At 40.0% G+C, this 277421-nt stretch overlaps 26 protein-coding genes across 59 annotated transcripts in view; 13 read left to right on the forward strand and 13 right to left on the reverse strand.

Moving 5' to 3' along the window:
* The first annotated feature begins 2110 nt into the window (after positions 1 to 2110).
* On the forward strand, positions 2111 to 21319 carry kdm5ba (lysine demethylase 5Ba). Its single transcript, XM_082532945.1, has 27 exons — positions 2111 to 2891; positions 6920 to 6997; positions 7360 to 7482; positions 8337 to 8507; positions 10517 to 10642; positions 11313 to 11406; positions 11532 to 11638; positions 11751 to 11909; positions 12048 to 12167; positions 13266 to 13424; positions 13754 to 13935; positions 14222 to 14384; positions 14565 to 14684; positions 14864 to 15058; positions 15300 to 15481; positions 15842 to 15966; positions 16067 to 16217; positions 16548 to 16668; positions 16863 to 17218; positions 17662 to 17800; positions 17883 to 18062; positions 18209 to 18367; positions 18837 to 19256; positions 19420 to 19510; positions 19601 to 19785; positions 19873 to 20136; positions 20255 to 21319. The coding sequence occupies exons 1-27, from the start codon at positions 2739 to 2741 to the stop codon at positions 20390 to 20392; spliced, it is 4461 nt and encodes a 1486-aa protein (XP_082389071.1). The 5' UTR covers positions 2111 to 2738; the 3' UTR covers positions 20393 to 21319.
* A 2350-nt stretch (positions 21320 to 23669) lies between these two features.
* On the forward strand, positions 23670 to 30332 carry nelfcd (negative elongation factor complex member C/D). The gene is made up of 15 exons (XM_082532961.1): positions 23670 to 23899; positions 25417 to 25529; positions 25614 to 25723; positions 25824 to 25933; positions 26022 to 26129; positions 27009 to 27161; positions 27301 to 27431; positions 27552 to 27717; positions 27808 to 27942; positions 28025 to 28164; positions 28917 to 29031; positions 29117 to 29212; positions 29317 to 29457; positions 29743 to 29872; positions 29988 to 30332. The coding sequence occupies exons 1-15, from the start codon at positions 23843 to 23845 to the stop codon at positions 30020 to 30022; spliced, it is 1740 nt and encodes a 579-aa protein (XP_082389087.1). The 5' UTR covers positions 23670 to 23842; the 3' UTR covers positions 30023 to 30332.
* A 1540-nt stretch (positions 30333 to 31872) lies between these two features.
* On the reverse strand, positions 31873 to 38794 carry ctsz (cathepsin Z). The gene is made up of 6 exons (XM_082532962.1): positions 38503 to 38794; positions 35775 to 35938; positions 35455 to 35634; positions 34895 to 35045; positions 32851 to 33013; positions 31873 to 32655 (listed from the first exon to the last, which is right to left on the reverse strand). The coding sequence occupies exons 1-6, from the start codon at positions 38628 to 38630 to the stop codon at positions 32530 to 32532; spliced, it is 912 nt and encodes a 303-aa protein (XP_082389088.1). The 5' UTR covers positions 38631 to 38794; the 3' UTR covers positions 31873 to 32529.
* Positions 38795 to 39467: 673 nt separating this feature from the next.
* On the reverse strand, positions 39468 to 43952 carry LOC309706426 (cathepsin Z-like). Its single transcript, XM_082532963.1, is given in 7 exon segments — positions 39468 to 40244; positions 40440 to 40602; positions 41402 to 41552; positions 42264 to 42307; positions 42309 to 42435; positions 42576 to 42739; positions 43762 to 43952. Coding segments are annotated over 7 exon segments (903 nt in total). The 5' UTR covers positions 43890 to 43952; the 3' UTR covers positions 39468 to 40118.
* A 2138-nt stretch (positions 43953 to 46090) lies between these two features.
* npepl1 (aminopeptidase like 1) lies at positions 46091 to 54996 on the reverse strand. Its single transcript, XM_082533856.1, has 12 exons — positions 54753 to 54996; positions 53439 to 53624; positions 53066 to 53236; positions 52865 to 52954; positions 52412 to 52493; positions 51639 to 51781; positions 50970 to 51047; positions 50572 to 50672; positions 50227 to 50350; positions 49941 to 50117; positions 49013 to 49123; positions 46091 to 47066 (listed from the first exon to the last, which is right to left on the reverse strand). Exons 1-12 carry the CDS (start codon positions 54900 to 54902, stop codon positions 46908 to 46910), a joined length of 1572 nt encoding a protein of 523 aa, XP_082389982.1. The 5' UTR covers positions 54903 to 54996; the 3' UTR covers positions 46091 to 46907.
* A 3528-nt stretch (positions 54997 to 58524) lies between these two features.
* On the reverse strand, positions 58525 to 74319 carry ankrd52b (ankyrin repeat domain 52b). Of its 2 annotated transcripts, none has more exons than XM_082533855.1 (28): positions 74255 to 74319; positions 72663 to 72746; positions 72462 to 72540; positions 72244 to 72314; positions 71952 to 72152; positions 71585 to 71672; positions 70814 to 70956; positions 69240 to 69452; positions 69068 to 69146; positions 68841 to 68955; positions 68602 to 68684; positions 68388 to 68499; positions 67904 to 67972; positions 67689 to 67829; positions 67150 to 67206; positions 66743 to 66854; positions 66577 to 66648; positions 66274 to 66475; positions 65995 to 66082; positions 63274 to 63391; positions 62926 to 63145; positions 62650 to 62737; positions 62468 to 62551; positions 61940 to 62085; positions 61622 to 61704; positions 61215 to 61297; positions 60646 to 60737; positions 58525 to 60544 (listed from the first exon to the last, which is right to left on the reverse strand). In XM_082533855.1, the coding sequence occupies exons 3-28, from the start codon at positions 72499 to 72501 to the stop codon at positions 60354 to 60356; spliced, it is 2991 nt and encodes a 996-aa protein (XP_082389981.1). In that variant the 5' UTR covers positions 72502 to 72540; positions 72663 to 72746; positions 74255 to 74319; the 3' UTR covers positions 58525 to 60353. The 2 variants fall into 2 exon arrangements, with proteins under 2 accessions (XP_082389981.1, XP_082389980.1); XM_082533854.1 differs by lacking the exon at positions 74255 to 74319 and adding an exon at positions 73793 to 73967.
* A 33-nt stretch (positions 74320 to 74352) lies between these two features.
* On the forward strand, positions 74353 to 91742 carry LOC309706032 (natural resistance-associated macrophage protein 2-like). 6 transcript variants are annotated; one of them, XM_082532226.1, is made up of 18 exons: positions 75306 to 75548; positions 77909 to 78127; positions 78850 to 78934; positions 80804 to 80940; positions 81058 to 81177; positions 81905 to 82024; positions 82112 to 82218; positions 82296 to 82366; positions 82449 to 82516; positions 82597 to 82752; positions 82913 to 83071; positions 83190 to 83276; positions 83723 to 83842; positions 83947 to 84096; positions 84197 to 84270; positions 84977 to 85130; positions 86055 to 86108; positions 89354 to 91742. In XM_082532226.1, the coding sequence occupies exons 3-18, from the start codon at positions 78901 to 78903 to the stop codon at positions 89429 to 89431; spliced, it is 1689 nt and encodes a 562-aa protein (XP_082388352.1). In that variant the 5' UTR covers positions 75306 to 75548; positions 77909 to 78127; positions 78850 to 78900; the 3' UTR covers positions 89432 to 91742. The 6 variants fall into 6 exon arrangements, with proteins under 6 accessions (XP_082388349.1, XP_082388353.1, XP_082388350.1 ...); XM_082532223.1 differs by lacking the exons at positions 75306 to 75548; positions 77909 to 78127 and adding an exon at positions 74353 to 74523; XM_082532227.1 differs by lacking the exons at positions 75306 to 75548; positions 77909 to 78127 and adding an exon at positions 74353 to 74523 and having other exon boundaries at positions 78881 to 78934.
* A 5374-nt stretch (positions 91743 to 97116) lies between these two features.
* Positions 97117 to 99820, forward strand: cnpy2 (canopy FGF signaling regulator 2). Of its 2 annotated transcripts, XM_082534048.1 has the most exons (6): positions 97117 to 97248; positions 97425 to 97531; positions 97633 to 97748; positions 97958 to 98155; positions 98255 to 98351; positions 98462 to 99820. In XM_082534048.1, exons 2-6 carry the CDS (start codon positions 97432 to 97434, stop codon positions 98503 to 98505), a joined length of 555 nt encoding a protein of 184 aa, XP_082390174.1. In that variant the 5' UTR covers positions 97117 to 97248; positions 97425 to 97431; the 3' UTR covers positions 98506 to 99820. The 2 variants fall into 2 exon arrangements, with proteins under 2 accessions (XP_082390174.1, XP_082390173.1); XM_082534047.1 differs by lacking the exon at positions 97117 to 97248 and having other exon boundaries at positions 97255 to 97531.
* An 8208-nt stretch (positions 99821 to 108028) lies between these two features.
* LOC309707563 (EEF1A lysine methyltransferase 3-like) lies at positions 108029 to 110346 on the reverse strand. Its single transcript, XM_082534964.1, has 3 exons — positions 110109 to 110346; positions 109898 to 110009; positions 108029 to 108595 (listed from the first exon to the last, which is right to left on the reverse strand). The coding sequence occupies exons 1-3, from the start codon at positions 110268 to 110270 to the stop codon at positions 108198 to 108200; spliced, it is 672 nt and encodes a 223-aa protein (XP_082391090.1). The 5' UTR covers positions 110271 to 110346; the 3' UTR covers positions 108029 to 108197.
* Positions 110347 to 112428: 2082 nt separating this feature from the next.
* stx16 (syntaxin 16) lies at positions 112429 to 122263 on the reverse strand. Of its 3 annotated transcripts, XM_082534961.1 has the most exons (9): positions 121753 to 122263; positions 117819 to 117830; positions 117619 to 117726; positions 117388 to 117528; positions 117016 to 117178; positions 116814 to 116902; positions 115694 to 115837; positions 115262 to 115342; positions 112429 to 113706 (listed from the first exon to the last, which is right to left on the reverse strand). In XM_082534961.1, the coding sequence occupies exons 1-9, from the start codon at positions 121876 to 121878 to the stop codon at positions 113605 to 113607; spliced, it is 966 nt and encodes a 321-aa protein (XP_082391087.1). In that variant the 5' UTR covers positions 121879 to 122263; the 3' UTR covers positions 112429 to 113604. The 3 variants fall into 3 exon arrangements, with proteins under 3 accessions (XP_082391087.1, XP_082391089.1, XP_082391088.1); XM_082534963.1 differs by lacking the exon at positions 117819 to 117830 and having other exon boundaries at positions 121798 to 122262; XM_082534962.1 differs by lacking the exon at positions 117819 to 117830 and having other exon boundaries at positions 121753 to 122262.
* A 1862-nt stretch (positions 122264 to 124125) lies between these two features.
* Positions 124126 to 134713, forward strand: dgkab (diacylglycerol kinase, alpha b). Of its 3 annotated transcripts, none has more exons than XM_082534956.1 (24): positions 124126 to 124663; positions 125364 to 125449; positions 126713 to 126789; positions 127082 to 127226; positions 127619 to 127693; positions 127848 to 127897; positions 128226 to 128300; positions 128457 to 128573; positions 128679 to 128796; positions 128976 to 129064; positions 129989 to 130099; positions 130407 to 130505; positions 130591 to 130641; positions 130788 to 130861; positions 131007 to 131081; positions 131181 to 131266; positions 131348 to 131437; positions 131524 to 131684; positions 131799 to 131863; positions 132001 to 132091; positions 132196 to 132376; positions 132492 to 132612; positions 132722 to 132753; positions 133728 to 134713. In XM_082534956.1, the coding sequence occupies exons 1-24, from the start codon at positions 124587 to 124589 to the stop codon at positions 133754 to 133756; spliced, it is 2175 nt and encodes a 724-aa protein (XP_082391082.1). In that variant the 5' UTR covers positions 124126 to 124586; the 3' UTR covers positions 133757 to 134713. The 3 variants fall into 3 exon arrangements, with proteins under 3 accessions (XP_082391082.1, XP_082391080.1, XP_082391081.1); XM_082534954.1 differs by having other exon boundaries at positions 124127 to 124663; positions 132722 to 132782; XM_082534955.1 differs by lacking the exon at positions 124126 to 124663 and adding an exon at positions 125152 to 125295 and having other exon boundaries at positions 132722 to 132782.
* A 2932-nt stretch (positions 134714 to 137645) lies between these two features.
* Positions 137646 to 143501, forward strand: LOC309706041 (putative nuclear hormone receptor HR38). Its single transcript, XM_082532245.1, has 7 exons — positions 137646 to 137830; positions 139208 to 140049; positions 140693 to 140822; positions 141064 to 141227; positions 141365 to 141567; positions 141681 to 141859; positions 141954 to 143501. The coding sequence occupies exons 2-7, from the start codon at positions 139210 to 139212 to the stop codon at positions 142214 to 142216; spliced, it is 1779 nt and encodes a 592-aa protein (XP_082388371.1). The 5' UTR covers positions 137646 to 137830; positions 139208 to 139209; the 3' UTR covers positions 142217 to 143501.
* An 11820-nt stretch (positions 143502 to 155321) lies between these two features.
* Positions 155322 to 159585, forward strand: LOC309706630 (uncharacterized protein). Of its 3 annotated transcripts, none has more exons than XM_082533335.1 (5): positions 155322 to 155443; positions 156106 to 156197; positions 157196 to 157362; positions 157572 to 157813; positions 157902 to 159585. In XM_082533335.1, the coding sequence occupies exons 3-5, from the start codon at positions 157251 to 157253 to the stop codon at positions 158076 to 158078; spliced, it is 531 nt and encodes a 176-aa protein (XP_082389461.1). In that variant the 5' UTR covers positions 155322 to 155443; positions 156106 to 156197; positions 157196 to 157250; the 3' UTR covers positions 158079 to 159585. The 3 variants fall into 3 exon arrangements, with proteins under 3 accessions (XP_082389461.1, XP_082389459.1, XP_082389460.1); XM_082533333.1 differs by having other exon boundaries at positions 155324 to 155443; positions 157446 to 157813; XM_082533334.1 differs by lacking the exon at positions 155322 to 155443 and having other exon boundaries at positions 155913 to 156197; positions 157446 to 157813.
* A 1962-nt stretch (positions 159586 to 161547) lies between these two features.
* nab2 (NGFI-A binding protein 2 (EGR1 binding protein 2)) lies at positions 161548 to 169810 on the reverse strand. 5 transcript variants are annotated; one of them, XM_082532941.1, is made up of 8 exons: positions 169678 to 169810; positions 168432 to 168536; positions 167244 to 168203; positions 166966 to 167099; positions 166144 to 166195; positions 165947 to 166061; positions 165588 to 165785; positions 161548 to 163135 (listed from the first exon to the last, which is right to left on the reverse strand). In XM_082532941.1, the coding sequence occupies exons 3-8, from the start codon at positions 168153 to 168155 to the stop codon at positions 163038 to 163040; spliced, it is 1509 nt and encodes a 502-aa protein (XP_082389067.1). In that variant the 5' UTR covers positions 168156 to 168203; positions 168432 to 168536; positions 169678 to 169810; the 3' UTR covers positions 161548 to 163037. The 5 variants fall into 5 exon arrangements, with proteins under 5 accessions (XP_082389067.1, XP_082389065.1, XP_082389064.1 ...); XM_082532939.1 differs by having other exon boundaries at positions 167244 to 168166; positions 168796 to 169810; XM_082532938.1 differs by having other exon boundaries at positions 168796 to 169810.
* Positions 169811 to 169840: 30 nt separating this feature from the next.
* dnajc14 (DnaJ (Hsp40) homolog, subfamily C, member 14) lies at positions 169841 to 177156 on the forward strand. The gene is made up of 7 exons (XM_082532937.1): positions 169841 to 169957; positions 171020 to 172384; positions 172491 to 172597; positions 172838 to 172957; positions 173077 to 173237; positions 173422 to 173524; positions 174245 to 177156. Exons 2-7 carry the CDS (start codon positions 171218 to 171220, stop codon positions 174534 to 174536), a joined length of 1950 nt encoding a protein of 649 aa, XP_082389063.1. The 5' UTR covers positions 169841 to 169957; positions 171020 to 171217; the 3' UTR covers positions 174537 to 177156.
* A 1368-nt stretch (positions 177157 to 178524) lies between these two features.
* Positions 178525 to 183730, reverse strand: inpp1 (inositol polyphosphate-1-phosphatase). Its single transcript, XM_082532944.1, has 6 exons — positions 183482 to 183730; positions 182582 to 182787; positions 182442 to 182502; positions 181566 to 181766; positions 181287 to 181461; positions 178525 to 179197 (listed from the first exon to the last, which is right to left on the reverse strand). Exons 2-6 carry the CDS (start codon positions 182783 to 182785, stop codon positions 178705 to 178707), a joined length of 1134 nt encoding a protein of 377 aa, XP_082389070.1. The 5' UTR covers positions 182786 to 182787; positions 183482 to 183730; the 3' UTR covers positions 178525 to 178704.
* A 1691-nt stretch (positions 183731 to 185421) lies between these two features.
* On the forward strand, positions 185422 to 186868 carry LOC309707362 (protein S100-B-like). The gene is made up of 3 exons (XM_082534675.1): positions 185422 to 185723; positions 185918 to 186061; positions 186476 to 186868. The coding sequence occupies exons 1-3, from the start codon at positions 185718 to 185720 to the stop codon at positions 186623 to 186625; spliced, it is 300 nt and encodes a 99-aa protein (XP_082390801.1). The 5' UTR covers positions 185422 to 185717; the 3' UTR covers positions 186626 to 186868.
* Positions 186869 to 188236: 1368 nt separating this feature from the next.
* LOC309705958 (peroxisomal succinyl-coenzyme A thioesterase-like) lies at positions 188237 to 194470 on the reverse strand. Its single transcript, XM_082532045.1, has 12 exons — positions 194346 to 194470; positions 192990 to 193115; positions 192621 to 192830; positions 191990 to 192089; positions 191668 to 191858; positions 191413 to 191588; positions 191186 to 191302; positions 190976 to 191055; positions 189079 to 189172; positions 188880 to 188960; positions 188523 to 188658; positions 188237 to 188406 (listed from the first exon to the last, which is right to left on the reverse strand). Exons 2-12 carry the CDS (start codon positions 193096 to 193098, stop codon positions 188306 to 188308), a joined length of 1395 nt encoding a protein of 464 aa, XP_082388171.1. The 5' UTR covers positions 193099 to 193115; positions 194346 to 194470; the 3' UTR covers positions 188237 to 188305.
* A 2280-nt stretch (positions 194471 to 196750) lies between these two features.
* On the forward strand, positions 196751 to 206226 carry sys1 (SYS1 golgi trafficking protein). Of its 3 annotated transcripts, none has more exons than XM_082532248.1 (4): positions 196751 to 196903; positions 203278 to 203560; positions 203654 to 203721; positions 203983 to 206226. In XM_082532248.1, exons 2-4 carry the CDS (start codon positions 203399 to 203401, stop codon positions 204221 to 204223), a joined length of 471 nt encoding a protein of 156 aa, XP_082388374.1. In that variant the 5' UTR covers positions 196751 to 196903; positions 203278 to 203398; the 3' UTR covers positions 204224 to 206226. The 3 variants fall into 3 exon arrangements, with proteins under 3 accessions (XP_082388374.1, XP_082388372.1, XP_082388373.1); XM_082532246.1 differs by lacking the exon at positions 196751 to 196903 and adding an exon at positions 201170 to 201360; XM_082532247.1 differs by lacking the exon at positions 196751 to 196903 and adding an exon at positions 201172 to 201360 and having other exon boundaries at positions 203304 to 203560.
* A 1756-nt stretch (positions 206227 to 207982) lies between these two features.
* Positions 207983 to 214113, reverse strand: LOC309706044 (neuritin-like). 3 transcript variants are annotated; one of them, XM_082532252.1, is made up of 3 exons: positions 213833 to 214113; positions 212751 to 212901; positions 207983 to 212003 (listed from the first exon to the last, which is right to left on the reverse strand). In XM_082532252.1, exons 1-3 carry the CDS (start codon positions 213882 to 213884, stop codon positions 211775 to 211777), a joined length of 432 nt encoding a protein of 143 aa, XP_082388378.1. In that variant the 5' UTR covers positions 213885 to 214113; the 3' UTR covers positions 207983 to 211774. The 3 variants fall into 3 exon arrangements, with proteins under 3 accessions (XP_082388378.1, XP_082388377.1, XP_082388376.1); XM_082532251.1 differs by having other exon boundaries at positions 212751 to 212904; XM_082532250.1 differs by lacking the exon at positions 213833 to 214113 and adding an exon at positions 213727 to 213818 and having other exon boundaries at positions 212751 to 212904.
* Positions 214114 to 214433: 320 nt separating this feature from the next.
* LOC309707584 (translocon-associated protein subunit alpha-like) lies at positions 214434 to 220250 on the reverse strand. The gene is made up of 9 exons (XM_082535000.1): positions 220082 to 220250; positions 219144 to 219262; positions 218974 to 219067; positions 218678 to 218805; positions 216723 to 216857; positions 216244 to 216320; positions 215743 to 215821; positions 215455 to 215548; positions 214434 to 215336 (listed from the first exon to the last, which is right to left on the reverse strand). The coding sequence occupies exons 1-9, from the start codon at positions 220149 to 220151 to the stop codon at positions 215272 to 215274; spliced, it is 861 nt and encodes a 286-aa protein (XP_082391126.1). The 5' UTR covers positions 220152 to 220250; the 3' UTR covers positions 214434 to 215271.
* A 3015-nt stretch (positions 220251 to 223265) lies between these two features.
* Positions 223266 to 228100, forward strand: LOC309707503 (uncharacterized protein). The gene is made up of 6 exons (XM_082534878.1): positions 223266 to 223468; positions 225558 to 225674; positions 226030 to 226063; positions 226156 to 226217; positions 226303 to 226394; positions 227186 to 228100. Exons 1-6 carry the CDS (start codon positions 223438 to 223440, stop codon positions 227432 to 227434), a joined length of 585 nt encoding a protein of 194 aa, XP_082391004.1. The 5' UTR covers positions 223266 to 223437; the 3' UTR covers positions 227435 to 228100.
* A 3445-nt stretch (positions 228101 to 231545) lies between these two features.
* LOC309707221 (ammonium transporter Rh type B-like) lies at positions 231546 to 232982 on the reverse strand (the record flags this gene model as incomplete). The annotated part of the gene is made up of 1 exon (XM_082534397.1): positions 231546 to 232982. One exon carries the CDS (start codon positions 232980 to 232982, stop codon positions 231546 to 231548), a length of 1437 nt encoding a protein of 478 aa, XP_082390523.1.
* A 1784-nt stretch (positions 232983 to 234766) lies between these two features.
* Positions 234767 to 248392, forward strand: arfgap1 (ADP-ribosylation factor GTPase activating protein 1). Of its 6 annotated transcripts, XM_082533064.1 has the most exons (14): positions 234767 to 234978; positions 235401 to 235567; positions 238248 to 238318; positions 238716 to 238825; positions 239138 to 239309; positions 239561 to 239661; positions 239768 to 239854; positions 240310 to 240424; positions 240523 to 240579; positions 241803 to 241835; positions 242730 to 242786; positions 244122 to 244181; positions 244640 to 244695; positions 244817 to 248392. In XM_082533064.1, the coding sequence occupies exons 3-14, from the start codon at positions 238259 to 238261 to the stop codon at positions 245154 to 245156; spliced, it is 1248 nt and encodes a 415-aa protein (XP_082389190.1). In that variant the 5' UTR covers positions 234767 to 234978; positions 235401 to 235567; positions 238248 to 238258; the 3' UTR covers positions 245157 to 248392. The 6 variants fall into 6 exon arrangements, with proteins under 6 accessions (XP_082389190.1, XP_082389189.1, XP_082389192.1 ...); XM_082533063.1 differs by lacking the exon at positions 235401 to 235567; XM_082533066.1 differs by lacking the exons at positions 235401 to 235567; positions 244122 to 244181 and having other exon boundaries at positions 244646 to 244695.
* A 1098-nt stretch (positions 248393 to 249490) lies between these two features.
* elmo2 (engulfment and cell motility 2) lies at positions 249491 to 274217 on the forward strand. Of its 8 annotated transcripts, none has more exons than XM_082532437.1 (23): positions 249491 to 249614; positions 254725 to 254787; positions 254972 to 255073; positions 255721 to 255761; positions 256518 to 256590; positions 256670 to 256720; positions 257307 to 257476; positions 257980 to 258079; positions 258488 to 258639; positions 260191 to 260269; positions 262334 to 262369; positions 262708 to 262758; positions 263475 to 263597; positions 263981 to 264100; positions 264217 to 264321; positions 264404 to 264512; positions 264696 to 264832; positions 266894 to 267057; positions 268243 to 268355; positions 268443 to 268550; positions 268703 to 268785; positions 268895 to 268972; positions 269685 to 274217. In XM_082532437.1, exons 3-23 carry the CDS (start codon positions 254996 to 254998, stop codon positions 269883 to 269885), a joined length of 2172 nt encoding a protein of 723 aa, XP_082388563.1. In that variant the 5' UTR covers positions 249491 to 249614; positions 254725 to 254787; positions 254972 to 254995; the 3' UTR covers positions 269886 to 274217. The 8 variants fall into 8 exon arrangements, with proteins under 8 accessions (XP_082388563.1, XP_082388562.1, XP_082388558.1 ...); XM_082532436.1 differs by having other exon boundaries at positions 249492 to 249614; positions 254725 to 254789; positions 254975 to 255073; XM_082532432.1 differs by having other exon boundaries at positions 249494 to 249614; positions 254725 to 254794; positions 254975 to 255073.
* A 1228-nt stretch (positions 274218 to 275445) lies between these two features.
* LOC309706488 (leucine-rich repeat neuronal protein 2-like) overlaps positions 275446 to 277421 on the reverse strand; it is a 9546-nt gene continuing 7570 nt past the window's right edge. Inside the window, exon 2 of the mRNA XM_082533062.1 lies at positions 275446 to 277421. This exon is cut by the window's right edge and continues 1477 nt beyond it. Coding sequence (XP_082389188.1) covers positions 276106 to 277421 — 1316 coding nt within the window. The 3' untranslated portion in view covers positions 275446 to 276105.

Here is a 277421-nt window from a genome sequence, read left to right on the forward strand (position 1 = left end):
CTGAGTTCTTATTCTTTTTTGCGTATTTGTCACACATGTTTCAGATCATCAAACAAATTTTAATATGAGAGAAAAATAACCTAAATAAAGGCAAAGTCCAGTTTTTAAAATATTTTATTCATTAAGGGGGAAAAGCTATTCAAACATGCCTGGTCCTGTGTGGAAAAGGAACTGCCCCTCTTGTTAAATCATGAATTAACAGTTAATAACCACAATTTTTAGAAAACAGTTCATTTTCACTAGCCTCACCCATGCCTGACTACTCCCTGAAATCGCTTAAATAGAACCTGTCTGACAGAGTGAAGTAGGCTAAATTATCTCAAACAGCAACGAATCATTCCACGATCTAAAGAAGCAACTGAGAAACTAAGTCAGTGACATCTCAGTCTGGAAAGGGTTATAAAGCAATTTCCTAAGGCTTTGAAACTCCAGTGAACTACAATGAAAGCCATTATCCACAAACAGAAGAAAACTTGGGACACTGTTGAACCTTTCCAGGGGTGACCGGCCTACCAAAATTACTCCAAGAGCGCATTAATGACTTCTCCAGGAAGTCACAAGAGAACCCAGAACAACATTTAAAGAACCGCAGGCTTCACTTCCCTCAGCTTTGGTCAGAGTTCATGATTCAACAATAAGAAAGAGACTGGTCAAAAATGGCATCCTCCATTTTTTTTTTTTTTCCTTTTTCAAACACTGCTGAAAATAAACAGGACAAAGTCTTGTCTCATATTTGCCAAAATACCAAGACTTTTGGGATAATATTCTGTGGACTGATGGTTTGAGTCCTGTTACATCTGGTGTAAAACTAACATAGCATTTCATAACAACAGTCAAACATGGTGGTGGTACCGTGACTTAACGGCCTGTTTAAGATCATGACAAAGCATTTCAATCGGCTTCAAGACCTCTTTAACTACCCCAAAACCTTTTTTTGGGGGGGGGGTAGTCAAAGAGGTCCAATTCAGAGGTGGACTCACTGGTGTGTTTCGGATGATTGTCCTGTTGAGTAACTTGAGTTAGTTCGAGTTTCAGGGCTTGACATTCTCCTTTGGGTACAGAGCTTAACCCTTTTGACTGCCTCACCAAGAAAAATACAATGAAAAAATTATTTGTTCATATTTTCTATTCCTTTAGGTCAGGGTTGTCAAACTCAAATACACAGTGGGCCAAAATTCAAATCTGGAACAAAGTCGCAGGCTAACATTAATATTTATTGAAAAAAAAAATCTTCCTCCAGATATGAGAATGAATCTCTTCTGATGGACTCGAACACGTTTTGCTGAAAAACTGAATATGGAACAAGCAAAGCTTAATACTAAACAATATATATATTAGCTGTATAATACCAGTAGGCCAGCTCTAATAGTCATTTGGTATGGCTTCGCAGGCCAAATGTAATTAGGCTGCGGGCCAAATTTGGCCCGCGGGCCAGAGTTTGATACCTATGCTTTAGGTCAATAATGATCACAAAAATACAATGAAAAAATTATTTGTTCATATTTTTTTAATCCTGGAAAACCTTCCAATGTGGCTGAAAAGAAGAGTGAGACAAAATGAAAGATTATTGCCAAACCCAATTATTGGGTTTAGAGAGCAATTACTTTTCCACATAGTCCCCCAAGTTAAGATAGCCTTTCTCTCTTAATAAATGAAACAATCATTTAAAAACTACATTTTGTATTTACACAGGTTATCTTTGACTATCACTAAGATTTGTTTTTGTTGATCTGAAGCATGCAAGTGTGACAAATATGCCAAAAACTGAAGAAAAAAAAAAACTTTGTTGTTATTGTTTTTTGGGTGGTGGTGGTCAGTTTTTGGCACAAAGAGTAGCCTTTCAGAGCCAAAGGCTACTCTTTGTGAAGTTAGATGTTTAAAGCAATTGTAGCACACCCAACAAGCTATCGATAGCATAAAAATAATATATCGTATAATTATTATTGTTATTATAAATTTGGCGTCAAACAAATGAAAATGTTTATTTTAAAAACACAAACGGCTGAACTATCAACATATGACTCCTCTCTGCCAATCAACGAGCTTCTCTAGACCATTTAAAAACAAAGTGCCGGTCAGCGCGCAAAGATCTTCAAGGTGAGTTCGATTAGTAAGCACCGGGTAATGTCTGCTAGTCTTTCGCCTTAGCCGGGCGGAGTGAGGCTTCTATCTTTATTTGAGAAGGGGAGAACAGGAGCATTGTCTCACCACAGGGTGAGATAACCAAACGCACCAAACAAGGGAGCAATCATCTGTGAGGAAACCACTGAGCCAATAAGCTATATAGTCCTAAACTGTTCGCTACTAAAGTATTAACTACAGTGTATTTTTAAAAACGCTGTGAAAACTGAAATAAAGTTACTCCATCTTACCACAGATTTGCAGCCATGTAAGTCCTTTGTGTTACGAAAGCACACCTTAAATTGGTGTAATAAAATGTCAGTTTAGACACAGTCCGTTTTTTACTTCTATCTCGGTAGCAAAAGTGCATGTTTGCGCACGAAAACGGCGCAAAAATGACGTTAGCCTAAATAATTCGTGGGTGTCTATTTGTCGAAGCGGACGTGTACTTCCCCTCGCTGTCAGAGCTCGTCTCCAACTAGATAATTCGTCTTTGAGTTCAATGAGTGGAGAGTGGACATGAACTGAAAGACTGGACATCAAAGCAAGCACAGACGGCTTGGAACCCCCCTTTTTTAAAAAAATATTTCAGCTGGAGTCATAACGAAGATGCAACGATGACTCAGCCGCAGGTGAATGAGTTCATTCCTCCTCCCGAGTGCCCTGTTTTTGAGCCCAGCTGGGAGGAATTTGCCGACCCTTTTGCGTACATCAACAAAATACGACCAATTGCAGAGAAAACTGGTATCTGCAAGATCCGACCACCGCCGGTGAGTAATTCTTTTATTTTTTACAATTATTCGTGGTGTTTGCACGGTGTGCTGGCCTCTGCCGCTGTGGCTAATTTAGAAGGCAAAGTTGTGTTTTTAAGACAGGTTTCAACATGGCGGATTGCGCCTGCGAGTAAGAATAGTGAGCTAGCCCGAGCTGGACTGTGTTGTGTTTGTAACGGCAATGGGAAGCTCTCAGACACATGCCATTCAAGAGGAAACCTGTGTCCTGGTCGGGCTTAGTCGTAAAAACAAACCAGCCTGGATTCATGATAGAGGGTCGCCCAACTTAAAGAGCGCTATAAAAAAATAATTCAAACGCAAAAGTTTGCCTGTACGCAAAATATGATGCAAATTGTTTACGTTAGCGCAGAATGAAGTGCTTCCTGGAGTCTGCGCACGGAAATGGCTCGCCTAGACTTGACCTACTAATAATTTAACAACCATTTCTGCGCACTTGGTTAAATGTAAAGTCCAAGTATCTGAGCAGGATTTGACGGATTTAGACAGGGTGAATTAACCTGACTAGCATCAGTCGGGGCCCGTTTAAAGCCGCAGTTTTCTGACATCTCACGCTGGCTAACGTACGTGCTCGGTGGCCAACTGTTTATGGAGAAAAGGGTCGTAGAAACACGGCACTCAGTGGGGGACACTGTTTCTCTCTTTCATCGTAGTTTTATCAACTTTATCCACTCAAATTACGGTTATTCTCGACTGCTACTAGCGTTAGTTTATTAACCAGATAGTTTTATACTTGCTGGCTAATCTTTATTTCGCTATTATGGAAGCAAATCCGGGGCTATTTTTTAATAATAATTCTAATTGGACGATTAGCCTGGCGTAATCTACACCTCTCTAACGTCTCAGGGGTCAAATATCAAAGTCTGTAAGGAAATACTGACAATAAAATGGCTCCCCCCCCCCCCCCCCCTTAAATATCTTAGAGCTAACATAATGCAAAAATAATGTCCCATTGACCTTATTTCTGAGACATGTGACAGTAGTGGGCATATATTTTATTCAAGGGTGTGTCCATGCGTTAAAAGGGTAGATTGAACTGATTTTTTTTCTTTCTTTCTTTTTTAAATATGCCTGACGTAATTTTTTCCAGGTATTCTCTATGTCAACTTAAAAAGATAAAATATATATTTATTTTTTGCAAGGTCCTTGACATGGGTGGAAATGTTTTAACATGTGTGCATGCATCTAAAGCAGAAATCAGGAAGCATGAAAAAAAGGAGAAAAAAAAAAGCTTATTTTGCACACTTTAACCCGTTGGGTATGAGTACAAGGGATTGAATTGTCATCAAAAGCGGATGGGTGGGGTGACTGCTTTCAGTGTTTGCTGGGTAAATGGCTGAAATGCACAGCTCATGTAAACAAAAGAAGCCAGTGGGATAAATGTGAGCAAAGATTAGCTGCTGATAGTAGTTGGATTGATATTCGAGATCTATTTGTGCTGTCTAAACTATGATTTACATTTCACAATTATAAGTCAGCACCAGCAGTTTATTCTGGAATGTTTTGATCAAAATGTGGCTCAGGCAGACCAATAAATAATCTTAAATCCTTGAAGTGATGGAAACTGGGCTCTTGAGCTGGGTTTTCTACCAGGACAAATTTATAAGTTTGTAATTTTAATGTGGTTTTTTTTTTTTTTTTTTTTTTTTTTTTTAAACTGTTATTAATGTCTATTTGTGAAGAGAGAGATCCTGGAGTTTTATTTTTTGTCTGCAAATTGTGTGTGCAAATGGTGTATACAATCCAGAGATTATAGATTGGCTCTTATTTGAGAGCCCTGTTTCTTTGTTTCATTATTCTCTTTTAACCCTTTCCCATGTACAAACGGTTCAGACAATGTTTGAAAAAGGAAGTAAACACTGCACCACAACCTGTTTTCGATCAGTGATTTTTATTTGGTGCACGGTATACAGGTAGAGTTTCCTTCAGGGTTTTACATGGATCACATTTTGACTATAGAGGTTAGCGCACATGCAGATGATTTTCGGGGACATTGCCAGGCCTGTTTGTGGTTAATTTCTCACAATTGTATTTGTCATTTTGGATTGAGATTGGAGGGCCTGAGTCATGTAGAGACCAGAATTTGTGCTTGCAGTCTTAACTACCATGGTCAGACTTGTGGAGGATGGTCAGTAAAACAGAGCACATTTCTATTTGTTTTCAAAAATTATTGTTTTGCTTTGGTCCCACAACATTTGTTAGACTAATCCAACAATAAGGTGGTGTTAATGCAGCTGTTGTTATCTCTTCTCTGGCCAGCATTTCATTTCAGCATTTCACTCATTGTCCAGGCCCAGTAAATCTTGACTGTGACATTTTAAAGAGCCTCTGGTAACGCTGCACACAGTAGGCAGTCAGCCTTAACAGTAAATGTTTGTGTTCATTTTTAAGAAATGTTGCAATAGTTGAAGATTGAAACACATCAGGAGCGTTAGACTAATTTGCAGGTCTCATTATCAGCCTGTATATGTAAATTTGCCACATTTCCTTCTCATTACAGTACTGTTTCAGTTGGTTTGGCATGTAAATGTAGTCGTCTTAAAAGAGAAAACAGACCTGTTTTGTTTTTTGTTTTTTAAGTAAAAATGGCTCCCCTTTTTGTATACTTATCACAGGTTAGGATGTTATCACAAATGACTAAAAGTTACAAAATCATAATCTATTGATATTAGATCCTACAGTGCAAACATTGCTGTTTACAGCATCTGTTCATCTATTTTCCATCAGTATTAATAATATTTAGACGATTCAAAAAATGCTAACAATGCCATTGAAACATTAAAGAAAATGTAACCTGCATGTTTTGTTTAGTTTTGAATAACAATGATAATTTTCTACCCGAATGCTTCATGTTCTGACTCTAAGAATCCCACAGACTGAACATTTTGGCCTTTTTGACTCCAGAATAGACAAAACAGTACATTGGAAGACGTCACTTTAGGCACAGAAAGTTTAATGGATACATGTTCACAATGTGGAAACTCTATCGACTAAACATTAGTCAATAATAAAAGGCACAATGCAACAACAAATAACTGAGAGAAGCTGTGGCTGCAGATTTATTGGGAGGTTTCTGTATAGTTGTTTTTATGAGTGCTTGTTACGCTATAGAAGAACAAATGTGAAACCTGAAAAGCTTATCTCCACAATAAACTTTTTTTTTCTTTTTTTTTCTTTTTTTTTTTTTTTTTGTTTACTGTTCTTTGTTCTTAGGAAGCAGTTGAGACTGTCCTTTAACTGTATGACAGCATTTACCATTATCGGTTTGATAATATGTGAGAATAACACAGTTATAATAACACTGTTTTGTATCACACATTGAACTGTACAAAATTGAGATCATTTTCCTGAATCTTGAACTTGCACTTACAACTAGTCGTACAGGAAGTTGTGCAGTATAGCATGGTTAGTGTTTTAGTTTGTAAGACAGTTGTTTTGCTCAGTTGCTTCGCATGCGGTTAGACATCGAAGTGAAGTTTGTGTTTTTAAGTGAAAGTGGGGACAGGTTCTGTTAAATAATAGCTAATTAGCAGAAATAAAGAGAACCTATGTTTGACAAATTTACTACCTTTTTGTCATATTTACACTCATTATATTTAATAGCATTAAAATGTTGACTTTTCTGAAACAATGGCTTACTGTTTCTCATTATGCAATTGTCTTTGCCTCATTCTTATGTGCCAAGCTGCAGTACTCGCATCTTATTTTCAGGTATTGAAATTGAAGTATTTACATGGAGCTCAGATGGGTATAAAGCCTGAAAGACTAAAGCCTAATTAATTTGGTAACATCAGCTTTTTCCTCTACGTTGGTTCATTTGAGTGTAATGATGATGATTACTGCAAGTAGACTTGGAATCTTGCTGTATATGATGATACCGCTGAAACTGAAAAATGTGCAAACAAAAGCATGTTTCAGTGAGTCTAATCGTCACAGCTTTAGTCTAATCTTGCTTAAAATGGTCTGTCTTTTTATTTTGTTTTTTGTTTTTCCTTTACTCATTTCAGGATTGGCAGCCACCGTTTGCTTGTGATGTCGACAGACTTAAATTCACACCGCGAATACAACGGCTCAATGAGCTTGAGGTACATTTGTCATCTTTATATATTTACAAAATCCAGTTTTGCTCATCTCTTGTATTCAGGTATTGCCTCACTCGCTGTGCTTTTGTTCATTGTCCTTCAAAAAAAAAAAAATGGCAGCATCGTCAAAATATCTGATTCACTATCATGTCATGGTGAGCCGTGAAAAGACTGCAGACATATTTCCCTCTTTTAAAAAATGTTAATACTAGTAGGAGAGAATCAAAAAGATAGTAACTCAGTCATTTTATTTCTTTATTTTTTGTACTCTTCTTTTTGGAGCACTTAGTACTTCTCAGGTTATTTTCTTACAACTCCAATGCTTATTGTTTGAGGAGCTAAACAATTTTTCTTTTTTCCTTAAGGCTCAGACCAGAGTTAAACTCAACTTCCTGGATCAAATAGCAAAATTCTGGGAGCTACAAGGATGCAAACTGAAAATTCCTCAAGTGGAAAGAAAGATTCTGGATCTGTACCAACTGAATAAGGTGTGAAAATCCCCACTAGTGCTACAGTTATGAATCTAAGAGGGTGATCATGAATACGTTACAACTGAATTACAATTGATTTTTATGACTTGTGAATCAGCAGATGGGTGACAAATTAAAGGAAAAACCTGAACATTTAAGTACTACAGTGAGGAGCTGTGAGGCTAAGTATAAGAGGAGGGGGGGATCATTTAGCTCAGTGGCCTCAAACTAGGGTTTGTGAGCCACAGATTGGGTAATTACATTAACACGTTATGGTACCTGGCATGTAGTGGCACGTAAATGCATCATCTGCGGTTGAGCTAATTAGCACAATGGAAAAATATTTAAGTCAGTTCACATTACTAAGTAATACAAAAGCCAAACCAGCTAAAATTAGAAAGTATGACAACATTTACCTCGATCTTGGCTTTATCGAGAATGGCAATGGAAGACCAAAATGTGTTGTTTGTCTTCGAGTGTTAGTAAATGAAGCCAGCCAACCTAAAGCGGCATCTCATCACAAAGCACCCAGAGTTTTATCAGCATGAGGATTTTAAAGGGGTTCTTAAAATTTTTTTACACCCCTATAAGGGTGCTTAGTTAATCTGATTTAACTAAGATTGTTTGGTTTCACTTGTCCTGGTGAAAGTAACACCCTCAATAGTGGCTTAGACGCCAATCTGAGCTGGGAAAAACCTGCACCCCAGCTGGGAGCAGAGACTTGGAAAATGATTTTCCTACTAAGACAATTCATCTCCATTATTTATTTTTTTATTTTTTTTAATTTGTCACTTGTCAGTACAACAACTTTCTACACCAGTGAACTTGCCTTACTTGATATTTAATTTATTATTTCACTTATTTCACGCAAGTTGGTGAATGAAGAGGGTGGTTTTGATGCAGTCTGCAGAGAACGCCGCTGGACTAAGATTTCCGTCAAGATGGGCTTTGCTCCAGGAAAGGCTATTGGCTCCCATCTGCGGGCACACTATGAGCGAATCCTCTACCCATATAACCTTTTCCAGACTGGAGCCAATCTCCCTGTACGTACTCTCACCTGTTTTCTTTTTACAGAGTAACAGTAGGCAGTCTGGTTCACAGCTGGCTGGATGTTTATTGGAAGACTCTGCAATCCATTAGTTTCTTCCAAGATGTACACAGGAGATGAACTCAGGAGCAATGACCGGGGACTGCTTGTTTGCAGGCTAAATGCACATGAAATTATTGGTTGGATTATAATGACAGAAAAATAATTATTTTAATGGAATAAATGTGGAATATGATGGAAACAACAGCCTGGTCTTAAGCACTTTAGTGTCTTATTGAGTCTTCTCACCCACAGTGATACTGTGCACAGTTATCAAAGAGTAACGGGGGGTTTATTTTGTGATATTATTTTTTTTTTTTTTTTTTTTTTTTTTTTTTAAAATTTTTTTTAAATTTTTTTTTAATTAATTAATTTATTTTGTGCTTCAGAGGTTAGATCAACCAGAAGCCTGTAGTACAAAGCAGGCATGTGAAAGTAACTCCAGGGTTAACCCTGGGTTTTCAAAATTGCAATAGCAGTTCAATTCTTGCTGGAGTACATCTCCATGGTAACTTATACTTCAGACCTAACTGCCTCCTGAGTAAGCTATGTTCTAGTTTAGAGGTCAGCAGGTGTGAAATCTACACTTAGTGACTGATCAAATCTCTGGAAAATGGCGTCACAATTCCCAGAAGATTCCACACGGAATCAGTGTGGATGGTCTAAAGAACAGGGCACCTATTTGTGCTTGTTGACCTTATATAAAATTTGCAAGTAGAGTAATTCTACATGTGAACGATGTCTCTATATTTAATCCTTACACTCATATTGTCAAATACCACTGCAGCTGATGGATTGAAAAGGAAAACTATCATAAGCACATCTAAACATTAATTTAATGGAACAACAATTATATTAACTGTCAGACACTCCCACGTCTTAATAATACAGCTGTGATACTAAGAAGGTTGTTAACTTGCAGTGTCAGCATTTTTGCCAGCTTTCCTTCCTGGTTTTAAATAGGCTAAACTTTATTAATGTAGTAGACCTTTTCCAGTCTCACTGGCCAAAGAGCTTTTCGGTGCTTATCCTGTTACAGACATTCGTACCACTTATTTGTAATATACTTTAAGCTTGTTTTATGTGTTAATTCTCCATATTTTTCTAATAGATTTAGCTTTCTTTGTAAAGCCAGCCATTCAGCCAGTGGACCTGTCCATGTTTGTTACTGGTCAGATGCCATTAATGTCACCTCTTTCATGTTAATGTGCTGGTAGCTAGATTGGGGAAACCCTGGGTTATACTTACTGAGTTATGCGCTCAGCTTCATGTGACCACGTAACCTGATTGTTGATCTTAGGGTAAGTGAAACCAGATAACAGACAGGACATCCTGGTTATGTTAAATTGGCCTTGTAGTACAGACCTCAGGACTACAAAGCATGTAGTACTGTTGCTTAACCTTCATCCAGTACACACCAAAAACGGTGCAGTTCAGTCTCTTGACAGTGTCTTGAAAGCAAATGAGTATGAAGGAATTTTATTTGCACTTGATGTGCTTTTATTGTAAAAGTTTCCACCATGTAAATTCAAGTGTTGTATGACCTTCCATTATGCACACACCAAAATAAGGTGTTGTCAGAGTGACTTTTCCAGTGTAAGAAAGACTGATTTTATCCAACACAAATTCCTAAAAGTTAAAACTGACAGTAAAAATTCACTGGGAACAAATTTAGTTGCAGGTATCTTGCAAGTTTGACTTAAACTTTGAGATCTGTTGACAGATCTACACTCTGACTGACATTTCTTTTTTGATGTCTTTAAATAGAAGCATCACAGCGGTAAAACTTTTGACTTTTTGAAACTCATATACTCAATTCTGGTACTTTCAAATGTTGACAACCATGTTTGAATGTAGAGATCCTCAGATATTTGATAATTAAATCGTTGCCAGTTTTTAATCTTTTTTTGGGGGGGGCAGGGGGTTCTGTGTGTTTAATTTGGTGTCATTCACTTCTTCCTACAGGCAGCCACCTTGACCAATGACACTAAAGATAAGGAGTACACCCCTCACGACCTGCCGCAGCGCCAATCTGTCCAGCCCCAGGAGACCTGCAGCATTGCTCGCCGAGCCAAACGAATGAGATCTGAGGTGAGTCTGTCATCTTTGACATTTCCCTCTGAATCATAACTTCTTTGTGTTATGGATTTTACTCTGAAATTCTTAAAACTCTATTTAATTGTTAGGCTTTGATTAACTCATTTTCACCTATAAGGTCAGGTCAATAATTGTTACTGGCTGCTGGCAGTAGAGTTCGTTCTCCAGATTTGTGGTTACTTTAAACAACGATGGCCTCCTTTAACCATCTGATCTCCAGCGAAGCTAATTGATGCCTTTGAAGCAGGCAAAGGCTATAAAAAGGTAGTTTACACTGACTGTAATGGAGGATAAAGGAACTGTGAAAGTTGCAGCAAAACAGCAGGAACCAGAAAACCACATGTCTGCTGGGCATTTAGGCAAAACACAACTCCCTGTTGACTGCAGAAGAACTGCAGGAAGGCTTAGCTGACGCATGAGTAGTGGGCACTGTTCCAGTGTGCAGCATTCTTAATGACTCTGCTGCATGCGTTTTTTTTGGTTTTTTTTAAATTTATTATTAATTTTTTAAAAATAAAGTGTTGTGCATTTGTCTTGACAGGCTTTTGTTTCAGCTCTAAAACAAGATGTTTCTATGTCTTGTCATTATGACAGCATTTTACTAGTTATATTCCCACATTAGTTTTGAAAGTACAGCTGACTCTGTTTCTGACTCTTGCTGCAGAGGGGCTATGTCAAAAGTGAACCCAGAGAAGTTCGTGAGACTCGTCCCAACCTGAGGAGGAGGATGGGAACATTTGTTGCCAAGCCAGAACCTGGTAAGAAAAATAAACCTGACCTGTACTGATATATTTATAAATAGAAATAATTGGTTTGTGTAATGGGTCTGAGTGTTATTGGGGACTCCTGAAGCCTCCAATCAATCTTCGTCCTTGTCTTTCAGTGAGAATGGCAGTCACTGAGGTGAAAAAGGAGCCCATTGATCACAAGGATACAACTGAATATGAAGAAACTGTATTAGATAAAATTATCAAACCTCCAGTGAATAAAGTAAATGTTTCCCTATGTACTAAATTTATTGGCCAACTACTTTTTGTTACATGATTCAAACATGGATCTATTTTGTACACAGTACATCCTCATAAGTGTTCTGTCTCATCAGGTGGACCACTACATGTGTCTGGTGTGTGGCAGTGGAAGCGCTGAGGACCGCCTGCTATTATGCGACGGCTGCGATGACAGCTATCACATCTTCTGTCTCATCCCTCCGCTCCACGATGTTCCCAGAGGCGACTGGAGATGCCCCAGGTGCCTGGTTGAGGTGAGCTATACCTCCTTCCCCCTCAGGAAGCTCAAGTCACCGTGAACTGGAGTGTAGTCTCCCATCTGACATGTACAATTATAGTATAATCCCAAGTGGCTTGTTTTAACTTCATATACAATCTTTTGGTTTTGACAGGAATGTGGCAAACCAGCTGTTGCATTTGGCTTTGAGCAGGCCAGCAGGAGCTACACCCTCCAAACTTTTGGAGACATGGCTGACTCCTTCAAGTCTGATTATTTCAATATGCCAGTTCATGTGAGTTTTCATCACACATACACTGAGTAGCCTTTAGTCTGTTTTGTTGATACTTGCAGTTCATTTTAGTCAAAAGTAAAGTCTTTAAGTTCCAGTTTCTTGTTTCTGTTTATTGATGTCAGCAGCTTAATAGTTTAGAAATGTAAGCGTGAAGGTTCTCTATATACAACAAAAACGGGCTAAATGGACACTCTCTGAATAATTCCTCTTTTTCAAACCATTCTCTATAAACAGAGGTGGTTTTGTGGGGAAGATTTCAGCACATGAAATCCTCAAACCAGTCAGACTGGCACCTACAACCACACATGTTCAGTGTCATTTAAATCACCTTTCTTCCTCATTTGCGATACTCATTTGTGATAGCTGCTGCCATGTGATTGGCTAATTAGACACCTGCATTAATAAGCAGTTGACCAGACCTATCTAATGAATTGGCCAATGACTTTATGCTATAATAATGTCTTTTAACCAACGATCAACATAAATGAGACTTTCATCATATTTTTCAGCTCAAACATATGAGCACTAATATGAAACACATACTAGATTAAGTTATTACTAAGTACAATTATGATAAGTTGGGGAAGTGGAAGGAATTTATTTAAATTTATTTCACTATTCAGAAATTTTAAACACACACATACAGGCCATGATAGAAATAGAATAACAACAATCAGAAGTGAAAACAAAACAAATTGAGAAATTCTTTAATATGCTCCAATTTGCTGCTTTTTTTTTTTTTTTTAACCACGTTGTAAGCAACTTTGAGTATTTCTTACATTTCTTACCAGAAGTGATGTAAATCTAGTTTTCCCACAACTTTATTTATTTATGCTATTGAATGTCCTCCAAATGTGACAGCTTGCACAATCAAAACAGAGGCTGCACTGGCTCTTACTAACTGCTCTGTGCGCAACACCATAACAATGTACAAAATGAAAGTATTCCAGTGCACGAAAGTGCCGTTTTCATCATAAACCAGTTTTTTTTTTTTTTGGTTTTTTTAAAAAAAAACAAGGAAAACGGCCCTGGATTCCATTATGATTATAAATGCTTTAATATAAATCCTTCATTTATTTTTTTCTTAATTCTATTAAGATGGTGCCTACTGAGCTGGTGGAGAAGGAGTTCTGGCGTCTAGTGAGTACCATCGAGGAGGATGTGACTGTGGAGTATGGAGCAGACATCGCCTCCAAGGAGTTTGGGAGTGGTTTTCCCGTGAGAAACGGCCATTTTGAAGTTTCTCCTGAGGATGAGGTACAAATTGTCTGTCATGGGAATGTATTGTGCCTTCTCTCTGTGAAAATGCTTTGTCTCCTTTTGTTTTCTTTAAAGCATTAAATATCAATAAACAATAGAAAAAAATATATAGTTGTCTATATAAGACTAATATTTTTATGTATATTAATGTTTTTAATTTCTCAAAGCATGGTAACTTTTACAGCTGAATTATCACCAAAAGTGGTGTTAGATTTCTGGCAGGCAACAGTAAAAATAAGCGTGACTGATGTTTGCAGTCGCATATTAAAAGTTTTCTGGGCTATATCTGAGTGAGTGGAGTATTTAGACCTGTGTCTTACCCGCAGCATTACCTGACCAGCGGCTGGAACTTGAACAATATGCCGGTCCTCGATGCCTCGGTGCTGACTCACATTACAGCTGACATCTGTGGCATGAAGGTACCCTGGCTGTACGTGGGCATGTGTTTTTCCTCTTTCTGCTGGCACATCGAGGACCACTGGAGCTACTCCATAAACTATCTTCACTGGTACAGTGGACTTTTTAACTCTATTGTGTAACTGTGATGATGATGATTTTTAATTTGGGAGTTTGGATTTTTTTTTTTTTTTTTTTTTTAAACTCTAAAAGCAGTTTTGTGTGTGTGTACATCAGAAACGCATCTCATCTGAACTTCAAAATCAAGGAAAAACCAAACGGACAGGAGCGTGTCACTCCATTGTGAAACTTATTTATAATGCATAAAACTGTGTTACATGCGGGGTTACCGTGATTGGGGTTTTTTTTGTTACTAAGAGGTTTGTCCACATGTGCAGGGGTGAGCCTAAGACGTGGTATGGGGCTCCTGGTTATGCTGCAGAGCACCTCGAAGCGGTCATGAAGAAACTAGCTCCTGAGCTGTTTGAGTCTCAGCCAGACCTCCTTCATCAGCTGGTCACCATCATGAATCCCAACACGCTGATGAACAACGGCGTCCCGGTAAATAAAAACAGTGAAGACAAATTTGCGCATACATGATTTTCTCACACAATTATGGAAATCAAATTAAAGAGATTTAAATGTCAACATTGTTTAAACTGTTTTACTCATTTGTTTTGAGATTGAATTCATTTTAAAACGACTTCATGGAACATTTCTTTCTTGTATTTTCACCTGTAGATTTATCGCACCAACCAGTGTGCAGGTGAGTTCGTCATCACTTTCCCCAGAGCTTACCACAGTGGATTCAACCAGGGTTTCAACTTTGCTGAAGCGGTCAACTTCTGCACAATGGACTGGGTAAGAAATGTTTTATTATGTATCACATAATACTATACTTAGTTTTCAGTTTGTTTCACTAAGCTTAATCCAGGATTAGACCCTAAACAGAAGCTTGTTGTTACTAATATTACTGTTTTGGCGCCACATGATTGACTCATTCCTCTTGAACACCCCTTGATCTCCATGTTTTCTGATAGATGCCCTTTGGCCGTGGCTGTGTGGCTCACTATCGTCAGCTGAACAGATACTGCGTCTTCTCCCACGATGAGATGGTTTGCAACATGGCCATTAAAGCTGACACGATAGATGTCAACCTGGCCGCCACTCTGCATGAGGATATGGTTATCATGATCCAACAGGAGAAGGAACTACGAGAGAAAATCACTAAAAAGGTGAGGAGCTTCATCCTCAGTATCCAGTGTTTTTAAACATGCACATTACAACCATCAAAAAAGAAGCACAAAATAACAGATTTCATCTATCAGACTGAAATAAGGGAGAACTTAAAATTTTTAAAGATGTTTGTCACAATATAAGTTTCCACTCGAGAGATCTTATTTTTTAGGTACACATATGTCACATTTGGCTCCTCTGTCTCTTGTGCTGCTCTAACGACTGAATCTGTGTCCCCAGGGTGTGATGCAGTCTCGACAGGTTGATTATGAGGTGCTCCCAGACGAGGCGCGGCAGTGTTTCAAGTGTCTGACCACCTGTTACCTGTCTGGCATCACCTGTGCCTGCAGTCCTGACAAGATGGTTTGCCTGTACCACACCCAGAACCTCTGCTCTTGTCCTCCTATCAACCTCACACTCCAGTAAGTAATTAATCAGAGGAACACTGCATACTCATTTTCATATTCATTTCTCTTCTCATGTACTGTCACAGCTGTGTGGCCTACTTTAAATGTTACGTGAAGTAAAAGTTGGAGCAAATTTTCCCTGAAAGCAAAAACATAAAAAATTAAGCACTGTTTCACAAAAAAAGTAACTTATACTTTCACCAACTACTAGTCAACCTACAAATATTAAGCTGTGCAAGGCCAGCCTGCCTTTTTTATAAAGACAAGGTTTGGAGCTTGCAATGTTTGGCAGAGGCGATTATGACTTTCTGCTGAAAACTGACATGGCAGTTATCAGTTTATTCACCAAGTTTTGTTTTTCTTTTTTTCGTCCAGTTACAAGTTTACACTGGATGAGTTGTACCCATTGATGGCATCTGTGAAGCTGCGTGCCAATTCATATAAAGACTGGGTGTCTAATGTCCAGGACATTGTGGAAAACAAAGGAACCAAGAAAAAAGGTGCCACCACAGTGATGCACTTTCTGTAATCTCAGCGAGTTACTCAAATGTTAACGTGTAGTTTGGACTCTTCTAACGAACTCTTGTTTTTCCTGGTTAGGGTTGGAGGATCTTCACATCCTGGTAGAGCAAGCGGAAACAAAGGCGTTTCCTCAAAGCAGCCTCCTGGATCAGCTGCGTACAATTGCCTCAGAGGCCGATAAAGTTTCTGTGACGGCACAGCAGCTTCTCAACGGGAAGAGGCAGACGAGGTACTGAAATCTGATTTGAAATGTTCCACGCTGCTCGTGGCTCCATCTTTAGTTCTGTGAAACGGCCATGTTGATTCAGTTTCATATAAGGTCACACAAGATATTACACAATTATGTCATGTTCTTGTTATTTTCTGGAACAACCCGTTTTGTGGGACAGATTTCCAATTTGTGCTAGTGTGAGCTTACTCACATTTATGCAAATTGCTGTTGTTGAGCTTATCTGCTCGGCCGTTTTCTTTATTTTTTTTCTTTTTTTTTCTTTTTTTTTGCCAGTCAAAGTGCTAAGTGACACCACTTAGTGTAAATCAGTTTTAATCTGTGTTTCAGGTACCGCTCTGGGGGAGGCAAGTCCCAAAGCCAGAATGAGTTAACTGTGGAGGAGCTGAGGTCATTTGTCAAACAACTGGACAGCCTGCCATGTAACATCCGACAGGCTCCTTTACTGAAGGTTTGTTTATTTAAAAAGTAAATACAATTTTTAATTGTATAAATTTAATTATTCCAAGCTATTAGTCTCTTGAGAAAATTGCTTCAACTTCAGTCCTTATGTGTCCAAGGTTTGGCAGTATCTCTAGACTTTAGATTTGTAAGGTGTGGCCGAGGTAATATTGCAACGTCATACCTGTTGGATGTGATCTACAGGATCTTTTGACTCGGGTGGATGACTTCCAGCAGCGCAGTGAATGCCTCCTTTCTGATGAGTCACCCAGTGCGCTGGAGCTGCAGGACCTGCTGGATGTGAGTCTGGGCCTGGACGTGGAACTGCCGCAGCTACCCCTTCTCAGAGAGAGACTGGAGCAGGCTCGATGGTTGGAGACCGTTCAGCAAGCCAGCAGTCGGCCGGACAGCTTGTGTCTGGACACGATGAGGAGGCTGATAGACCAGGGTGTGGGCCTGGCCCCTCACAGCTCTGTGGAGAGGGCCATGGCTCGTCTGCAGGAGTTGCTGACAGTGTCAGAGCAGTGGGAGGAGCGAGTGCTCAGTCTCCTGGAGGCCAGGTGAGATATGACGGTTCACATCTTCTTTCATGCTCACATCATGATGACAGAAGGCAGAAATGAAGAAAATCCAAGGTTATTACAACTAATGAACTCTATGAAAATGCAGTAAAATTCACATTTTGTGTTGTGTGAAAGTGTAAAACCAGCTGAAAACTTCAGACGGAGTGAAATGTGCCACATCTGTAGAGCTGGGTCGTGGTGGATAAAAGTGGATTATGGTGCTGTGACAGGCAGGCGAACATTTTTCTTGTAAAACAAAGGGGGGCCTAGCAAGAAAAGTTTGGGAACCACTGGCTTAACCCATTAATAGATAAACATAAACCAAATACTACAAATGAGCTTATGGTCTTTCATTTTTAGAAATGTCTATTTTATTTCTTTATCACTTGTATAAAACCTAAACATCTACACTGTTTTCTAACCCTGACGCCTCTTCACAGGCCATATCAGGGCATAGAAACCCTTGTAGCTGCTCTGCAGGAAGTAGAAAACATCCCTGCTTATCTGCCCAACTGTCTGCAGCTGAAGGATGTCGTCACCAAGGCCAAAAAATGGCTCCATGAAGCTGAAACACTGCAGGTAAAAATCATACTTTATGCTTTCAGCACTTTAGTTTGAGTAATGGGTGAAACTGAATTATTAATCTTGTCTGTGCTTACAGCTTGGGGGACGTATTCCTGTGCTCGACATTCTCTCTGAGCTGGTTCTCAGAGCAGAGGGCATCCCAGTGAAGCTCGACCCGCTCAGTCGACTGGAGGCCCTTGTCAGTGATGTCAAGAGCTGGAAGGAGACGGCCGCAAAGACATTCCTATTGAAAAACTCCCCTTTCTCACTTCTAGAGGTAAATGCGTATGCAAATGTGGCTGACCAATTTAATCATTATGCATCAGTATGAAAATTTAGTGCCAGATATCACAAAACTACAAGTGTGGCAAATTACCTGAACTTGAAAAGCGCCTCTAATAGAATTTGTCATCATGTTTTCAGGTCCTCTGCCCAAGGTGTGACATCGGATCTGCACATCAGAAGTCAAAATCTAAAAAAGTGAAAGAAGCTCCACAGATCATTAAAAAGACTTTAACAAAACTGGACTCTTTGTGTGATGTAGAGAGAGCTCTCTCTGAGAGTAAGGACTCTGCCTCTGCTGTAAGTATGGCTGCATCAAATTTTCTTTTTCTCTGGTAACTTTTTCAGTATAGTTAGGACTAAAAACCAGCTCTTGTATAGTTTCCTTTACTCCAGAATCCTTCTTTGTTAAGAAGTGCTGTTTTTTTTTTTTGTTTTTTTTTGTATTCTTTTTAACTTATAAACAGATAAAAACTCTGTCAGTAAATATTGTCTATGAATGCCATTTCAACCATTTAACCTAGTATTAGAAGCAGTGACTCTGACTCTATCTTGGTCACCTTTAGTAGGTTAACCTAGCATTAAACGAGGTTTAGTAGGCACAAATCTGTGTAACGATGAGTGGAGGGTTCCTCAGAAAATGAATGGGGGGGAAAAATATGATTTCCTTTATTAGAAGTCTCATCAGGGAAAGTTAATATATTAATAGAGACATTGGCATTAGGCTTCAGATTAGTTTTTAATTTCATCTAATTTTCTCTCCTCACAGATGACCACTCTCGCCGAGGTCCGACAGAGGGAGATGGAGATCTTACTGTCTTTGAGGTCTTCAAACGAGTCAAAGCTCCTTCCTGCTGAAAGCTGTTGTGCACTTAGTGTTTGTGTTTGCCAAAAGGCTCCCTCAGGAGCCATGATGCAGTGCGAGCTCTGTCGAGACATTTTCCACTGCGGGTGTGTTACAACAACCGCAGAACTTGAGTACGGTCAGGCCTGGCTGTGCCCGCTGTGCCAGCGGTCGAGAAAACCACCTCTGGACAAAGTCCTGCCCCTGCTGGCCTCCCTTCAGAGGATTCGGGTCCGCCTGCCAGAGGGCGACGCTCTGCGGTTCCTCATCGAGAGGACTGTGAGATGGCAGCACAGAGTCCAGCAAGCCTGCGCAGATGGAGTACTCGAGAACGTGTCAAAGATGGTCAGTGTCTTTTATTTTGTAAACATTGTTGTTGATTTAAGTTAAGCGTTTGTGGTCTGAATTATTGTGATTCACCATCAGGAGTCCCGTTTTCTAGACACCATCATGGAAACACTAGACACTGAGCATTTACAGTCACTGATGGCGTTTTTAATTGTTTCAGGTGAGAGTTGGACCTAGAGAGTCTTCACATTTGCCTCAGGAAAAAAATGGGTCAGCTTTTTATACAGAGCACAAGTCTGTTCCGCTCCACGGTAAGTGTCAAAGCTTTTTCATTTAAGCACTCTGTGCAGTTTCACTTTTCAGAGCAACTCTGATGCTCATTTTGTTTTAATTTTTCACAGGACTTAGTCCTGAGCTGGAGGAGCTGATGGTGGAGGGATTCCTGCTGCAGGTCACTCTGCCTGAGACGGAGCAGCTGTACAGATATCTACTCTACAAACTGGTCCCCCTGCCCTCACAGAGCCCTCCCTGTGGGAACAGCACAGAACAGGACCAGAAGTCTCCAAAAGGGAGCCCTCAACACAAGGTAACAGCTCCTACTAAGTGTCACACCAAATGCATTATGCCATAATGCTCTTGTTTATTAAGTCCACTTTCCGTATGTTGTGCTTAGAATGGCGTGTCGAGCCTGAAAAAGGAGGCCGTGAACAGTCAGAGCAAGCGGACCAAGCGACGTAAGGACAGCTCCGATTCTCAGCACAGCGAGAAGGCCAAGAAGTGTCGCAAGAAAAAGCCCAAGAGAAGCAAAGAAAGGACCGAAGAATCGAAGAGAAGCGGTTCGCCCACGCACACGTCATCTGACCCTGCTCTTTCAGATTCAGAAGAGGACTACTCGCTGTGTGCTGCACCGTGGTGCAGAGAGCCAGAGGGTGATGAGGTGAGTTTCATTAGTCTGCTGCATTTACACCAACTTATGTAAATACTTATGTGCCTGTATAGCTGAAGTTTAAGTGTACAAAGTGAAAATTTATTGTATCTCGTCTTGTCATTTTTAGGTAAACTGGGTCCAGTGTGACGGCAACTGCAATCAATGGTTTCACCAGATCTGCGTCGGCCTGTCTGCTGAGCGTGCGGAGAAGGAGGATTATGTTTGCATAAGCTGCACACAGCCAGAATACAGCAGAGCAGAATAAAGACCAAAAAGTCATGTTGAAGGATGAGCAGATTTACTGCAGATGCTGCAGCACTTAAGTGCACACCTGAACTCTGTGTGTCCTGCGGCTTCTCCCCTTTACCTTCTGGCTTGCCCTCAGTGAACATGGTGCTACTTCTTTTTCCCCAGAGTTACTAAAGACTTCTGTCACTGTTTTGTTTTGTTTGTCACATGGCTGGATTTTCAGCCAGTCAACTAATCCTTTCTGAAACTTTCCAAGACTCGATGCAGATGTGGTAACGTGTTTCAAGAACCAACAGCGCAGGGATTTTTCAACCAAAAAATGTCAGTTTGGCATTTTAGAACAGTTTGTTTTTCTTTTACATGCATCTGAACAATGTGAAACTTATCTTTTTTTTCTTGTAGATTAAATATTATTTATCTAAGCAATAGCTGAACAGATTAATTGAAGGTTCAGTTTTCACCTGAGCTATATTTGTGCGTAGAAAAACTTTGATAAAATGCCTTCCTAAAGCAAAAACCCTGAAGAATTCACTTTATGACCCTATGATACACAGTTCACTTCAAATTTGTGTACACGTCAAAACCGAAATGGATCAACGATCCTTTCACAAACCACTGACTTTGATATAAAGTCAGGTTTTCCTTCTGTGATGTCTGCAGAGGAAAGTAAAAGTCCTGGATCCCATATTCCTGCTGTTGGGTGAGACTCAATTAAAGCCACAAAGTAAGAATGAACTGTCCGACATCAAAGGAATGTACATGTTGTTTTTTGGGTGGATTTTCCCTTTATGGCTGAGGCTGATATATGTGTTGGACTTAGATTTAACACAGACTGTGTGATTTATTTTGCCACGGGTATATGACCTTTTTCCTGCTCCTTTGGGTAAATAATATAATTCATATGTTGCAGTTTGCATTATAAAATAAAACGTTTGTTCCTGTACGGCTGGACTCCTCAGTACTCGGCGTTGAATACCATGAAAGTTAGTTTGTGGATTTTCAGCTGTTTTTTGTTTGTTTTTTAAAGAGTGTGTGTGTGTGTGTGTGTGTGTGTGTGTGTGTGTGTGTGTGTGTGTGTGTGTGTATTTTTTTTTCTTTTTTTTTTTTTTTTTTCCCCCCCATCCATTTTGGAAGAGGAAAAGATGTTCAGTGATCCTCAAGTCGACAGGAAAACTGATCGCTTCAGAAACAGAGTCACTTCAACCTGTTGGGGAGACTTCAGAATTTATTTCGTCTCCTTTGCTTAACTGTGAGCTTGTAGCATACTTCATTCAATAGAAAACACAAACTTGAGTGGGGGGGGGGCATTTATTTGTGATTGTTTAACAGACACAGGTATTCATTGCCACTAATATAATTCCTCACATGTAAATTCAATTAACTGCAGAAAGAGCTCAGCATACACACACTATCACAGGCTCCAGTGTCTGCTGGCAAGCCAAAAATGAAATTCACTTGTTCTTTCTCAAGCACAACTTTTGACATACTATTCTTTTAAAACCCAATAAAGGGTTGTTTAGTTGGCTATCCTGTTTATTTGAACCGTTCGTAATTTAAAAGTCTATACTGTACTCTGTGGCTCATATGTTTAGATACACTAACTTTGTAAAAATTTATATATAGCCCTAATTTGTGGTCAACGCTAACGTACAGGGAACAGTATGCCACAAGATACAGGTAAGAAGGCTGCTGACCAAAGAGGAGAGGAGTTGTGCATGAGTCCGATGGCTGAGCCAACAGGTATACATCACGGGTGGTCTTACTGAACATTATGTGGATGGAGTCTCCACCAGATTTATTAATTCTATTGAATGAATTATAATAATAAAAAGAGTGATCTATGCACGTTTTCAGCAGAGTCTGAACCAATCTTTCAGAATTAAAAGCAAAGTACTAATTTCTGCAATGTAGTATATGACCAATAGAGGGCGTCAAAGTAAAGGCATAAATTACATCGTCCATTTCCCAACTCTCTGTGAATGGTACTCATGGCCTTTCATCAGTGGGCCTTGATCAGTGGTTGTTGATCAATGGTCATGAGAATTTGCATAGTTAGGATGAAGGAACTGACCTCACAAGGATGTTAAACTCGTTTTTTTTTTTAGTTTTTTTTTTTTTTTTTATCAAGGGCCACATACAGCCCACTTTGATCTTAAACCGGCCAGACCACTGAAACCCTCCTTTCTATTGTTGTAAAGACGATTACCTGCACATTTAACCCCTGAAATAGTTTAATATAAGAAAAAGAAGTACTATTCTGACAGTATATCCTACATTTTCCACATGATATAGAAATTCTGCTGGAGGAAATGAAAGAAATCTTTCAGTGCTACACTTTGGGCTTAAATTTTAAGAAATGTGTAAAATTACAGAAGAAATTCTGGTAACTCAGCCCAGACAGTCTGTGTTCTTCTCTAAAGTAGACAAGGCAGGACGTGGATACTCTCAGTTTTGACAGACTCACTTAGTGCACACTTAAAATAGTTTAGGCCTCTGTAATGCATGCATGCAAATCTAAAGAAACTATTTTCACATCCTGTAAAGCTTTACCATCTGCACCTTCTGTAACATATTTTCACTAATCTAAGAGATCATTTTTGTTGGTCTAATGCTATTTTACTCGACAGTCCTGCTGTCGGTTATAATGTGCACAATGTAATATGTGGACTTTTAGTGCCTTCAGAAATGCCTTAAACAGTTGTGCTAATTATATGAACTACTTAGTTTATATTAGTAAGAAGTAAATAGTAAACATTCCTCTGGTTTTTACAAAGGTCTACCTGAAGATAAATTGGTCAATGCAGTACTATGCAAATATTTTAATCACTCCTCATTTCTTTATATTTTGTTTACAAGAAGCCAGAGTTTCTATTGTTTTATTTCTTTTAAGTGCTCTTGAGCAATACTTCACAAAGCTTTCTGAATGTCTTCTTTTTACCTGACCATTTTCAAAGGAATGGGTTTTTTTTGTTTGTTAAACCACTTAACCCTGAACCATGCACTTCAAGAAGGCTGCAGAACTATTCCTAAAGACTACTTAAAAAATTATGAGAAAGCTTGCCTAAGACATCTGAGATTCCAGTGATTGTACCAAATAGTGGCTTTCGAGTTCATTAGCATTGCAAAAACCCAGTTTTTCCCTTATATGTTGTTATTTCCATTTATGTTTTTAAAGTTTAAATAAATCACTGCACCCTTTTCCAGTTTTCCTTGCAAAAGTTTACCATTTTAAGTACTAAACAAAGGAAACTCCAATCGGTTTGAGCCTGAAAGTCTAAACTCAGGGAGAAATCCCACGAATGGGGCGTGGCCTACAGCCTCGCCATTTTCCTCCTGTGTTGTTGTTAGCTTGCTGGCTAAGCTGACTGTCAGCCCGGTTTCTGCAGTTAAACGAGTCAGTGCATGATTTAAATACAACAGGTGTGTTATTGCAGCGGTTACCAACGTCCCTGCTTTCCCCGTGACCATGGACGAGGAATATTACAGCGGTTCCGGAGACTGGGAAGGCACGGAGGGTAGCATGGTGAGATCGCGACTTGTTGCTGTTTGGCTCTCGGTTAGCTAGCCAGCATTAGCATCGCTGGAGTCACAGCAGCTGATGATTAATTGTCAGACCCTCGTTATCTTTAATACAAGAGCTGATGTGCTGAGACAAGTGCTTCCGGTACTCTAAAGATGCATTGTATAGTCTAAACTCTGGCTTTGTTAGCCAGCTGCAGGCTAACTAACGACACAGCTGCTTCATGTTCATGTTACAAACTGGTGATCAACTCGCTATAGGTTCAAGTTTGTTTTATTTCTGACTAAAATATCTGATAAAATAAATTGATAAAACATATTTTATCTCTGATTTGGAACAACAGAAAACAGAATCGACTGTTTTGATAGTGTTCACACAGTCGTGGTTACAAAGGAGAAATCGCACCTGTGTCAATTCTAAGGTTTTGTAAATCAGGACATGATAAAAATTGACCCACTTTGGGCCAAGCTTTAGCTGTTGGACCATTTGACTCTAGAACACTTTGGTATACCGAGGAGCTCATAGTTGACTCAATGTTTACAAGACGCTCAGGTCCTGTGGCTGCAAAACGAGTCCAAATCATCAGCCCTCCACCACGAACTTTAACCTTTAACATGATAACTGAAGTCTGTAGAGTCTGAGATGTAGTTCTTGGGTTTTTGCAGTTTTTCTGAGCATGGCATGCTCTGACTTTGAGGTGAATTTGATGGGATGGGTTCTCTGGGGAACAGAGACACCTGAATGCTCCAGAGCAGCAAACTGCCAGTTAGGGCTGCCACGATTGGTCGACTAGTCACGATTACGTCAACTATCAAGATCGTCGACGGCTGATTTAATAGTCGATGCTTGTTTGAAGCTTTGTAAGATCCCAAAAGACGCAAGAATAAGTAGTAGAATTTAAGAGTGTAATAACGGACTGAAATAGAAGATGGTAGCACTGCATGTACAAGGATGCCAGCTGCCATTAAACCCTGAAGAAGAAGAAGCTGTGTGTGTAATCAACATCGTGAGTGAAGTATTGTGATAACGCATCGTGCAGTGTCTGGTGATTGTCACTTCTAGGAACGGATGGTTTTTATTATGTCCTCATATATAAACTATGACTGTAGAAGTTAAGTTTGCCTTCAATATGGCACCTTGTTCCGTTTTTAGTGTGCATGTTTTTCAAACAGTAGTAAATCAGGATAAGGTGATAGTCACATAGACCTGTATTCAACTAGAAGAGACAAGAAAATAAGCTCAAATTGTTAGAGCTGTGTGTTTTAAGCGAAACTTCTGCTTAGTTACTGAACTGAAGCACAAACCTGATGTCTACATATCCGTGTCTTTTAACTTGGATGATTATTAGGAAACCTGCTCAGAGTCTAATAATAACATCTTGTATTGCACCTGTCGATTCTCCTCTACCTTGTAGCTACACCATAATATGTCACTATATGCAAATGAGAACCAGAGTATTACTTATTATTCCCAAGATAGATGAATCACTTTAGAAGCATCTGCATCACTGTGTATTTCAGGAGGATGGTTACGGTGAAGGAGAAAATGATGGGAAAATCCAGGAAGCTTGCCTGGAGAAATTCTCCAGCAGGGATTACATCATGGAGCCTGCTATCTTCAGCACCCTCAAAACGTAAGTGTCTGCACTCTCATGTAAATGTAATATAAGTTTTGTTAAAAAGACATTTATTGATTAACAACCATGTTGTTTCTGCAGGTATTTTCAAGCAGGTGGCTCTCCAGAACATGTCATCCAGCTTCTCTCTGAAAATTACTCTGCCGTGGCTCAGACTGTTAATCTGCTGGCTGAGTGGCTCATCCAGATGGGTACCTGTCAGACTACTCGTCTTACTGTTGTTGTGTCAGAAAGCTATTTTTAGTTTGTCTTACTGATGGCTTTTCATTAATGTGTAATGTAATTATTCAGGTGTGGAGCCTGCACAGGTCCAAGAACGAGTAGAAAATCACCTCAAGAGTCTTCTGATAAAACACTTTGACCCCCAGAAAGCTGATTCCATCTTCACCGTTGAGGGAGAGGTGAGATCTCTAAACACCCGGGGTAATTACATATATGACAAATGAAAGTGGTGAGAAACCTTGAGAAACCAGTCTCCTGCCCTTTTAGACTCCTGCTTGGCTTGAGCAGATGATAGCGCACACAACGTGGAGAGATCTCTTCTATAAGCTGGCGGAGGCTCACCCAGATTGCCTGATGCTCAACTTCACTGTAAAGGTATAGTAGTAGCTGTGGAAACAGTAAGAGCAGCAGGTGCTGAAGATTAGGACATGAACACAAACTAACCAATAGAAAGAGTCAAATTAAAGATTTTAACTTTAAATTTGTTTCTGATGTTCTGTCATTGTGGTTTACACTCATTGGACACATTATTAGGGACACTTTGCTTGGAGCAGAACTGCCTTAATTCTTCATGCTGGGAAAATTCCTCAGATTTTGGTCCACATTGATCCTGTGCAACGTTCAAAGTCACTTATATCAACTTTCTTTCTCATTCTGATGCTCGTTTAATCTTCAGCAGGTTGCCTTGATCATGTCTACACACACTGATCTGCCATGTGACTGATATGATTTGTATGACCGATTTAAGAATCAGATATTCAGAGACATTTGCATCTAATTTTTTTCAGACACATGAAACACAGACAGATTTATCTGTGTTTTATTTTTTATGTGTAGTTTTTTTTATTTATTTGTATATGCTCTGTCCAACTCTTCTTAGATCAGTTAGATTTTGTTTTAGTGAGATCCCATGTAAGTATTGGCAGCAGGGAAGTTGCAGAGGGCCCTCTGGTGGACAAACTATGCAACAGTTAATGCCAATACCAATAGATCAGCAGAAAAGGTAATGTAGGCCTGCCAGTAAATCAGTCTGGCTCTGCATGGGTTTGACTCATTAGTTATTTTTGTTAATGTGCAGCTAAACAGGTGCACATAAAAACATGGTCAGTAAGTGTATTGTTGTAATTGTAATTCACACGATTATGAAAATTCACCTTAATAGAATCATTTTTCTTATTTTTTTGATACATTTTTGCAGCTTGATGACTTGGACTGTCACTGCTTCTTTTCAGTATTGTGTTTGTGTTTGTTTAGCTCATTTCAGATGCAGGTTACCAGGGCGAGATCACCAGTGTGTCCACAGCCTGCCAACAGCTGGAAGTTTTCTCTCGGGTGTTGAGAACATCTTTGGCCACGCTGCTAGACGGAGGAGAAGAAAACCTGGAGAAGAACCTGCCCGAATTTGCTGTGAGGATTACTTTGCGTGTCTGTTCTGTCAACCATCAAAGATCTGTAAAATATGTATCTTTTTGTCTCTATGTGCCACTTTTTTAAAAGTGCTGTAAGTAATGGTCTCTGATGAGCTGCGCCCGACTCTTTCCAACAGAAAATGGTGTGTCACGGCGAGCACACCTACCTCTTTGCCCAGGCAATGATGTCCATCCTTGCTCAGGAGGAACAGGGAGGTTCAGCTGTCCGCAGGATCGGCCAGGAGGTGCAAAAGTCTGCACATGAGAGGTAACGTTGTCAACGGATGTGGTCAAAGTGATCAAGCGAATGTGATTAACTGTGAGATTAGAGTTTTGTGGATGAGCTTGAGTAATAAAAACGATGCAATAAAGGTGGTTTATATTGCAGAGGTCACGATGCCAGTCAGATAACCCTTGCGCTTGGTACAGCGGCAGCCTACCCTCGAGCCTGCCAGGCTCTCGGCGCCATGTTGTCCAAAGGAGCCCTGAATCCTGCTGATATAACAGTTCTGTTCAAGATGTTTAGCAGCATGGACCCTCCTCCTGTCGAACTGGTGAGTTCAGAACATTCTTCCTGCTGTTTATGTCCAGTGTTTACTAACTAAAGCACTCTGAATTTAAGCACTTGTCTGTCTTGTCTTTAGATCAGAGTGCCAGCCTTTCTCGACCTGTTTATGCAGTCGCTTTTCAAGCCTGGATCGAAGATCAACCAAGACCATAAACACAAATACATCCACATTTTAGCCTATGCTGCCAGTGTGGTGGAGACCTGGAAAAAGGTACAAAAAACAATGATGCTGTGTGCATTGTTAATTTAAATCATATAATAATGAAAATATGCTTATTTTATCCCAATTCCAGAACAAGCGAGTGAACATTAATAAAGATGAGCTGAAGTCAACCTCTAAGGCTATTGAGACCGTGCACAACCTGTGCTGCAATGAGAACAAAGGAGCCACAGAGCTGATTGCTGAGCTCGGCACTTTGTACCAGTGCATCAGGTGAGTGTTTGACAAGAGCTTTCAAATATGAAATATTGGTTAGTTGGTTTCATCGTATCTAATGCGACTCTTCTATCATCTAACACACTAATCTTAACCCCATCATGCAGTGAATCTTTGTAAAGGAGTGTAAGGGTTATTGAGACATGTTGCAATGGTTGTTAAGCATCGTTTTACCAGGAAAAGATGCACTTTTAATCAGTGAAAATGAACAAGGTTATTTATTAGAATACAGCTCTTTCAGTGCTCACTGCACCATCGTAGTTACTTTCACCTCTGTTTTTCTTTCTGAAGCAACAAATCTAGTGATGTTACCAGACTGTGCAGTTAATTTTGATATTTTCATAGGCACTGAAAACAGTTCAATATTTTGAAGCAGAACCCGTACAGTCAGATTTGTGTGTCATAATGTTTTCATTGTTGTAGAGTAAGGTCTGTAGTAAGAGTAGGAAGTATATTGTGTTAAAGAAGAAACAAAGGGGAAACTTGAAGCAACAGCATTTTTAATATGTTGATCTTCAGTTAATCATTCAAAGCCTGAATACAGCCGAGCTCGAGCTGATGGGCTTCCAAGATTTACCAGAAGAAATGTGCAAATGAAAAATCTATTTACATGTATGATTATTTAGTTTTATACCATTAGAATCTATTGTGTGTATATACGGTACAGAAGGGTTCAAATATTGGTACTTAAAGTAAAACCGGAGTTTGAGAGCCAGACTTCCACACTGACTGACTGTCTGTGTGTTCAGGTTTCCAGTGGTTGCTATGGGAGTTCTGAAGTGGGTGGACTGGACGGTGTCCGAGCCGCGGTACTTCCAGCTGCAAACAGACCACACCCCCGTCCATTTAGCTTTACTGGATGAGGTGCGACACTGCTGCAAGATGAAAGATTAAATTGTGTTTAATTTGCGGAGCTTAAAGTTCAAACATTAAAATTTTCTCTGCACAGATCTGTACATGTCACCAGCTGCTGCACCCGCAGGTCCTCCAGCTGCTCATCAAGCTCTTTGAGACCGAGCACTCTCAGCTGGACGTCATGGAGCAGGTGGGCGTTGTGTGCCTCGCATGCTTTTAATTCCAGCTTGTTAACAGACGCCTGTGTGTTGTAGCTCTGAGCTGACAGCATGTTTGTTTTATTTCCCCCTCCAGTTGGAGTTGAAGAAGACTCTGCTGGACCGAATGGTTCACCTGCTGAGTCGTGGCTACGTGCTGCCCGTCGTCAGCTACATCCGCAAATGTCTGGAGAAACTCAACACAGATATCTCCCTCATTAGATATTTTGTCACTGAGGTAACAGCTGCTTATGGAAATCTGGTTTATGTGTGCACTCTTTCCTGTCAGGTCTGTTCTCCTGTTGTTTGTTCAATTTCAGCTTTGCACAGATTAATGTTCACCGTTTCCATTCCTGTTATTGGATAGTGACGTCTTTACCCGAGTAGTTGGTATATTTGATCTAGAATCTTCATAAAACACCTGAAGTTGATGCTCTATAATTGGTAAATGTGGAAATAAGACACTGTTTCAGTACATCAGACCTTTGTGAACAGAGCTCAGTGTGAGATATTTCTCTTAAAGGTGCTGGATGTGATCGCTCCTCCCTATACGTCGGACTTTGTTCAACTCTTCTTGCCGATCCTTGAGAACGACAGCATCGCAGGAACGATCCGCACAGATGGAGAACACGACGCTGTTGCTGAGTTTATCGGTAAGTGGCGAGAAAGGAAAGTTTATAGAAAGTCTATTATTCCTTTAATAAATAAAAGGAAGTCTTTGGGCTCTCATCCGTCTGAAGCACTAACATGTGGGTGATTGTTTTTCAGCCCACTGCAAGTCAAACTTCATCATGATCAACTGATGTGGAATTGACACCCAAAAAGGGAGACGTAAAGGAGGTGGAAGATCTGTTATCTGATAAGCAGGTGCTTGTGGCTGAAGCACATAGCTTGGAGGTGGATTTTTCATTTTGGCAAAGTGAAGTGGAAATTAGTTTCTGTTAAGGAAACATGAAAGCAGATGTGACTGTCGCTGAGCTGGCTGAGTGGTGTGAAAGTAATGACCCAGATTTATCTGACGATGCAGCTGAACGTTGCTTTTTTTTACCTGTATATTTGATTTTCTATATTTTATGTTGGTCTGAGCTCTTTTAAAATAAACTTTAAAATGTTGCTTGTTTCTGTTTTTGTTTTTCATACAGTCTCGGACTGCGTAAATATAATCGGCTCCCTCTCATGCATTTTATTTGCATGAGAGTTTGTTTTAATATGGAGATCTGTAAACCTCAAAAGCCGCATATTTAATTGAAGGAGGTAATTACACGCCACTTTTATTTGAAGTTTTTGTTTTCGGTTTGTTTCCAGGCTGACTTTGACGATTTCAGGTTAGTTCTTATAATTTTCATAGTTTTCTTTCGTCTTTTAATGATACGAGATATTTCTCAGATGCAGATTTAAGAAATTTAAAATACTAATTGCAAGGCAAACAGTACTGGAGGTAGTGAACTCACAATCTCAAAAATACATCACCAAAGCCTTTGAAGCTGGTTGTGTAAGACATTTAAATACATTGTTTTATTTTTCCCATTCGGTGTATTGTGACCTCTCCCTCTTTTTAAAGCTAGGGGTCATTAGCATCAGTGGTCCCCTGCTAAGTCCTAGTGAACCAATGACTGTTTAACGATGCAAATTAGACCTCTTTAAAACATATTGTTTAGTTCTACCTTTCTTTTCTTTTGTGTATGCTGACAGCCTTTCTGCACTCCTTACTGTCTTAAGAATTGTAAAATTGTCACTTATGTAGTTATCTAAATACTTACCATTGGCTAACAATGACAAATGGTAGAGGAAGTGTTCCTTTAGGAGAAGCAGCACCTGTGTAGTCAGGTGTATTGAAACACCTGACTACACCAGCAGACAGGCAATCACCACTGAGAGAGGATCTGTATCTGTTAATCTTTATCACTAAAAATGTGTTCACAAATGAACATGGGTTCAAAGAGAAGCAACATCTTCCCTGCTGGCGTGTAAGAATGTTGCTCTTCAGATGGCTTGAAGGAAACTGCAACTTCCTGATAAAGGCCTTCACCGGGCTGTGCATTTCACCTGCACAGGCTCTTGATTTACAGTTGGTATGTAGTTCATTCTTTGCAGGTCTGTCCCATTAATAGAAAATGCAAGATCTGCTTTTCAGTCTGAATTTTCAACTCACTTTAATTTCTGCTCTCAGGTCCTACACTCTCTCTAGCTTTACCCAGGCCGAGCCACCTGACAGTTTTTCCTTCCCACTGTCGCCACGTGCTTCCTCATAAGGAATCACCCGATTGTTTGGCTTTCTCTGTAAACGAGAAAACTCAATCAGGTGATGGTATAAAGGGCCGTGAGGCGACAGTGATTTGATACTATACAAATAAAATGGAACTGATTTGAATTAACTAATAGAAAACTTGTTTTTACCTTTCTGTGCCTTTTCTCCTTTTGTGTATCTGCTGGTATGAAGACTGCTTATTTTGCAAAAAGCTTCTTTCAGTAAACTTCAGAAGCCTCTGAAATGTACTGGGCAAACTGCATCTTCCAAAGATCATCACTGTGTATTGGAGGAAATCATCTCCACCTGACTGACGTCAATTAATGACGTGTGTATTAAAGTAAAGACAGTGGATGGTAAAATAGAAAAGCCTGAGAGGTTTCTATAAAACATTCTAACTCAAAGGACAGATGAAGTGTTTATTGGTACAGTTTGAAAACAAATTGTCACAATGAAATATTTTGGGTTCAAAGTGTTCATCATAAAACAAATGGCAAATTACAAGAATCTATATTTGACTCAAACTGCACACAAAGGCACACAAAGTATGTTTATTTCAGTTTTTGCATTCATCCCTGTGTAGTGCAACATTGTCAGTAGCAGTAACGCCACACACTGCAAACATTTGGCGTCAGAGCAGTGCAGCAGAAAGTGTGATAGTTGTGTTCTTTGGCTGAATCACTGTGAATTTACAAATTAAAACTAAAAGCTTTCCTATGCTGTCTCAATACTGTAGGTTACAAAAAACCCTCTTTATTTACTGTGATGACTGTTGCATGGCCTGAATTTTTCTGCAGCACAAAAACTTGCATCATTCTTCTTTCTGATAAAACCCTTTAAAAGTTTAAATCTGTAAAACAGCCTGCACACCTCTCTGTGGTAATCAGACAGTTTGAATCGGCATAAACAGTTTGATATTCAGCTGGAAGACCCTGATAATGATTTAGGTTTAAAAAAAAAAAAAGAAAAACCTGAACTTATTCCCTTCTTAACATTAAAACACAAAAAGCTTTTCTTTGGAAGGCATCGGAGTGTCTGCCCACAATCTGACACTGGGCTCCTCTAGAGGTAGTCCTTGGGTACGATTGGGTCTCCGTACATGCAGTCCTCCTCTACTGCCAGGTTGTACTTACTGCCACTTCCTCCCTTGTAGGCACTGGTCACGATCCTGAGCCAGCCCTTTTCACCCTGAAGGCAAAAATAAAGAAGCCAAGACTTAAATAAGAAAGTCATTCTTTTAAGAAATCAGATACAGGATTTCTTTCTCAAATGAAATAATATTCTTGTATTTGTGACCGCGAAAATGCATTTGATTTGATAAAACCGGCTGCAAATTAAACAGCAACGAGAGGACATTTCATTAGCTATCTGGCATCGACTCACCCATGGCTCTCCCCAGGAGTTGCGTACGATCCAGTATTCGACATCGTCTTCCACTCCCCATCCTGCCACTGACACGATGTGGTTGATGAAGGCCTCCTCCTGGTACTCAGAGTAGAGACCTCCAGTGTACGCATCCAGCTTATCTGTGGCCATAATCCCGCAGCTAAGAAATTAAAAATCATTAAATACCACAGGTTACTTCCTCTTTCTGCTTAAAAGTTGCAGCAGTCACTGATGAGTTTAATGCTCTGCTGCACTGACAACATTTCAGCAGCAGATGATCGGATGCTGAAATGATGAAGCCTAGAGAAGCTACTTTAAACCACAGATCTTCTTGACTGCAGATTTAATTTAATGAACATTTATTTCCAAGACAGAAACATGATTCAAAGAAACTACAAAAGCTGCTCAACCCACCACCTTCTAAACAGAGTCAAAATGGGTCAGGGTTGTCAAACTGCCAGGGACAGACAAATACACTTTACTGACATCACACTATAATGATTGTAGCTTATGTATGTACAGTACGTTCCCCATCACCCCCTAGACGAGCAGACCGACCTTGATGAAACTATATCTATATTTCGCATTCAACTATTTTATGCGATTCCCACAATCGTATATATTGGTACATTTGCTAGTAATAAATAATACAAGGCCCACTCTTACAATCAAACCTTCAACAAAAACTCAACTAGCTGCCATCACACAATTCAGTAAGTGAAGCACAAATATATACTTTGCTCACAAAAATCCTTGTGTAAAAGCGAAACACTATGCCTTTCATTGGGTTTTTACACATTTCCAAAAATCTCAACATGACAACTCAATGACTGGGAAATGTCAATAAAATTGGATGCTTATTAAAACCTAAGAACTACAAATACTCTCATCTATCATTGCAATCACTTTATAATCTGCAAATAATGAGGATTTGCCCTCTGAGGTTTAAGTTTGACATGTGCCTATAATGCCACAAATGACAATTCACTTTCACTGCAATTGAAGGCGGTATATAAAACTACACTTCTGTCCTACTGAAGCTCAACCCAGAGACAAACGGTTTCAGTATAATCTTTATGTAGCTCCAACAGCTTCACACCTCAGATTTCAACTAACAGAAACGAGACAAGAGGAAGTAGGAGTATTCTAGCTGCACCATATTTAGTACCCGATCACACTACAAACTCTCGTGCATCATGTGCTTATTGTCATCACATTCATATACTGTATTTTTAACAAAATGTGAGTACATTTTGTTGAGTGGAAACTGAGTGGATAATGGAACCAAACCTTGAAAGGGAGAAATGTCACATGAGTCATACTTTTGATTCTTTTAAAAATCTGCGGGTGGATCGATCCAAATATTAATTTTTATAGATACCGGTGCTAGTGTTGCTATCAGATCAATACTTGTGTGTTATGATCCATTCAATATGTAGCCCGCTTCATTGTTTTAAATATATATATTTTTGGGAATTGAAAAAATGATACCTCAAACATGTACTTTGTCTCGACTGTCACGTCTATTTATTTATAGCCTGTACCACATTTAAACAAATGAAAGCTGGCCCAAAGAACAAATTAATTATTAAATCAGCGATTTCATGTTTACAGAATTTGTATATCGATGACAATTTTTCTCATAAATCATGACACACTGCTCTCCCCTACATAAGCTGCCTTTATAGTTTGAAAGAATCGGTAACAGTAGTGGCAATACTGCACTTCTAGTTACTTGGTATTGGACAGATACCAAAATTTGTAGTACTGCATAGCTTTTTTCAAATCTACATTGTTATAAATATTTTAAAATTCACTTTGCTAGAACAAAATTATTTTTTAGAGATTTCTTTTTGCCTTTTTAGCAATTATTAGAAAGGAAAGTATGGAATGACAGGAAAAGGTTTAGGGTGGAAATCAGGATTCTAACTAGTGTCCTATGTTGGTTTGGGATATCTGCTTTATTATTAAGATTGAATAATCAAGTAAAACAAAGCAACCAGAATGGACTATTTTATAAACGTATGAAAAAGCTGCAAACCTGATCGGCCCATGCGCGTAAATCTCTGCCATCATCTTCTCTCTCCCACTGACGGATCCGTAATCTCCCACCTTCCACAGGGTGTAGTTACTCACAATATTGCACACTCCAAAAGTGGTGCAGGTGCCACATTGGTTGAATTTATTGCAATCTTTAGAGAGAGAGAAACAGAACATACATGGCTCAGCCTCACAGGGACATGCAGCAGCCAGCCAGGGGAACATTTTGACCTTAAAAACACAAATGTATTGTCTTCTAACAAATTCTGATGAAGTCCTTTAAATATATTTACTAATCTTAGTTGTTGCATATTTGAAAGAGTCTGTCTACTCTTGCACATGTGGTGAAATACAGTAAATCCTGTGCATTTTAGCCTACACTGTGTAAAAACCTTTTAACGTCAATAATCATATTCCCCTAGGTTATCAGAACAGCATTCATCTATCTTGCAGGAGTGTCCTGAGCCAAAACAGGGCCTCTTAGATTAGCACTGAGTAAACATATGATGTTGAAGCATATGATCATCACTCTGGTCACTGTGTACACTGTGAAAGTCTTACCCTGGTCTTTAGCCTGGTAGTTATTACAGGTCTCATCTGGGATCCCGTGATTGTTAGCATATTCCCAAACCCCAGTGTGGTCTCCTCCGTGGCACGAGCCGGCATCACCGCAGTCGATCACATTCTGGACAGACAGGTAGGCAGATGGCCACGCTCCTTTCCGCTTAATGTTGATTCGATCTGATTTAATGCAAATAAGAAATAAGTAGCAGCCATTACTTTCTGTTCATCAATGTCCCTTCTATGGAAAGAAGAAGTGAAAGCACACCTGTGTCATAGTCATGTACAATGTGACATAGTTAAGCTTTGCTGAGTCATACCTGCCATCGCACTGGTGCTGCCATGTGCCCAGCAGGACCCACAGTACTGGGGAATGTGCTGGTTGCGAGTAGTGCTGACGTAGTTGGTGCCATTGATGTTCCTCCAGTCCCACGACTTCGGCAGATCAGAAATGTTCAAATACTCGTGAGGACGAGGTGCGGTCCTGTGAACATACATGTCATTGCACACAGTTACTGGATCAGTCTGATGTTTAAGTTTGATGTCCCCGCTACAACATATAAAGTCTGTTTGAAAATCTTCTTGCTCTTCTGTTTCAGTTCCTCTCTTTAAAAAATAACTTTTAAAGTCTTGATACAAGATGCAAAATAATTGTCCTTCTCACTAGTCTGATGTGCAAAACCTCACATTACAGCTGCAGTATTGAGAAGAATACACAGATATCGTGTGCTCTGTCAGTCCATACCATATAGATTACACATATTACTGGTATTACACAAATGTAATACCAGTAACATACAAAATGAGTCTTGAGCCACCCCTCATTTCTTTAGATTTTGCTCAGAAAATGGGAAATTGGTGCAGTACTTTATTGAAATACAGTATATTAAGCAAAAACAGGGTTTGCACAGTTCTAACTTATCTTTCGGGTCTTGTGTCTCAGGTCTTTTTTTCACTATTTCTTAAGGACATTGTTTATCTGCTGCAGAAAGTTTTTTAAGCCCTGCAACATTTTCATTGTTCCTCTATTTTTCCAGTTTCCTTAATTTTTAAGGACACACTACACTACATTAGGGCTGCCACAAACGATTATTTTGATAGTCGACTAGTCACCGATTATTTTTGCGATTAGTCATTGGACGTAAAACCTACAGCTTATTGCACCAGCATGCATGTGCTCTTATATAACTATCATTAGCTTACAGCTTTAAGTGTTTAAGGTATATCCTAACTAAAAATAAAGTCAAGATGATAGTTTATTAAATTTTATTGAAATCAGCAGATTGTCTCGGTGGAGTTTAATAAACTCCTTGCTATCTAAAATATAACAGGACACCGGAGTATATTCTCCAGCATCTCACACTTCTGATAATCAGCTGTCTGCTTGACGTTTATTCAACTGTGTAAAAACTATAACTTTAATCTCAGCCAAACCGATTTACTCAAGAACAAATAAAATACTGAAAAAAAGCCAAACAATAAAAAAAGTTATCTAAGTGACTCAAATATCATGTTTAACCTGAGTAGCGAAAGACGGCGGTGGGTTTGAAAACGATTTGCCGGGAGTCCGGTGCTCTCACGGGCTCTAGTGAGCCTTGCCCCCGGCTAGCTATCGAGCTAGTGGATAACAGACGTCTCTGAAAACGTCAGAGCGCTTTTGAAGTTTACACAGCTACATTCTCGCCTGAAAATATGTTAAACGTTGATTGTGTGACCCAGAAAGAATAATAAGAGTAACATTAAAACTAACTAGCTGCCGCCATTGTTGGAAACTGAGCACTGCCGTGCTGGGCTGTGCTATGAATTCTGGGACACAGCTTCTTCTTCGGGGTTTAACGGCAGCTGGCATCCTTCTACATCTAGTACTGCCATCTTCTGTTTCAGTCCGTTATTACACTCTTAAATTCTACTACTTATTGTCTTTTGTGATCTTACAAAGCTTCAAATGACGCATCGACTATTAAATTAGTCGTCGACGATTTTGATAGTCGATGTAATCGTGACTAGTCGACTAATCGTGGCAGCCCTACACTACATGCTGTCATATGCCAACTTTCCAGCCAATAGCACAGCTTGTTGAAGAAAAAAAAAAATACTATTTTATATCTCTCACTGTGTGTTTCATAGATTTAACAGAAGAAATTGGAACAAATAATTGTACTTATGCTAGGAAAAATGGTTCTTTATTTGTAGACACAACACTGGTTAATCCCTTGGTCAGGTCAGATACAATGACTAGACTAAAAAGGAGAGAAAAAACAGACAATGTCCAAAGAAAAGCTGCGAAGACCTTTAGAGAGCCTGAAGAACTACTTTAAAGATCACATTAAAAAAATTACAAGGCAAGTCTGGCTCCTTGGAAGCAAAATATAAAGACACGAGGGGAAGTTTGAGAGTTTGCAAAGCACTGCAAATCCTTCTTTAACATACTGAATATCTATTTTTGCACTGGTTTCAGAAATATGGCACAAATCAGTTCAAGTTCAAACTAAATAGCTCTCAATTTTATTGTTTTTATTTCACATAGAAGCGCAGATTGCACATAAAGACGCCTTGTATTTAATATTTGTTCTGACGGAGATTTGGGAACGACACGTTGTTATTTCTGAACTCCTGGCTGTTTAGCAGCTGTTTTTGAATCTAAATGAGTCTTTGGGGGCTGATGGTTGAGCTGCAGGGAACTTCCGCAAAAACGGATCCGCCAAATCCCGTGACTTGTACCGACCGAGAAAACAGGTTTTTTTCTTTTGTTACACATTCCAAAAACAAAGCAAATAAAACAAGGGATTTAAACGGTCTGATTTTGACTTCCAGTACATCTGTGTACGGCTTATTTAATTCTTTTATATTGAATTATTTATTCATATAAATCTATTAAAGAATAAATAACTTCTTAGTTAAGGTTATTTACAATAGCCAGTTTAGCTAACAGACGGCTGTCGCGAGCCTCGGTTAGTTACTTAGATACTTAAACCCGCTTCTCTTTATAGTTTAAACTACTTGCTATGCTTTATGTAAAAAAGCGACATAAGCTTTTGTTGAACTTACCGCAGTCCATAGCCGCCTCTCTTCGGTGAGGGGACATAGCACGGCTCCTTCTGCTTAAAAAATACTCCAGCCGACACCTCAGACAGCACGGCCGAAAAAAGCACAAGAACCGCGGCTTTGAGAGCCATCTCTGACACCGAGCAGTGCTTTAGTTACGGGACCAGAAGATACTCACTTCTAGAGTTTTAGTCCGCTGCATAAATAACCTGAGAGTGAGTTGGGTGGATGCATGCAGTAAAGATTAACCGGTGCCGATACTAGTCACATGACCCCAACTACGAAAGCCCACGTGCTTTACAAGGAAATCACAAGTCATGTTGTGGCATGTGTGAGAATGCTCTTAGTGTCGCACTGTCTGTGAAGCTCAGTTTTAATAATGTTGTAATGACAGTGAAAAACTATCCTAAACTACAAGAGAAGAATTATTAAGCAATGTGACAAGATAAGATGAAATTAAACATATAAGATTCGTTTTTACAATTCTTAAGACAGTAAGGAGTGCAGAAAGGCTGTCAGCATACACAAAAGAATAAAAGAAAGCTAGAACTAAACAATATGTTTTAAAGAGGTAAACTCCAGAAGCCTCTGAAATGTACTGGGCAAACTGCATCTTCCAAAGATCATCACTGTGTATTGGAGGAAATCATCGGGTAGCATAAATATAGTCTGGTTAGCTAACGGGGCCAAAGGTCATCACTAGATTCTGTTTCCTACCTGAGATGCTCTGTAAGCATCTTCATTTGCAGCTTTCTTGAGTGTCTTTCTAACTTATGTCAAAAGCACGCTCTGCTGGGTGAGATCAGGTGATTGTATTGTTATGGAATAATAAAAGATCGCCATGAAACTGACTGTCAGTTCATCTTCACCTGACTGACGTCAATTAATGACGTGTGTATTAAAGTAAAGACAGTGGATGGTAAAATAGAAAAGCCTGAGAGGTTTCTATAAAACATTCTAACTCAAAGGACAGATGAAGTGTTTATTGGTACAGTTTGAAAACAAATTGTCACAATGAAATATTTTGGGTTCAAAGTGTTCATCATAAAACAAATGGCAAATTACAAGAATCTATATTTGACTCAAACTGCACACAAAGGCACACAAAGTATGTTTATTTCAGTTTTTGCGTTCATCCCTGTGTAGTGCAACATTGTCAGTAGCAGTAACGCCACACACTGCAAACATTCGGCATCAGAGCAGTGCAGCAGAAAGTGTGATAGTTGTGCTCTTTGGCTGAATCACTGTGAATTTACAAATTCAAACTAAAAGCTTTCCTATGCTGTCTCAATACTGTAGGTTACAAAAAACCCTCTTTATTTACTGTGATGACTGTTGCATGGCCTGAATTTTTCTGCAGCACAAAAACTTGCATCATTCTTCTTTCTGATAAAACCCTTTAAAAGTTTAAATCTGTAAAACAGCCTGCACACCTCTCTGTGGTAATCAGACAGTTTGAATCGGCATAAACAGTTTGATATTCAGCTGGAAGACCCTGATAATGATTTAGGTTTAAAAAAAGACAAACCTGAACTTATTCCCTTCTTAACATTAAAACACAAAAAGCTTTTCTTTGGAAGGCATCGGAGTGTCTGCCCACAATCTGACACTGGGCTCCTCTAGAGGTAGTCCTTGGGTACGATTGGGTCTCCGTACATGCAGTCCTCCTCTACTGCCAGGTTGTACTTACTGCCACTTCCTCCCTTGTAGGCACTGGTCACGATCCTGAGCCAGCCCTTTTCACCCTGAAGGCAAAAATAAAGAAGCCAAGACTTAAATAAGAAAGTCATTCTTTTAAGAAATCAGATACAGGATTTCTTTCTCAAATGAAATAATATTCTTGTATTTGTGACCGCGAAAATGCATTTGATTTGATAAAACCGGCTGCAAATTAAACAGCAACGAGAGGACATTTCATTAGCTATCTGGCATCGACTCACCCATGGCTCTCCCCAGGAGTTGCGTACGATCCAGTATTCGACATCGTCTTCCACTCCCCATCCTGCCACTGACACGATGTGGTTGATGAAGGCCTCCTCCTGGTACTCAGAGTAGAGACCTCCAGTGTACACATCCAGCTTATCTGTGGCCATAATCCCGCAGCTAAGAAATTAAAAATCATTAAATACCACAGGTTACTTCCTCTTTCTGCTTAAAAGTTGCAGCAGTCACTGATGAGTTTAATGCTCTGCTGCACTGACAACATTTCAGCAGCAGATGATTGGATGCTGAAATGATGAAGCCTAGAGAAGCTACTTTAAACCACAGATCTTCTTGACTGCAGATTTAATTTAATGAACATTTATTTCCAAGACAGAAACATGATTCAAAGAAACTACAAAAGCTGCTCAACCCACCACCTTCTAAACAGAGTCAAAATGGGTCATACTTTTGATTCTTTTAAAAATCTGCGGGTGGATCGATCCAAATATTAATTTTTATAGATACCGGTGCTAGTGTTGCTATCACATCAATACTTGTGTGTTATGATCCATTCAATATGTAGCCCGCTTCATTGTTTTAAATATATATATTTTTGGGAATTGAAAAAATTATACCTCAAACATGTACTTTTTGTGTTGACTGTCAGGTCTACTTATTTATAGCCTGTACCACATTTAAACAAATGAAAGTTGGCCCAGAGAACTAATTAATTATTAAATCAGTGATTTCATGCTTACAGAATTTGTATATCGATGACAATTTTTCTCATAAATCATGACACACTGCTCTCCCCTACATAAGTATGGAATGACAGGAAAAGGTTTAGGGTGGAAATCAGGATTCTAACTAGTGTCCTATGTTGGTTTGGGATATCTGCTTTATTATTAAGATTGAATAATCAAGTAAAACAAAGCAACCAGAATGGACTATTTTATAAACGTATGAAAAAGCTGCAAACCTGATCGGCCCATGCGCGTAAATCTCTGCCATCATCTTCTCTCTCCCACTGACGGATCCGTAATCTCCCACCTTCCACAGGGTGTAGTTACTCACAATATTGCACACTCCAAAAGTGGTGCAGGTGCCACATTGGTTGAATTTATTGCAATCTTTAGAGAGAGAGAAACAGAACATACATGGCTCAGCCTCACAGGGACATGCAGCAGCCAGCCAGGGGAACATTTTGACCTTAAAAACACAAATGTATTGTCTTCTAACAAATTCTGATGAAGTCCTTTAACCTCCTAAGACCCAAACTCTTTCACGGCATGCATTTTTAATTTCTCTTTGATATTTGGGCCGATTGGGACCTGATGAATGTAAAAACAAAGAATTACCAGATCTTTTTTTAACTAATTTTTGTTTCTAAGAAAAATGAAAGCCACATATGAGGATATTCGTATAAAATTTCGATAGAACAGTGGCAGCATAATGTCCTCGTAAGTGGATATCAGGCCCTTGTAGAGCAAAATTGAGTATTTTGGTCTAAATAACCCAAAATTTGATGTCCACATATGTGGACGCCAGGTCCTAGGAGGTTAAATATATTTACTAATCTTAGTTGTTGCATATTTGAAAGAGTCTGTCTACTCTTGCACATGTGGTGAAATACAGTAAATCCTGTGCATTTTAGCCTACACTGTGTAAAAACCTTTTAACGTCAATAATCATATTCCCCTAGGTTATCAGAACAGCATTCATCTATCTTGCAGGAGTGTCCTGAGCCAAAACAGGGCCTCTTAGATTAGCACTGAGTAAACATATGATGTTGAAGCATATGATCATCACTCTGGTCACTGTGTACACTGTGAAAGTCTTACCCTGGTCTTTAGCCTGGTAGTTATTACAGGTCTCATCTGGGATTGTTAGCATATTCCCAAACCCCAGTGTGGTCTCCTCCGTGGCACGAGCCGGCATCACCGCAGTCGATCACATTCTGGACAGACAGGTAGGCAGATGGCCACGCTCCTTTCCGCTTAATGTTGATTCGATCTGATTTAATGCAAATAAGAAATAAGTAGCAGCCATTACTTTCTGTTCATCAATGTCCCTTCTATGGAAAGAAGAAGTGAAAGCACACCTGTGTCATAGTCATGTACAATGTGACATAGTTAAGCTTTGCTGAGTCATACCTGCCATCGCACTGGTGCTGCCATGTGCCCAGCAGGACCCACAGTACTGGGGAATGTGCTGGTTGCGAGTAGTGCTGACGTAGTTGGTGCCATTGATGTTCCTCCAGTCCCACGACTTCGGCAGATCAGAAATCTTCAAATACTCGTGAGGACGAGGTGCGGTCCTGTGAACATACGTGTCATTGCACAGTTACTGGATCAGTCTGATGTTTAAGTTTGATGTCCCCGCTACAACATATAAAGTCTGTTTGAAAATCTTCTTGCTCTTCTGTTTCAGTTCCTCTCTTTAAAAAATAACTTTTAAAGTCTTGATACAAGATGCAAAAGAATTGTCCTTCTCACTAGTCTGATGTGCAAAACCTCACATTACAGCTGCAGTATTGAGAAGAATACACAGATATCGTGTGCTCTGTCAGTCCATACCATATAGATTACACATATTACTGGTATTACACAAATGTAATACCGGTAACATACAAAATGAGCCACCCCTCATTTCTTTAGATTTTGCTCAGAAAATGGGAAATTGGTGCAGTACTTTATTGAAATACAGTATATTAAGCAAAAACAGGGTTTGCACAGTTCTAACTTATCTTTCGGGTCTTGTGTCTCAGGTCTTTTTTTCACTATTTCTTAAGGACATTGTTTATCTGCTGCAGAGAGTTTTTTAAGCCCTGCAACATTTTCATTGTTCCTCTATTTTTCCAGTTTCCTTAATTTTTAAGGACACATTACACTACATGCTGTCATATGCCAACTTTCCAGCCGATAGCACAGCTTGTTGAAAAAAAAAATACTATTTTATATCTCTCACTGTGTGTTTCATAGATTTAACAGAAGAAATTGGAACAAATAATTGTACTTATGCTAGGAAAAATGGTTCTTTTTTTGTAGACACAACACTGGTTAATCCCTTGGTCAGGTCAGATACAATGACTAGACTAAAAAGGAGAGAAAAAACAGACAATGTCCAAAGAAAAACCGTGAAAGACCTTCAGAGAGCCTGAAGAACTACTTTAAAGATCACATTAAAAAAATTACAAGGCAAGTCTGGCTCCTTGGAAGCAAAATATAAAGACACGAGGGGAAGTTTGAGAGTTTGCAAAGCACTGCAAATCCTTCTTTAACATACTGAATATCTATTTTTGCACTGGTTTCAAGCGACATAAGCCTTTGTTGAACTTACCGCAGTCCAAAGCCGCCTCTCTTCGGTGAGGGGACATAGCACGGCTCCTTCTGCTTAAAAAATACTCTAGCCGACACCTCAGACAGCACGGCCGAAAACAGCACAAGAACCGCGGCTTTGAGAGCCATCTCTGACACCGAGCAGTGCTTTAGTTACGGGACCAGGAGATACTCACTTCTAGAGTATCTATCCTAAATTGCAAGAGAGTAATTATTAAGCAATGTCACAAGATAAGATGAAATTAAACATAAAAGATTCGTTATGTGCTGCTGTTTTGTATGCACATTTCTAGTGTATTACTGTCAGTGAATACTTTATTAGGTACAACTCCTGGTTGGTTGGAACCTTAGTTGTCATTTGAGTACAGTGACCTCGCTGTCATGTTCAAGAAACCATGATGATCAGAGTGTTATAACATGGTTTATTATAAGATGGGTACACTTTGGTCATTACATAGCTGACAAGGTCAGCAATAGGCTGTGGTGTTGAAACAAAGCTGAGTTGGTATTAAGGAGCCCAAAGTGTGTGACAAAATGTAATCCCCGCACCATTACACCACCACCGCCCTGAACTGTTTTGGCAGGATGGATCTGAATGTCGCAAGAGAAATCAAGGCTCATCATTCAAAAGTTCATCTTTCACATCTTTTATGATCCAATTTTGGTGAGCCCATGTGATTTGCACCGTTTCCTGTTCTTAGCTGACAGGAATCACATCTGGTGTGGTCTTCTTCTGCTTCAATGTTCCATGTGTTGTGTATTCAGAGATGCTCTTCTGCTTATCTTGATTATATTATAATGAGTTACTGTTACCTTCCTATCTGTTTGAAGCCGTCTAGGGATCCTCCTCTGATCTCTGACACCAACGAGACATTTTTGCTCAGAGAACAGCCACCCCCTGGATCTTTGATTCTTTGTTTATTCTTCTTGTGCAGGAAAATCCTAGTAGTTCAGCAGCTTTTGGAATAGGCCACCCAGCAACATCAACCATGCCACATTCAATCTCACTTAAATAACTTTCCTTCCTCTTTCTGATGCTCAGTTTGTCTGTTTGTCAGCTCATATGAGCTGTTCGCACTAAAGTAAAAAGCACCATCACTTCATGTGCGGATACCCTTTCGGCGCCAGCTGCGGTCGCAAGGCTGGCACGGAACAAAAACTCCCTGATAACGACTGTGTTTAGTCTGTTCCTTCCCATTCCATGCAAGGCCACCTGGGTTGGCTGGAAGACTGTTTACTTAGCCTAGCAGGGTGAAGGACACTGTCTCAGCTGAACTCTGGACACGCACACACTCATCCAACCTCCCTTTCCAAACGCCTTCAATGCTTGTTCCCTCCTGGGAACACGGCGGGTCTGAGCCCACGCTGGAATGGTAGCGCTGGGCAGGACGGCTGCTGTGTTTGATTACTCCTCACCCCCCACCCGACCTTGTGGCTTGTCATGTGTTCCATAAGGTTGTGCTGTGGACATTTATGTGCTTTTTTGTGCAGAGGAGTTTTTTTGTTCTCTGTTCTCATGCTGTCCAGCATAAGTAGAGGTCTCTTTTTTTCCTCTTGTACTTTCCCATTGTAGTGTATATTTCAGTGTTTTTTTTCTGTAACGCTACCGATCTCCGACCTGTATCCCCATGTGATGTCTGTGTTGTGTGTGTAAGGTCGGGGGGGTGGGGTGGGGGTGTCCTATTTCACTGCAGGGCAACCTGCACGTGGCGAATAAAGCCTTGATTGATTGATTGATTTATTGAGCTTTAGTCATACCAAGGTTTAAGCCTAAAAACACCCTATTTTTTGTGACATTATCCAATACAAGAGGTTATTACTCACACACACACCACAAATCTTTAGACACAGAGGGATGTTTTAACCTGGAGATGATTAGGACAATGCTTAATCATCTCCTACTTAATCAAACTACAATGAAATCAGCGTGGTTAATTATAAAGCTGTAATCTGATGAGAAATTGGTAACAGTAGAGAGTAGATTTGCCTCAGAAGTGTTCTTATGAAGCCTTGTGATGACTATTGCTGTGAGTAACATACACACACACATATATATACACATATAAATAAAATAGAGTTGCACTGAATACTTTTTTTTTTTAGGTGTTTGGCTATTTTGAAATTTTAATGACAGGGAAAGATGATAACTGGGGATCTGCTACAAGACACCAGCACAGCAAACCGCACTACAAATAAAAGCACTTGGCATGCCAAGTTGGATAGACATTGCTGAAGTCATGTGAGGGGATAAGATCATTTTGTTTGTTTTTGTTTGTACAAACAAGCCTTCAGCTTATTAATTCTGTAGTGACTGAATCTACATACACAGATGACAGATGGCACCACCTTTATTGAAGGACAACACGATTGTCATACGAATAGAAGAAGAAAAAACAAACTTGTTTGTGCTGGAAACGAACACTTCAACTTACAGTTAACGTCTGGCCTGTGTGTTTTATGCTGACAAAGCATGTCAGCAGTCATGTGACAGAGTGAAACTGTTAAAAAGTGCAGTGAGCACTCATTTTGGTCCAGAGATTAGGCAGTCCAAAGATACAAAGCGTTAACAAAGTGCAGTTGTTACAAAAGATAACACGTCTATCTTCACTGATCTTGAGCCAGTGATTTTCAGAACGTCTAAGTACAACATGTATGGCGTTATTCTCTGTTTGCATAAAGCATGAAATTACAAAAATTTCTGCTGATGAAATGGACACTGGAAAGCAACATTTGAGGTATGGGGTAAAAAAAAATTCAACTGCATTAATTGTAGAATCTGGTAAAAACACAAGAAAAAAAAAAAGGAAGAATGAATCAATAATTAATTTAACTCAAAGTTTGCTTACATTTTAATATAACCAATGAGAACTGAATAATGAAGAAGCTATTGAGGCAATCAGTGCGGCAAGTGCCACGTAACGAGCACAAATGAGGGCCTGTGCTTGATCACAATCATTTATACCACATCTGATTGACTCATTTTTATCTGGTTTATTCGGTCAAGTCAAACACAGAACACAGACTCTAAAACATTTTATCTCTAAATTGGACAAGCACTTGCTTAAACAGTTTGAGTGTGTGGTGGCACAGGAGCAGTCGGGGGAGTGAACCGTGGGGTGGTGTTTTTTCCCCCCCCCCTTTCCCTCATTAGACCAATCTTCGCCGTTTGCAGTCGCGCTCCATGTGGTCTTCGGACGCGTTGGTGGTTGCACCCAGAGGAGAAACTTGGTTCAGCATGGAGTCATCGGATGCCTGACCAAACAGGGCCATGAGCAGAGCAACACCAAAACCTGTGGCACGCTCTCCCTGCAAGAGAGAAGAAAAGCTCTTAAAAACCAATAACCTTATCCTCCACTTTCCATTCAGTTATTGCTGCCATAATCTCTTGTTGGAAACCTGATTCAGCATAAAAGTTGCCACAACAAAGCTGTTTAAACCAATTTCTAACACAAGACAACCACAAATATGGAGATTTATTAGAGAGAAAGCCTGCGTAAGGACTGTTGTTTATGAACTGAATCACAAGACCATGACAGAGCATCAGGAAACCACCTGCAGGAAAGTTATAAAACCAGTTTATTTTAAAGGTCGACCAGTCACAGGCAGTAAGGTCAGCTGATCTTGTTTTGTTCAAACACAATGGGAAGTTTCGCAGTGATTGAGGAAGCATACGCCAGAAAGCAGCTCCTCTAGTCTCTGTGTAGCAAGGAAATCAGACAAGTGTATGCACATCCCTGATAGAAAGAACGTCACGGCATTTACTGGCAACCACTTTATTCCTGTTCTACACGTTCGTTTTTATGCACTTCCGAATACGCTCTAAACCTAAACACCACTGGATTGACACAGCTGGACAGTTTGGTCAAATAACGGTAAAGTCTCATTTTAAATCAGTGCTAATTCTCCTTTCAGCTTTACTCACACAGTCTTTGCAGATTGTGTTTTATAAGCTCAGTCAAAGGTTTCCTTAATGTTTAGCTCAGAGGTGAGGCTTTACAGTGGTGTTTGGTGCCAACTTCCTCAAACATTCAGCAAAGCCCTTTACTTCTTAAGAGTCTTCACTCAATATTTACTTGACTTGGCTGGGAAAAATTACTAAAAATTAAAATTAATTAAAAAATTACTGGCTGGGAATCCATAAAACTTTGTGTGAGGTTTTTAAGATAAAATTTGACATCAATTTTGTAAATTTGTACTTGGGCTTGGTTGCTGGCTCGGTCCGGGGAGGGGACACAAAACTCTTACAAGCGCTATTAGCAGCCAGCAAAAAATCAATAACCAGAAAGTGGTTAAATCCAACTCCGCCAACGCTTGAGGATTGGTTTAATGTGGTTTTCGAAATATTTAAAATGGAAAGATTGACATTCTTTTTAAAAATTCAGAAAGACAAATTCTACAAAATATGGAATAAATGGATTAGCTTTGTGTCCCCCATCCGCCCTGAATTTAGGTAAGAGCAGCCCTGAATTGGTGTATCTTGGTGTATCTCCCATGTATCGAACAATGTCAGGTTGACCCTCAACTTCATAATATGTACCTAATGTAGTTTTTGTAAATAAGTTAAACATGCTGCATTATGTAACACATTGTCAAGCCAATGAGTTAATTTTATTTTTTTGCTATCAGAATGTAAAACAAAAGGACTAAGAAAAAGGGTTTTGCTTTTTTCTTTTCCTTTTCTCTTTTTTTGACTAAATAATGTCAATGCACTTTATTGTAACAAGTCCCTTTTTTTTTTTTCCTTTCTTCAATAAGAATATAATTAAAAGACAAAAAAAAAAAAAAAAAAAAAAGGACTTGGCACAAATTTGTAGGTGTGATTAAAGCCAGTACTCTGAACAACTTCAGTGATGCACTACAATTTCCAACTTGAACCTGAAGCAAAAAACACGCTGCACTCCATCTGAAGCAGGAAACTGGAAATTCAGAATCGAAATTTCCTCCTCAGAAAGTCAGAAAATCCCCACCAACCCTGACTTCACAATCCAATAAACGTAAACAGTAGTAAAACTGAAAACCCTGCACTGTATTATCACTGTTGTGGATTGGTGACTCACTAAATAAGCCATACGAAAAGCAGCAAACAGACTCTATCCATGTGCGTGCTGCAGCGGTGTTTTAAGTGCACCGCACTGTATTGCTGGTGATGTATGAACATGAACAACATAATGATTTATTTTAGTTAACAAAAATGTGTTCATAGGCTTGCTTTTTAAAAATCACATCCACACAGTGAAGCATGGGATACTCACAGCATGAACAGGAGCGGCAATGTCAACATGGACCCAGACACCGGGCCAATCGAAGCCCAGGTGAGATGCAATAAAGAGGCCAGCACAGGAGCTCTGCGCGTTCTCCCGATCCTGTCAATGCAAAACACACACGCACCTCAGCAACCAAGCCTGAATAAATTATAACAGCCATTGAAAAAAATACTAATGCTGTCAGTGTTAATTTTGTTAAAATGACATTAACGCCATAACCGCATTAACGCGGGAAATCTCCGTTAGTGAGTTATCACGGATCGCCCTAAGCTTGGATATTTTGGAAAATCGTCACACTTGTTATCGACGAGTCTGACGATAACAAGTCTGCACAAAATTCACAAAACCATACAACTCATAAAATCTTCTGTTTCTTTTCTTCTCTTTAGCAGAGATCAGTGGTTTTATGTGCTGTAAAAACTTAAAAATGGTGAGGTCACATCTCTTCATCCAACCGTGTCAGGTCACTTTCTGGAAGCACATCTCCCAGATTTTGTCAATATTAAAGGACTTAATGGGGGGCAAAGATAGCTCAGTAGGTAAAGTGGTTGCCCCATGATCGGCTCACTGAAGGCTACCTGGAGGTACCCCTGAGCACTGGGCGCTGCACTGGTGGCTGCCCACTGCTTCACTGGGTGAATGGGTTAAATGCAGAGGAGTAATTTCCCTACGGGACTAACACATACACACACATTATACATTAACTAAGGAATATATAATGATTTACACAACAATAAAATAAAAATTTCATTGTAATTTATACTGTGCAAAATTCCTGAGCCACCCATGTGATAGTACCAAGATGAACGAGCTAAACTGAGCTTGTTTGAAGTAGGTGGTGAAATCCCTGTATTTTAAATTCTTCCGTGTCTGATATGGATTGTGTCTTGCCACGCGTGTGGATTTTGCCACTTACTGCCACAGAGTTCTTCATGTCAGCCATAGCAGAGGTGAACTCGCTGAAGTGCAGCTCGGGGCAGTAGACCAGAGGGTGAGCGAGATCCCCGCTGCTGCGGCCCGCACGCACAACTGCAGCTTCCCACTGCTCACTGTTTGTCATCACAGCTGCGTGGTGCTTTCCTGTGGAGATTCCCTGAGCAACAGAAACAAAGAGACTTCAGCTATGAAGCAGCACCTGCCTCACAGTACAGAATGTGTTGATCTGGGCACCTGCAGTGGTTGGTTTAGTGAGAGTCACCCACCTGTGCACCTGTCAGTGTAGCCATATCCAGAATAATATCAGCAGCCAGGTCTTTGCTGGCATACACTACTCCATCAGCCAGCACCAGCCTGCCCTCTGCATCAGTGTTGTTGATTTCCACTGACCTTTAAAGGGAGAATGGACATTTTATACCACTGCCCACATTCATTCCTCTCGAGTTAGCGTGGAAAATGATATCGGACGCAGTTTATGTGCAGTCACACCTTGATGGCAGAGAGACATTGAATACAAACCACACAGGTAATTTGATACCAAGTGTGTCAAATCAATTTCCAAGCAAATGATATATTACTACTTAAAAATAAATAAATAAAAAAAGTCTCACTTTCCAGAATAGAGAATGTGGATATCATCAGGTCGCGTGGCTGCGGGTCCAACTGAGTTCTCTGCGAGGCAAAACACTGCATGGAGATTATCCTTAAAGCCCTGAAACAAACAGAAGACAGAGGCTGGTATAAAGTGCTGCACCTAAAACTTCCTTGTAACTGCCAATGTTGCTAGCAGATTGTCACAGTTACACATACTTTATATGAAAAAAAATAATAATAATAATAAAAAAAATACAAGCAGCCAAAACAATCAAAAAGAGGTTTTTAGTGCAGCAGCCTCTTTACGACTGGCTTCATTTAGCAACAGCCAGCAACTACTTCCCAATTAGTCATTTGAGACTGAGGCCTAAATGACAGCCGTGAGAGCTGATGTGGGATCCTTCTGTCACCTCACCTGTTTAATGGTGGCCTTGAATGCTCCCAGAACAGCAGCAGCTCCACCACAATCTCTTTTCATCCCTGGCATTGTGGTCTAGAAGAAGGAAAAACCACAACTTATTTACATGTAATGGATCTCTTCTGCAGTGAGCAGGACAGCAACCCAGTTGTCTATAAATTCATTTACAGTAAGAAAAGCTTTTTGGCTGAACTAGTGAATATAAAAGGTGCTGCTTGCTAACAGATTACTGAGAATAGGCTTAGAGTTTATTTAAAAGATCAGCGTGGAGGTTTCCAGGATCATCCAGACTGCCCAGACAGTGGATGAGCTTACTGAAAGTTGTCAAACTTAAGAGATTACAGCAGACAGAGACTTTGGAGGTGCAACATGGTCCACAAGATCACAGTGAAGATTAATGTTTGGGGTACACACAACAAATTCTGTGCTAACACACCATGACTCAGTGCACTGTTAAGGTGAAATACATGAGTTAAGCCAAATATTGTTGCATTTTTCCACTTGATTAACATAATTTTCTATTCCTGTTAAATTATATTTCTATATACAGACAACTCATCTATCAGCTATCCCAGTAACACTGTAAAATATACTCAAGTGAGGCATGCAGGTCTGTTTTTCTAAATAGATGATTAGTTATCATCTCCACAGGAAACAGAAGCATACCTTTCCCTTAATGCTAAGTCCACCAGTGTCATACACAATTCCTTTGCCCACCCATGCAATTGTTTGGGTAGCGCCTTGAGGAGTGTGACTAAGTACCGCTAACGCAGGAGGGTGCTCTGCTGCCTTTCCAACACCATAAATACCTGAGAGGGTGAAGAAAGAAAAGCATTTTCAGTGATCTGAAATGTTCAGACTTTTACACAATTAAGCTTTGACCCATGTTTTGACTTACAGGCACAGTTTTCTATAGGTGCCCATTTTAGTCCTTAAAGAATAAGTAAATTTTTCATTGAGTGCATTTTTGCTACTACAGCCTGCCACTGATTTGTCCTTTTAGGATCATATTTTAGCTAGCACTTCATTACGGCCTCTTATACGCAACACTAAAACACTAAAACAATATATAGCCTAGCTTCAAAATATGCTACTAGGGATCAGTCCCAAAAATCCATCACTCTGGTGTCCCTAGGGAAATCTCAACCAAGTATTTCCTGTATATATGCATGTTTAGTATTTGAGGTGTAAAAAGAAATGTATTAGATTTTTTTTCTAAATTCTCTCCATGCTTTAAAGCTTGTTGGCGTCTTCAGTTGAAACCAGACACAGTGAACAGCACAGCTGACTTTCTTGTTTACCATTTCTTTCCATTAGAGTTGCACCATGAGTCTCTCTAGCTAAAGCACACTCAACAAAAAAGTTTGACATAGCAATTCTGGAGAACTGTGACAATTCAAGCTAAAAATAAAGCACACAGGCATGCGCAGAGGTCGTACCTCCAAACCCTTTTTGTTTCAGTTCCTCTCCACGAATGATAACTGGAGTGATTCCAAGTTCATTCCCCACAGCCCTGATTTCCTGAAACAGAAATTTATGGCTGTGATGAAAAACTGCAGTAGAAATATTAAAACTAGTTTTAACAGATTTCAACCCTCCTTACTTCTAAATTAAAAATTAAAAAGTATTAAAGTGTACATAAAAAAGTATTGTCGATATGTAAGTGATGCAATGGGTTTGCGAAATTAACTCCTGATATTGTAAACAAATATCTTAAGATATTCACTTTCTGTTACTAACATCAATAAATAGACGACAGTTTGACTTAACTTTATAGCCTAATGTGAGAATGGGCAAACTGAAATGAGGACACAGAAGCTTAACAGGTAACGTTTTCATGGAAACGTGTTACAGGTTAACAAAGTTTATGCAAATCAGAGAATTTCACTAACATCTAAGAAGTGATCTGTGTTCATCTCATTGCATGGAGTGTCCACAATGCGAGCGCTCAGTCGAACTCCATCAGCAGCGTTAGAAAGACACTGAACATGGGATGAAAAACAAAGGCCATTAAGTGATGGCAGACCACCCACACACACAAAAAAGGCAATTATGAGCAGCACTAACAATTAAAACCCAAAACTTTAAAGTACCTCAAGCTCTGCAGCCTCCAGAGGATTGGCATCTTGCCCAACAATCACAAACTCCACGGTCACATGCTTCTTCTCAGTTCTGCGTGAGGATGCGGAGCGGCGAGAGAAGATGGGGAAGGCCCGGGCCATAGCACAGCAGGATGCAAACACATCTGAACGCTCACACACCATCTGGAGAGCAGATGTGTTAGCCACTTCGTGAAGCAAACAACCTCACCACTGGATGACCCAGATTTGAGTGCCATGGGACTCCCAGAAGTCCCATGGCACAGAAAGCGGGCATCTATAAAGAACAGATTTGTTCTGTAGCTTAAAGTAACCTCTGACTTCCCCGAAGAACAAACAGGAAACAATTCTGATTGAAAATACTGACCACAATGCAGCGGTTATTCCCTCCGGGAAGGCAGGAACGGACCAGGCGGGACACAAAGTGGGCAGAAGACGGGCTGTTGTGCCTGCTGACCCTTGAGGGAATGGCGGCCACTGTGGCATAGTTGAGGTACAGGGGGCAGCTGTCCGTGGGGTTTGGGTTTAAAGCACTCAGAGCTGCCTGCCAGATCTGAGAAAACATGAGGAAAAATTGACATTTCTGACTCACCACAAAGATGTTAAAGCTTTGAAAAACATTTTTTGTTAAATCCTCTAATTCTTTTACTCTTTGTAAACTAAGTACAAGCAGTCTGGGAAATCAACAATCTCTGATGATGTAATAATAATCCACTATTAATATTAAATATGTTATTCCAGATGTTTATGACAGGAATCTACAAAGCGGTTTTGGGAATGTTTTGGAAAGACTATAACCAGTCAGCAGTATGTACACAGTGCTTCCACCAGATTAAAATAAGAGGCAAGTGAACCAGTAGGTGATGGGAATTTGAGATACTGGGTTTGAAAAATTCCTAGTGTCACAATGTTTCCAGATGCTTTCACACTTATCACCTTAGAAGGTACATACACATGCTCAGAATAATCAGAGCGCTTCATGGAGCAGGCCAACAGTGTCTCAGCAAATCATTGTACACAAACAGTCCGACGCTGATTGGAAAACTGTCACACTCAATGACTCTGAGCGTATTAGTCTGCCCACCAAATCCACCACCAGTGATCTAATCACTCACCAGGAGCACGTTGGACAAACTCCATCGACAGTATGTCGATTATGTTGAAAATAAGTTTACACATATGCGATATGCTGCAGTAGTACGGCATTAGTTATCTGGATACTGAAGACTGGGACTTTAACCTCGTCAATGCTCCAGTTGCAAAATCCTATTTGGAGACAGGTTAATGACCACTGTCTGGGTTTAAGTACTGCTTTTCTAACCTACAATCATCCAGGAGTTATGTGACAGCCGGGCAACCGTGGAAGTAAGCAAAATACGAATTACTGGTGTTGTGAGATTTACTTCTACGGTCATACTAATAATAATAATTGTGATTATGACAATAATAATGATAATGGAAAAAAACCCTAAAACAAATAAGACCGCAAACATCTCTTGACTATTGTAGCTCTTAGCTTACTAAGTAGCCTACACTGACACCGTTATAGCTTTGCCCTTTGGACTCTTTTTCGCTAGCTGTGTCATGAAATAACTTAGCTGTGCTAGCTTTTGCTAACTTTTGCTTAGCGTGACGCTAACATTAGCCGGTACCGAGCTTTTGTTATCATTTATAAGATTACCTCTTTGCTAACGACCGGCTGGAGTTTTCCTTTGATCTGGCTCCAGCTGACCTGCTGCAGGTTGGTGTGCTGCCCGATGATCAGGACAGGGCGACTCTGTGGCTCTGAATCACCGGCAGAAACCTTAAACTCCAGCACCACATTCGCCATTTTGGTGACTGAAGGTGCTCAAGTGGACGGCGACGGACACCCCGGACCGGCGACGGCAGCCGGGTGAGGACAGGCTTTAGTGACGTGCTGCGATTTTTATCGACCTCCAGGTAGAGGTCTGCGCGGGAATGTTTTTTTAGTCCCGCTCCCGCCCGCTCCCGCAAGGTTTTGTACCGCACCCGACCGCTCCCGCTGTATATTCAGTCTTTGTTCACCCGCTGCCCGCTTAGAATAATTTTCTACCCAACCCAACCGTTCCCGCTAAATTTAGATCTGGTTTCCAAAATCTCACATTTAAATGGGGTACCACCAAAAAATAGAGATAACAGATAAAACTGCAGGTTGTGCAATGATTGTATTTATTTTTCTTAAACAAGATGCATTTATCTGTCAACATGCAACATTTATCTTTTAACATGGAAAACGTGTTGCAAAAATACAATAAATAAAAACGAATACAGCATTGTGGCCTACTTGTTATTTTTATGTAAAATACAAACGTAACATTTTTCTGTCAACACAGTAGGGAAAGTGTCGTGAAAAAAAAAAGTCACTTAAAATTGTAAACAAAAGAACAAAATAGTTGGCCACTGCGAAATTAAATGGTTGTTTAAACTATCAGTTTAACGAAAAAATGTCCCAATGTCGAATTCAAGGTCTCTCCTACAAAAGAAAATATGCATATATAAATACAACAATAAACGACATCTCAAAATTATAAACTATTAATCAAATGAACGAAACTTACTTAAAAAATCCAAATTATTTTAAATTTCCATGCAGGAAAAGAATGTCACTGACTGATGAGGGTTTCAGTACTGAACGTCTCTCCTCCAAAATCCGACCACAAAGGCTGAATGCTCTCTCGGAAGGTGCACTCGTTGCCGGGATGCAGAGGACAAATCTTGCAAGGTTGCTCAGGGCAGGGAACTGGGAACTGTTGGAATTCCACCACTGCAAAATGTTTTGTTGACTTGATAATTCAAGTTTCATGGTCCTGTACTCCTGAATCTGAACATCTAGTGATTTTGATCCACATGATTCTTCCTCTTCCTCCCAATCTGAAAATTTATGAAGAACAGTAGGCCTTTTGGCAGGTGTTGGTTCAACATCCTCATCATGTGCATGATCAAACTTTAAATCTTCGATCATCTCCTTGACTCCCTGTATCACATTCTGTCGCCCTCTTTCATCTAACATTCTCAGACATCGCAGATTTGGTGTCAGAAAGGTTGCTATTTTATAAAGCATGTGAACAGAATGGGATGAAGTGCTGTCTGCTGACAGTAATTCTTTCAGCCGTGTTACACAGACGGTTGCAATTTCAGAGAGCAGAGGGTCTTTTGTGGCTGATGTACAGTGCTCAATTAATCGCACAGACCACGGAAGAACAAGTGAGGCACTGGGAGCTGTGTTATCAGTTTCCAAGTCGTCAGTTGCCTCTTTGAAGGGTTTTAGGAATGATACTAGTAACTTAAGAGTACTGATGCTAATGCGTCCGATCTTGTCATAATTATTGCTCTCAGTCAGCACAGATGCAATGTCTTCGTACTGTTCCAAGACAGAATTTAACATGTCAAAGTTAGAGTTCCATCGTGTCTCTATGGATTGTTTCAGTGACTTTTTAAGCTTGCCCTGCTGTCCTGAGTGTTTGAAATATGTAACCAACTTTTTAACATCAGTCAGAAGGCTAGCGATCTCTGGAGACTTTTCGATTATGGCAGTACCAAACGCACTGGAGAGAGTCACGTTTAGTATGTGCGCTGTGCAGTTTAGCCTCGTGTATTCTCGTAAGGCACTGATCATGTTGGCTCCACGATCTGTGACAAAAATAATCTTTTTGCCCATGTCTGTCGCATCAATGCCAAACACTCTTGAGATTCTGCAGCAGGTGCCTTCGAATTTTTTCACCTGTCTTTGAGGTGCTTGGGTCAAAAGGGGCAGCAAAAAGCACTCTTGAATGTAGCTCAGATTGCTCATTAACGTAATGGATGGTTGCAGACAAAAAGGACGTTTTTCGATATGTTTCTGTCCATATGTCTGCTGTAACAGCGCATCCAAACTTCGATATTGTTGCAGTGATTTCCTCCACAACATGTTTACGTAGACTCTGAGCCCTCATTTCAACATTTCTTGACACCGTTGTGGGGTGTGGTAGTATCTCACAGACATCGAATTTTCCTATTCTTGCTGCTGTGTCGACCAAATGTTGGGCCAGCTGTGTGAAGCCTTTTCCAGAGATGGTATCATACGGTCGAATGTCTTGGCAAACAAACTGAACACATTTGTCTCTGGTTTCTTTTTTAAACTTCTCTGGCACCAGCAAAGATTTAGTAAATGCCAGTTTTGTTTGCCCCTTTGTGATGGGACATGAGTGCCGCCTTAAACCTGAGGTTCCAGTCTTGTGACTGCAAAAGGGTAAAACTTTGAGGCATTTATCGCATTGTACAAAGGGTAATTTTTTTCCATTTGCGTCTATGACGCATGAAAAAGACTCCCATACATCAGACTTGCCTGATGTGGGTTTCCTTAAAGTAAACTGACCGTTGTCTAATCCCAGCTGAACGTCCTTCAAGGAAATTGCATCTTCAGTTTGCTCTGCCATGTTGGTAAAGCGCGCTCTGATGCAGGTGATGCGCGCACAGAGTCACAGACTGTGCAAGTAAAATGCACGTGCAAAAAGCACTGATCCATGCGCTCAGTGCGTGTAACAGGCGTGAGCACTGGCTGTAAAAGTGCTCAATTAGAATGAGGAAATCACAGATATGCTGTTCCGAAAAAATGTCGGGCACGCTATATTTTCAGACCGCCCGCTCCCGTTCAAATTACACCAGAGTTACCGACCGCTACCGCATTTTATTTGGAAATTTATTCCCGCGCCGCAAGAAATCTGGTCGGGTCCCGCGGCTCCCGCGGGACAGCCGCGGGAATGCAGACCTCTACCTCCAGGCACCAGGTGGAACACTATAAGAGCAGACTGTAGTGATTTACACCAAAGTTAATGTAGTAGTAATAATAACAAAAGCTAAACCAAAATGATTTTTCTTTGAACAATTTAGTCCTATAAAATAAAATAAATAATCCAGGAAATGAAGGAAGCGTGTTTCTCCCACTTTTGTTTTTTTTTGGCCATCCACAGGTCAAAATTTTATTTGAGTTACCTCAAAATGTCCCACTAGGTATCATAACATTTCGACTTAATCACAAATTTCAAATTTTGGCTCAAGATTCATGGAGACCATTTAGAGGGTTGGTGTGAGAGAGGAATAGTGTAACACACAGCTCCAGATTAGCTAAAGATCAGGCTATAACAAATAAACAAAACTAAAAGTGATATTTAATACAATAAAAGGGTAACAAGAAAATTCATTCAAGAAACTAACTGAACTGAAAACCAAAATTAAAAAGATTTTCATATAAATCTAATCTGATGTATTCAAAGTTTCGTTGACAAAAATGAATCGAGCCAGCACAAAAATCTGTTTCCTTACACAGCGGGCATCATCTCTAAGGAAGAACACAAGGGTGCAGACAAGACGATGAGCCCAGATCGGTGCTTCTGTTTATCAAACTCTAATAAGATTTTGAAATAATAAAATAAAGACAGCAAGACTTCTTCAGATGGTGGTGATTCATTTATTCCGGCCTATTATGAATGCCAGCCACAACCAAACCACACTTTCAAGCTGTGACATCCTCAAATTTGAGTAACTTGTACGGAAGACACAGTTTGCTCACATGAAACGCTGCAACAGGGAAATTCCTGAAGTTATTCACAACATTTCATTACACATTGTGTTTAGAAATGCCTAACAGATTTTTTTCTCCCTATTTTAATCCAAACACAACACCATAACCCTAGGAAAGATGCCCTCATTAAATTGTAAACTTTGATGTCAGAGTGCAAATAGTTTAAAGGCATTTTAAGAAAACACAGCGGCTATAACTAGGAAGAAAATATCTTTTGGATAAATGGCATCAGCTGAGCTGCAGGTCTGGCCTTTGACTTCGACTTAAAAAAAAAAGGCAAACATTTGATGCACAACACTATTTATAAAAAGTTTGATCTTTAAAGAGAGAGGCAGTGAGGCTTGTTTGTAGCAGCACAGATAATTTTATGTATCTAAATTAATTTGTCGTCACCAATTTTCTTTATAACAATGACAAAAGTTTGCAAATGTTTAATAGGAACAGATCAACGCTAGCTCCTGAACACGTGCTGTGACTCTGGGTTTCTTCCCCACTGAGATCTTGTATAGAAAAAAACAAAACCCCTTATAACTCACCTAACTGTTCATGCTTTACTGATTAAATCAAACACGAATTTTGATAATACAGCATGTCATTAAAACAAACAAAAAAACAAGCTGGGTATCTGTTAATTCCAACTTCTCAAATGTGTGTGTTTGTGATAGATTATAATCATCTTTGGGTCTTTAAACGTTTATGAGAAAAAATAATTCAAAGATGCTTTGGGACTCGAAATTAATTCAACAATTACCATTTCTACTCGACATTTAAAGCCTTGTGAAATTTTTTAAATGTATTTAAAGTGTTCACAGCAACTAATGCGTTGATTATTTATTTGACATTTCTCTGTCTGGATTATTGAACTGATATACTTTACTCATAGTTTATACGAGTATGTAACATCCAGTCTGAGCAGTGCTTGTTATTGCACCGGGATTACAGTACACACTGACCTGAGGTTAATCCAATAATTTGGGATTTTCAAGGTTAACTTCATTTTAAGAGTGCTATATACACTAAAGTTGTTAAATTCTCATTTAAACTATAAACATGCTTATGGCTGGTAGGCTAACTGAAGTTTTAAATCATGATAATATCAGAATAATAGGTGGCTTTTTATCAGTGTAGTGTTTGCTACACCGTGCGTAGGATAAGAAAATAGTGCTATTAATTGCATAAAAGGTTTACAGCACCTGTTAGATATATTAAAATATTTATATTTAGAAGCAGCATCTAGTAATATGAAAACTAAGCCAAACACACACGCACACACACAGACACTAAACACCTGAGCATCTGTGCACTCGTATCAACTGAAGACAAACATGGAGTTTTGAGATTATGTTGCTTAAATAAAAGTAAATACTGATAGTGGATGAGGTTCAGGTGGGGAGGCTTGTGTTGTGTGCTTATTTTAAACCTTCCATTCATATCTAAAGATTAGTACTTCATTAAAATAACTACACTCTTAATAGAGAGAATAATGTGAAAGCTAATATTAGAGTAAGACTAGGTTTTATGCTACTGGCGAGCAAGCATATGCTGTCATGTATAGAAATGCCATGACACGAGAGACAAAAAGCTATGCATGACCACAGGTGTTCATGGTGACTTTGGGTTACGCTGGGATGAAGCTGCATTTTTGTCACAAAAGTGGCTTACAGGCTAACACTGACTGACAGTGTGAATTTGGTCCTGTGCTCAGGCATGGCACAGGTTTCCACTGGCCCCGCAGGAGGCAGCGATAGTGCAGTTCTTCAGGATGGGGCTGAAGTGGGAGGCTGTGTTAGGACCAGCCTCTCTGGGAGGGAAAGGCTTCATGGTGGAAAGGATGAGGGCCAGACACTCTGCTACGTTTTTGTTCGGGGCACAGGCCAGAGCTGGCGTGTGGCCTGCAGAGGATAAAAAGGCAAATCAGTAACCCACACAATCCTCCGCAGGTTGAACATACCTGCTTTGGTATTCTTATCACAGAAATATAATCCCAACCTACCTTCCTCATCTACAGCCATGACTGCTGCTCCTCTGCTCAGTAACACCTGCACAACAGTCGCCAGACCTTTCCTTGCTGCAATGTGAAGCGGCCTGCATGAGAATAAAAGGTCTGACTACAGTGCACTGAGGACAGATTAAACTACAGTGAGATTTATGTTTTTCAGAACAGACATTCAGATTTGTCACATTTTCTCTTTGTCTGCAGAACAAGGCATGACATCGTGTTAACACACAACTGAATGCTCCAGACTGGCAAAACTGCCAAAACCTTCCCTTTTATAGAGCTGCTCATGCTTGCTGAGAAGCAGTTAATCAATTTTATTTGATTAGCAGCACCTGGAAGCAGTAAGAGTGCACTTTGCTGCTTGAAGACCTGCTAAGGATAAGACTATTTTTTTATTTTGTCAGGGAAGGTGTATTTTCTTTTTACCATGATTATATGTTTCTGGGCTTCCAGTGTGGCCAGCCAATAATACTTGGACAACAAACAGAAACCAGAAACCTTCTTGTGTCTCTGCAGATAACTGTTTATGGAGATCAGCTGACTGCTACGTCAAGACAACTCACATTTGGAGAGCGTTGTTTCTTGCATTTATGAGTGAGGAATCGGTGATCTCTCCCAGGATTAACAAGGCACACATCTCATGACCCTGCAGAATAAAGCATGTTAATGTTGTTAAAACCATCCGCTTTATTCACTGAAATTCAAAACAAGTACTTAGTATTATGAGCCATGCATATGCAGGTTTCATATAAGAAAAACTACTATTAGAATTAGTTCAAATTAAATCAGAATTATACTCCAGACAGGCCGACAAACAACAGTTATGATACATATTAAACTTGATTTTCATGCATTACATTTCTAATCACCTTCTGTGACGGATGTTAAACTGATCTCCTGCTACACTCATGCAACTATTTGTGTGACACTGCATGCATTTAGTGCACCCATTTGTTTGTGTGTATGGGACCTTGCTGCAGGCTAAGTGAAGGGCTGTGTTGTTATTGAAATCCACCAGGGTCAGGTCTGGGGTCGCCTTGTTCAGCAAGAACTCTGAAATACAGGAAGTAAACATCAACAAACCCAGACTACTACACCTCAAGCTGTTGGTTGGTGTTTTCACATGACAGTGCAACAGTGGAACAAAGTGGTTTATTAAAAGAAACCATCACTGAGGGATGTGAGAAAAGAAGCTCTCCAGCTCTAAATAGTCTAGATAGTTTTTAAAGGTTTCCAGGTGCAGAAAGAAACAAAAACATTTCAAAGGACTTCCTTGTTTCACACATACCAACAGCTCTGGTCTGTCCACAGGCAGCAGCAACCATCAGAGCAGAGCATCCACAGTGGTCCACAGCATTAACCTGTGCTCCCTGGGCCAGAACCAGCTGCAGCCCAGCAACGTTCCCTGAATATGCAGCAGCATGCAGTGGGGTCCTGAACTCAAGCAAGGAACACATCAAAATACTAGATGAGCAGAAATGTTCACAGCCCACGAAGGAGAAAACACTGTCCAGTTTGGGAAAGGTGATGCAAAAAAATCCATTAAAACCGAATCATACAAAATAACTTGTAGCTTTAGTAGTAGCCCGAGTAGAGCCTGTTTATGTAATATAGAGAAAAAATAAATAAATCACACTGTACATTTCAAATTAGGCCACTTTTAAATGAGTAGCAATCATAAAAAATAATATGAGCAGTGTATTATGACTGCTGGGAAATGTATGCCACATGTAAAATAAACCTAAAACTATTACATTAACTTTACTGACACCTGCTGGCTGTGTTGTATGAAACCGTCTGAATGAAAGTTACCTACCTTCCTTTGGCGTCACTAATGCTGACAATTTGAGGGCCAAAAGTCTTCACTAGAAGGTCTGCTGCAGCTTCGTGCCCTTTAACTCTGCATGTGGCAAACAGAGGTGTTTAAAATGTGAAGAACTACACTAAATTTATTTAAGCTGACTTCTAAAAAGCATGTGTGCGCACATAATAACTCACAGAGCACAGTGCAATGGGGTGAAGAGACTTCCTTCCTGGATGCTAAAAAGTTTGTTTTCAAGTAAAATGCATAAACATCCGTCATGACCTAAGAAAGGTTGGAAACAAATAGAGACATAATTGATGTTTACATTTTTATTTAAATGACTTAATGCACAATAAAACGCAGTGTCTCATGATACACAAAAATGATGTATGAACAGGCAGGTCTATTGTGTTAAAACGGCTTAATTATAAACTGCTCATTTGACATGAAGTGCTGCTCTGATGTCTCACCATGGTAGGCAGCCCAGTGAGTGGGTGTGTAGCCTTTGTAGTCCAGCATGGAGTCCAGAGGGTCAGCTTTCTTTGCAGCCTTTAGCAAAGAGCGGAGCAGCTCCGTGTGACCACAGGATGCTGCGAGGTGCAGCGGGGTCCTCCCCCTAGAGTCTCGGCACAGAGCAGAAGCTCCATGTTCCAGCAGAGCAGACACACACTCCTCACTGCCCATTATGACCTGCAGGATGAGTACACAAGATATCATGTGACAGGAGGCACGAGGGTGGTGGTAAAGGTATAATCTTCTATTTGCAATAATTATTGAGTGCAATGAAAAGAAGTGACGTGCGACATGCACACACTCACAGCTCGGTGTAAAGCAGTGAAGCCTTGTTTGTCTGCAGCATCAGGCTTTGCATTTTTCTCCAGCAGTATGTGGACACAGTCGGTGTGGCAACCGAGAGCTGCCAGCATGAGAGCCGTCCTGTACAACAAGCAGAATTCAGTTGTAGGCATGATTCTGTCACTTCAACTATCTGCTGATTTAGGCTACGTTCACACTGCAGGCGAAAGCGCATCAAATCCCATTTTTTTGACCCTATGCGACCCAAATCCGATCATGGTATGACAGTGTGAACGGCACAAATCCGATATTTTCAAATCTGATCTGGGTCACTTTCGTATGTGGTACTGAATCCGATACATATCCGATGTTTTAGAAAGCGACTGCTGTTTGAATGGTCAATTCGCATTAAATCCGTCTTTTACGTCACTGACACAAGACAAGGCGCCAATTATCAGCTCCGGAGAAGCGCCCGAGAAGACATCGTGAACGCTTCCTGGCCATCCAGTGTAGATGTCAGTGAAACTGTTGGGAAGACAACGTTGGAGAAACATGAACATTTTATTTATACTGTATAATCTGCAGATTCTGACAGAAATCTGCAACTATCCTTTGAAACACCGCTCCTCTAAAACAGCAATAAGGATAATTATTAGGTTATTTACATTATTATGTAAATAACAAAATAACTTAAAGCAAAAATTGGGAAACGTAAAGTCGGAAGTCTTTATATTAACGGCCATGAGTCAAACAATATAGTTTGCTCTGGGTCTAAACAGAGCGCGTTGTGTGTGACGTCTTCTTTTGCGCATGCGGCCACTTTGAGGGTTCACACTAGAGCGCGTTTGCTGTCGCATTTTATTTGTAGTGTGAACAAGCAGACAAAAATATCGTATTTGATCAAAAAATTGGAATTGAGCATTGAGACCTGCAGTGTGAACGTAGCCTAAGACTCATGTGGTGAATCTTTGTAGAACCTAAGAGGCTGTTTTATAATCAGTGCCAGCCCAATAAAAACTAACACAATACTGGGACTATTTTCTCCTCACAGGTCTTCACTCCTTGTGGGGATCAATGTTCCCTCTAAGCTGCGCACGTGCGCAATTGCGCACTGCTGGCACGGTCTCTGCGCACAGAAAATCTGCGTTGCGCACAAAAAAAAAATCTAACCTGAAATGAAATTAATACTTTAACAATTCTGTTTTGCAGTGTTAGTCAGTGAGTGACTGGCTGCTCCAGTATGGGATTACAACGATACCACCTTATCCCATAGTCCAGCCAATAACGCGATTCACATTCGTATATACGCAGCTAATCAACGTCGTTGACAGGCTATGACAGCGTTCTTATGTGCCGACACCGGTGTTTTAGCTAGCAAAGCGGCTGATGAGGAGTGAAGCCACGTTAATGACGTGTACAACCATTGGAGATGTGAGCAGGACTGACAGAACAATTGACGGAAAAAGTGTGGACTTTATACCAGTTTTTAAATTGTGTTGATAGGCCACGTAAAACCAGAGTTATGATAAATATTATCTGCAATGTTTGGTTTTCTTCCTGAATACTATCGTTGTTTATATTTACTGCGGGAAGAAACAGTAAAAACGGCATCTTATAAGGAAAATGCTTGAAAGCGCTCTCCGCCTGTGAGCGAAAACAACGCCAGAAAAACAACAGAACAATGAGGCGACTGCTGAGTGCTACAGGTGTTACAGAAGTGATACATCTCCTGTTGTCAGGCCTGCAGGTATCAGCCTGTTGTTCTCCTTTTTATTATAGTGGATAGAAATAATTTTTTGGAGTGGCACAAATCATTTGTGTGGCATCAGATTTGATGCAGAACAGCTGATTGTTCTGTAAATAGTTTGAAATGTTTATTTAAAAAAAAATGCCTTGGCAGCATTTTTAGGTAAACAGCTGCAAAAAAAACTTTGTTGTTTGCAAAACTCAGTAACTTTTTTGAAGAAGTAACTATATAATTAATTGCCCAACATTGGTCATTATATACTATATTTTGCAGACAGAGTTACAGGACTCTCTTTCAGACCACAGACTCATACTCATAATACAAGTCAGAGCTTTATAAAAATAAAAAAAAAGAAAGAAAGTTGTGTTTCAAGTTATTTTCGCTCATATGGTGTCTGAGCGAACACACTCAGACACATTGTGTTCCCGTGGTTTTTTGTTTTTTCAACGAAAGCTAATCATATTTGACACTCGAGTTTTTCACTTCTTTTTACATTCCCTCACATATGTTCCAGTAGTTTTTGCAAAAAAGTAGCCAGAAATGCACAGGAGGAATCGACGGTAAGAAACAGGCCAATCACAATAGCCTCAGACTGCATGACACGATGACTTTTGCTTCAGCTTTTCACAGAAGCATAAATCCCTCATGGTTATTTGCATCCTTTTGCGGTTTCTCATAGATGTTCAATACTTAATTGTTTATCTTCTTATTTTATTTTACTACCTTAAAAGACAATTTATTATCAATATACACAACCGTTGCTTTAATGCCTGATAAAATCTGTTCCTTTCTGCGCTTACCTTGTTATCACGCAATCAGTATCAGTTTAATGAAAATTTAATCTGGTTGGACCATGACACACACTGCTGAAGACTATTTACTTTATAAGTGTCATGTCACAATAAATAATTAAAATCGCCCACAAATAACCATGTTTACGTGACTAATAAATAAATAAATACACCGAACACAAATTAAAAGATGCAAAGTGACTCACTGTCCCTGTGTGTCTGGGCTGTCAATGATGTCAGCACTTTGTTCCATGTTAACTAACAGGAGGATACAGTCCACTTGGCCCTCAGCAGCTGCTCGAGCAGAAGGGACACAAAGATAAAAACATAAGTTTAAAAGAAAAAACAAATCTTAACCAAAAAGCTGCATTGTTTACTTTCAGAACAAAATCAACCCAAATCCATCAATGGGGCACTAAAAAATACAAGATAAACACACTTAAGCATTACTGTATGGGCACAAATATGTACTGAGATGCACACACCTGCAGTGTGAAGAGCTGTCCACTTGTGCTTGTGCTCCTTCAGTGTGTAGGAGGCTTGATGTTTCAACAGTACTTCTACACATGGGGAGAAGCCCTTCTGAGCAGCGAGGTGGAGGGCAGTTTGGCCTTCAATGTCCCGCACATCCAGACTCACTAATGTCTCACAAAGCAAACGCAGAGCTTCACAGTGGCCAAAATATGCCTGCAGTGACAAAATGCATGAAGACAATACAGTTGAAAGCATGTAAACTAGCAGGACCTCTGCTAGTTGCATAATTTTCAAGGTTTTTACTTTATACTCACAGCTAAGTGCAAAGGGCTGACTGGAACATTACTTTCAGCCTCCTCAAGACAGTTGAAAGAAATTTCCAAGAGCTGGAAAAGTAACAGAATTCCAAATAGGTCCAGATTGCAGTCAGTTAAAAAGAAAATGTATGAACTAAATGAAAAATGAGAAGACACCACTGACCAGCTCTAAATGCTGTTTGTTCCCATAAGCAGCTGCATAGTGAACGGCACTGTATCCCTTGCTGTTCTTCAGAGTTGGGTTCGCCCCGTTGTCAAGCAAGTAGTCTAAACACCTGAACGAAACAAGTTCACAGTCTCAACACTTAAACTTTACAAGAGTTTAATGTACGTTAATGTACAAGTCTGTGTCTTTATGAACTAACGTTAAGTTCCATTAAAGTCATTTTTCTGTCCTCTGATTTTGTTCCTATCAACTCTTTAAATAATTCCTGATAAAGAACATTACTAAAAGTTACCCAAACTACCTCCAATTGTCTGTGTAATTTTAATTTAAAATGATAATTACTCTAGATTCTGCATGGTAAAGCACAAACAGTATAATATATAAATGTGACGTATATGACTTACAGAGAGGCTTCATGTTGCTTTTCCACGTTGACGTCTGAGTCAGAGTTTGGACCCCCTCTGTGGAAAAAAAGATGAGCACTTTTTAAGCTACTTCAACAAAGTGCTGGAAACATTCCTCATATTGGTCCATAACAGCATCACACAGTTGCTGCTGATTTGTCGCCTGCACATCCACAGTGAGCATCTCTCGTTCCACCACACTCCAAAGGTGCTTTACTGGAAGTCGTCTGAGTGCAGTGAACTCATTGTCATGTTCAGGAAACCAGATTTCAAGCTTTGTCACAGATTGTTTTATCTTGCTGGAAGGAGCCATCAGAAGATGAGTATAATGTAAACATCGTCAGGAGCTATACTCATGTAGGCTGTGGTGTTTAAAAAATGTTAATTGGTGCAAAATGGTCCAAAGCGAGTCAAGAAAATTCTGCCACACGTTACACCACCATCAGCAGCCTGAACGATTTATACAAGGTAGGATGGATCCATGCTTTCATGTTGTTGAGTGAAATGTGCAAATTTAAAATGTCAGTAAAGACTCTTACCCAGAGAAGGTGTGTGAAGCAGCAGCATAGTGCAGGGGGTTGCAGCCCGTCAGATCCAGCTCATTGACATCTGCACCAGCTCTCACCAGGGAGATGGTGCACTGGCTGTTCCCATTTGCTGCAGCGTAGTGCAGAGGAGATCTGCAAAGCAAAACAGGACACATCAGGTAACACCAAAGTTCAGTTCTTACCTCCAGCCATTCAGGACTGCTTACCTTCCCAAATTGTCTTTTATATCCAGCTCAGCACCGCTGCTTAACAGCAAATTAACACACTCGACATTCCTGCAAAATAAAAAAAATAAAGACTTCAACTGAGAACCAAGTGTCTCACAAGTGCAGTGCATAGCTCACAAATATTTCTGAAGTTTATCATTTAAGCTCATTTTCTGTTGATTTATTTCTGCCTCAAACCTTATGACTCGGAAAACAACACAACAAATAATTGGCATTACGATCTTTACAATAGTTTTACCCTCCTTTGACATTCGTAGTGTATCGCCGACTGACCTCTGTGTTGTGGCTGAACAACACAGAAAATTCACAACATTACTATGTTCTGAAATTTACACAGCTACTGATGACTAATAATACTTGTCATACATGGATGCACTTATAATTCAGACTTCTATTTACAAGTGCACGAGGACAAAATTGTGCCAGCTATTAAAAGCATTTACTTAGAGTCTGCACCACTCACCCTCCAGATGCAGCTGCATGCAGGCACGTCCTTCCATGATCATCTAACATGTTTATGTCGAACCCCACACTTTGGTCATTCGTCAGCATTGGCGCCATGTTGTAAAACTGGCCTGAACAAAGACGAACAACAGAAACGAGCTGGTGTTAGTAATTAAAATGTAACAAGAAAGAAATGTGATTCTGAAACGGGGTGACTCAAAACAGATTCTCACCGTTAGACAGTAACTTGCGACAACAGTCTGGAAAGCCGTAGAGCGCCGCCAAATGCAGTGGAAGCATCCCATTAATTCCCTGTCTGTAGAGATGATGACATTGTTACGTTTGGTAAGTATGTGCCAAGTTGGAAAGCTACTTGACAGCGACAGAGTCACTGCAAGGGGGTTGCGAGGAGGCAAGGATGTCATAATTTTGAATACATTTTATACAACTGATCAATGACTCACAGACCTACCTGCCTTTATCAGCACCGTTTGTCAGCAGAGTACTGACCAGCAGCTCCTGACCATGTCTGGCAGCAACATGAAGAGGAGCATTTCCATTACTGTCAACACAATCGATCTCTCCCCCTGTGTAAGTGGGAGGGAAAAAAAATGCGTGGATAGGTGTCTCTCGAGCTTAGATATTTTAAGAACCCTTTTCATTATCAGTCACATTACACCAAATTTTGCACTTTGTTACCATTTTGGATGAGAATCTGCGAGCCAGTGAAGCGTCCGTGCATTGCAGCCATATGTAAAGGGCTCATGTCTTTCTTATTCTGTTTATTAGACAAAAAGAAAACATTCAGTCTTCCAGCCAATTATCCCCTCAACCAATAGATGATTATTTTCTTATTTATCATCCTTTTAACCTGTACGCTGACATCAGCACCATTGTTGACTAGGAGCTCAAGACACAACACCCCGCTGGAGGAGGCAGCTGCCAGATGTAATGGTGTGTTGCCGTTGTAGTTGGGTTGGTTGATGCTGGCGCCACTGTTCACCAGTTCAGTGGCCACAGTGTCTTGCCCTGTGTGACAGGCCATGTGGAGCGCTGTGTTCCCAAAAATGTTGGGCTCATCAATCTGGAAGCAGATATCAAAATATATAGACAAATACATAAACCAATGGAGTATAAAACAGTTTGCTGTAAATAACAAGAGCCATATGCCCAAGAAATACTGCAGATTATATCAGTGGGCGGCTGACGTAGATCATTATATGTGAGGTTTTAAAAAAGAAATAAAAAATGTAAAGAAGTATTTGCCCCCTTCCAGATTTCATATTTCAGATCATCAAAAAATGTAATATTAGACAGATAACCTGAGTAAATACAAACTGCAGTCTTTAAATTATGATTTAATTTATTAAGCGGAAAAGGTATCCAAATCTACTTGGCCCTGTGTGAAAAACACTATTATAGCCATTTATAAATGGCTAAAAATGGAAATGTTAACTCTTTCCAGACTTGTCATCAGTTGTTGAGTTTCTTTAGCTCGCTGCATGATGCCTTTCTTTTTGAGATCTTTTAGCCTGTTTCACTTTGTGAGACAGGTTCCATTTAAGTGACTTGATTCAGTGGGTCTGGCACTAATTAGGTCTGGGTGCAGTAATGAACTTGAACTCAGCTTTCCAAAAAAACATGATTATTCAGTTATTTCATAGTGCAACAAGGGCGGGCATTAACTTTTTCAAACAGGGCCAGGTAGGTTTGAATAGTTTTTTGTTTCTTCATAAATGAAATCATTATTTAAAAACTACATTTTGTATTTACCTTGGTTATTTCTGTTTCATTCTGTCTAATTAAAAAATTTGATGATCTGAAACATGTAAGTGTGACATATGTGCAAAGAAAAAAAAAGGAAATCAGGAAGGGGGCAAGTACTGAATTTATGCATCTATTTTGGATTCACTCACAATGCAGCAGCATAAGTGTTGGTACAGCCTGGAAAACAACATAAAGCCAATCCTGGAGCTCCACACAACACAAGTTATTTATGCCTCACCTTTTATCAAACCATTTATTACCACTGACTGTCTGGTTTGGGGTTTAAAATTGAGCAGAAAGTGTCTCAATATCTTAATTCTGAAAAAGAAACTCAGCAGAAAGCTTAAACATATTTAAAACTTTTTGTCCTGCACATAATAAACCAAACATTAAAAAAATACCAACTATATCCTCCTGAGATCCAGCTTATTCTTTTATTCCTCTGTAATGGAAATTTGTTTTGATTATCTTTTGATTTATTTAAGCTAACCTACTAAGTCCTGATGTGCTGAACAGAGGACATCCTGGGCTTTTCATTGACATCTCATGGCCTCTTTTAGCGCCAAAGAAGCAGCAAATCACAACAAAAAGTTAAACTGAAAGATACTTTTTTGTCTTCGGTTCTTCGGAGGATATATTGTGGGAAAAGCAATGTATCCCAACCACAGTAGACTTTACCTCCACCCCCAGTCTCAGCAGATATTTGACTACGTCTAAATGTCCGCCGGCAGCTGCAACGTGGAGTGGAGTGTAACCACGCTTGTCTTTGCACATCACATCTCCACTGTGAGACAACAGCAGCTTCACAACCTCCAAATGTCCTTAGAAAAAAAAGAAAAAAACAAGAGCGAGAGATTCATATTTACTACAAATATTTGTGACGCTAGTACATCTCAACACTTGCTAGTTACACAGCTGGATTAAACGGCACACAGTCTGGCCAACAGCTGGTCTCATTTGAATACACTGGTTATGTGTTTGGTAGCATTTGAATGCATGTGTGTTATCTTGTCTATAAACAAGAAAAGTTTTGAATGAATTCTGATAAAACTTCAAGGTCAACTGAATAATTTACTGGTCGAAAGTTGACAGAAAGACTTGTAACTCAGAAACTATGATTGTTACAAGTGTGGTGTGTATTGTCAACATATAGAAACTACTGTATAAAGATTTAAAATATCTCACATTTAAACCTCTGACCTCTCCTTTCTGTTAAAGGACTCTTGCACACTTACAATTGTGTTTTCAGCCAAGCACAAAACATACACTGGTGATGACAACAGAAAGTGTTATTTTATCCCAAAAGCATCCCACTGTTAAGGTCAAGGCCAATCCCTTCCAGTTTGTACATACTATTAGTTACTAGAAGACTTCTGTTATTCTTTAAAACTCATAAAAGAAAATTACATTCAAGATACATTTGTGTCTGTTAGGAGCGTCTCTACTCACCGAGGGATGCAGCCCAGTGGACTGCTTGCCTTTCCTTCTTGTCCTTGGCACATGCATTTGCACCTTTACGCAGGAACACGTTCACCATCTGTTAAAGGCACAATATCAGGATGTAGCCACTTCATCTATGTAAACTCATCTATGCTGATGAATACAACCTAACAGGTAATTTTTTTTAAACGTGCTGCAACAATTACCCAAACCCCAGAAACGTATCATTCACTTTCCTAATGGAAATCAATGTAAAATGTTATATATAATAATATAAAATATCATAAATGTTACCTATTAAAAAACACCAAATAAAAAGATAGCTTTTAATAGTTTTAAAATAGTTAAACGTCAGTAAGAAGACTCTTCAGCTTACCTCCCCATGACCACTGTGCGCTGCATGATGTAGCGGTGTCCTTCCTGCCTTGTCAGTTACATCCAGGCTGCAAACATGTGGTATCAGGGCTTTGGCACAACCTGTAGCCCAGTTTGCAGCTGCCATGTGCAGGGGTGTATGCCAGAACTTGTCCCGTGCATTAACCTCTACTTTGTGTTTCAGCAATAGCTCCACAGCCCTCTGACAGGAAAAACAAAATAAAAGGATAAGTCTAACATTAAGAGCTAACTGTCACTGACTTTTTAAAATCCATTTGACAATAGTAATTTACTTCATTTCTTGAGGCAGCTGCTCGGTGTAAAGGAGTCAGCAACCCCTGGTCCTTGGCGTTGACATTTGCACCTGTAAGAGAGCACAAAAAAGCAAAACTAGGTTTTATTGCTTGTGCAGTTTTGAGGTATTACAGTTCTTTTGCATACGACTAATTTATATCAGTCATTACAACAAATATTTTGTTCTTACAACCACACAATTTTTTTTGTCTTTTACCTGAACTAATAAGTAGGTCCATAACAATGACATCGCCCATATAAGCAGCAGCATGTAGTGGTGTGCTTTGTTCTTGGTCCTGAGATTTAAAAAAATATATAAAATTATAGTCTAAATACAAATTTAATGTGCAATCGCAAGTAGCCTTCAGCATGTTGTAATTTGTAACACAACTCCTGAATTAAAACTGAGTAACACTACCAGTGAGTTGACATCTTCTTTGTGGTTCAGTAAAAATGTCACATCTTCTGTGTTCCGGCTGAATATGGCCTGGACCAATGGGGACTGAAAGAAAAATTAGTACAGGTAAATCAAACAACTTTTTTGTAGACATATACATATAGGACCAATTCAACATGAAAATCAAAAACTACAGGGACATAAATACATACATGCACAACCTCTTTCATCAAAGCTATATTTTTAACGCTAAAATATAAGTAATGTGGTTACCCACAAAGTTTCAAATTTACTTTTTTACAAAAAAGCTGAAAAAATTGTAAAGCACATCATTAGTTTTTGATTAAGATACCAAATTAAAGTTATTTAATTTAATTATTAATTAAGTTATTCCAAAATGGAAAAATTTGTTTTACTTGTTGAATGACCTATCTGGCTTCTCAGATAAATGTGCAGGCTCAAATTTAGGTAGAAAAATGTGAATTCAGTTTATCTGCCTAATGACCAACTACATAATTATTTTGACAGATTTCTAAAACTATATCTGTGTTTTCTTGTTTTTATGACAGTTGGTGTAATAAATTTGTTATGCACTGTACAGGAAAGATTACAATGACTCAGTTGACTTTCGTAAAAAGTATAATTAGACTTATGAAGCCTGCTTCAAAGACAACCGAAGAAAAAACAACAAGCATTTTAATTTGTCACATGTCACTAAAGAAAAAGAAACTGAACTGTCTCAAGCACGTCCACCCACACATCCATTTTCTTCCTACTGGGAATATTCAGAATGCAGTGGCACATAATTAAGTGTGGACTAATCAAATCTAACCACTGTACAAACGACAAATATATGTGAAATGTATATTTACAATAATTTTTGTGGGTTTTCAACTGTATTTACAGGAATACCAATGATCATAATGATACAGTTTCTAAGTACATTGCAAAATTAATGCATTAGACATCTAACTCCACAGAAACTCCAGCTTAAACTACATGTATCTTTACGGGGTGAGGAGTCTGTGACATTAGCCATCCTTGCAGAAAACTTTGCTCGTCACGCCGCTAACATGACTAGCCAGCTGATTGCAGTTGTGAGAACCGACAGGTTATTTAATGTTAAGTTCAGAAAAAGCTGTATTTACTACCTGGTCCTTGATATTTCTTAACTCCATATCCCAACCACCCGTGAAGCCCCTTCACTGATACTTGGTGTGAACTTGACTACATTGCAATCAATAAGTAGCAGCTAATTTAGCTTTAGCTTAGATAGCAGCTGGGATTGTATACAGCAAAGCTCCCAGAACATCGCGAGAAAAGTTAAAGAAACGTGATTTAAGTGTTTTTTTTTCTTTGGCTGTCTTTGACGTAATGTTAATAGTAGTAATGTTAGTAATGTAAATTTTGGTCAGATATTTGTTCTCGTATTTTTTTATAAACATAAAAAATACGATGTATTTATGTAATTTTAGTTTAAGCTAAATATGCAATATGCTATTAGCTTGTTTCTAAAATCCTGGGGAAATATTTTGCCTTTAACGCAACTACATTTATTTTACTCATTAGACAGTCCCTATTTTTTTTTTACTACAGATAATCATTTTACTTACTGATAACTTTTTAAACCTGCCAGGTTTCGCTCAGGGCAAAAAAAAAAAAAAAAAGAGTAAAATCTAGATGACGTCACTACTTACAACATTTGCGCACATGCGCAGTGTGACTATAGCCTGCTGTTAACATGGGAAGATACTTTGCCGGATTTTAGCTTGGTAACGTGCTCAGCTACTCTCAAGATCTAAACACATGGAACAACTTTACAACCAGCCTTAATTTTCACGGTCAAAACGCTGATTTTTTTTGACCCGCACAGCACACGTAGGTACGTTTCGTTTTTGTACTTGGTTGAAGTAACATTGGCCTAGCCATGCAGCTAATATATCATGGAAACTTGTTAGCTTGGTGGCTCATAACAGTAGTACAGTACTGTAGATTTATATGTTAGCGGATTTGTCGGGAGGATAGATGCCTGAACTTGTTCTGGAGTTCTGGGTAGTGTTAGGCAGTCATGTTTCTCTCTTTTTTTAATAGCTTCCAGGTTCACCTTGATGCAACATAGTTTATATTTAGTGTGGCTCACTGGCATGAGTATCAGGTGGACAGTACTATGGTGATATAAATTTTGTAGCTAGGAAAAAGCAAACAAAAATAAAATAGCAAATAGTGAGTAGAATAAAATAATTGAACTGATGAGAAATATTAGTAGATAAAGAGAGGGAGACTGACTGACTGAATGAATGAATGAATGAATGAATGGCTCATTACTGCACTTGAAGGTGAAAACAAGGTGCTAACAGGATAATTACCAACCAATATCCGTAAAATCAAGTGAAAGCAGCATCCCTAATTAATATAGTCACTGGGTGACAGTTAGTGGAGTTACCCCGTTAATAAGGATCATTGTATAACCCCAAAGTGTCTTAAATGAAGAAGGATCATCATCTCTTCTTACGACTTTTAAAATGACAAAAGATGCCATAATAACCTAATAAATGCAGTAAAAACACACACTAAATTACCCCTGTTTTAAAGTTTAAGCTTAGTATCTTAATTTTAGTTGATCTTCAATCCAAACTAGGGCTGCCACGATTTGTCGACTAGTCACGATTACGTCGACTATCAAAATCGTCGACGACTGATTTAATAGTCGACGTGTCGTTTGAAGCTTTGTAAGATCGCAAAAGACGCAGGAATAATAGCAGGATTTAAGAGTGTAATAACGGACTGAAACAGAAGATGGCAGCACAGCATGTACAAGGATGCCAGCTGCCGTTAAACCCCGAAGAAGAAGAAGCAGCTGTGTCCCAGAATTCATAGCGCGGCCCAGCTTAGTTTCCAACAATGGCGGTAGCTAGTTAGTTTTAATATTACTCTTATTATTCTTTCTGGGTCACAAAATAAACGTTTAACATATTTTCAGGCGATAATGTAGCTGTGTAAACCTCAAATATCTGCTCAGTTTATCAGGACACCACATATTTTCAAAAGCGCTCCGACGTTTTCGGAGACGTCTGTTACCCACTAGCTCGATAGCTAGCTGGGGGCTAGGTCACTAGCGCCGTGAGAACACCGGACTCCCGGCAAATTGTTTTCAAACCCACCGCCGTCTTTCGTGACTCAGGTTAAATATATATGAGTCACTTAGATAAATTAAAAATGTTATTGTTTGGCTTTTTTTTAGTATTTTATTTGTTCCTGAGTAAATCGGTTTGGCTGAGATTAAAGTTATAGTTTTTACACAGCTGAATAAACGTCAAGCAGACAGCTGATTATCAGAAGTGTGAGATGCTGGAGAATATACTCCGGTGTCCTGTTATATTTTAGATAGCAAGGAGTTTATTAAACTTTACCGAAACAATCTGCAAATTTCATTAAAATTGAATAAACTATCATCTTGTCTTTATTTTTAGTTAGCACCTTAAAAGCTTAAAGCTGTAAGCTAATGATAGTTATATAAGAGCAGATGCTGCTGGTGCAATAAGCTTTAGTTTTACGTCCAGTGGATGATGATCTGATTAGTCGACTAATCGCATAAATAATCGGTGACTAGTCGACTATCAAAATAATCGTTTGTGGCAGCCCTAATCCAAACTCAAACTGGGCTTTTCTAAAGTAAGGATCACTGGCTCAGTTAATACTGCACGTGAAGTGTGTGCGTTTCCTTGATAGACCGGGTTTTTGCAGTAGTTTATCCTGGTTGAAGAGTTTAGCTCTCATTCGACCAGACAGACCTGTGTGCTGGCATTGGATTTGGATATATATTTGGATTTTATATTTTGGGAACAGTTTTGGTTCTGCTTATTTTTCATATTTTTTTTAAATTGTCATGCGACAGAGAGGTTGGTGTATCATGATCATTCTTTTTTTGTTCTTTTGTTTGTTAGTTTTTTGCTTATTGTGGCTTATTTATGTAAGATCTTTTTCAACATAGGGCGTAAAAGTCCTTGAGGGCTGTGACATTAGAGACCAGTTTCTGTTTGGGAGTTGTCTTGTATGTAGTGATAGGAAAAGCTGCATCTTGCAGATTAGATTCATTAATGTTCATTGGGCTAAGTTAACAAATGGCTGACTAAGCAATGTGAATTTTTACTACTCCAACAATTTTTTCTTTTTCAAAATTAATTTAGATGAAGAAAGTAAATCCAACTTTACAAGGTGTTCAAATTTTAATGTTTGACAGAACTGATGAAATAAGTTGACGTCTTTGCAAATGTCACACTGGTGACATTAATAAGTCATATTTATATTAAATGCAGAATCACATGATTATGATTGAAATCAACTCACTACTGCTGGAAAGCTGATTTTCTTTCATCACCGTTTAAATGTGTAACTGAAAGAGTTACACAATCTATGATTCTAATCAAGGTCACGCTGGGACTAGTACAGCACACATCCACACCGGAATGTGAGGCGTAGGGCAGATAGCTTTATTTAGTTTACTTTTTTTGCTGTGTCTGTCCCTTTTTGCAAAGCTGCTTCTAGCAGTGAGCGTAATAATAAAGTTGTTGACGTGTAGCAGTCTGGTGTCACACATGACTGTCAATGCGCAAACTGAGATCTTGGCAATAAACAGTGGACCTGAGTGCGTCAGTGCAGAAAAAAATAAGAAAACAAAAAGTATACACACACACACACGTGCACGTGGAAGTGACAGGACAGTTAACTGAAATTTCTCTTACTGCTGTTTATGTGGAGAAACAGAACCTTTGCTTTAAGACATGATGGCGTGAGATCAATTTTATGTTTAAAAACTTGTGCAATGAGTGATGGGAGAGGGGAGTCACATGGTCATTAAGCTCAGGACAATGCATGAGTGAGAGTGAGGGTGGTCTCTGTTAAGGGACTTGCTGTGCTTTTGTAAGTCCAGAAAGTGATCCCTATGTCAATAGCATGACTTTGATCGTGAATTGTTTATTAGCAATTGCTTGTTCATATTTCATGGTTATGATAACTACACAATAATGCCACTCTGCATAGTTGCAAAGGTATTTGAAACCTTATTTTCAGTTTCTCCAGTTGTGGCTTCTGGCTTTGACCACACGAGAGCACATGAGGCCGGAGAGGCCGAAAATGAAGAAAGTGTTTTGTGGCCCAGAAATCAGCAACTTAAATCCTGATGGTTAGATCTAGACAATTACAAGCTTCATTTAAAAAGTTCATTATGTATTTATTTATTTTTTGATTTCTTCATTCATTTTGTGCAGTTTCACAAAGGTGTGAAGAGGTGCAAAAACAAGTAAAAATAAAAATATTTAGCAGTCTGTCTCCAGCTGTATGGCATGTCAACAGGAACGAGAAGGATCGTGGACAGCTTGATGTGGAAATCTGATAATTTTTCCTCCCAGGGATACAATCATAAAAAAAACCTTGCTGCTCTAAATGAACTTTTTAAACAGAAAACAGGTGGAAACTAAAGGCTTGAGGTAAAAATGTGATCGTTTTAATAGCTTCAGTAGAAATGTCAAATCACATTGTCCAAATAAATACATTAAAAAATATTTTTGAATTTATTTAGTTTATGCATTCCCTTTTACGTTTTGTTTTGTTTCTTAGCTTTCTGCCACATCTTTAAGACTGTTAATTTAAATACTGCTGCTGAGGAAACATGTCGTCTTATAATGCGCATTAATCAGGTCACATGATCAGGTGAAAGAAGTGGCACTGGAAACTTTGGTGGTTGGAAAAGCTGCCGAATCTTCACCATCTGCTCCTTGTCACATGGTCCTGCTGTGTGTCATGTGATTTCCGTGGCCCTTTGCTCCCTCTTTGTCAAACATCATGGTGTTATAAAAGTTATTTTGCAAGACTGAGGTTTCACATTTCATTCCTCAGTTTCCGTTACGAGCAGCACAGAGTGTGTGGTAGAAGTGAAACTTGGCTGACAGTGGTCAGCTCAGTGTTTCCTGTTAGACGATCCCATTAATGTAGTGTCCTTTGACTTGCTTTTAATGTTGCTTAGTCATTGTTATGACCTTCACCGTTCAGTGTTTTTCAATTTGTTTTCTTAAAGAGGAACAGAAATTGCTGCACAGTCATGTCTCGTGTTAAATAGTTTGTTCTTCCTTTTGAAAAATGTGTTTTGTTATAAAATTTTTCTTTACTCATGTTTTAATTCTCAGATTATGCAACTGTTGTCTTTTTGCAGGGAGGCTGATATTCATCCCTCATCTTCCCAGGGATCCCTCAGCCTGCCCTGATGAAGCCCAAGCAAGACGGAGACCTCCTGGAAGGTACACGTTTAAGATGACTGAAACATGACCCTTAAAATACAGACCCACTCAACATGTTGTCCAATATTAAACACTTTGGACATTTGGCTGTGGCTGGAGGCATATTCTGAGTCACAGGGAGCTTAATATTCAGATTATAATCAGCAAAAAATCTGAACGAGAATAAATCAGAAGAAGAATTGTAAATGACCCCGATTACTTCCTGGCTGACTACTTAATGCACACCTGTGGTGATATCTTGTCTTCCCAAAAAATAGCTTCCTCCCAGCTGAAATGATTCTCTGCGAAGAGATTTAAGAGCAGCACAACAAAACCTGAACAGACTGCAGATATTCATGTTCAGAAATCTGAACCAACAGGTGTCAAAAAACTGACAAGAAAGCAATTTAAGAAGTCAAATGCATTTTTCCGTGTAATCCCCACTCTGTATTATAATTACGCCAATTATGACCGGTAACATGAGCCAGTGAGTACACTGATAGCTGCTGTAACAGTGTTTTCCTTTATGACTTTAAATTATTTATCTTAAAAAGATAAACATGGTCCATCTTTTTAAAAGGCACACAGTGTGTTTACTGTGATAAACAGTAAAAACTCTGACGCTAATAAAACTTTGTCGCTAACTCAGATTCTTTGAAAAACTGTCTGTGCTTTTTTTCCCATGTGTGAGAAAGGGCGGGTTTTGTAATGTATTGACTTCCTCGAGCACATAGTGCGTGCGCCATATTTACTTCTCTCTCTGTGTGGGTCATTTTTAGAAAGGCGGGGTCACAGTGTCCTCGTAACAGCTCATGTCTAAAAAAAAAATGATGATAAAGGCAACGTCATATAAAAGCTAATACTTAGGCAACTGTGGACTTTAGGACCTTAGTGAGTTGGAGATGGAGGGGGCAAGACATGAAAAGTCCAAACTCAGTGAGTAGCAGTTCTCTGCATTTACATGCACTTTGGACAAACTATTATAGATCTGTTTCTTATTTTAATCTTGGAGTTGTTTTTTAGTTCTTTTGTTTTCTGGTGTTTTCATGTAGTTCTTTTCTTTTTTGCTGGAGTTTCTGAGGTTAACATGCAAACAATGTGGAGCTAATTACAGGTTACTGCTCAGCGAGTAAAGGCTTGTAATTTAAAGTCTTAGACCAAAGTGCTTGTGTTGCATGTAGATTAGAAGCAATGAGTTTTGTTTGCCTTTTTCCAGAGGGTGTACTTGTGCTGTTAGAAAGCCCCTGGATCCCAGACAAGTGTTAGATTGTGTGTCTCAAACGTTTTTCCAAGTGCAGTTAGACTGACAGAGTCAATATTTGATTATTTCAAGTATTTTAAGCAAGCTGCAAAACCTGCCAAAAAAACCCTTCCCTTAATTGTCAATTGTCATGCTTTATGTGTGAATTAGTGAATTTAGCTGAGATTTTTTTCTATCATAGTGATTATGCCACATCCATAAATCAGAGTTTCACAATAACTATACAGAGTTTAAAACAGCGCTTACGTCCAGATATAATAATGCGTCGCACTGGCACAAACTGGGTTCTGGCTTAATTTTTCTCAATGCGTAAAATATAGGGAGGAGAACATTTAAATCAAGCAAGTGTTCAGAAAACAGCGCAACCTTTTCAAATTAACTGCAAAATTAACCACGCCTATGACCGCCATTTGGGGATTGTGCTCACACGCTATTTTGCCCTCTTTAGTAAATCTGGCCCTCACAGTTGTTTTTTTTAACTACATCTCCATTGCTGCAATGTGTTTGGTCAACAGAAAACACGGGAGGATGTTGATAATGAATGAAAAGACGTGTGTAACGCTACCTAAGGGTACTCTGTGTGATGACTAATGAGAGTCCCTCTGTTTGTCCTGCTGTGCTTTCATCAGAGGACTCCCCTCAGGAGAATGGAGTCCACACAAACCAGTACAGCTCCATCTCCCCTCCTGCTTCACCTGTGGCCCAGGATGAACCCTTCTCCACATACTTTGAAGAGAGGGTGCCCATTCCAGACAGTGAAAACCAGGTACCACTGCCATCACAAATAGTGTGTTTCATTTAGACACACAGGAAAAATATTTTATTTGTAAGTATATGTTTTGCATATTATTTGATTCAAAAGGAAAATTCTGTTTCTGTTCAGTTGTTCAGTTTCCGTAAGCTCTGGGCTTTCACTGGACCGGGGTTTTTGATGAGCATTGCTTATCTGGATCCGGGGAACATCGAATCAGACCTGCAGTCTGGAGCTGCAGCTGGCTTTAAGGTGAATGAAAACGTTAATCCACCCAGAAAAATAAACTGTGGGTGTAGTTTTGCAGGCAGTGGAGGTAGATTTAGGAAAATAACAACTATACTTCGAATGTTTCAGGATTCAATCCTTTCACTTTATATTTCAGGAAGTAATTCTGTCTTCAGATACTTTCAGATACTTTTTCTTTTAAAAATATTACTGCCTTTTTTCTTCTTCTTCTTTTTTTTTTTTTAAGAAACCAGGGTCATATTTTGTCTCTAGCTCAGTACTTCACTTGTATAATAAGCTGCATGATTGCTCTGTTGTCTGCATCTATGATAACTCCCTTTTATTAATAAATAAATAAATATGCTGTGTTGCAGATAAAATGCTAATTTGAAATCTTAGTTTTAACTCTTTACCCCTTGAAAACTGATTAGAAGTAACTCTCGAGGCTTTTTTAAATCTGATCTGAAGGGTTTATGTCATATTTCAGGCCTGCTTATAAAACAAAATGACTGGGTTTGCATCCGACGTGAGGGAGGGTGATCTCTGCCCTTGCAGCTAAATCTTTGTTCATTATTTATTGAAGTGTTCAATCTCGTCATTAAGGGTACAGGGGAGGTTGTCAAAGGTCATTTTTATGTTGGAAAGTCTTAATGCATCTCACTGTATTGAGCAAACATGAACTCATACAAGAAATCTAGGGGTCTGTGCAGATGTGGCCACATGTGCTGATTTCGTGCTTCGCCTTCTTCAGCTCCTATGGGTTCTCCTTGTATCCACTATCATCGGGCTGCTGTTGCAGAGGCTGGCTGCTCGCCTCGGGGTGGTCACAGGGATGCACCTGGCTGAAGTCTGCAACCGCCAGTATTCCACCGTGAGCACCCCCCTCCACCCTCAAGACACACCTGAGTCACATCTTTCTTGTCTTTCATTATTTATAATACATTCTATTTAATTTCAGGTTCCTCGCATCATCCTCTGGCTGATGGTGGAACTGGCCATTATTGGCTCAGACATGCAGGAGGTCATTGGCTGTGCCATAGCTCTCAACCTCCTTTCTGTGGGCAGGTAACGTCTTTGACACTTGTATTGGAAAAGTTTATATGATTTTGCAGATTTACAAAAAAGGATTCTTTCTCGCTCAGGATCCCACTGTGGGGAGGAGTTCTCATCACCATCACAGACACATTCGTGTTCCTCTTTTTAGACAAATATGGTATGTGATTTGTTGATGCAGATATGCAACTGATGCAACCAGATTGGAACCCAAGTGATTACATATGTTTATATCTCTGCAGGACTGAGGAAACTTGAAGCTTTCTTTGGCTTTCTGATCACTATAATGGCTCTTAGTTTTGGTTATGAGGTACGTTTTGGTCACCTGAAGCATTTGTCACCCAGTGTGTGGCTGCATCACAGGGTTGATTTTGTGTTTTCTCCCTGTAGTATGTGCTGGTAAAACCGGACCAGGGGGAGTTGCTGAAGGGTATGTTTGTACCCTACTGTGCCGGCTGTGGGCCTGTGCAGCTGGAGCAGGCAGTGGGAATTGTAGGTGCTGTCATCATGCCCCACAACATCTACCTGCATTCAGCCTTGGTCAAGGTTAGAAACATCAATGTACTGTTGTGTGTAGACTAAGAGAAATTAGATTTTCCTAAATGAATGTGAAAACTGTTTCATGAATAACCTTATGAGTGGGAAAAAAAACATTTTAAAGTAACGTTTTTAAGCTTATTGTTTTTTATCTCCCCTCCTTATTCAGTCTCGGGAAGTCGACCGCAAAAATAAAAAGGAAGTCAAGGAAGCCAACAAGTACTTCTTCATTGAGTCGGCTATCGCCCTCTTTGTCTCCTTCCTCATCAATGTGTTTGTCGTCGCAGTCTTTGCTCAGGCCTTCTACAGTAAATCCAACATGGACGTGGTGAGTGTCCATGGCGCCATACTGAGGACTGTTGAAAGCGTGTGTGGGTCATTTTGAGATACAGTAAATTATAAGTGAAACAGTGGTGATCAAGTTGTTGCTGACTGTGTTCCTGCAGAATGCAATGTGCAATAAAACTGGCAGCCCTCACACAGATCTCTTCCCTCTTAACAACAACACACTCGAAGTGGACATTTACAAAGGGGTAAGTCCACAGTCTGTAAGTCTCTGCAGTTCTGATGAGCAGGTTGCATAATGTCTCATTTTGGAGCTACTAAAATAATACAGAATAACATCAGAGTAGAAAGGGAAGGAGCATCTAGCAGTTTATGGCTTGATTATCTAATTTTTTTTAATTAAAAAAAAACAAATGTTTTCCCCTTGTGTGACATTAAGACAGTGTAAACATATCATAGAGGTATTTTCACAAAATGGCTCCTTGGGTGTTTAGGTGTGTTTCTAGAGTTGAATCAAAGTGTTTTTACTCTTTACTTTCCTATTAATAATATCTAAAAAGGCTAATTTACACATTGTGTGAGTACCAATTTATTTTACCATTCATCACTTTGAAATGGCTGTTTGTCCTAGATTAGACTTTACCCAGATGAACATGTATGTTGACACTTAACTTTGTTTGATACATGTGTTCAGGGGATCGTCCTGGGGTGTTTCTTTGGACCAGCAGCTCTCTACATCTGGGCTATCGGTATTCTGGCAGCTGGACAGAGCTCCACCATGACGGGCACGTACTCTGGACAGTTTGTGATGGAGGTAGGAACACATGTTGGCACAGTGTATTTTACTTAGATACCACTTTCCTCTGTTTAAAAAAGGAAACAGCTCTGCACTGATGTTTCTGCTTTCGTGTTTTTAAGGGTTTCCTGAACCTGCGGTGGTCTCGTTTTGCACGGGTGCTGCTGACCCGCTCCATCGCCATCACGCCTACACTGCTGGTCGCCATTTTCCAGGATGTTCACCATTTGACTGGGATGAATGACTTTCTGAATGTGCTGCAGAGCCTGCAGGTCAGCACGAGTATCTTCCCCTCAGTGCAGTTTGTACTGAAACATTTTTGATGGTCTTTTTGTGTTCTTGTTAAAAATATTCACTCTTCTCATCCTTCAGCTTCCATTTGCTTTGATCCCAATTCTGACCTTCACAAGTCTGAAATCCATAATGAACGACTTTGCTAACGGATTGTAAGTGAAATAAATGTTTTAATAGTTTTTATTCTCTTCTTTATTAAGTACAAACTGTATGCATTTTACTCATAACTGACAGGATAATTATCTCAAGAAGCAAGCTTTTCTTGGCCCTTCATGTAGTTGAAGTCTGTGTACGATCAATGAATTTAACACAAATGAAAACATTAGCAGCACAGTCCAAAGCATCTCTTCCCGTAGCCTCGGAGTTTAGGGAAATAATGATGGACTGAGGCCAAGGAACAACTGATTTAGCGAAGTCCATTGTTTGACCCTGTTTGGTCTTTATCCAAATATAAAACCAAGCAACACAAAGTCCGGACCCCCAACTGTATTCTCTGGATGTTTTACTCAGGTCAGCATAAAAGGACTGGACTGACTCAGGTGTAGACGTGGTGTCATGTGACATACAGTCGACTCTGCTCAGAGTTGTCATTGTGACTGTTTACTTATCTAATGCACAGACGGGTCATTTATTAAATCAACCATATATTTATATTTAAGCTGTCTAAAATGGAGTTGCGCAAAATAGGAATTTATGCAGCAGTGTGACTAACTAACAGAAGTGAGTCTGTGTGTTTCTGGGAAAAAATGTGTTTCTGGTCAATTTGCAGTGTTAGGAAGTACCGGTATTTTGAGGACTCTGTTAGTTTAGAAAGCACAGGATTTCCCAATTGTCTAATCCAAAGTCTGTTTCCTCTAGGGGGTGGAAGATTTCGGGAGGTATCCTCATCCTGGGCGTTTGTGCAATCAACATATATTTTGTGATTGTTTATGTGACGGCCCTGAACAGCGTGGTGCTCTATGTTTTAGCTGCTCTCCTCTCTGTAGCCTATCTGGCCTTTGTGGCATACCTGGTGAGTTATGATTGCTGTTTCATGTCTAAATTGTTGTCTGTTGATGCCTGTAGTCTAATCTCATGTTGATAGGACTGCAGAGCATGTTTTCACACATCTTATTTTCTAATAACCAGAATTAGTCCTGGGTGGTATAACCAAAAGTCTGTCCATCCATCTATTTTCTGCCATTGATCTGGGTTCTGTTCATAGGAACCCAGATCGCCAGACCTCTCTCTCTCCAGCTCCTCTGAGTGAGACCGAGGTGTTTCAAAGCCAGCTGAGAGAAGTAATCTCTCCACTATGTCTCGGGTCTGCCCCATAATCTCGTCCCACATGCCCGAAAAGCATTACCCAGGAGGTATCCCCGTGAGATGTCCAAGCCCCCCTTCAATTGGCTTCTTTTGATGGGTGCCACAATCATTTCTTAAAAGATTTCTGCCTTTTTCATTTTGTATTACAGAATTATCTTAAATTTTATGCATTTCTTTTATTTTTATTTTTTACTGGTGTTTTTTTTTTTTTAGTAGGTTTACAGTGACATGCTTCTATTGGGATTATAGATCAGAAAACATTTGAATGTCATCAGAAAAATAAAGTAAAGAATGGTAAAAAAAAAATCTATTTTAAAACACCGTGTGTGCCCACAGCACAGAAGCAACATGACAAGAAATGAAGCAAGATGAGTCTAAACTTCATAAAACCCTAAATTCCAAAAGTTGAGATCACAGTTGTTATACTGGCAAATACAATATTACACTAAATCTTTCTGGCTGTGTATTGATGGCTGGAAAAAGCAAGATAACCCACCCAGCAGTAATCAGAACATATCGGTAGCAAATGAATAATATTTTTTTCAAAAATTTGAATGCTTCACTTTCTAGACATTGAAAAGGTGCACACACACAAAGTCTGTAATGTCCTCTCGCTTCTTCCTCCTTGCAGGCTTGGCACTGTCTGGTTGCCCTGGGCGTCTCCTGCCTGGACTGTTGTAGCAGGGTAAGCAATCGGCCCGCTGTGCTCATAGAGGAGCAGTCAGAGTACGACTCCTAAAGCTGAACACGACTGTAACCAACAGCATGTCTCTTTACTCTGGGCGCCCCGTACACAGCCGGGACTCTTTAGGATCATGAAAGCACATTTGACTTTTATTTTTTAAAGGGCTGGATATCTTGGGGGTTTTTTTAAGATATCTGTCTGGGAGCCTTTTTTTAGGCTCTCAGACATTCATATGACACCAGCACAGGATGTTATCTTCCAGCATTTGATACTTCAGCCAAGTAGAAATGTGATGATTTTTAAACTCTAATTTAACCTATGATTTGTCCTGCTCTTAATCACCCTAATCCTCCCAGTGTGAAGCCACACTGCACATTTTATGATTCCCACTCAGTCTACCTCAATATCCTTTATTTTATTTTTTTAATCTCAGAGTCAGCTCTCTTCAAGTGTGACTCATTAGCTTAAAAAACAAGTCTAATACTGCTAGATAATGTCTAAAAATAATATTATGACACATGAGAGTCAAATGTCCAATAGATATCCAGCCCTTATATTACAGGGGTTTTTTTTTGTTTTCAGCATTCTTGTCTAGCATATCGAAGAATTTACAGTGGCATCTTTGAGCATCATGCACATCTTTCACTTGTTGCTTCTTGTGTTTGGAGTCCGAGCTTAGAGTGCACGTGTAGTTAATGCACAAGTCTGTAAAAATACATTTTAAATCAGAGCCAGAAAACAGAAAAACTGACTTGAATGGAGGAAAGTCTGAAAGTCACCTTATCATTTCCAAAATTGGTGTGTGTCTGGCCCCTGAAAGCTGCTTTAATAATGTTTTTAATGCACAAATGATCGATGAAATTAATTCCTGAGTGCACATTAGTGACACAGGCAAGCAGGTGAAGCTTTGTGTGACTGCAGCATCATCCCCCGAGCCTCTGTTAGCACCTCTGTAGTTTATGATGCCAGAGACTCAGGTTGAAGTGAGCCCATCAGTGAAATCATACTTGTGTTTTTAGCAGTGTGCAGAAGCGTCCTTTGCTTTCAAGCCTTTATTGCATGTGCAAAAATAATGATTTTGTGCATTCTTTTTATTTTTGTTTGTTTTCTGCGATACCAAATTAACCTCAGTACTATATTTGTTATTTTTTGTTGAACTTCAGGTATACAATAGTAAGATGTGTATAACTGATGGGGAAGGTGGATTTATGTGCATGTGCTCTAGTACAACACTGTAATCATTTAAAGTTGTTAGGACTGTGTTTGAGTAGCAGCCATGACAAAGGATGTTGTGTTTATGTATTAAAATCCATAACCACAAGTTTGTGTGTGCGGTACAGTGTGTAGGGCACACAAGTCATTTATGAACAAAGTTTAGAAATCTCACAGCTCATATTAAAATGCAGATTCACTCATGTGTATACATTATACAGTTTCCCAAGCTAATGACTCCACTCTGAGACCTCCTAATGTTTTACTGTGAAGTTAAGTAGTCACATGATAGCGTGATTATCAAGTGGGGAATAAAATAGTTTGTTTTTGTTGCCTTATTTATTTTCTGTCCTGGCTTTGTTAGTCAGACCAGTTTGCAGGACAGTTGTATACCCTGTTTTTATAGAAAAACAACAGACATGTTTTTAAATAAAGCAATAAAAGATTATTCAGGTGAGGAAAGGTGGATTTAATTTTTTTTTATAATTGTTTATGTTTCGGCTGTCACCATTTGTCAGTTCAGTTTCAGCTGTGACTGATGTTAGCCTTCACACAGCCCTCACTCAGCTGCTCTTTGTCCCGGTAGCATGCTCAATATCAGTAAAGTGACGATGATTAGACTGTGAATGAGTTTTAGCAGCCAACACTGACGAGCCTCTTCTTCCAGTTTTACAACAAAGAAGATTAAAATTGCTGTGACATTGCACAATATAATAAACTGTATTAAAGCTCCTGACTTGGCAATATCCAAGTAGCATGTACATACTGACCAATAAGATGAGAGTACGATGAGCTGTGTGGGGCACTGTAAACACAGTAAAGGCCTCGAGTTTTTTTCAGATGTTTTTGTGTTAAAATTCTCTCTCTGGCGTGGTGGTTCAACATTTCTGCTCTTGTATAAAGTTCTCAAAAGCTTTTCTAAGATTTCTAAAGCTGTTCTTAGACGTGATAGAAATATGTTTCAGGTGAACGTGAGTTTGTCTTATATAAATAACTTCTCTGGCAATAAAACAAACATGACAGACGAACATTTGAACTGTTACAGAGAAAACTGTGTCTACTCTCAAATTATATCATGTGGTTCTCTGGTCATTTCTGTTTTCTTCCCTCTTTTGGAGGTTGAATGAAAAGCTGTTATTTTTCTGCTGCTGGATGAAGCCGCTGTGTCTCCGAAATAAATTCACATTATGGATATAAGGACATTTGTTTGCGTCTTCTGTGTGAAAGTCCTAACATGGACTCAGGATTACTGTGTTTTTAACTTTTAAGTAGCTGAGTAAATGATAATCTTAAAGCCCATCTTTGTTTTTTAAAAGATAACTCTCCTCACTGTAAAACCCCAAACAGTAGAGTAAAGGTGTTAAACTGATGTGTTTAGAATAGTTAGCTAAATTACAAAAATCTTCATTTCTCCTTACTGGTGCTGTTTGAGGGTGTAGCACCTCCTAGTAGGCTATAGAAATGTTCTTTTTCAGGACTTTCCAGGATTAAATGAGGAAAGTCTGACCCAAGGTGAGCACATTTTAATGAATCTGCAGTCATAAAACAATCAATATCAAATCCTGAACTGATTTAACTCTATTAATCACCAATTACAGTGCATTGTTGATTGCAATGATTTAGTTTAAAACTCTGACATTTCATCCTGTTTGTAAGTAAAGAACCAACACCTGGCAATCCATATTCTCCAGATTTATGGTCGAACTAAAAAAGAGTGAATAATACGTATGTAGAGTAACATAAAAAGGATTTGGTAACACAGATGGTTTCCCGAGTCATCAGAAGAAGAGTGTGTGTGTGTGTGTGTGCGCGCGCTTAGTTTACTATATTTTTATTTAAGCCGATGCTGACTCTCCACTGATTTCTCTAAATGTTAGCATATTTTAAGAGCTTACATTTTCTATGAAAACCAAAACAAGTTCTGGCAAAATCAAATAAAAATGCTTAACAATTAAATCATGCTCAGCTGATTTGTCTTCAGTGTGTGACTGTTCCTCTGAGTAATGAGAGCTCCATGTCCTCTTCTCTTCCAGATGCAGCTGGGTGTGTCGCGTCACACAGACATGTACTTACTGAACGATATGGACTCTAATGCATTGGTGGACAGATGAAGGACACTCAGAGCAGGTGCTTGACTGTGGTGTAGACACCGTTAGATGACCCGACTGAAGCGTGGGACCACTGAAACTCGGCTAGTATGTGTTAGTCTTCACCCCCTCGGTGCCTGAGGTGTTTTTAAAGTGTCCTTACAGAACGCCCACGGATGATCGTGACGTTTTCATTCACAAATATCTCCAGCAGCTTCGGCTCTTGCAGAAGAATAATGTTTAAGAAAGCAGTGTTTAATTAGAAGATGTGTTTAAACAGTTGCTGTGGCTGTAACTATATAAGGTTAGACGCTACAGCCATGAAGCAGACAAAATAAACTGACAGCGCGTGATGTTGAATTGCCCAAGTCGTAATTCAGAGAAATAGTGCGCTCGAGGCTGCACGCTATTCCACATGAAGGTGCTCGTGGTTTTTGTTTTAATTACCCGTTTAACTTGTTCCTGTTTTGCCTCACATGATCTTAAAAAGAGATCTCATTGGATCTTTTAGATATCCTCACATAGTCACAACAAGAAGGCAGAAAACCAATCACACTCGAGCGCTGTAGGGTTAATTTATATGATGTTAAAGTCAAAAGCTGCTGCATTATGGGTTTTTTATTTGTTCAAGACAAAGAGATTCCTGCAATAATGAGATTCAGTTAGATGTTAATATTAGACCAATATTAGACCAATAAATTGATAGAATATATTGAATATGTACATAACCCTTGTTGATCTTATTTATGTGTCATTAGTCAACATTTTTCCCCATGTTTAAGTCTCTTTTAATATATTGCATATAAAAGAGGTGACAGTTTTATGTCACTCTCATTCGACAGCTGCTTCGTCGTTGAGATGAATCCCTCCAAACTTTCTTTTTAAAATTAATTTATTTTTTTAAGTATTAAGTATTCAAGATCTCCTTACTGCAGTGGGATTTAATAAGTGTCCAAAAATATTTTTTTTAAAAGATGCAGACTTTAAATTAAATATTAATGTGTCCAGTTTTAGCACATTTACATTCCCATTAAATGCATCTATGAATTTTCTGTCATAGCAGTGGTTCAATATGACTGATCAGTGCAGAGATCAGAGTCCAGTCAGCTCAGTGTTTCTCTTTTGTTAATTAATTTTTGTGTTATTCATTCTTCCCTTTTATTGTTCTTAGTTTTTCTTCAAAGTTAATCTTATGGTCAGTTTATTCCAGTATTTTATTTATGCTATTTGTTTTAAATGCTTTTTTTTTTTAGCTTTGGCTTTTGAGAGTGTTAGAGCTGCCTTTTTTTTCTTTTTTTTTTGATTATGCCAAATGTGTGCAGAGGTGTGATGTTCACTGTGTTATCTACAGAGAAACAAAGCGATTGTTTAATTCTGAAATCTTACTGGGAGAGTAAAATTGGCAGCTGAGGGGAGCCGGTGGAAAATGGTGTATCTCCAAGCCATCAACTCTGGTATTTCTTGTTGCTGAAAGCTGGTTTTCAAGTCCTGGTGGAGTTTGTTTCCAATATCAGAGAAGACAGTGCCTAACATCAGAGAGCTTATATGAGAAATTGTGATCAACTGTGAAACACAGATGCTTGTTCGTTTGCTCCACAACAGTGAAGATGTAGTATAGAGAAAGCACTGGTCAAGACAACGGGGAACTGGAGAAAATAATAAAATGAAACTATAAGCAAATCTGAAATAGGACACTTGAGAAGCAGTTTAATGAACCGAACCTTTCCACTGACCAAATATGAACTGTAGGTTATATTTACTGTGCAGATGACCACAGTGCCTCATGTTTTTACCACTGTGCCTCATTTAGGGCATCCTGAGCACAAAAAGAACAAATCAGCACTTGATTGCAAAAGAAGCGTATAATTGAAAGAATGGAAATTACACTTTAAGCTGTTTGTTTGAGGGTTTATTTAATTTGGAGGACCATTAATGGGTTAAATGCTAGAAACGTGTGTGGTCTTTTATGCAAATGTCACTGAACATATCTCCATGTTGAGTTGTATTTGTTAGAATAAGATGTACGTCTCTCTATGCCACCTTGGCAGTGTTACGAGGTTTTCTCTGATTGGTGCATCACGTTTCACGTTGTAAACATGATTTGAATTCAGAAACACCTGCCGAAGACCATTTTTAGGTTTCATGTCTAGACAGAAAACTGATGCTGTATTATATTGTGATTTTTTTCTGGAACTCTAAAACCGTTAAGTGTGGCACAGTATTGGAACGTCTATCTAAAGGGCCACAGTTTAAATTACCTGCTGTCTGTATGTTTTTTGTTTTTGTTTGTTAGTTTGAATGGTGCTCTTGGTAAATAAAAATAGACTTTATTTCAGTTTCTGTCTTTCCTTTGTTAAATTCATACTTGGACTGAATGTTGAACAACTTCTTACTCTTTATCCCTCATAACGTTTTCTCTGTATCGTTCTTCCTGGTGTTGGACTTTTTTTTAGCATCTAAGTAACAAATATGAAATTAGTTCATGTTGACAGTCACAGAATGTAAATGTGACCATCAATCAGAGCATTCAGAGATATTGCGAAATTGAAAGATTTAATAATCACCTAGGAAAGGAAGAGAAAGTTATTAGATTTGTGAACGTGTTTCCAGTATGTTCCGAGAGTAACTTATAACTTATTACAAGTAAAAAATTAAGTGTTTATTGATTTTTATTTTATTTTTAAATCTTTTACATAGTTTGCTGTCTGACAAGAAAAAAAACTAACATTAGTATCAGTTGCTCATTATTCTGGTGGTCTGCATTTGGTTTTATAGGAAAAGAGTAGGAAGAAAAAACAAATAAAATCAGTGCTTTTGTTCAGTCTTACTGTCCAAAACCACCAGCCAGTTGTTTAAGGACAAATTTAATGTGTGAGAAAAAGAAGTGCAAGTCTCAGTTTTTTTTTTTGCATGATAAAGAAATGTTGCTGCATTACATAAATAAAAATGTACCAGCATGAATAAATTAATGTTTAATATTACAGATTATTAAAATTAAATAAAAATCTATCGTTAAGTGATGACGTAATTTCCGTTTCCGGATCCAAACACCCGTGTTCAACATGCCGCAGTGCTGTGTTCCTTTTTGTTTTAACTATTCTGGATCAAAAAAAAACACGAATTTGTCATTTCACCGCTTTCCTTGTGACGAGAAAGAGAAGCAGAAGTGGCTGCACGCGATAAGGTACGTTACAATTCCAAAGTGAATGAATAAACTTGTAAGATGAACGCAAGTGTGGTCTTACTTTAGTTAGCTAATATAGCTAGCGTTGAACAACTAAAACCCGCTAATAAAAAAACCATCCTACTTTGGCACACCGTCCTACCGTACAGTTTATGAACATTTCTGCTCTCACACAATAATTCCAGCAATTATGCAATTAATTTTACCCGTCAAATTATACTTCTAGCTCATATTCACAAACAGGACTGTTTGCCACTTAATTTTGTGTTGTGCGCATGCGCAGAAACAACCGGTAGGACGGATTCCCAGAACATCCTGGCTTCTACGAATTTTACATAGGCTATGGATTTTATCATGTTTTCTTATTACGAAGATATCAACGCGGTTTGGATGTCATTTTTATTTCTCTAAGCAAAGATTGAAAGCTATGGGTCAATTTGCCATAACTACACAGCTTTCTACTCTTGGAGGATTAAAAATGACACATGAAAAGCGATCATGTCTTCATAGTAAGAACACCCACTAAAATCCATAGCCTACGTGAGAGTTAATGACCAAAACAGAGACTTAACTACCAAATGGTTAGCTATATGTGTCAGCATTTATCTTTCTGGTAAGCTTAAAAGCCAATAATACACACAAAAAAAGTTGTGTAAGATTATACTAATTACGGTCACTGTTAAACATAAGTAACAAAGGGCTACCATGTGATGAATAATTTCTCTCTCCCTTTTTAAACACTTCTACAGCCGTCTTAACTTCACCCCAAACTGCAACTCAAGAGTCTGCAGCTGGCATTTCCCTGAAGGAAAAGCTGCGGGGCCAACAAGATTTGCATGGAACGAGGAGTCTTTTCACTTCTCAGATGAAGAAAAACACCCTGTGCATAAAAAGAAAAAAGAACAGGTCCCAGCTAGTGGTGAAAATGAGTGTGAAAGATCAGATGAGCTACATCACTCCAACAATGCAGATACACAGACAGCTACTGCAAGCTCCTCAAGTTCTTCCAACAGTCTTGTGGTGCTTGAGATTGAGAATGATATGCTAAGACAAGAGAATGAAAAGCTAAAAAAACAATTGGAGAAACAGAAGCAGACGTTCTCATTCAGTCAAATATCTGACAATCCTGAAAGAGTCCAGTACTATACTGGATTGCCCGATACTGCTACTGTCCTGTTTTTAGAATCCCTTCTTTCCAAATTTGAGCTCAAATATCATTCTGGTTGGACTGTCCAAATGTTGCCCATAGTGGACCAGTTATTACTAACCCTAATGAAGCTCAAACTTGATTGTGGCCATGTAGACCTTGCAACAAGGTTTACCTGCAGCACAGCCACAGTAACTAACATTTTCACAACAATTGTTAGTGCACTGCACGACATTTTGTATGTTGGCATGTTGGAAAAAAACATTGCCTCGAGAGCCAAGAATCAGACATCGCTGCCGGATTGCTTCCAGCCATTTCCTAACTGCAGGATTGTGCTTGACTGCACAGAAGTTTCTGTTTCTGGCAGAGAGAGTCGTGACACACAAAGTTGTTTGTATAGCCAACGCAAAGGACGGATCATACTCAAGGCTCTAATTGGTGTGGCTCCAAATGGTGTAATAACCTTTGCAAGCAACTTGTACAGTGGAAAAACCTCAGATAAGGCGATAACAGCTGACTGTGGAGTACTGCGACATTTACAACCAGGTGACATGGTCATTGCAGGTAAGGACTTCACAATTCAGGACATCCTCCCAGAGGGGGTCTCGCTGAACATTCCGTCTGTCAGCGGACAGTTCGCACAGCAGGAAGTGAACAATAACAGGCTGATCTCCTCTGCAAGAGCACATGTAGCACATTCCATTCAAAGACTGAAACGTTTCTCAATTTTGAATCTCGTCCCACATCAGTACAAAAAAAATATTAATAAGATACTGAAAGTATGTGTGTGTCTTACAAATTTACAGACACCCGTTATCCATGAAACTGAATGAATTAGACCAGTGAAAGTGCAGAGGCAAAATTACATGGTGTCACTGTCTAACTACTTGTGGACCCGACAGTACAACTGTTGAATATGTTTATTCTTATTGTTTGTACCTTTTTAAGTATTTTGGATTGTTTTGTGGATATAGTCAGGATGTTACATCATTTTTAGTTGCATAGTTTAAAGTTGAAAATTCTCAGTTGTAATTGGTAAAATGTTTAATTTTACTCTAAGTGGTTTTTGTTTCATCAGTGGCTTGTTATATTGTTCATTTCATTCCAGCTTCCTGATTACTGCCTAGTTGTTTTGCTGAACATTTTCATTAAAAATAAGGAATACAAGATAAATGTGTTACTCTTTATTTTCAGAAACAGTTTTTGTACAAAACATTTTCTTGTTAAAATCAAAACTTAATTTTAATAATTTATCTGAATATAATTACAAATGTACAATTTACAAATATTTATAATTTATTTAAAAATGAACTGAAAAGTGCTGGACCGATGCATCGCTTGTGCAGATATGAATTCATAGCTGCGATAGACGGTTGGGTAAAAGAACATTTCTAAAGTTTCAGTGTTAACAGCCCAAGTTTGTTCTCTATCAACAGGCAAGATTACAAAGTCACATGGAGTCCAACCAATAAAGTGACAGCTGTTGGTCCCCTGTGAGATGTAGATAGTTGTGATGCTTTTTTAATACCAGGGAACCACTTGCCTCATCCAGCTGTAGGAAAAAGTCCTTCCTTTCTACAGCCTGCAAGACAGTTTTGGTTCTGGCTGACCATGGGCATTTCACCTCAATCGTGCAGTCATCAGAGATTGTCCCATCTGGAGAACTGCCAAGCAGGCCACTGTTGGTTAAAAACAGTCCCCTCTCAACAACTGCACCAGTACAGTCAGTGTACAGCTGCCTTTGGGGATGAGACTATTACTTAGTTATAAATGCATTATTAGAAGCACAGACCCCTTTTTACTGACAGCCTACTTTAGATCCTTCTGTCAGGTTGTACTGGCCAAGCAGAGTCTTAAATAAGGAATGGTATGAGCTCTGCTGGACTACACCTAAGTTGCCGGCCATGATTCTCTTCTTGCGATATGCTGCCCTTTCATTAAGAAATACAAATTAAGAGAGATGGTTCACTCAAATTTCTTGCTTAACACCTAACAGAATTAATTTCAAGGCCCCCCCCCCCCTTTTTTTTTTTTTTTTTAACCACAATACGTTCTCTGTTTGCCCAACTGTTGCTTCCTCAACCTGTTTCTTCTCTTACGCAGTCACAGTGAGTTATGCCAGTACATAGCAAGCCTTGTCTTCTGCTTGGCAAAACTCAGGTTCCTCAGCAATCCATCAAATGTCTTGGCTGGTAAAGTCTAGATTTAAAGCAAAAGGAAAAACAAATACAATGTGAAAAGTTTTTAATGGGACCAAGAATGTTTGACCACAGAGTAGAAAAAGTAGAGTATACAAAATACATATAAAATTAAAGTGGGGATAGTGAAGACAGACAGTCTGATGTCTGTAGTTTACAAGAGTTTACATACACGTATAATTTATACTATGTATTAAGGTAAATATCAAATTACCTTATGGCCTTCTGGACTTATTTAGGAGTATTCACTTAAAGCACACGTTTGACATTTTTTGATGAAGACTACATGTGTGTCTCAATATAAAACACAATGCTTTACATAAAATTAAGAGAATAATTACAACAAAGACAGAATTTTAAATAATGACCGACCTTGTGTAGTTGATGGCGTCATCTCAGCAATTTCTTTTGCTTTCACACATGTTCCACCTAAATCAACATTGCGATATAATGGCACTTATCTTTGCCAATCAGACACTCACGGGAGCTGAACCTCACTGACTGACCCTCAACATGCACCCATATTGAAAGCAAATTAATGCTTACCCCAAACATTCTAACAAACACCAGAAGTGCTGCTGTGTGTACCAGTACCCCTGTAGCTAGCCAATGGGCAGGAAGATAATCTCAACTAGGCTAACATAACTAACTCTCCAAAATCTCCCTGTTTTGTAGATTTCCATCTTGGTTTACTTCCACTGTTATAGCAGTGCTGTATGCATGCGTGTTTTATGAAATGCATCAGCCAGTACAGGACATATCATGTTTAATCATCCGTTAGCTAGCTTACTCCTAACCCATCGTTGTTTATTCAAGAGCATTTGGACCCGGAAATGTCAGCTATGTCACCCGTAACATCAGACTTAACAAGCAGATTGTAACCAGTAAAAAAAAAAAAAAATAGGAATTTTATTGGGTTTTAATTGTTATTGTTTATCTATTAATTAAATACTTTGGCATAGTATGTATGGCATTGATGGAAGTCAAAACAGCAGGACAAGCTGTAAAACTTCTGAAAACATAGTTAAATGTCAAAAATATAACACTTCCTTCATATATTCCAAAAACCTCCAGATAGGAGTCTACCGGGCCGATTTTGGGCCCCGGGCCTTATGTTTGACACTCTTGCTCCAACACAAATGACCCTGGCTGCAGAGTAGGGAGCCAGCAGGGATCTTCCCGCCCACGTGGGGGCGCTGCACGAGCTGTCTCACGCTCCACGTACCCGGTTGCTACGTCACCACATTTCACCGAATACGATGCAACAGCGTGGAAAAGCGTAAAGGTGTTCTCCTGGCGGCCCACAGAAACAGTAAGTTGAATGAAAAGTGGAATAAAGTGCATCTCTGCGTCAGTATTAGTAACCCGGCTGCTGAGCTGCAGAGGGTTTTATAGCAAACGGTGGCTGAGAGCCTTCCGGCCGACTTACTTGAATGTTTTTGTTTTTTTGTTTGTTTTCCTGTGTGATGCTAAAATGTGCGCGTTTAGAGGCAAAATGAGGGAAGCTGCTCTCCTGCTCACACACTGCCTGCTTGTGTGTCTCCTCCTGAGCTCCAGCCAGGCGGCCAGACAAGGACAGGACCTCAGATGTGGAGGTGAGTAACCGATTTGACGCGCAGCCTCGGCCGCACGCACAAAGAAAAGTCCTAATGTAATCGGTGTCTGACCTCTGCTGCACCTCCCCTCCCCTCCTCAGCCTGCAGGGCTCTGGTAGACGAGATGGAGTGGGCCATTTCCCAGATAGACCCGAAGAAAATGATCCAGACGGGATCTTTCAGGATCAATCCAGATGGGAGTCAGTCCATCAGAGAGGTGAGGCTGCAGTAGCATAGCCACGTTGTAGTCTGGGTTCAGCCCCCACTGTAGACTGCATCATAAGTACACAGTGTTGACCACAAAACAGGGCCATACTTTTATAGAAAGCATTGCCTGCCTCTGAAGGTCATTATCTCATTTTAAAGATATCAGTTAGTTTCAGTGGGTTGGCAATAAAAAGAACTTCTGAACTCTGACACCACCAGGTTCCTCTGGCACGCTCAGAAGGAAACCTCCTGGAGCTCATGGAGAGCATATGCGAGAGGATGGGGGACTACGGCGAGCGCACGGATCCCTCCACAAACAGGAAATCGTACGTCAGGATCAAGTCTCGGAGCGGCGAGGCCATGGACCTGTCGGAGGCCTCGCTGGATTCAAGGGTTACAGCCAGCATGAAGTTTGCGGTGAGTATAGTTTTTCCCGCTTAGACCTCCAGCACACCCCAAGGAGGAGCACAAAAAAAAGGATGTGGTTTAAGTGTGTATTTTTCCTTTTTTGTTCAGTGTGAAACAATAGTGGAACAGCACGAGGATGAAATCATCGAATTCTTCGCTCACGAAACGGACAACGTTAAAGACAAACTGTGCAGCAAAAGGACAGGTAGGTTGAGGCCAAATGCATCAAAATGCAAACATTTCTTTCTGTTCTGATGTTCCCCATGCGTTCAGCTGTTAATTCACCGTGTTGTTTCTGTGCTGTGTGTCCCGCAGACCTCTGTGACCACGCTCTAAAAATGACCCATGATGAGCTTTGATATCCTCTCACCATAGCGACTGTCTCTCCTCAGCTCAAATGGAGACTTCTGGGTGCTGTAGTGTTTTCTATTGCCACTTATCACCTGTTTGTGTCAGGGCAGTGGGACAATCTGTATAAAAATCCTTATGATAAGAAATAAAAACAAAAAGCATTACTCCTGTGATCATGGACACTTTGAGGACTACTCTGCTACTCTTTGGGAAGTAATATCTCATTTTATGTGACACTGTAAGTTATTAAAAAGGCTCTTATTGGTCTCTGGATATAAACTGTGAAACTGTAAAAATGAATTTGGACTTTATGCGGAGGCTAAATTTGGTTGGGTGGTCCTTCGAGCCCTCATTCACGCATGATGGAAAAATTCCTGAGGTCGAATCAAAGTGATGCTGAAAGAAGTTGGCCTGCTCTTGAATTACACCGCTATATAATGATAAGTGTGACTTTCAAGTTCAAGCTTTAGAAGAGTTTTTTCATGCTCGTCAGTATTTATTTAACTGCCCATGATCACAGGATTAACTGATACCAGCTTGATTCTCCTTCTTATATTCCCCCATGAGATACTCGTTCAGGTAAAACGAAAAGTTGAGGGCCTCGGTTTTAAAAGTACATCGTGTAAAAATAACTTCAGATAGGGTTTCAGTGTAGTTCGAACGATAACGTGCCTTCATCACCAAACAAAATTTCCCAGGTAGTTTACCCCCTCCAACAGCAGCGACGTGCTCTCAGCAGTATGCTTTATTTATCCTAAATAAATTTGGCTAAAAGACTCATGTTCCTAAACTGTTGGATTATAACCAGAAATGTCTTCAGGTGTTAAAGTGCTTAGTACACAACATTTGCACAATTAGTATCCACATTCCTGTGCATTAATTTACTGTTTAACCTCCAGTGACTTTAAAACACTCCTACTGCTAAATAAACTGCCTGCATCTTCTCAAGTTAAACCTCTCACATGCTGCTGACAGAGCACAACAATTATCCTCACATGTTGGAGCCTAAACTCGCGCACACAAAACTTCTTTGCTCATTATTTCACATTACCTCAGAGTTAAACACTACCGAAACCAGCTGCGATTTACTTGAGCTCGAGAATCGAGATTGTAGCAAAGTTTAGATTTCCTGGCTTTGTAATAAAACTGACCTCCTGCGTAACCCCACCAGAGTGTGCTGTAGGCAGCAGTGCGAGCACACCAGTACAGCCACAGTAGAAAGATCAGGAAGTATTTTTGGTGTTATTGTGTGAAAATGAATTTTCCGTTTTGTGATCATTCTCCTGAGATGTCTTTTTAATATAAAATTTGTACATTTTCTGACTCTGCTTTGTCTTCAGTCAATGGAAATGTTTGTTTTTGTTTGTTTTTCTTAATAACATCAGCACTACTCGATCCTTCCAACATCTACTTTGTTTCAAGGATGATCTTATCCTTAATTTTCTCTTGAATTTTGATGATAATCATCTGTTTGACTCCATATAATCCACATACAGTTTGAGCTTAAATAGTGTTGAAATTTGGGAACACACAATTAACCATAAAAGCAGTTCCTGAACTATTTGTCTTTTTTGTTTTTGTTTTAAAAGCAGCTATTATTATTTAAAGTTTTGATGCCTATAATTACAAAAAACCCACACAGACACACTTTTAAATGTAGTTTCAGTGACTGCCAGTCTAAAACCTGTTTGTCTTTATCAGGTTCTAACTACATCAGAGATTTGTGTCTCCTCCCGGGATCAGCACTTGCTAACATGTATGTTAACTATTACACAAAATGTAAAACGAATATTTAACAATTAGTGGTTAAAAATGGCTCCGGTAAATATCCTTGGAATATAAACCTGAATAAAGATCATGAAAGATTTTTTGACCTGGGGAAAAAAGTAATCAGTCGATCCATTTAGCAGCTGTTTCAGAAATTTTATTCATATCACACAATCATACTTCACAAGTTTGTCTAGTTGCAGTAAACATGCAAAGGTTTGAATTTATTTATGATTTTGTAACTCTAGAAAAGTATTTTTTTTTTCATCCCATTTCAGGAAGGAAAAGTTCTTCTCCTCTTCGCTGTCTTCCATTAAAGATCTGCGAAATCTTTAAAGGAAACAATCTGAACATGTTAGTTTTTTATGCACTCCAGTGTCTATTTACATTCAATACACACCTCTGTTATGACTCTATTATTACCATAAAACCACTCCTTTTAAATCACCAAATATTACCGTCTTTGCTTATGACTATTTTCATTATCTCACAACTGCACAAAGCCATGGAAATAGAAACAGACAAGGAAAAGTACAATAAAATGTACTAATCGTTTAAAGGTAAACTGTAGTAAAATAGCCTAAATAAAGAGCTTTTAAATATTATTGTCAAATAGAGAAGTCTCTGTAACAGTGGTCCTTTTTGCTCCTCAGACATCCAAGCTAAAATCTCCAAGCTGATGTCGAAATAAAGAAAAAAACCCATCTGTTTCTGAAAATATGTGCTGTGAAGTGCCATGGAAATACGGATTCATGTTTGAGTGTTTAACGCACTGGACCAGCTCTTTGATTACCGTACTGTCATGTCAGAGCTCTATAACCTCACACTCGACCTCCTTTTCCATGATCTCTGGTGCACACTCCGAACTCAAAAAAGGCTCATTTATGTCTGCCTCATCTTCCTCCTCCTCTTCTCCTCCCTCAGCCTCGACGTTTACTTCACTAGAGTAATGCAGCTCTGCTTCAGCTGTCTTAAACACCTCGCTCTCCTTCTCGGTTCTTTGCTCCATCTCTGCGTCACGTGCTGCTTCCTCCGCCTCGTTCTCATCTGCTCCAATAACAGTGTCTCCAGAGCCGTGGCTGCTGGTGCTGCTGCAGGACAGTGTGTCTTCCTCTATGTCTCCTCGTACCTCTTTGTGATCATGCTGGATGTCTCCCACCTCTGCACACTCCTCTGAAACCTGTTGCTCGACTTCATCAAAAGCAGTCTTTTCAGAGGTCGTGTCTGCTGCCACATTGTGGGATCCTAAGTTCTCTGGATCCCACAACTCGGTCACCTCTTCCTCTTCATTCTCGGAGTCAGGTGCTGTGTGCTTTCTAATGCGATTTACCACATCCCACAGCGATTTTGGATACTGTAACGCTTGTTTGTGTGCCTCAGATTGGAGAAAGTCAGGGGATAGAGTAAAACTTTCCTCTTCGTAAGGAGGAGTAGAGCTGGGAGGCAGTACAGGGGGTGATTCAGAGAAAGAGGAGGGTGAAGCCTCTGGGGAAACTGGAGGAGGGAGAGTTTCGGGGATGGCACCAGTAGCAGCAGTGTCAGGATGTAAGGGTGAAGTATCCAAAAGACAAACACACTCGCACTCAAACGTTGACTGATGAGGAGAGGGAAGCTGAGGGAGGAAGAGCTCATCTAAAGGTAACAGAGACACCTCACAGTCTGCAGCCAAGGGAGGAGAAGAATTAGACAGATCAGTCTGTGGGTCAACATCCTGCAAAATTTCAATCTGTGTTTCACTTTGAGAGTCTGAAGAGTTGTTTTTGCACAATATCTGTTCCCTAATCTCTACAGTAAGTTCATCTGAGTTTGTCTGTAACTCATTTTCAGTCATGTGACTCTCTTTTATACAAAAAACATCCTCATCTTGGCCACAATCAAGTTGTTGAAGGACTTCGGCCTCTGTTTGACCTGCATTTTCCTCACATTCTTCATCTACTTCAGACGACTCTGCTGGAAGGCCTGCTTCAGGTTGTTCTTCACTCACATGACTCTCCTTTAAGCACAAAACACCCTCCGTTTGGACACTTTCAAGATTTTGCTGCAAACTGTTGATGTCGTTTTCTTCCAAAGGCTTGATCGACTCCTCGTCAGCTCGATTATTTTGTTGCTCATCATTGACGCAGGCATCATCATCCAGTTGACCACATTCATGCTGTTCCTGTGACATCAGCACCTCCGGCTCATTAATGAGGTCACTTTGAGTTACATGTAATGTTTGTGCCTCTTCCTCCTCTGGGCGAGATGTTTCTACAGCTGGTTGATCAGTTAAAACAAGAGGAGGAAGAAGACACTGGGAATCTGCGTGGGGACTGGATAGTGAGGAAGACTCACCATCCAGTGAAAAAGATGGCAGCTGTTGCAAAGGAGAAGGGGATGAAGTTGCAGGAGGAAGTGCAATATCTGCAGTATTAAGAGCAGCCAACTCAGGATCAGGCTCTGCCTCTGCGTTTGACTCTGAGATATTTGAGGGAGAATGATGATCAGAAGGTATTAGTGAAAGAAGGTCAGAGGGTTTAGGAGGCTGAGTCTCACGATCGTCTTCCCGACCATGTTCACTTGTACCCTTTTCATCAGTGGATTCAAGCAGGGCATCCTCAGTCTTTTCAGTTTCACTTAAAGTTTTGTTGCCTGTTTCGAGCGGGACATCTGTGTCACTCCTTTCATGCCTGTCTGATGCTTGGTCCTGAGATCCCATAAAGTCACCACCATCTTCACTTGCTACCTGATCTCTGGAGTCACTGTGGTCGTTTAAAGTTACGCTGTCCTTGGTTTGGTGATCCTCCAAGGGATTCTGGTACGGTTCGTCCTCTGCTGCGTCCTCTGGAGTTTGTTTAAAAGCGTCTTCAGTATCTGTTTTAAGTGGAGAAGGCTCACCCCCCTCATCCTGGTCCTCTGCAGACGACTTGACCAATGGCATGCCAGTTTCAGGTTCAGTGATGCAGTCGTGTAGAGGGATCCCTAGTATACGTTCTGCACGCGCCTCTAAGGTTTCTCTTTCAGAAACATGAGATGACAGTAAGCAAGGCAAAGAGATTAAACTTTCTTGTTTGCCTTCCTCTTCCTCCAAAAGTGTTGAGTCCACATCGGTCTCGGGTTTTTCAATCTTGCAGGAGGAGGCTTCTTCTGTGCTTTCATCAGTTGTGACATCTTGATTTAGCTGAAAGTTTAGTTCAGGAGAAATATTCACTTGAGCATCGAGCTGACTCTCTTCAGCGAGTGCTGCAGTGCTTAAAAAGTGAACCCGCTCTTTTGTAGGCGAAGGAATCTGTTCCATTTTCACAACAACGCAGGTTGTGTCGACAACCAGCATGCTTTTAATGTCCTCAGCATTCTCCTGGTTGTCCAGCTGCATTACTTCAGTATCTACTGGAGGACTGCTTACATTAACACAATCGTCTGACAGTTTATCCTCACGGTTTCCTTTCAAACAGCATGTGGGGGGACTCTCAGTTTCAGCTTTGCTTGTGAAACTAGGCTCCCTCCATGAAGGATATTTTATTGACACCGGCTGCACTGACTGACCTCCCTGTCTGCAGACATCATTTGCATTTTCTTTTTGGGGGGGAACAACATCGGCCTGTGCTTTCTTTGCTTGATTATTTTCAACCATGTCCTTCTCTGTGCAGGGTGGCGTCTCCCTCTGTTTCCTTCCAGCACCGTTGTCTGACTGCTCTGTGAGAGTTGGCGATTTGAAGTCCACTTCGTCTGGAAGTTTTTGAGTAGCCTCAGTCGTGGCTCCCAGAAGTTTAGAAGCCTCTCTTACGTCTGTGTGTTCAATGTTCATTTTGGAGGTGCAAACGGGCAGAGATGGGGTCTCGGTGGGGCCGGCTATTCGAGAAACCAAACAGAATATTGTCATCCCTCCTGTCTTTTTGCTTAGCCTGAATTTCCTTCCTTCTATGACCTTTGAGGAGGTTTCCCTGTTTATTTCTGAATTCTGAAACACTTGTGGATGTTGCAGATGCAGTGTGCCATCATCCTGTATGAGTGTCTGCTGGACACTGATGGGGCAAACCGCCTGTAAAGCATCTGCTTCAAATCTTTGGCGTTTCAATCCTTCAAACTTTGGGCAGGTTTTACTTTCACACAAATTTGTCAGTTCTTCTTTTTCTCCCTTGCTCTTATCTTGCAGCTCTGCAGACACATGCTGCTTTCTGCGTGTGGGCTGCGAGTAGCAGTGTTGCTTCTTGGTGTCCTGCTCCCAGACCGTGTCACTGCTGTGTGTCACAGGTGAAGGTTTATGTGGGCTGTTGTAGGGAGGAGGAGCAATATAGCCAGGAGGTTGGTTATATATCTTCCTTTGGTAGCTTGCATTTTCCTTCATGTCCAGCACGTTGCTTGCGTCAGGAGCAGGAGCTTGTGATGGATAGTAGGTGGGAGTTTGCTGTCTGCCTCCTCTGTCCCACATTCCAGGTTGTTTGACATGTTGGGGATCCAAACCTATCCTGGTGCTCTCCACCAGCCCCTGAGAGGCTCCCCTTAATTCTGCTTCTATACGCCTTCTTCTTGGCAGGGAGTGACTGTAGCGAGCCGCCCAGGCCTCCAGCTCTCGATAGCTGCTGTCGCTCCTCTTGGTAGAAACTTCTCTGTTGTAGCGGACAGGGCTACAGGTGTCCCACCTCCTCTGCCACCCCTCCCTTAGAAATCCTCTCTCATGATCCCTCACGGGTCGATGGGTTGCTTTCCACTCTCTGTCTCTGGCTTCTTGGAGCTGGTACTCTCCCAGATCTTGGTGGTGCTGAGTGTGGCGGCGCAGAATGAAAGGGAAATGGGAAGAAGGAGGAGGGGCACTGAGCTCTGGGTCTGTCCAGTTGGTGTACTCTTGTAGAGCTCCTGCTGATCTTGATCCTGGTACAGTCCAGTATGTGGACTCCCTGCTTTGATCCTGCTGCTCACCATAGTACAGTGGATAATGGGTTGGCTGATGTCTGTCGTGATAGCTGGGAGTAGAATAGTAGAGAAATGATAGCAAAATTTAGCAAGATTACATAATTTCACAGACCATTTTAAATTAGTCTACATGGTTACATTTAATAGATAACACAAAACGTTCTGCAGGATTATGTGGAACAATATTCCCATCTTTTCAGAGCTTTTTGCAGAGTGTCAGAGGTAGTGGAGAGCTGGATAATCTTGGAGAGAGCAGGCAAAGCAAATACTTTGTGTCAGCCGGAAGTTAACTATCATTTTTGTGCACCTCAAATGTAAACTTGCCAAACAAGCAGTGATAAATGCAAAGATTATACTGGCCCAAGCAATTTTCATAGCATCCAACTCACTTCTGTGTATAGTTTCTCCCAGGAATGGTACCATATTTGGAGTACAGATTGGACTGCCCCTGATTCTCAGGCCAGAACTCCATCATTTGGTCTCATCCACAGATCTGAAGCATGAAACTTAAAAAACAAAAAACAACTTAAAAATGCATTTACTTAGATCGCCTTAAATGAAAGGATTAAAAGCATGTAAACACGTACCTCCAGCTACTGTTTTGAAATTCTTGTCCTGGCTGCTCATGAGTGACACAAGGTCTAATGAAGTCCAAACAGGACAACTTGTTTTAAGAGGACAGTGGTTTCCAGCACCCCCTCCCACTCTTCTACCACACACACACACACACACGCACACACACACACACACACACACACACACACACACACACACACACACACACACACACACACACACACACCATTGCCACTGAAAGCCCGTCCTCTTTTCATCCAGCCAACACACAGTTTAAATACCACTGAGGAAGTTTTTAATCAGCTGCTTTAGAAGAACTAGAATCTCTGGCTCAATCATTTTCTCTCTAAACTCACTCAAATTTAAAGGGAAGGCAAAGTGTGCGTCACAATTTTCAAAAGTGTCTTTAATTAACATGTATTTGGGTGTAAAGCTTGTAAAATTTAATGCTATTGCTTCTCAAATTGAATACAAGCATCAGGTTAAAATACTTTTAATATTATTTTACCTTATTAACAGTGACTGACTGACAACAGCCAGTGCTGACATATAGTGGCTTCATCTACTTTTAATGAAAAATGAGGTGGACAATAAAGTTCCCATGGACTAATTCAGATCTTATGCAGATCGCACATTTTCTTATGTGTCTCTACATCATCACTTCCTTGCAGCACGCAGGTTTCTTGCAACAGTCAATATCAACCAAACCCAGCTATGTGCACAGTCGCGTGGGAGGTGCTGGGGCGTGAGGGCGAGCAGACTCTGCATGGAGATAGGGATCTGTTGTTTTGTCGGCTGAATTGTGGCACAGAGAGGGACGGGCAGCCGTTCGGCCGTCTCCCTTTTATTGAAACTCTCCAGCGTAACAAACAGGCTTTCCTTTCCTGAACAGAAAATCTGTACATCAGCAGAGTGCAGCAGAGAGGGGATGAAAGACGGGCAGACAGCAGGCTGCGGGAAGGGCGGGCTTTAACAGAATAGCTTGGAGTGAGATTTATTTTGGATTCAATAAAACCAATGTTCTATTTATTGTCAACAATCATATGTCACATGGTGAATGTTTCCATGCCCAGTTAAGACCTTCTTTATTGCAACAAAATTATACAGAAAACATGTTAATAGTAATTAAAATGACAGTAAGATACCAACAACATCCTGTCCATCCCTTCATGACAGTGTACCCATCATGCGTTATGTCACAAAACTCAAATAATCTCAAACTGGTTTCCTTAACATGATAAACAATTCAATGTATTCAAATAACTGCCAAGGTCTCCAGACCTCAATCTAATAGAGAGGCTTTCGGATGTGGTGGAATTGGAAATTCACATCATGGAGGCCAACAAATCTGCAGCCACTGTGTGATGCTATCATGTTAATGTGGACCCAAATCTCTGAGGACTGTTTCCAGCACCCTGTTCGTAAAACAAAAGGGGGTCCAAGTCAGTACTAGTAAGATATACCTAATGAAGGGGGAGTGAAAGTAGGTTTTCATGAACAGATGTTGCTTTTGGAGATTTTATGGTATATGAAAGATTTTTTTATCCACTGCACTGGGAGAGAGGGATGTGATAGCTGGTTTAAAGTTTTTTTTTGACTTTTCTGTTATAACCATACAGAATATTCATGACTAAATCAGCAACTATTAAAATTAAAGGTGTGATAAAAATCTAAACTTAACGACAATTTAACCATTTAATACATACATTCAAACTTTTAATTACCAAAATGTCTCAAGGAAAGAATTACTCTGGCAGAAGATATTAATTCATGTCAAAATCAATAATAGTAAGCACTCTATAAACAAACATGGTTTTCAGGGCTTTTAAATCTGTGACTGTTTTCAAGGTAAAGATGCTGCTGTGCACCCTGTACTGACAACATGAGAGATCAAAGTGTTTTCCAACCAGAGGATAATCAGAAATATTGAAAACAAATACGAATTTTTGAAAAAACAGTTCTGGAAACGCACCTTCAAGCTCATCTTGGTGATGCATGATGCCTGCAGTGGGTAAAGGTTAAAAAGAAGAACTGTAACTTTAGACCTGATCTTCATCTCACGGTAAACATGGTGAAAACACTTTAGTCCAATGACTGAATTTCCAATCAGACAAAACTCAAGGCTGATTTATATAAAATCATGCTGTTTTGTCTTATAAAATGCATTCATAGTGTGTGTATGTTTGTGCTTGTATGTCATTAAAGTTCTGAAGTTCATTTTCTTCCCAAATCTCAAAAATCACAGGACACATTCTGAATACATTCGCTTTTAATTAAAGACAAATGACATGTGTAACTGTTTAGAGATAAATAAAAATAATATGATTACATTTAAATTCATTTAAAATAGCTTTAGCTTTTATAGGTTCTACAGTTAGTGGGATGTGAAACTCAAAATAATTTAAATAACAGACAAACTCATAATTTTATTTATTTATAAAAAAGCAGTAGGCCGTCCCTCCTGTCGTCACTGGCCTGTTCTTAAAGACGCCCTGTAGATATTATTGTTTTGTTTGTCGTCTCGGTGCACAAGCTCCACATTGAATCTGCTCGGTAGATGCTTCTCATAGAAAGCTGCCGTTTCGTGCTCATCTCGCATTTTGGATGAGAGATACGCTGCGGCTCCTTTACCACACAGGTGAGCTAGTGTCTCCACTAGCGGGAGGTATGTCTCTGGCAGGTAAATGATATCAGCACAGAGCACCAAGTCCCAGTCAGAGGAGAAGTTCATGTGATCCTCACCCCAGGACAGAGGGAGGACAGTGGGAGGGAGAGAAGGCCACCCGCTGGAAGGCTTGTTAGCAGAGACATTAGCATCAAGCTGTGGAAGAGCCAAAGGAAGGTCTGTGAGAGTCACCTCTGCTCCTGAAAGAAGAGGGATGAAAGCCTGATCCCACATGCTGCTGATCAAAGTCTTAAATTAAGATCAGAAGAAATTAAAAACATGAGCATGTGAAATAACAGACATGGAACAAACAACAAACTAATTGTTTGTTTTCTGTAGTCAGTTTTCTGACTACAAATTAAAAGCTACTGATGTGTAGCTGTAATCAAAACACTGCCTGCCCCCCAAAAGAGTAATGACTTGGATTTAACTAAGCTAAGAGATAGATAAGGAGCCTTCCTTTGGAGCATTATTTCTGTGATTAATATGGGCTTGCAAGAGGGTATTTAACCTTAACTGATAAGTGGGTTCTGAGTTTAAATAGAGATCACTTACACATTTGGTGAAATTTCATAACTATGTTTAATAGTTAAAGTAAAAGCATTTCTATCCGCACAATGGAGCAACTGAAAAGGGTCATGTGGTCTGATGAGTCCAGATTTGATGGCTGCAACATAATAAGAAGACAGGTGGATAAGGTGGTGCATCAACAGGCCTAGTGTCTACTGTACCAGCCAGTTTTGACAGTGTTATGATCAGGTGTTTGCTTCACTTGATCAGGATTATATTGAGTGAAAAATTAGATGAGTTGACCAGCTAAATATACTTAATGACCAGGTTTTTTTCTTCAAGGGCAAGGGCATATTCCAAGAAGACTGTATGGGCTCAGACTGTGGAAAAGTGGTGCAGGAAGCAGGAAAGATGTTTTCACAGATTCATTTACCCCTTTCAGAATGCTTTGAATAATAACAACGTGGGCATTAAAGTTAGAGGTGACCCAAAGAAGTACTGTGTGACTTTTTATTTATTGGGCTAGGAGTTTATTTTATTTGTTTTGTTTTAATTTCCCACCAAACAATGCTTTAAAAAAATATTTATTAGAATAGCATTGCCTCTTATTGTCGGTATAGAACGAAACTGAGGGAAAACAACCTTTCACACTGCCGAAACCCGGGATCGAACCAGGGACCTTTAGATCTTCAGTCTAACGCTCTCCCAACTGAGCTATTTCGGCGACAACATCGCTGCAGGCAGGAGTTGTTATGGATTCAATCATGTTTTACACAGCAGAAAACGCTATATCTATTTATATACACAAAAAATAAACACATGAGTAAGTGAACTTGATAGTGAACACCATGTGGTTCAGAAGCAGCTGCACATGTGTGGGGGTATAATGTGACACTGAGCCACAGGAGAATCCCACTCAGAGACACATTAGTTAGTAGTTAGTTTGTATTTAATATTAGTTACACGAGTTATTTTACAAACTCCAAATTTACCCAAGCGAGCTGCCACAATACCGACCACACCGGTGCCTGCTCCGAGCTCTATGAGCCGCTTTCCCCTCAGCTCCACAGACTGATCCTCCAAGTAACGGCATAGGTGTAACGCCTGCGTGTGTACACAGACACACACATAGATTTCATCACTGCACAAAGCCCAGGTTTACGAAGATCATCTAAATAAAGTGAGTGCCTGTCTGCTCCTTACAGCCTCCCAGACCGGTGCAGCCACGCCGAGGTCCGCACCGAACAGCTGTCTGATCTTCACCTCCTCTCCCATCAGCGTGTACACGGACTCCAGAGAAAACGTTTCCGTGAACAGACAGTCATCTACAGGAAACGGGTCGTCTTCGTCCTCGGTGTGAGACATGTTTATTGGCGCTAAAGTCTATTATTGTTGGTAAGAAAACCGGATGTTCTCGATGCGGGAGGGCAGCTGCTTTTAACTTCCGGTCAAGTAATAACGTTATAGCGAATGTTTTGTTTTTGTCATAGACACCATAAAAATGTTGTTAAAATGTTTTAGTATTAATGTTAAATATTTTAAAATAAAATATTTATTTTATTTACTTCTTCTCATTTTTTATTTATCGCAACAGAAAAATAAAAAACATAAAATTCGTAACTTCACAAAAAAAACCACAAGAAAACTAAAGTGTTTTTTTCATGTTGTATCAAGCTAGTAGTACTATAGATGTAAGACTACGAGAGGCTTTTACTTTGAAATGTAACACGCATATGCCAAAAGAGGTGCACATCAGAGATTGCGGTCTGAAATGCAGCGGGTATAAAACAATCTTAAATATATTCAAATTATACATTATTTTTGCTTTTAAATAGTGAATTAATACTTATTATTTTATCAGATATTTCATTATTTTCATTTTTATACTTCTACATGTCAGCTTGTTGATATTGTTAAAGGAAAATAAATGTTGTTGACAGTATCATGACTGGATAATACACTACAGGATTGTTTCTTTGTTTGTTAGTTTGTTTCCTTCTCATCACGAAAAATCCTTTGGTCACTGGTCTCTAGTAAAGCTATGGCTGCATCCAGCAGTTATTTATATCATCAATTAATTCTTCTTCTTTCTTTTTTTTTCTCTTTTTAAGGCTCAGCACAGCAGATCATCTGCCTCGATCTGACCCTATCCCTGCCATCCTTCTCTGTCACACCAACCCTCTGCATATCCTTCTTTGCCACATCCACAAATAGTGAATATTCTCTGTGGACTGTCATATCCACTGTATGAAAATCTTAACATCTTATTATATTTTGTTTTATTCAGCCACTATTCCGCATACGTTTATCCAAAACATTTTCTTTCCAAGTATCCAGGATATCAGTACACTGTGCCACGGACATTAAATTAAATACCAGCAAAAACCAGTGTTACCCCCCCCCCAAACAGAACTAGGACATCAGTTTCAAAATCCTGTGTGGTATCTCAAGTTATTGCAGTCACATCTCCAGAAAGCTTGACCCCTGAACTCGAGATCTGAGCGGTTGGTTGAAGTTTTTAACAGAGTTTAGATGTTTTTCAGTCCTGAACATTACATGTGGCTCAAGAATGCAGTTAAAAAAATAATTTGAATATCACAAAATTTCAACCCATTCATGTGTACACTCCAGGAATTTAATAACATCCCACTAAACTGGTTTGTAAATAGAGTGGTGTAGTTTTACTTGTATGCAAATTACCACTGATATATTGCATCTCATCACCTTTTATTGAATATCAAAACCAACAAAAATGTCAACAAGCATAAGCACCATACACTGGTGAAGCGATAAAACTGCAGGGTAGTGTCCCCCCGATCTTCACTGATTATGGAAGTAAGTGTCTTCCTCATGGACAAGCACAAGCTCTGAAAATCATCCTGTGGGACCTCAGCCCACTTATCAGTCAGTGCCACCCGGAGATGCTCCTGAGTCTGTGGAGGAGGATTGCGATGTCTGTCTGTCATGCCATGCTTTCCATGGCGTTTATATCAGGGACTTATTGCCCTGCAACTTATCCATGACACTATACCAGTCAGGTTGTCATGGCATTCTTACAGAAGTCATTTTCTCCAAAGCTGCGGTGCCTTTTTCCAAGGTTGGTTGTGTTTGATAGAGGAATGTTAATTTTGGTTTCTCCCCCAAATTGTGTTTTGAGAGACAAGACTACTCACAGTAATGAGTCGGGGATGACCAAATCCCACATGTTGGGAATTATCCCCAAGCAAACCCTACATGCACATGGGAAAAGCTCTTCCAAAATCAAACTGAAAATAGAGCAGTGCATTATTAAATCCCTTGAGTGGGATTTTGGGCACCTGCAACTCTGGAATTTTAGTGTGAGGTCAAAATTTTCATGGCTTCATTAAATGCGCTAAAGTTTTAAAAAGAAAAAAAAATCGTGTTAGGTAGGTGATTTTTCATGGAACAGATGTTTAAATTAATAGTTTTTAGTGTTTAATGTGACCTTTGTTTGCAGTTAGTACCATTTGTGCAAGACGTGAACACACAGATACGCACCGACTCATGTTCCAGGTTTATTTTTTTAAAAATTAAGCTGCTGTCTCCTCACCCGTTTGGTTTCCAAAATCAATACTTAAGTAAAGTACCACTTGGACTTCTTCTTTTTTACATACAATTTCACATCAATGACAAAGATGATTTTACATGTAAAGTGTAGAGTTGAGTACATATATTTAAAAAAAGCGCTCCATTGTTTCAGCTCATCAGACAGCCAAATGAAATGTAATGTGTAAATCTGAACAAAGAAGAAACGGGGAGAAAAAAAAAAATCACAATGCGGTCTTCAAATGTCTCTTCATTGTGTTGTACTACATCCATTTCCTCAGTGGGAGTGATTATTAACTGTTGTGCTCAGACTACACATACACTCTATTCGATTTACAGCAAACCTGACAGAAAACAAAAAAAAATCTCTGGGTTATATGAAGTTACTTGAAAATAAATAATTTGCTTATCATACAAATGACAGTAGTATTACATCCACGACACCCCGACCCATTCCTACCCCTCAGGGCTCAATATGTGCAAACTGCAAGGGTTTCTTAAAAAAAGGTAGCACTTTATGCAAAGACCATGGAGAACAAAAACGAGTGTTTTTAACATGAGCACTTCATTAGAGCGCAGCAAGTGTTCAACAGGTATGAAGTTAAAATGAAGTGGAGGAGATGTATGGCTGCATAAACCCTCCTCAGGCCAACCGTGTGGTAACAAGGACCTTAGTATTATTATTCTAAAGTGAGGAATAAACTGATAAAAAACAGATGGTCCTTTGGTACTGAATGGCTGTTCTGATCTTAAATGGTACTGCCCTTATTTAAAAAAAAAAAAAAGTTCTCAAGTCTTTCACAGTAAAATACTGAGCTGGGATGTAAATATAATGCTAAGATGAAAATGTCCGGTTGAACAAACCTCTGTCAAAGTCACTTAGGAAAAATAGACACTGTTGATTGTTTTGTTTTTTTCATTCAAATCCGTCAAAAATAACAGAAAAAAAACAAAACAAAAAAATCTAACTCTCCCATTAAAAAAAACCCCATCTCCACTAACCCACAGTGTCCCCACAAAGATTTCTTCTTAGCATTTCCCGGTTGGTGTGAAAGACGGTAGAATCAAGTCCAAGTCCACACAGTTGCACAACAAACACCCAGGCAGAAAACAAAAACGGAGGAATGAGTGATTAGAACTTTGTTCCAAAAAGAATAATAATTAGAACAATGACTATGATGAAAAGGATCAAAATGACCAGCATCTTTCGGTTTTTCTTCTGATACTGTTCTGCCTGAAAAGAAAATAAGAATAATTTTACATAACACCATTCACTTTTAATGAATAAGTACAGATGGGGTCTTTTTACACCACAGGACAGAAAAAACATCTGGTCAACAGGCTCTAAAATTTCCTGAAACATTACATAACAAAACATCCAACAGCTTGTAGAACGACCTTTAGCAGCAACTTGGAAGTAATCGTTTTCTGTATGACTCTATCAGTGTCTCACATAGATGTGGATCAATTTTGCTTCACTTTTCTTTGCAACGTTGTTTCAGTTCTTTGAGATTAGCAAGCCTGTCTCTGCACAGCTCTCTTTCAGTCAGGCTGAGGTCTGGACTGTGATTGTGTCATTGCAATACCTTGATTAGGATCGCTGTCCTGTTGCATAACCCAGTATAGGGCTGTTCGATATAACAATATATAGCGGATGACGACATTTTCATTTTACGCTATCGTTTGTTTCATGGTGTCGCAAAATAAACGTTTACGGCAATATTTTTTCATGGTTTTGATGGTCACTGTAGTGGCTATATTAATTTCTTAAAGTTCTCTCTTTCTCTTATATTTAATATAACCACACTACGGACGGACAAGCGCCTGTTTTTATGCGTTGTCGTTAGCAACAACGACGGTAAAACCATCGCGTGTCCGCTGGTTTAGTTTCCACATAAACCTTTGACAATAAAGCTCAAGATCCTGTTGAGACTTTTCAAAATAAACTGAATCACGTGAAAGAGGATGCAGAGTATTTATGGATGAGAAGCAAAAAAGAGCCGTCAGGTGCTAAAAAATAAACCTTGGACTCACACGTTAGAACTGTTTTTTTCTCGCAGCACGCCGTGTAATAAATACTCACAAAGAAAACGGCGGCCGTTACAACTTATGTCTAAAAATATATAGTTTCATGCATCAGCTCAAACACTCAACTCCAGGTTGGACGATAGATGTCTTATATCGGGATATGAGATTTTGGTCTCATCGCACAGCCCTAACCCAGTATTAACCATACTTTAGCTGTTGGACAGATGACCTCACATTTGAGTCTAGAATACTTTGGCATACAGAAGAGTTCATGGTCAATTTAATGCTTGCAAGGTGCCCAAATCCAGGACCTCTTCTCCATCGTGCTGACAGCTGGTATGAAGTGTTTGTGCCGATATGCTGTGTTTGTTTTTTGCCATTATGGTCAAACATCTCCACCTTAGTCTGTCCAAAAGAACACTGACCCTCATTTGCTAACACTGTGTATATCACACGCATGAATGTTTCAGGCACAAAACAATAGATTCATTTTTTTGTACTTTATAAATACATTTAGAAGTGCCTCTGAGCATGTGTATGAACAAATCACAGCTTGGCTTTCATAAGAAATTTAAACAAGTCTTTAAAATAATTTCTACTACTAATACCGCTACAAATAATTATAATACCTATTATTTCACTTTGGTCATTATTTACAGTTTTCATTCCATAAGCCAAAAAATGTTTAGAATTACTTAAAAAAATGAAATTGCCTGAAAAAAAAAAAAACAAGACACTAAATAAAGAAATTTAGTGTTTACCTTTTGTAACTGTTTCAATCCGTCTTCTGTTTTAACACAAGCCTGCTCCACATTGAAGTCGATTCTATCAAGAACGGTGCCCTGGAAGGACAAAAAGAGTGTTTTTTTGGTTTAAAGGAAGAAACTCATAATTGTAGATCGTGTTTGCAGTTTTGTAGCAAAACTCCTCACAAGTCTATGTATACTCTTCCTTAAAGATCAGTTCAAAGTGTTTTTTAAAAATAACATCTTAAGTTATTTTGTTCAAATACTATTTATACAAACAAAAGTAATCTGAAAGCTCCTGCCGAATAGGATCAGAATGAGCTTAACTTAGCTCCTTTTTGTTATTAATGATTGATAAAACTGATCTTTTTTTCCATTTTCACATGTGGCTGAAGCCTGTGTGTGCACGTTTTTCCTGTGGTAGCTCAGTGAATTTGCTTCAAATACCTGCTCCACCACCATTCCTGCCAAGTCCCGGAAAATCTCATTCAGATCTGAGATAGACTGCACTATCTGTCGGATCTCCCGCTCTCGTTCTTCAACCATGACTGTGTTCTGCTCCACCATCATCAACTGATCGTCCGTGAACCCCTGAAAAATGACAGATTCAAGAACAAGGCTGAATATACAAATGTTACAGACTAGATGGACAGCGGCAGGGTAATGAGCTGTTTTTGTTTTATTCAGACCAATTTCCATTTCAATAACACAGAAGATTTTACAGTAGTGTGGTGTAGCCAATGTGTTGCATGGCCAACACACAGAGGCCGACAACCATTCCCACTCACATTCACACCTACAGTCAGTTTAGAGTCTCCAATATAACCAACAACATGCGCATCTTTTGTAGAGACTCCACACAGAAATGGGTGACTTTAAACCCAGGACCACCCATTTTATAAACAAAGCATTTATTTAATTCCTCCACTGAGGCCATTTCCTGTCCGTTAAGAAGTACCTAAACTCAATGTAACTATTTTTAGTACAAATTGGGAGTTAAATGTGTAAACATTGGTAGATGTACTGATTATTTTTTTGTTTTTTTAAATCTTAATGGTACTGATAGTCATGGATACTTCTGCTTTTGGTTCACTGTATACACAGAGCAGCTGTGTACACAGTGTCAGCATACATGCATTGTGTTCAGAGATGTAGGCCAACAACCACTGGATTTATCTCAATTACTGTGTTTTGTTTTAAAATATCCTAAAACTCTGAACTGGTGACTTTATCTGAGCCAGAATCAATTTTAGAGCCTTCTTATTGACAAACGCATCAGGCATCCTGCCAGGAAACACCAAAGAAAATAAGGAACAGATAACCCAAAAAATAAAAAAACAACTCAGTCTGGTTTGCTGGACTGAGACGTGCTGATGGGTTTCTTTGATTTACTGCTTATAATGAAGAAACACTGTTAAAAAAGCTGTTTTCTTAAACTGCTCATCATCTGGAAAAGGCGTTTGGTTTGTTTGTTATGATTATTTTGCACCCGTTTTACCGGTGTGTTCCATTTAAACTTAAGAGCAGCTCTCTGTGGACACCCCAGCTCTAAACATGCTGTCCTCACCTTGTCATATAGAGCTAAATCTTCATCCTCTTCCATTAAGGGCCCCGAGTCAAAAAAGTGCTTTGATCTCTCCTCTCGATTCTTCATACCTGTCAGACAAGCCAATGGCACAATGCTTAGACGGCATTAAAACATCATGAGGACAAAAATACTTAATAACAGTTAAAAAACCCAAACATGTAACATGCCATGCAGTCCTTACGTTTTAGATAGCTGGACTGTGTGTGCCTAAAATTGGTTGACAGCTCCTGCAGGCTCTGTGCCAGAGAGGAGACCACGTTTCTCAAGAGTCGCTCCTCCTGCTCTGTGCAGTGACCACAGCGAGACTGCAAACCAGTCACGGCTCGCTGGCATCGATGGAACATCTGCAAAAACAACAACGACTCTACTTGTTTCATTTCTAAATTCACTTCAGGCTCCATACTAGAGCGTGCTCTCACATAAATACTTATGTTCAAATAAAAACAACAGCTAAAACATATCCACGCAGATTTTCAGCTGAAAGAAAAGAATCAGCATTTCAAGTCTAAAAGTAGGCAGCATACATATGCACAGTGCTGCTAAATTATCTCACCTGCGTGATCTCCTGAGTTGTGATTTCTATGGCGTGCTCTTCTTCGCTGCTGTCATCCAGTGTGGGACGATTCATGTGCTTGTCATGAAGCAAGGCCAGTTCCTTCATCTTCTGCTGGATCCTTGTGATTTCATACTGGATCTGAAGACAAAATGTATTAATTTATTTGCTGAATTTCACTTTAAAGAGACACTGAAGTAGCTGCAAATTTCTACTACAGTTTCAGTTTACCTCATCTACTCCATCTACCCATTTGGGGGGCAGTTTCTTGGTGACCCCAATCGCGGCTTCGGGATCCAAACTGATCCCTGAAACCAGGGCCATCCGATCATCGGCCAACTTAAAGACACAAGAGGATCCATTAAAACGTTTTACGTGATAGAGGGTGAAGATGATGGTGTTCCGTCTTTTAGTAAGAGAAATGACAGTACCTCATCAAGCTCCTAATATGATTGGCAGATATCAGAGCGGTCCCATCCAACCGAAAACAAGCAAAAGGAGAAAAAAAGGAATAGAAAGTGAGGCCCATGAAATATAAATATCCATCCACTCCCACTGTTAAATTACTTTGAATTAGGAATAATAATCACTGTAAAAGAGGCTGTTGACATTCATTGTACATTCAGTGTACAGTTAAACTAAATATAGAAAAATATCGTCCAGAAACCTTTTCCAAATCATTTTACTTTAAATCAAATGATTACAAGGAGGAAACGGTGTGAGAACAGAGAGAGCAGAAACCTGTGAGTCTAAGAAAAGGAAAATGAGTTTAAGAGTTTTAGATTAAATAGAGTTCATTGTTAGTTGCTTTGTCTTCTTCAGTGATTGATTTGTCAGTAAAAAAGCGAGAGGCGACTTGGTCTGCTGCCTTCTTATTTCAAACCTGAGTGTTCAGCCAGCAGCAAAATGTTCTTCGTTTCTAACAGCTAACGCAATTTTAGACGCAGCTCTAAGCAACTTAATGGTCCTGCTGCAACAAAGCAACTAAAAACCACCTGAGCCAAATATTCTAACAGCTTCAACGTGATGGCTTGATAACGGCCGACTGGTCTAATCAGTTTAGCCCCTCATAATTTTAATGACCAAGCCTGTGAGACATTTAAATCAACTGTGTTTATCCCCTATATTGATGAAGCGTAACACGACGCCAGTGTCAAACAGACGTTTGTTACAGTACAAGAAGGAGACTGAACCTGCACTTCACACTTCTACCTGTATTTTTTAGCCATTTCAGACATAAGATAAAGTGGTTGGAGCAGTTTCATTGAAGAAGAGACTAAACAATTTGAACAGATATTGAGAAGATGCTCATTCGGGCACAAGAGATCGTTTGTAAATCCAGAATTTCGATTCTGTTCCAAGATTTCACTCATTTCTTTACTGTTCTTCACTGGCAGCTAATATCCTGCTAGGTAAAACACTCATTACAACATTTTCACTGTGAATAGTTAACAGGGAACTAAATCTATCTGAGAAGAGATGATGGACACAGAGATAAAGTCAAAAAAAAAGGTGTGCAGGCATGCAGAGGAGGTAGGGTTGGGATGGGAACCGTTCCAGTTGAGAACCACTATCAAATTTTCTATTCCCCTGGAATCTTGTGCCTCAGAGCTTAACAATGCCTTTCATTAATGCTGACATGTTTTTCTGACAGCTGACAGCAAAGTCATTGGGCTGGAGGGTTTCCATTAGTCTGTTTCTACACTGTGTTTGGACTCAAGAGATTTTTCAAGCAGAAAATTAATAAGGAATGAATATATAATAAGAATCAATGATGGAATTGGTATCAAAATTTTTTTATCAGTGTATGACCCAACACATGTGGGGAGTGTAACTATCCAAAGCCAAATTTCTGGGCTCTTTTACACCAGCTGTTCTGTAGATGAAACAAAATGCCAAGAACCGACTGAGTAATCTTTTTTTTTTGTTTTGGTTCTTGGAAGGAAAAATAACAGACAGTGTATGACTAGCTCATGTGCCCTATTAGGCATGAATCACCCTCCCAAAAAATGAAGCCACAGCAATGCTTCTATCTTCCTCACTCTGAGCTTGCTCGCTGTTGATCCTGATCTAAACCCAAACAGGACACTCTTACAGAGAGGTAGTGTTGTTCCAGGAGCCACAGCCATTTAAAGGGCTCCACTCTGTAGATGTGCCTGAAGAAATCACTTGTGTTACTGAGGATACGTCCACACGTACACGGGTATTTTTGAAAACGGAGATTTTCCGTTTTCGTTTTAAAAAACAATCCCATGCACACGTAAACGCAGAAATGAAGAAAAACGCTGCTAGGAACATGCCAAAGCAACAGGTGGCGATATATTCCTAACCGTGTAGAAATGTTGGCCAATCAGAAGTCTAGAAGTCTCGGCGGGAAATAGTAAACAAACAAAGATGGGGTATAGAAGCAGAACCCAGTCGTATGTGTGGAGGGACAGTAGCTGTGTGTGTATATGTAAGCATTTAAACACTGCAGAGAGTACAAGTAACAGTGTTGTAGAAATTCATTTCACCGAAACAATAACGTGGCGCACAGTGTGACGTCAAAAAAGGAGCACACCTTTGACCCCGCGTTTTCTCCGCTGTTTCTGTCCACACATAAATGCAAAAACTGAGTTTTCGAAAATATCCACCCTGGCAGGCGTTTTTTAGAAATCTCCATTTTCAGTGACCGAAAACGCCGTTTACGTGTGGACGAAAGGCGCAAACGCATAGAAAAATCTGCGTTTTCAAAAATACCCGGGTACGTGTGGAGAGATCGGCATTTCCACTTCGCTCAGCGCCATGAGGAGTGGCAGCTAAGTAACAAAGGCCGGTTTTGTTACTAAGAATTTTCCCCAAACAAATGCAGAATGTGTTAACCTTAAAAGTTCATGATCTCTGGGCTTCCAGCGGGAAGAAACTAATCTACACCAGCGTGCAGGTAGCACGATAAAATGTTCACAGCAGAGTGTGAATATTCACGTGTGGCATACACCTGCCCGCTTGAAGAAGCTTCAAAACTGTGTCAGGGAAAGTAATAACTTTTGTACTGTGGTGGAGTTTAACCTAAAAATATAAGTAGGTCATGGCAGGATTTTAATTTCTTTCTTTTTGTTTTTTTCTGCATCAACATTAAATTCAGTGTTTTATCACTGCTAGTAAAAACAAAACAAAACATGCCAGCATTTGATGTTTTAGCTCTCCAGCAATAAGCTCCATGCAGCGACTGCTGTTTTTAGAAAAAAGAAACTAAATCATTATTCAGTGTCACGGAAATCACTATCAGAAAGAACAGCTCTGCTATAGAGGAACATATAAATATATTCTTCTTGTATCGTGATCACTAAAAAGCTCGCTTGTTTTTAATTATATCTGCATTATATAGACAAAAGTATCTGGCCACATTTCTTAATCATTGCTTTTATGTGCTTTGGTCCTGAACTCTTACTCTTAGGGAAATCTGAATGCCCCATCTTATCATTAATTGGAAAAATCCAAGTTGGAAGCTTGGAATTGTGCAGCGTGGTAAAGTTCATTTTCTGTTTCAGTATGATTGTGCCCTAGTGCACAAAGCATGGTTGGATGAGTTTGGTGAGAAAGAACCTCACTCGTCCACCAACACAGAGCACACTGAACAAGAAGAGAGACTGCAAGCAACCAACATCAGCCTCGGACGGCACAAGTGGCCTTCTGTTTAAATGGGCAAAAAAAAAAAATAAAAAAATCCACGTGTTGAAATGGAAAAGTGTGGCGAACAATTTAGAATGGGGTGTTATAACAGCTACTGTGACATGCGGGTGGCCCAGTACTTCTGTCCATATAATTTAACAATTAAAGGATAGGTAGTATTTCTTAGTGACAAACAGTTTCCAGGAAGCTTTACGAGCATTTTCATTGCCTTTGCTTTTCAAATTACTGTATTTATTTTTAATAACTGCAGAAGAGAATCAGCTACACTCTAGATCAGTTACAGGTCACGACTCAGTATGATGCGGGCTTTTGAAAGGCCACAGCAGGGGTTTTTTTTGTTTTTTTACAGTGAGGCACACGAGAGGATGCGAAGAAAATGAAATCAACCATAACCCTCAGTTAACCTTGACCTAAATATATATATATAAAATATATATTCTTGTCATTAAAAAACGGGCGGTTATAGACATTAACTAGCTAAAAGCATGCCTGCAACACTTCTTCATCCTCCATCATCGCCCCACTGAGTCACATCACTGTGAACCACTGAAACACTAACGTCGTGGAGGTCATCCAGGATAATAACTAACAGCAGCTACAGCTATCACACACCTGGATCTAGCTAACAGGGATCGGTGACTGGCTATACGCAAACACACACAGTAAAATGTCAAAACGATGCAGACCACTCACCGCAGCATTGCTACGTGTACTCAGACGGGGGTCGTATGTACTCACTTGCTCAGCCAATATCTGCCGGTTTTGGATTGCATTGTTCCGCATTAACAAGAAGGCATCTGTCAGACGCCTAGTGGCCATGACTGCCTTGCGTGATAATCTAAATTAACAAGGGGGCAGAGTGCGGATCGAAAGATCCTTTATTAAATTGAGCCAACTGCCTCTGACCAGCTGCTAACACGGCGCTAGCTTTAGCTTTGCTTTGCCTGCGATGAATGGTGAGAAAAACTCGCGATGCAGCGCCTACAGCGGGAGACACATGGCCTGAATCATGTTGATCCGCTAAGCCGCTCTAATACTGAGGTAAAGAAAACTAAACATGACCGAGATTTTCTGGTGAAATGTCCGCTTTAGCGTCAGACTGGTAACGTTACTCCGCTTTAGGTAGCTACGGAAGTAGGAGAACGTAAACATCTGCGTGAAGCAATTCTTCTTCTGCTCATTAACTGCGCTATCATCTGTAACGGAAGTGACTCTTCGCCACCTACCGCTTCAGCTGAGAACATCAGACAGAAGCGTTTCCAGGGCGGTACCAGAAGGGCCAAAACCTGTTAGGGAAATTGGAAATAAAAACCAAACAAAAGCTCTTGAAAACTGGTTGTAAATTCAGTGAGTTTACATTAGAATACATAACAGCCTAGTTGTAAGATAGCGGCCTCCTTGAAACACAAGGTTTAACCGTGTTATACCGGGCTCATTGAAGACATAACAAAGAAGAGACAAACAAATTAGAAATTTTTACTAAGCCAATTTATTAATCATAGCCTGAGAGAAGATGAATATAAGAAAGCTAGGTGCTAACCTATAGACTTAAAATAGGAAAAACTATGACACAATGAAAAGAACACCAAGTTAGCTGCCTGAAAGGCACCAGCCTTCCTAGGCGAGGAGAGCCTTCTTGGAAGGAAAACAGCTTATATATGCCATGTTCCAGGCACCTTGGAACTTGAATGTCAGGAATTAATGTCACTCCCAAGTTAGCAGTTTTCAGAAATAGTAAGGAAAAACAGGATTTGTTTTGGTGTTAGCAAGGTAGAGTCATTCAGGTATCAGCAGCATTATACTGCAGCATATACTTGGATAGAGCCAGGACAATGCTCGACATATGACAAATACACAATACTGGCAGTACAGATTAAACGTTTTACAGTTTTACAACTATTTACTTTCATCTTTCATCTTGGATTGTTAAATTAGGCTTGCTAAGGCTGCTCTGACTTTCCAAGTAGGAAATCCAAGTTGTTGGTGTTCAAGCTTTCAAAAATCTAGAAACGTTTTATTTTCTATCCAGAATATAAGCAACATAGAAAATGGGGTGCTACACCTCCTTATCCGGCTTTCAAAAACAAGAATTGGGTGCACAAATTTAAATTTAGTTTGGCTTTTCCCTTATCCACACGTTAGGCAATTTTTTAGGCAGTTTCTAAATGTCTCTAGTAACGTCTTTTTCCCCACATACTCATTTCAAATTGATCTTTTTTTTTAGACTGAAAAGGAGAAATACTGGAAATGTGCTTATGTGGAGATTTACATATGTTTATACAGAATAGAGTGTTCTGCATCACGATGCTACCAAGGAATAGATTTTCCTCAGTTTGCAAACCTGAAAAGAACCACGCAACTTAATTTTGTTGGCTTCATGAGGGCACCTGTTTAATTCATCCTGAGGTACCATGAGTGTCTGTACCAACCTTTGAGTCAATCAGAGCAGGACTGATATTTCAGAATGGCTGATAATTGTCAAGTACTCCTTTACAGAGCACATTGTGAAAAACAATAATTTCAGCAGTATCTGCAGTACATGTAGCAGAATAGCATCAACCAATCACATGGTGGTGGAGAGGCATCTTCACTAAATAACTAGCACTGTGAAATTCATTGCTAGAACGTAAAAACAATGCCTCTGTCATCTTTTCAATATAACTTTAACAAACTGTATAAATATAATAAATATAAATATATAAATTTATATACTCACCCATTCACTGCACTACTGCTCTTTTAAACAAATATGTAATCATGCAATCACATGGCAACAACTCAATACACTTAGGTATCCAGACATGGTATGGTCAAAATTTGGTGTAAATAATCTGAAAGCATGGATCCAGCCTTCCTTGTATTATGTATAAGGATTTTATTATTCTCTAAATATTGGCATTGACTCAAAAACCCACTGGTAACACCAACGAAAAAAGAACACAATTGAAGCCAAGGACATTTAACAGTTAAACAGCTGTCCCCCTCAATAAAAAGATCTCTCGACCCCACCAACGTCTGTCTGTGGCATAATGTATACATGTGAGAGGCAACAGTCACGTTTTGCACCAGAAGTCCCGACTTACGATAAAAAGTCATGTTTTGCACCAGAAGTCATAATTTACGACAAAAAGTCAAAAGAACATTCAGGGTGGAAAACCAGTATACTGTGAAGAGTCCACGCACAAGTGGGACTAAACTAAAAAACGACACGTGAAAGCCGCTTCACCGGTTCGTACTCTGAGTTTTCATTCATTCGCACCTGTTCATGCATTCCGCTACATTCCAGCGTCCAGGCTGAGAGCCGCAGTGTTTAGATAATTGTGTTGACCTGTTGTAAGGGCACAATAGCGCTAACGAGTGTGCGCGCGTGCGCCTTTCTGTGCGTGCACGCGCTAGGCGGTGCCACTATCTGTAATTATGTCGCTAAAAGCTCCTCCTCCGCCCATTCTTAATCCCTTATCCGCTAATACCGCAGTAGACATTCACCCACAACCACCAGCTGCCATCAAACAGCATAGCAGCGGTGTATGCTGCTGGAGAAGCTACGAGAGACTTTATTCGCTTCTATTTCCCCCCATCCTCCGTCCCAGGAGAGAGAGTCAAGGTAAGAAGCCTGTTAGAGTTCACGAGCCCTCCTCCTTCTGTCCGAGCACCTGTGCAGCACTTCGAGAGCCGAACAAGTTAAAATATTATGTAAATGTGTGCCTTTGTGTGTGGTGTGTGTGTGTGTCAGCCAGGCTGACATCCTGGCTTCACATTATAATCCTGTTTGACGGATGCCCCCTTTTAAAAGGGGTCTTAATTGCTGCTTTGCTCATTAAACTGATGGGAAGTTAAAAAGTGGTTTTAGCCGGACAGGTACACCTGCACAACCAGAAAATCTACAGGCCAGTGTTACATCTACTCCTCCGCTTCTCTGCTGCTGGCAGTTGATCGTCAGTAGTCACAATCTGGAGCTCTTGATGTTATTACTTGTTACTCCTCAGCTCCATGTTTACAGGATGATACAATCTGATTTTCACTACTCTTTCCTTAAAATCAGCAGTGGTCAGTGAAGCAATGTTGTTTTAATAGCAAGTTTTTAGATTGGTATCCGTTAAGAAAAGTATGCTCTGTTCATTAGTGGCAGTCCCAGGAATGGAGGCAAACCAGTTCTGCTGACACAAAACACAAAACATGACGTAAAACATGTTACATGTATGGCTGCCTCCTAGTTTCTGCAGTCTCCTTGGCCAGGTTAGTGCTTTATCTGGGTGTTATTGACACCTCTGTGAATGTCCAGTCACTGTTCCCTCATTCTTCAGGGAGCAGACCAGGATGGCCTCCTCTGATGATACAGAAGGGTCTCTGACTCCTGTGGATTTTATCCAGCTGCAGCACTACATGGAAGGTAAGTTTCCATTTTCTACATTGTTTTTTAACCTGTAAGTAAAGTAAACTGGAACAATAATCGTAATAATAATAAAGTTGACACGTTTATTACAGATTAAAAATGTATATACAAATCCCTTTACACCAAGCACTTGATGCACACAAGATACACTGTTGTGTTTGTATCAAAGGCATAAAACTAAAGCAATGAGTGATTACTGAGGCCAAAGACGACAGCGTCCAGGACAGAATATAAAAACAATGCGTGCATTAAAACTGTAATTAGAGCCACGCAAGTCTCAAGTGCATTCTCACTAACAAAATGCAGTGTAACTCAATACTCTGGCAAATTTCTCTGTTAAATTAATAAAGCAGCGGTAGCTCAATATGCCATTTATTTCACAGTGTCAGTTTATGACTGTAAATGTATTTTTTAAAAACTCCATCCATGTACACTGAATTCAGGCTTTCACCTTTCTGAGGATGAACTGGCCAGATGTGTTATGATAGCTCCGCTCTCGATCTGTGTAACTGTCTTCCATCTAATCTAACACTAACACTAACACTCTTCTTGGCTGCACAGACACTGGAAACCACATCACACATTTACAAAAAAGTGTAATTTTTACTTTACTTTACACTTTTGTTTCACTCCTTTTTAATGAATTAAACATCTGAGCACTGGATAATGTCAGAATAAATATCGGAAGTCTTCAGAACGATTTATGAAGGCAGTGAAAAAAAAAGCAAGATAAGTGGAGACGGGAGTGTCGCAGGCAAAGTCCAACAAAAATATGAAAAGTTAACTTTGTAGATCCTAACCTGCAACACATGTGCACTCTGCTCCTGCATGTAGGCGGAAACATTTCAGTTAAAATTGCAGTCGGTATCACTGCCTTACTTTAATGCTACTCATTCAGCAGCCACCCAAAATCACAAGCGGCAACTCCCAAACATAAGTGCATGCTGCCCCTTCGCTGGGGCTGGAGCGAATGCAGAATTACATGCACGTGTTGACAAAAAAGTGTGTGCTAAAGGGCTGAAAATAATCCACTGTCCACTCAAAGGCTTTAGAAGAAATGAAATGGGTCTGTAGGCTTTTAGTGTTTGCACGCTGGATAATGGATGAATGGATAATTACACTTGCTCCTCTCCAGACCTGGGAAAGGTAGTGTGTGCATTACCTCACACTGCAAGGCCCAAACCCAGATTTAATGACTGACAGTCACAGTGTATCCACATCTACAGCTACGTTTTGACCTCTCTGATCTTCTCCCTGCAGAGAGCAATTTGAGGGTGAAAGATGTGATTAAGGAGTTTCATCCAGGCGGTCGATTCTCTCAGCACAGCTTTGGAGAGGTAACTTTTTTAGGCAATCATATACTATATTTCCCGTGTCAAATGTTCCTAATACTCTACTTATTACAAACAAATCAAACATGAATTTATTCATTTGTATTATTAGTTGTAAAAGTTTGCTTTACCTCTATTTTTAACAATGTTCTTGATTAAAAACGCACACGGTCTTTTTAGGAAGCTTTCTACCACTTTTTTATGACATTTTCTAAAAATCGTAGTCAGACTGTTGCTCTGAATGTAAATGTTTTATCCTTTTGTCTCATTTGGAAATAACTTCAACTTCTCTCTTTAGTGCGTCGATGCCGAGGGCTTCTGTCTCTTTCTCAAGACCTACTTAGAAGTGGACGACTTCCCTGCAGATTTCTGCCAGCGGCTTTTTCGTTATTTCCAAAACGTGGAGCAAAACGGCTCCTTGAAGAGCCCTCAGCCCAAAGAAGGTAAAGACTTTTTATATTCTGACTTTGTTGTCCTTTAACAAAACTGTGCAGCACAGAGTTTGGGGGAAAAATGTTCTTTGCACTCCTATTCAGTCCTGGATGTGGCTGGAAACGCTGCACAAAACTCCCAGAAAACTATCAAAAGAAAGACTGATCTGCTAAGGTAGTATTTTTTCAGTGACCACCTGTTTGTGTGCTTATTATTTTTTTCATATCTTGCTGTCTGGTCACAGTAATGACGCTGAAGGCCGAACTTTGCAGATTAGTGCACCTGGTCCAGCAACAAAACTATGATAAAATACTTACTTTGATATCCCACCAATTTTCATCTGCTGTTTTTTTAAAAAAAACCTCACTAAATCTGAGGACTGTGTTCGTTTCTTGTTTTTCAGGTGGAGTCTTTCTTCGTGATGTGTCCTGTTACTTCTCAGTGTTGGAGAAAGAACAGCCGCGGGAGAAGCTCGAATGTTGGTTTGACTTATCTTTTGATCATATTGGGAGTTTTTATTGTAGTTGCAGCTGCATTTAATCCACATTTATTGCTGAGGTCTTAAAATTGAGGATATGCGACTGTAAAACCCACGGTTAGCTAACTGACTAACTGACTTTGTTTGGTTCTAGTTACATTCAAACTTTACGACAAAGATGGCAACGGACTCCTGGACAGCTCTGTAAGTTACTCAAAATTACTGACAAGGGGATAGATATAGATCTATGTGTATAGTGTAAAAAAACCTGTTGATTCATGTTGAAAAAATTAAGGTACTGAAATTCATCTCTCTAGAGTTAGACTTATATCTGTACATGTGGACTCAGTTTTGGCCAGTTCTTCGCATATATAACTTCTCTGGCTGTAGCATACATAATGTTTTAATTTTGCGATGTTTTAAGTGCATTGCACTTGGCGCCTCGCTGACTGTCTTAGATTACTTTTGCGCGCTAGTTTGGATGGATACAGTTACACCCAATCTCACCAGAACTCTTTTGTCTCTCTTTCAGGAAGTGGATCGTATAATCACTCAAATGATGCGTGCCGCTGATTATCTGGGCTGGGACGTGACTGAACTCAGACCAGTATGAGTCTTTTTTTCTGTTTGTTTCTTCTTCTTATTCTGCATGGCTTTTGAACTTTTTTGTTTACCAGCCCACATAAAGTGTGGCACCTGAAAACACAGGCTGAGGGTGTGACAGAAGATTCGTATAAATTTCTGGTGTTTTGTGATGGAACAGGTGCTCAAAGACATGATGACAGCGATTGATGTGGATGATAGTGGCACCGTCACTCTGGAGGAGTGGCTGAAGGGAGGCATGAACAATGCACCTTTACTTGTTCTGCTGGGGCTGAAGGTGAAAAAACCAACATTTTATGCAATCCTTCCTTTCTTTGTTAAACTGCCTTGACTTAACTAAAAGATCTGACCAACTGCTGTTATTTTCTCTTATTCCCAAAAGATGACGGAAAAGGATGGGCAGCACATATGGACGATGAAGCATTTTAACAAGCCAACCTACTGCAGCGTGTGTGAGAGCATGCTGCTCGGCCTTGGGAAGCAAGGACTCAGCTGCAACTGTAAGAGCTCACAACCGCCACCAGGGGGAAGCCAAGCTCCTCTTACACTGTATAAATGAACTGGTGGAGACGTGCATTTTACAGTGACACCTGTACACTCTGCTTTCTATCAGCATCGCTGCAGTTTCTGATATTAAACGTTAAGAACCTTTCTCACCCACTGCATTTTCTCCTTCTAGGCTGCAAGTACATCGTCCACAGCCAGTGTGCCAACAAGAATCCCGAGCCCTGCGCTCGTACCTTTGTCAAATCTAAACAGGAAATTGGTGTAAGGAACACAATGATTGCTTTTAATTTCCCTTTGGTTTATGTATATTTCTGCTTTTAGATATCCGGTTACATTTACAACAGCACTTACGTTTTATGCAAAATGCTATTTTCAGTGCGTTTATGGGGATATAGTCGCATCTTCTCTCTTCACCTGTTCTCTTTTTAAAAACCAAACGGCAATGACCACAAGCACATTAAGAACAGGGAACTTTAGAGTGCATTAGTCAGTAAGTGCAGCCTCTGTTTTTTTCACTGTTTTTAAAAAAAATGAGGATTACTGCCTGCACAATCTGCTCTGTACATCTGTTAAACGTCCCACTTTTGCACAAGCACAGATAGTGGCCTGGTCACTTTCTTTCCTGCAGCAGCAGACACAGTAAAAAAAAAAAATCCGTAATGAGCTGCTGTGGGAGGTGGAACTGGTTTGTTTTTATTCGATCTGCCAGTTCAGTTCAATCATGAAGCCATAAATCTGCAGCTATTTTCCACAGCTGCTTAGGAGCAGGGTGTATTCTGTACTGAGTCCTTTAAAGTCAGCTATAACATAATTTTTCCTGCAGCCATGCAGGGATGGGTTGCCACATAAGTCGGCTCGAACAAGCCAGCATGAATGAATGAATGAATATGTGAACATAGCGCTACCCATCCATGCTGTCAAATTAGTTGTTTTTTCCAGATTTCAAAAAAGAAAAAAAGTGATCCCAGTGATTTCTTCTGTGATGTTTATACACTAGATTAAAGCAGGTAGGCTCTTTGGTTCACCCGCATCTGCTGGTTGAACTTATCCACCTTTAAAACTGAGTATTCACTTTCTGTAAATATTCATGACTCACAATGTGAAAACAATACCAGACAACGTTACCGCTGGTGCTAAGTGGCAGTTTGTGCATAATGCCTGTTTCGTGCCTCCTCTGCATCTCAGATACCAGCTCATGACTGGATCAGAGCTGATTGCGGTGCCAGCAAGTGTGATGTCTGCAATAAGAAGATCAAAACTTTGGCCGGGAAGCGCTGCGTGTGGTGCCAGGAGTTGGTGAGTACGTTAGTGAATACAGAGATTGCATGTGATCGGGCCTGCTTAGTATCATATCACTGTGGAATCGGAGGTAGAGTGGGGTCCTCCACCAACTGGGTGGCTACCAGCTGGCTCCTCCAGTCAGTATGTCGAAGTATGATGACTCCATTGGAGTGCGAGAGTGTGTGTGTGCACTCAGGCATGGAAAACGGTGCTTGTATGAATGTGTGTAATTGGCTGAAAAGTATTGCTCTGTCTATATAGCTGAATGAGTAAGAACAGATTACCATTTTTAATTTACTGAGTATTGTTTTGTTTTTTTAAGCGTCACGATGAATGTGTTTTGCGTGGCTTATCGAACTGTGACTGCGGGCCGCTGAAAGATCATATACTGCCTCCGTGGGCCATTTACGCTGTCTCAAAGGTAAAATGACTCTAAATTACTCTATGAATGTAGATTTTTAGGCCATCTGTCTGTGAGCTGGTCACTAAGTTTTTGTTTCTGGCAGGAGGAGGACACCAGCCTGTTGAATGTCACTCTTGATGGCCACATCCTGCAGGTCTCCCAATATCAAATCTCACTAAATAAACTGAATTTAGAGCCACCAGAGCTATTATATGTATATAAAACATATAACTCAATGTCTGTGTATTTTGCAGATGATTTACATAATCTAATGGATCCTAATCTGTGGGATTTTTTCAGATTGTTCCTGTTCCTCGTACCCACCCTCTGCTGGTGTTTGTAAACCCAAAAAGTGGAGGAAAACAAGGCGAACGGTAGGCAGCACAGTCCTATGGGATCAGAAGTTTCACGCTCCATACTAAAAAATCTGACATTTTGGAGATGCTTGCTTCCATATCAATACATAGGATAATACTGTGTCATTGGCAGTTTATAACAGCTTTTGCTTTGTCTTTGCAGAGTGCTCAGGAAGTTTCAGTACCTGTTGAATCCACGCCAAGTATACAATCTGTCCGATGGAGGCCCTGCTCCAGGGTACAGCAGTGCACATTAAACACATTATAGGACTCTATAGGATTTCAAATGCACATGTCATTTGAGTATATTTATGTTAATGCTGACTCTGTCTTTCAGTCTGCACTTCTTTCGTAATCTGTGCGACTACAGGATCTTGGTGTGTGGAGGAGACGGCACCGTTGGGTGGCTTCTGGATGCTTTAGGTAATGCGTGTCCTGCTGAGTTTCAGACAGCAGGTTGAGCTAACTGTCTGAAGCACTAAATAACATCTCTTGTGATTTTAGACAAAGAAAACCTCCAGGTGAATCCTTCTGTAGCTGTGCTGCCTCTGGGCACTGGGAATGACCTGGCTCGCTGCCTACGCTGGGGAGGAGGTAACAACAATCAAAACAGGAACTTTAATGAAAGTGTCAGATGTCAGTTACATATTTAAGCTGTTTCTATCATAATCCCATGAAAGGATACGACGGGTCAGATTTGAAAGAAATCATGAAAGAGATTGAAGGGAGTGAGTTGGTCCCCATGGACCGCTGGAGTATCCAAGTGATACCGAATGACCCTCATGAGGCAGGAGACCCTGTGCCCAATGAGATCATTAACAACTACTTTTCCATTGGAGTGGTGAGTCACGAACTCTACAGGGAGTTTGTGCATTCATCAGAAAAATGAATGCATTGCATGAAATATGATTCATGATCGTTTTTCATGTGATTGCACTTTCATCCTTGTGTGCAGGATGCTTCTATTGCTCATCGTTTCCACTCCATGAGAGAGAAACATCCCCAGAGGTTCAACAGCAGGTACGAATTTATGTTAGCAGTCTGAACCTTTTCTCATAAGAGGTGTAACAGAGCTCAGTCTACTTCACAAATAAATTCATGGCTTTTTTATTTGTGTGTTTGTTTTTGGTCAAATTCTTGTTCTCTGTCGTTTTAAGAATGAAGAACAAACTTAAGTATTTTGAATTTGCCACTTCGGAGACCCTCTCATCGTCCTGTAAGAGGCTGAAGGACTGTCTAACGATTGAGGTCGGAATTTCTGCCACAGTCAGGCTGTTTTACCAGAACTATGCATATTTGTGAATAATGCTGAAATGTTTTTATTTTGTTTTGTTTTGTATTTGCAACACCAGTGCTGCGGAAAACCTCTGGACCTGACTCGTGTCTCTCTAGAGGGCATAGCTGTCCTCAACATACCCAGCATGCACGGAGGCTCCAACCTCTGGGGTGAGTCTAAGAAGTCTGATGGCGTGGCAGGGCTGGAGCAGAGTGAGGTTATCACTGACCCTGAAGCTCTGAAAATAGTTTCCCAAGGTGAGACTCAGCTGTTTACACTCCTGAATCCTCACATATCATTGTCATAGATTGTAGTCCTGATTTGACATTTACAAACACTGTTAAATTACTCTGCTTTTTAACAACTCCTCAGATATAAGCGATAAACGATTGGAGGTGGTCGGGCTTGAAGGGGTTATAGAGATGGGACAAATCTATACTGGGCTGAAGAGCGCTGGGCACAGACTGGCACAGACCTCCCAGATTACCATTAGGTTGTGAACTTTACCTACTAAACAACAGGAATATTTTTCAGTACCATACAGTGTGTGTACATGTAGTGCAGTATAATTACACATTGCTGTTATTGCTCCCTATGTGCAGGACATCTAAAGCATTTCCAATGCAGATCGATGGTGAGCCCTGGATGCAGCCTCCTTGTACTGTAAGCATTATTAAATAATATGATGAGGGGGAAGAGAAGAGACAACGGCAACATAATGCAATCTAAAACATTTATAAATGTCTTTTGATCAGAAATTGAATCATGTTACTTCTACAGCAAGTATAACCAGAATTGATTGTGATTAATATAACTTAAAAGAGATACTTGAAGCAATTTGGAGGTCAAGTCCAAGTGTCCATCTTTACTGACCAGCAGATATTAACACAAGATCATTGGCTCTCGCTTAGAACTGAGTGGCAGCGCTACTTTCAGACCACCTCACAATTGTTATGTGGGTAAGACAGAAAGAGGCAATCATGTGCAAGTATTATGGGGATGTTCCAAACTGTTTCCTTTTTGGAGACATGTTTTGGATTTTGTGGGCCAATATTTGAAGTGCAATTTGCCCTGTTCACAAAAAGACTGTGTCCCCTTGGGGACAGGGGTGTCCTAGCACAGCTGGATAAGTCTGTAATGAGAGTATTAATGATTGGTTTAGTGACTTCTGCTAAAATGTAGACAGTTAAAGAGCAATGGGAATGGTTTCTGTGCGTTCATATCCAAAGACAAATTAAAAAATAACTTGATATGAGCCACATAGTATCTACTGACAGCTGGGCAAATGAATAGTTACCCAGCAACAACAACAACAACAACAACCTTTATTTATAGAGCACATTAAAAGCCTAAGCATACCAAAGTGCTTTACAGAAAAACAATAAAATAATACAGTTAAGAGCATTAATATCAAATATAATAAGAACAGCAGACAATGTTCACAGTAGAAAGCCACTAATAAAATGGACTGCAGCACATAGATTATAGCAGACCCAGTGCCGCATGATAGAGAACACCAAGAATGAAGGAATAATAAAAAGCAGCAACAAAGAAGGAGCTCTGTGGCTAACCTAAACTAACCTAAATTGCATCTTTTATGAATTTTAGATCCACATAACTCACAAGAACCAAGCTAGCATGCTAATGGCTCCACCTACCAAACCATCCAGCTTCTTTCACCTCAAATAGAGTCGTGGCTCCTACGTCCTCTGGCCCTCTGAGGATCACTGCAGCTCACCAGCGTTGGATTGAGTGTGTAACCGTGTGTTGTCATTGTTTACTTCCTTTGCCCCCAGTTCCTGACATCATTTTAAGATACTGCTTTCATAGAGAGATGCCACACTGACAAACCAATATCAAAAGTGCAAACTTGACAAGTTTGACTGCTGCTTTTGTGTGCCAATTTTCATGCAATGCATTATGTTTCTATAGATAAAGGATCAGAGCACATTGTGTACCTACAGTATAAGCACAAGGAACATGCATGTACTAGCTGTATTTTAGGTTGTGATGTTTTGTTGTGCTAAATCATATTTACAGTAGTATCTGTACTTCCTTGTGCAGCTTGTGACAAAAAGCAGTTCACCAAATAAACTGTCCTGTGTGTTGACATGTATTTCATTGCCAGTGTTCATCCAGTTGAGAGACAATAAGATAGATAAGAAGATATTCATGTGAATGTTTTGACTGTTTCTTAAAGAACTGTTGATAGAATAATGCAAGGAACTCTTGATTGAATGTAACTGAATATGTGTTTTTTTGGGTTTTTTTGAGTTATGAAAGTGATAAAGAGAGAGGCATTCAATACAGCCCTCCCATATTTAACGAGTTTAATGGCAGCAGCATTCCACTGTGTCTAATACGCCCGGTGTACATACCTGAAATCATATTTAATGTTAGCTTCTTTACCAATTTTGTCCTGTAACCTCACTTTGTCAATTTAATTCTTTGTGTCAACACTTTTATTAGACTCCTTCGCACTGAAAAAGCTTCTCAAACACACAGACATGACTGATGAGGTCATGCTAACATTGGGTGGAAGCTAGCCAAAGTATTCTACTTTGTGATTGAATAAATAAAGTTTAAAGCTAAGATATTGTTTTGGCAATGTGTTTTCAACTTTCAGTAGTCTTGTGTTGGATATTGAGTGTACTTGTTTACACTTGTAATGTGCTTGTACTGGGCTGCAAACACTTTTTCTTTCAAAAATGCCTAAATTCTTCTTGGAACTGATTCAACAAGTTGCTGGAAATATTTCTCAGAGAATTCGGTCCATGCTGACATGATAGCATCACAGTTGCTGCAGATTTATCAGCTGCACATCCATGACATGAGTTTCCCGTTACACCATGTCTCTAAGGTGCTCTACTGAATTTAAATCTGGTGACTGCTGAGACCACATGAGTGAACTCATTGTCATGTTTGGGAAACCGGTTTGTGATTATTTGAACGTTGTGATGAGGGATGTTCACTGTGAAAGATGAATACATTGTGGTTGTAAATGGATTAGCAACAAAACTCAGGTAGGCTGTGGTGTTTAAACGATGTTCAGTTGGTACTAAGAGGTCCAAAGTGTTCCAAGCCACTGGCCACTCTCCTTTGACCTCCGACATCAACAAGGCTTTTTAACCCAGAGGACTGCTGCTCACTGGATACTCATTTTACTCACCAGATGATTGTGTGGGAAAATTCCAGTAAGCAGCAGTTTCTGAAATATTCAGACTGGCACCAACAATATTAAAAGTTGCTCAGTTCTCAGTATGAACTTGAGCAGTATGTCTTGATCATGTCTAAATGCACTGAGTTGCTGCCATCTGATTGGCTGATGAGACATATGTGTGTGGTTGTTTAAGTCTATTCAACAAATACTTTTTGTTTTCTGTCCTTTGGATGTGTGTCTACACTATAATGTCTCCCCATGAAGGTCTTGCAATAATTTTCTGAAGATACAAAAGAAAAATCTCTTTATTCTTATTGTAAATGGGAGGTTAATTGAGATATGGAATCTGCTACCTGTTATTGTTATATTAATTCACACATTTATTTACCTAATAGGCATGACTATGGAGCATTTCCCTTGTACTAAAACAGGTCAGCCTGGAGTGGGGCAGATTTTGCGTTGGCGTGGGAGGAAGAGCACGAGGACTAATCCCAAGGTAGGCTACGTAGGTTTGGTGGAGAAAAAAAAAGGGCAACAGCGGAAGTTTGGTGTGACCTGTTTGGCATGTTTGGGCAGGAAGCGTCAGGCGCTACCAGAGAGGAAGATAGCGGGTATGAAAGATTAAATAAAATTTTTTTTGCCATTAAGCCATTTTAAAAACATGTTCGCAATTACAAATGATACGAGCAGTAATCTTATATTTAGATATGAAATCCTCTTTGACTTTATTTGAATACACAGAGATGATTTAACGCTGCTGGCTCGCGTTAACAGTTCAACAAAAATTCATCGAAAGCACAGCAGCAGTCACTATTTATCGTATTTATTTTCACAAAATCTGGCAAACGAGAAAAAAAAGTTCATTTTTAATGAAACCTATTAAGCATGCTACGTAAAGGATTCAGAAAACTAACACTGGATGTGATACTCTCCCTTTTTATTCGCGTGTGTGTTTTCCACCGTGAAAGATAAAACACAAACCCCCGTAATTATCTCTGGTAACTGCAGGCAGCATCTACAGCTGCGCCATCGTCAGGTCTCCGGTCTCAGTTGCTTGAACAAGCCCCCTCACTTTCTTTACACAAGCTGGATCATGCCCAAGTATCCCCAGAGAGGGTTCAAGTGTTCAAGAGCGTGCTGGTTTGCAGTGGGCGGGTATTAAGTGATGTTTAAACTAATGCTGACAAATTTACAAAGTAAATGTAAGTTTAAATTGTTGGTTTTGACAATAGTTTATACAGGACTCGGGGTATTTATATTCTTGTAACAGAAGTGCTTAATAAGCACAGACGAAGAGATTTAAAGGTCATTTTTGATCTCAGAAAAATCAATTACAAAAACAAATCTAAACAAATTTCTGTTTGAATATTACATATCTGTAGAGTTAACTGACAGCTCCAAAGAAGTTTACAGAGTTAACAGTCAATATGCTTCAGAAGTCACTGACATATTTGGAAATGTGTTTCATAGTCCCGGGTTTGGACATGGAGTTTTGAGTCTTCTGACTGAAGTCTTGCTATTTGATGTTCTGTTTGGTTCCTAATACTTTTTACTTCCTTCTTTATATTTCGAGCCTTTAGCACTTTGTTTCAGTGTATTCCCATTTGTATTCCAGTTATTTATTTTAGTACGTTTGCTTGTATTATTTTTCCTAGCTTGCCCCCCAATGTTCTTGTACGCAACATTTGAATATGTTAGTCATTGTCTCATGTTTTTTATATTTACTTTTCCTTTGTATCCTCATCCCTGATTAGCCTCACCTATCCTTCTTCACCCAGCTGCCACTCAGTCTTATTAATAATTATTATTAATTTTGCATTTGTAATTAAAAATTGTAATGGACCACGCTCTTGAATAATTTCAGCAATTAAAAATGCGAGTAAAAGTATGAAGTAAATATAAAAACATAACAAGTAAAAAGTATATTTCCAGTTAAAACGTTTAAAAGTGCTTGTGATGATTCCCCCCCCCCCAAAGCGTTTAGTTGCGAAACAGTAGAGACTTTCTATTTTCTGAAAAATTGAAAAAAATATGCAGGTGTTTCCCGGTCTGATACCTGATAACACACCCCGCTGGTGTAAACTTGTATAATATCCACATTTCCAGCCAAAAAACGTCTGCGCCTCCAAATTGCGGTTATTTTTAGAATTTTTCATCCAGTAATAGCCCCACGTGAACGCCGCTTTCGTTGCGGTGTATTTTTAGCAGGTACGCTCCCTCGGATCTTGCGTCAATGGAATCCCGTGCGTGCGTCACACGGAAGAACGTCTGCGTCGAGCCCAGAGCTGATTGGCTGCCGACCCGGAACGTTCCACCGCCCCAAAACCATGTTTGGGCACAGGCACGCCTTTTTGTCGATGCAGCCCAAAATAAAACAAGAGTGTAGCGGAGTGGAGCCCGTCTGCCTCGGTCTGACCCGGAGTGTGTTGTGTGTGAATGTGCCTGAATGAGTGTGTGTGCTGACAGAAGCTAACCGAGGTGACATTTATCTTTTTTTCTCTAATTTGGAATAAATGAAAAACGTCAAATTCGGGATATTTGCATAAACCAGGTGAGTAAAAAGTGGACTTTTAGTGAGTTGTTATTGTTTTTTATTTATTACTGCTGCTGTTAGATGCGCATGTTTGCATCTTTACTTCTAAATAAGTATCTCTGTCATAGCTTAAGCTCATAAGGCAAAATGGTTATCAGTAGCTTGAGGTTTGCATCAGTTTACTTACTAATATAAAAACTAATTTTTTGATGGTGTCATATTTGCTCTAGTTCAACTACCTGCCGGAGGTCATGATTTTAAGTGTCCACTTGATTTGGCTAGACCCTCACTGGTATAAAAGAAGGGATATGAGTGTTATATTTAGCCATAATAAACTTAAACAGTGCAGACTGATATTTTTCTAATTCTTATAATATGATGAAGTGAATTATGGGAGTGTATTTTGATATTAACGTGGACATTTTACGGTATCTGCAAGTACTAATATGACTGCTGTGATTCTACTATTTCCATTTGTTCAAATTTTGTCCTCTGTTGTCAGTATGTGCTTGTGTTAATGGCCTTCATGCTCTATAACACTGTTGGGAAATGAGAAGATTCATAAAATTGTTTGCATTTACATGCTGAAAACTATTTGGGCCCTTCGGCAGTTTTGTTTCCACACGATTCAAATATAGCTGTGCAAATTTAAGTTCAACTTTCAAAGAACATGCTTCAGCTTCTGTATTGAGAAAAAAAATAAAAAGCTATAAAATGAAGAAGTAAGGACACTTGTAGATACACGCCCATCCACCCATGCACATAAACAGACTTTGCCACTATTCCCATTTCAGCTGGCAGTCAGCCCACCCCGACATACAATCTGCAACACACCCCAGTACAGGCGTTGTGAAAGAGGGGTTGCCCTCTACTGAAGGAGGTTTTTAGAGCGTTAACAGCCAGTAACACAATATCTGACAATACCTGACTGCTCCGCTGGACCACCCTCTGCATTTTTTTCAAGGGGACGAATAGGCCCCTTGATAAAGTTAGAGGCATGTTGGGGAAATGAGATGGACATTTCAGGTGTTAATGTTGCCCTCTGTTTAGATTGTTATAGAGGAAGCATTAAGAAATGCTGACCATTATATATCCAGTAGCAATATCTAGTTTCTAACACATGTTTAAAGAGTCAGCTCATTACTGGGGCCATTTGTCTCGAGTGATTTAACTCACTTGGTTTTATTTCGAAAAATGATCACAAAGTCATATTTACTGCACTAATTTGAGATGGGAATATCTGACTTAGACTGTGTTGCTTTAAATCTACCTCACAAAGATGCAGTGTTCAGATAGAGAATTTAATAAAGTCGTGTTTGTTACCCAGAAATGAATCAGTATTTATCTTTAAGGATTTATTTTAGTTGTTTTAAATGTTGGTTTTCTCTTTCCTAGCAATGCCCTGTGTACAAACCCAGTATGCATCCCTGCCCCATGACAACTACTTCAGCTCTGAGTTCTTGAATCCTGACCTCAGTGCCACACTGGTGATGGACTTCAGTGGCCAAAAGGACCAGCTGTCCACATCTTCATTGCCCAGCATCAACACTTTGGTTGGAAATGGCTATGTCGGGGAGTTTGATGCATATTCCTGTAAGATTACCACCTCTCCTCCTGCCTCTACGGTTTCATTCAGCCACACAGGAGTAGCTGAAAGCACCAGCTCTCAGATGCACAGCCAGGCCTTCAAGCTGGATGATCTCCAGGTGTATGGCTGCTACCCAGGATCCTTTGCACTCAACTGCCTTGACGAAACGCTGTCGTCATGCAGCTCTGACTACTATGGCAGCCCAGTCTATGCCACTGCTTCTCCTCCAACACCAAGCTTTCAGACAGAGTCTGCACCTGTCTGGGATTCCCCTTTCAGCCCCTACCCCTCAGCCCCCCTGACCTCTGTGGCTGACAAGGCTGCCATAGCTCAGCAGCTTTCCTTTTTCAGCTTCAGCTCTGCACCAGAACAACACTCCCCCATGGGGCAGCAGCACCAGGATGCTCAGCCAAGCCAGGAAGACCACTTCTTCCTGTCTCCTCAGCAGCATGTTTCCCCACTTCACTGCCCCCCAGTTTCTCTGGAGCATAGACTTCTAGAAAGCCCCAAGACAGCGGAAGGTGCCATGATGTCTCCTAAAACGCAAAACCCAGGATCCAACGAGAGTCGCTGTGCAGTTTGTGGTGATAATGCTTCCTGCCAGCACTATGGAGTCCGTACCTGTGAGGGATGCAAAGGTTTTTTCAAGGTAAAAAAAAGAAAAGAAGATATTTAGCAGCTTTAAGATTACAGATTTGTTTGACTGAGTACATGATGCTGCAGTCATCAAGGAGAATAAACCTGCAGTCATAGCTGATATCTCAGTGTGTGTGTCATGTATGCAACAAGTAACAAAAAAACTGCAGTAATTATGCATGTGTGCACATATGTTTCATATATTTAAGATGATTTAGATTCACTGACAAAGTGAGCAAACCACATCCACCAGAGAGCAGTCATGTTATATTTTTTAAACTGTGCAATCACGGCGATAATTCTTCAGAAATATATTTATAAAGTGAGTTTGTGTGTGCTAACGTAAGACACAAGTGCACAGCTTCAGTATTGGCAAATAATAAAATTATTACATTGTTTTAAAAATATTTTTAGCACTTATACTGAGCAGTAATGTACCAGTTATCACTGTATCTTTGTTTAAGAGAGGCTCACAGTTGATTGAGCAGAAATCCATCAATCTGTTTTCTTAACCACTCATCCAAGTCAGGGTTGCTGGTGATCAGAAATTGATGCTATAAACAAAAATAAGACTTGTGCATTTCAGTCACTTGCAGTCGTATATGTTTGCCACATTATGATTCCATATTAATGTGTTTTCTTTGTGTGTTTGACAGCGAACTGTCCAGAAAAATGCAAAGTATGTGTGCCTTGCCAATAAAGACTGTCCAGTAGACAAGAGGAGGAGAAACCGATGCCAGTTCTGTCGTTTCCAGAAATGTCTTGCAGTGGGAATGGTCAAAGAAGGTAATGCAATGTGATACTCTTTCAAAGCTCGCAGTGGCTAATGCATGACAGCCACAAATCGGGGTTGGTAATGACAGTTTTGCAGCAGCAAAGCCAGGAAGCTCAGAGACATATGTAACCAGAGCTTTACATTGACAGTTGAAGAAAAAGGGAAACGTCAGCTGATACAGCTTTTGTTTTTCAAATGCCGAAAGAGTCATGTAGGAGTCATAAACATGTTCCTCGCCTTGTCCTCTTTTAGTTGTTCGTAGGGACAGCCTTAAAGGTCGCAGAGGTCGCCTGCCCTCCAAGCCCAAGATCCCAATTGAGGCTTCATCCACGACCCCCAGTGTCAACATCATAGCTTCGCTTGTCAGGGCTCATCTAGACTCAAGCCCAACCATCGGAAAGCTTGACTATTCCAAGGTAACTCAAAACTTGTAGCTAACCCATGTCTTCTTCATCTGAATTTACACTGGTGACAATGTAGAGTCAAACCAACAGCACTAAATAGCCCTCTGAAAATCTCTTTAGCTAACTAACCCTTTTTTTCCCCTCCTCAGTACCAGGAGACAGCAGACAGCTCGAAAGAGAAGGAGGATGCTGGTGATATCCAGCAGTTCTATGATTTACTGACTGGTTCCTTGGATGTGATAAGGAAATGGGCTCAAGCCATCCCAGGATTCACGGACTTCTGCACAGAAGACCAGGAGCTGCTCCTCGAATCTGCTTTTGTTGAACTCTTTATCCTCCGCCTGGCTTACAGGTCAGTGTTCTTTCTTCTGCTGTTAAAAAAAAAAGTGTGGTTCACTAATATTTTGCTACATTCCTTCACGTTGGTCAATGCTCTCACTGACGTAATGGTTTAAAATAATTCAGGTCAGATCCAGAAAAGAATGAGCTGATCTTCTGCGATGGCGTGGTGCTCCACCGACTACAGTGCGCTCGCAGTTTCGGTGACTGGATCGACTCCATAATGGATTTCTCGCACAGCCTTCGCCGCTTGAACTTAGACGTCTACTTGTTTTCCTGCCTCGCAGCCCTCGTCATCATCACCGGTAAAGAAGCTTTGTCTGCTTTTAGTGAATTTCATCGCATTTCAAGGTTGTCGTTATATTTGGGGTTTCTCATGGAAACTTCTTTTGCCCTTAGATCGTCACGGCCTCAAAGAGCCCAAGCGGGTCGAGGACTTTCAAAGTCACCTCATCGCTTGTCTAAGGGAACACGTGAGTGGAAATGGATCAGAACTGAGCCGGACGCAACCCAACTATCAGTCTCGCCTTCTGGGCAAACTGCCTGAACTGAGGACTCTGTGCACACAAGGCCTGCAGCGCATCTTCTACCTGAAACTGGAGGACCTGGTGCCTCCTCCTCCGATAGTGGAGAAAATCTTTATGGATACGCTGCCGTTTTAAAATGAACAAAAGAGTTCAAAAGCATCAAACGTGAGGTTTTTCACTCCACTCTACTAAACCTCCTTCTAGCATACGGAGGTGTGCTAGCATAGTTAAAGAGACCATTATTTTTTTTATCTTTAAGTGCTATTAAATATAGTACCTGTGTGAATTCTGTAAAAGATTGATATTTCATGACACTGTTTATATATATTTCGTGTGCATTGGTAAAGGTGACTTTTTTGCAGTGCTATTTGTGAATCCTGTCCTGCTATGCAGCCTATAACACATGGATATCATGGTAGATGCCATGCAGTGTTAAATACTCAGAAACACACTAATTTTTTTAAAGCATGTTTTCAGAATTGCTTGATTGGCCCACTCAGAGGCCGAGATTGGAGATGACAGGCAGCTGTGAAAGAGTCCCACTTTTCCACAATAAAATACTTACTTATATCTTTCTATGGAAACTATAGCCGCAGTACTAAACATGCTCATGTGGAAGGTCTTGGACCAAAGTTTACCAAAGTTTTTATTTTGATACTACCAGTTAAAAACCTAATTGCCTTAAGCTGAAGAAAAAAATCTGCCATATCACTTCGCCTGTCACTTTTCAGCACCTTTTAAAGGCTGATTCAGGCGGCTCTCCTGTTAAACTGCATACACCTGTGACGACAGGCTTCTCGGGCTTTATGTAAGAATGAAAATTGACTTGCTAAGTGAAAATACAAAGTGCCTTTTCATAAAACCTCACTCCATCAACCACACTAAGTGAACCTTTATTCCAAACATCACATATAGCAAAGCCCTTTTATCACAGGCATGAGTCACAGGCTGTTTAAGACATGTAAAATTAAATTGTTCTGTTACAGAGGCACTGAACGTTAGAACCACGGTGGCGCCGTCCAGATCGAGTCTTGTATGATTTGTATAAATTAATGCCAGAAAATTCAAATTCGCAGGCAGACATATTTCTTGTCTTAGGCATCAGATACATTACATGTTGTGGACCTCAATTCTGTGACTGTAAATCTCTCCACCTGTCTTCCATATTTTTCAGAATTGTGCAGTTTTGTTTTGGTTGTTTTTTTATATACATGTTGGATTTATATTTTGATTTCAAAATGACCGAAAGAAAATTCTTAAGGAATCACGGTGAAACGTGATGACGTGAGCAGCTACGAGCACTTGAGTGTTCAAATGGTATGAAAAGTACTTCTTCTGTATGAGTTTGTGTGCGTGCAAAATAATGCCAGGCCTTTTGTAAAATGGTGCAAAAAAAAAAAATAAATTAAAAGGCAGCGAATACTTGATATTGAATCTTTTGGAAATCACCTTGAATTGACTTTGTTTAAATGTTAGGAAATAGGTAACTGCACAGATTAGAGTTTCTACAATTATCTAAAAAATGGTTGAAAGATAATTTAGCAGTTTTCACGTTCACCTAAAAAGCAATACATCTGCCGTTTATTCCACGAGAAGCAAATGGGATTGTGTTAAGAAGAGCATGTGATGTTAAAATTTGCCACATCAAAAGTGTGGAGCTACTGTGCTGTGGTGACTTCTTGTGAATAAGGGAGCAGCCAAAAGTAACTTTTAAGCCTAAAGACAGCCCAGGAATAAACAGTTATACTTATTGAAAAGGCTTAAAAATGACCACAAAAATAATTAGGAAGGTAGTTTCTAACAGTTCTTAGCTATTTTTTAAATGATGGGTTTGTTTGTGTCACATGGACTATCAGGATATTGACAGTCAATTATAATTAATTAATAATTGTGGGTTCCTTTCTTTATTCCTCATCATATGCTAAAGTAAGATGAACGAGTAAGAGCTCTATGCTGTGGTGGGTTACACATTTACTTAACAGCAAAAGGTCCCCGGTTTGATCCTGGCAGGAGACATGAATCTCTTAGTGGCTCCATCAGGAAAGGTATCCGGTGTAAAAATCTGCCAAGTCAAATATGCAGAGCTACCTACACTGATGATCCCATGTGACTAAGGGAGCAGCCAAAAATGGCTTTTAGGTTACACTAAGATTGCTAGCATGGTTGAGATCTCTTTCCTTCAATGTACATTGAAAATTTCCACCTTAAAATAGCAACCAAAAGTCATGCAGTAGCTGTGAAACCATAAGCATTGAGGCCCATTAAAGAGACACTTGAGAAAGAGAGGCCCGAACGAGATTTAAAAAATGTAAGCAAAATGCTTTCCTCCCTCACTGAAATGGAAATTAGAACAAATAACAGGGTTATGACTCAAAGGTTCAAAACCTCAAATTTGATGCAGTAAAATTAAGAATTACACATTAGTTCTTGTTGTACCAGTACGTGGCGGCCTCCTCGCTGACTCTGCCAGGTTGCCCTTGTTGCATTTTTAGAACAGCACGGCGGGGACCTCCAGGACTGAATGCTAGCATGCCAACACTGTTGATAAGTTAGCAAGCTGCTGTTAGCATTAACTTCAAAGCATAACTGTGTCTAAATCGAGCCTCTCAGAGCTGTGTATTTAAAAAAAGTATGACAGACATTTAAGTAGATTCAATGTTGTTGTGCTATAAGAACAAAACTGTCTAGTTGGTGGTTTCAGTGCAAGAAACAGCGCTTAGACTTTATTTAAGGCACTGTCCACTGTGCTGCTGCTTGCTACATATTAATGATGTGATGAAAAGTGACTAAACAAAGTCCTTTTCACCAAGTCTATGTTGTTTTGTCATACATGGTGTTAATGTTGGCAGCACCCTTGATGGGAGGAAGACGACACTGCGGCGCTCTCAGCCACAGCGATCTGTAGCCGCGGCTGCATTCAGCCAGTCGACACCTGATCCTACTGTACACCACGTACTGGTCAGCTGGATTTTGGTGTTGGCAGACACAGTGGAAAAAAAGTGACAAGGGAAGAAAAGAGGAGGGGGCAAGAAGTGTTCATTATGTTACAAAATGGCAAACGTGCTGCCCAAGTAGGGTTGCCAACTCCCTGAAAAATAAATAAGGGACACCTCGTGGCCAGGGCCGGGCGACCCAGTTGTCTTCACCCTTCCCAGTGTGGTGAATTTTCTAGCTCTTTTTTTGTGTGTGAAATTATTTTTTTAACCATTTGACTTGAAGTTGATTTAAGTAGATGCATATTTTATTCTTTGTGATATGAACACATGTGAAACAAATGATCATTTAGCCATTTATTTTTAGCTCAAAATGACAACATTAACACAATAAAACAGGTCTCTTTCTTGAACAGAAGCCTGTCATGCTTAACTTTTGAGAATATAAGTAAATCTTTCTTTAAAAGCACTCTGTCCTGCTTAACTTAAAATAATAGAAAGCAATAGAACGAAAAATATTCTTGTAACAGTGCACATTTAGTGCATTTAGTACAATTGGCTTCAGTTGAGGTATTATTTCAGCTTTTCTAATGCTAATCAGCTGCTCCTGTTTGTAAACCCGCTTGTTCCCATGATTAAGCATCTTAACTCATCATCATTATTCATCTATGTATTACTTTTATGTATTAGTGATCTATTTGTTGTAATCATCTATCCTTGCAGTTGTTTATTACACAAAATAAATTATATTATCACACTTCTGGCCACATAGCGCTGATTTTCACTGCACATGCCCATATTAACTTTTTCCAGCCAGGTGTTTTCCTTTTCCCATTCTTCCCTTTCTCTGAGCGAACAAACATTGCTGCTCTAATGCTGGGCTCACACTGTGCGGTTTTAGGCCCATTTTGAGACGATTTTTGAGTCGTGCGACTGATTTGGTGATCGGCCCGATTTTGGCCTTCATCATGCATCGTGTAGTATACGTGGGGTAACGAGAAGCGATTAACACCTCACGACCAGCTCCCGATCATCAATCGCTCGTGACGTGTCACCGCAGCCGCTCACACTGCTCACGCGCAAACACGTAAACGTTGGTGAAAAAGACTGAGCAGCACGGCTGTGCAGTGTGTGATCTGGACACAAGCGATGGAGGCACAACTTGTAGAACTTTGGAAAGCTCATCCGAGCCTTTTCGATGTGGCATCACAAAATGATCACGACCACAACAACCTGAAAATAGTTGGATTTACATTGCTGTTCAATCACAGCTGCCTGATCAATGTTTTTCATTAGCAATTTAGCAAAGTTGATGGTGGTGGTGTGTCTGTGTGAGTGAAAGACAGAGAGGGAGAGAGAGCGACAGATTTTCTGTTATAACCTTCATTTTATGGAGGCACAGTGTGAGCACTCAGGTCGCATCAGAGCATCGGGCCGTATAGTGTGAGACCTGCATCGTGACCTACCAACTTCTAACCCTGCGAGTCAATCGTACAGTTTGAAAATCGCACAGTGTCTGTCCAGCTTTAGGTGTACTGTCGTCCGAGACTTGCACCGCAGTGTCGGCGTTTGTTTCCCTGTTGGCCATGCTTCTTGTTGTGGTCATCTGTTGTCTTCCGGTATTTTCTCCGCAAGCGACCTTTCCTCGACCAATGAGATGAGCGGTAATCTGAATTGTCATACTCGAATTGTCATAAGTGTGCTGTCAGCTCATTGGTCACAAAGCAGGAGAGGGGCTGGGAATTATGTTTTCCAACAAAGCGTTAATTCCATAAACATTTATAGACTACTTTTGATTCTCACTGTATTACGGAACAAAGTGCGTCCCTTATTAGCTCAATACGGGACGTGTACTTTTGTTTCGAAATACAGGACGATTCCGTATTTTAAGGGACGGTTGGCAACCCTATGCCCAAGTCAGGCGTAATGAGAGCAGCAGGCGATTCGTTTCATAAGGAGAACTCAGACAAACGCGGCGGCTCTGAGAGTTCCTTTAACTGTTACGAAAAGTATAATCCTTTTATCTGACTTGATAATCTGTTTTGACTTTCAGTGTTTCTTTTCAGTTTGACTGGTCACATGTCCATGTTGACTCAGGCATGCTGTCCCTTCAGATTACTCTAACCCATGTTGAAAAGATATCCTCCTGTGAATATATCTCAGTGTTTCTTGACACCACCTTTTTCCAAAAGTGGAAAGCTACCCTTTGGAGATGCTATTTGCTCCTTAACTTTTGACCTGACAGACTAAACGCCGCCTTCAGCCTCTGCCTTCTGCCCCTCACACACCCTTGTCATGGTGATTTGCTATATGGGTGCCAAACTCCAAAAACCTTCTTCACTTTTGCTTCTGCATCTTCTGCAGACGAAAGGCCTTTTTCTTGATACGTGACATGCGTTATTGTCCAGAATGGTCTTGCATAAGCTTTTTTCATGGCAATTTAATTTTGAGTATATCCATTCAATAACCTGATAGTTACTTTGCAGACATATAACTACTGTATAGCTGTGGCCACATGCTGAAGTTTTCTTTAGATAAATTTGGCCCGTGGCTTATTGTCAGTGGCACAAAGAACTACATTTTGCCATACTACCTTCTGTTTCATACTATGACTAATTTTGCATAATAAAGAAATCAGGTATAGTCTGCTATTTATAATACTTGCCATCTTAGCTCATTATACCATTGCCAATTAGCAAAGTTAGGAAAGACTTAGTTTAAAAGATTTTGGACAGATTAAATTTTTAACTTAAAAATGGAGAGTTAATTTGTATCTATTTTTTTCAGTAGCCATCGTCTCCATATAAGTAATGCACAAAGGCACTGGGAAGTCTCCTGCTGTTCTGGACTTTAGCTTTTGAAAGCTCAACATTAAAGCTTAGGCTGCTGCCAAATACATTTTTGGAGTCAGAAAGGACCGTGTTTAGTCGAGAGAGTAAAGTCTTTCAGTCTTTAAAGAGTCTTTCAGTTTGCTTGGCCACATAACATAAATTTTGTCATCAGATGGTGAGGAAGAGGCTATGTGTGGACACCGTGTGCCTATAAGTCTGTGGAAACTTTAAATTACAATGGACCAACTGTATGTGCAGCATTCAGGTGGATTTCAAATGAGTTTAACAGAAATGACAACTCGTCACTCGACAACTGGCTGCGTACAGCGGAGATGGGGGAGGGTCTGTGCTGGCGGACGTTGGTTACTGGCCTGGTAGCCTGGCTGCCCCTGGGAGGGTCCGGGACGGGCGTGGAGGCTTGGGGGTCTGGGGGTGCTCCGCCCCCCGGTCTGGGGTGCTGGCCGGGCCTTGGGGGCTTGGGTCCTGGCTGTTGTGTTGCCAGAGCAGTGGGCGGGTGGGTGCAGGGGGGCTCAGCCCCAGTGCAGGGGACCTCTGGTGCATCGGCCCTACTAGGGGCTCTCTAACTGGTGGGGAGGTTGTTATATCTTTGCAGGTGGTCTCCTCACTACAGGAGCTCACTCTGCAGGTGGGGGGAGAGATATAGGAGAGGTGGAGAATGAACTCAACCTGGGTGTCTATTGTCTTGTGTAGTTTGGGAGATGATTGGATGATGGGGTGGGTGCAGTTTTCTCTGGGGTGGAGTCGGGTGGGCTGCCCCGGACTCTGTGGGGCTGGGCGGTGCTGCTGCTGCGGGCCCCGGTCCGGATGGGCCTGGGCCCCCTTGCCCTGGTGGGTTCCAGAGTGTGGGGGTGCCTACTGGGGTCAGCGGGGGAGCTGGCCCCAGGGAGGGGCCGCTTGCCCCTCCCTTTCTTCCCTCCCCATCCTCAGCTGCCTCCCTATTCCCGCTCTACCACACCCACCCACACACGCAGGGCTTGGGGTGCAGGTATGTCACCAGGGTGCAGGGGAGGCACTCCCCCTCTGTCCCCTTCTGGCCGCCTGTGCCCCAATTTTATTCTGCAACCTAGACATCCACATTACTCACACTCTCACATAACACATACATATAGGGCCTTGGGGGTGGGCACGTTTTACAGCATCCAGAGGATGATCGGTGTACTCCAACCCACCTCTGGCGCTGGTGCCCTACCCTCAACTTTAAATGCATTTAGACACTAAGGGTTTTCGGGAAGAGCCGTGCTGCTCTTTGAGAGGAAGCTAGTACCATGCTCTCCTGAGTTTTAAATGCACTTTAGAACAGCACACAGCAACACTACATATGAGCGGGTGTAGGGAGGTTTGAGGTCTTCACTCACCCCGGTTCTGTTAGCCGTCAGGGCTGGGGGGCTGGGAGGAGGTACTGGCCATCAGATTGGGGTCTGGGATGCGGGGCCTCCCTGCTACTGCAGATAAGGAGGGTCTAGGTGGGGGTACCTGGACCTGTTGATATAGAGTATGTTTGGGGAGTGCGACTGTCTGTGCAGTGTCTATTTGTGTCTGTCTACACGTTGGGTGAGTGCCGAGTATTTGGTTGTGCATATGGGGTGGGAATGCACGTCTGTGTCCGCGTGTGCCTGTTCGTCTGTGTCTATATGTCAGGTTGGGTCTTAGACTCAACCTCTCTGGGTACATCTCAGGCCCTCTAAAGTACGGAGGCCTATCTCCCCTCACCACACTCCCTGCCGGTGGCTGATGCCCTCAGACGTTGGTGTGTTGGTGGTCCTTGTCGTCTGGGGCTGGGCGCTCATGTATGTACCGGCTCACTCCTGGTGGCCGATTGGCGGGGCCGGGCGCCTGTGGCCCGGCTGGGCTCCTTCCAGGGGGTGGGATGCCCTCAGGCCTCTGGCCTCTGGGCCTTAAGCTCGGTCCTCTCTGGCACAGCTGGCTGCCGGCAGAGCCCGCGGGCACGCCACTGCAACCCCCTCTGGCCTCTGCTCCGTAGCTGCGGGGTGACCTCTCCTTTGGGGCTCTACTCAGCTCTTCCCAGGAGGGTGGCACAGTTCCCCCCCCCCCCCCCTTTGGTGGTCCTCCTCGGGTCCTTGTACTCTGGGACCTCTGGATATCTGGGGCCTGGATCTCCTCCATACCTGCCTCATACCCTGGTGGACGGGGCTATGGCTCCCCACACTCCCTAGCAGATCGTTACATGGAGAAACCTTTGGAATACAAGCATGCTGATCCACACAGGTATGCACACAGGTGTACACACGGGTGTTCACAGACGCGGACTACAGCTTTCTTGGCTGCTGCCTCAAAGCACATTGTGCGCTGTCTATCTTGCGTGCGGCACAATATCGTTTATTATTTAGTATCTACTGTTATCCACTGCTAGCTTTATTGTGATGGTGCTGTTGTTTTTTTTATTATTATGTTGCTCTTTGTTGTTTGCTTTCTCTTCTGTTTTTTTTCTCCATACAGGTGATCCAGGTGTTTTGTTTGTTTTTCTTTCTTTTTTTTTCTTTCTTCCCCCCCTTCTCACCGTCTCTTCTCCCCTTTGGTTTTCTTTCTCTCCCTCTCTTTCTTTCATTCTTTCTCCCTGTCCATCCCCCAGTCATGTCTGTCCCGTTTGTAGCAACTGAAAATAAAATAAATTCATAATTATAATAAAGATCAATCAAATGGACCAATATGGCAAGGCCATGATGATCCACTTGGTAAAATAAATCTGCTTGGCAGCTTTCTTGGCCTTAAGACAACAATTCTGATGGCTAAAGATCCAAACGGGACACAAAAAAAAAAAGAAAAGAAAAAAAAAAGAAAAAGAAATGACAACTCGTCCTTGGTGTCTACGGCTGTCCTTGTCCATATCAGACTATAACCACTGGTTTATTTATAAGCTAATTGCACCCCCCCCCCCCAATCAGAAATCCATATCCACTCACTGGCAGCTTTGTTATAAATTGCTAGTTTCTGCTTGCCGTCAGAACTGCCTTAATCCTTTGTGACACAGATTCAACAAAGTGCTGAAAACATTCACTAAGACTAAGCTCTGATGATTTTGGTCATGTTCAAGAAGCCACTTTGAGATTATTTGAGTCTGTGACATGGTGTGTTATGCTGCTGGAAGCAGCCATCAATAGATCAGTACACTGTGGTCATAACGGGGTGGACATGGTTGGCAACAATTCTCAAGTAAGCTGTCGTGTTTAAACAATGCTCAGTCAGTATTAAGTGGCTGGAAGTATGTGAAGAACATTTCCCCCAGACCATTACACCACAAGCAACCTGAACGTTTGATACAAGGCAGGATGGATCTATGCTTTTATGCTTTTTACAACAAACTCTGACCTATCTGAATGTTGCAGCAGAATACAAGGTTCGTCAGATGAATCGTCCAACAACCATGCTGCGTTCAAAGTCACTTAAATCACCTTTCTTCCCCATTCTGATGCTCGGTTTGCCTTTTAGCAGGTAGTGTAGACCATATCTATACACCTAAAGGCACTGAGTTGCTGCCATATGATTGGCAGATTAGATCTTTCCATAAACAAGCAGTTGAACAGGTGTACCTAAGGACATGGATCGATACTTGAGCAGTGTTTAGTTTAGTTTATTGTTCTTAGTGACTTACTCTCATGCTGTTTATACAAAATTAGATGTTACTATTCAACTGGTCGTCTGCACTGCTTCAAGGTTTGCTGTTACTCAAACTCAAAGCTGCCTAGCCATTCTCCTCTGACCTCAAGAAGGTGTTTTCACCCCGAGAACTGCCGCTCACTGTCTGTTTTTGGACGATTTTCTGTAAATCGTACAGATGATTGTGTGGGAAAATCCCAGCAGATCAGCAGTTTCTGAAATACTCAGACCAGCCTGTCTGGCACCTATGAGCATTAAAACATGTTTCTTCCTCATTCTGATGCTTCATCAGGTTTTTGACCATGTCTACATGCCTAAATACACTGAGTTGCTGCCATACTAAATAAATTCTAGAATTTCTCTCACCAAAAAGAAATCATAACACAAGCATATTTAATGATCTATATTAGAGGAAACCATATTATTTGTCAGATAAACCATTGAAAAAGCTCCAAAAAGCTTGAATTACTCCTGGAACTGCTGGAAGAAAAAGTCAACGAATGAATCAAATAAAAACAGGAATTAACTTGCATTCTCTTTTTTTAATGTCATTATAAAATCCAGCAGTAACATGACTTGGTTGCATTGCTGTCATAGAGATGTTTGAGAGAGTGAGTGTGTGAGAGAGGGAGACAGCGGCCGGCTGCTAGAGATGATATTGTTCCAGCGGGAGGAAAGCTAATACGTCTGTTTGTGAGGATGCTGCACCTGTCGTTTATTGATGGACTGAGCTGTAAATAACTTTCTATTCAGTGCTCCACGGGGGCCCCTGTGTGCTTCCTTCGGCGTTCTTCCTTTTATTCTATACCTGTTCATGTACACACGCCTACACACAGGTGCACGCGTCACTCGCCACATTTCTGCACATTTTCTAAAGAGTCTCAGAACGGAGCAGAATCTCTTAGTCTTACCTCCGATAGTGACAAAAATAAACACTCCAAGCGAAGATATACATACATGTATATTGTTAAACAGTATCAGGTTGTGTGTGGGTGTGCTGCTGAGTGTGGAAAAGCCTCTCTGGGTGTATTTTTAGCAGACCATTGTTGAGCCCATAGAGACCTCTGTAATTGGATCTGGTCTCCCTCACTAAGAGTGTCCGGTGATAAATGTGGTGGCAGACGTCATTGCTCATGCCATCTCTGTGATAACTGTATGCTCCACATCAACGCTCTAAAGCTCTTAGTCGCGGCTGGATTAAAATCGTAACTGATTGGTGAGCCGGCTGAATTATCATTCTGAAGCATGTGAAAAGAAGAGACGGTGGAAACCTTCTTCCTCTGTGTATTTGTTGCTGTGTCCTTGGGTATTAACTTTGCTGGGTGGCAACTTAATAAAGGTGAAAGACTGATGAGATCCTTGATGGACTTGATATAATAAACTGAAACTAATGTGCTCAATTTTTTTGTTACTATAAAGGAAACTGAAAGCAACACAGAATCATCTTGGTAAAGGTTTAAATGGCCTTTCTGCCTAATCATGAAAGGACAGATTTAGTTTGAATTATTGTTAAATAAAAGAGTTTAAAGGGTAGATGTCTTTCTTTTATGATGGTTGCTGATGATTTGCAATGAGATTTAAGAAAAACTGACTCCATCAGCACCAGCAGAAGCTCTTCAATTACTGCACTGCAGTGCCAAAAAGGGGACTGTGATGAAAAACAGGCTGTCAAAAAAAATGTTGTTCTTTCTCACAAAAAGAAGCTTTATGAGAATACGTCAGACTTACTGTACTGTTGGAGACAAATCAATGAATATAAGCACATTACTACTACATTTAAAATAGAGCTATTTTAAATACTTATGCTAATAAATGACGAATAAGATGTGAATGTTGTGGAGAAACACATTTAGCGAAGAAGTGTGTGCCTTTGTGTGTGTATGCGTGTGTCTATGTTGGAAACTTCTCTCTGCTCAGCCGGAGAATATGAGAATGTTACAATTATAAAACAAGATTGACAGGATGGATAGTGTTGCACTGGCAGATGACAGTTCCTGGCTGCCTGCCTGGAAGTTATTCACAGCAAGACCCCCCCCCCCCCCCCCACACACACACACACACACTTCAGAGAGTCCCAACTTGTAGATCAAGTAGTTGTGAAGGAGGAGGAGGTGGTAGAAAATGAAAGGGTGTGGTGTGTGTGTGTCAAGGTCAGAACAAGCACAGTGCAAACCTGAAAACACACACACTCACACAGACAGTTGGGTATACCTGACCAGCATTTAACAACTGCATCAATCAACATTTGGCTGTCTGATGGAAAAGCAGTGCCTAACTGTTAGTCTGTTTTAAAATTATTGATTTATTGGACTGTTTTGAATGCTTTCATATTAATAGCTTCAGAAGTGATGAAGTATCTCATGTGTCCTCAGAAACGCGAAAAGCTGCCAAACATAACTAACATATAGCCCTTCATACAGTGTAAGTGGAGCCTGGACATTCTTCACATTTGCACAGTGTGCTTCTCACTGCCCAGCACTGTCATCTTTTTATTTATTTATTTATTTTGGCCTGAAAACTGCTGCTGGAGTAATTTTCTTTCCTGGATCATTTATTTTTATGCAAACAACAAATTTCCATGACTGGTTAGTGTTCCAGTGAGTACGACGAGCTCTTTTTTACCATTTTAGTCGTGCAGTGATCGATAGCCATGCATCACTTTTTAACCATCTCAGACACTACACCCAGACTGGAAATGGGGAAAAATAACAGCCTGTATCCAAAAGCATTTCCTTTTTAAAGTGAAATATGAAATCAAGATTTTTGTGGGGAAAGTTAGGGCATCTAAAGTGGTCTTAGATGACACACAGCAAACACTAGATAAGCTGGGCAAATGCAAAATAAAAGCTAAAAAAGGGCAACAAAATCTTCCTGGAGCCGAAGTGACATGACAAAGACATGATTCTCATAGCGATGCGAGTCCCTTGGCCCTCACGCAGGGTTACATAAGAAGTCTGAAGTCTGAGTTAGTTGGCACCTCTCTAAGAGCACAAGCTGCTGACCGTAAAGTCGGCTGTCAGGAGCTGACTCTAAGGGCAAGCTCTTGCCGCTCCTCATAACTGGATGGGCAGTAAGGAAGGTAGTCTGCTTCCAGGACTCTGCTGTCTTAATGTGGATCTATTTTTAAATTGATATCAGCCACATTCAACAGATGGCTGAACATCTCAAATGCCAAACACACACGTTCAGAATAGACCTGGAGAAACAGAGACATGACAAAGCTATTACAGAGCTCTCAGCGTAATGCTGGTCCTGAACAGTAATGATGCAGCTCTTATCAGCTGGACAATTTTTTTTAAATTTTGTATTATTGTGATTCAGACTGAAAAAAAAACTATGCCTTTGGGGTTGTATCAGGAAGGGCATCAAAAATGAACTAAATCAAATATGCAGAGCTACCGGCTGTGGTGACCTCTTGTGAATAAGGAAGCAGCTGAAAGTAGCTTTATTGTTGTTCAGACTGACATTTGTGTTAGGTGAGTTACAACAACGGCTTGCACAAGAATGAACAATATCCAGGAGGAGATGGTGTAATGACCTTGTTGACCCCCTGGACTTAATCTAGTACCAACATCAAGTCAAAATGATAGTTTGCTATTACATAACTGTCGACGAGTAATAATTAAAATTTTCCCCGATGGTTCATTGTTTCGTGTTGTGCAAACTTGTACAGTAAATGTTTTTTTTTTGATAACACAAACTTTAGGAGTATTTCAAAATAAAAGCCGTCCAGAGCGTTTCCATGTCTTTTATTTTGAAGGCAACCTGGTTGGACGCGTCAGGTTGTAGTGGAAGGTTCACGGGCGATTTGCGCAGGTGAGTGCAGTGACGTCATTGCGCAGAGAGAGAGAGAGAGAGAGAGAGAGAGAGAGAGAGAGAAATGCGGATCTTGCCTACTTCTCCTGACATCAACATTTGTGTGTGAACTTCCTGTCTGGAATGGCCGATCGCTTTATGTGCAAGTAAGGTTCAATTTCAAATGTAATTCATAAACTATCGTTACGTGATTTGCGATTATCGGGGGTTAAAGCGGAATTAGATTTAGACTTGCATGTATTTAGTTTCTATAATCAAGTTACACAATTATAATTCATCCAGTGCAGAAGTTGTTTATAAACATACCTGAAAAACCGACTTCTCAGGGACCTATTGGAAAATGTAAAAAAGAAAACCCTTTTGTTTTATTTTCTCAGTTTTGCTCCAGGCCGGTTATGTTCTCAGTGCTCAAGAAGGAATTGATCAGACAGGTTTTTCTTTTTCAGAGCCAGCCAAACAATCAGCTGATAGCAAAGCTGTTCTCGTGCTTCTTTATGCACAAAATGCAGCTTGTCTCTTTCCTCTTTCCTCAGTCTTTATTTAAAACTACTTTACAGCCACTCATGTAACACTAAAATGTTGAAGTTCCTTATATACCCAGGAGGTTTCACTTCCTCCTTTTTTTTTAACAGTTACTTCCTTATGTTTAGCAGTTCTCAGGCAATCTATATGTTGTTAGACTTGCTGAGCATAATATACATTAGACTCTTATCATACCTGTGGTGCTGCGTCATCTGTGCTTAGTAAATGGGCTTTGAGGATTGATGTAAATGGTGAGACAGTGTCTGATTCTTTGAACATGAAACAGGGGGCCTGTATCACATGGAAAACTGCCGAGGAAAATCTGGATGTAGCTTTACATAACAACTCCTGAATTGCTAGAAGAGAGACTGCAGAGGGGTAAGCAAACCAATATAATAAGTTGTAAATGCAGTATAACTCTATTAGGAATTATATCACATTGTACACTTCCAGATATCAAGGTTCAGAAAAGATCAGAATTAAGAAGTTACCTTTACTGTTGTGTCTCTTTCTTTCCTGTATTTTGCATGCTGGGTTTAAAAAAGTGAAACAAGTCAAGACATTACTTCAGTGTTCAGCAAATTAACATAAAAATATATAGCATAGAGTTTCCTCCCAGACCTTTTTTTAACCCCTCAGCCATAAAAGGCTGATAGGGTATTGGTGGCATGGACACCCAAGTTTTTGAATATGATAACTTGAGAACAAGGCGACATTTGAACTTGATACCGTAGATGCATCTACAAAAAATTTTGGACGAGTTCAAATCTCAGTGACCTCAACCTCAAGGTCAGAGGTCAAGTTTTCGGAAAATCTCGTGAATGTGAAAACTCAAGAAGGAAGTCACCTAGGATTTTGAAATCGTCTACTAAAAATCTCGGACGAGTTCAAATGTCAGTGACCTCGACCTCAGCTCTCATCTTTTTGTTAGCAGATGACACCTGACCTGTAACCGGACTAATCTCGTCTGTCGCATGCTCGTTTCTTCTTTTTGTTGGAGTGTCATTTTTATCAAACGTTATAACTTCTTTAGAGGTTGACAGGTCAGAGCAAAATTATCTAGTGAATTAGAGCTGCTGCATTTTTTTTCCACATAAGTTTTCAATCCTTCATATGTATGATTCATGTCATTCCCATTAGCTTCAGCTTTATTTTGTCTTGAGTGCTAATTAGCAATCATCCTATCATAACATTGTAAATCACGGTGATCATCCTACCCCAACTTTATTATCATAGCAGGTTTTCCTGCTTTGCATCAGCCTTAGATTAGAGTACTTTTACTCAAAGCACTGTGATGTGAAACTCACATGTTTATTTCTGTAGTTTGCATCTCTTCTCAACAGCCTATTTAAGATTTGTATACATGTCCATTACAGCTCAGACTTAACCCTTCTGTGCAATTCACTACATGCACTTCCTGGAGCTGGTGAGATGGAGGAAGCTTACAATGAGCTCTACCAGCAGTTTCTTCGCCTGAGGTCACTTTGTCTGAAACAGGCAGCTCTGCTGCAGCAACTCACAACAGCCCTGCAGAAACAGCAAGGTCTGCATATGAAAAAACACTAATGCTCTAAAACAGCTTCTCAGTCGTAATGCTTCAAACCTTAAACAACTATTTTTGTGCAGGTGCATCTATTCCTAATGGAGAATTAAGTAATGTGATGTCCGTTCCTGTTCAGTTTACCCATGAAATCCCTACATATCTCCTTGAGAAACCTCAAACATTAACATCCGTGACACAAATCCCTGCAGCACAGTGTGGCGCTGATTACCATTCAAGAAATACAAAGAGCTTCCCCGATCTCCTTGCTGATGATATGACCAAGCTCTGCGTTGATGTGCCCTCTCAAAGAAAGGAAAGTGTTAAGGCGGAGAACAAATTCCCATTGTTGCTACCACTGGACTCCTTGGCGTGCCATGGAGCCTCTTACAATGAATCCAGAAATTCAAAGCAAAATCATCCTGCTGGAGACAGAACTCTACGCACAATCAGGGTAAAAGACGAGCCACGACTGTAGATATTTACACTGTGACTCTGATTTACTGCGCTCTTCACATACATCTTCTCTGTGGTTCTGTTAGATGCCTGTGATGGACTGCTGCACCCTGATTAATGACTTCCAAGGTGGATCTGGTGGGGCGATGTTGTCGGACGTGGCTCTGCAGTCTCATATTTGTGAGTTTTGCCAGGCAGTTTTCCCTGGACACACAACTACAAGAGGAGAGTTCCTACGACATCTGAACACTCACGTCACCTAGATTAAATGAAGTTTCCTCTTGACGTATGACTGACAGTATGTGTTAATATGATAGTCTTTGATGGTGCATGCATAAACCAATCAGTCTGATCCCAGGATTGAAACCTGCAGTTTAGCTTTTTGTCTCTGAATGAACTGTGCAGATGCTGATACAGCTTTTCGGTCTCTTTCGTCTAAAATGAAAGGCAGAAATAGACTTTAGAGCTTAAATGATCACAAAGTTCTGGGAATGGGCATATTAAATACATAACTTCATCTGATTTAAATGAGCAAATTTGCCCTGGTTAAACTGCAGTACGCATGATGTTGGTGGTCCACAGAGTGACTTTTTTAAAAAGCAGCTGTGATGGAAGCTGTCTGAAGATGCCCAAGAACTGACCCTGAGGGGGAGATCAGTCAAATTTATATCGGGTTTGCGTTTTGATTTTTATCAGCCTCTTCCTGGAACCTACTATAATAAAACCACCATGACGTCACTCACTCACCCATTCAGTCTGTGGACTGTTGAAGCCTCATTGAGCATTTTGGCTGTCACCATCTGGGATCCCCCAGGTGGGTCTTACTGAAAAACTGAGGACAGTGCACACCAATGATACCGACTTACACAAACTTCACTGTCTGTTTTACTCTAAATGAGACCATAAATCATGAAACGAACATAATGTGAGGCAAGTGTTTACCGAAGTCTTAAATCAAGCAACGTGGCAACATTTTCTCAAAATCTTCTATATAATCTCTATTTATCTGTTCAGAGCATTCAGTAGAAGCAGTCTGTAAAGTCCATAGACTTTATCACTCGCTATTAATCATGGGTACATTACACCTAAGCTCTCTGTGTTTCTGACAAGACACCAGTAGCGTCTTTTCTTTAGGCTATGTAGCGTCAAAGTCAATTTAAGGCAGCTGGTCTTCTTGTATTCTGTGATGTTTTAATGCAGCTAGAAAACACAAACTTTTGCCAAATAAAAGAATCCACTGGATTTTATTCTAAATAAATCTAAGTGTTCAGGGGAATAGGACCCAGAAAAAAGATAGAATAGCCCATTTTCAATTAAGGTTTCTCCCAGTCCTAAAAGCTAACCTTTACCAATAAATAAAATAATAAATATATAAAATATATAAAATAATAAAATCATGGGTTCACAAATTCATGTTTATCTACTTTTGTTGGTTATTTAATTTTTGCATTGCTGATGAAGGCACGTATGGAAAATAAAACCCTGTGTTGTTCATGATCTCAAGTAACGGCTAGAAAAAAAGCAAGTAACTCTCCACATGGTGTCATCCTCTTCTAATCTAAAGCAAACCTGTTTAGATGGGTGACTAACCAGCTGATGGTTTATTGTCTGCTGGTTATGTGATGCTAATTTTACATACATCCGTTCTGGATGGAAATGTATTATTTTTTCTTAATTCTTATTCCTAAAAATATGCCACTATTTTAAACAATCTTTTTAAGCCTGGATGTGTAAATGATATCCATTAATAAAAAAGGTACTGATGATTGATATGAAGTTTTCTTGGTTATTCTTTGGAACCACATGTTTATTTGGAACTTTGTGATGTTGCCAAATAAACATGATATGCAGAAATGGCTCATCAGAGCTATTCTACTAATCATCACGTCGCAAAAAATGTGAATGCTGATAATGTGAAGTCTTTTAACTTTTAACAGACAATCTGCAATTATTTTATGCCTTTAATCGGATCAGCTGTCTGTTGCTAAGCCGAGTAACAGAGGAAAAAAGACAGATCTAAGAATAGCCTAAAGATTTAACTCCCTAATTAATGGTGCTGACAGCTGATTGATGATGCAGCTCCCTTCATCTGTTGCCACATTGACTGTCTCTCATAATCACACACTAACTTGGATGTAATTGCTATCTTTTAAAAAGCTAAATGCATTTTTTTTAACATAAAAAATCACTATTTACTACTTTAGAAGTGGTCCAAATGGTAGAGGGATTGTAATTCAATAACAAGACTGTAGCTGTGCTTTGAATGTCAGCACTCTAGCATGCTCAGTGTAATCCAAGCCATGTTCATCCTCTGAGTGTGTTACCATGATAATATTTGCTATTTAGCAGTAAACCACAGAGCAGCTGTGGCTGATGGGAATGTCATGAACATAAGTGCTGGATAAACAGATCATTTGATCAGATGGAGGCAATTCATCCTATGAGGAACATGGATGTCTTGAGGTCAATTTCATTACTGTGTAGACATGGATTCACTGGCCACTTCATTAGGTACATCTGATAAACAGCTGGTTAATAGAAATATATAATCATCCAATCATACAGCAGCATTTATGAATGTAGACATGGTCTAAACTTTAAATGAGGAATGGTTTTTAGTCCCAGATAGGTTGGCCTGTGCTGATCTGCTGGGATTTCCCTCCATAACCATGACCTAGGGTCAACAGAAAATCGTTTGCAAAAGAGAAAATATCCATTGAGCAGCATTTCTCTGGTTGAAATGCCTTGTGGATGTCAGAGAAGAATAGAAAAACTGCTTTGAGCTGTCAGGAAGACAACAGTAACTCAAACAACCACTTACTGCAAACCAAAGTATGCAGAAGAGCATCTCTGAATGTGCAACACATCAAACCTTCATAGAGTAAAGCAGCAGCACACAGGAGCAGGTGCTCTTCCTGCTAGCTAAGAACAGGAAACTGAAGCTACAATTCATACAAAGACACCAAAAGAAGATGGGAAAAATGTGGCCAGGTCTCCAATTCCGCTGCAGCATTCAGATTAATTTAATAAGTCTACCTGAGTACTGTTGCTAACCATTTCCACACCTTTATGACCACAGTGCACCCATTGTCTGATTTCTGCTTCATAAAGAGAAACATGCCATGTCACAAGGCTCGGATCATCTCAAAATAGTTTCTTGAGAATGGCAATGAGTTCCCTGTACTCAAATGACCTCCACTGTGACCAGATGTCAATCTGGTAGAGCACCTTTGGGATGTGGTGGAGCAGGAGCTTCTATTCATGGGTGGGGGGTTTGCAGTAACTGTGCGATGCTCTCATGTCTATTAGCAAGGTGCACCTAATAAACTGACAGGTGAGTATATTTCAGTCTGGATAACCAACTGAATGAGTCCCTGCACAGTAAAGCTCAGTTCAACATATTAAAACTGCAAATTCTTTTGATTTTTGTTACAGCAATGAACCTCAAAATAATTGAAAATAGCGAAGCTGATCCCTCCAGGTGGTCTGATTCTTGTGTCTGTGTGGTCTCTGGTGAAAAACAGCCGCGTGGAGGAGCAGTGTTGACATCACTGGCACAGGTGAGTCATGCCGGCATCGAGGCTTGATGCGGAGCGTCAGTGCAGCTAACAAGACGACAGCAGAGGTGTTGCTGGCTTTGTGACGCAGCTCCCGCAGCCTCTTGCTCAAACAAGAGCTGCCAAGAAACAACTGAGTCTTTGTGGAAAACGATGCAACACACTGTAGCCTTAATCAGTAAAATAACATTTATTGAGATCTAACAAAATAAATAATCTGTTTGCAACAATGAACTGAGGAGGTTACTAATGCTGAAGAGACGAGCAGGTGTAATGATGCACAGCGGCCTCCCTCTACTCTGAGATTAGAATACAAAATCATAAGCCTGTTACACATTTTAACACCCTGTGTGGGGCCCAGAGGTTGATTTCGCTTGTACGAGATGCTCAAGCTCCAGTAGATTTCTCTCCGTAAATTCCTGCCTGTGTTTTAATTCTCCTAATGTGAGATTAGGTATGTGCCTCAGATCACAGAAGAACTGACATACGGTTCACCTCGTTAATCTATGACTACAAAAAATATCATCCCAAAGACAAACTGCCATAGTGTGTTTCCAGTACACCTACAAAAAAAATCCAATCCATAAAAAAAATTATAAATCTTACAACTTAGTTTTGAATGTAGGTTTTTCAAAGGCTATACAATGGTGCCTTTAGTGCACGAGATTAAACTGCAGATGACAGAGAGGAGTAGCTGAGCTCAAAGCCGAATTCTTCCCCCCGCTGAAGGAACCTCGAGCGAGACGCTGTAACCAACCCTGAAAGCTGATTTCACAGTCTACACTGCTCCTGTTTCATGCCACGCAGCTTAGAAACAGTGCTCTGTGTACACTTTCACATAACGAAAGAGGACGAAATGTTGCACCATCATCACTTCAACCATGTGTGCAAGAGAAAGTTGTGAGCGAGGTGTGTTTTTATTTTTTGTTTGTTTTTTAAATCTGATGGGATGTAAGCTGATGCAGCAAAAGACAAAAGGCATCTCGTCCTCATAGCTGGGTTTGCCTGCATGCAATCTGGATGAAAACATGTTCCCCCAAAGTCTCTCTTAAAAATATTCTGTCTTTAACACCAGAACATCCGTCTGTTTCCTGAGAGTGAGGAGCTTCAGGGGGGGTTAATCCTACTGCTTTTATGCTCTAACTTCCTGCAAGTGTTATTAAGTACCTCTGCTAAACACAACTACAACGAGTCGCTCAGTGCGGAGGAACTGGAGGATTAGTTTCCAAAGTTGCAGTGCCCCCTGCTGTGGTGAGCCCGTTTTGTCTCAAGCAGGTGGCACATCCAACACACAGCAATGATCACAACAAAGTAATTCAGTTCTTTTTTTGAGCATTTTTTTTCTTATATCAGCTCAAATCTGTGGGACATTTTGTCCATGTGTTAAAAAATAAAACAACAAAAGGAGTCTCTTCCCTGTGTATTCACTGAATATAAAATCAAAAACATTTTCAACTTCATTCACAACCTCAGGATTCAGAAGTCACTGCAGATTTATAATATCAGTTGCTGGTAATTTCTCACATTTCCTGTACTGGCTTGAAGTCAGTAAGCGTCTTCCTCTCCATCAGATGTCAGTGAAGTAAACGTGGCCTGTTTACAAGTCTCTGATTGGAGCTCAGTGGCAGGGCAACGTTTGAGTTCCCTGATAAGCTCCTGAAGGTTTCATTTCCCTCGGTGGTTGGAGTCATCTTTGGTGACACAAGGGCTACTGCTCCTGCACGTTGCTATCGAGCTCTGCCTCTCCACTTTAATGTCATGGTCTGTGGAGAGATGCAAATTTGAAGAGAGGAAAGTACACCAGTCAGCCCCAACATTAAATAACCTCTGACAGGTGAAGTGAATACCAGTGATCACGTCAATACAATCTGGTGATCTGCTGGAAAACTTTTGTGTCTAAGCATTCATGTAGATGCTACTTTGACAAGCACCGACTGACTAAACAGTGATGCAGACCAAGTGTGACACCCCGAACCCAACACGCTGTAAAAAGGGATCAGGAATTACTATAGAAAAAACTCAGAGGTGCTGGTCTGATAGCCATACTCCACAGATTCCAATCTAACTGAGCATTCATGGGAAAAACACATGATTCATGGGGGAAACCCACTGGATCCAAACAAACCTGCTGCTTAAGTCACAGCTCTTGACTCCACATGATACTCCTACAGGTTCACACCGTGACGGATCAGGGATGTTTTCCCAGTTTTAATGCCCTTGCTGATCAGCAAGTACATAAAAAGCACAGAGCGTTAAAAACAACTCCAATCCAAAACAGTTGGTTTTTGGAGGATTAGATTTATTCAGATTGCCTGAATTTTCCTGATTGACGTAAAGGTTGAGGCTCGGTTAGAATCAACAGCACATCACTTTAACAAAAGACAGGCAGACGTCACACGGATGAGTATGAGTTAGGACTGCACAGCAATCAAGATTCAACTAGTGATTAAGGGCGTTTAAAAAGCCGTTTGGGGAATTCACCAAGAAGTTCTCCCACATGGAGTGAAGTCATCACGGTTTGTATGACCGAGCAGCTCAATAACAAAATGTCTCCAGAGTTGCACAGACAGAGATAGACTGAGCTGAATTATTATTTTTTGGCTGGTAATAAAGCAGCGATGAAGTCAGCAAATCAAGTGAGCAAGACAGAAAAGACATGAAGAAATAAAAACAGAAGAGGCCGATGATCACCGTGTTTTTGTAGCGAGCCGACGACATAAACACACTCGTAAATCTATTTCATTTACTTGCTCCTCGGAGTGTGTGTGCATGTCTGCATAAGACATAAACAGCATTATTTTTAATATGAGAGAGAGAAAAAAATCACACCATCAGTAAAACATTGTATCATCGTGAGGATTTAAAAATAAATTATATACATGTAATGGAGTATGTGAACCCATATCCTGACTAGATAAGACGACAGCAAAAGATAAGAAAGCAGAAAGGAGCCAGTGACGTTGAGGGGAAGTGAGAGAAAGTTCTGATTAATGAGCGAAACACAAGAAGGAAACTTGGACGAGTGAGCGAGCGACAGGGAGAGAGAGAGAAAAACGACAAAGTGAGTGAGATCTGTGCCAGAGATGAAACATATGTCATTTTTTTTTTGTTTCCGCAGTCCTTTTGGTAGAGGGAGAAGATGTATAAAAAAGACTGTGCCATTTCCCTGCCCACAGGTTTTTATTTTTGTACACTGTCGCTTGGTGAGTCAATGCAACGCCCCTCCAATTACCTCCCACTCTTTCGCCCCCACGCCCCATCCATCCCGCCCTTCAGCCCACGCACCTAACACACTCTGACGTCAGCAGCTGCTGAGAGTCGGGGGGGGGGGGTCCGATTCTGCCGCCCACAGAGTACTTCCTATCCCCCCCCCCCCTCCCCTCCCCCCCTCCCCGCCCCCTCATGTCTTTACTGGCTTCCTTCTCCTCGCCTCATCTCTTCAGCTGGCTATCACAGCCCAGAATGACTAACTTGCCCAGATCACTTTTTTTCCCTCCTTCTTTTCTTTTTCTGCGAGAAACTGTGATGCATCAGAAAAAACGCTTCACTAACAGGGTATTAAAGAAGTGCTATAACAGTGTAGCAGCCCCCCCAACCAGCTTCCCCCCTCCGACTCTTTTCCTCTCTATATATCGCTCTCCACCTCCTTCTGTTTCCCCTTCTAACTTCTATCCTCTCTAATTTACAGTCTGCTGAAGTTCAGATGCGCATGGTGGGAGGCACCTCGGAGAGATTGTGACTCACTAGAGTTCAAACTGTAGAGCTTTAAAATATTCATTGTTAGGAGAGGTTACGGAGTCTCTGTCTGTCATTTTCAATTCAACCCCACCACCACCATCATCTTCTGTTTTTTATTTTATTGTCTGTGTACTCACAAGATCAAGCAGGAGTTTGGCATTTTATTTATTTTTTAATTTAATGTTTTGGTTTATACTTAGAGGAACATGTAGATGCCTCTCTCACCTCTCTGTGATGAATATAAATGAGCAAACAGGACAAAAACAAATTAATTGGTGAATGTGCTAACTGGCACCCATACCTTCCTGCTCGCCACATGAGAGTGGATTAATTTTAAAAAAAAAAAGGAAGAAAGTAAATAAATGTGTCACTCAAAATGTCAATCTCCTCTTTAACTGGTACAAAACTGGGCAAATATCACAAAATTTCCTTTATTCTCTGTGCAGTTTCAAATACATAATACTTGTAGGTCATTACTTGAATTGTCACCTGTGGCGTGAGCTCCGTCTGAACCTAGGCTGATCTTTCCCGCCCGGTCATGTGACACCATGCGAGCCAGTCTCAGCCCTTCGTCCATGAGCGTTTGCTGTATGAGGTGGCGACTCCAGCTGGCGGGGTTGGAGGTTTCAGTGTGAGGACGGGGAGATGGAGACTGGTTGCACTGGGAGCCCATGTCTACCAGAACAGACAGATCTGGGTTTTATTGCTGCCTTTAAAGAGTTTTTATAAAAACAAAAACACTTTGACAGATCAGTGCAAAAACCCCGCAAAACAAACAGGTTTTATTACTTTACAATTTATTTTGCTAACATCAGTCTGATTCTTCTGTTTTTTACCATGTGATACACTGTCCAGGCTTTCTGCAGATAAGCTGTCGTCATCTGCCCTCTGAGTCAAACTCTCGGATCCCTCCACTCCGAGGAGTGATGACACACTCTCGGGCACGACTCCCTAAGATACATCACACAAGCAACACTGTCAGTTCGGTGCTGATGAACCACTTCAGATGACTGCCAGTGCACCCGACACTCACCTCGAGCCTCGCTCTCTTCTGGGGCAAAAGGCTGCTCTCGTCCGGGTTCGTCCTGCAGTGGGGGGGACACAGTGGCGGCAAATGAGTGTGAAAAGCACATGGTTTCACCCCTCACAGAGGTGAGGGTTCTACCCACAGAGAAAGCTAATAAATGATCACTGCAAAATCAAGACAAAGGATTTTTTTCACTGTGAATAAGTAAAAAAAAATTATTTTTATGTGTAAGTAAAAGGTGTCTATTGTTAGATGAGCAGACTGTGAACTTGGTATCTATTTTTCAATCATCAACAATCGAGTATAATAAATTATGATGCTGAAAAACTGAAATATAATTACAAAACTACTCCTGTTTAGTTATGGTTTGTGTACACTGACTCATTCTGTTTGCCCCGCACGAGAAACGTATGTAAATGTTCTGTGCAGGTTAACAAACACAAGTAGTATTTGTGTACTCTTGCAACGGCTCAAAAGTTGGCTCATTTAACTAACAGTACAGAGGTCGGAGTTTGATTCCCACTGAGACGTGAACTAGGTTCACTCTGAAAATGAATCCACTGGTTGGTTGATGACTCACATAAATCACCTGTTGAACATGCTAAACACAAACTATAAAATCATTTCATTCAAGTTTTTTCACATGATGCTCCTGTCTCCTGTCTGAAATAACCATTGTATTCACTGCTGCGAATGATCTGGTCTTTATGGATCTTTCAAGCTACACTCCTGATTCTGTAACAGTTCTTTTTCTTTCTTGGTACACAAGCTCCATTAAAACACAGCAGGCGTGAGGTGTTTTGCTCTTCTCTGCAGGCATCTTCTTACCTTGCATGCTTTAGTGTGGAGGTGTAGGCACATTTTCTCGCCACCTGCCGAGCCAGAGAAAAGAGCTCCACCCGTCTCAGCAAAAGGGCATTGTCACGCATGCAGAACTGGGCTGCAGCTTCATTGATGATCAGCTGAGAAGGAAAAACACTGAGTGAAGAAGGGATGGACACTGATTGACATCTGATTAAAGCTGCACTCTGGTATGAAGTGCAGCTTTAATCAGGTATAAAATGTGTTGCGATGCATTAAAATCTTCTTCGATTTGATGCTTTTACCTCATGATGTGTGAGTTGCTTGCCTTCCCTCCTCTTGGAGTCAAAGCGCCCATAAATAAGACTGTATTTCCGGATCTCCTCTTCCTTGTTCACGTCCTGGGACCCCATTCTGAAGATGTGTCCCACAGTCTTTGCCATCTTCTTATTCATCCTCAGCAAAGTCTTCACCTCTGCAGGATCTGACCTAGGCAGGGTCGTGAGGAGCCTCTCCACAGTCTCCACCACGGCCCTCGCTGTCTCTCCATCCAGCTGTCCTCCGGGCCAGGCAGACGGAGCTGCCGGGGTGAAAGATGCAGAGGGGCTCGGAGATGTGGAAGGACCGGGAGGACATGTTGACAGTAGAGGTGGGCTGGATGGCTCCTCTTCTGTTCCAGGTGCAGAACCCAAAGTGCAGTTCCCATCATGCTCTGGGCTGAGCCAGTGTGGATCCATAGGAGAAAGTTTTTCCCTGTAGTGTGTGTCTGGGGGCTGTGGAGAGGCCTGGGAACAGGGGCTTCTTGGACTCCCGCTGTGCATTGGTGTAAGACACATCCGATCCTCTCTCTCACAGGGGGATCCTGGCTGCCCATTACTCACAGACTTTCTGGGCCCGCCAGCTGATCCACTTGTGCCAGTGCCATCAACTTTAAAGAGCGGGATGCCCCCAAGAGGAACATTAGCAACAGGCTGGCTGAAAAGGGCAGGGTTCGCCGCCCAGTCTCGGAGGGCCTTTTGCAGCCTACGCACATGCAGTGGCTTGGTGGCCATGCCAACTAGTGCCATGATCTCCAGGAACTCCTCCTCCGCTGCCTCGCAGAGCTGCTGGACATCGTCACCACCCTGCTGGATAAAGGTTTCATAGTAGGCCAGCAGGTTGGCCCTCTGGAGGACCCGATACAGCTGCAACTCACCAAGTGTGCGTGGCAGAGACATGGCACACAGCACTGGAAAGTTTAGGCAGGAGAAAGGAAAGACATGAACCTGCAGATGGAGAAATCCTGTACAAGTTAATTATTTAGATAAAGACTTTGGCATCTGGACCACACCTAGTATATACAGAATACAAAATACAAATATAGTCAAATAATAAAAACTGATAAACAGTTAAAAGCAAGTTTAAGCATCCCTTGGGGCAGAATAAGCTCCTATCTACTCATTATATGTTTCATGACTTAATCTTTGAATACACATAAATCGCTTTTTTCTTACCTTCTTTAGGTCAGGTTTACAGATGTGTAAAGAGGAAACCGGCGTGATTTAGCAAGGGTGTCGCTCCAGCCACCGATGTCACGGGTCGGATCTGCCAGAGCAATACTGACAAAAGAAATAAAACTAAAATCTCCTGATCGCAGACAGAACCGCATTCAGACTGCACTAAAGTGAAAACACTCGTTTTTTGGCTCCATTTCAAATAAAGCCATCGACTGGAGGTAATTGTTTACTATCCAGATGTTAAGAGGCGAGCACCCGAAGACGACGCAGTTATTATCCCATTCGTTTCTTACCGTCTTACCTATTGCCGACAGCTTCCTCGGCGCAGATTGGCGTAGTAAATCCCCTTTGCGTATCTTACCTCGTCTGAAATCACTGGCAGAAATCCTCCTCCGGCGCACCGTATTGGTTGCTGGCTGCCTTTTTGCTGTCTGTGTGGGCTGGAGAATGACGGGGGCGGACTGCAGCACGCCATCTGACCGAAAAAGAGCCTTCCTCTCCCGGTAGAGAGGCGGCTTTCAAATTGGAGATGTGGGTGGTGGTGGTGGGGGCTTGAAATTAACCCTCTGCGTCTTCAAGATTAGTCCTTTATGCAGAAGCTTTAGGGGGTTCCCACCGTTTTACTATGTCAGAGACTCCCAAAACAAGCAGCCAGCTATACACTATGCAAACCTCTATAGATAATAAACTGACGTGACAGATGTGGATTTTTACTGAAGACCAGTTCTGTTATTTCCCCCCATTTTATGTAGGAGGTGGTAGAGTGGGTGAAGCTCCAGCAGTTTTTAAATGCTAGAATTGCATTTTGTTTTGTTTTGTTTGAAAGAGTAAAGGACCAAGTCACCAAACCGTGGCTTTAAATTCACTAACAGTATCTCCAAAGAAGTTCAAAGTCCAACACCAGCATCTCCAATCCTTTTTTTGCCACATTTTATGTGATTGTTCTATTGTACAGTGATGGCCTGTAAGATATGTATTGCGTGCCTATCCATTTCCAGTTTTAAGTGGCCTTTAGGTACATCTACACCACGCACTTTAGAAATAAGGGATTTATTCATATGTTACAAATAACAACCCAATTACCCTTTTAGTGTGAGCAAAAGATGGAGTCTGAAAAAATAAGCCAGACCGAAGCATCGTGGTCATTAAGCGTGGGCTTCTAACAAATCTTAGTATTAAGGAAAATGTGTTATCCATTTCCCCCCGAATTTGATTAGCAGGCTACTATGAACTAAAAACTCACGTAAAAACACCTCGGCGTGGGGTTGCTGGGTTTCTTAGCCCGAATTTCTAAAGTTAGCCGCTTACGGTCAGCTTTTCCCGAAACATTAGATGGCAGCAGAGTCCCGCTGTTGTGTTTTAACCGCGCGCAAACCGCGAAGAGGGAGCTGGAGGCGGAAGAGGAAGTAGAAATAAAGTGGGAAAAGGAGCCGCAGAAGAAGAAGAAGTGGCTTAAAAAAAAACAAAACAACACCGACACTTGGATGTCTGTTAACAAACAAGGTTATACAGTTATCCGAGAGGTATATATGACATTTCATTTGTTTTAATACAAAACGCAGAATTATTTGCCTTCTTTGTTGCACTGGACGTCCCGGTTTTTAAACACGTCTTTGCGTTAGTAGCCAAACCAACCACACAGGAAGGGGAAACAGGCGTTTATATTTCAGTTAGTCCTGCTAGTAGCTAATAGTTCACTGCTGGCTCGCTAAAAGCATAAACAGTCGCCTGTTTTGTCTTCGTTTGTGGCCTTATTTAGTCGAAATGTTGCCAGGTTAACTATCCAGAGGCAAGCTAATTTTAGCCCCCGTAGCGCCTGTCTGTCATCCTGCTTGGCTGCTTCCTCATGCTAACACCAGGGCTGCCTGCTAACATTGTCCGCCTTTTAAAACATCTGGTGATTTGAACACAGTTAACATGTTAAGGGTCTGACTGACTTCTTTATACTTTTTTATTTACTGTGAAAGGTTAAAAGGTTGTTTATTAAAGGTCGGGTTTTACACACACTGCGTTCTTGTTTGGCTAACTGGATTAGCAAACAACAAAGCAGGGTAACTGCATGTAGTCTGTGTTTTCACATCTGTGTAAATACGCGTAAAAGTAGCTTCAAAGAGGGTATTTGTAACTACTTGATACTTATACAGTTGTACCGATGAAGTCGTGCAGCTACATTGCTCACTGACTACGTAACTCGTTAATTTATAGTTACCCCCTTTTGTTTCTTTTAAAACTTATAGTTTAGCAGTTATCATGCGCTCTGGTGTCAAAGCATTTGTCTTAAAGTAATGCTCTTACTTTTCAGTTGTCTGGAACGTCTAAGGATTTTTCCTGCATTTAACCCAACACATTAAAAAAAATCACTTGGAAACAAAGTTAGAGAGACAAAGTGGAGATGTGCAGAGGACGGAAAGTGGATGTTAGGGATTCTAGGGATAGTGTGAGCTAGAGAGACATGGTTTATGGCTATATATTAAATCAGAAAGCCAAAAATAACAGGAACAAGGATTCACTTATATTAAGTAGGGTGACACAGACTTGTTGTGATATCAAAACCTGGAGATTGATTCATATCTGTTGCTTTTCAGGAGCTCCAGTGCATCATGTGAGTTGTGCAAAAGCCTTTTGATACGTACAAGTGGCTGCTGATGCGGTGCACCTGAACTTGACCCACGGGAACCCCCAGTCTCGCTTTTTTATGAGAGCCTGGGGAAAATGTGGCCTCAAATTCTGGATTTAGTGAAAGTCAGATTTTACAGCGCTTCAGTCAAATTGCTGTAAGGAACATGGAAAGAGAAGCGTCTAAGAAAGAGATGGATGTTGTGGACACTGACGAGGAGTTCCCTGATGGTGTTTCGGCCTCAGTGACCAGTTCAAGTCAGTGTGAGGTTGAGGATGAGTGCGAGCAGGAGGACAAAATAGCCTATCTCAAATCTCAGGAAACCCCAAACCCAGCCACTCTACAAGACGTTGGGGCTGGTGAAGCAGAGGCCAAAGATGATATTGAGGAGGTTTCAGAAGAGTTTGAGCATGACAAGACTACAGAAAATGAGAACTCACAGGTTATAAACCAAGAAGAGGATGATGCCGCAAAGGAGCAGCACATGAATGGGGAGTCTGGTTGGAGGAACATAGGAAGTGGAAGGAAGTGCAAACTGAGGAGCAGTGGGTCAGTTTTAGAGCAGATTCAGAGAGGCAATGTTATGTCAAGTGGCGGTCGGCACAAGCAGACCCGCAGACGTAACCACCACCACTATCAGCAGAACCGGGGCCGGCGGAGGACAGGAAACCAGCTCATCTTAGCGTTTAAGGAGATGCTGTCAGAGTGCCTGAGCTTCTGGTGCATCTCCTGCATCCACATGATGATTGAGATTATTGTCACTTTAACTCACAACTGTGGAGTTGGAGTGGAGACTGGAGTTGTAAAACTTTACAACCTTGGGCAGCAGCTCCTTGTGAAGATCACTGATGTTCCTGCAATGAAGGCAGATGCGATCCGGATTCTGAAGTGGGCAAAGTGCAAAGGAGCTTGTGTGGTGGATAAAACTGTTAGGTCAGTAAAGTGGATAAAGACAGTTGCCTTATCTTGTTTCACATTTTTCTGTGCTTTGGCTATTCTGGGATTGCAGTGGGCCAAGGGGGTTTTCCTTCGTATTGGTGGGGATAGGGGAAAGCACTATTGGACGGCTTTTCAGGAGACACGCATTTGGAAAAGGATAATCTCCTTGCTGGAGAAAGCCCGAAGCCTATTCAGGAGGGATGGTCATGTACCGCCATCCGCACCGGGGTCACCTGGCAGAGCAGGAAGAGCTCAACCGGGCCAGGAGTTGGAGAGACTGCTAGCACTGGTTGAGGTACCAGAGGATGAGCTCGATCCCTTTACAGTTCTCGGTGTTGAGGTGCATGCCACTGACACTGAGCTGAAGAAGGCTTACAGACAGCTGGCTGTCCAGGTGTGAGAATCAGAAATACTTCAATTTTTACTATTACATGGCTGCTGTAGTGACTAATTTTGATTCTTTACTCATGCAACCTTTTCCTCTGTCCGTTCTCTTTCAGGTCCATCCAGACAAGAATAAACACCCACGAGCTGGAGAGGCGTTCAAAGTGCTCAGGGCTGCATGGGATATTGTCAGTAATCCGGAGACACGACGAGAGTACGAGTTGTAAGTGCACGGGGAAAAAAAATCAACAAAGTTACAAAAGAAAGAAATATTTTAATCACAATTATTTATTGTATTTTAAATCATCTTGTCAATTATTTTAATGCAATGATTTTTCTTAAGTTATTTCTGTAAGTTCTTATTGGTAAAGCAACAAAACCCACTCAAGTACAGTTTGATAAATAACTGTACATTTCACTCATTATCTCCGATCAACAACTTCTCTTACTCGTTCTCATGCAGGAAGCGCATGGCAGCGACTGAGCTCTCAAAGTCCATGAATGAGTTTCTCACTAAACTGCAGGATGACCTGAAGGAAGCCATGAATACTATGATGTGTACCAAGTGTGAAGGCAAACACAAGTATGGTGTTACACATCCAGCATCGCCATCACATCATACAGCTATAAAACTGTAGCTAATCTTGTGTTGTAGGCTTTCAGCACAGGTGTGTTTTATTTGTTTCCTGTGTGTGTATGAAGGCGCTTCGAGATGGATCGTGAACCCGCTGAGGCCCGGTTCTGTGCTGAATGCAATCGTTGCCATAGCGCCGAGGAAGGGGACCTGTGGGCTGAATCGAGCATGCTGGGCCTACGCATCACATACTTTGCCTGTATGGATGGCAAGGTGTATGATATTACAGGTGAGCATCAGCTGTTGTTTACCTGTCCGGCTCGTTAGTAACAAACCAGTAGTGCATCTCAGAGTTTGTGTTTACCAACAATCTTTGTTGATATTTCGACAGGCTACTGAAAAGGTACGGGTTTTTCTTGCTGATCATTTTACTCTCAGTCATGTGACCTTTTATGATACTATCTTGTTTTCAGAGTGGGCAGGTTGCCAGAGAATTGGAATTTCTCCTGATACACACCGGGTCCCGTATCACATCTCCTTTGGTTCAAAGAACAACAGCAATGCCACACGACACAGGTACATCCCTCTGGGTGAACGTTTGGATACTGTATCTAATATTTATGATGTAAAGCAGACCTTTTCTTGTCAATAGTACCTTGTCACACTCAAGAATTTAAAGCATGCATGGCTATGGGAAGTTTTTTTAGCTCAAACTTGCAATGTACACCTGGTCGTTGGTTCGACTCGAGCTTGGATCATGTTCACAACATAAACGAGCTGATCTGGAGTTCATTTGGAACTACTGACACCACTAAAGTGTCTTTTTGTGGTTGTTTTGGTCTGCACCTGAGTGCGATCTGAACAAACAAACCACACAAAGGCTCAGGTTTATCCCGCTTGTTTTTAAACATCTGCCCTTTGCCAACGGCAGACTGAGAGTTTTCCTTTTAAATGTGCAGAGAGGGGAAAATGCAAACGTTTTGGCACTAGAGAAGAAATTTAAACAAATAAGCTTTAAAATGTCTGACTTTGCTCAAATTAGATTAATGTAAACATGTTTGATATTAGTTCTTTTTATTTCTTTCTTAGTCTGCGATCTGCATTATGTTGGTGTGTATTTTACATGCATCTGGCTGTGTATGACATAGAAGGAGCTCCCCCTTGTGTATTGCGGAAATAACAACGTTTACAATAAAGAAAGCTGTACTATTCATTTCAATTATAGTCAAAAAGGTTCCTCTCCATGCAACGACATTATTTCCCTCGACAAACTTAAATTTCCATCTTATCTTTCAGGACGCCGTCGGAGCAAGCGGCAGGTCCGACCAACCCAGCTGATTTGCAGGACTTCTTCAACCGAATCTTTAAGGGAGGACCTCCTAATGACATGGCTGCCAATGGAAGCTTCTTCCACTCAGGTTCGCCTCATCACCCACCTGGTGCTGGAGCGCCTCCCTTCTCCCCTCCTCCAAGTCAGACAGGTTTTTACATGTCGGGAGGTCACCGGCCCGAGTCCAGCGAGACGTGGGCTGAAAGTGGCAAACCCCCCAGGAGGAGGAAGAAGGTCCGCAAACCCTTCCAGAGGTGAAGTTCGCCGACTTATTAGTGTATGAAAACAGCAACACAGGGATACAAAATATAATGGCCATGTTTGTCTCTCGCCTGCCTGTTGGCATGCCAAGATCTGAACTGGAGAAGATTCAAGGGGGTCAGATCAGCCAGAGCAGAGAGAGACTGGATCACGAAGAGGAGTCTGTCAACTGAATACAAGTATTGAAGGAGGTTCTGAAGGAGGTTGCAGTGATGGTGCTTTACCTCTTAATCCACCTTACTTTTTTTTTGTTGTTTTTGTCATTTTGGTCTTAAAGACGACTGTAGCCTTGGCATTGAAGTTCTTATCAGGATGCCGTAATTAAACCTTTTTCTTTTTTTAATCACGTCCTGCCAAATCCTTCACTGCATGATGTTTTCACCTGCATTTTAACACTTCAGTTCTCTCACTTTTGTTAACGTTTTATATAAAGTTAGCTTAAGAAATCGGCTTTTTAGGAGGGTTAAAGCCGGTGTGTACATGCATCACTGTGATCGAAAAATGAAGATACTAATCTGGCCAGCTTCACAGTCTTTAGTGTTATTGATATTAGAGGCATGTGGCTCTACTACTGAAGCTGCACATCGCCCACAATATTTCAGAAAGGAATCTAACCTAACACATCTGAGCTTAATTATTTATAAAATGGGGAGTGGTTTTAACTCACCAAAGCAGCACATTTAAGTATTTCTTTAGTGAGAAGTCATGTTGTTTTATAAGCAGGTCTAAACAACTGCTAATCTGCTTTTCCATTGAAATCAAAGGCCAAGCTGTGGTTCTGTGTCTGATTTGTAAAACAAAAAAACAGAAAGAAAAGACAAAAATATCTTAGCATGATAATTATAGAGATGCACCTCACCCCTTAAAAAGTTTTTTACCCTGAGCTTTCTGAAGTGGTAACGTTGCAATATGCAGATACTGCAGGATGTGTGGAAATGTAGCACAGCCACGTAGATTCACACCATGGTTCACACTGTTTAGACCACTTTCTAAAAATGTGAAAGTAACATCTCAAAGAGGAAATAAAAAATTTGTAATTGACTTTATTAAGCTAATCGCACAACCGAACATTTAACAGCTGCTTGATTCTAAGTAAAAATGGTTCTACTTTTTGTCCATTGCAAAGTCTCTTTTTCCTTCAGCACCGTTGGACCTTATTTTGGCTATAACTGATGTAACACTAGACAATATCTCACTATTGCAAGTAATTACTTTGCCTGGTCTTTCATTCTGGACCTACTTGTTCAGTGGCAGTTTTTGAGCCAGTCGTGCTGTTACAGAGCATCTTATAGCCGCCGCCCAGCTCAGGACACGTCAGATCTGATTCTAGTCCAAAGCGATTGCTCTTATGTCTGCTTGTTTCAGGGTGCGCCGTCATCTCAGCGACTCCTGACGGGTTTTCATAGTTGTGTCGGACGAGGTTCACGTAACCTCTAATCAGACTCTAAACGACTGATGTCCTTTTAATCCCCACGGTATTACTGTGTAAAAACAAGAAGGTGTCAGAAAAATCCCAGTTAGTTGCATTTTGTTGTTTGGTTTGTTGTTGACATGTTTCATGGTCAGAAATAACACTTTAACTTTTGTCAAAGCTTAATGAAAGAAAACCGTTGTTATTGTTTACACCTGACATGAAGATTGTGTAGTGATATGGCAATTGTATGCTATGAGGCATCTGATAAAAGCATTTCTTTTTAACATTGACAGTTGATCACGTCCATTGAGTACGTCCATTGTTGGTGATTTTATTTTTTTCCCTTTGTGTTCATTTGCACACCCACCACTGTAATAACATGAGAGGGATTTTGAACTGTCATCAGTGGTTTAGTCCAGCCAGCAAGGCTCCAGCTGCAGCTGAGTAGGAGGTGTAGCTCACTAAGCTAACAGCTCATCTACAAATCAAGATTTATTATATTATTATTATTTTTGTAGAATCTGAAAGTTAAATGAGTGACATTTGATTGCACATCCGTTACCCTCTTGACAAAGTATGTGAATGCTTTTTGTGATGCAAGGCGTGTGTTCGCCTGGAAGCTTGAAAGAAGTCTGTGTTGCAAATATAGTTTGAGTTCAACCAGGACGATGCGTTTGCCATGTTTACTTCATGTGTCAAATAGTTTTTTTTGTTATATGTATTTGACCAGTTTCCTGGACATGGGAGTAAATGAGTGTCTATCTAAAGTGTCCCTTCCTTTTTCTTGGTCCCAGTTGAAAACAAATCTAGTCCTGGTTAAAGTGAGAAAATAAAAACAGATTCCAGCTGAATTGGGGATTTGCTTCAGTTCCTGTTCAGGAAACTGGATCCACAGCTGTGACCGCTTCATGCTTGATTTGAGAACGTGCTGTGACGTGTGTTAAAGGTAGCAGTTCAAAGTCCAACAAGTTAAAGAGAGAGCCAACACAATGACCTTTTTTAATTATCTTTTCCTTAAAGTTTTTTAACAGAATATGCAGAATTATTGCAAAAAATATCAGACAATCATCAGGGTTTTTTGTAGGGACTACGGAGGCGAGTTCCCTGGCTGGTTTTAAAATATCACTTTTGGGTTTCTTCCCCCCCACTCCCCCTGCCGCTTTCTCTGGTTTCCAAAATAAAGAGGATTTCCTATATGCACAATGTCTGTTCTGTTCCCTGTTTATTAAACTTTAATTACACCTCAGATACAATGCATATCACCGTTATATCACTTTAAACATAAACAAAGTGAGGTTACACGGCTCTGTATGGCAGACATATTGATAAGAATCTGCTGCTTGCAAGCCGGCACAGATCCCGTCTTTCTGACTGGCTTAATATTTAATTTTATTGTAAACCCACACCGAGAAGGACTCTGTGGGTTTTACCTCATATGGCTTTCCCACTCTCTGACCTTTACCCCTGTTATGGCTACGAAAAAGAGGGGCCTTACAAGGAATCATTTCAGAGAGGTGCAGATAACCGCATGCCACTCAACTGTAGTCTGATTCGCTCATTTATAGCCTGTTAGATATGAAATAACGATGAAAGAAGAAAAAAAAAGTAGATCTCACTTGCCTCATTAAAGCAAAGAAAAATCTTGTTTTCAGAAGCGACCCTGCGATTACCATTACCTTTCCTGGAGTGTTCCTCAGCTGCCCAGCAGTGAGCACTCAAGCTCCTCGCAACTATATTAAACACTCTAAATGCAAAACTTAATCAATGCATGTCTGAGCTACATCACATTTACAAATATTTAGCCCGGAATGACGCATCAAAACTGATTGTTGCTCATCATCCTCCGTCTATTGCACTCAATGAACCTGAGGGGGCTATTCTAAAGAAAAAAAAATGATAATAACGGGCAGCCCATTCTAGAATATATAAATTCAGTGCATTTCATTAATTGATAATAGTATTACCTTTGTGGTTTTGACATAAAATAACTACCCTACATGGATCTTTTGATAAATTGTCAACTACCTTAATTGCCAGCATGTTATTTTCTTCCATTTACCTGATTGATTCATAAACATCACATTTGTTTTGCTTTCTCCTTTTTCATAACCCAAGTGCCAATTGTCCTGCAAGGATCGTGTCCCTCTTGCTTCTTTCACCCCTGTGTTTATTTTCAGTTCAAAGTTAACAGTCTGAAATAAACCTCGTTTATGTTGTATTCACTGTCAAACAAGCCAAATTAGCTCCTTTCCCTTTAAGCCAACTTTATCCTGATTGGCTGGTCCTCACAAATAGAAGGTTTGAACAGTAGGCAGGTGGAGCTTGTTTATTCTCAAACACCAGCTTAATCAACCTTTGATGACATCATAAAGATGCCTGGAAACTAAATGTTTGGAGCTTTTAATCCAAACTTTATTTTCCTTTACAAAAGTTGGAATCAGTCTCAGCTCCATCTTTGACTGAAATTCAAACATTTGCAAATATAATTTGGCTCAAAGCTGATTGTCACTTTGCGATATATATATACACACACACACACACACACACACACACACACACACACACACACACACACACACACACACACACACACACACGACTGCATAAGCATCTGGTTAAGAAGAAGACTGTATCATTTATGAATTAAATATTTCAACCTCTACACCCATAATTTTCCTTGCCTAATATCGAAAACATGATCATATGTATAAATGCTTCAGATCGTGCCGGCTACATCTGCTCTTCCATCATCTACAGCTTGCCCTTCAGAGCTGCGATGACAGTGTTGAGCTTTGAACAGTCTCGATAAGCCACCAGGCCGCCACGGTTAGCCCAGCGGTCAGCTCCTTTGCACTCAGTGTCAGGCTCATGATAGGTCAGTTCTGCTGTGTGATCCTGTCCTTCACTGGTCATCTGTAGACGCTTAGTCAAGTCCACCACCCCCCCACCGAGTGCTCGGAGCAGGGCGTGAGGAGCGCAGGAGTCCCACTTAAAGGTGCTTCCCTCTGAGAGGATGTAAACATCAGCCAGGCCCTCAATGACACACAGGATCTTGTAGCCGGCTCCAGAGGCGTACATCAGCTTGTCAGAGCTGCAGAGCAAGGCTAGCACACCTTTTACCACCTGCTTCTCACTGGAGCTCAGCACCACAGACAGCCCTCGATCCTCTCCATCTTTCGGCTGGGACACAGAGCAGATGTTAATGCCGTCCCAGGACACGCCCCAGAAATGCCTTCCCTTCCACCTGCAGAGAATCGGGAGTAAAGTGAGAATATCTTACTTTGAGGCTCAGAAGCTTCATCATGTCACACCATCACCTAAACACAGTGTGAAGTTTCCTGTGACATGCATGGCATCTGCTCAAACCCGTCAATCTGTTAATATTTAGCTGCAGTAGGGTGAGGTTAATATGAAATGTGTAGTTTTTCTGTAATCGTCTAATCTGCTGAAGAAAGTAAAAGGTAAATGTAGAAAACAACCTTCATAGAGGGGGATGGAAATGTAGGGAAGATTATGCTTATGTGGGATAGAATAAAAATGTTTAAACCTCAAACTATGCAGGTTACAGGACGGCATTTCCTGTGCATTCTGTGTGCACAGGAAACTAAAGACTCATGCATTTCCCCGTTTCTACCATCATTCTACGTGAATTTTATTTTGTTGAATCGAATTCCTCTGAATTCTGCATCATGCAAGCTTTGGTGAAATTTAAAGAGGTGAGCTTTCTACAGCAATACAGCTGCTGTAGCAGGGGGAATTATAGAGATCAAATTAATTTATTGTAAGAGCCCGTAAAGATACTTTTTTTTCTTAACTTGGGCGTTTTAATATTTACTGGCTTTTCACCTCCAGAGGTTGTTGCATAGATAATATAAAGTCCAGCAAAATGTAGCAACTTAATGTTTAACCCTGCCAAAGTGGAGATAGAAGAAGAAACATTGCTGTGACTTGAGTAATATAGTATACGTGGTGAAGTGCCAGGAGGATTGTCGACTAAGTGGATGGCACAACACGGGAGAGCTGTGTTGTGCCATCCACTTAGTCCAATCCTACCTAATCAGGCCTGAACTCGGCAGTCTATTTACACCTACAGTCCAGAGACCACTCTTTAAATGATGAGGAAGTGCACATCGCAGACAGGGAGGAACGCTGGTTTGAGCACGGAGTCAAGGAGGCCATTTATGGGTAAAGAGAACGACCATCACCAGCAACCAAAAACAACATTAACTTCCTTACCAGGGTGTGTGAGCATGCATCGCTTTTTAGTGATTACTCACTAGGGATGGGTATCGAAAACCGGTTCTTGTTGAGAACCGGTTCCCACTGTTTCAATTCCTTGGAATTGTTTGCCATTTTTGCAAACGATTCCTTTATCGATTCCAGTCGCCCCGAATGACGTCACCACGTTGCGGAGCGTCATTTACCTGGCAGGAAACATGGCGGCTCAAACGCTCAAAAGTTTGGTTATACTTATCGAGAACAGATGACAACAGGGCAACTTGCAATACTTGCAAAGTAGATATTTCATTTAAGGGAGGAACCACTACAAATATGCAAAAGCATTTGCTCACAAAACACGTGATGACCTTAAATGAATGTCGTGTTTTTAATTCCGCTCCGGACTCGTGAATCTCAACCCAGCAGCAGCGGTAACGTTTGCACGTCCTCTCCCGTTAATGCGGCAGGTAAATAATCAACTAACAGTGCATATTATGTTAGCGCGATCTGCCTTATTACAAAACCTGCTATTACTGTGCATTTAGGTGACCATGATGAGAGAGACAGAGTCTGGCTCAGACGCTGGCAGTTCTCGCTGCAGTCTACCGGTAGCATCTCCTTTCAGGCCAGGATAGACGAATGTCACCGAGCAGTGACTAAGTTTGTGGTAAAAGGCTTGCACCCATTTGCAGCAGATGCCCCCGATTTTCGGTAAGTGAATGTGTTTAATTGTAGGCAGGGACATTACTGGATATTCTTGTGTAATTGCTACAGAATAATTTATGTTATACTTTGATATTGCTACAGAAGAATATTTATTTTATTATTTTACATTTACTATTTTTTTTCTTGGGGACCCTGTGACACCCCATTGAAGAGCCGTAGCCTGTGGATCTCTTAAGATCTCACTGTTGGGTTTGTAAGGCCATGTTACTCAATTTCTATCTTGTTCAAAGAGAAGATATAAAACAAAGTTCTAAGCTAATCGACCTTAGTGTTCTCCTTTTTAAAAAAAGAATCAATAAGAGAATCGATAAAGAATCGAATCGTTAAACAGAATCGAAAATGGAATCAGAATCGTGAAAATCTTATCAATACCCATCCCTATTACTCACCCCCCGCCTGCTGGATCTTTGTGGTGAAACGGCTGATTGATGACGCCCATGATGGGCTCGCCTGTGCTCCGCAGGTAAACGCCGATGAGAACCAACGCACAGTGCAGACCCGATGGAGACAAGCGGCCTTCCTCCAGCTCCTTCTCTCGGCCCTGTATGTACTGGCTGGTAGCATCTAGAGTATTTAAAAAAAAAAAAAAAAAAAAAAAGCACAATAAAGACAAACTGAGCTCCGACATGAATGCTGAATGGGATTGTGGTAAGAGGTGAGCTCTTCACCTATGGGATCGATCCAGATGCCGAGCTCAGAGGGGCTGAGGGAAACAGTCAGGCCATCAGTGTTTGCCTCGACGGTCGCCGGGTCTTGGTGGATGGCTTTAGCCAGCAGAGAAGCTGCTGTGTGGTCACCGTCAAGCACGGTGGCCAGCAACGCCGCCGTCTCCTCCGCTGTGCTACAAACCGTGACTATCACACTCTCTCCTGGTGGCAGAGACAGAGACTTTGATTACTTTACAACAAACCACTTCAAATGTTTCTAATGTGCAAGGTGCAGCCATGGTAAATATTTAGACAGCAACATATTAATGTCTTCACTATGTACTCATAGATTAAAGTAAAGATCATTTGCCAAGTGTATATTTAGCTCCTCTAGATTTTAATATGAAGGTAGGCTGATTATCATCATGGTTATTATTACACAGCACATCTTAATGCTGGATGTTATATTTATGAATCTGCACTCCTGAGACAAAAGCACAGCTGGGGCTCCCCCAGAATAATCCTGAGGCACACCTGACAAACTCATACACAGGACTCATTAGAGTGCTTGGAGGATTCAAGGTGTGCACATCTGTAACAGCACAGCATTGGATCAGATTGTCCTGAAGTAGACACTGTTGCTCTTAAAATGCTTTTTAGAAACAAATATTATTATTTTTTAACAACTTGTAGACATCAGTGGTTCCAATTTTGGGAATTTTAAGGTGCCCAGCCCAGCTTTAAGTAACTCTATCTAATGTAGGGAAGGAGTTCTAGATCTGGCAGGTGAAAAGAGGCATTAGTGATGCTCAAATTAGACTACAAAAGTGCCCTAGAGCAAAAGCTGTTGTTCTTGGCCCAGGGTGTAGTGTGTTATGTATAATATTAAGAAATTACCAAGCCCGTTTTCAAACTTGTTAGACTCCTCGCCATGAATGAATTCAGCCATGTCAGGGAACTGGACAAAAGAAAAATGACACAATTACAATGCAACATGCGGTCTGATCTTGGCCGGCTTCACAAAGACTTGTCCTTACCTGAGCGCCAACATCATGCCGGATCATCTCCTGAATCACCACATCGGCGAGCGTCTTGAAGTCTTGGACGAACTTCTTGTTCTTGTCATCTCCGGTCTTTTCTTGCACAAGGAGCTGGAAGAGGGGAGCCTCCTGCCTGCAGACCCGAGCCACGTTAGCAGCCTTTTCAGCCACCTTGAGCAGCAGCCTCAGCAGATCAGCCATGCCTGAACAGAGAAAGAAGAGCAGAGAGTTCAGTGAAACCGACCAAAAGAAGGAAAGTGTGTGTACGAGTGTGGGAGAGAAAAAGAGATGAGGGCGGTCACAGCTTGCACACTAGGCTAATTATAGACTCAAAATGAAAACAGGGCACTTCTGAAAGAAGTGAGTGTGAGAGAGTGATGTGACTATGCAGCAAGTTTCAGGGATAATAAGGCCAAATCTGCAGATTACGACTTCGAAAGTATGAAACACTTAATAAAAAACAACAACAACAAAAAACAAAAACACCACCACCACAAAAAAAAAAAAAAAAAAAAAATCAACAGTCACCATCTTAGTCACAGTCTTAGGAGGGAAATACCAAAAAGCAGCAATTAGGTCTGCATTAATCACTACTCAGTGCCAATAAGACACCTTTGAATGCTATTAGTAATCTTAAACAGCAAGACAGCCTCTTTTCCGGATATGGGGAAAAAAAGCATCAGTTTAAGCTCAATTATATAAATATTTACAAATAAATATAATTGTACAGAGCTCTCCGATAAACCGCTGCCAAAAAGGTCAGCTGAGGTTTAACGAGGTATTTACGAGCAAAGGAATACGAATGCGAAGAAAAACTAGAGTGGAATAAATGAAAGCCTACTAAACACCAGGTTAAAAACTGCCTCTTTTCCTCTCGTGTGTCCCTCTTCTCATTACCTGTGGGGGTTTTTTTTGTTAGTGCTCCAGTCACCAAACGAGGATGTTTCCAGGAGACAAGAAGCAAAAACGAAAAAAAAAAGGCGTGGACTTGGTGTAAATTACGGTTTTAAAGCTCTTAATTAACCCGTAGAACTGCCTGCTCTGGCTTCTTTACGTCAGTGCGAGTTTCCGATCGAAGAAGGGCGGACGGCACCCTCACATCTAGGCTGACAAATACAAGGTTCAGACATGCGCGCAGCTACGTGACGCACGGCGTGTAGGGTTTTCAAGGAGCGGACAACAAGTTGGGGGGGGGGGGGGGGGGGGGGGGAGCGGTGCGTTCAAGTGCAAATGTAAAACTCGAGATCATATTTCGGGAATCATAAATGCATGTCAAAACCGCAAACCAGAGTTCTACAAAGAAAATGTATTACTGTATAAATCAAAAATACGATGGATGAGCAACCTACGCTCTGACCAAGTGCTGAACAAAGAAATAAAATGAAAATAAATAAATAATGTATAATAAATCGATTTCAAATTCCAATACAAAATAAAAGTATCAATGCAATACAAGCCACAAATAAATACGAGTAAAACTAAAAAACAAAAATCTGAAATCAACACCTCAAACCGGGTCAATTTTTACAATTTAAAACTGATTCTTTCGTTTCATCCCTTGATTTTCGTCTTTTTTATTCTGGAATGACACATAAGTGAGGGTTAAGTGGCTTAAGAAAAAACAAAACAAAACAAAGAGTCCTCTGACAGTGGTCGGAAAAATCAGCCAGCGTGCAAAGACTTCGAAAGGCCTCCAGAAAACTTGAAGAATTATTGCTCAAGACCAATTTAAAAAACTGCTCCGTGGAAGCAAAATATAAAGAAATGAGGAATGACTCAAGAATTGTTCACAGCACTGTAAGTTGTCCTTTGTGTATTTTTGGACAAGTATTGTTGAAAAAGAGGTACTCAATTTGCATGTGATAGGTATTGATAATGGAGCTTTATTTAAACATCTTCTTGAGGACGTTCTTGTTTTTTTTAATGATATTTCTTAAATAATGTGAAACGAGGTTATGTTGAATCCAGGTCATTAGAAATGAACTGAAACTACACTGTTTATGAACATAAAATGCTTCTGTTTTAAATTAATATTTTTATATTACTGACTAATTCGCTGAGTGTATTCAACATGTGAATAATCTGGACCTTGTTTTTTCTTCCAGGAGGTACAAGGGTGGAAAATCATACTGATATACTAATTATACTAATATACTGATAGGAAAAGCATGTTGTACATTTCCAGACCATATTCGCTACAATATAATGCAATTTATTGATTAAGCCCCAGCAATGCCCCCAGTAATCATGTCTAATTTATAAGAAACTCGCCCCCACCACCCCATCTGCCTTTGTGGAGCACATTAGTTCTCTGTCATGCTTTTTTTTTTATGCTGTATCGTATAGCCATATTCTTACTGTAATGAAATGGATTTCCATTTGAACTCTTTAGAGCTCCTTTAATGGGAAGGCACAGGCAATTCCAGCATCTCTTCCTGTTAAGACCCCAAACACAGTACTGAGTTAAGAATACAACTGAAGCTCTTACTGTACTATCTCCATGTGACACGTATGGCAGTTCACTGGGATCGGTTTTTCACAACTGCTTTAGAGCCTTAAGACAAATGCAAATAGTTGCATCTGTAAATTAGATTACATCACATAAAGCAACTGAATTCTCTCTTTTGCATAAGGACAAAATCTTGCTTGGTGACTAATAATTATTTACTCTTATCAGACACTGTCAGATATTACTGGCCTTCATTTGAGCTCAAAGAAATCTCACTGAGATGCAGATCTGCAGATATTTAACACTTTTAAAGTCTCTTGTAGTTCTTGACTTTCTGTTACTTGTGACCTCATGGTTCTCAGCAAAGTATCCATTATGTGCTCATCTGAGGTTAGCCTTCATTTAAGCCTCATGTTAAGCTAAGTGCTGAAAAAAATAAATAAATAAAAATGCATACAGTATATTGCTCACATAAAGACTACTGCACACACACTTTACAGGCAAATGGTTCTTGGTTGAAGCTTTGACCACTAGGATCCATTAGTTGTGCATTACATGGTGAGTGTGAGACGATTGATCAATACAGTTTAGTGTGCGAGGTAATTTGAGCGAGGCAGAGAAGTCGCAGCTCGAAAAGCCTTCAGTCACACTGAAGATCCCTGGAAGACAGAGGAGGTTCTACAGATGGAGGTAAGAAAGACAAAATGCTCCCTATGCAAAACAGATTTTTCTTTAAATGTTGTCCTACAAGATCAGGATACAAATATGCTGTTATTAATGCATGCTTATAGTGTATTTAATGAAGAAAATCCAACAGACGGACAATTAACTTCTTTGTGTGGCGAGACAAAAGAACGGGAACTGATTCAAATTGTTTGTCTCAGGCCACAAAGGATGCTATGTCAGACCTGGAGAGCAGCATGATCACTATTATCCAAACTTTCCACCAATACTCGGGTCAGAAGTGCAATCTGAAGAAAGCAGACCTTAAAGAACTTATCAACAATGAGATGAATAATTTCATAGTGGTAAGATATCTTCTGCAAAGCGGGTGTGTTTATGACAACAATAATAAGCATGCATCAATTTGTTGGCACGCAGCACAGTGTGTATTTAAATAAGAAAAAAACTGCACAGAATTTCACAAACATTATTGATGGATTTAAAATTTATACGAGCAAAGCATGTACAACTGACTAAGGTTGCTTGGGGCTGTAGTGGATTTTTATTTGCTTCCTTTTCAAGCGTTGACACGCTGCACAGCTGAGTCTCAGAGATATTAAAAATATATTAGATAACTAACAATTTTCCTTCTATTCCGGTGTAATTAAGATTTAAGCCTAGTAGAGTTAGTGGTGATGCTACAGATTTATCAGTGTTATTAAATATACTGTCCATTTACTACTAATGATGAACTTTAATGCAATTTTCCTGCTAAACAGAAAATCAAGGAGAAGGACACACTGGATAAACTCTTCGCTGACCTCGACCAGAACGGAGATTTGGAGATCGACTTCAAAGAGTTCATTGCCCTCATCGCCATGGTCACCTCTGCTTGCAATGAACTGTTTATTCCAAAGCAACAGAAATAGTTTGCATGCACATGAATTACTCATTTAAAGAAAGTATGTTTTGTTTTTTGTGAGACTGGGAGACTCTTATTAGTCATGCAGTTTGATACTTTTTGTTAGTATGGAAATGTTTGCTGAATACACTTACCAGTCACTTTATTAGGTACACCTATTCAGCTGCTCATTAACACAAATATCTAATAAGCCAATCACAAGGCAGCAACTCAACAGATTTAAATATGTAGACATTGACCTTTTAAGTTCTGTCAGAGAAGAATGGCCAGATTGATTTGCGCTAACAGGAAGGCAGCAGTAACTCCCTCTTTACAACCAAAGCACAGCATCTCTCAAGGCACAAAATGAAACCTCAAACCTTGAAGCAGATAAACTACAGCAGCAGACGACTACTCCTATCAGCTGAGGCCACAATGGAAGACTGAAAAATGTTGCCTGATCTGATGAGAGTAGATTTCAACTGTGACATTTGGACGGTAGAGTCCGAATGTGATGTAAGCAAGATGAACTTTTAGATCTATGGATCCTGCAGTTCAGGCTGGTGGTGGTGAAATAGTGTGGGGGATATTTTTTGGCACAGTTTTGGCTATTTAGTACCAATTGGGTTTAAACACTACAGCATACCAGTGTATTGTTGCCGAACCTGTCGATCCCTTTATGACTGCTGTGTACCCATCTCCTGATGGCTGCTTGTTGGAGGAAAACAAAATGTCATAAAGCGCAGATTGTCTCAGACTAGAATCTTGAACATGAGTTCAGTGTCCTCAAAAGGCCTCCACAGTCACCCGACCTCAATCCACCTTTGGGATGTGGTGGAACACAAAATTTGCATCATGGATGTGCAGCCAACAAATCTGCAGCAACTGTGTGGCACTATCATATCAAGATCTCTGAGGCATGTTTCCAGCACCTTGTTGAATCTGTTTCAAAGAATTAATGTAGTAATGAAGGCAAAAGAGGGTCCAAACGGACACCACCAATGTATACCTAATAAAATGGCTGGTGAGTTTCTAATATAGCATGTGTGGAATATGTATTTGAGAAACAAAAATATATAAACGTATGATACTTCCACATATTTGTCTGTCATTACTAAACATTTATGCTCATCTGACAGAATCGATAAGCTACAGCAGTACTGAGACATGTTTAACAGATGCTGCTTCACAACATGCCCTCTGAAGCAAGGACGTCTTTTTTTTTGTTTTGATTACACACTCCTCTCTCCCCTTGTGAGGAGTCAAAAAGGTGAGGAAAGGAAACGAGGATACACAAACTGAGAAATAGGAGGAAAGGCCAAGCTGACTGGTTCCATCTTTTAGAAAGACAAATAACAGACGTGTGTGTACATGTAATGCAGTCCAGCTAAGAAAATTAACACCTATACTACTTGTTGAGTAGTATAGGCACAGCTGTACCTGACAGCCCAACATCTGTGGGTCTAAACTGCTGAAAGCTTTCTTTTCCTTTGTACGGTGCAGACTGACTCATACTGAACTGGCTGTTTTGATAGCAACCAAACAGCGACCTCTTGTGGCCCAAATAGTTTTTAAATGAGTTTTATTTATTTATTTATTTATTTTTTAAAACCCAAGTTGCACACCAGTCGTAGGACATCTTTCACAGCTCAAACAAATGCAGGATTTCAGAATCATGTTAACGATGGATTATTGTCCATGTGGAGATTCACCGCCTCAGATGGGTTTCCATAAACTCTAGGATCCTCTTCCAGGAATCTTCTTGAGCAGCAGCGTGGGGTGCGGGGTGACCTCCCCACAGAGTGAATACTGCAGGGAAGAAAAACAAACAAACAAAAAAAACCAAAAACAACCAACTGCAAATTTATTTACCATTATATATTGTATTCTTAATAAAATACAATGAGAGGAAAACTTAAGCTCACATTTCTCTGGTTTGGCTCTCCATAGAGACACTCTTGCACACGGTGCGTAGGGTGGCTCGATCAGGTGACCGGCACCGGGATATGACAAGCGGGTAAACAGCTGGGATTTACCTGCAGACCTCAGGGCCTCCTCAATCTGATGACCAGCGATCAGAGTAAACAATGAAACAGTGTGCAGTCAGTCCACACAGACAATATACAAAACTGCATTCAGGTGACTATAAATGACTGTTGTATTCTTAGAGTGTTTTAATACATTTCAGTAGACATCAAGAGTCTCCAAATAATATATACAGGACAACATAACATTTAAAATGTAATCTGTAATTGTAATTAAAGTAAAATAAGTTAATTTACCACATCTGCATTCTCTGTGCTTGCAGCACACAGATCGTCTTCACCCACTATGTACATGAGAGGACAGGTGATGTTCTTTACCTACAAAAAGAAAATAAGAGAAAACAAAACAAACAAAAAAAACAACAATAAAGAGCAGAGATTACTGAGCTCTATACACATGTGCTTCTCTATGCATGTGTGATGGGCAGAGAAGAACCTTCTGTTTGTTCTCAGCGGGCAGATTATCCGGCAGAGAGACATGTCTGAAACTCACACGGCCTCGATCATCGAGCTCCCAATGTTTCTGGTCACTTAAAGAGCAGAACAGGACAGAGATGGTACTGTTTGTTAACATCTACTCGTGAAAATCTTAAAAACAGCGATTACTATGTCAGCCCTGGAGTAGACGGAGGACCCTGAACTAGATAAAAGTCCAGGTTACAATTATGTTTTTGGACCACAATATACTTTTGTAAGGTACATCACCACACTGGAGTTTAAAGACTCAATATGATTGAAGTTAAGACTTTCAAGTAGAATTCATTAGGTTTTACGAGAGCATTTCATTAACTGTTGCAAAATCAAAACAAATTTACGAGAGAGGTAGCAAAAACCTGCAGCTAAAGTGCATCACAGAATTATTTCCATGGTTAAAAAAAAAGAACTTCACAACACCTAACCAAGTCAAGATCACTCGACAGATACAGTCGTATCACCGTTAATGTGTGCAATCAGCAGATGGCTTTTATGGGTCAAGATTATTCTGTACCAGAATGACTGGGAAAGAAAAGCATGGCAAGGAAAAGGAAAAAGGTCATGAAATTAAGCACAACATATCATCTGTAATTAAATGTTACCCAGGTCTGACACACTCCACACACCCAATAAAGAGTTTGTTGGGTGCTTGTTAGTTTGTTGCCACAGCAAAGCCAAATTAGTTTAACTGATTTCAAATGATTGTCAACAAATACCCCACAAACGTAGCAGAGTAATTTTCCTAATATGAGCCCTTTCCTAACATTTGAGACACAGCGCTGCTATCAAATTCAAACAGACTTCATATTTTTCTCAGTTTAGAGATTTTCTTTGCTCCATTGTGACTAAAGTAGGAGTTTATGAAATGTGCAAATCATTGCACCAACTGTTTTGGAATTGGGGCTGTATATTGCACTTAAAGCATACTGTAAACACATAATTTCACTGAAACTCAACATAACCTTGCCCCAATCAGGTTCACCATAAGTTACCACCATGATTTATCCAGATTAAAAGAGAGCCACAAAGTACACTATTATAATCAGTCCTTATGTTTAAAATTTGTTAGACTGCCCATCTTAATGTGGGATTTTGTTAAAAATCCACTGGAGAGGTGTACAGAGGCCATGCTATCAAAATAAAAAGCATCACTGTCCAGAAATCAAAACCAACATTAAAATAAGAAATATCTATAAGTACTCTGTACTTATAAGTGACACCAGAAGTGAACGGTTCAAATAGACTGGATCCGGTCCCGTACCAGCAGACTGAGAGACAGCTTTTTCCATCAGGCCATCAGACTGCTGAACACGTCATAGACACCTCAGCTTCACTACTGGAACTTGAACATTATGCACTCCACACTGTATATAAATGCCACTTGTTTTGCACATATTCAACTCTGTATATTTTATATATTTTATTATTATTATTATTATTATTATTATTTTTTTTTATTTTTTATTTTTTTTTTTACTATTTAATTTGTAAAAATGTGTATACACACACACACACACACACACACACACACACACACACACACACACACACACACACACACACGTAGGAAAATATTTAGTATACACATCCAGAAATGCATACACTATTATATATTGTACATATATTTATTAGTTTCAGGTTGGCCATTCTTGTATTTTGCTCGTTTGTGTTGTTGTGTTTGCACATCTCTGTTGCTTGTGGGGCTCGCACACAAGAATTTCACTCGCATGTGCTGTGCCAGTGTGCCTGCACATGTGATGTGACAATAAAAGTGATTTGATTTGATTTGATTTGATTTGATTTGATTTGATTTGATTTGATTTGATTTGAGAGTAGAATCTAAAGTAACCAGCCATTACCTCTCAATCGTTTTGGTCTTGCCATCTTCATCTAACAGCGGGCTTCCTACTGGCCCGTTAATACAAATCAAACATGATGGCTGGAAAGGGGAACAAATGAATGTTAACGTCATTCATAATTGCCTGTCTATCAGATTTGTATTTTTCATATGCAAATAACAATGTGATGATCATATGGCAGATTTCAAAACAGGTGAGTTTGGGACGCACTTTAACACCAATCCTAGTGGCGATGCGAAGGGTCAGACAGACTCCAAAGGAGAGGCCAATGACCCCAATTCTGTCTGCATCGACCTGACAGTGATCTTGAAGTAGCTGGAAGGCTGACTGACCAAACAAAACATTTTAAGAGAGTGACAAAAACATTACAAACAAATACAAGGCTGTTAGGTTAAATCCAGTGCTTATACACTGAAACTCAGACAAAGTTATCCTACTTTGAAATACAAATCGGCAACACTCATTATGTCTGGTGGTCCAGGTAAGTCTTTGTGCCCCATGTAGGCAACAGAAAGACTCGCGAATCCCCTGGAGGCAAAAAGTGCAGAGCGGTACTCCGACAGTCCTCCACCCATTCCCCACAGATCCAGCATAGCAGGAAAAGGGCCCGGGCCTGCAGGAAATCAGCATGTGAAGTTCAGTGACTGCTGACTAAGGCACTGCCAATAAATGCCACTTCAGTGAACGCTCACCAGGGGGTAAGAATAATGTTCCTACAATTTTGTTCTGACGAATCTCTATTCTCCTCACTCCTGGCGCCATGTACCAGCGCTCAACGGTTACAGGTGCCAGCTCAGTGCTCTGCCCCTCACTGGGTGAAGTGTGGCCCTCCAGTAAGGAGATGTTCACTATGTATGGCGTCTCCACGTTTCTTTTCCTAAGCCTGTGATCAGCATTTATATTTACACAGAGAAAGAAGCAGTCAGTGAAGCCAGAAATGTAGAATGAATGAAAGAATCCTTTAGCTGTATTTTTAAGTGCGCAACATAAGAGGCAGCTGGATTTGAAACCTGCCTCAAACCTTCTCTGCTTCTGAGTGCAGGCTCCAAAGCCCAGAAGAGTCCCATCGGCTCACAGCCTAAATAAGAACCTCCAACTGAATGATCGCTGGTCACTATTCAGGTAAGAACAGAGACAAAAATAAAATGAAACACTGCCTGCATAAAAGCCTGGTTAATATCTCTTCACACAATCTTTACTGTCTCCTTGTTAAAACGGAGTCTGATTATTTTCTTTCTACAATATAAAGTGCCTTGAAGCTACTGTTGATAAGAAATGGCGTGCACGATATAAATAAAATAAAATTGAACTGAAGTGAATTAATATAACATGACTGCCACAGGATGTCTCCACAGTAAACACATTAAATATTAACCTGTGACTTTTATCAATAATTACTTGCAGCTTGCAGATTAAAATGACAAACACTTTGTTCAATTTAATTTCAGCATGTTTGTTTTTTGCTCCATTTTGTTTTTAAATACAATAAAAAAGTCAAACCCTGCCACTGGCACAGTGAGCATCTCAACATTATTGCCCTGCTTATATGTCCCACATGCCAGCTGCTTTTATTTATGTGGACATCTATATATTACAGAAACTGTCTACTATGTCACCCAACAGCACTTAAGAGTATTTCACTCACAGTTGATGCTCCTGCTCGCATTTGTTGTATAATGAGCAAACGCCTCCCACAGATCTCCCTCCTCACTGTGCATTTGTGCGCATACTGTGACAGGATAATTTTGAGACAGGAAACGCCCTTTAATGCTGATCTGTTCATCTATGAGCGCACGAACAGGAGCGGCTGACAGCAAAGGGCTTTGTCTAAAGCTGCTCTTCCTCCGAACTTCACCTGTTAAAAAACAAACAAACATATATATACACACACATACAAATAAAACCGAGAACTTCTGATACAGACACTCTTCAGGCATGTACAGATTGAAAAAAATGATACTGATCATCTTTGATATTTAAAAAAAAAAAAGAGACCCTCAAATATTATTCTTACCAACAGCACGCTGAAGCCCGGCCAGTTTCCCACGCACACTGATGCACGACATCATCCTCTTTTCTATGAGCTGCCATATTCTTGTCACACTCATATGTGCCCTAAACATTATGGTCTTTCTTGACACTATAAACACAAAGTAAATATCAAATACTAAAACACTTAAAATTAAAGTAAAGGGTTAAATATCAATAACTACAACTAATCCAAGGTTGGACAGCATGCTCTGCTGTCAGGTTCTGTCTAAGACTTGCTCTTGTGTTAGAGATTAACCTTAGACCTTTGTCCTTTTCACATGTGCACTGTATTTTTAAAAAACAAACAAACAAAGAACTGCAAAGCTTTGTAACTTGGATTTCTTTTAAGTCTGCCTTACTAATGTGAATTAATAATGCTGTTACAATTACTGTTTAACTTGAGTTCTGAATTCATGATCAGAATCATCCACCATACATTCAGGTTTCACCCACATGTGACTATTTCCCGTGAGCGTCAAGCTAGTCTTGATCCACCCATCACTTCTATACATTTTCTAAGGAAAACTGGGAAATAGGTGCAGTGATTTACTAAAACATGCAAACTTATACAGAAATATGAAGCAAAAGCTGAGTTTATACCAATCTAACGAGCGTGAACGTCAATATTCTCCAACACAGTCATTTCTTGAAGTAGTCTTTAGGAATACTTCTCCAGGCTTCTTGAAGGACATGCAAAGCTCCTCTTTGGATATTGGCTGCCTTTGGAGGCTAATCCATGACTGCTACATTGTGTTTTCTTTCCAGGTGTGTTTTTACTGAACTGGCAGTATGTTTGTGATCACTGCTGAAAAATGTAGCTGTTGCCAATCACATGCTTTCCGACTGGCTAAGGCTGACAGCACATTTCGACATTCATAATTCCTTCAATTTTAACAAGTTCTCCCCACCCCTTCCTGAAATTCATCCCTAAACCACGACATAGTCCCCAGCTTGTTTTACAGATGACTGCAGACACTCGCTGTTGTACCGCTCTCTTGACCTCCTCTAACAATTTGAACCAAAATTTAAAAGCTGGATTGAAATAAAATATAAAACGTGGGCTGGCTCGAGATTTTTGCACAGTACTGTATCTTAACCTGATAACGCCATACTCAGATGTGTTAATGGAAGCAGATTTTTTTTTTAAAGAATCGTATAAAACTGAATCCAATTTCACTGAGTATAGAGTACATGTGCACAATATTAAGGTACAAAGCCTCAATTTTCACCAGGGGGGAAAAATACTAAATTATACTTTTTCGCTGTGTTTAATAATTATTTTAGCATAAAGTATGAATCTGCAAAAAGAAAAAAAAGGAAAATAAAATGACATAATTACCTCTGAAAGGTATTTGGAAAAATAAAACTGGAGCAATAAGCCTGGAAACCGTCAATAAAAGTGAAAAGCTTTCGCAAGGTGAAAAGTGGATGTTCAGGTGGTCGGTTGCAGCTGCACAAACGCTCGTCCCATATCCCCCAACTGCAAATCTTTAACTTGTGAACCCTTTGCCCAAGCAGAGGAACCGTTTCACATACAGATTAACTCGATATACTATATATATATATATATATATATATATATATATATATATATATATATATATATATATATATATATATATATATATATATATATATATATATATATATATACATGGATGACATCAAGCTGTATGCCAAGAGTGAACGAGACATCGATTCACTGATCCACACTACCAGGCTATACAGCAATGACATTGGAATGTCGTTCGGACTGGAGAAGTGTAGTCGGATGGTAACAAAGAGAGGGAAGGTAGTCAGAACTGAGGGGATTGAACTACCAGAAGGCAACATTGCAGACATAGAGGACAGTTACAAGTACCTGGGGATCCCGCAGGCAAATGGGAACCATGAAGAGGCCGCTAGAAAGGCTGCAACCACCAAGTACCTGCAGAGGGTCAGGCAAGTCCTGAGGAGTCAGCTGAATGGTAAGAACAAGATCCGGGCCATCAACACATACGCCCTGCCCGTGATCAGGTACCCTGCTGGGGTAATAGGCTGGCCAAAGGAGGAGATAGAAGCCACTGACATAAAGACAAGAAAGCTCCTGACCATGCATGGAGGGTTTCACCCCAAGTCCAGCACCCTGAGGCTGTACGCTAAGCGGAAGGAAGGGGGCCGGGGACTGGTGAGTGTCAGCACCACAGTCCAGGATGAGACAAGGAACATCCAAGAATACATTGGGAAGATGGCCCCAACTGACCGAGTGCTCAGTGAATACCTCAGGCAGCAGAAACCCAAGAAAGAGGAGGGAGACGAGGAACCATCATGGAAGGACAGGCCCCTGCACGGTATGTACCACCGGCAGATAGAGGAGGTGGCTGATATCCAGAAATCCTACCAGTGGCTGGACAAAGCTGGACTGAAAGACAGCACAGAGGCACTAATCATGGCAGCACAAGAACAAGCTCTGAGTACAAGATCCATAGAGGCTGGGGTCTATCACACCAGGCAAGACCCCAGGTGCAGGCTGTGTAAAGATGCCCCAGAGACAATCCAGCACATAACAGCAGGGTGCAAGATGCTAGCAGGCAAGGCATACATGGAACGCCATAACCAAGTGGCCGGCATAGTGTACAGGAACATCTGTGCCGAGTATAACCTAGAAGTCCCGAGGTCAAAATGGGAGATGCCCCCAAGGGTGGTGGAGAATGACCGAGCTAAGATCCTGTGGGACTTCCAGATACAGACGGACAAAATGGTGGTGGCTAACCAACCGGACATAGTGGTGGTAGACAAACAGAAGAAGACGGCCGTAGTGATCGATGTAGCGGTTCCGAATGACAGCAATATCAGGAAGAAGGAACACGAGAAGCTGGAGAAATACCAAGGGCTCAGAGAAGAGCTCGAGAGGATGTGGAGGGTGAAGGTAACGGTGGTCCCCGTGGTAATCGGAGCACTAGGTGCGGTGACTCCCAAGCTAGGCGAGTGGCTCCAGCAGATCCCGGGAATAACATCGGAGATCTCTGTCCAGAAGAGCGCAGTCCTGGGAACAGCTAAGATACTGCGCAGGACCCTCAAGCTCCCAGGCCTCTGGTAGAGGACCCGAGCTTGAAGGATAAACCGCCCGCAGGGGCGTGCTGGGTGTTTTTTTTTCTATATATACACACACACATATATACACACACACACACACACATATATATATATATATATATATATATACATATACATATATATATATATATATATATATATATATATATATATATATTAGGGGTGCAACGATATTCGTATCGATATTGAACCATTCGATACAGTGCTTTCGGTTCCGTACGCATATGTATCGAACAATACAATTTTTTTTTATTTTTTTTTATTTTTTTTTTATTTTTTTTGTGTCCCGTTTGGATCTATAGCCATCAGAATTGTTGTCTTGAGGCCAAGAAAGATGCCAAGAGGATTTATTTTAAGTGGATCATCATATTGGTCCATTTGATTGACCTTTATTATAATTATGAATTTATTTTATTTTCAGTTGCAAACGGGACAGACATGACTGTGGGATAGGACAGGGGGAAAGAATGAAAGAAAGAGGGGGAGAGAAAGAAAGAAAACCAAAGGGGAGAAAAAAAAAAGAACAATACAAAATGTGTAATTTATTTTATCAACTTTCCTTCTGACGATGCTGTCTGTGTTGAGCGCTCAGTGAATCTGCATTTGACTACTCCGCCTAGGCTCGAGAGAGCAGCCTAGGCGGAGTAGTCGAACGCAGATTCACTGAGCACTCAACACAGACAGCATCGTCAGAAGGAAGAGCGCAGGGCAAGCTAGCGAGACAGAAGTGGACCTCCCCACCCTCATTCAGATCTGGCGTTTGGAATTATTTTGGTTTTCATGTGACATATGACCCTGAAGGTAAGCGAGTCATGGACTAAAGTAAAACAGTATGTTGGATGTGCCATGCAATGCTCAATTACATGGGTGGGAGCTAGTGTGTTAGCGCAGTTAGCTCCTTAACGTGTTGGCTGTCTAGCCCCTCTGTATAGGGTAGCTCGTTAACGGAGATTTGCCGTGTTGTGGCGTTAAGGTTATTTCAACGAGATTAACCTGAAAGCACTAGTGGGAACACAACGAATATGACTGCACATTTACGCCGACATCATCCTAGTGCAAAGACAAAAACAACAAGCATGCATGCTACAAACTTTAGCCGAGTCATTTAGACAGCTGTTAGCACATGATTCTCCTTATGGAGACCTGATATGTTTAATATGCTGCTGAGAATATAGCCCAGAAGAAGCGGATAGTATAGCTTTTATTTTGGAAAGAGACATTTCTCTGTAATAAACTCTCTTTTCCAAAGATGAGTGATTCCTCAATCAGATACAGGGCTCGCAATATCGCTAGCCCGACGTCCCGGGGCTATCTCTGCCCTGCCTGTCGGGCTATTGTAGGAAGGAAAAATATATGTCAATGCTTTTGCGTTCTTTCAGAAATGTAGCTGGGTAATTATGTCATTGGGTGAGCCACTGTCAATATGTGACATATTGAAATCGTGTTTGAATTTGCGCTTGTTTTTTTGCTTTCACTTTGCAATCGCGGGAACTGTGTATAGAGAGCGACAGCACTGATCTGTGAGTGATGATAATTTGTGCACCAATTCCTCTGACATCGTCTTATTAATCGTTAGCTTACTATGCAAACATGACAAGTGAAATCTCCCGCAGCTTAAACATGTGAGAGGTTGATCGCGCAGAGAATCGCTGAGCTTATGTGAGTGCGGCAGGATATATATTTCACTACAATGACCTGGATGACTGAGAACCTTCACAGACAGATATATATTTTAGTTCTGCTGAGCCAAATAAGACAGGTCAGGGTGAAGAAGTGACAGCCAAAGAAAAGCTTACCACAAAACGGAGAAGTTATGACAAATCAGACTATAAGGCAAAAAGAAAGTGCAGCTTTATGGTTTCATGGACAAAAGAATTTCTGTGGCTGCAATATGACGAGCTAAAAAACAACACGCACAAGGGTTAGGGTTAAATTTAAAAACTGTACTTTTGTGTTAAAATATATATTTATAATTTTAATAAATGACAAATTAAAAAGGCATGAACATTTTTTTTTGTATCGAAAAAATATCAAACCGTGACACCAAAGTATCGAACCGAACCGAACCGTGAATTTTGTGTATCGTTGCACCCCTAATATATATATATATATTTAAAAAAGCAAGACCAAACAACATTACCTTACAAACGCAGCGGCAACCAGTGCACACAAAGCTCCGACTAAGAAAAAGGCTAACTTTAAGTTAAAAAAATCAGGAACACCTGGCAAGGGGGGCGTGCCAGATCTGGTCACCATGGGTTGTATAATGTTTTCTTTTTAAAATCATTAATCACGAAGTCAGTCCTTTCTAAAGCTCAGAACTCACCTCCCAAAAGCTTCACACATCGACGAGCCTGAAAGTGGTTCAACTTGACCCCAACCAGAAAAAAATAAATCCTCTTATAGCCTGATAAGTTCCAGAAAAAAAGACTTTTTACTTGATACCAGACTGAATTGTCCATTTCCATTTCCTCCTATTTTAAATAAGAAAACTTTATTATTAGTGAAATACAGTATTTCTGAGCAGAGATGGGCAGTAACACGTTACTGTAATCTGATTACTTTTTTCAAGTAACGAGTAAAGTAAGGGATTACTATTGCAAAAACGGCAATTAGATTACCGTTACTTTCCCGTAGGAACACTGCGTTACTAAAACCGTGATTTTTTGCGAGAATGTCTCACGACAGTGACGTAAGTGAGTGCGCCGTTAGTGACAACAGCTGTGTGCAGATCAACAATGGAAAATATATCGAGTGCAGGAGAGAGTATGAGCGTGCAGCGTTTAAAGCGTGGAAGTACTGACCTTACTTTGAGTTTGATTCCATAAAAAGTGACAAAAACATTAGTGTCCATCGTGCGTGGGAAGAAAACTTCTTTTTACAGCGAAAAAACCCCCCTAAACTTCCAAGCAAGTACTGAGTGCGCAACGACGTAATGGGAAATTCACAGAGAAACTCGCGGATTCTTCAACTGACCGCGGCACACCTGCACCAGGGTAAACCTCCGTCTACCTCAGTCCTGCTTTACAGGTGAAAATAGAGCAACAGGACCGCTGAGTCTTTGACTTTATTTATTTACTGCTGTGTTTTACTTGCATCTATTTGAAAGAGTGAGTGTAAACACAAAAAATATTTTATTTTATGTGCTGGAATGTGCAGAAAATAGGTTTAAATGTTAAACTAATTTATTCAAGTCAGAGAATGTTGCATATAATTAAATTTTTGCTTGATGCATAAAGTTAAAAGATTAAAACTGATAAAACAAGTTAAAAAAATAGACTTTTCCATTTGATTACATTTTGTATGATGGATTATGTAGAAAAAGTGGAATTGGGCTGAAAGCTCTATCGCTTTATCATCTATTCAGGTTGTAAATCGTGTTTTTACAAAGTAACTAAGTAACTAAGTAATTAATTACTTTTGAAAATAAGTAATCAGTAAAGTAACGGGATTACTTTTTGGGGGAAGTAATCAGTAATTAGTTACTTATTACTTTTTTTAAGTAACTTGACCAACACTGCCCAGGAGGCATCCTTGTCAGATGCCTGAACCACCTCAACTGGCTTTTTTTGATGTGGAGGAGTAGTCGCTCTACCCTGAGCCCTTTCCGGATGGCCAGACTCCACAACCTATCTTTAAGGGAAAGGTCAGCCACCCTTCGGAGGATGCTCATTTCCGCTGCTTGTATCTGCAATCTCATTCTTTCTCATTCTTTCACTACCCAAAGCTTGTGACCATAGATAAGAGTAGGGACATAGATCAACCGGTAAATCGAGAGCTTCGCTTTTAAGCCCAGCTCTCTCTTCACCACAATGGACTGGTACAGCATCCACATCACTGCAGCCACAGAACCTATCCATATGTCACCAAGGAATCGCTTAACTGCCACAGTGACCTCTTTCTCGGTGATGGACGACTTGTCCCCGCTCGTCTTCAGACTTTTGGTGCTGTAAGCCAGGGAGATGGCTCCACAATCCAATGAGAGACCCCAGGTTTAAACGGAGCCCTAACTCTGGCTGGATTAGCAAAGCAGACAAATAACTGGTCAAATAAATACACATTCTGAATTAATCAACATAGAAAACGCAGCAGACACAGGTAATGCAGCCCAACTCCCTCAGGGAGGTGTCTGTGAAGCCATGGATTAAAGACTGGCGACCAAGTGCTCACCCTTGGGCAGTCACTCTGCACCAGGGAAGGGCCCTGGTAACCCTATCCCAGGCAGGATGAACTGTTTTCTAGAACTTCTACTTGTAGGTGTTTTTAAAATGGTCTCGTCTGGTCCCTGACCAAGGACTAGGGTTGGCAACTGTCCTGTTTTAGCAGGGACATCCCGTATAATCAGCAAAATTGGTTCATCCCTTATTCTACTTTAAATGTTATGTTATGTATGATCATTACATGCAATGTCACATATAGTGCATATTTACACTATGCCCAGCTGGTTGTGCATTGTGCTTCTGGCACTCCAGAGTGTCCCTTATTTGATAATTAAAAAGTTGGCAACCCAAACCAGGACCAATTTGCCATGGAAAACCCTACCAGGGGGGCAACCCCCTCACCTCCATGAAAACATAGCCGCTGGGAGACACAAACCCCTCCACCACTATAAGGTGGTAATTTTTAATATCAATAGTAAAAAGACAAAAAAAAAAAGGAAAGGAGGAAAAAAACCCAATGAAAACAATTAAAAAAAAACCCAACATGTTAATATGCCCTTCCTCCTTTGTCTGTCTGGATATTTTAACAGCTTCTTATTAATTATTATTTAAACGTTTATCATTTTATTTCTTTATCGATTTAGATATGCAAAAAGTAAAATTCATAATTTTTTGCAACCGTTTGGAAGTTTTAACTTGGTAGATTTCCAAAATAAATGTAGCTAGTTCATCAAAAAAAAAAAATTCCGAAACGAAAAATAACCTATTATGAACAAAACAATTATAGACGTTGCTTTTTGATGAATTACGAGACATTTTTATTACACACTGTTGGCAAATAATTAATGTCGCAGGAGTGACAGTACATGGGTTTTCAGGAATAGAACGGAAGTATTTTACTTTGGCAGTGACTAGTTGGTCATGAAGTTTTCTTTCCGGGCAAACTGTTCTGACTTCCGTGTTGTTAACAGGGTTTAGCTAGTCCAATGTAGTGTACGATGAGGCCCGGTTAAGTAACGACAGAATTTGGGGAACTTTGAAGAGCCATAGGGATTATCGTTGATCCAGCATCCTTAAGACTTTCTGACCCGCGGGCAGGTCCGTATCACTTCCAGACCGCTCTCCTTCAAACACGATGAAGCTTTAACTTAGCGCCGACTCACCCTCTGTAATGTTTACAGGTTTTAGGCTGGGAGATAAAAGCCTTCGCGAGTTAGCCTTCGTTTTTATGTTTAGTTGAGCTTAATATAAATAAATAGATTTGAGCCATTTAGTCTCCCGCCTGTGAGCGATCACATGATATTACATTGGCTTTTGCTAATCTGCGAGTATGTGTTGGTCGACGGCTAAGCTACCTGTGCTATCGGGTTTCTCTGTGTTCACCTAACCCTAACCTACCATCACCATAACATTACAACCCCGATTGTTACTGAGCTACCTCGGTGTTTATTTAAAGCAGGATATTGTGGGTGTGATTTAACTGAGATCCGAGTTAAAGCAGAAGCGGATGTCTTCATTAAAGCCTCGATGCTGTTGTGGAAGTTTCAGGTCAAAAATGTCAGCATTGGTGTGTTCACCTGAAGACAAGTTGGATATATTATTGGATTAATTCTTAAAGCCATTAGTGGTCATGCCATTAAAATCGCTAAATGTGACTTGGTGTGTCACTCCATCTCACATCATCAGCTTTGTTCAACATTTTCTGCTCGACCATGCCCGATTTGCCAGAACTTTGTCCAAAGTTTGGACACATGTAATGATTGCTATGAAATTTTACCCTCATATATCAAGTATTAGCAGTCCGGGATTCGGGTTAGGGTCTTACAATGCACTATTAGTCACACCTCATGTGCATCACATCCTGGTCTTGCAAGGCTACTCTAGTGAAATGGATCAATGAAAATGAAATATTTCATATATTTAACACAATTTATTATCTCTGTTATATTTAGAAAGCCATCTGGAAACTTTAGAACTGTGTTTTGTCCGGAATAGACTGTTTTTGTGATAAAACTTAACATGTTTGTGTAATCCAGCACGAAAATTGGATGTAAATGGCATTAATTTAGCATTCTTTTGGACATCATCTACAATTCAATTCAATCTGCAGTTCGCAAATGATCACTAATTGTCTTTTGCAATGTAAAGCTTTTGCTCAAATGTGCAACTTTATTGGGCTGCTTGATGTTTTTTTTGTCTGTCTTTCTTTCCTTCTGAACTAGCCAATACTCAACATTTTTTGATGTATCTCTCTCAAATTACAGATACTGGTTTACTAGTACAAAGCTCAGGCGTTTATCTTCAGTGGTTTTTCATGTTCAAATATTTCCTCATTTTTTTAATGTATGGAAAAAACTAAAAAGTATCTCATATTTCATTTTTTTTATTGTTGCCCAAAATTATACCGGTATTACCATGAATGGTATGATATGGCCCAGCCCTAGCAACCATTATATATGTCCAAGCTTTGGACCATAACATTTTTTGGGAAATATGAGCTGGTCAAGCAGAAGATCTACGGTGAATTGAGATGGAAATAAATGCTTACACATGCACAAAGATGAAAGATAAGACAACACTGTAGTGATCTGCTGACCTGTTTTTAGTGATTATTAACTGCTGCTGATGTGGGTGCAAAGGTCATGAGGACTGCTTTATCCTCTGTTGTGTAAACCGATAACAACATAAACTTCTACACTTTACTCCTCACACATTTCATCTCATCTCCTGCCTTTTTACCCCCCATTTGTACAGGAACTATGAATGCAAGCACATAGTTTACCTAGACTGACTTTTGCGAAAGCTTAAGTCAACCGGACTAACCGTGTTAAGTGCCCGAAGTGTACTAAACACTTTGTTCCGGACATCTGTTTATTTTCTACTTAAGTGCAAAGCAGCTGGCTGTAGCTATAATCTTCCCTATTTCTGTCTAATAAATATATTAAAGCAGGATTTAAAACCAAGCTTTGTACTAATCTAATCCTTTTTTTCCCAATGTAACTTTCTGTGTTTCAGATTTTTTATTTTTATTTATTTTTTAGATCACACCCACAAGTCACATCTGATGGGCCAGCAGTTAACAGTTGTTAGCAGTTGTTAACGTCCTTTGTGTCTGTACGTGGAACGTCAGCCAGCAATGGCCACTCATTTCCGTAGCTACATCTGGGACCCGGTCCTCATCGTGTGCCAGATCGTGCTGATGCAGTGCATCTACTACAGCTTTTTGGGCCTGTGGTTGGCTGGAGTGGACAGCCTTGTGCAGAGTAGTCGGTCATTGGACCAGATCTTCAGCTATCAAGTAAGTTTTAAGATATGCGTGCGTATGCATTTTTGTGTCGCATATTCGCTCTCTTAAAACTGTAAATGTTAAATGTTTTCTTTGCTTTGATAGGCTCTCGGTTTTGCAACCGTGCAAGGCAGGCTCTCAATGATGGCATTCATCTTGAATTCTCTTACCTGGTGAGAAATATCATCAGTCTTTTTTCTATACATCATAAATGGATGAGATTTGTGTGACAGCCAAACAGCATCCTGTTTTTCAAGCATCCCATGAGGCATTCATTATAAAAGGGTGTTTAGACCTTATTTACATCTGTGCAGTTACACATTTCGTTAAGTGTAAAGGTTGAAAATTTTAAATGTTTACGTAGAAAATGGTCGACATTTAATGTACAGTGATACTCAAACTTTGGCATCTTTTCCGTGTCACTGTTCCTGCAGCGCCCTCGGTCTGTGGTTCTTCATCCGCCGAGGGAAACAGTGCCTGGACTTCACGGTCACCGTGCACTTCTTCCACATGATCGGCTGCTGGATATATAACGCTCATCTTCCAGCTGCCTTGTCCTGGTGGCTCGTCAACATAGCTTGCATGGCGTTGATGGCTGTAATTGGAGAGTACCTGTGCATGCGGACTGAGCTCAGGGCAATTCCAGTCAACACTGGACCGAAATCTAATCTGTGAATTTTCTTTGGTGACGGGCTGAAAGATTGTGAAGGGTAATCCTTGAGGGACTCACTGAGGAGGGTTTTTTTCCACCCTCCACTCTTGGAAAAGAAAAAGAACATGAACCTCTGTCAGCACGCATGTCGGATTTTCGTGCTTTGTCTGTTTCCATCAAGTGGTTCACCCTCCCGGACCTGATCTATTTATTCATAGCTGCACATTAAATATTGGACAGTGCAAATTTGTAGCATATTAAGACACCTGTTTTAAGTCTTTTGAAAGCACATGCCAGTTTACATCCTCCTCTAAACTAAATGACTACAAATGTTTTTTAAGTAAGTTTTTATGTTGAAATTCATTATTTTCATTCCTTAATTTTAAGACATTTTTTTCTGATTGTTGTTAAATTTAGCAGACATACACATACGCAAATTAAAAAGCTCTGTCCTAACAGCACTTTAAAGATGACATCAAAGTTTTAGTTACTGCTTCTTAAAGCTGCTTTTAAACGTTAAATATGGGGAGAAATGTGTTTTTAGACAACAAAAAGGTACAGTGCTTAGCAGATTTATTAGATCATCTGTCACAAAGACAAATATTTTAGAAATCTGTCAAAAAACTTCACCTACAAAAACAAATGTTTCAAATCTGTAATGGATGTAAAACAACAACTGTAATTTGGCACCTTAATAAAGAAAAAGTGCTTTTGCACCATTTTAGCTCTTTTCTTTGGTAAAACTGTAAATTTGAAAATAATTGATAATAATTATATTTTAGTACTAAAAATATCGTTTCAGCTGCACATACTGGTGGATTAACCATTACAGAAAAATAAAAAATTATTTTTATTGGTAATTTAGGGCAGCTGTGGCATAAATCTTACACTGGTGGTCTAATAAATTTGTTAAGCACTGTATGCTAATCAGTAGGTCATCATGTAAATCCAAATATAGGAAAGATTTTATGCGTCATAATTCGAGCTCAATAAGTGGTCCAAAGTAATAAAAACCAGGCTCAATTTCATGTTTCCTACATTCAGCCTCCTAATCCTTGTTAAATGCTTTTCTTTTTGAGTCTGTACCACATTTTGCACAGCAAGCATTGTTGGGTTCTGTCTCTTTATGGCATGATGTATTATGCAAACCGTTTGGCCACTTCGGGGACAGTTTGTCAGCCACCAGCTGCGTTCTGACAGCTGGCTTTGTCTGTGCTTCTGAAAAATTGCTGTTTGGGGAGGATGTGATGGGGAAAGTCCTAAAATGTGCGGCTCTGATGTCTTTTTTTTTTCTCCTTTTTGGAGCAGTGTCAGACTGCTCATTTCGCTGGTGACGTTTAAACTCTTAACAGAATTGACTTTTTGTCTTTAATGTGTTACAGCTCATGCTACACACGCTCGAGATGCTCTTCTTTAGACTATCAGTTTAAAACCTTTGCAGCTTTGATGGTGCGGATGATGCAGTGTCTTGTTTTGCAGTCACGTTTTCCTAAGGTGTGAAATGAGTTTATAATTATGATGCAGGGGGCGATATTGGAAGGTGCAGCCTCAAATTGGAAAGCAGCTCCCATTCAAGCTGCTTTGAGTAGGAACAGAAAAAGCTAGCCTGTCCAAAGAATGTAATCCATCACCTCTCAAGGTAATTAGCGTGGTATATCGATGACTTGTTGTCTTAAATATGCATAATATTATAATGAGGGAGGTCTTGCCTGAGCTGCTAGTAAGCAAGAAGTGAAAAGTGTCAGGATTTCTTCCCATCCTCCCATTTAAGCAGTAGCTTCATATTTACTCCACAGAAGAGATGTCAGGCTTAAAGTCCACTTTGATCTTATGTGGGCCGAACAAGTAAAACTCCAGTTTCTGTCCGTGTACACATTTCATCTTAATGTAAGATAAAAGTGCAATTTTAACAGTATGACTTGGTTTTTTTTACATGACAAAGAAATGCAACGCTATTGTAAATGAAAGAAAACCTGTCAGTGCAACCTGTTGGGCTTCACTGTAAGAAGTAAATGTGTAAAATACAGGAGTCTGTAACTTAATTACTTTGGTGTATTGTGAATGGCAGCAGGGGAGGTCTTATCAGTTGGAAAAGATGTAAAACTTGTGGGGAAAAAAAACTGTAAAAAGTTTAACATTTATGTCCTCCTTCACTTTCAAAGCCATCCAATCGGCCGGATTGGGGTCTTCACCCGACCCGACCGATTCTGGCTCCTGGGCCTTATGTTTTAAACCCCTGCTCTATATAAGAGTGAGCCGACTCTTACAAAAAGGTGAACAACTGTTTCCCGAAATCTCCACAAATTACTTTTTTTTTACTTTGTACAAACTCGTGACTACTCTTTCTAAGTTGCTACTTTGTTATCTAGCAGTGGAACCTCTGAAAGTGTTCACATCACCTTTTGTATCTTAGATTTTTTTGGTAATGTAATTCAATATACAAACTCTGGATAGATCTATTCACATCATTAAATTCCTTGGGGAGAAAAAGAAATTTCTCCTTTCTGGAGATTTAAATGTCTGCACATCTCATGTTGATTATATTAAAAGGGTAAAGTCTTGGAGAGGAAACTGCAGGTGGAAAAACAAAAAAGCAAAAACAAACATTGGCCATCATGCTTCAGACATCAAACATGGCTTCTCTAATGAGGGTATTTCCACATGCATGTCTTTACTTCTCCAAACCTTTTCTGCCCTGGGCCTTGATCCCTCGCTGCAGGAAGTGTCCAGGTGGAAAGCAGCAGATGGGAGAGCACTAACGAGTTGAAAAACGCTGGTTGCAGTCGTCCTTACCCCCACTTTGCTCCGGGGATGACTAAAAACAGAAACTGTAATAGATGGGTTAAAAAGGATCGGCTGCAATCAGTAAATGTACCACCGGTTTCCATCTTAGTGCTGTTACTCTCCTGAAGCCAGTGAGCACACACTTAGGTTTTAAACATTGTGCTTTATTATTATAAACACATTACTTTTCCATATATTGCTTTATACAGTCTTGTAAATTGTGTATTAAACTGAAAAAACCAAACCCTCACATGGATACTGAACTTGGTTTTACATTCAGGAGTTCTTTCCATGTTTGAGCTGTCATTATTAGGATTACTATGGTATCATCATGCTTTGTTCAACAGCAGGGAAAAAAGTCCCCTCTTAAGAAGTGACTATTGTATTGCTCATGCTTTGAGGACATCACAACTTTTTTTTTTTGTATTGTTACCCCCAGGTACACAGTGGATGACGTAACAGCAGTACAAACCTCTTTCTAAAAAAGCTGTGGCATTAGGCAAAAATATCAATAAAAACAGAGTGCGTTGTTTTGCAAAAAATTTAAACCCCGTAATTCATGAAAGTAGTCCAAAATAAACATTCTTTAACTTTGTTATTTTTAAATATGTTCTCGTTTTAAAGATGATGCTGTTAAACTACTGGACAGGCGAGTAAAATGACTCTTAGTAAAGAAAGCGTCCCAGAAAACTATGTCAGAAGTAAGGATGGTGCATAATATCACTGAAAGGTTCAGAGAAAATCCAAAGAAATCTCTGTATGCAAGTGAAACTGCTAAAAGCCAATGTTGAAGGTGCGCCCTCACGTAGCACTGCATTAGAAATAGACATGATTATGTTGTGAAGATCAGTATAGCGACTCAGGACCACTGTCAGAGAACAGGTTTGTCTTGTCATCCATAAGAATAAATTAAAACAAACAAAAATAAAGAAACATCCTGATATGTTGTCTTCTCTGGTAGTTGCATAAACTATTAAATCTTACCACCTACATACTAGCAACCATGATATGGGAAGCATTAGTATGTATGGTATGGTAAATTGCAGATATACTATACAAGACAAAAGTATTAGGCCACACCTCTTAATGTTTGAATTTAGGTGTATCAAATCAAGCACGTAGCCACACCTGCAGTCTGCTTGTGAAAGAATGGGTTGTTCTCAAGAACTCGCTGAGTTCTTGAGAACTTAAGTGCTGCCCTGTAGTAGGATGTCGTTGTTACAACATTAGTTGTTACTTTGGGTTTATGCTTTTTGATCTATGCTCTAATTGTCGCAACCACAAATCCCCCTTAAACCCTGAGCCATAACGTGATTCGACTACATGTCAGCTATTGTGACTGGCCTGTTCAGTCCTGTTGATTTTTCCTTTTGAATTTATCCATGTGAGAATAACAATCATTACCTCATTAAAAGGAAAAATAATCATATCTATATGAAGACTCATAAATGTCAGCAAATTCCTGGAGGAAAATTGCTTAAGCTATTGTAGTGGAGAAAACTGCTTAAGCTATTCTCCCCCAGAGTAACAAATATGTTTGGACCCTCAAAAAAACTGACTTCAATAAGAGGAGGAAAAAAATCCCTGCAGTTTATTTATTCCTATCACCTGGCACCGCATATAAAACACTGAGACATGACCACACATAATACACCAGCACAAGCACAAATGACATCAGCCACTTACGTACGTTACGTTGTAGGCTCTACAAAGATTCCCTGCAGAAGTCTAAATCAAGAGTCAGTGGTATTATTGCAAAGTGGAAGCGTTTAGGAACCACAACAACTCAGCCAACGAGTGGTCACATAAAGATACAGAGCAGAGCTGGCGAGCGCTGAGGTGCATAGTGCGTAAAAGCTGCCAACGCTCTGCTCTCTTAGTAACTGCAGAAAGCCTCCTCTTGCATTAACATCAGCACAAAAACTGTCCACTAGTAGCTTCGTGGCACGACTTTCCATAACCGAGCAGCTCCTGTAGGTGTAACATGTGGGTGGCCCAATACTTTTGTCCATCCAGGCATCATTAATGTTAAACAGGCTTTAAAAGAACGTATGGTGGCATCTTCTGCAGAGAACAACTGAACTGTTGAGCAGGTTAACGAGCATAAATTGGGAAAAAATTGATTTCAGAACTACATTTGGTTTTCTCAGCTTCGAAATGCTTGTGGAGTGTTGTTTCAAGAAGTGATGAACACGCTCTTATCTCAAGTGATTTTGAGATGTGACATTCGTAACTATCCATCTCATTATATTTAGCATGGTGTGTTATATTTATTTTAAATAGGGGTTTACATGATTTCCAAATCCAAACATTCTGTTTTATTTGGCTCTTCCCACCTTTTTTGGAAAAGGGATTGCACTTTGAAAGATGAAAGAAATAGAAACAGAGCAAACATGCTGATGGAGTGTAGGTAGGTATGGGGGTGAGGATAATACATCTGCATAACAAAGGATGCAGGCACACTGAGGAGCTAGCGTAACTTCATGCACAGATCAAGACCACTGTACGCCATCTCCGAGGTAAAATTAACAATCTGTCCATTTTTCTGAAGCACTGTCACAAAAATCACCATGCACTTGTGATAACATAAACGACTGAATGATCCAACTTTGTTAAGATCATTTTTAAAGCAAATATGTATATATGGACACAGTTTGGGCAAAACAAACAAAAGAGAAACACTATTTCTCCAACATTTGAATTTACTCCGAGCCAAAGGGCTTGATGCTGTTTTAAGAATAAACACCGTTTTTTTTCCATGACACATTCACCAAAATATTAATCACAAAAGACAATTATTACTCATGACATCTCATAGACTTTTGTGCTAAATAGATGCAAGTTATTACACATTAATCTTTCTGTTTCTGAAGTTTGTTATTATTCTCACAATTTGACTTAACAGATAAAAAAAAATTTTTAGAAGAGGAGAACATTGTTTGATATATCAAACACATATCAATGATGTAATCAGTAGAACTTTATGGCAGATTTGTCTTTGAAAAGCCACCCACGTGTATTCTGTCATCTACTGGAGTATGCAGACTACTTTAATGCACAAGGTTAGTAATAGGATGTTAATAGCAAGTGAGCATTTTCTCACAGAAAGTCACAAAAACAAAAATTTTGTTTTTACACAACGATCAGTGGGTTGGAAAATTAAAAGGAGCCGTGGTTTAACTAAAGGTTTAACATGGATCATGTGCAATATACATCCCCTATTTTTTGGTGTCTTTATAGCAGCTATGCAACATCAGCCCTGATGGGCTGAAAGCTTATAAGGAGAAAGGGAATCCAAAGTTGTGTACAAACTGCTTGATTGTCACCTTACTACAACATTTTCTACACTTCAAAACAAGTTAAAGAGTGAATTCACCTCTATAGTGCATACAAATGTTGTTTAGTCATGTCGAGTCTGATTTGGCTCTTTGTTTGATCAGTAACAACCTTAAATAAACAAAAAGTACAGAAATTTGCGTTTGGTCGATAATTTCTATGTTGTAACAATACGTCTCGGCAATAAATCTGAGTATGAGAGCTGCACCCCTGAAAAACTTGTCAAATCTGGTTTGTCATTGTTAAATTGCCAATATACTTTGTTTCTTCAGACTTCGATCGTCCAATCCAATAAGCACCAAACAAGAGTCAGTAGCAGAATAAGCTGAAGATTTGGCAAGGTTTTCATGGGTGCAACCCACATACTCAACTCTGCTGCTCAACCCAAAAATGTGTTTTCCTTACAAATGTGGCAGCATGTAAGGAGAAATTAACAGGCTTTCCAGTAGTATAATATTTAACATGAAGCATTGTTACAACAGAGGACAACCAACCAAACAATAATTTCCTTGGCTTTCGTACCAAGTTTGTAAGGAACTTAAAAGCGGTAAGATGTTATTCTTCATGATGTGTCTCTTTAGTGTTTTCACAGAGCAAAGCTGTGTTTATACAAACTCAGTGGAGGTCAAAAGGTTTATGCTGTAGCTCATAATTAAAGAGGCAGACTGGCATTGTAGTAGTCTGACAGCCCCATCGTCTGTACTACAAGCAGCAGCTGGTTAGCTTAAAAACTGGAAATAAGAGGGTGGGGCAGAACTGCCAGCACAGATCATTCACAAACATTTTATAAATCATTTCTTCAAATTACACAAAAGTGAAAAATATATATATTTAATGACAAGCTAAGCTAAAACTGGTTGCTATGCCTTTCATATTTACTGGTGAGATCTTAAAGTGGGGTCAGTTTTCTAATTTACTTATTGTAAAATCAAACTTTTTCTTTAAGGAGCATGGTGAAATCAGACTTTACACAAAACACACCATGGATGCAATAACTATCTTATATACAAAAATGTGAGCGATGAATAAAAAGTTATTTGGGCTTAAAAACTACAAAAATTAGACGTTATATTTTCACACAGGTAAACTATTGCAAGCTGTGTTTTACTGCACGACATTGTACAGATATATGCGGCAATGTGCCTGCTCCTTGTACAGTGTTAGTAACCCAGAGCCACAGGTGTCTGATAGTAGAATGAACTGACCAAATTGAATGTGAAATCCACGAGAGTGTGTGCTTTTAATCTGTTTATAATGCAATTCTTTCTGCCACTCCACCCAAAGCTGGAGTATTTGAGAGAATTTCAAACCTCATTCATCACAGACATCAGCGACTCTAGGTCAAAATAATCCTTTGAAACATTTGTGCTCTTAAATCCTTGGCTTTAAGTTTAAACTCTGGAGGACCGAAGCACGGCGAATACGGCGTCCTCCTCACCCAACCCCTGCTCCATCTATGCAGAAGCCCAGCCGGGCCCAGTCAAGGCCAGCATCAGCGGCAAGATGAGGACAGCGCTAGGTGAACTTAGACTGGGAGAGGAGCTAGGACTGCACAGATCAAACAGACTTCCCTGGAAGCGTATCTTCCTGGAGTCCTGCCTCAGAGTCTCCCAGATGGAGCTGACTTCCTCCTGACAGTCGGACAGCGCCGTGAGCGCACAAGTGTGGAAAGCTTCCCAGTGGCTGTGGCAAATAAAAGGATCATCAGTTCAGCACTGTGTCTGACATTTCACTCGGAAGTCATTCCCACAACAGCATGCAGACATGCACTGGCTGTGCCCGATTAATTTGCTTGCCAAAAATCTATCACTCACACGGCTACGAAGGATGCAAGTAAGTCAAGCTGTGCTTTAATTACCATGGCAACTGTATGAGAGAGTGAAACAATATCACAGATGATATTGCAAGTGGGCAATTTTCAACCAAAGGATTGAGTGTAAATCTTTGTCTTCAGTGCACTGTGTTGGGGTTGTGGAGTGCATGCAGTAACAGTGACAAAGAACTTCCCCCGAATTTCATTACTGCTGCAGCGAGGTCATACATTATTTAGCACAATGGCTCAGTGTCTCAGCACCATTCATTTCTCTAGTCTCCTCTTCTCTGGGATTGTGGCATCTGCTCCCTTTCTCTCCAGTATTTTGTTATGAGATGAATATTTCATCCTGTATATGTCTATATTATTGCTCTCAATTACGCCTTATTTGATCCTAATTGAACTGAAAGACAATTTTGTGCACCAATGGGTTTCTTAATCGACCCATGAAAGCTGGTTTCTCTCTGCATTTCTTGTTCTCTCTGCTGAGGTTATCATTTGTATCTTAGTGCATATGAAAGCTCTACTCACAAAGAGTGATGAGAGCTCAAGCTCACAAAACTCTACAAGGAATGTCTCGCTGCTGCTCGTGCACTCGCCGGTAAAGTAATTATCACCTGCACACAGCTGCCACTCCCCTCTCACTGGTCACGTTCTCCTGGTAGTTGTCCATGCTCTCTCCCAGCTCCAGGACACATTCGGAGAAGTCCTTATAAATGTTCTCACACTTCACATCGACAGAGTCTCCTGGCACCGCTAAGGACAGAACTACTGAAAAAACAGATACAGGAGACAGCTTTCTTTACCGCTTTTGTGATGCTTTGTACACTGACAAGCTACAAATAACCATGAGAGACAAATCAGCATCCACTGTAAGTGCACATAAATCAAATTTCTTTCTTGCTAAGTGTCTGGCTTAAGATTTCAGACTACTTTCAGACTTCACTTACGAATATACAACCTTTAAGCAAAGACCTCTCTATTACATTTATAATAATAAATACTATCACTCTTATTTAATTTGATAATTTAATTTGATCAGAAAAACTATGTGACAGGTTGTCAAACTTTCACTTCAGAAGCTGGAAAACCCCACCCCACACTCCATATTTCTTATCAATAATTAAGAGTGAAAAAAAAAAGGGATCCAAGTTAAATAAAGGTCAGCATCAGAAAACTTTTGTTTATTTTGCCTACCAAAAGATCACATTCATTCGGCTCATGCTCTTCCTGGTCGTCCAGCCCCACAGTTTTGGAGCAACTGCTCTAGACAGATGTAATGTGGTGGAAGGAAAACATTCCTGACCACCGCAGCCCAAAGCTCGCTTTGTCAATAATAAACTGTACTGATTATAAAGTGCATATTTCTGTATTTTAGTAAAAGTGACAGTTGAGTGAAAAAAGAAGAAGAAACCATTCCGTGAGTTTTTGTCTTTAGGTAAGCGTTTCATGTAAGAAAGCTTGCACACTAAGTATAGATACAACACCCAGTAGGCTATCTACCGCCGCTACAAGCAGTTGGCACTGGTACAGGTCTGATAACCATCATGCAACACTGATGGAGATAAATAAGCTTACGGTCACAGCACCTACATTCTGCTGCAGGAAGATTAAAAGAAGAGAAAAAAAAGACAGCTTTCTGTTCCAAACCATCCCAACTGGCTCCCACCATAAAGCGACTGAGATTGAGATACCGTACCGGTGGCAAAGGCAACAATCCATCCGATCTTCGTCGACATGAAAAATCCCATATCATCCCATTTCAAGCCGAGCGGAGGGCGCGGGATGCTGCTGAGGCGCCGAAATAAAAAGATAAAAAGCGTCTCTGAGTCACACGGAGGTGATTAGCTGCCCATCATTAATGTGAGTCGATGTGTATCAGTGATTGAGCGCCGATAAACACTTGGTGTGTATTCACAGTCTTTCCTTGCTCCGGCCGACTGCTGACGTTACCTGCCCCCCGGCGCGCGCTGAGCTCATCTTCCCCCCTTCAGCACCGGACAGTTCTCACCTCCCCGAGCAGGAACCACGGCCCTGCTTCATCACCCGGTGCTTTTATGCTTTTGTTAGACACCTCACACAGGATGTCATCACAGGATCTCAGCTTTTACACATATATACACATATTCCCTCAATCACATATCTGAGGTTGGGAAAATAAATATTTACTTTGTTCCACAGGGAAAATGTGGAAAGGTTGTGGAATGCTGTGGAAACATGTAGCATTTGTCTTTTCCCTGATTTTTTCTTTCTTTCTGCACACTTTCACAATCAAACAAATTTTTAATATTACACAAAGATAATCTGAGTAAATACAGCCTTTTATTGTTTTTCAGAAGGCGTTGCATCACAAATACTGACATACAGCGTGACAGACCGCATCACTAACACTGACTGAATGCTCTGCTCAGGAGTAAGGCGGCAAAATTGACTTGCACAGACACTGAGACACATGGTTTCGACATTTGCACTTGCAGCTGCCACTGTACCACTTTAAAAAACATAAAATCATTAATGGACGTTATGTGTGAATCATGTGTGGTAATTAAAAAAAAAACAAAAAAAAAAACCCGGCATTTTTTGCAAGAGACCAGATAAGGCAGAGATGGGTTTGATGATAGAGAAGACTGTGATATTTTCATTGTTATTATCGGAAATAAAATAAAATAAAAATAAATTAAAAAAAAGGAGTGGCAATAAACTCAAATTCAACCCTCTTCAAGAAGGCAGTTCAAGCCAGCCCTTGTAATCTTAATTACCGATTATCTTATTTTTCCCATTACATCTCTTTCTTTCTTTCTCTCTCTCTCTCTCTCACACACACACACACACACACACACACACACACACACACACACACACACACACACACACACAGATACAAAAGTCCCTTTAAAATGAGCCACAGTTCAGTCTTCTTAGTGTTTAAATGGTCATGGTCCAATGAGAGCACAGGATCCTCTCAGCATGTAATACCTTGAGACTGTATCGAGCTCCGATTCTCAAACATAAAAAAAAATCTGCTTCAAAAACTGAATTCCAGACATTTGCATTCTTTGTAAATTTGAACTGAGTTATTGTTGCGAGGTGTTCTGAAAGTTTGATCAAGATTATAACGACAAAGGGAAGCCAGCACGTTTATTGGTCTGTCCCAGCCGCCCTCTTGGTTCGTTTCCGGGGGGATGCTTTAGGGGAAGCCTTGTCTGAAACACAGGAAGTAAAGATCAAATACTCAGAAATCAAAATCACAGTAAGAAAACAAAACAAAGCAGAGGGTGAGTGGAGCAGTGTAATCATAACAGCTGGGCAAAATGAACTTACTCATGGCATTAAGAGTCTCCTGAGGAATCCAGCTGATGTCCACATCATTTATTCCAGCAGTGCCCTTTTCTATTTTCACAGAAAGCCTCTTTTTCTGCAGAACACACACAAAGGTAGAAAGACCACATTATGTCATGTTAAATCCAATTTATTCACCATCATGCTGACTTTACCAGAAACATTTCTTCACATTTACACTGATTTACAAAGATGCGCCTCATTTCATCTAATAGGCAGACAAAATATCCTTAGATAAAAACAGAAAAGCCAGGGATGACGAGCACATACCGTCCTCGAGTCCAGGACCTGGTACATCCCGAAGAGCAGCAGGGATACCAGTCCCGCCAGGAACACGTACATAAACATTCTGCAAATAAAAGCAAAAACTCCAAGTTACAAATACACAAGAGCACAAAAAACAAGAAGAAGCCAGATTTCTCCATTTATCAACCTCGATTGCAAATTTTATGTTCGATTTTTTTTCCCAGAAGGAATACGCCGTCTTCAGCTCGACTAATATTTCTGCCAACAGTTTGCACGTCTTACACCAGCAGCACAATCCTGGCTGCGAGTCTCTTTGTGACAATTTCACACCTCCTTTTGCAGGTTTGTACATGTAGTGCAATCTTCTGGGAGAGCTGCAGAGAGCCGGATGTGCCAAAACGACGTGACAAATACAATTTTGGACATTTCCATTTTTCTTTTTCTCCAGTGGAATTAAAAAGACACAAAACACTTCATTTGCGTTTTCAATTTTGCCTTTACATAATAAAAAGCAGAAAAGCTTACGTTTCTCCATCCAGTCCCTCTTCTCGTTCAGTGATGGTGACAGTCTGGTTGTAAACGGCAGTCTGGAACACGCTGCCCTAAATTTATTTTTTACAAAAGAGAAGTCAAAAGACAAACAGGGAAAACAAAATTTAGGAGCTTCTCTTTAAAACGTGTCATTAAAATGACTCAGTATTTGTTAATAGTGCAGAAAAAAGCAGTCAAAGCTCAGCAGGGGGAAATGATGACAGTAAGGACCCTCCTGGAAATCCAAATTATGGGAGAGAGAGAGAAAAAAAAAAAGTTGCTAACAAAATGTAGTGCTGATGAAGATTTCTTCAAGGCTTTTAATATTCATGAATCATGAATAATCATTAGGTGTGCTGTGAAAAATATTCCTGACAGTTACTGCCTGATATCTTCACATTCTACCCCCTCCCACCTTCTCTCAGTAAAAACAATAAATAAATAAACTTTTAAAACAATAACACTTATTTTACCTCAGTGTCTTGATAGTTGAGCAGGATTACAAGTCCAAATGGGCGACCGGCCATTGGCTGTGCTGGGATGAAGGAGTACTCGAAGGAGGCCTGAGCTTGTGGTTTGACGACAGTGTTCAGGGGCAAAGCTGTGAACTATAAACACACAAAACACTAAGAAATCATTTTCTGAAAGTATGACATGAGCTAGTTTGGTTTCCTCAGTTAACCTAACATCAGCGTCTTTAGACAAAGCTGGGGTACCCGGAGAGAATCCGGGGAGAATGTGCAAACACCACACGAAACGCTCCGGGAACCTGGAACCCTCTTGCTTTGAAGCAACAGTGCTGATCTCTAACACCGTGCTGCCATTTCTGAGGTTTCATTAAAGCTAAACAAAGTAGCCTTTGCTAGTCCCAGAAATGGGAAATTCACAAATGAAGAGAGCATGTGCACAAATATAATAAACATCATTTTACTTTAATGTTTCTGCATCATTCAGATATTTAAGTTGTTCTGTTACACAATTCAGTGTGGAGTTCATGTTCTTCCCTGAGTCTGTGTGGGTTTTCTCAGAGTACTCTGGCCTCCACCCACAGTCCAAAGACATGTGGGAGTTAGTGGGGTTCGGTTAACTGGGGATTATAAATTGCCCATAGGTGTGAATGTGAGTGTGAATGGCTGTCTGCGTGTTTTAGCCCTGCAACAGACTGGCGACCGGCCCAAGAGGTCACCAGTCTGTCGCCCTGTGGTAGCTGGGATAGACTCCTGCCCCTGCCACGATCCTGAACTGGATAAATGGAAGAAAGGATGGATGTACAATCCCACCCTTAACATTTTTTTTACTTTATTTTTCATTAAGACATGAAAGGAATAGAGAGTGTTTATATGTATTTTTTCAGCATTTCTCAACATTCAAGAGAATAAAACAGAAGTAATGAACATAGGAAATAAAAAGAGAATTCAAAGAAACCTAAACCCTGATATAAACTCAGGGAAAGTCTTGCCATAAAAGTATGTTTAAAGGTTTAAAGGCATGACTTAAAAAAAAAGTGACCAACCATGTCAACCAGGTTGTTCCAGAGCTATGAGGCGCTCAGTGCAAATGCTCTCACCTTAGGGCTGTGCGATATGACCAAAATCTCATATCCCGATATAAGACATCTATCGTCTGATAACGATATAAATCACAAAAATTTAACATTTTCTGTAAATTCTGTGAATCTCAGGCAGCTCGACTTGCGTGAAATGTTTCCAGCTGCGTGTCATGTACCTGGAGTTGAGTGTTTTAATTGAAACTATACATTTTTAGACATAAGTTGTAACGGCCGCTGTTTTCTTTGTGAGCATTTATTACACGGCGTGCTGCGGGGAAAAGCCTGTTCTAACGTTTGAGTCTAAGGTTTATTTTTTTAGCACCTGGCGGCTCTTTTTGCTCCTCATCCGTTAATACGTGATTCAGTTTATTTTGAAAAGTCTCAACAGGATGTTGAGCTTTATTATGAAAGGTTTATGTGGAACATAAACAAGCGGACATGCGATGGTTTTACCGTTGCTGTTGCTAACGACAACGCATAAAAACAGGCGATTGTCTGTCAGTAGTGTGGTTATATTAAATATAAGAGAAAGAGAGAACTTTAAGAAATTAATATACCCACTACAGTGACCATCAAAACGATTAAAAAATATTGCCGTAAACAGTTTATTTTGCGACACCATGAAACAAACGATAGCGTAAAATGAAACGATAGACATTTTTATATCGTCATCCGATATATATCGTTATATCGAACAGCCCCATCTCACCTCTTACATTTTATATACTGGTGCATGTGGTAGTTAGAGGTGGAAGATGTACACCATGAGCGGCCTTAAAGGCAGCCAATAACATTTAATTTCATAGCTAAATCTCTTTAGTTATGAACTTTTTACATTAACATTTTACAGCAGGATATGCGGCACATTGTGTCACTTACATTTTGGATGAAGAACTGGAAGTCCTGGGGATAACGAAAGGAGGCCTCCAATGACTGAACGGTGAACTCCTGACTACCCTTGTTGGAGAAACCCACCAGGAACCGCACAATTTCATTGGCAGGAAACTCTAAAAGTGTCATGACCAGAAGTAAATAATGAATAAAAGTAAAAACACAAATGTGAAGATACCATGTGTTTAACACGGCCACAAAACTGGCTTCTACACCATGAAACAACTAATTAAGCTTTTTGCTTTAGTTTTCTAGCAATTATTAACAAAACCAGCAAGACCAACCTTCTCCCGTGGTGAAGATGATCGTCGTGTCGGCATCAGGGTGAGAAGCTAACAGTTTATCCGCCGCTTCGTCGGAGTCATCTTCGTGTCCTTCCTGATGACACACACAACTTTACATTGTAAAACCACCACTAGTATGCCTAATCGTGCTGCGCCATCACTGTACATACCGAGGTTTGCATCTGATCCTCTTCAACAAGGACATCTTCATCATCTTCCTCTTCATCTACTGCAGCATCTGAGTCCTCGACAATGTCCTCGGCCGAGTCTGAGTCGGCATAAACGTGGCCTGCGAGTCAGAAGCCACAGTGAAGACATGAATGGATTACGGGAATGATGCTGGTTAACACACATGAAAAATGTTTTAGCAGTTTTCATATGACAATCTGAGCTTGTAATCTTTGTTAATTCAGTGTGTAAAACAGACAAGAAAGTGCTGCATTTGGCCATCATCGTCACACAGACAGTATTTATTTATTTCATAGCAATTTATGTCAGATTATGTCTGTATCAAGTCACGTGATGAAGTGATAGATGGTTATTTAAAGAAGAAAAGCAATGGAAATGTGGGCGAAAATCTAATATACACTTAAGCAAGGAAAAATCAAATAAAAAGCGGTTGTAATAAATCTGGCAACCTTGCCTCCAATTTCAATGAAACAGGAGCAAAGACACTTGAATGTGTGTCAGCAGGGCAGAAACCAGCAGAGCCAAACAGTACGAACATCTTATCTATGGTGACGTGTCCCAGAAAAGAGAGGGAGCCTCCAGCTGCTCTTACATTCGTATTAAAAAGCTGCTCTGTGGCTCCAAAGGGAAACTAAACTTTGCGTGACGTGTATATATTTCTTCTTACGAAGAAAAAGACCGCTTTTTCTTTAATTCACAACAAAAGCGACAGACTATTGTATATCTCTAGATGTTTAAGAATAAAACCTGCCTTATATTCACGTTAGCAGCTGACCCAGCTGTGGAGAAAGCTGTCGGATCGCCCCGTGACTGTGCCACGTCAATATGTTAGGCGAAAAACTTCTGACCAGCAGCGGAGTGAGGCTACAAATGTATCTGCCTGCTTTCAAGTGAAATAAATACATAAATAAATGCTTACCAACTGATATCAGACCGCAGGGGAAGGCCAGGAGAAAAAGCAGCAAAAGTTTTGATGTGAAGTTGAACATGTTTGCAGAGGTGGAGGCTGAAGTTAGTACCACATCAGCAGTTTGAGGAGTAGAGGACGGGAGCTGAGGAGGGGGCGGGGTAAGAGGAGTTCTTCTTCTTCTCCATGTTTCATGGCGCATGCGTAGAGCTTAGTGGTGCATTACCGCCACCTAGAGGAAAAACAAACAAACAAACTTTGTAGCGTGGATGAAGTGGAGCCACGTCGTCCATCTTTAACACCGTCGTTGGGCTGGATGTGGATGTGAAGTAGACTGTGTATAACAGCTGTTTGTTTTCAGGGCTTTTTATTTTGCACCAGCATCTAAAACGTTAATAACAGGAACATTAAGTTGAATCACCATGTTTTTATGAAGGGCCAGGGGCACACGAATGGAGGTGGGTGAGGCATTAAAATCCCTTGATTCGCATTAAGGCTAAATATAATCCAAAAGCTTAATGTATATGACAGTATATGACAGGCTACACCGTGACATGTCTGTGTTGCACATGAGGCTGCACAACAGTTGTGACCCTGTGTAAAATGTAAATAAATGTAAATGTAAATTGTCTTGTTGAAATATGCATTACTGATTTTCAGCCTTGTTCTTTGCGAGGTCTCCAGATTATGTGAATCTTTTGATGATGTTGTGGACTGTAGATTAGGAGGTATTCAGTCTTCTCATTTTATGATGAACATTTTATGCACTTTATTTTGAAACTGTTCCACATTTTGTAGACACAGTTCTCTGCAAACTGTTGAACCTCTGCCCATCTTTAGTCCCAACATTTACGTTTCCGCCCTTTTCTTGCTCCTGTCCTAACTTTTGTGGGATGTGTTGCTGCCATCAAATTCAAAATGAAAATATTTTTCATGAAATTGTATCAGTTTAAACATTTGATGTTTTCTGTTTTGTCGTAATATAGGTTCATGAGATCTGCAGATGTTGGCATTCTGTTGTTACTTACATTTTTCGCAGGGTCCTAACTTTTTTGGAAGCGGTGTTGCACAAGACATGTACATAGATTTCTACATCAATTTCTAACACTGGGACTGACTTTGATAAACCACACTGAGTGACAAGAGGGTAGCCAAAGGTAGACAAACCAGAAGATAAAAAAAATAAATAAATTAATGTCTGCATAGCAGATAGCATGGTGGTATCTCAAAAACTCTCTTAATACAAGTGAAAACCTCTGCAGTTGTTTACAACGGAAAGTTTCTGACGCACTGTGGTTAATGTGGCTTTATGTGTTTTTGACCGGTGTACCTAACTATAACACAAGCATTCCCACAACTGTCAGTTTTAGTTTCCTTCGTCTTATTTGTTCCTATTAATAAATACACTGTAGCATTAGAATGATCCTATAGGTGGAGAATATAAGCAGCGGGATGGAGTAACACAGCTAGGATATTATACATACAGTGTGATGAGCAGCGCTTCAGTTAGTCCATTTAATTAACAGTGTAACAGCTCTTTCTGCGCCATTCCTTTTAACAAATTATGAAAAGATCTCACATTTTGGATTTGCCTGGTTGAGCAGATCCATGACTTTAAATATCTGCTTGAGTGCAGTGGTATAAAGGTGGACATGCTTTAACCTATAGCCCACACTCCTTGCAGAAGAATAACTCACCCAGTGTTGGGTGGGATAGCTAAGACAGCCTAAATGTCTTGAGCCACTCTTTACTGAATTTTCATCCATGTCAGATGTCAGCACCAGTAACTTTTGAATCAATGTTTAAACCGAAAATAACTCAGATGCCCAAAAGGATGATTGGAACAATCCTTCCCACATCTGGTTTAATTTAATATTCAAAATGTGACACTTTATACACAGAAGAAGGCAAATAAATGACTGCACTGCTGTCTGCGTGTTCAACCCACGCTTCCTTCAGTAAATGGACCGTGAGAGTCTTATCATTTGCTCCTCTCATCCTGAACTAGTGTTCAGCCTGCTGACACAGATGGGGCTGATCAGCAGGCTGCCAGCTCCTGCACATTTGTATGCAGAAGATTTAGGAGCTGCAGTTCAGCACTATAAATGAATCCTGAAGAATGATTGCTGAACCGGGTGAAATTAATTCCCAGAATGTATGCAAATATTCGTCTTACGTCTGACAGTGATTTGAACAAACCGAAAGCCAAATACCAACAGATTTATCTGGATGATATGAGAATAAGATGCTAAGAGAGCTAAAAACTCATATTTTACCCCCAAAGTGACCAAAACTAGGATGTGACTTAAAAAACTGGGCCTCTGGTTTGTAAACACATCCATTAACACCTTCTTGCTGCTCTAATTCCTGTTGTCTGATGTTGCAGCTATGAAATATGAACCACTAATTTAAGGTGTGTGTTGCCAAGTAAAGAGGTCAGCATGAAAAATTTAAATCAGTGAACACCACCATGTGCTGAATGTGTCAGACTGTTACCAGAATAATTGGTTAACCTCACTTTCTGTCATGGCCACTGGCATATTTTTGACCCAGCAGCTCACGACTGACTTTAAAGATATATAAAGACATCTGCAGGATTACAACAAAGATACCATTTATTTTGGTTTATGACTTGATCCATTACTTTGACAGGATGCTTCCAAGTTCCATCACTGACATCTGTTACCTCATATGTCTAAATTTCCTAGTCGTTTGCACTTATTAAACACGTTTCTTTCTTAAAGGTCGTAGTTAGCATTTTTATTTTTTTAATCTCATTTTATTATTATTTATTTTTCATATACAAATCACTGCTTTTCATGGATTCTTTTATCTGTATGCATACATGTGTAAAAATCATAACCACTGGAGTTTGTGCTGTAGTAGTTACAAATATTTGTCCCCACTAGAAATGTTTTTATCTCCACGGAGAGAATTTGCTCTCATTCTTAATATGTTGTCACATAGTATCCAGATGTTGTGTGAAATAATTAAAGGATTATATTTAGTGCCTCAAAGATAATTAAATGTCTTTTTCAGGATATTTAAAGTAAAAAGGATATATCCCCTTAAATCAAACGTGTTCATGTCGTATTCCTTAACACTGAAAGGGCAGGTCTTCAGCCTTGGTACCTGATCTGTCTTGTAGTCTAAAAAAAGTTTGTGGTTTTCTGCAAAAGCACACATCCTGTAACAGTCCTTTAAGAAAAAAAAGCAAACACGCTGGTGTCACATCATACTGCGTGAGCACAAACATGCAGCGAGTTCTGTAGAACTGCTTGTCAAAGACAGAGTACAGGTGTAAAAGATTTAGTAGACGTTTGTTTTCAGAGTATAGTTTGGATTGTCCTTGGTTAAACTTCACTGCCATGGCAGAAAATTGCAGCTCCACTCAGCAAGGTAAGTCTTGAATGAAGATACAAACATCGTTAGATTTCACAGTAATGTAAGCCAAGAGTTTTCCTTAGAGTTAGATCAGGTTTTACATTATTTATAAATAAAGATGGTTAGTGTTAGTGCTTGTGATGCTTCTTATGTTGCTTTTATATTGAATTAAGCTTTACTGGTTTGACTTTAGAGGGAGTAAAAAAGGTTGATTTTCATATCAGATTGCATTTTGATTAGCAGCTTTTGTGGGACTTCCCCATCTTTTCTGTTATTGCTCTAACAGACGTTTAACAGAATCTCAGTACTTTCCAGATGTAATTTTAAAGTTTTGAAAAAATAAAGTGCTGAAAAATAAACTGTATGCTGTCTGGCACAATGTGACAAAGATCATTCCAGGAATTAAACTACACTGGGCACACCAATAAGCTTATAAAGAGATGTAATTAATATAGCGCAGAACTGTTCAGCTTGTTGGTTCCCTAGCAGTTGCAGTTTCTCATGTGGCACCTTGGGAAAACTAACCGCCCACCCCTGCCTGAGATGCTGCCGGAGAGAGAAACATATCCAAAATTAGAGTCAGTAGGACTTCAGCCAAGGGGGCAGGAGCTGGATGATAAAAATGTTTCCAACTTTGTTTTTAAATCAGTGAATAGTGCTTTAAATAACTGATCACAGCAACCAAAAACAAACAAAGAAAATCCCCCAAAACTGAGCTTACTAAAAGGTAGGTTTCTTTTATACACAGCTTCTCCCACGCCTTCACAGCTGACAAGTGAAGTGTCTGTTGTGTACAGACTCACAGCATTCTGATTAAACAGAATGCTGTGAGTCTGTACACAAGGCATCAGCCACTCAGAGGCATCAGCAGTTTAATTAGGACGGTGCAGTTTGCCCAAAGGCAAAAAGCAATACTGTGTAAGATCGTAGAATGTGTCTCATTTTAATGAGGCGATGCATTACCAAAGCTAAATTATTTATTTAGATTTGTAACAGAGATCCTATGCACCAGATATTACTCGGGCAGAATGTGGACCCATTTCCACCACTGCACAGTCCAAACACGTTAAAGTGCTCCTTCGTTCACGGTGAAGATGAGCAAAATTCAGCTGAAAGTTATACGAGATATTGCACACCACAGCTACACAGTTAAGAGTTACAGTTACAGTCAGGCTTTTTATGTGATTCAGTGGCAAACCAAAAACCAACAGTGTGTCGACTGAATGTTTTAACTCACTAGAGATCGATGAGGCTTCAGGAACATGTTAAACATAGTATATCAAAAAGCACTGCAAATGGTTTCTGGGGTAGGAAATGCGCCCAAGATGCTTTTGCTCGGTCTGTATTCCTGCAGCAAACATTGCACACATCACACATCCATGCATGCAGGTTTCTCAGCAAAACCACATTTTCTGCTGCTCAGTGCTGGTGTAGATGTATTGCTCAAGGACTCTGATGCTGTGCATGTTTTCACATTTTGCTTTATTGCCCAATTTCCTTCAGCATTGTTTGAACAATCCACTTTCAAGCATGTACCTCTAGTTCTGCATTTTTTAAAGAGATATATAAAAAAACAATTTTTATTTTGTTTATTCATATTTTAAAAACTTTACATGATGCATGGATGGTTATTCTTCATTAATATTGTTATTATCAGTAGTAGTCACTTATTTAATATCTGTTTAAAATGTGAACTAAAGAGGGGAAAAAAAGGCGTCCCAAATTGCTAAAATTAGCTTTCTGTGTTGCGTGGTGCAGTGATGAAGCACAGCACTCACTTTGTGAGTAGGGTATTTCTGTGTGAAGCTAAGTCATTTTCTCACAGTGCTTCCATTTCTTCCCACATTCAATTCACAATTCATACACATTGCATTAAGTTGATTGTGAGCTCTACAATGAGCACATGTGTAAATGGTAGGCAGTGGATGGATGGACAGAAAGTTAAAGACACAGCTATGTAAAAAAAAACTGTCTTTTGATTTTTTAAAAACATACATAGCAGTTTTCTGTCTTCATGCATGAGATTAACTATGAGGTCAGTGAGTGTTGCTCAAACATAGTTTATTAATTTAAAGTGACTCATATTTGTTTTTCTTTTTTCTAGCTTCACAGTTGGGTTATTTATCTAAGGAATTACAAGCGACCTTAGGAGTTCTCAGTGCAGCGCTGATCATCTCACTGGCATGGAATATTTTTTGTTGTGTATCAAAATTTGGCTCAGGTAATGACATTATTTACTCTATCCTCACTCAAAAAAAAAAAAAAAAAGATTCTTCACCCACAGTAAACATGACACTATAGTTTGAGTAAAATGCAACTGAAATATATTATCAAAGAGTTGTTTATTCTAATACTCAATTATTTTAAAAAAAAGTGCTTGTATAAACTGAATGCATATCAATCAAATACATTTGATTTGACCAGATTTAATTAAATGTAACATTTTTACATTTTACCTGTAACAAAAATACATCAGAAATCCAAATGCAAGTTAAAGTCAGCATTTTATGGGAATTAACACAAAACCCCCTGAAAACAATCCAGTTGTGAATATATTCATCTTTATCTTGTATTAGGAAAATGGAGATGTCCACTGAGAAGACGGCAAAGGTGTGTAGCGTGGTTTTTATTGTTAACAAATTACAGTAAAACAGATCTGCATGTGAAGAACTCCGTTTTCCTTTCTGTGTTCCCAATTTTAGTCAGAGCTTGAGGCAGATGGAAGAAAATCCTATTTATGGAAACGTAAGCTACCTGCAAACAAGTAGGTGCAAGCGGTCGTGCGTCTGGCTGTGCACATGCTTTAGTACACTTGTATCAGATTATAGCGTGATGATATTTCTCCACAGGCGTAACTTTGTTAACAGAAGACAATCCCCCTCACTCATCACTCAGCTCTTCAAATGGGAAGTATCAGCGGAGAGTCAGATCAGACTTACAGGTAGATTCTTTGAAACTCTTTGGTTTGAGATCGTTTATTCTGGCTTCACTTTGGGCTCTCTGTCTGTTCATACAGGTTATTAAACCTTCATGACAATATCTCTCCAGAAAAAGTAAAATACAGCTGTATGATATTAGATTAGGTAATAGTAGGAACATGAAAAGTGGTCCTCTAGCATAGGTCAGTCTAGACCTACTAACCCATGGGTGTCAAACATAAGGCCTGGGATCCAGAATTGGCCCAGAAAAGACTCCAAACTGGCCGCCTGGCCCAATGTGAAGAAGGGCATAGCTTTATTATTTTTAATTGTTATTTAATTTTTAACTCTCAGTTTTATACCTTTTCATGCCAATAAAGGCTTCTCCAGTGCCAGTGATAATAAACCAATTAAACCAAAGTAATTAAATAATAGCTAAATGATTAAACGATGAAAAAAATATTATTATTTTAAAATATCTACTAAGGAAATTTCTGTTGTTGTTTTTTTTTACAGTGGATCCACAGCAAAAAAATTTTTAAAAAGATGAGGAAAAGCACATATGTATTTCTTACAATTTAAAAGCATAGAGTTGCACTCACAGATTTCTTTCATCTACTAAAGCAGCATTTCTTTATCACATAAGAAAATTGAGATGTACTGTTGAAATTACACTTCTTTTTCTTATATTAAAACATCGCAAGCATTAAATTTAGTTAGTTAAAAGTCTTTTCACAGACAGAAAGGAGAGTTTTACTAGTTCATTGCATTGAAGTGTGATCATGTTTACATTGTTTTTTGTTTCTTCTTCCAGTCCAAAAACCACGACTGCTATGCCAACCTGACCTTAAAGGGCCCCAGGCTGCAGGCTGGTCACAGCTGTCCGCAGATACAGTACTCAGATGTAATGCAGTTAGGGGAGCCACCGGAGTCAGAGAAGGAGGATGACGGTAACACGGACGCCCTCTCCACCGTGTCTGATCTGTATGCTTCCGTGCAAACTCAGCGAACAAAAACCATTGACTCTGCAGACAATGAGGAAGGCTATGCCAACCATCTCTGAGACGTGCACAGCTGCTGATGCTGAGATGACTCAAATGGCTGTTTTTTTTTTTCAGGCCCAATCTGTCACCACAGGATGTCAGTGTTTATTATTATATGAAAAATGGAAACGCGTCTGTGCAGTTGTGAAGTAGAGAAGTGCTGCACTTCTCTGATTCATTGGCTCTCAAACTAGTTAACTAGCTAACAAGAGGACGGGACCCACAATTTCAAACAATTATTAATAATAAACAGGATCCGAGTGGATTTTTACTTAAATAAAGCTCAGAGTAATAGCATTCACAAACTCTTTTTGGGTTTGTTAAATTAAAAAGAAAAGAAAATTCATGTTCTTTTAACTCCCCGACAGTTTGAGAATCACTGCTTTCCTGAATGTGAAAGTTTTAACATAAAATGTGTATTTTATGTAACATTTCAATGACATTTTTTGGTGGACCTGTTTTTTGATGGTGCATTTGAAAGCTAATTAAGTACAACATCTCTATTTTTGTTTTTTTGTTTTTACAAAATGACACAGTAATTAATTTTGTAATATTTGCTCTAATAAAATAAATGATTATCTAAGAGTGCTCCAGACAAGCTTTTGTATGCTTAACAATATATTCCACTTATAATAAGTGAGTAAGTAGTTTTTTGACACTTGCTTTTCAAGTCATAGCACATTTAATATTGTGTAATAAATCCCTTTTCTTCTCTTTGCTTTTAACTTGGTAAGAATTCTTTTAAAACAACTTTCTTCTGCTGTGTCAATGTTTAACCCTGTGAAATGAATGGGTCACTGAAAAGACCTAAAGCAGCATAAAAACAACAACAACACAGAAATAAAATGCAAAAGAAATTTTACTTTGTGTAAACCAAGAATTAATATCAGTTACCATCACTTAATTTCTTTAAAGTCCTTTGGTTGCGACATTAGGCTTCTTGGATTAAAGGTCACTTAGGTCTGTACTTTGCATTTATCGGAGAGCCTTATTTAAGGCAGTGGTAGCTTTTACCCTTTGAACAATCAATGCTTGAGATAAGAGTTTCTAAGAGCTAATGGTAATTGCAGTACAGTTGAAAAATTATCATCCATAAGAGTGAGCCTCACGGCTTCCATTTATTTTAAGTAGGTGCTGCTCATCAAATGTAGTGTTTTCACTGACCATCAGCTAGTGGGGCTACCTCTATAAAAACAAATGCTATGAAAATGTGCTGGTCTAGAACATTCAGGTTTGTGATAACATAATCTTCCCAGGAGTGGACATCCCATCAAACTCACAACGCGGTCAGACTGTGCAAGCTTCAGAGAACCTGCATGTCACTCTACAGGTAAAAGCTTCCTGTTTATAAAAACAATGCAGCAGCCAAGTTGCTTAGCTTTGCAAAGCTGCATCTGAACAAACCACAAGACTTGTGGAACAATGTTAGATACTTAATGCATAGCGCCACATTTGGAGAAACCCAAACACAGCATGTCAACACCAAATCCTCACATTAACTTCTCACAGTGTGCAAAGTCAAACTGTGTGGAGTGCAAGTAGTGGACCCAGGTGCAGACAAACCAACGTGTGGAAACCAACTTAATAGGAACAAAAAGTGAGCCGTTTAATTAGGCTGATAAAAAGGTACAAAAACAAAAATGGTAAATGGCCTGTATTTATATAGCGCTTTACTAGTCCCTAAGGACCCCAAAGCGCTTTACATATCCAGTCATCCACCCATTCACACACACATTAGACACACTGCACATAGGACAAGGACTTTCACAATAAAACAGGAAACAGCATGGAATGCAGACATGACAACACAAACTTGCTAACATAAAACATGCAAACATGAAACAAAGGGTGAGGGAAACTTAAATACATGGGTAGTAAACACAAGGGGAATCTAATAAACAAATGAACTTAGCTGACCTAGTCAACTTCAAAATAAACTAAAACTTAAAATGCTCGGTCAAAAGACCCAGGAACGTGACATAACTGTCACCACATTGGTGATAGTGGTGATGATTTTGACTTGTTTTTTCAGCCAGTCGACTATGAACTCTTCTGTATACCAAGGTATTCTTGAGTCAAAGGTGAGATCATGGACAGTTGATCCCAAGAATATCAACAAATCTAGGCGGGGACAAGTATCAGGGATGATTCGTGATAAGGGGACGATTTGAGGATAGCAGCAAGTGTGAAAAGGAATGTTTACAAGATGCTAGTGAGACCTGCTATAATGTACTTTTTGGACACAGGAGCACTGACAAAAAGACATGAAGCAGAGCTGGAGGTAAAGGTGTTAAGATTTCAGTTGGGATTGACCGGAATGGCCAGCGAGTATATCAAAGGGACAACTAAGGTTGAGCGACTTGGAGGCAAAGATGCAGAGGCAAGACTGAAAAGAGATTAATAGATATAGCAAAGGATGATATAGCAAACATGCAGAGGATTGCCCAAAGATGCCCTACCATTAATTACTGCTTCATTCTGAAATATGATCAACCTATCTCTAATAATCTGCTATGTACCACAGGCCTTCAAGCTGGCAATACTTAAACCATTACTTAAAAAGTCATCTCTGGTCCCCTTGTCAGTGGCACCTGCATGACCTGGGGCCGAGAGCTATATGCGAGCTGTCCTGGAACAACGGACGCCGGGGGGGCCAGGTGGCCGACTGCCAGACCAGCGTCGCCGGCCTCCGGAACAGCGTTGCCATCACCGCTGGAGACTTGGGCAGCCTCCGCAAGAGACACTGCCCTTTTTCCATAAAGAAGGTGATCCACTCAACATAAAAGCATGCACCAGCATTGTGTGCTTGATAAAAATCAGAGCACATAGCAACTTTTGAGAACAGTTGATGATTAGATAAAGAATTGTGTCAAACCTATCAGTTCATAAAAGATTGGTGATGTATTTAACCTTTGTAACAGTGGCATACCCATTCATACATGTAATCAAAGCAGGACATGGAAACTCACTTTACCTTTATATTATGATCTTCTCTTCTCGTAGAGCCAAGTTTAAAGTGCTTGTTTACATCCTCAGTTATCTTGTCTTATCTTGAATGAGATGATACCTTATATGCAGCAGATATATTATTTCACATTGGTCACTTCCAACTTAGGCCCATGATGCCCAGATAAAAAGTTGCGGAACAGCGTGACAAAACTTGCTTATAAACCATGCATGTATATTAAGAAGTCCCAGATGTCAAAAGTCCAGCTGATAACATAAACTCATATATTCTTTATGCTTTTATAGAGGCTATTTCACTTGTCCAGACAATAGTTTTTCAAAGTAGAGATGATTTTTTAAATATCACAAAACATGTGAAATACATGAAATTTGAAAATATTTGTAAAACGATGAAGTAGCACTAGATGGTGATGTTAAAAATGCTGAATGACATATGTTACCTTGATGATAATGATGATGATGAATTTCCATTAAAGGAGATTATGTTTTCATATAAGCTAATTTGTTCGGTGAATTCTGGAAACAGCATGTAATGCAGACATGACAACACAAACTGCGTTGTTGCTTGTTGTCATTGACTGAACCATGGGCCATACTTTGGTCTGGTGATTGTAAAGCACAGTGAGATTGTTATATAGACAGGACTTTTGTATCCTTGAGGCAATCTAGAGTTAAATCTGACACCGTAAAACTATGTCAGATTTTAGTACAGATTCCACTATCATGGTCGTGTTATGAAAATGTCATGTTTAGGCTTCTATTTTATTCCTGTCGTATTTGTAACACTTCAGTGAGTTAACAAATTATTTTATATCTATTTCTAAAGGGACGATGTGTGTCAAATATGCCCTGGCTTATTGTTGATATGTCTTCACACATTAATTCTAAATTTTAAAAAAAATCAAATGTTTAAATTAATTTCATTTTGACAAATGATTTATTTAAGCATATACCTTTTGCAAGAAATTGGATTCCACACATTTTTAAATAACAATAATGATAAAATGAATCATGTTTTATTAAACTGTTTATTTTAAATACATTATATTGCAAAAAAGTTCATATTTCAGCCTGTTACTTTTCCATTGCTTTTTTGTATGCAAATGCTAAGTGAGATTTATGGAAACAGTTAAGTACAAGTTAAAAAATATAAGGTACAAGAGCTCAGACTTTGGTGTCCATGGGGTTCATTTGCCCTTTTTCCTCATAGGTTAAGGGGGCTTCTACACTGGAAAAGTCAGATGGCAGCTCAAAGAAAAGCTCATCATTGAAGCAGTTCTTATCAGATGGAGATGCCAAGGAGGGAAACTTCATGACCAGCCCAGTGAGCAGACCACCAACTGTAGAGGCTCCGATGGTGGTAAAGACAGCCGCAACCTGGTACAGCGCTTGCTCCCGTGCAGTGCGTCCCAAGCCTGGCTTCAGTCCAGGAATCACCTTCTGCAGTTCTAGCAGCTGTGGATCTCCTTCGGGTGGAGCACGGTGGGAAAAGATCTGGTACATGCTGGGCCCGTAGGTTTCCTCAGTGGCGAGAAGGATGGCGCAGATCCCTGCTGTGGCCGATATGATGCCAGTCAGTCCGTGCAGGTTGTGAATACCACACTGGTCTTGGATCCTCATGCGATAAGCCATAAAGGGGGTCAGGTACTTGTAACCAAAGAAACAGGCAGTACAGCCCATGACGCCCAGTGCATATGCAGCTACAGGTGAAATCATCATGTCCACAGAAGCTCCAACTGTCACACCGCCTGCTAGAGTCACATTTTGGATATCAGCCATCGTGAGCTTGCCTCTCTTATTGAATAGTGCAGAGAGTGCAAAGGCAGTGATAGTGGATGAGGAGAGACCTATGAAGGTGTGGAGTATTGCTCTGTGCTGATCATCGCCTTTAAATGTAAGCGCAGAGTTGAATGAAGGCCAGAATACCCAGAGGAACAGGGTTCCCATTACAGACAGGATATCTGAATGATAACTAGTGATCTCTTTAGCATGTCCATCATTCAAACTTGGCCGATAGAGCATAAATGTCACTCCTAGACCAAAATAGCAGGCAAATATGTGGATAAGAATAGTGCCGCCTGCATCATTGATCCTAATGTATTGGAGTACAGCCCACTCTGTCACAGCAAATATAGGAATCTCAAGAGAAGCCATGACCAGTAGCTGAACGGGACTGGTCTTCCCAAGCACAGCCCCGAAGGAGATGAGCACCACAGCACAGGCAAACTCTGCATTCACCAGGTTGATCACCCCCAGGTGAATTTTCCCATCATAGTAAAACTGGAAGAACCCTTGCATCAGGATTGCCCACTGGATTGCAAATGTAGCTGTGAGAAAGTTGAAGACCATCCCGCCAAAGCCGTAGAATCTGAAAAAAGCCAGCAGGCAACCGAAGCCTATGAAGATCATCACTTGCACATCAGCAAAGTAGGGGTAGTCGCGATAGAGGGAGTTCTCCATGGGGCTGGTCTCATTGTTTTGCAGCTTTGCGTTGGTATCGTCATCATAAGTGACAAAGACAGCATAAAGAGCTATGATGATCACCTCAAACACTAACACAAACACTGGCAGGCTCACTTTCAAACTCACTGACTCCTTCATGTTGATGCTCAGTATCCAGACTGCGACTCCTCTTGCTACAGCAACACCCCTTTTGTACTTTTCTCTTTTTTTTTAAAGATCAGATAAGAGCAGATAAAGGCATTGGTTAAAGAGAGTGAACACATGCAATGCAGTTATTTAATAGTGGATTGTTATTTAACAACTCGAGAGAACAATGTACTTTAATCCCTCACTGCTCACAACTGAGCTTATCTCTCCCCCTGTGGTTTTCCGTAACAAGTTCTGATTGGTATTAAATGTCTTTATTTTAAACTAATCATGCGGAAAAAAGAAACAGATATTAAAATCAAGTTAAGTATCACAATGTCATTTTTTTGTTATTAATTCTGATGGCAGGAACATTGTGGTTTATAGATTAAAATGACAAATGTACATGACCCGATGGCAAAAGTGATGAATTTAAAGTTTCAGGATATCGAATAGTTAATAATGCAAATAATCTTTACAGGCAATCCAGTGTAGCTAAATGCATAGAAGCCAATGCACAGCTTGTAATGAATTAAGGGCCTGTGCTGTTGATCTATGGTGGAAAAAACATCTTTCTGCTATTGCTGCTATTGATGAATTTTAGATGAGTGTTTTAATTTCAGCAATGGATAATAATGGGCATCATTAATTAGAGTTAGGAGGCACAGTGTGGCTGGCACTTTTTAAATATAGATACAATTCAAATAGTTTTACATGACAGAGTGGGAAGGTGACACAATCATGAACTGTCACACTTTTATCACTTAAATACAGCACAGCCATTTAAAGCAGTCACTGTGGGCATTGTTAACTGTGTAAATCGTTTTTTTGGGGGAAAATTAAGTGCAATAAAAATAAGAATGTAAGAAAAGAAAGTGGTGGTATTTAATATTTAAATATTATAATATTATATTATATTATAATATTAAATATTATATTATAATAATATTATAATAATCTATATTTAATTTTCTATATGTCATTATGGTTACTATTATTGTATATGTATATGATGTCATCCTTAGTTTAAAAATTCCAGATTTTATTTCAAATATGAAAATTCACAATTTTTCAGTCTTGGGATGTGATACTACTAAACACCTAATTAAGAGCTGGAATAACAGGAATGACAAACTGTTATCACACTGAACCTGTTCAGCATTAGGAATATGTGTTGTGTCTGAAGCAAAAAGAGGAATTCTCTGATCAACATTAGAAAACAATCAGTTAGATCATAGTAAGACAAAGCAGTATTTCTCAATGTAAGCTATTCTGGAGTATGACAGGAGATATATAACATCATAATATCAATTAATTACTCCTGTTTTACATGCAGCTGTTCACTGTAGCAGAAAGTCTGTTTCTGATATTTATTGTGGATTCAGTAGAAAGCAATGAGAAAGAAGCCATTCACATATTTTGTTATTATAAACCTAATTCCATGTGGAGCACAAACTCGCATTTATCACTGAAATTGAAGTTCAGTTAATCAGAAAAACTCACATTGAATTTTGGGATATTATTTCAAGTATTTCAAGAATTTGGTGTGCAGTTTTTAAGTGTTTTTTAATATGAGTTTCTAAGTTTGCTGCTTGATAAATCAGACAATGATAGCAGAGTGCTGAAATGTGACCTTATTTATTTATTTATTTATTTACAAACTGTATTGTCGTCGTCGTGGTTGTGGACTGTGACTCAAAAAGAAAAAAAACCTCAAACCCCCACACACTCCAGTCCAGTAACAAGCAGCAATGAGCAGGTTAAAGGCGCCATTAAAATGCAAAAGAAGAAGAAGAATCACTCCCATAATGCATTGCATTGCCAACGTATGCAAACAGGAACATGGCTACCGGTGTTTAACATCAGCATTCTTGAAAAATTATCTTCTCCCTGACCGACATAGTCTGTGATACACCAGCTTTTGCTGATCCTCCGCGACAGGAGAAAGGTCGGAGTTTATCAGTAGACTTTGGAAACAGCTCCTCGCTTCTTCGTCGGTCACAGACAGGTAACGGGTCAGTTAGCTAGCTCCCGGTGAAGCTAACGCTACCAGTGCTGCTAATCTCGTCAGTTCATTTAAATGTTATCATCGCTGTCATCTCCTTTTGGAGACGGACTGTGAATCATTAGTCAAAGCAAGACGTGGAAAACACACCAGTATACTTTTATACCTGTGCTGTGAAACACACACACATTAAGCCCCTGCATGGGGGCGGTAGTTTTTGTGTCTCCCAGAGCTTTGACACGTCTGCACCTCAGCTAAAACTTAATTGTCATGTAACTCGTAATTTGACTGTTAACTAGACTGCTGCTTGCTTTTATGCTTTATAGGGAGAGCAATGTAACAGCGTATAATGACGTATGTTTATGGTTTATAATTAAGCAGCTTGTTTGCCAGTTATCGTAGATATCTGCCTTTTTTTCATTCAGATCGCAGTCGCGTATTGATCAGTTAAACAAGCGTGAGGGGGAATATGTTAATGTCACAGACATAATGCTGACAGAAAGAGACTAATGCTGAAAGAAAAAGAAAGGGCAAAATGTTCTGGAGTGACGGTGGAAGATCGGGTCCTGCTGAAGTAGGAGCACCATTTTCAGTAAGCAAGCACGGTAACAATGTGGCATTTAAGTCACCGAGTGGAACTACACACTCGAGGAACACTACATTTATTTACACCGAGACCACTGCCCCACAATCTGCCCCCAAAGCACAGCTAACCAGGGCTGAAGGCGAGGAAATTAGAATCTAGAGATGTGGCAGAAATCACCACAAGAACCAAACTTCAGACTTGGTAAAGGTCATGGTAAAATAAGTGCATTGGTGGCAAACATGAGGTCCAGGAGGCCAGAAGTGACCCAGCAGACTCCCAATTTGGATCTCTGGACCATCTGAACAAGTAAAGGAGGGCGTAACTCTTGAACCAAGTTTTATAGCTTTTCTTCCTGATAAGGTCCTCCCATATGTTTATTCATTGTGTACCTAAGCTCTTAAGTGACAGAAATGTGCCTGTTTTTTTTTTTGTTGTTGTTTGTTTGTTTTTTTACATTTTATTACTGTCTTCTATAGATGGTTCAGTGTTTTGTTTTGTTTTTCCTTCTTACAATGGGACTACAGTACAAATCAATAACATGTTTTCTATGACTTGATAAAACATCTATAATTGCAGGAGCTACCATTTTTTTTCTGTAATTATACAAATGTATTTCTCACAGTTTAAGCCCAAAAAGTCCTGCTGACAGATTTTTCATTTACTACAGCAGCATTTCCTTATCACGCAGAAAGGTTTATGGATGCTGTCGAATTATTAACATATCTCAGAGATTAAAAGTGTAGTTAAACTTCTTTACACTGACAAAAAGAAAAGTTTCACTGATGGAAGTGGGCTGTGTGCAGCCCACGATGTAAAATGAGTTTGACCTTCCTGCACTAAAGTAAGGGGTGAAAGTTAAAGGGGAAAAAATAGTTATAACGAAGGGAAATGTTTAAAAATGAAATGTTACACCTATTTCAGTTTTTAAAAGGATTTAGGATTTTCAGAAGACTTGGGTATAACAGTATTTTGTTATGAGAGAATATAATAATTTTGAGGAGTACTCGAGTATGAGAATATACTGATAAGGCAATCAATTGCTGAGAGGGGTACATAGAGTGAGTGAGCATGGGAACAAAGTGTATATGATGAGTTGTCAGCGTAATCCTGTTTAATGAAACCAGATTATATTTGCAAGCCGTCTGCCAGCCAGTGAATAGCCAAAAGCATTGCCAGTTGTTATTTGAAAATACTCAGGCTTTGTAGGATATCTTTTTTTTTTTTTGCTAAACATGTGCAAGACTTGGTAGATGTTGCTTCAGGTAAAACTCAGATGTCTGGTTTACCCTGTTATGTAATATCAGCATCTTTTATTATTGAACAGATTAGATAGGCAGTGGATTAGCCAGTCAAGCAGACTTATTGTCAGCATTTTTTATTTTTTACAGCTCATTAATCTTCATGACCTTTATTAATGTGTAACAAGGAAACAAAGGCAGGGTTGTATTTAAATACATAGGCATGTCTGGTCTGCATACAGTAAAGGCATTTGGTGTTTATTTGCTACTGTATCTGACAGAAAATGATGCATTTTTTCTGATAAAGAAAACAGATGATATGCTTGTTTTGAAGTGGTTTACTCAGTGGTTGGGAATTTCCGTTGGTTCTGGCTAAAACGTCTGGGGAGGGCGGATCAGTGAATACCCTAAATGGCATTCACTCATTCACTGGTTTCAGCTTCTCAAATATCATAATACTCATACTTTTCTTTTATTAGTAAACTAATCAGTTGGAAAAACAAAAAACAATTCCACTTACTTTGTCCTATTTCCATTAATATTTATGAAAGTGTTAATCTTTAAAAATGGGTACCAAAAGTGCAATGAATGACATTATAAATGGTTAAATGATGACCTGATATGGCGGAGCACTGCAGTTTAAACAATACATTTTGTGTTCACTGATGGTAATTACTACATAAATCTATTAAGTTTGTTTGAGGTTGTGGAGAGAAGCTATAAGAATCATTGTGATTGCTGCTTGGTGCATGTTGGGCAGGGGTCTAGTTTGATGCTGTCTCTGTGCCGTGGTCAAAGATAAAAACGTGAAAACAAAGAAGCTGTAGGGGTTTCATGATTGTAAAATGGTGTGGCTAAATTACCTGCAGTAGCCTCCCACATTGTGCATACTTACTGCCAGATGCAGCAGAAAATCAGGTGAATATTTGATAATTCATTAATGCTTTAATTTGAATTCACAATAAAATGTTAGATTCATTCTTCCTGTGAACAAAAAGCATTTAAAAAGTTACATTTATAACATTTTTCATATAAACTTTTACAGTTTGTCAGCAGTAACTCGTGGTTTGATGAATATTTGGTTGAATTTTGACCTCTTACTGCAGCTTTTTTCTGTGTGTGTTTCATGGCTGCAGCCTGTGGAGCAGGTTCAGGTCCTTTAAAGTTCATCATCTAAACATTTCCTCTGATTGCTGTCCAGCCTTTGGATATGTTGGTTCAGTTTCACAAATTAAACCTGCCCTCTATAATAGAATACAAAAATAAAGTGATACTCCAGTGAGACTGTGTGATTTCAGTGTGGGAAACAGATGATGGGTATTGGTGGCATTTAATTAGTTGCTTAGCAACATGAAGTTGGGTTGATGAGTATTAATTCTCAGGGGTTTGTATTAGTATTTTTGTTCCAGTAGTTGTCTTTAAGATGATCCTCTGCAATTTTGTTTCAGTGTGAGTCATCATGGCGAGTCCAAGGACCAGAAGAGTTCTGAAGGAAGTGAGAACTCAGGATGAGAATAATGTAAGTCCTTAAAGCTTCTGATCCATGTGGCTTAACTTCAGTTCTTAACCAAAATAATCTCAGCCCACCGGAATGTTTTTATTCTACTTTACAGAGAAGATAGCAGCTCCTTGAGAGGTTGCACTTTTGCACTATCGTCCTCTAAATGGCCCCAAATAAATGAATCACAAAAGGGCACACATTCTAGTTTAATTAGAGAAGGTTATTTCTAATATTCAGATCACACATTAGGAAAAACTGTATCATAGAGTTTGTTTGTAAGAACATTAGTTGGCTTTTTGCTGGAGAAAATCAAATGAAGAACTCCAGGGTATATCATTGAATATGAAGTGTGTTGTTGTTGTTGTTTTTTTACCTGCTTATATTCATCTGTTTTTTTTTTTTGGTTTTTTTTCAGCTGTGTTTTGAGTGTGGAGCTTTTAACCCTCAGTGGGTTAGTGTGACATATGGCATCTGGATTTGTCTCGAGTGCTCTGGCAAGCACAGGGGCCTGGGAGTACATCTCAGGTAACAATGTGATGAGTCATGGTGTCTCTTAACTTTAGTCACATTTTTGTGACATTTGGCAAACTACAAAGACATGTTAAACTTTGAGATAAGTTTACTATAGTAAAATAACATAGTTATTAGTCAAAAAAATACATTTTAATCAAATGCTCTAGTGTATATATGGATTGGTTTTGTGAATATGTTACATTATTGGAAGAACATTGTTTACAAGCAACAGTCCAGAGTAGTCTGTGTATTCCTTCAAATGATCACAAAGAAATTGTTACAGCCTGATAATATGCAGTTTTATCTTTCCTTCCCCGTCTGCAGTTTTGTGCGCTCGGTCACCATGGACAAGTGGAAAGATATTGAACTGGAGAAAATGAAAGCAGGTGGAAATGGAAAATTCCGCTTGTTTCTTGAATTGCAAGATGATTATGATCCAAACTGGACTCTGCAGGAGAAATACAACAGCAGAGCTGCTGCACTCTTCAGGGACAAGGTAAGCTTCACACTCAGTTCTTAATTATTCCTGATGCTTTTTTTCTTCCAGTAACCCACTCACAGAGGACCGGATAAAACATAATGGAATAGAATAGCCCTTTATTGTCATTGTACATGTACAACGAAATTGTGGTTTAAATTATAAATGTATATCCTCAGTAATGAGATATATTTAGCTTGATATGTTTAGATATAATGCTTTCCAGTTTGCGCTAACATCTTCACCCTTGTTCATCACTGCATTGACAGGTCGCAACATTAGCAGAGGGAAAGGAGTGGTCCATTGAGACCTCCCCTGCAAGAAACTGGACGTCCCCTCAACCCAAAAGCACTCTTTCATCCTCTCATCGGTATGAATGAAGGAGATTTTAAACTTACTAATGCTGGGTCTGATACTAGATAGAGAACAGCAGGCATCAAAACAGCAAATTGATATTTCTGTAATGTAAAATTTAGTTCTGGAGGATCTGGACAGAACTCGGCGAAATCCAGTGATAAAGCTTTTGAAGACTGGCTGAGTGATGATGTTAACTCTTATCAGAGGTAGGTTTCTAAAGTTTTCTATAAACATTAATATGGCAGCAAATGACTATTTGCTATGCAGAGATACATAGTGTATATCAGTGACATCTTTGGCAGAGAATAAGGTGTCATTCCTGTAATTATTGGTGTAACTTCATTTGCGCATACAAGGAAAAACATGAACGTTAAAGCTATATCGCAAACTACTGTGTGGAGACTTTGAGAGATAATTCATAATTATTTAAAAATGCCAGCTTGACTTCATATTTATGACTGTATCTTGATTTATTGTCTCTCATGTACACAACCTTTCTGGAAATGGATAAAATCCAAAGTAATGAGTGACGTTTGAAATGTTGTTGCCCTTGTCTAATATCTGAAATTTTGCTAATTGTACATTTAAGTTTCCTTTATGAATCTTTGTTCTATTGGCTTGTGTACATTCAAAATAAAAAAAATCTTTCCTGCTTTTTCAGTGGAGGTGGTTACAGTGGGAATCAAGAGAACCGGTACGTTGGATTTGGCAACACAGTGACCCCAGAGAAGAAAGAAGAGGACTTCCTGAACAATGCCATGTCCTCTATTTATTCAGTAAGTCAAGACACACTTTTTTGGGGGGGTGGGCTGAACTGTATTTTAATTTTTTTTCTTTCTTAATATAACTTAACTTTTAAACATTTTATTAACAGGGTTGGAGCAGTTTTACTGTTGGAGCTAGCAAGTTTGCCTCTATTGCCAAAGATAATGTAAGTGACTTCAAACAAAGGTTAACTCATTCAATTTAATAATAAACTGAATAGGAAATGTATTCATTTTGTTTTTCTCAATGTGATACCAAAATCAACAAAAGCAGGCATTTTTGCATAAGCTTATTGAGAGCAAGATGTCTACACTATTTTAAGTGAGGTGTTTGTATTGTAATAGCTGGGCTCTACCCTGGGTTGTCTTAACCTGATTGCTGATGTCAGGCTAAGTGGTCACACATGGCTGGATGGCAAACTATAATTCTGGAAAAACATGAAGAGGCAGAAATTAACACAGCTCCTGCAGAAAAAGCAGTGGTTTGAGTGAAAGTAAGAGGAAATGCACTGTGTGAAAGTGTTTATTTAAATGTTTTGATCAGTTAGACTGGAAAAAATTACTATGAAGGTTAAACTATTTGAAGGCATTGAAGGAAAGCCATCAACAGCGCTGACTGTCTAAGAAGTTAACACACTTATCAGTATCACAACTTTATCATTAAGACACTGCCCATTGTAATCTGATAGATTATTCTATTAAATTAATGGTTAAATGTGCATGTGACAGTTTTAGTTTTAATCATTTTCAGCTGTGTAAACCCATTGGTGTGTAATTGTCAGAGAAAAACAAACGAACCAAAAAAACAAAACAAAAGTATAACTTTAGAGCCTCCTACTGTCTGCCTATTGAAGTCCAAAAGACCTGCCAGGATTAGTGATGCTATTTCCTGGAGAAGTGATTGGCCAGTAGGATTTCATACCTGTTGACCTCTAATCTGAAACCCAACCTGCTCTGAGGCAGGTTAGGTCTGCAGCCTAAGTTACTATGGTGATATACCCTAGAAAGAAGTTAACCCTCCTTCCCCAGGGTTAACCCTGAACTTGCCTGGATAAAACAAAAACCTGCTTTGCAGTACAGGCCTCTGTACTGAACATCTTAAATCTGGCCCTGAGAAATAGAGTCCATAGCATAATAATTTAGCAAGAGTAAAAATGAACATTTTTCCAACTAACAGAACATTTTAAAAGCTAAACCAAAACAAGCCAGTACACTCTGGACATTACCGGAAACTGATAATGCCAAAAAATTAAAAACTGAAAATAGAAAAACTATAAATCTGATCCACACAAAGATGTTTTATTTTCATAGAATTTATGTTGGGCATTTAACTTGTGTATTTAAAAAAACAAAACTTTAAATGGTGATTATTTTTGTCCCTCTCATGCAGACAACTAAACTTGCAAACCAAGCAACCTTAAAGGTAAGTCTATCGCATCTCGAGTAGCCAGTTATTGCTCCTGTTAATAAAGGTTTTTGACTCTTCTACAGACTGTATTAAGTAGTCTCCTCTTTCTTTTGATGGTATAAGCATGCGTATGCCATTTGCTTGTAAATATTTTAATAATATAAACCTACAAGCAATAACTGTATTACTACTTTACTATCTCTTTGCCTTCTGTGGATCTAGTTAAGGGGCTATAAAGCGCCCCCAGAACCGGTAAAGCAGTTTGTAAATGCATGGTGCTTCTTTTATATCTTTTTTTTTTTTTTTAATATGTATCTACCATTTTTGTTTTTTCAGAATTATTGTCTGCTTTTTAGTTATTTTTTTTTAACACTTTTAAAGAAACCTTTAACAAAAAATGTTGTCAGAATTGTCGTCTCCATGTGCTTCTGTTTGGTTAAACACAAGGCATTTTGTCTCTTCTCATATTTGAATTTGGAATATATGGATAACCTTTAGGACAAATGGAATAGGAGTGAACAGAAGCACTGTTCACTCACATCCACTGATTATGGGTTATCCTTTTTATGCATGCCAGTGTTTGTGTTTACTGCTAACAGCGCTGAAGAGGGACAATGGTATGCAAACACCTGATTGGTTTCTGTGAAAAAACGTGGGGAGTCCTTGATGCTATTCTGTAGAATTGAACACACAGAGTAAGAAGCAAAAATATCGTAATATTTGGGGTTATAGATGTGCCATGCTGCCAGTGTCTTGAACCATTACACCCTCTAGTGCTTGTTCAGTGTCATGGTGGATGGGAATGCTCAGGCTGCATGCTACTGCAGAACAAGCAGCTCAGTGTCTTGCAGTACTGTGAATGTTAAACTGTTTCATTCAAGTGAACTCTCCTCTCTGACTTCCAACTAGGCCACTGAGTTAGGACAGACATTAAATGAGAATGTTATCAAACCTACTCAAGAAAAGGTAACATTGATGTTTGAAGTTGTTGATTTGGTGGTGGGATGCAGTGCTTTTAGACACGAAACAGCTTCAGATGTGAATGTGCTATTTTCTCCGCTGCCTGTCTGTGCCAGTTTATCTGCTGTATGCCAACTAACATTAAACGACAAACCTGTAGTTTCAAAGATGGAAGGGGGGGGGTAAACACAAAGCTTTGTCTCTCTCTCTCAGTCAGTGACTCAGCTGTGGGATTTGCAGAAGCGTACGACTGTGAGCTGTTTATTTGGGAACGTGTGTGAGTCAGTGTGAACTGTCACTGGATCAAGCCTATAGCACAAACATTTTTAACAGCCAAACTCTTTGTTCACGTCATGTCTGAGTTCAAAGTCTCCAGCTTTCAGTGCACAAAATGACATCACGACTATTCTACTAGGTTTTGGTGTTGCTTTACTGGAGCCATTTTTATGTTCTTGAATCAGTGACAGCCGCAGTGAATTCCCTATAAACAGACAGCAGCATGCATAGATTCTGTAGGCAACAGACTATTTATTTATTTATTTTGTACCATAAGCTTCCTGAAAATTCGTGGCTTGTTTTCTGAGTGCTGTTAAGGCTCAAAGCTGTTACGCTTGAGCTGGTTTTGGTTGCATTCAGGTCAAAATGCAATCTCAAAACCACCGGCTGTCTGCTCACAGTAAACAAGACGTGATGCATCCTGGAGCTCTTCATTTGAAAGCCACAGCTCGTTACCTTTGGGGATTTGGTGTGTCTGAGCTTTGTTGTTGTTGTTTTTTTTCTCTTTCTTTTGACATCATGTAATATTAGAACACATGTTACCATTTTTGCAGTAATAGTAAGTGTTTTTGACACAATGCTTCTGCTTAGCAGATTTAACTGCCAAGTGAGCAGCTCCTGGATGTCATCTTTTTAAAAAAAAAAGAAAAAAAGAAAACAAAAGTATTTTTCCTTTTTTTTAAATTTTTTTTTTTTTAATTCAATTCCAGCATCAGCAGGGTAATTGACTTTTCAATCTTAACTGTTACACATAGAAGGGTGCCTCTTTTTACCATGCTTTGTAGTGATTTATTCTCTTTGAGTGGACCGACAGAAACAAAATGCTTTTGTCTTTTAATGTAGTGTTGGCAATATTAATTTAATGTATCTGTAGTCTGTGCTTTTTTTTTAAACACTCTTTACTGTCTTTCTTCTTCTTCCTCTTCTTTTAAAACATCTGTGCTGTTTAAAAAAATAAACAAAAAAACTATTGTTTTTTTTCCACAATCAAAAATGAGCTCTTCACCACGCATTTCATTAGACTGTTGTTTTTATTAGTTTTTAACAATAATTTGGCTCGTCCAGGTGAAAGATGGCAAATTGCTAGATGAAATGGCAGTCAGCATCACTGGGCTGGCAAACAAGGTAGGAATGGCAGACATCTGCCACACTGTGCTGATGCAAAACCAGTCTCCCAAGTGAGGAGCAGTAGCCCTGGCACTGCTATTGCAAACAGTATCCAAAACTGCCGGAGCCCCCCGATACACTATACGCTCTAGTCCTCCAAGGAGACTGGTTTTGCAGTGCCGTTAAGTTTGAACTATACTAATTACATTTAATTTCTTGTTTTTCTTGCTGCCATTTTGTTGTGGTGGTGAGTACATGATGTAAAAGAGTTAGAAAATGTGTTTTTGTGTCATTTTAATATTACTGCCTTGCTAAAACTAATTTGTTTGATTGTGTAGTAAAAACTGATTTGTCGTAATGGACTTGTTAGGACTTATTATTTTTTATTACGTTATTCTTTGACCTTTGAATGAATGAAAAATAAGGTATTTTACATGTACAGGTACACTTACATAAATAGTTTATTTCCTCCTTAGGTTCAGGGAGCTGGGTCAAAGCTGACTAATCTGTTCTCTGGAAAACAAGAAGATGGGTAATAAAAAAAAAAAAAAGCTTAATACACAATAAATGAAATGTTTCATATTCAGAATCCTAAGCACTTTGTGATGCAATGCTGTAAGCTATGGCCTGTAAAAGCATTTCTTTATGTTCAGGTCTGCTGGTGAGAGCTACCAAAACATGGATGCCACTGAGGGATATCAGGGTAGTTCTAGCCAGCCTGTTGCAAGGGACTTCTGGGAGACCTTTGGCAGCAACAGCTCCTTAAAGGCTAAGAAATCTCCCAGCAGTGACAGCTGGACCATTGCAGATAATTCTGCCAAGAAGAGCTCTGACAGTTGGGACAATTGGGGCTCTGAAGCAGCATCCAACAACAAACACAGCACAGAAGAGAGCTGGGAGGCTTGGGACAACAACTGGGAGAATGCAGATGGTAAGACAAAGAAGAGTCCCACGAAACCTGCTGAGGAAACCTGGGAGAACGCAGACTGGTAGTGACCTCACAAATCTACATCTTCTTACCTTTTTTCCTACTCTGGCATTTTTCCCTCTGACTCTCTCTGTTCATCTCAACGGCACTTACAGGGAAAGCTCCATTAGCTTTGATCCTGTTAATGCATTTAAAATATATTTATTATCCTAGAAGCAAAAGAATGAAGCCCAGGGATGAGTTGAGCTCATCATGAGACGACTATTCATAACTTTACTGAATATCAGTCCTGTATATTATTGTAAATCGTCCTTATTAAAGGGAATTGAGCTAAATCAGACCATAATGTACTGCCTGGACCTAATACTCTTAAAGGTTAAGAAGCCAGTGTTCATACTGGATCGCAGGTTTAATTTCCGTATTAAAAAAACAAAGCATGAAAGAGAAAATCTGATGTTGTAAATTTGAACCCTTGTAAATACAGTATCACCATCTAAACACTAACAACTTTATGTTCTGTGTTTAATCAGGTTTGGCCCCTTAAACATTTTCATCTCTGTTTTGTAAAATGGATCAAAAATACTTTTTCACATAATAAAGTTCATTCCACCTCGTGTTTACCATTAATCAAAATCTCTTTGGTCACGTACAGTTTAAATAAAATGATCTGATGTATAATGAGTTGAGAATAAATCTCCCTCATGGTATTAATTAATTTCATTTTAATGAGCAAGTAGCTTTTTTTTCCCTTTCTTTCCATCTTCCCAGTAGAGACCTGCAGATACAACACTGTCATGTTATCTGCACCAGCAAAAGTGCAGATAGGCGAAGGCAACAGAACGCTTTGAAGTTTGGCATGTCTAAAAGTTAGTAACTGCCATTCTGCTAAAACGGCTGCTTTAGGGTAAATCCAACTTGAAATCAAATTTTCATTGAATTTGACCCCCGTTTTGCATTTGCGAGCTTTTTAAGCCCTTTGATTGGTTGGATGAGTTAACTTTCAGTCAGCACAACCTGTCTGTAGGCCCAATTCACACTAAAATGTTCTTTTAAGCACATCCAACATCATATTTTATTTTATTTTTTGTTACACATCCTTTCAAGTAGTGTTGCTTTATGTTGCAACATTGTTTTTTTTATTTGCTTCACTGCTTAAATTAAACTGCTAAATAAATATGCCCGGAATACCTGCCAATGCTAGAATAGAATGGGGGTGGTATTGCAATATTGTGTGTTTTCCTCTCATTCTGACCTCAGAGCTGTTTGAAGTGACTTGAAACAGAATGAACTTTCCCATTAGAGTTCATGCAATCAGATCTGGCTGCATTCACTTGCAATGTGGTTTAGACTGGGCTCAGGTTGGACCAGGTGTTTTGATCAAGTTCTCTTATTAATGAATGAATAAATAAGAGTAATCACTCATATTATTAAACAAAAGAAAATGTATTTAAAGATTTCTAGTTTTGTTTTCAAGAGACATATTGTGAAATTTTTAATAAGTCATGTCTAAAGATGATATACAGTTTATTGTAGATAATTTCACACGAGAGGTCCTCTTTGCTGGTTATACTCTGTGTACTGTATGCAAGGGTGATGGTTGTGTGTCATTAATTGGACACAAGTTTGGATTTTTAGACTGTTTTATTATCAGCTCGTGACCATAGCTGGTGACAGGTCATTGTAGATTTTATCTCATACGAAGCATCTCTGTGTCGAGTGTTGTTGCACTGTGGTCGTTGTTTATATTACGAAGATTCTGTGTCACCGATATCTCTACACTGTATTAACATCTGAATTGCGGGGTAATGCTAATGAGGCTCATTATATGCTGGATGCTTTGATGGTCATAGCTCTCAAATGCTTGTTATGAATTAATTTAATCAACCTAGTGCATCCCTCGGTCAGATTAAATGGCAGCTGTGCTCACGTTGTTCATCAGAGATGCAAATGCATTTTTGAAAAGTTCATGGTTACAACAAGCGGAAATGTAATCAGTGTAAAATTGGGCTCTAGTAAGGTGTCTGGGTTGAAGTATAGGGCAATTTTGCATCAGCTAATTTCTTATGTGGCCTTTCATTTCCTGTAACCCTGTAAATTTGTTGCTTTTCATGCAAAAAATCTCCTCATACAACACTAGTTTAATGTCACTAAACCAATTACAACTTCAGGTTTTGCTAATATCAAAAGTAACATGATTGATTTGCATTTCCTGGTGCTTTTATTGGCCAATAGTTTACTCCTGCAGACAGTCCTCATTGGACACGAACACTTAGCTGATTGATTATTGAAGAATAAATGCTCCATTACCATTTTCCTACCTCTAAGAAGTCTTTGCTTTACTGCCTGGGTTAATTTAGTGAACATGTTTTATTTTATTTTTCTTCATTCTTTAGCACTGTTTTATTGTAGACCTTATCACCACTGGTAGTGTAACAGTAAAGCAGCAAATATGAGTCTACAGTGTCAGTCTGTTTTCAGTGATAATGTGGTGCTGTAAAGAAAAAAATAATTTAATAATCACTCCTGGAAGATTTGTGTTGCTAAACCTCTGCAGTCGTGTTCATGTCTGGTCATGTGATCAAAGCCTTAAACAGCTGTGTTTGCTTTCTGTTGATACTGGTGCCACTTTACTTGTGTATATGTCAGATAACGTCAAATGATTCACTGTTACCCTCAACTTTTCCCTGTATTACTGAAGTATGTCAACTGTTTTATTATTATTTTTAACTTTATTATGGCATAAAACTGACTGCCAGTAAATGGATAAATTCTTTTTGATCTGCTCTCACTGTATCTAAACTGTTTAGTCCTGATATACCATAGTTTTTCTTTTAGTGAATCTCTTGCTGGGGTTACTAGTAATTGATTTTTGGATGATTTGCAGAATTAGTTTGTTATCAAAATGCATTTAAATGACTTAAAATATTTTTTTCTCTTTTTTTAAAAGAACTGATTGTATTTTTTGCCACATGAAGTGAGTCAAATTCTGAACTTTCCAGAGCAGCAGTTCTGCTCATTTTCTGTGCCTGTGGATAACTTGAGAATGGGTATGTCTGTGTTTGTTGACTAAACTAATAATTATGTCAGAAATTGATGTCATGCATGAGATGTTATGTGATGCTAAAAACATTCAGTTGTTTCCTAAGTGAATTTAAGTGCAGTCGTCTGCTTGACCCTTCAAGTTTCACCAGCAGACATCCTGAGGTGAGCCAGTGTTACCGTACCCCCTCCCCCAAGGCTCTGGATATTTCTCCTGTACACATGTTTCTGTGTAAAATTAAAGAAAAAAATGTGTTGTGAATGCTTTTGTGGTGCAGTCTTCTGTTGATTATGTGGATAGATGGATGGACGGTAGTGGAGGTGACAGAGTTCAAGGAGGATCTTTGCACTGTCATGACAACTATGTTACCATCACATTTGTCCAGGTTGCTGCAGACACAGATGTGCTTTGAGCGGTCATGGGAGACATTCAAAACCGTGAAACAGCAGAAGCGTGAACATACATGGTGCACAAGAGGAACAGAGATCTAGGATTCCTCTACACTCGTAGAAAGACCTACAGCAAGAGAGTTCAACTCCTTGTCTGTGTGGTGTTTGCATGTTCTCACTTGTGCCTAGGTGGGTTATTTGAGGTTTTCCAGCTTCCTTCATTCCTCCAGAGACATAGATTTTAAGGTTAATTGGTGATTCTAAATTAGCTGAAGGTGAGGTGTATTACATTTGCACGTGCAATATAACTGAAATCAATGTAAAAATAAACTGATAGTTTAAAGAAATTAGGACACATTTACTCTGAGCTGACTGCTAAGATCAAAACAGATGGAAAAAGAGTTGGTGAGGTCATAAGATTGTTAAAGCATCTGAGGTGCCTTCAGTGAGTGATGAAATGTGCAAATCCTGCCACTTTCTTACCACTGCTACTGAGTTTGCAATAAGCATCTTTTTTTATGTTTTGTGTTGGTTAATGTTGAATTAAAAAAAATGATTTGATGATATAGCAGTGAGGATGGCATTTAAAGATTGTAGTACTTGTTGGGATATTTACTTTAAACAATTCCAGAATGTTCCTCCTATTTTCACTTTTAATGAAATCCATTTAAATCATTATGGCTGTTTTTTTTCCGTGTCTTGGGTAAAACAGGGCATGACGTTGTGTAAAAACAGATGGTCTTCTCCAAGAATAATTGGATCTTTTAGGTTTTAAAACATTCTCCCCGCTCTCTGAAACTACTATTAAAGATTTATAATGTATTTATTAAAGCCAGACCATTTATCCTTTTCTAAATTGATCTGTAATTAACCATTCGGTAGCTATCCGGACCACACAGTGAAATATGAACAGTATGTAAGGGTTAAAGTGAGACGCCAGATAGAGAGTGCACAAATGATGAGGAGCCTGCCTCATTTGCAGACGGTGACATGGTGTCCCGCCTACAAGGCGTGGAACCGCGTCTCCTTTTCACGAGGATTTCACTGGGGACAGAGGGAGATACCGAGAGCACCATCGATGGCCAGGACACGGGGTGAGTAGCACCAAGTATGACATTAGCAGATAAGTACCCCTCGTTAAAACCCTCCGGCGAAGCCGGTGAGCATCTTCTGCTCGGGTGACGGGCTGTATCCTGACTGCAATGGAGGAGGAGACGGGGACAGGCTGGGCTGGATGATTGAATAACACTAGCCGCCTTCTGAGGAATAACGGTGGTGCTCACTGTAATAGCGAGTAAGTTTGCTATTAATCTGAGGCAGAGAACAGCAAGAGACGTTAGCTGCTGTTTAATTAAAGAAACGACACGATCATGAGTTGTGATTGATTACGCTAAACATCACAAGGTTGCAAATGCAGCCTTTCAATGCACCAGTCGGTGGGCTTCAGTTAACCACAGCTCTGATCCTGACTAATCGATCACCAACAATTACGCTTTAAACATTTTAAGTTTAAGTTTCTGATTAAACTAGCGTGGATGGTTATATTAATGATGGCTGAGAATGAGCTGCTAAGAAGACATCAGCCTTCTCAATTGCCAGAGGATGACTGTTATCGCACTCTGGGCTACCAGAAGATAAATTTGCCTTAATTGTTTTTTGTTTTTTTAAGAAAAATTACCAAGGCTGTTTTTTTTCCTGAGACAGCAGCTATCGTATAACCAGAAGGGGCGCCACTGCGCACGATCAAGTAGGCAACTAGCTGTCATCAAAGTTAGGCGCTTCTCAGTTTTTCATGTGTGAACCCGTTTTTTAATGCCCACCGGCCTGGATGGGAGCCCCGAACCACATTTAAAACCACAGTAAAATGGCGTCAGAAACATCCGGGTCGCGGTGAGAAGTAGCTGGTGGCGCCGGGGGGATACAAAAAGTTGGGAGTCTTTTGAATTTAGGCTCCGACCACACTGTTGGGTTTCTTTTCAGGCTTGAGCTTCTTAGCAGTAGTTGCTAAGCTACCACCACAGCGCGTGCAGCCAAATAAAAAGCTCCCAGTGCGCGCGGCAGCCGCGAATCCAGTCACACCAGCCAGATGACAGGCCCGCAGAAAGTGGAAAGAAAATAGTTCCCATCGCTTTTCATCAGTATGTCTGCTCTGTGCACAGTCACCAGAAATGGACAAAACCAGCAGGTATTTTGAAATGTCGAGGAAGGAGAAACACAGGTGTAGTCACTGCATAGTCCTGTGGGATAAAGTAAAGGGTATCGATCACAAGTAAATACAGTGCCAGTACTGCCGATACCGATACTTTTAACTTAGAAATGCAGCTTATGTAGGGAAGAGCAACGTGTCATCACTTATGAGGTGAATCACCATCAGTTTGCAAATTCTGAGCACATTTTAATCACCACTGTGATTTTTACTTTCTGCAATAATTAGTTAAAAAAATAAAACACACTTCATTTTTTATGAGGACCTGTGATGTAAACGTGTCTGTTTCTAAAGGACTTTGGTTCAACTTCTGATGTCTAAATGTCCTATGGGCTATAAATAAAATAGATGTGACATTCGACACAAAAACCGTGACATATTTTATAATATCCCCAAAATAATGTATTTAACACAGTTCAGCGGGCAAAATACTGAACATAGAGGTTAAAAACAAAGTATTGATGCTATTGTGCTATTATTAATTCAATACCAATACCAGTGTTGGTATTGATACTTTTTGGACCAAGCTGCCTACCTCTAGTGCACCTCTGGTTCGCTTGAATGACTAAGTTACGCAGATCTATAGACTATCCATAGAGAGCTTATTAATAACAATTGTCCACCAATGGAGATTATTTACTAAAAACACAAACCTTGTCTACAGAATATAATTGGATATGTTTAGTAAGAAAAGCACAAGGGATACCTGATTTTAAATTCTGGCTGAAAAAATGCATTGTAACTTCTTACATTTACAGAAATGTATCCTGAAATATGCCTGATATCAGTTGGTTAGTTACAGTTATCTTTGTCTTTCAGGGAACAAGCAAATAAGAACAAATATTACTCATTTTACTTTTACAAAATGATAAATGACTCTTTTACTAACCATTATTGCTCATGTTTCTGTTGTGTTTCATCACTGGCTGTGGTTTCAGTTTTTGACCTAGCTGTTTATTAACATAAATATCTAATTGGCCAATCACATTGCAGCATCTCCATGCAGTTAGACATGTATACATGGTCAAGATGAGCTGCTGAAGTTCAAACCAAGGATGAGAATGGGGAAGAAATGTGAACAACTTTGAGCATTGTTGGTGTCAGACAGCCCATATGATACCAACAATGCTCAGAAACTGCTGATATACTGGAATTGTCCTACACAAAAATCTCTGGCAGCTTACAGAGAATGGCAGCTCTCTGGGTAAAAATGCTTTATTAAGTTTAGATGTGAGAGGAGAATGGCCAGACTGTTTTGAGCTGATAGGAAGGTAATAGTAACTTACTTACAACTCGTTAAAAGTACAGTAAAGATGCAGAATAATGTCTTTGAACGGCAACACAACATGTCAAACTTTCAAGCAGATGGGTTCTGGCAGCAGAAGACCACACTGAGTGCCCCTTCAGTCAGCTAAGGACAGAAAACTAACGCTACAATTCACACGAAAATTGAACAATTGAAGATGGGAAAACATTGCCTGGTCTGATCATTTCTGTTGCAACATTCAGGTCGTAGGGTCAGAAATGGCATAAACAACATGAAAGCCGGGATCCATCCTGCTGTGTATCAACAGTTCAAGCTGGTGTGATAGAATGGGAGATATTTTTTGCCTACTTGAGAATTGTTGGTGACCATGTCCATCACTTTATCACCACAGTGTATCCACATACTGATGACTGCTTCAAGCAGGATAAACTAGAAGCAGTTCAAGAAACCGGTTTCTTGAACATGAGAATGAGCCCACTTTACTCAAATGGCCTCCACAGTCTCAGTCCAATAGAGCACTTTTGAGATGTGGTCATAGATAACGTCAATATGCGGGCCACAAGTTTGAGACCCCTGGTTTATAGTAACAGATACTTTTTGTTTGTGCAGATATTTAGCCACATGTCATTGCTGAATAGGGCTGGAGGCTGGACTGGGACAAAAAATCATCCCTGGCCGATGGCATAAGTTTGATTATGGATATTGAAGCAGTCGTATTGCAGCATGTGACAATAATTAAAAGCTACGCTTTAGCTATTAGTAGTGGCTCATGGTCATTTTACCCGAATCCTTGAGTCTCTCCCTTTCTAAATATGTCCCTCTATGTATTTTCTTACCACGTTAATTGAATTTTCCTTGTCTCTTCCTCACTTCTCCACAGCTGGTGCTAGCAGCAGTTAATTTGCTGTATCTATTATTAGTTTCTTTTTATTGTCTTCTCTCAGCTCCACCATCGCCACTTCTTCCACACAAAACTTTTTCTACAAGCTGCGTGAGCACACAGCGACAGTAGGGGAAGAGCTGGTCGTGTTAAGAGATTTGACTGGGAGATCCAGTGTCAGTAATAAAAATGAACAAATGGATTGTTGTCGGCGCATCCCAAAAGTGCGTCGGCCCACCAGGAAAATGCCCAGTATGCCAGATTACTGGTCCAACTCTAGTGCTGTACATCAGTACAAGAACATGTGGAAAATGTTTTTACTATATTTTCTTTGTAAGAGAACAGGCCTTTTAGCAGATATTAGAGAGCAGAGATTATATAATGGACAGTCTGCAAAACCAGTATTCTGTCATGTATTATTAATTTTTCCTCTTTCTTCATCATAATCAATATTTATTTTAGGCATAATTCACTCAGTGGTATTTTCAGACTCCACTGATAACTTGTTTACGTGATGTAAATGTTAATGCTGTGCATCAGTCTGTTAAGCTGTGTTCTGACACTATCACAGTTGAGTGATCCCCTGGTCCAAAGATGAAAGGATTTGTGCATGCTAATTATTTAAAGTACAAGAGCTTAAATCTTTATCCCAACTTTGATCAGGAGAAACTGGCATCTGCGGTGCAATGATATACTGACAGCTCAGGCTGCATTCTCTAAAGAATGAACTTAAACTCAAGAACAAACTGCTTTATTTCGTGACTGATCAAAGGAGCACGGTGTCAGACATCACATCCACTGATCATATAAAATGGCAGGCAAACGTATTTATAGAACAAACATTCAAACTCTTCAGAAAGACTGTGCTGGAAATATCACTATGCTGGTAAATCTCTAGGGAATACAGTTGTTGGTTCAGTTCGTTTCACAAAGGTTTGTCTCCCGTGTAACAGTAGGGCAGTGCTTTACTTCGCAAATGAGTAGCTGAGCTTTACAAAGCGCTTTGTATCCTGAAAGCACCCTGAATGCAAAGAGCCATTTGGGAAACAGCAGTGTTTCTTTTCTTTACAGCTGTCTCCCAATCAGACGGCTTTTCCTGCTCGCCTCGTGTCTGAGCAGAGGGGGATATCGGTGTGTTGCCAAAGACCGGTCCCTGCTGTGCTCTTCCTGCTTTTGTATCGTCAAGCTTTTTCTGTTGCAGATCGTGAAAAATATGTTTAATAAGCGTCGGTGTTCTGCTGAAATTAGGTGTTAAAGGTGAGGCCTGACTAAACAAGAGTGCAAATAAAAGTCAGAACAGTTATAAAAACTGAATTAGGCTACACGAGAGTGAGCGTTATAAAGGAATTTGAGTTCAAACGGAGCAGATGGCCAGAAGGTAACAGCCCATATTGTTCCAATTAATAACCATTTTCCACACAGTTTTTGGATCCGTACAAGCTCTATTTATCTTTACTTCTTCATTGCCAAAATACAAAATGTGAAAAGGAAATAAAAGAGACGTTTTCAGTAATAACTAAACTGTAATAATTTACCGGTGTAATAATGTTTTTGCATAGAGGGTGCAGAGCGAGCTGGAAATGAAGGTAATTAGGTTATGCTTTGCAAATAATATGCAGATATGTCAAGGGCAACATAATTCAGCAGACCAGACTCAGCTGGCAGAAAGCTTGACCCAGCCGAGATATTTATGTGACTGTGTGTGTGTGTTTGTGTGGGTGGTTTTGTGAAACAGTCATGCTTATTGATCTGTTCTCTGACAGATTCAGTTCACTGAAGAGAAAATGCAGCAACTGAGCGAATTGAGCTTTTGGGTCTGCATGACCAGGCTGTGTTTTTCTATGTTCACAGGGGAGCTGACACAGAGGTTTATGCAGCAGAGCTGTGACAGCGACTGACGCTTTCAACAGTTATCAGTTAGGTGATGTACAACCCTAGATTCATACTAATATTCTCATTGTCTGACTCTTGAGCCACATAGCTCAGTAAGGCAGTTCTTTGTATTTTTAATCATCATTTATTTGAAGAGTAACATTTAAATGTAGTTGTTCAGAAAGTCTCTGAATGACTGGTGTTATTTATTTTCCTTTTTTTTCTACAGGGTGCTAACAAAAACACGGCCATGCCTCCCCCATCTGACATCGTGAAGGTGGCTATTGAATGGCCTGGTGCCAATGCTCAGCTAATAGAGATGGACCAGGTATGCATGAGTACGACAAATGACATAAATCCTCACAATGCCTCTAAGAACTTATCTTCCTCTAGCTATTACAGTGAATCATTCAATTCAGTTCAGTTTTATTTATGTAGTGCCACAACAACGGGTCGCCTCAAGGCTCTTTATGTTATAATGTAAAAACCCTACAGGAACAGAGAGAGAATCCCAACAATCAGATGACTCCCTATGAGAAAGCACTTGGCAATAGTGGGAAGGAAAAACTCATTTTTAACAGGAAGAAACTTCCAGCAGAACTGGGCTCGTGGAGGGGTGGCCATGTGTCATGAGTGGTTGGGAGGTGAGGGGAGGAAGACGGGCCAAAAGACACACTGGAAGAGAGCCAGAGATTTATAATAACTAATGATTAAATGCAGAGAGGTGTATAAACATGCGTGGGCTGTAAAGAGTTGAGTGAAGAATAAACGAAGCGCATAACAGGAAGGGGAATAACAAAGGGGAGGAAATTATGTGCGGCTTTAATGTGAAAATTTCATGTATGCAAAATACGAAAGTACCCCAACTGGCAGATTTGATAGATAGTGCCATGTGAGGAGTGATGATTCATGATTCCTTTAAGTCCTTTAATGTTGAATTTTTCAAGTCTGTAAGTTTCTTTCCCCTCTTTGCAGAAAAGACCTTTGTCCTCAATAATTCGGGAAGTATGTGATGGGTAAGTATTACTCCTGTATGTTTTAATTGTTTCCAAAGGTATGTTCTGCAGGATTACTTAAAATATTTGAGATTTATTTAGTTTCTAAAGTGGTAGCTATAATGAACTAGACTTTGGTGATTAGTAGAATGTAATTATAATACTGAAAGCTTTATTACAGATAGCTCAATCAAATGGAAGATCTAAGGAGCACATTAGTTAACTAACTAAACTGTAAGAAGCAGTGAAAGCCCAGAAAAAAGATGAGACATGTCATTCTCTTAGATCTGCGTCATGAAAGTCTATGTGGAAAAGCTAAACATGAGAAAATGCTTATGATGACCACACTTAGTGCTGTAACACCACACATAACCCGACTCACCTCTTTCTAACCCCCATTGTTGTGTTTGGACTTTTTTGCACCTAAGTGATGGCTATTACAGATTCTATCCCACCCATCCAGCTCTTAGCCTGGCTCCATCTACCCACTGCCTCCTTTTACCATCTGAAACAGAAAATTCTTTGCACTTTACTGTAAACACCCACTGAGTGATTCTCCTCCACAGCCTCTCGTGTTTGCTGCTCGTGTAAATACAACTGCTGAAGGCAACAATCTGACTTCGAGCAACCTTTTGTTCATGCATACCAGAGTATGCTGCATTGCATTACATTTCTACAGTGTGTTCTACTAATTTTCTTCTTTATTTTCCTAGTATTCAAAACTGATATTGGATATTAATTCTTTAGCAAACATTTTCTCTCTGCTTTTGTCTCCAGCTGGTCTTTGTCTGGCTCAGAGCAGTTTGCCCTGCGTTATGCTGATGGTCCTCAGCTTTATATCACTGAGCAGGTGAGCTTCATTGTTTTCTTCCTAACCTTGAGATGAGGACTTTATGAATTGATACTGAACTCTGTTGTAATCCTTTCAGAGTCGTGGCGACATCAAGAATGGGACCATTCTTCGATTAGCAATTTCTCCTGTAAGTGAAAAATGTGGCATTGAAAGTGCCATAGCTATACATTTGCTGGAGAAGCGCTCTCTTGTGTGACAAAATAAATACAAAAATATATTAAATGCTTATGTTTTGCATGTCTTATAAGGTGCACTCACTGTTAACAATAATAGCCATTACTACAAACATTAAATCAGCCAATCACGTGGCAGCAACTCTGTGTATTCACACATGTAGACATGGTGAAGATGACCTGCTGAAGTTCAAATGAAGCATCAGCATGGGGAAGAAAAATGATTTAAGTGACTTTGGATGAGGCGTGGTTGTTGGTGCTCGACAGGCCTGTTTTGAGTATTTCAGAAACCGTTATATAATAAAAGCAAGGTGTACCTAAAAAAAAAAAAAGGTTAGTGTATATATCTTGCAGTTTATAAGACACTGGTCTCATAAAAGATCACATTAACATTTGCTATTGTAGCTAATAGAAAATTATTAAAATGTATTATTCCACATGGGCTATAAGTTTCTCCATATATGTTTACAGTAAATTCAGTGACCTGGACAAGGTGATGAAGGTATCATGACACTGATTGATCGTGTTTGTCTCTGACAGGCTCGTGCTGCTCGCCAGCTCCTGGAGAGGATCCAGTCCCATGGCATCGATGCTCGCCTCGAGGCTCTGAAGGAGCTCGCCAAGCTCTCTGCAGATCCAACCTTTGCTGCAGAGTTCATCAACATGGAAGGCATTGGGACGCTGGCTCGTCTTGTGGAGAGCGGCACTCAGTGAGTTTCTTTACCCCTCAGCCATTCAAACTGATACCATTGGTGACCTTGTTCTTAAGGTCAGAGGTCAGGTTTTCTGAAAAGCTTATACTACTTGATACTTGTGAAGGAGGTGATGTAAGATTTTGAAATTGATACCATAGGTGCATCTGACTGTGTGTTGTATCATCTTTGTTGAATTTGCAAAGCTTGGCATTGCTTAATGGCAGTGCTGTAAACTGCTAAGGCTATTAGCAATTTTTAAAGAACATCAGTTTCCTTTACTTTTGCTGCTTCCCTCTAAATCCACTACTTGCACTTTTAAGCTCAGTTCACATTCATTTAGTGATTTTATTTATATACTACAGTTGGATTACTTGTGGAGGTCAAATAAAGCCACTTAGTCAAAAAGATAAGTTTTGGCTTTTTAAAGTCTGCCCTCGTATCAGGATTTCTGTAAAGTTAATCTAAATGTTAACGTGTGATCTGAAAGGCCTGCCCTGACTGTACTTCATTCCCTTCAGCTTTGGTGAAATGTTGGCCTTCACTCTCACTGCCTTCCTCGAACTAATGGATCATGGCATTGTGTCCTGGGACCTTATCTCATTGTCCTTCATCAAGCAGGTACTTCTTCCAACAAAAGAACAATTCATAGGACACATTTTTCATTTCAGTGAAACACCACTGTACAACTTTCCACTTTAAGAAAACAAAACTAAACTTCAAGTTCTTCTTTCTTTGACCTCTTTTTCTACACAAATGCCGGAAATGTGTGGGTACTGTTGCTGAGCAACTACTCACATAATTTGGAGCTCATTCTGTGTTTATGTAAATAGTTTTCTCTGGAAAACTTCATCCAAGCCTTGGCAGCCACTTGGGAGAATTTTGCAGAACTCTTGATTTTGTTGTCTTTGTACTGGATAAAAATATTCTACTAAATTTTTATCCAAATGCACCAAATAAACCAAGAAATGAAACAAAGAAACAAAATTTGTTTCTCTGTGTTAACGGGTTTTCTCTGTGCTCACTTAGATTGCGGGCTACGTCAACCAGCCGATGGTGGACGTGTCCATCCTGCAGCGCTCCTTGGCCATCCTCGAGAGCATGGTTCTGAACAGCCATAGCCTCTACCATCGGGTGGCACAGGAGATCACCGTGGGACAGCTCATCGGGCACTTGCAAGTGTGAGCACACACACACGCACAGGGGCTTCCTGCGCTCTGAAATGGGGGAAAGTGGAGGGTATAGGAGTGTGGGGTGACTGGATAGAAAAAGTTGCTGTGAGTTTTGTTTCTGTTTATGTGGATGGGTATGGGTGCACAGGCGATTCCAATCAAACAGCATTGCTGTTATAAGATTTTTGTTGTTGCTGAGAACTCCCATGAAAAGATCAAAACCAACAAGTTAGGAGGACACAAAACCCCCCAAAAGGGGGTCGAACACAGGACATGGAGAAAGCATACAACCTGAATACACAGGGTGGGCAGGGTGACTAATTGGGGGAGGGGGTCAGGGAACACAGAGGAAGGAAAACAGCTGAAGAATCACGCAGTAAGTAATGCTGAAAACACCATGAACCAACCAAACTAACCAAAACTCAAAGAACTCCTAACCAAGAACCTGACGCATAGTGGTGATGGAAACTACTTTTACTGCATGTATCAGGCTGCCAGTTTCGTTATAATCAGATGAAGGAATGCCTGGTGTGAATGTTAGTGGTGACATTAAGTAGTTAATTTGCTCTGTTTGCTCAAGTGTACAAGTGTCAAACATAAGGCCCGGGGCCCAGAATTGTCCCGATGCAGACCTTTCACTTAAGAAGAAGGCAAAGAGAGCATAGATTTTCATATGTTTTACAGCTTTTCCTACTGATAAAAACCTGCTCCATGGCCATTATTACTGTTCTCACAATTTAACCCCAAACACTTGGGCTTAATTCTGTTTCTTACATATATCTCAGGGATTAAATGTGTAGATAAACGTATTTTCACTGACAGGATGGGGAATTTCACTGTTCTGGCCCATTTAGGATCAAAGTGGGCTGTATGTGGCCCACGATGTAAAATGAGTTTGACATGCCTGCTCTGAGTTTTCACAGCAGCACGACTACATATGAGTCACTCGCAAAATCAAATCAAATCTCTGTGCTAGTTATAATGATGATACATTTTGTGTTATGAACAACAGTGGAGCCCTATGAAATAATGAAAATGAATCTTCTTCTTTTGGATACTGCCTTTAGGGGGCGCATCATCTGCCTCCATGTCACCCCTGTCTCATCCTCCTCTCTCACACCAACCCTCTGCATGTCCTCCTTCACTTCTTTCATGAATCTTCTCTGTGCTCTTTCTCTTTTCCTCCTGCCTGGCAGCTCCATAGTCATCATACTTTGTCCAGTATATCCATTATCCCTCCTATGTACATATCCACATCATATATGCCTCACTAATAATATTAGGTATAAGATCAAAAAGCATTTTCTGTTACGATAAACTCAAAGTTGGTTTTGGTCTTTTTATTGGAGTAAAGCCAAAGTTTAGAAAAATGTCACATAGCAAAACTAAAGACTGGTGCAAAGAAGACGCTTCTAAAAATCCTGCACCCATCCCAGGTGTTTGTTTTAATGGTAATTAGACTATTTTTTTATGCAGTTAGTCTGTAGTTTTGTTCCTGTGTGGAGATTTGCAGAGCATGCTACTTCTAACTGGTTGTTGCGCTGCTGGATATTCCTTCAGGTCAAACCAGGAGATCCAGACGTACGCCATCGCTCTCATCAATGCTCTCTTCCTGAAGGCACCAGAGGACAGACGGCAGGTCGGTGCACTGCACTAACAGCACAGAGACAAGGACCGACCTAACAGACCTAACTGATATACTAATATTAAATCTTCATATTTCATCCTAAAGAAACATATGTCTACATAATAGACATTGATTCATAACATTTGTGGTGTCAGAGACCTCATGACAGTGGCTCACCGTGGTTTCTAATGTGCGCACCAGTAGGCCAATTAAAGCTAATTTCACGAACAGACGTCTGTCTGCCAGCTGTCACGCTGTGGATTCAGCCATCGCTGCAATGACAGTCTCACTCCAGATACTTTCCTTTGAAGTTTGTACATTTGTTTTGCTGTAGTTTTTCCAGAGCAGCTCAGTGAGGTTAACTGGCCACCCATCTGCAAGCGACTGATGGTTGTTTGCGTCTTTTAGAAAAAGAAGGCAGAAAACAGAAAACAATGAGTTTTAAGAAAGCAGCTTCTTTCCATTTAAGGACTGTTCCCAATGTTATTCATGTGTAATATATCACATCACATTACATTGCATTTCTATTTCTATTTTCAGTTTTTAAGTTGATTCAAGGAGATTCGAACAAAAACAAATTGAATCTCGAGTATTTTTGTTGTTCAGATAAATGTACAAATACCGAAGATGGAAGTGTTTCTGTCCCACCTGTCACCGCCATCCGTCCTCTCTCTCCTAACTCCAGCATGCTTCAGAGTTTAACCTTGTTTAATACACCTTACATGCAGTTGTGTGCTTTTCTAAATTATTGTTCTCCATGTAAACTTTGATTTGCAGTTTATGCCAGAAATTGTATTGTAACATAGAAAACACAACATTTCTTGAAATAATGTCCTATAATAAATGTAGTAGTACTTACAGTATGTAGACGTTTTCTACTCGGTTTGAGCAAAACACTTTCTAACTACAGGCAGTCTCACAAACGCATTCATGATCTTAACCTAACAGTCACACACTCAATTGGGCAATTTGGGGTACTTTGAGATGCATACTAGAGGAGCTGGGGATCACACCTCAGGCCTTCCAATTAGTTAAACAACTTGCTTTACTTCCTGAGTTACAACTCTCAATTAAAATGTTTTAACTAAGCCAAAGAATTTAGATAAAACTAAAAAAAATATTACTTGTTGCTGTCCTCTGTTAGTACAAACCCTCCATTTACACAAATTGACTATATCTGTTTACATTTTTTAAAGGATTTTTCAACAGCAAAACATGACACCTTACATTTTTTAATATTACATTTTTAGTTATTTTTAGATTTAGTGATTTTAATTGTTACTAAGGCTGTGCAGCTGCAGATTTGCAACACCTGGTTTATACTTAAAGTTTCCCAAATGCAAAGGTGCTAAAATCCTCAGTCCTCATTCAGCTTTAAAGTTCTAAAAAATTCAAGTGTACACTCAATTATATTTAATCTCAAGATAAAGTATTTTCCTTAATTTACTGTGAAGTGCACCAGTTTTGTTTTTGCCGTAACAGGAAACGGTATGCAAAGGGCTTTTAATGTTCATTTATCTCCAGTTGCTGTTGTTGACCACTGGAGGGCGAAGTGATTATACTTAGAGAAACAGCAGAAATGCATCCTGTGTTTAGCTCGCGCTGTGGCATTACAGTAATTACCGTCTAAATGCCAGTTTTCACCTCATTTAGCAAATACGCATAAAGTAGCACCTCAGCTTTTAGATATATAGATCTCTCCGCATCAGTTTTCGATGTTTTTCTTTTTTCTTATAAAAGAAGAGAGGCAGGGAGGAATCAGAAGAGACTAACATGTTTACAGTACACACATGAGAGCAGCCAGTAAGCCTCAGTGATTTGCATGTTTAACGGTAGTTCTAAGCATCATCCTGCTACTCTGTGGGTTGATAAATCCTGCCGTGGGTGATGGTTTATAAACGTACTTTACGTCTGGTGTATTAGGTGATGTGTGACTGCTGATTTTTATTTGATGCTGTTTCATGTTCTTATTTCGTTGCATGCTGTGACGGTGATGTATCACATGGTCCATGTGCGTGCACGTTTTATTTCCATTACTGTTACACCCACACTACTCCTCCCACTCTGAACCTGTAGGAGGAGTATACTAACCCGCTGGAGCAGCACCTCACCGTGAGTACACATCCCTCTTTAGCTCATATCATCTTTTCCACCTCTCTTTCACTGTCTGATCCTTTCTGTGTCATGGAAAGCCGCTGCATAAACCCTCAAATTAAGCCAGAACCATAGCTTGCTGCACCAGCAGACAGACTTGTCACCGACTGTGAGATATTTTACAGAAGGTGCGAAGGCAAATGGTTTAAAGCATAGATCAAAATCTAGCTTTAGATTATTTCTCATTTATCCATAGGTCGATGTCAGTAAAATTATCATTGGGTGCGATTCTAGTTTGTAGTAAATCATCTTTCCTAAATTGATTTTTGTGGAGTAATGTCTGTCTTTACCCTCAGGAAATGGCAAGCTCTTTGGCTCAGAAACACCTGCGCTCCATCATCCTCAATGTGAGTATCAAGTCTGAAACTCAGACACTAAAACGTAGCAGAGCTTTCATTTCATGGCTGTTAAGCTTTCCAAGTACTTTAAACAATTCCCATTGAAAGTGTCAGGAACTATTTCCAATAAAACTCCCGAAAACCTTGGTGATACACAATACTTGCTTTCATCCTCCTTTGAGACTTTACAGTGTTGGCGTTTGGTGATTGTTTCGACCCTTGAACAAAGAGCTGGTCACAATTTGGAAACTGGAAAGCTTTACTCACTTGCAGGGCTGTGACACAGAACCAGCAAATGTGATATGGGGCCAAGTCTATGAAGTGGAACAAAATCTCCTCTGAAAATGATTCCTTTTGGCATTTGTCTGAAAGCGCCTGGTTGAACTGGCTGCAAATGGCTGCAAGTTAGGAAGTGCTGCACTCAAGCCTCCTGGAATAAGGAAATGTCCTAGAGCAGCTCCACCATTGTGCTCTTTCATGCACTGTTAGTGTGACCTGGTTATCCACTAGATAAATGTCTGTGCTATTTTATTTTTTATTGTTATTTCAGACAAATTGTAATCATGGTGCTTATCTTGCTTCTAATTAGAAAAATAATACAATTCATTTTTGTTATATTCCATCAGTAGCTTTGGTTTGTTCTGCTTCATATGATATGCTGCTTGTTTACAAATTTGCAGCCATCATAAAGGCTCAGCTAAAATCCCTCTGCTCCTCCTTTCCAGCACGTCATCAGAGGAAATCGACCAATCAAAGCAGAAATGGCACATCAGTTATATGTGCTGCAGGTGTTGACTTTTAACCTTTTGGAAGAACGGATGATGACAAAAATGGATCCCAATGACCAGGTAAAAAAGTGGAATAATGAATTTTGTGCTCATTTCCATGTTGCTATGCAGTGGTTTGTGTGATTTGAATGTAAAGTAATCTGATCGTCTGGAGCATGTTTAAAGAAGCAACATGTTCAGCTGAATGGAAACAGCAGGATCCTGAACAAGTGTAATTAGAGACACCCTTCTACCAGTGACGTGTGCACTGTCAGAGCTGCTTTAAGTGTAACAAGTGGACCAGAAAATTAAAGTTTTCCTGTATTTTTTTCCACTGCTTGTTTACAGCCATTCACTCTCTGCCGATTGACTTAGCCTTTTTGCCTTTTTCATTTCATTCCTTTGCAGCTGTGTGTTCCTGTTTATGCTAATATGCTCCAAACATGTTATTTTTTCTCTCACAGGCTCAGAGAGACATCATTTTTGAGCTACGCAGAATTGCCTTCGATGGAGAAAACGACCCCACTGGCACAGAGAAAAGAAAGGCCATGTACACCAAGGATTACAAGATGCTGGGCTTCACTGTGAGTCTCCGCTAGAGATTTCAGTTTCTTCTGGAATGATCTGGAGGTTGAAATCGACCCAGTTTGGTGCAATTCTTTCTGTCTCTTCACTCACATTATCTCTATTTAAAATGCAGAACCACGTGAACCCAGCTATGGACTTTACCCAGACGCCACCAGGGATGCTGGCTCTGGACAACATGCTGTATCTAGCCAAAGTTCACCAGGACACGTACATCAGGGTCAGTGCTGGTCTCATGCATGACTTTGCCGAGTTTACAAAGTCTTCCACAACACGTTAACACGTTTCCCTACTCATGACAGATTGTTCTGGAGAACAGCAGCCGAGAAGATAAACACGAGTGTCCTTTTGGTCGCTGTGCCATCGAACTTACTCGAATGCTGTGTGAGATACTCCAAGTTGGAGAACTGCGTAAGCAGCTTTGCATATGTTGCTGTTGTATTTCAGTGTCACTCTATCCCTTAATGTTTTTTTTACATTTTTGTTAAATTTGATATTGAACTTGCTCCTCGATTGCAAAATGGTGTGATATGGAAGAAGTGTGTCTCCCTCATGCTTCATGTTTTTCATTTAGAAATCTTTTCTTCTGTGTAGCTAATGAGGGCTGCAACGATTATCATCCCATGTTCTTCACCCATGACCGGGCATGGGAGGAGTTTTTCTGTGTCTGCATCCAGCTGCTTAATAAAACTTGGAAGGAGATGAGAGCCACAGCTGAGGACTTCAACAAGGTCAGATATTAACATACACAACACATTTACATGTCAACATTTCCACCCTAGACAACCTTTTATATCATTTGAAATAGTATAAACCATACTGCCACATGTTAGACCATGTGATTGATTGATTGGTTTATAGATGGATGGTGCAATGGTGCAAGCCTTTTCGTAGAGCCACTTATATGACAGCCATTACAAACCCCAAATACTACCTTTTCAAACTCTGTGAACTATTAGTATAGTTAATTGTGTGTAATTAAACTAAACACAGATAATATAGTCAGATTGTTTGAAGTTCCTGGGAATAATTGAAATGGAATTCTCTGGGTTTAGTTTAAAATACATGTTTAATTATATTTACGTAAATTTAACTTTATTTATCTGTGTTGTGGAGTAGAGAGAGTGTGTGACTCCTGAGGCTCTGCCTCCCCTTCTATTTGTATTTCCTATTCTACTGCTAGAAACTCAAAGAAACACAAGTAAATCTGAGCTCTGAGACTAGAGTGCTTTCTTTTGGCTAATATGTTATTGTAAAGTCTTTAAGATATCACCGTGCCGATCATTTGATCTGATCATGTGAAAATGAAGGCAAACTAATATGGGAGAAATCTGATCTATTTCCAGTCCCTTTAGACTGATTATTTTCATGGTAAAACTTTCTTTGAAGTAGAGTAACTCCACACTCTCTCGTCCTCACCTGTAATCATGCACCTTGGACTCTGCACTGTTACCCGACACTGCTCTACACGACACAGCTTCAAGTTACAATACTGGATTAATTCAGTCATACGTATTCAAATACATTAAGTTGGTAGATAAGAATATTAATGTGTTTTTTGTATCGCTCTCTACAATAATAAAAACGTAGTAGCTTGACCACAGTCTTGTTATATAATATAATTAATATTGTGTTGGTTGTCAACCCTACTGAGTGAGTTTGTGTTTTGAACAATGTCACTTCAAAGTGCTGGTGCACTGCATTCAAGCTAGAAATACTCAGCAATGGAGGGAAATAAAGAAGAAGCAGAATGTCTGTTTGTGTTTTGTCTTTATTTGATAGTAGCAGTAGAGGTAGATGGGAAAGTGTCGGAGCAGGTCATTTTCGTACACGCCACCAGTCGATCACAGGACTCGGCTGCTGATGCTGCTCTCATCCATGTGGTTGGTGTGGATGCTAACTACTTGGTTTGCCTCAAAAACAGAAATTGTTCAGGAATGTGTGCTTTGATTTTTGTAATCAGATTCACCCAAACAGTGAATATTCATGACTTTGGTGATCCCCACGACTTTCTCTTTTTTCAGAAGAACACATGAATTCCTCTCTGTTGGCGAATCATTTTGGCAGTTCCTTCACTCAGTTTTTTCTCTCTCCATCATTAGGTCAAGAATTTTACTTTGTACAATATGTCGGCAAAAAATGTTTGTAAAACATAGACCTGTCTATGAGCCACGGCTGTACTTTCCTTCATTAGCTAATTTTCAAGTGGTAATCTGAAATAATTAAGTGCTAATTATGGAAAAGTCACCACGCTGACATAACCTAACTAAAATGATGATTTAACGAGACGGTACGATTGTAAACACGAGCACTCAAATGTCATACCAAGTGCAGTGATGTTGAGTACAGTAGGTGCTCATCATTACCAAATACACCATCCATCCAGAGCGGACTGTGTTTGACAGGTATCACTGTGAGGAACATCAGGCGTAACACTGACACACAAAACTGTAGCTGCTGTGTTCTGTAATGTGTGACCGAGCAGCTCACTGGAGCAAACAGTTGAAAGGTTTTCGGTTTATTAAATAATGCATGACAGTTACTACCTCGAAAGACATTTAATGAAATGAACAGGGATACACAAAGCTGTTTTGTGTATAGAGTGCTTTAAATATTAATACCTTTTAAACATATTTGAGTCAGCAGTTTTAGCTTCTTCCCTGGGGAATGAGGGTTCATTAAAAGCCAGTGTTACTACTCTACTGTGTACTGTACCCATGTTAGCATTCGGGAGAGTATGTCATCTTTTCTTACTCGTCTTTTGTGTGTATGTTTGGTTAAACCCTCACCAGGTGATGCAAGTGGTCCGTGAGCAGATCACCAGAGCTCTGGCCATGAAACCGTCGTCCATAGACCAGCTGAAGACTAAGCTGCGAGGCCTCAACTATTCAGAGATTCTGCGTCTGCGGCAGTCAGAACGAATGAGCCAGGATGATTTCCAGTCTCCACCCATCATGTCAGTTTGTGTCCACACTACTTTTCTTTCTCATTACCTGCCTTGAGAATGTGGCTGTAATTTTTTTTCCCCCTTTGCTTCGCAAGTCTGTCAGACTGTTGTGGTGTCTGATCCTAGAAACACCTGCTGCACTTGGCGTTACTGCAAAGTCAGGGCGAAGGCAGTTTTGAGTTCTTTGGGTTGTGTGTACATGTTTGGACATTTTAGGACACATGTCAACATGATAGCATTAAAGATATGACCATGAAGCTTTACATTGTTGCTGCTGAGGTCAAGAATAGGCGGGTGCTGGAGGTAAACCTCACTCGCATAGTGTTTCCCAGAAGAGGCATCTCTTTCGTCTTTATCTGGTGGACAAGCCAACTCTGTTTATAAAGCACTTTAAAAACAGCAACCACTGTCTGAAGTGCTAAACATAAGAATAAATATACATTATAATAAAATATTTAATAAATGGAGAAAAAAATTGGCTCGAAGCCGAGCAGAGGAGGTGCGTCTTAGGAGCAAATTTGAAAATGGCCAGTGAAGAGGCCGGTCCGATGTGTAGTGGCAACGAACTCCACAATTTGAAAGCTGCACCTGCAAAAGGCTTGTTCCCTCTACACCTCCACGCACAGAGTGGAAGCTGATTGGCTGAAAGACCCGGCAAGAAGAGGATTGGACTGCAGTAATGGTGTCTGTATTGAGATTGATAGCGTGGGAAAATGGTAGTGATATGAAGAACAGACTAGCAGCTGAACACCCAGGAAAGCAGGCAGATGAGTGATTACAGATCTTCCTTATTGAACTTCAATAAGGAGGCACAGGCTTCATTTTAAAATGAACTCAGAGCAGTGAAGATAAAAGAGGAGTAATGTGCTGACTCTTCCGTGTTCCAGTTAAAATTCAGCAGTTGCACCAGCTTGAAACGAGACAGGGAGCACTCACCAATGTACAAAGACAGAGCTGTGATAAAGGCATGGATCACTGTTTTAGAGTGACCCATGACCCATATAGCTGCACTGCTCTGACTGTCCAATCTTAAGTCATTCTCTGTCCTAAAACCCATGTTTGTCACAGTAGGTGCCACTGGGCCCACGAAAACATGGACTTTCCCACGATGCTTGTGTACTCGGCTGTGGTCGCTAGAATTTGAGGAGTTTTAAATCATATCCGAACTGTGTTCTTTGCGTTTTTGTGCTGCAGTGAGTTGCGGGAGAGAATTCAGCCCGAGATCTTAGAGCTCATCAAGCAACAGCGACTCAACCGGCTGTGCGAGGGAAGCTGCTTCCGTAAACTGGGCAACCGTCGAAGGCAAGGTACAGTACAGCATCAGAGCAATCGCTTTGCTCTTATGAATGAGCGCTGATTGTAAACTATGCACCTTGTCCCCTTCTTTTATCTAGAAAAGTTTTGGTTCTGCAGACTCTCTCTGAATCACAAAGTGCTGCACTACGGGGACTTGGATGAGTCACCTCAGGGTGAAGTGCCTTTTGAGCTACTCAGTGACAAGAGTAAGACACTATAGTGGTTCCATCTGCCTGATAATAAGTCTGTCATAACACAGACAATGACACTGTCACCAGCGGAGCACGCCGCGTCCGTCACAAGGCTGACCTTAATAGGTGAATATGATTATGTGTTTGTTTCTTCTGTTTTTCCCCAGTCCCCGTCTCTGATATTAAGTCTGTGGTGACAGGGAAGGACTGCCCTCATATGAAGGAGAAAAGTGCTCTAAAACAGAACAAGGTAGTATCATTTTCTTTCTTTTTAATTGCCATTCTAGTCTCATAGCTGCCCTTTAATTCTGTGCTGCCGCTCGGTGTAGAAACTCTGTTTGACCTGCTGATTCCCTCAGGAGGTGCTGGAGTTGGCCTTCTCTGTCCTCTATGATCCCGATGAAACACTTAATTTTGTTGCACCCAACAAATACGAGGTAAGCTCATATGTGCACGATAACACGACAGCTGTTCTTCCTGTTTGTGTGGCGGGCTTGGAAAGAATTAGCTTTAATTCCCCCTGAATTGCACATCCTTGTGGAACACTTTAGCATCATTAACTTCTTTACTTTGTTTTACAGTCAGCAAATCTACTGATTTGCCTTAGTCTCACAGCTCTCATCATCCTCATTTCCAGCGACAGCAGGCAGCTGAATAAGCTCTGACAGATTTGCTGTATGTTACCTTCCCAGCACTAAACGGCAGACAGATAAAGTTAGCAACCAGCTGGTGAACACAGCAGCTAAAGAGCCAGATATTTCCCTTGGCAATTGGTGTAAAGCAGAATGTGAGTTAATATTGCACTTACTTTTGCCAGGTGGATGGAAACACTTCCAAATGAAGTCCAAGTTGTTCGGTGTTTGCCACTTATGTAAACTGTCAGCTGTTTGCTAATACATTGTCTATATTGACTTTAAAATGTGATAAAATGGGTGTTAATGCAGGTTTTTTTTATTATTGTAAAACAAAAAAAATATTTCAAAAGTAGCGTAAGAGGCTGGTCCGGGTGTTCGTTGTATAACTTTCAGCTAAAAGTCTAAAAGCTGCTGTCAGAAATCAGCTAATATAAAAAACCAAAAAACTCTCCTTTTCCCTCATATAGACTTGGCTGTGTTTCACCTTCATGTTTCTGTGTGTCCATATGTGCAGTATTGTATCTGGACTGATGGGCTGTGTGCGCTGCTGGGCAGAGAGATGGGCAGTGACCTGACACGCAGTGACCTAGATACTCTCATCAGCATGGAGATGAAGCTCCGCCTCCTCGACCTTGAGAACATCACGATCCCGGAAGCGCCGCCTCCTGTGCCAAAGGAGCCTAGCTCATATAACTTCACCTACAACTACAGCTGAGATGTGTGTGTGCGTGCGTGTGTGCGTGTTTGCAATGCATGCATGTGTTTGTCAAGGACGAATATGCTCAATTTTTTGATGAATTTAGCGAATATGTGGAAAAGGCTGATTTTTTTTTTTTTTTTTTTTAAACATTTCAGAACCTTGGAGGCTTTTACTTGTTTGTGACGCTGGATAGGAAAGATATGTTTTATCGCCTGATAGAGAGGTCAGAAGTCAGGGTTTGGTAGAGAAATGTTCTCCCGGAAGAGCTGAAAGAGATGAAATGAGAGAATCTCATCTGTCGGAGCGTTTCTAGCAGACTGCAGATTTTCTCTTCTTGTTGTTTGCCATATAAAGGTGGACATGAACACAGATGAAAAGATCAAAATCTACAAATGAATGTTTACATTTTAGTCCAACTTGAAGCATGAGACACTTGCCGTTTCCACGGCAACTAAGAACGAAGTAGCCAGTTTTAAATACTGTGTTCACTCCGATACTGCCTGCTACTCCATGTGTACAGATGTACAGTACAGTGTAATCACTTCCACACCGTGCTCCTCATCGTGGTCTTATTAATATTAATATATCTCATATGCAATGGATTAATTTAAAAAGGATTAGACATGTGAGAAAGCTTGAGATGTAAGATGTATAGCGCAGAAGCAGGTAATGTGTAACGATGTTCCCTTATTCACTTTGTTTTGTTTGTCATACATGGGACAAAACGTTTATCAGTAGGAATTATAGCTTTCCAGAGTCCAAATGATAATATAGAAAAGAGATGGTGAGGTGTAACTAAATTTAAAAAATGTTATTATAAAAGACCAGAAAACTGACGTGTGGTTACATTTGGGAAGTTGGAATATTTGCATTTAAGCATTTTCTTTTTCTTAAGGGTGTCGGGTGATTAATTATTCAACCAGCCATTTCAGCTCCACACATGATGACACAGTCGTATATCTGTTGTGGCTTCAGTTAACTGAGTAGCATTGATGCTGCTTCTTTCTTCACACCACTACACTCTTTTCATAGGCCTGTTACGCAGTGTGAACGTACTCTACCATATAAGGGATTAATGAAATTGTTTAAGTGTTTCTTGCCAAATGTAGGTGTCTGTAAGTGTGTGTCTGTGTGTGCAGATTTTTTAAGTCTGTGTGTGTTTTTGTATGTTGAGAGACTGAGGGCAAAATCTCTATATTTAAGGTCACGCTGCTTGTTAAAGTCGGGGTCAAAGCCCTGACATCAAACACAATTAAAAGACATAAATCATGTGAACTTTTTTTCAATCATAGTCACTGCATTGCCTTATCATACGCTCATATGTTGATAATGAAACACTACAACACACTAAGATATGCTTATATATCTGCTCATATGAAGAGTTCATAAGTGTTGTATAAGCAAATAATTATTTATAGACACAATGTAACACACTTCTAATACTATTTCATGTCCACATATGTTAATAGTTACAATACTGTGCAAAAGTCTTGAGCCATCCCTCACTTCTTTATATGGACCCAGACTTGCTAGTCATTTTTAAAGTGGTCTTGAGCAATAGTTCTCCATCCTTTCTATCTTTGTCTTTTTGTTAATTTTCAGTCCAGTTCTTGCATGTGAGCATTTTCAAATTAATGTTTTCTTGTTGTTTGTGAAGCCACTTAACACCAACTTTTGAATAATTTACTCATAAACATTAACTAAGTCCTAACTCAAGGGATAAACCAGTATTGTGTCTACATATAACAGACAGCTTAACAAAAAAAATCAAAAACATGTTTATCCTCAAAAAGCTATTCGCCCCCAAAATTGGCATATTTCAGCATGGTACAGTGTGCGTTCTTAAAAGGACACTGGATAACAGCAGGGGCAGGCCTAAAAAACCCCCAAAACTGTCTACAGCAGATCAACAATGTGTGAAACTCATGCCCGTAAGAAATAAAGATTAAAAAAATTAGTCCTGCAAAGACCGCACACATCTATTGATCCATCTACTGTTCACTGAAGCCTCAATAGCAACTTAACGGCAGCTGAGAAAAGGTTGAGGCATGCCAAATTACCAAAGAACTGGACTGAAAATCAGTGGTGGTTCAAATATTTGTCACTATATATGGTTGAGGTCAGAACAAAGACACAACAGTGAGTATGGGTGAAGTGTTGGGGATCTTATCCAAAAATTCTGAAGCATGAGTGGAGAAAAGTACCGTCAGATTTTGATCCACCATGCAGTACCATCTGGAAAGTACCTGATTTGACTCATTTTTCATTATTACATTGATCCCAAACACACTGCCAATGCAGTAAAAGCTTTGATGGAAAAAACTTTAATGGAAAAAACCCTGTGAAACACTATCAGTCATGGATTGGCCTACCCAGAGTCTGGACCTCAGCATTATTAAAGCCCTGTGGGATCATTGTGAAAGATAATGAAACAAAAACCAGCCAACATCCAACCAGAACTTTGAATTACCTTCATGAAGCCTGGAGAACTATTACTGAAGCGTACTTAAAGAAATTACCAGTAAGAATTTCTAAGAGATTTCATACAGTGTAAAAGAATAAAGGTGATCATACCAAATATTGACTTTAAAGCTTGTTAGAATTGTACAAACCCTGTTTTTGCCTTACATGATGAATTTCCATGTATGTTTGCACAGGTTTTAAATCACTTCTTTCCCATATTGCAATATAAAAAAACAAGTGCTCTAAGACTTTCAAACAGTATTGTACAAAGTGGATTATAAATCCTCCAATTACTGTTTACATTTAGTGTGTATTATGTTGAAACTATCGGATTATCTAGGCTAACACTTATGTTATACTGTGTTGCTAAAATGTTTTCAGTTTCCTAGTTGGTGACAAAGACTTTAGTCAACACTTGCATACTGACTTAAATCAGCTACAGCTCCATTATAATTTATTATAAATAGCTTATTGATTTACTGTTAATGCAGTAAATACATACAGTTATTAAGAACTTTATTTGGAAAGTTCATCCTACAGAGTGTTAAAAAAGTGTGAACATATAAGTCATGAATTAATCAGCATTTGGAGCTTTGATTTCCAACTTTTTATCAAGCAGTGCAAAGGCAAGCAGGAAAAACAAGAGGACATAAAACACAATCAAGTGCACAGAAGGAGACTAAAACAGAGCGGCATCTAGTACTGCTCATATATCATAGTGAAGTGTGCGGCATTGTGTGTGCTTTGTACACAGTGGTAATAATTACAGTATTGTTGCTTGATGTCATTTTCTAATTTCCACATAGTTTCTGGTTCAAAACTTTGTCTTCTGAACCAGAACTAATTACTTGTGTCATTTGTTAATGCAGAGTAGAATTATATTTTTGTAACTGATCGTACGATTTTGTCAGTCTTGAAGAGAATGGGAACTAACAGTGGCATTTTCACTTCACGTCAGTGGGTGGGGTACATTCAGCATGCTCACGTCACACTGAAAACACATCACATAATTTAGGACACCAACTCCAGCAACTTCTTATGATGTCAGCTTGTGAAGAGGTTTACATTTGAGATTTTTTCTTGTTGTTTTTTGTTTGTTGTTTTTTGACCGATGCTGAAGGATTAACGGGTTGATTTCGCTGGTTAGTGTTACGGTGAGCCAAAGAGTTCAATTCGAGGCAACTAATGAAAACGCAAGAACGCAGGCAAACTACTAAAAGATTTTTCAGCATTTATCAATGTGAGAAAACAACCACCTGCTGAAATGCCGTCAGAATAAATGCAGAAACCTGGATATAAACAGAATATGAAACTGTGACACAACTTAAATGACACTAACATCATCTTTCACCTTCAAAAGCAACAAGCTACGGTATGCTCATCAATATTTAATGATCCCTAAAAAGATTTTCATTGTATTTGCAGCGGCCTCTGTGTATCCTAATGCATGAGTAATTGCTATCATTTTTATTATTTTTGCTAAATCTGTCAGATTTGAATATTTGATGAATATTTTCTAAAGTTGCTCCAAAGTAAGTTGCAGTATTTTGAGCTCTCTGGGCTTCCGTACACTTTTTTTATTTCAGAAAGTAAATGGACCATTAAGCTGTGTTCAGAAATCAGCTCAAACAGGTTGGCAACGACAACATATTACAGGAAGTAAAGGAGCATTGCGTTGGATGTACAGTTTGACTTTGAGGTTTTTGCATCTGGCTCTCTTTTACATGACTTGCTAAACTATTTATTTACACTTGGTAGTGACAGTAAAGAATGACAAAGTAACATAAATTTAAAACATGGTATACATATGAGTCATTGTATGTATATACAGTATTGTGTTGCCTTATTGAAGAAATGTATTATGTTTTGTGTGAATAAATGCAAACTACATACTGATGAAAGTGGTTTTTTTTTATTTTAGGTGGGAAACTGGGGTTTGTGTTTATAAAATATGACTAAATTAAAATATTGGGCAGTTTATTAGAGCATATAATAAAAAGTAGTCTAAGATTCACATATTAATATCTCTCAAAATGCAAGACTGGCTGTAACATTCATGGTAAATGATATTGGTTGATTTATTGGGTTTTTTTTTTTTTAGCTTTAAAGATTTTCTTGTTTGAACTCTTTGTTCACTGCAACATCCAGTCAAAGTAAGCTAAGAAACAACAAGCAGTTATGACCAGTAGATACTCCAAGCTATATAAACCTAAAGGTGCTCCACCAAGTCAGAGAAGCAATGTTATTACTACCATAAAACAGGACATGTCGCTGCAAATTGTTTGACACAGCATCCTCGGGGGGAGGCAAGTTAAAGGTGTCATTGTCATTAGAAGTTGTAAAAGTTGCCCCAGGTGGACTGCTCAGTCTCTCTCTTCCACCTCGCCTTGCATCAACTCATTGGCGATGTTTGTCTCTTGGTGAGGTTATGCGATTACGAGCAGTAAAATTGTATTGATGGAGTTATTGGATGCTTTGGCTTCAAAGATATTCCTGCAGGGACTCCGCTGTAAAAAAAAATTTGTGACCACATACTCTGCTGATTTTGATTGGATCTTGCAATGAACATAGACAGACTTCTCATACTTTATCACACTGAAGTAACTATAAATTTGCAAGATAAATACTTGATCTGATTCACACTGCTGACAACTGAGCCCAGGCTCTTACACTGGAGTCACTGGAGCAGGCGGTACTTAAAATACTCAAAGAGAACCTGAGTCTAGGGACAGACATGTAAATGTAGGATTGCGACTTTTACAATGAGACAGCCTTTTTGGGACTGACACTGCAAACCCTAGCTCAGTTCCACTTGTTATCCAGCAGGGGACACACTGCATCTTGTGTTAATTTGGTAGGTTCCAGCTATCCTGAGCTATTATACCTATTTCTACCGTGGAGAAATGATAATTGCATGCAGATGAGGAAGGGGCTGTAGCTGTAGATGAATCAGTAAGAAGATATTGATGCAGGAACTTTTCTGTATTTCCTCGAACCCTAATCAAATAGTGTATTTTCAGTATTTTTGAAATTGTTTTGAGGTCTGGAAAATGAAAAGAAAGAGTAAAAACGAGTAAATGGAAAAGAGATTTTATTGTGTGTAGCTCAAAATAGAATTTAACACAATCACTTTCAGATCACTTTTATTTTGAAGCAGAATGTAGGATGTTAGGCGAGGAATCCAGATGAGTATGCTGTACATGTAGCGTACTGCAAGATGGACAACCCAGTCCAAGATTTGGAAAGCTAAGCAGAAGGGTTGTTACATCAATCACTTTGACTTACAGAGTCCAAAAAAAAAACAGGGATTTTGTTCAGTGTCAGTCTTAAGGCAGACTTTCATCTGCTTTGAGAAACTCATAGTTCAGTCTGTGGAACACATAGACGGCAAACATGACAAAACCCTGGAGGTCTGAGCTGCTCCCGTCGGTAAATATAAGTCTCTGGCTTGAATCAGTCTCTGTTTATTTTCGGTCCAGTGGTCATCGGCAGCTCTGGCTCATTTGTTTCTCCTGTGCTCACTCACTGTACAGCAGGAGTTTGATTGTCCAGTTTTATTTCCCTGGTTAGGGGTTAGACATTTACAACACATCTTAACACAGAAACAATGTCAATATATACTTTATACGGTATATAAAATAAATACAAATCTCTCTCTCGCTTTACGGCTTTCATCTATGATTCCCCTCTTCTTAATAACAAAGTGTGTGTCTGACATTTTGTGTGTGTGTGTGTGTGTCAGTGTTACTGCATTTAAGTGTGTACAATTATCTCAGCAGTTCTGATGTAGTAGCAGTTTGTCGCTCTGCTTTGGCTGAGGGTCGTCACTTCCTTTTGCCTTTTGATTGAAGATCAGAGCTTTGTAACCCCTTATGTCATGATGGGAGGTATTATGGTTCTTTCCTGTTCCCTCACCAGGCTCACTGTCCCAGCCCTGGCCTGCGAGCAGCAGTATGATCGCGAGGAGCAGTAGTGTGACTGCTGTGGAGGTCAGCTGTGGGTTCAGCTGCAGGCTGGGCTGGGGTTCAGGGGCATCCTTTGTCCTGAATGAAACGCACTGAGGCTTTCTGCTCTCTCTTAATCTCCTGCTGGCATGCTTTGTGCCCTCACTGATTCCTAAATGCATACAGACTCTGTAATATGTCCCAGCCTGCAGGTGAGTCAGGTTGAAGCTCTGTGTACCAGCAAGGATGCGTGTGGTGTATGTGGGCGAGTGGGCCTTGGAGAACATGGCTTGCCAGGACAGGCGGGTTGAGGGGAGGTTGTGTCCACTCTGCCAAGACAGGATAGCATAATGTTCTCTGATCTCTCTCACCTCAAACCTGGCATCTGCTCTCAGTAATTGAAACTTCTTCAGGTTAGCAGCTGCCCCCCGGTTTCTTCTCTTTTCTCTGTTATGGACACCTACATTAACGCTGCGTGTATCTGCTCCTAATGCATTCTCAGCCACACATGTATACAATCCCGCCTCTCTGGTGCTGATCTTGCTGATCTCCAGAGTTCCTTCAGGCAGTACCCGGTAGTGTTTGAGGAGCTGACAGGGAATATTGTCTTCATTCTGCTGGCGAGGGGTATTGGCTTCAGATGTGAGGTTGAATTCTTCAGAAGTCCTCCGGCTCTTGCAGGGGAGAGGAGCTGAAGAAGCTTTGGATGCATGCATCGGTTCCGGATGAAGTTTCAGACCAGAGGGGGTCACCCAGTATAATTCAGGCTGTGGATCTGCAAGAGCTCGACAGTGCAAAACCAGTTTGCCGCCTTCACGGACCCCTACGAAGGAAGGCAGAGAGCTGGCAGGAATCATGGGAAGACACAAGGCTGACATCTCTCCTGAGGACACATCTCTCACCCTGCGAGCTCTGAGTTCTGGAGGTTCTGAGCATAAGGTCGCCTGGGGTTGAATGAAACGCACTACTCGGGGAGTTTTCGCATCTGCTTCGGCGTCTTTCTGGGGATGAGAAACCTCCTTGGCTGCCCAGTGAAACAGGCAGTCACATCGCAGAGGGTTGGAGTGTAAGCTGACCTCTTGAAGATTTGGCAGGGAGAGCATGATGTGCTGGTGCAGAGCACTCAGTGAGTTGGAGTTGAGCA

This window comes from Aulonocara stuartgranti (genome assembly GCF_965226115.1).
Source record: "Aulonocara stuartgranti genome assembly, chromosome: 5".
Taxonomy (NCBI): domain Eukaryota; kingdom Metazoa; phylum Chordata; class Actinopteri; order Cichliformes; family Cichlidae; genus Aulonocara; species Aulonocara stuartgranti.

Excerpts from the sequence above, each read along its gene's own strand:
- kdm5ba (XM_082532945.1), top strand. The coding sequence starts at position 2,739 with ATGACTCAGCCGCAGGTGAATGAGTTCATTCCTCCTCCCGAGTGCCCT. Across the intron at positions 15,059-15,299 it reads GAGAGAAAATCACTAAAAAG|GGTGTGATGCAGTCTCGACA; the intron begins GTGAGGAGCTTC and ends CTGTGTCCCCAG. Across the intron at positions 19,511-19,600 it reads CAAGTCTGTTCCGCTCCACG|GACTTAGTCCTGAGCTGGAG; the intron begins GTAAGTGTCAAA and ends AATTTTTCACAG.
- nelfcd (XM_082532961.1), top strand. The coding sequence starts at position 23,843 with ATGGACGAGGAATATTACAGCGGTTCCGGAGACTGGGAAGGCACGGAG. Across the intron at positions 27,718-27,807 it reads ACCCTCCTCCTGTCGAACTG|ATCAGAGTGCCAGCCTTTCT; the intron begins GTGAGTTCAGAA and ends TCTTGTCTTTAG. Across the intron at positions 29,458-29,742 it reads TTAGATATTTTGTCACTGAG|GTGCTGGATGTGATCGCTCC; the intron begins GTAACAGCTGCT and ends TTTCTCTTAAAG.
- ctsz (XM_082532962.1), bottom strand. The coding sequence starts at position 38,630 with ATGGCTCTCAAAGCCGCGGTTCTTGTGCTTTTTTCGGCCGTGCTGTCT. Across the intron at positions 33,014-34,894 it reads TACGCGCATGGGCCGATCAG|CTGCGGGATTATGGCCACAG; the intron begins GTTTGCAGCTTT and ends TTAATTTCTTAG. Across the intron at positions 32,656-32,850 it reads ACTCCTGGGGAGAGCCATGG|GGTGAAAAGGGCTGGCTCAG; the intron begins GTGAGTCGATGC and ends TTTTGCCTTCAG.
- npepl1 (XM_082533856.1), bottom strand. The coding sequence starts at position 54,902 with ATGGCGAATGTGGTGCTGGAGTTTAAGGTTTCTGCCGGTGATTCAGAG. Across the intron at positions 51,048-51,638 it reads GACTTAGCATTAAGGGAAAG|ACCACAATGCCAGGGATGAA; the intron begins GTATGCTTCTGT and ends TCCTTCTTCTAG. Across the intron at positions 50,351-50,571 it reads CACATTCTCTATTCTGGAAA|GTCAGTGGAAATCAACAACA; the intron begins GTGAGACTTTTT and ends CTCCCTTTAAAG.
- ankrd52b (XM_082533854.1), bottom strand. The coding sequence starts at position 73,819 with ATGGAGTTAAGAAATATCAAGGACCAG. Across the intron at positions 67,830-67,903 it reads ATAAAAGACAATTTGGGAAG|ATCTCCTCTGCACTACGCTG; the intron begins GTAAGCAGTCCT and ends TTTGCTTTGCAG. Across the intron at positions 60,545-60,645 it reads CATGGCTGTAGATGAGGAAG|GCCACACGCCAGCTCTGGCC; the intron begins GTAGGTTGGGAT and ends TATCCTCTGCAG.
- LOC309706032 (XM_082532223.1), top strand. The coding sequence starts at position 78,901 with ATGAAGCCCAAGCAAGACGGAGACCTCCTGGAAG. Across the intron at positions 81,178-81,904 it reads GAGCTGCAGCTGGCTTTAAG|CTCCTATGGGTTCTCCTTGT; the intron begins GTGAATGAAAAC and ends CGCCTTCTTCAG. Across the intron at positions 82,753-82,912 it reads TGCATTCAGCCTTGGTCAAG|TCTCGGGAAGTCGACCGCAA; the intron begins GTTAGAAACATC and ends CTCCTTATTCAG.
- cnpy2 (XM_082534047.1), top strand. The coding sequence starts at position 97,258 with ATGAAAAGTGGAATAAAGTGCATCTCTGCGTCAGTATTAGTAACCCGG. Across the intron at positions 97,532-97,632 it reads ACAGGACCTCAGATGTGGAG|CCTGCAGGGCTCTGGTAGAC; the intron begins GTGAGTAACCGA and ends TCCCCTCCTCAG. Across the intron at positions 97,749-97,957 it reads GGAGTCAGTCCATCAGAGAG|GTTCCTCTGGCACGCTCAGA; the intron begins GTGAGGCTGCAG and ends TGACACCACCAG.
- LOC309707563 (XM_082534964.1), bottom strand. The coding sequence starts at position 110,270 with ATGTCTCACACCGAGGACGAAGACGACCCGTTTCCTGTAGATGACTGT. Across the intron at positions 110,010-110,108 it reads CTGCACCGGTCTGGGAGGCT|GCGTTACACCTATGCCGTTA; the intron begins GTAAGGAGCAGA and ends GTACACACGCAG. Across the intron at positions 108,596-109,897 it reads TATTGTGGCAGCTCGCTTGG|GAGCAGAGGTGACTCTCACA; the intron begins GTAAATTTGGAG and ends CTCTTCTTTCAG.
- stx16 (XM_082534961.1), bottom strand. The coding sequence starts at position 121,878 with ATGGCCACTAGGCGTCTGACAGATGCCTTCTTGTTAATGCGGAACAAT. Across the intron at positions 117,179-117,387 it reads CAACTCAGGAGATCACGCAG|ATGTTCCATCGATGCCAGCG; the intron begins GTGAGATAATTT and ends TTGTTTTTGCAG. Across the intron at positions 116,903-117,015 it reads ACAGTCCAGCTATCTAAAAC|GTATGAAGAATCGAGAGGAG; the intron begins GTAAGGACTGCA and ends CTTGTCTGACAG.
- dgkab (XM_082534954.1), top strand. The coding sequence starts at position 124,587 with ATGCTGCTGGAGAAGCTACGAGAGACTTTATTCGCTTCTATTTCCCCC. Across the intron at positions 127,694-127,847 it reads GCCGCGGGAGAAGCTCGAAT|TTACATTCAAACTTTACGAC; the intron begins GTTGGTTTGACT and ends GTTTGGTTCTAG. Across the intron at positions 131,438-131,523 it reads CTGCCTACGCTGGGGAGGAG|GATACGACGGGTCAGATTTG; the intron begins GTAACAACAATC and ends ATCCCATGAAAG.
- LOC309706041 (XM_082532245.1), top strand. The coding sequence starts at position 139,210 with ATGCCCTGTGTACAAACCCAGTATGCATCCCTGCCCCATGACAACTAC. Across the intron at positions 140,050-140,692 it reads GATGCAAAGGTTTTTTCAAG|CGAACTGTCCAGAAAAATGC; the intron begins GTAAAAAAAAGA and ends TGTGTTTGACAG. Across the intron at positions 140,823-141,063 it reads AGTGGGAATGGTCAAAGAAG|TTGTTCGTAGGGACAGCCTT; the intron begins GTAATGCAATGT and ends GTCCTCTTTTAG.
- LOC309706630 (XM_082533333.1), top strand. The coding sequence starts at position 157,251 with ATGGAGGAAGCTTACAATGAGCTCTACCAGCAGTTTCTTCGCCTGAGG. Across the intron at positions 157,363-157,445 it reads AGCCCTGCAGAAACAGCAAG|GTGCATCTATTCCTAATGGA; the intron begins GTCTGCATATGA and ends ATTTTTGTGCAG. Across the intron at positions 157,814-157,901 it reads GAACTCTACGCACAATCAGG|ATGCCTGTGATGGACTGCTG; the intron begins GTAAAAGACGAG and ends TGGTTCTGTTAG.
- nab2 (XM_082532941.1), bottom strand. The coding sequence starts at position 168,155 with ATGTCTCTGCCACGCACACTTGGTGAGTTGCAGCTGTATCGGGTCCTC. Across the intron at positions 166,196-166,965 it reads TCCACACTAAAGCATGCAAG|GACGAACCCGGACGAGAGCA; the intron begins GTAAGAAGATGC and ends CCCCCACTGCAG. Across the intron at positions 163,136-165,587 it reads CGCCACAGGTGACAATTCAA|ACCATGACATTAAAGTGGAG; the intron begins GTAATGACCTAC and ends ATCTCTCCACAG.
- dnajc14 (XM_082532937.1), top strand. The coding sequence starts at position 171,218 with ATGGAAAGAGAAGCGTCTAAGAAAGAGATGGATGTTGTGGACACTGAC. Across the intron at positions 172,598-172,837 it reads ACACGACGAGAGTACGAGTT|GAAGCGCATGGCAGCGACTG; the intron begins GTAAGTGCACGG and ends GTTCTCATGCAG. Across the intron at positions 173,238-173,421 it reads CAAGGTGTATGATATTACAG|AGTGGGCAGGTTGCCAGAGA; the intron begins GTGAGCATCAGC and ends TCTTGTTTTCAG.
- inpp1 (XM_082532944.1), bottom strand. The coding sequence starts at position 182,785 with ATGGCTGATCTGCTGAGGCTGCTGCTCAAGGTGGCTGAAAAGGCTGCT. Across the intron at positions 181,462-181,565 it reads CATCTGGATCGATCCCATAG|ATGCTACCAGCCAGTACATA; the intron begins GTGAAGAGCTCA and ends TAAATACTCTAG. Across the intron at positions 179,198-181,286 it reads AAAGATCCAGCAGGCGGGGG|GTGGAAGGGAAGGCATTTCT; the intron begins GTGAGTAATAGG and ends GATTCTCTGCAG.
- LOC309707362 (XM_082534675.1), top strand. Across the intron at positions 186,062-186,475 it reads AGATGAATAATTTCATAGTG|AAAATCAAGGAGAAGGACAC; the intron begins GTAAGATATCTT and ends CCTGCTAAACAG.
- LOC309705958 (XM_082532045.1), bottom strand. The coding sequence starts at position 193,098 with ATGTTTAGGGCACATATGAGTGTGACAAGAATATGGCAGCTCATAGAA. Across the intron at positions 191,056-191,185 it reads CCACTAGGATTGGTGTTAAA|CCATCATGTTTGATTTGTAT; the intron begins GTGCGTCCCAAA and ends TCCCCTTTCCAG. Across the intron at positions 189,173-190,975 it reads AAGACCAAAACGATTGAGAG|TGACCAGAAACATTGGGAGC; the intron begins GTAATGGCTGGT and ends CTGCTCTTTAAG.
- sys1 (XM_082532248.1), top strand. The coding sequence starts at position 203,399 with ATGGCCACTCATTTCCGTAGCTACATCTGGGACCCGGTCCTCATCGTG. Across the intron at positions 203,561-203,653 it reads ACCAGATCTTCAGCTATCAA|GCTCTCGGTTTTGCAACCGT; the intron begins GTAAGTTTTAAG and ends TTGCTTTGATAG. Across the intron at positions 203,722-203,982 it reads ATCTTGAATTCTCTTACCTG|CGCCCTCGGTCTGTGGTTCT; the intron begins GTGAGAAATATC and ends CTGTTCCTGCAG.
- LOC309706044 (XM_082532250.1), bottom strand. The coding sequence starts at position 213,805 with ATGGTGGGAGCCAGTTGGGATGGTTTGGAACAGAAAGCTGTCTTTTTT. Across the intron at positions 212,905-213,726 it reads TAATCTTCCTGCAGCAGAAT|TAGTTCTGTCCTTAGCGGTG; the intron begins GTAGGTGCTGTG and ends CTGTTTTTTCAG. Across the intron at positions 212,004-212,750 it reads GGAGTGGCAGCTGTGTGCAG|CCACTGGGAAGCTTTCCACA; the intron begins GTGATAATTACT and ends TATTTGCCACAG.
- LOC309707584 (XM_082535000.1), bottom strand. The coding sequence starts at position 220,151 with ATGTTCAACTTCACATCAAAACTTTTGCTGCTTTTTCTCCTGGCCTTC. Across the intron at positions 219,263-220,081 it reads CTGCGGTCTGATATCAGTTG|GCCACGTTTATGCCGACTCA; the intron begins GTAAGCATTTAT and ends TCTGACTCGCAG. Across the intron at positions 218,806-218,973 it reads CATCTTCACCACGGGAGAAG|AGTTTCCTGCCAATGAAATT; the intron begins GTTGGTCTTGCT and ends TGACACTTTTAG.
- LOC309707503 (XM_082534878.1), top strand. The coding sequence starts at position 223,438 with ATGGCAGAAAATTGCAGCTCCACTCAGCAAG. Across the intron at positions 226,218-226,302 it reads CGTAAGCTACCTGCAAACAA|GCGTAACTTTGTTAACAGAA; the intron begins GTAGGTGCAAGC and ends ATTTCTCCACAG. Across the intron at positions 226,395-227,185 it reads GAGTCAGATCAGACTTACAG|TCCAAAAACCACGACTGCTA; the intron begins GTAGATTCTTTG and ends TTCTTCTTCCAG.
- arfgap1 (XM_082533064.1), top strand. The coding sequence starts at position 238,259 with ATGGCGAGTCCAAGGACCAGAAGAGTTCTGAAGGAAGTGAGAACTCAG. Across the intron at positions 239,662-239,767 it reads ACTCTTTCATCCTCTCATCG|TTCTGGAGGATCTGGACAGA; the intron begins GTATGAATGAAG and ends TGTAAAATTTAG. Across the intron at positions 240,425-240,522 it reads CCATGTCCTCTATTTATTCA|GGTTGGAGCAGTTTTACTGT; the intron begins GTAAGTCAAGAC and ends TTTTATTAACAG.
- elmo2 (XM_082532437.1), top strand. The coding sequence starts at position 254,996 with ATGCCTCCCCCATCTGACATCGTGAAGGTGGCTATTGAATGGCCTGGT. Across the intron at positions 260,270-262,333 it reads CACCAGAGGACAGACGGCAG|GAGGAGTATACTAACCCGCT; the intron begins GTCGGTGCACTG and ends CTGAACCTGTAG. Across the intron at positions 264,322-264,403 it reads ACCAGGACACGTACATCAGG|ATTGTTCTGGAGAACAGCAG; the intron begins GTCAGTGCTGGT and ends TACTCATGACAG.